This window comes from Eptatretus burgeri, chromosome 12 (genome assembly GCF_056783735.1).
Source record: "Eptatretus burgeri isolate ZD-2024b chromosome 12, Ebu_testis_v1, whole genome shotgun sequence".
In the NCBI taxonomy this organism is placed as follows: Eukaryota; Metazoa; Chordata; class Myxini; order Myxiniformes; family Myxinidae; genus Eptatretus; species Eptatretus burgeri.
In genome coordinates, this window is record NC_140972.1 from 5136828 (window position 1) to 5346827 (window position 210000).

At 45.6% G+C, this 210000-nt stretch overlaps 3 protein-coding genes and 1 long non-coding RNA gene across 23 annotated transcripts in view; 2 read left to right on the forward strand and 2 right to left on the reverse strand.

Annotated features, from left to right (window-relative positions):
• The window catches only part of LOC147015012 (uncharacterized), a 23870-nt gene extending 1662 nt beyond the window's left edge, over positions 1-22208 (forward strand). For both annotated transcript variants that reach the window (XM_085849292.1, XM_085849293.1), the window contains 2 exons: positions 1-497; positions 20477-22208. The exon at positions 1-497 is cut by the window's left edge and continues 301 nt beyond it. In XM_085849292.1, the coding sequence (XP_085705418.1) occupies positions 1-497; positions 20477-20956 (977 nt within the window). In that variant the 3' untranslated portion in view covers positions 20957-22208. The remainder of the gene's footprint in view (positions 498-20476) is intronic.
• Positions 22209-53147: 30939 nt separating this feature from the next.
• Positions 53148-149740, forward strand: ADD1 (adducin 1). Of its 9 annotated transcripts, none has more exons than XM_085849301.1 (16): positions 53148-53300; positions 90233-90425; positions 99733-99889; positions 105773-105924; positions 106380-106460; positions 115080-115229; positions 115995-116138; positions 117960-118058; positions 120713-120877; positions 120987-121298; positions 131416-131523; positions 131737-131826; positions 132754-132907; positions 133006-133107; positions 146453-146487; positions 147648-147924. In XM_085849301.1, the coding sequence occupies exons 2-15, from the start codon at positions 90249-90251 to the stop codon at positions 146482-146484; spliced, it is 1923 nt and encodes a 640-aa protein (XP_085705427.1). In that variant the 5' UTR covers positions 53148-53300; positions 90233-90248; the 3' UTR covers positions 146485-146487; positions 147648-147924. The 9 variants fall into 9 exon arrangements, with proteins under 9 accessions (XP_085705427.1, XP_085705423.1, XP_085705424.1 ...); XM_085849300.1 differs by lacking the exon at positions 146453-146487 and adding an exon at positions 53570-53721 and having other exon boundaries at positions 53189-53300; positions 147648-149740; XM_085849297.1 differs by lacking the exon at positions 146453-146487 and having other exon boundaries at positions 53149-53300; positions 147648-149740.
• LOC147015014 (uncharacterized) lies at positions 136741-143166 on the reverse strand. Its single transcript, XR_015050190.1, has 2 exons — positions 140806-143166; positions 136741-140223 (listed from the first exon to the last, which is right to left on the reverse strand). It is a non-coding gene; the product is annotated as an uncharacterized LOC147015014 (long non-coding RNA).
• A 915-nt stretch (positions 149741-150655) lies between the features above and the next one.
• Positions 150656-196700, reverse strand: SLC75A1 (solute carrier family 75 member 1). 11 transcript variants are annotated; one of them, XM_085849308.1, is made up of 14 exons: positions 190443-190581; positions 189539-189582; positions 165654-165814; positions 163330-163426; positions 163047-163150; positions 162438-162593; positions 161644-161820; positions 158110-158218; positions 157838-157949; positions 157264-157372; positions 155199-155289; positions 154983-155030; positions 152154-152243; positions 150656-152070 (listed from the first exon to the last, which is right to left on the reverse strand). In XM_085849308.1, exons 3-14 carry the CDS (start codon positions 165795-165797, stop codon positions 151961-151963), a joined length of 1347 nt encoding a protein of 448 aa, XP_085705434.1. In that variant the 5' UTR covers positions 165798-165814; positions 189539-189582; positions 190443-190581; the 3' UTR covers positions 150656-151960. The 11 variants fall into 11 exon arrangements, with proteins under 11 accessions (XP_085705434.1, XP_085705435.1, XP_085705440.1 ...); XM_085849309.1 differs by having other exon boundaries at positions 189530-189582; XM_085849314.1 differs by lacking the exon at positions 190443-190581 and adding an exon at positions 190334-190408.
• Between the last annotated feature and the right edge of the window lie 13300 nt (positions 196701-210000).

Consider the following 210000-nt stretch of genomic DNA (forward strand, 5'->3'; position numbering starts at 1 on the left):
ATCAGAATGGTACCGACTCCGCTTGCTGCTCAGCCCCAGCACTTTACGCCAAGCCCCATGCTGCTCAACCGATGTACACCCAACCATCGAATGCTCAGTCACCTTATCCCCAAACATCCTCCCATCTTGCTTATTCCCAACCATCTAATGCTCAGATGCCCTATGTTCAATCGTCTACCGCCCAACCAGCTTATCACTCATCCGCTTCTCAACAACCCTACCACCACCCACCGGCTGCCCAAATGGCCTATGCGCAGTCGACCACTTCTCGGACACCTTATCCCCAAGCACCTTCCACCCAACAAATCTATCATCCACCGACTGCCGTCCAACCGTCTTACCCAGAATCACCTGATGCCCAAATCCCCTATTACCAAACATCTACACAACCCACCTATTATGATCATGCTGACCTACAGTCGGGCTGCTCTTCTCACGCTGTGGCTCAGGATGCTGCTGGAACAGTGCGGCGACGTAGAAATGACAAAAATACACAGGTAAGATGCCACTTTGGATGTTAAAGGAGGTGTTGACAACCTCACAATCTTCAGACGATGTATATATATATATATATATATATATATATATATATATATATATATATATATATTGTTGTGGTTTCCACCCGCTCGGCGTACGAGCGACGGCTTTTAGCTAATCGCGGCCGCGCGCCGACCGAACGGGCAATCCTAGTCGCAGTTTTCGGATCAACGCCAAAATCCAGCTACGGGTGTGTTTTTTTTAACCACACCGTAAATCGGCCAACTATTCTGTCCACGTGTGACGGTCCGATCGCCAAATTGACGATTTACCTTAGTATGCGCGCAGACAGAAATGCCGGGGATTTGCATTTCGACGGGACCCGTACGGATACGGGCCGCTGTACGCAGCTCGCGCCGTTTGCGATTTGCCGAGCGGTTGTATATCGCCAAGCGCCGTTGGATCCGATTACTTTATCGGCTATTTAAAAGCCAGCTAATATTCCATACGTAATTACAGCAGCTCAATGGAGGAAGGGGACGCAACGAGCAGGTGAACATTTAAACAATGACATTTATTTGTCACACATATGCAGATATACACAAGCACGTATGCAATGTATGGGGGTAGGGACAAAACACGAGCAAACAAAAGACCTGCAGCCGTAGCCATTGATTAATGAACATGCACTTAACAGTTTCTACTTAGCGGACACTGCGCCACAACTTTCATACAAAGAAAACCCCAGGAAAGGAAAGGGCAGAACAGGACCCATAGGCCTTTAATGTTTGCGGAGCTTTGGAGACCGAAGGAGCTCCGTGAGACCGGGCTGGTTACCTGCCACCCTCATGGTGACTCGCTAGGCGACCCTCGATGGTTCGTCACCACCCTACTGGACTCCACCAGCTCCTGACTCCACTCTCGACTCCACCGGCGCCTCCGTCGAGCAAGGAGAGAGACCAAGAAGAGGGACTTTCTTTTCACTCTCTGACCGCCAGCTCAACTCAGCGCCCAGACCAGACCAGACCAGACCAGAGACTCCAACAGACTCCGCTGCACTCCCAGACTCAAGACTCCAGACTCAACTGCTGGCGACTCCTCTCCTCCGCTGCTGGTCGGCGTCTCATCTCCCCACCTCAACTCAACTTGTCGGCGTCTCAACGCGCCCTTTTATCGCCACAGAGCTTCACCCCCAAGGGGTGGGGCCACGGTGGGCTTTTTCCACCTGAAATCAGCACCCTCCCTTACTTCACCTTTGACCCTTTACCCAGGCTGGATCCACCCCTCCTCCTTCTGGGGGGGGGGGAGGGAGAAAGATGGAGTTGTCTTTTTTTTGTTTGTCGAGGATCCATCGCGTTGATTGGCGGAGATGTTATTGGTTGGGGGAGGCCGTTGTGGTTGTTGAAGTAGGGTCATTCCATGTCAAATCATCAAAGAATCTGCCGTCATCTCTCAGATTTTTGTAAAACTTTGGGAACCAATTGGGACCCATGAAAAACGGCAAGAACTCAAATATTTTTACTAACAGCCTCTTAATTAGTGAGATACAGACGAACGAACTTTGGACTAATTAGCACGACGTCGCGAATTCAAATGGCCATATCTCTAAAAGTATAACACCTAGAGAGCTGGTTTTGGTGTCATTTTAAAGGTATTTTCATGCCCTATGAATTTGTCTGGGCAACATTTTCCTACCACCAACCACAAAAAAGTTATCACAAAATATAAACTTCAATCGTGAATCCCCAAAAAATGTATCCTTCAAATTTCCTCAAATTCATCCCAGAGGTACCTTATGATGTCAAGAAGCTGCCACAAAAGTTTTGTGATGGGCACTCCAATAGTTTCTGAGATATGAGCAATAATGTACATGTACATGTACGTATGGCATATAGGTTCGAAAATCAGCATTTGTAATGTATTATACAATCATTCTAACCTCGCCATGACAGGGAACACGGAACGACCATCAATTGCTTTGAAGTATCACATACTTTCATTTTCAACTGGGCCTGAGGGGAAGAAACAAGTGCTGCTGTTGCTGCATTGAAGAGGAAATTGAAAGCCGAAGTCAGGTTAGTGAACACTGTGTACTTGAACTCACTTATTGATTGTATAATACATTACAAATGCTAATTTTCTAACCTATATGCCATACGTACATGTCCATTATTGCTCATATCTCAGAAACTATTGGAGTGCCCATCACAATATTTATGTGGAAGCTTCTTGACATCATAAGGTACCTCTGGGATGAATTTGAGGAAATTTGAAGGATACATTTTTTTGGAGATTCACGATTGAAGTTTATATTTTGTGATAACTTTTTTGTGGTTGGAGGTAGGAAAATGTTGCCCAGAGAAATTCATAGGGCATGAAAATACCTTTAAAATGACACCAAAACCAGCTCTCGAGGTGTTATACTTTTAGAGATATGCCCATTTGAATTCGCGATGTCGTGCTAATTAGTCCAAAGTTCGTTAGTCTGTATCTCACTAATTAAGAGGCTGTTGGCAAAAATATTTGAGTTCTTGCTGTTTTTCATGGGTCCCAATTGGTTCCCAAAGTTTTACAAAAATCTGAGAGATGATGGCAGATTCTTTGATGATTTGACATGGAATGACCCAGTAGTGGTGTGGTTGGTGTTTTGTTGAAGGTTGTTGTGGTTGTTGAAGTTGTGGTGTGGTTGGCGTTTTGGAAAAGGTGGTGAGGAGATGCTTGTTCGTTTGTGGAGATGTTGGTGAGGAGATGTCGTGGTTGGCACTGTGGTGAGATGGCGTGGTTGTTGAGATGCGGTTGTTCCAAAATAAAGAGAGCAAAATAATAATACGACCTCAAAGATCACAGCCTGGTTACACAAATAAATTCCCTTTAGACATCGGTGCGAAATCTAATCTAAACACACACTTATCGACATAACTGATCTCTAGGAAACCTGAATGGTGTTCTGTGAATTTCCACAACCGTAACTATATATATATATATATATATATATATATATATATATATATATATATATACATACATACATACATACATACATACATACATACATACATACATACATACATACATACATACATACATACATACATACATACATACACAGTGGGGAGAACAAGTATTTGATACACTGCCAATTTTGCAGGTTTTCCCACTTATAAAGCACCGAGAGGGCTGTAATTTTTATCATAGGTACACTTCAACTGTGAAAGATGGAATCTAAAACAAAAATTCTGAAAATCAAATTGTATGATTTTAAAATAATTAATTTGCATTTTATTGCATGAAATAAGTATTTGATACATCAGAAAAACAGAACTTAATATTTGGTACAGAAACCTTTGTTTGCAATTACAGAGATCAGACGTTTCCTGTAGTTCTTAACCAGGTTTGCACAGACTGCAGCAGGGATTTTGGCCTACTCCTCCATACAGATCTTCTCCAGATCCTTCAGGTTTCGGGGCTGTCACTGGGCAGCACAGACTTTCAGCTCCCTCTAAAGATTTTCTATTGCGTTCAGGTTTGGAGACTGGCTCGGCCACTCCAGGACCTTGAGATGCTTCTTACGGAGCCACTCCTTAGTTGCCCTGGCTGTGTGTTTCGGGTCGTTGTCATGCTGGAAGACCCAGCTACGCCCCATCTTCATTGCTCTTGTTGAAGGAAGGAGGTTGTTGGCCAAGATCTCGCGATACATGGCCCCATCCATCCTCCCCTCAATACGGTGCAGTCGTCCTGTCCCCTTTGCAGAAAAGCATCCCCAAAGAATGATGTTTCCACCTCCATGCTTCACGGTTGGGATGGTGCTCTTGGGGTTGTACTCATCCTTCTTCTTCCTCCAAACACGGCGAGTGGAATTTAAACCAAAAAGCACTATTTTGGTATCATCAGACCACATGACCTTCTCCCATTCCTCCTCTGGATCATCCAGATGGTCATTGGCAAACTTCAGAGGAGCCTGGACATGCGCTGGCTTGAGCAGAGGGACCTTGCGTGCGCTGCAGGATTTTAATCCATGACGGCGTAGTGCGTTAATTATGGTTTTCTTTGATACTGTGGTCCCAGCTCTCTTCAGGTCATTGACCAGGTCCTACGGTGTAGTTCTGGGCTGATCCCTCACCTTTCTCATGATCATTGAGGCTCCACGAGGTGAGATCTTGCATGGAGCCCCAGACCGAGGGAGATTGACTGTTATCTTGAACTTCTTCCATTTTCTAATAATTGCACCAACAGTTGTTGCCTTCTCACCAAGCTGCTTGCCTATTGTCCTGAAGCCCATCCCAGCCTTGTGCAAGTCTACAATTTTGTCCCTGATGTCCTTAGACAGCTCTCTGGTCTTGCCCATTGTGGAGAGCTTGGAGTCTGATTGATTGAGTGTGGACAGCTGTTTTTTATGCAGATAACGAGTTCAAGCTGGTGCAGTTAATACAGGTCATGAGTGGAGAATGGGAGAGCTTCTTAAAGACAGAACTAACAGGTCTGTGAGAGCCGGAATTCTTACTGGTTGGTAGGTGATCAAATACTTATTTCATACAATAAAATGCAAATTAATTATTTAAAAATCATACAATGTGATTTTCAGAATTTTTGTTTTAGATTCCGTCTTTCACAGTTGAAGTGTACCGATGATAAAAATTACAGCCCTCTACGTGCTTTGTAAGTGGGAAAACCTGCAAAATCGGCAGTGTATCAAATACTTGTTCTCCCCACTGTATGTATATGTATATATATATATATGTATATGTATATGTATATATATGTATATGTATATATATGTATATGTATATATATGTATATGTATATGTATATGTATATATATATATGTATATGTATATGTATATATATATATATATATATATATGTATATGTATGTATGTATGTATGTATATATATATATATATATATATATATATATATATATATATATGTATATATATATATATATGTATATATATATATATATATGTATGTATATATATATATGTATGTATATATGTATATATGTATATATATATATATATATATATATGTATATATATATATATATATATACACACACACACACATACATACACAGCTCTGGAAAAAAAATAAGAGACCACTCCAAAAAAAATTTAAATCAGCATCTCTGCATGTACGGCAGCCATTCCATTCCAGTGTCTGTTGAATTCCAACACAGGCACACCTCATTCTACTTTGTGAGGTACTGATTAGGTGATCACCTGAACCAAATCTTATTTAACAAGGAAAAGTATAAAAACCACTGCTGTGGTCATCACCATCCTCTTGCAATAGGACCAGCTGGATGGCAAAAACAGTGCTTGTAGTACCTCAAAAGTAATTGGAATAAAAAAATAATTATCGACCATGCCAAAAGAGTTGAAAATAAAAGTTTTGAGTGAGAAAAAGAGGGGTTAAATTCTGGCTTTACTGGCAGAGGGATACAGCGAGTGTCACGTTGCTTCCATCCGTAAAATTTCAAAGATGGCGGTTCATAAGAACAAGGTCAAGCAGCAGACATTGGGGACAACGAAGCTACAGACTGGCAGAGGGTGAAAACGACTTTCCACTGACCGGGATGACTGCCAACTCATCCGAATGTCACTCAACTGTAGGATGACATCAAGTGACCTACAAAAAGAATGGCAAACGGAAGCTGGGGTGAAGTGCACGGCAAGGACGGTTCGAAACAGGCTCCTAGGGGCAGGGCTGAGGTCGTGCAAAGCTAGAAAAAAAGCCCTTCATCAATGAAGCAAAGAAGAGCCAGGCTGAGGTTTGCAAAAGACCATAAGGATTGGACCATAGAGGACTGGAGTAAGGTCATCTTCTCTGATGAGTCAAATTTTCAGCTTTGCCCAACACCTGGTCATCTAATGGTTAGATGGAGACCTGGAGAGGCGGACAAGCCACAGTGTCTCGCACCCACTGAAATTTGGTGGAGGATCGGTGATGATCTGGGGGTGCTTCAGCAAGGCTGGAATCGGGCAGATTTGTCTTTGTGAAGGACTCGTGAATCAAGCCACGTACAAGGTTGTCCTGGAAGAACACTTGCTTCCTTCTGCTCTGTCAATGTTCCCCAACTCTGAGGATTGGTTTTTTCCAGCAGGACAATGCTCCATGCCACACAGCCAGGTCAATCAAGGTGTGGATGGGGGACCATCAGATCAAGACCCTGTCGTGGCCAGCCCAATCTCCAGACCTGAACCCCATTGAAAACCTCTGGAATGTGATCAAGAGGAAGATGGATGGTCACAAGCCATCAAACAAAGCCGAGCTGCTTGAATTTTTGCGCCAGGAGTGGCATAAAGTCACCCAACAGCAATGTGAAAGACTGGTGGAGAGCATGCCAAGACGCATGAAAGCTGTGATTGAAAATCAGGGTCATTCCACAAAATATTGATTTCTGAACTCATCCCAAGTTAAAACATTAGCATTGTGTTGTTTAAAAATGAATATGAACTTGTTTTGTTTGTATTTTTTGAGGTCTGAAAACACTGAATCTTTGTTGTTATTTTGACCAGTTGTCATTTTCTGCAAATAAATGCTCCAAATGACAATATTTTTATTTGGAATTTGGGAGAAATGTTGTCAGTAGTTTCTGGAATAAAACAAAAATGTTCATTTTACTCATACACATACCTATAAATAGTAAAACCAGAAAAACTGATAATTTTGCAGTGGTCTCTTAATTCTTTCCAGAGCTGTATACATCGTGTGTATCAAAAGTCGACACCCCCTTTTATTATTTTCACCTTTTGTGACCTTATATCCTGGAATTAAATTTCATTAAATCAGACTTTTTCCACCTTTATTTACACATCATAACCCACAACTTCCAAGTGGAAAAACAAATTGTACAAATTTCATAAAATTAGTGATAAATATAAAACTAGACCATCTTGGTTGGATAAGTATCCTCCCCACCGAGTTAATGCTTGATCGAAGCACCTTTAACAGCACCATTAATTACAACTGTGAGTGTTGGGAGAGGTCTCGACGAACTTTGCACACCTTGATTGGACAATATTTACCCATTCTTCTGTACAAAACTCTTCAAGCTCAGTCAAGTTGTTTGGGGTGTGTTGATGGACAGCAATCTTCAAGTCATGGCACAGATTTTCGATTGGATTTGGGATTGGGCTCTGACTGGGCCACTCAAAGACATTTATGTTTTTGTTCCTTAGCCACTCCAGTGTCGCCTTGGCTGTGTGCTTCGCGTCATTGTCATGCTGAAAGGTGAACTCCCGTCCCAATTTCTGCTTTCTTGCGGAGGGCAGCAGGTTTTCCTCGAGGATTTTTCTGTATTTTGCTCCATACATTTTTCCTTCCATCCTGACAAATGCCCCAGTCGCTACTGATGAAAAACATCCCTGGATGATGATACTGCCGTCACCATGCTTCACAGTCGGGATGGTGTTCTTTGGGTGATGTGCTCAATTGGGTTTGTGCCAAACGTAACGATTTGCATTTAGGCCAATAAGTTCCATCTTTGTTTTGTCAGACCACAAAACGTTTTGCCACATGGCTTCAGAATCTCCAGAGTGGTTTTTTGCATTTTTGCAAACGGGACTCGAGGTGGGCTTTTTTGAGTTATGGCTTCCTTCCTTCCTGCCGTACAGGCTGGACTTGTGGAGTGCTAAGGATATTGTCACTTGCACACAGTGACCACAAACCCATCCTTAAAAAAAATTTTTTCTTAATATACATACAATGTTGATGCTCAAATAAGAGCTAATAATAATCCTTGCCATAAAGGCATGTAGCTCTTTCAAAGTTGCCATCGGCCTCTTGATGGCCCTTCTGATCAGTTTCCTCTTTGCTTGTCATCCAGTTTGGAAGGATTGCCTGATCTAGTCAGGGTCTTAGTTGTACCATATGCCTTCCACTTGTTAATGATTGTCTTGACTGTGCGCCAAAGGATACTCGAGGCCTTTGAAATAGTTTTTATACCAACCCCCTGATCTGTGCCTTTCCACAACTTTATCGGGGAGGTCTTTTGAAAGCTCCTTGGGACTCATGGTTGAGTCTTTGCTGTGAGATTCACCATCCAGCAGAGTCAACCAACAAACAGCTGATTTTATTCTGAAATAATCAGAATTACTACAATTTAACACAGGTGAAGGCCAATTAAGTTGGTGTGTGATTTTGAAGATGATTGGTCACACCTGAGCTGATTTATAATTGCTATTATAAGGGGGGTGGACACTTATCCAACCAAGATGTATTCTACTTTAGTAGTTTTTAATTAATTTTCTGGTATTTGTAGAATTTGTTTTTCACTTGTAAGTTGTGGGTTACAATGTGCAAATAAAGGTGGAAAGAAAATCTGATTTAACGACAGGCTACAAGGCAACAAAAGCTGAAAAATTGGCGCGTGTGTGTGTGTGTGTGTGTGTGTGTGTGTGTGTGTGTGTGCGTGCGTGCGTGTGTGTGTGTGTGTGTGTGTGTGTGTGTGTGTGTGTGTGTGTGTGTGTGTGTGCGTGCGTGCGTGCGTGCGTGCGTGCGTGCGTGCGTGCGTGCGTGCGTGCGTGCGTGCGTGCGTGCGTGCGTGCGTATATAAGATTGGGGCGGTTGGGATTACACATTTTTATAAAAGAAGGCGCTTCCAACCAAAAGTTAAAAAAAAAACTAGAGCAAAAAAAAATAAGAGAAGACCCGGTCTCAGGTAACGTCTTGCTGGTTTCATCAGGCGCAATTTATTTTAATTTTTTTTGTATACATTGTCAAGGCTCGAATGAGAGCGAACACACAGCAAGGGGGCAGGAGACAAGAGGGGTGGGAGAGGGAAGGACAAAACGGTGAGGAACAGAGACATGAGGAGATCTGTGGAGGGGACAGGGATGGGGTGGGGAACACAGGGTATACAAGATGGACATGACGAGGAACTTTCAGGAAGGAAGGCAGGGAATTTGAAGGAGGTGGGTTTGGGGTGGATTCACGGAAGAAAAGATCGTGGTTTTGGATGACGAAAGATAAGAGATGGTGGTGAACAGCTCTTTTGAAGACCTGGAGGGAAGAATGGTATTGAAGAGAGTGTGGGAGTTTATTCCAAAGGTGGGACAATAGAGGAATGAAAGGGTGAAGGTGAGCAGTGATTCGTGATTTTGGTAGTTTTACCAGAATGGGGTTGCTGACGGACCATTAGCGTCTTGTGGAAATTTGGGTGGGTGGGACATCTCACAAACAGAGAGGGGCGGGGGGGGTGAGACTGGAGAGGAGACGGTAGAAGACAGAAAGACCACCGACCTGCCTGCTGTGAGGGAGTGAGAGGCTCAAAGACTCAGCCTCACCGTGGGAGATAATGATCTGAAATGCCTTGGTTTTCACAGCATGAAGCCAAGAAAGGTGAGAGGCAGGAGCACCAGCCCAGAGGGGAGAGCGGTACTCCATCAGGCTCGGACGAAAGGTTTGTATGTGGTCAGGCGCTCAGGTCGGCCGAGGAAGGACTTTGCACGATAGAGGATCCCCAGTCCACAACGGGCTTTGGAGGCCAGGTTGGAAATGTGGCTTCCCCAGGAAAGATCATGGCAGATTGTGAGACCCAGAAGCTTGAAAGAAAGGATTTCTTCCAGAGGATTGTTGAGAAAGTGGATGGGGGGGGGGTGTTCCAAACAGTCTTTTTGGAGAGAAATAGTGAGTGTGAGATTTGTCAGGATTGAACGAAATGTTCCACGTGTTGGACCAGCTTGTGATTTTTATCCACATCTGCAGAGAGCGAAGAAGCCGCGTACCCGAAACTTATTTCTAACCTATGAGTAACGTGCTTTGAACCTATGAGTAACGTATCTCCAATGCATATTGACGTATGGAGACGTATTTGACATCTTCTGGATGACCACAGAACTTACTGAACGTGTTTCTAACTTACAGCTCCCGTATAATGGCGTATTGGCAGCGTTTAGGGGAATTGGTATATAAAAATGGGGTTCACAGGAGGAACCAGTCAGTGTTCCAGACTCCATGGTGAGCAGATGTCCATGTCATCCGAGAGATGGAGGATCCGGCAAGGCTGAGACGAGAATACCTACTAGCTGTCCTCCAACATTAACATGACCTCATCGATTTGACACTGTACCAGTTGCGTGCCAATAGAGCCAGGAGAAGAAGAGGTGAACAGAGGAGAAGGAACTGGGTGAGACCATGGATCGGGAGGCGACGGCAGTTTGGCATGTATGACCAGCTCATGGTGGAACTCCGTAACGAGTAGTTCTTCGAAGTTTTCTTCGGCATGACGGTGATGTTGACACTTTGATGTCTAGTGCGGTTATGATTTGAATCATCGAGCGGCAGCCTTTTAATAGGCTACGCCATGTGATCGTGGGCGATACCCTGCCGCGCTATGCATAAGTTAGACTATCGTTGGGCATAAGTTGTGAACGCCGACAACACGCTAAGCATTCGTTGGTATAAATTATCTAGAAGTTATCGAAACATTCTGTGTACATTACTAATACGTTATGCATACGTCCAACTCGTTATGAATACACTATTATACGCCCAAAACTGAAAAAAAAAGTTCAGCGTACGCCAGCGTTTTAGATAAATTTTGATATGTTGCCATACGCTGGCTAAATCATCAAGGTGTGACAGGGGCTTAACCCTTAGATGCATGAGTGCAAAAAGATAATGCAAGAAAACAGCCAAACTGGGTCATTTTTGACCCACTTATGCATCTAAGGGTTAAGAGAGGGGATGGAGGGGGAACATCCACCAGAAACAGATTTGATGAGATGCCACCAGGATTTTGAGGAGGGAAAGAGGTTTGAGAGTTCAGACTTGAGATTAGAAAGATGTTGTTTTCTGGCTCTCCTGAGGGTAGATACACACTTGTTCCGAGCTTTATGAAAGGAACTGAGATTACCCTCAGTTTGGTTTGCTTTCCATGAGGCGAAGGCAAGTTGTTTCAAGTCAACTGCCTTGCCACAAGCTTCAGTGAACCAAGGGTGGGAGGAAGGGTCAGACAACTGAAGACTAGAGGGGATAAATCTGTGCACGAGGGAGAGCAGGTTTCTTTGAAAAAATTCCCAGGACGTTGATGTCTCTGTTTGAGAAAGTAGTGATGGGAGACCAGTCTATAAGTTTTTGATGGCTGTTTGAAGACCCTGCCAGTCGGCCTGCGTGAAATGACAGACTTGACGGCGGTGAGGTGTTTCTCTGATAACAGCCAGAGAGATGTCCACTTTAACAAGGACGTGGTCAGATGAACCGATTGGAGCGGAGGAAGAGCACTCAGATATTGTCAGGGAAATTTGTCAAAATCAGATCCAGAAGAGATGGAGTACCATTGGTTGAGATCCGGATCGGGAAGTTGACAAATTGAGTCAGTCCCAATGAGTTGCAGAAGTCTTCTGCTGAGGTGCCATGACAGGTGAGAGAGGTATCCACACCTAGACAGCTGGTATGATGGCAATTGAAGTCACCACATATGCGGAAGAGGGAGTTTGGATGAGAAGATAGAAGTTGGTCCATGGTTTTGGATGGTGAGGTGTAAATGGAGTCATCACTGTTTGTGGACGGCACAACACACATATAAACATGAGGTGGGAGTGGAGGGGAAGCCGTAGCCAGAGGTATTCCTGGGGGTGTGGTGGAGTGAGGGCAGTGCATGGTGAGTGAGGAACAGAGTCTTTGATGAAGAGAGCAACTCCTCTACCAGGAGGAGGCTCAGGTCTGTCATCCGGAGGAGGGAGTAACCAGAGAGAGATACTTGGGAGTCATAAATGTCTTGAGGGAGCAAAGTTTCTGTTCAACAGATTATGTCTGGTTTGTCAGTGGCAACCTGTATGGAAAGATCTGTAAGGTTTGAGCGAAGGCGCCGGATATTTGAGGTTCACACTGTTCATGAAGAGGGAGGGGAGGAGGCTTTGGGTGCAGGGGAGGGTGATGGTCCGAGGAGGGGGGAGGTAAGGAGAATTGTTGAAAGTGTGGGGAATTGCAGAAGAAGGAGGGGGGAAGGTGCCGGATGAGGAAGAGAAAAGACTGTGGTGCTGGGTTGAGGTACAGTGGGGAGTAATAAGAGAGGGGGCAGAAGGCAGTTGACTATTTGAGGAGATGGAGGAGAGAGGGCAGGGGAAGGAGGCAGCTTTGTGGCTGTGAGGGGGGGGCAACTTTCAGAAGGGGAGTGAGTGGGGAGAGGGGAGGGGGAGTTTTTGAGAAAGGTGGTGGTGGTCGTATGGCAGCTTAGCTGCCAGGGTAGCTATCGTTTCTTGAAGCATGACTGTGTCACTGATGCAGTGCCCCTCTACCAGTACACACACTGGAACTGGTACTCATTTCGCCGACCTCGGAAGGATGACAGGCTGAGTCAACCCCCTGGTGTATTAATTCAGCGGCCGACGGGGCTTGAACTCAGGAGTCTAGGATCCCAAGCCGCCACCCTAACCACTGAGCCAACACCAGGCTTTGAGAAAGGTGAGAGGGAAGCTTGGAGGGAGAAGAGTGTGATGGTTGCTTTGAGAGAAAGGAGTGAGTTAGCACTAAAGTTGGAAAAAAAGAATGGTTGATGGAAAGCAAACATTAATTGCAATCTGGGGTTTTAAAATTTTATTAATTTTTTTTCGGTCAGAAATGTGATTAAACACATTTCTTGATGGATGTAATAAAGGCGAAATCAGAGAATGGAGAGAAGAAACGTTGTAACAGTTGGATTTTTTTAGACAAGGTATGAAGGAAAGGTGGAATTGAGAGCAGTCTGTTGAAACAGAAGAAGAGAAGTGAATTATGACACAGTAATGAGTGCCACACATGTGAAAGAGGAAGATGAAGCATTATAAGAGATCGTTTTTAATATGATTGTTTTTTGATAGAATATACAATGGACCCCGAGCCTCGGCGCGTGTGCGGTTTTTATTTCGACACGACCGCTCATTTCCGGTCAGATGCTGGTGATCGAGGTCAAATGGAGGAGTGCTTTATTATTTTGTAAAAGCAAAAACAAACATCATATCGCATCAATGATGGGGTGTTCTGCTCTTTTTATTATTTTTATTTTTTTTGTTGTTTACTTACAAGTGGTGTGTGTGTGTGTGTGTGTGTGTGTGTGTGTGTGTGTGTGTGTGTGTGTGTGTGTGTGTGAGCACGTGTGTGCGCTGCTTGTTGTTTTTGTGTTTCCGGGGCACGAACTCGGCTGGTTTTGTGTCCAGGTTGGGCATGATGAGGTGTTGGTTGTGCGAGTGTTGGGGTTCTCGTTGGGTGTTGTACACATGTGGATGTGCTGTTTGGGATTGAGTGTTGTTTGTTGCTCACCTTATCCATCCGTTTGCACCATCCATTTTTCGCCATTTGTATCAGAGGTGTGTATTGTGTCGGTATGTCCACCGTCTCCCCAGTTGGACCACCCTCCCGGCTCTTCACGTGCCAGGCTTCCAAAATCGACCTGTGTCGTTTGTTCGATGTCGTGTCTCGGACACGGGTCCCATCAAAGTTGAATTTATGGCCAGATTACAGGCAATGACGTGTTATGGCTGACTGGGTCACTTTTCCAAGCCTAACTGCTCTGTCATGTTCATCTCGTCATTGTTTCAAATTCCTTCCAGTTTCCCCAATGTAGAATTGGTCACAGTCTTTGCATGATGACAAAAGCTTGTCCAAACAGCAAACTAACACTTGAAGATGTTGCGAGCTTGCTGGAGATGTCTAAACAGCACGATCTTCATCTGTGACGGTGCACACTACCGACAAATATTTGGCATAGCAATGGGTTCACCGGTCTCTGCCATTGTGGCTAATTTGGTGTTGGAGGAACTCGAACAAAGGATATTTGAGTCTCATGAGAATTGGCTCCCACGGTACTGGAACGGATGTGTAGATGACACCTTCGTCATTGTGCAGACACGCATGGTAGACCACCGACTGGGACATCTTGGCCGAGTATTCCCCAGCATTAACTCCACAATGGAAATCGAAAAAGAAAGCAAAACGGCATTTTTGGATGTGAAGGTGCACCGTCAGCTTGACTGCTCCCGAAAGACTTCGGTTTACAGGAAACCAATACACACCAGCAGGTGACTGGGTTTTAACTCCTGCAACCCAATCTCCCACAAACACAGTGGAGCACGAACCATAACAGCTTGGGCATGGACGGTGTCATCTTCCAAAGCCGAGGCAATTTAAGAAATCGGAGTAGTTAGAGGAGTCCTGCTCAAAAATGGGTACAAGGGGATACTCCCCACCTTGGAAGAACCAAAAAAGTCAGAACGGAAGGAGCCAGACACACTTGGGCGCTGTGTCCTGCCATACTAACCGAGCCTTTCAGAAAGGATTGGCACGATAGTACGTGGTGCACATGGATTTATGGAGACTACAATCCTCGACGCACCATCCGTAATGTCATCTCAAAACTAAAGGACCCGATACCAACTGGTGATAGATCTGGAGTAGTTTACCATTCATCATGCATCGACTGTGACCAATTCTACATTGGTGAAACTGGAAGGAATTTGAAACAACGACGAGATGTACATGATAGAGCAATTAGGCTTAGCAAGGTAACCCAGTCAGCCATGGCACATCATTGCCTGTAATCTGGCCATAAATTTGACATTGAAGGGACCCGTGTCTGAGACACAACATCTAACAAACGACACAGGTTGATTTTGGAATCCTGGCACGTGAATAGCCGGGAGGGTGGTCTAACTGGGAAGACGGTGGACATACCGACACAGTACACACCACCTCTGATAGAAAGGGCGAAAACTGGATGGAGCAAACGGATGGATAAGGTGATCAACAAACAACACTCAATCCTAAACACCACATCCACATGTGCACAACACCCAACGAGAACCCCAACACTCGCACAATCAACACCTCATCATGCCCAACCTGGACACGAAAACAGCCGAGTTCGTGCCCTGGAAACACAAAAACAACAAGCGCGCGCGCGCGCGCACACACACACACACACACACACACACACACACACACACACACACACACACACACACACACACACACACACACACACACACACACACACACACACACACACACCACCCGATCATGTGCAAGTAAAAACAAATGAGCAGGGCACCCCTTCAATGATGCGATTTGACATTTGTTTTTGCTTTTGTACCATCAAAAAAAAAAGCATTCCTCCATTTGACCTCGAGCACCAGAACGTGACCGGAAATGAGCGATCACGTGGAAATAAAAACCGGACACGTGCCGAGGCTCGGGGTCTATTGTGCCTGATGAAGGCGGCTGTCAAGCAGGTGAAACGTTGCCCTGACACCAGGTCTGCTCTCGCTTTTTTGCTCAAATTAGCGGAGTCGATCAAATTTTTACTTTTGGTTTGAAGTGCCTTCTTCTTAAAAAAAAACAAAAAACAAGTGGTGCCAGGCACAACAAATCCCACCCATTTTGTAATTTTGACCGATGACCATGACCCCCAAAACTTCGGACCCTACCGATCTTCACAAATATGCATTTTTCACTATAGGAATGGGTAGGATTATAAGTGACAAATAGAATAAGGTTCACTATAAGCTTAGTTTGAAGTAAATCAGATCATTTTTGACGAAGTTATGAGCGAAAAACGATTTTGATCTTTTCGTGTCCTTCACCTTGACCTTTGATCCAATTGGACCCAAAAGTTAATGGGGTCGTCCAAGGTTCATTGCCCACCTGTGGATTAAATTTGATAGTGTTTGCTAAAGCCGTTTTGCCGTAAAGTTGCTAACAGACAGACAGACAAACAAACAAATAAACCAATGTCACCCGCAGGGTGACCCGTATCTTGCCAAAAGGTGACCACGTGTGACTTCTTTAAGGTCACACTGAGGTGAACAGAGCTGCTATCCACCAGGAGCGACTCCTTGAGGAATATCTGCCTACGAGAGATTCCGATGAGAATCGTTCTACAGAGTAACCATGAAAAATATGCTTTTGCCTCATAACTTCACCAAATGACGTCATAATGTCTCAAGCTTCACATATCTAGAAAGCACTCATCGAGGTGTTCAATTTGAGGTACTACATGATATGGTTCCTAAAACTTGAAAATTTGACCTTGGGGTCAAATATGTTTGACCTTAGGCGCTAACCATGAAGGTCAAGGCCAATCGCCACCAAAAATTAGTCAGCTGAGCGCCAGACCATGAACTATATTCCCATGAAGTTTGAAGACTATCTGATCAAAATTACTCAAAAAATAAGGGTTTCGTCGACTCCCCTGATTTGCGACAAAGTGACCTTGACCTTTGACCTTCACCTTCAAAATTTTTATGCGTGGAAAGGGACCTCAATAGGCCTCTGATATGCGAAGTTACAAAAATTTCCAATGATAACTGTGCTCTGCAGAATTTTTTATACATGATTACAGACAAACAAACAAAAAAAAAACATACAAGCTGACTAACATATCTTGCAAAAACTTCGTTTTGGCAAGATAACAAACCGGACGATTACAATATCCTGCTCCCTCCCTCCGGGGGGCGGGATAAAAAGTATGTATATGAAAACGTATACAGATCATACATACTGTACATACATACATACATACATACATACATACATACATACAGGGTGTTTGAAAATGGAAATACCAAAAAGAAGGTTGAATAGCTTTATTGTTCAAGATACCGACATTTGATATGAATACATGCATTACACTTTAGATGATTATTCCAAAACACACAATTTTGTGTCTGTCTGTCCATGAAACATTCGGTCATTACTTATCCAGTCTCAACCAAACTTGCTGCTGGGATTTAAGGGCCACACAATGGAGGTTGTAGCAACTTCATTTCCCCCACCCTCCCCCTCCACAAGGGGCTTTTCCACCTTGAGCAAAATCTGTGTTAAGGAATATAAATATCTTTCCGTGATGTTTCAGGGAGTTCACAAAGCGGAAGTGAAAATTATTATAACCATCAAGTATTCGGTCAACTCCATTCAACGTATGATTACCTTTTTTAAACAGTCGCTGGTGTTGTTCGACACGAGATTGAAAAAGATTTGGAGGAAACGAAACGTCCTCGAGGCATCCTATCTTTATCGTGTCCCCGACAGACGAACATACCCAAACCTTCCAAACCCCCCCCCACCCCCTCCGCCCTTTGGCCGCTCCCATCCAAGCGGTTTAACAAACTCTGTTAAATTTGAAGAGGATTCTGTTCTGATTCCAGAAGGCTGTGACATTTAACTACTTTCACTGCTTTGATTATTTCCACTTTCATTGCTCTAAATCATCATTAAGTGATGTCACAATTTGCTGGTACGACTAATCGACGGTGCGCTTTGCTGACTGGTCCCTTGGAGTTATTAACGACTCTGTGGTGTCCCTCCTTTCCTTTAATGACCTCATCACATATTGCCAGCCAAAGGTGTGGTTGTGGCTCAATTGGTTCGCGGGTGCCAGCAGTGACCACTATTTTCGTTGTGTCTGTGTGTCTGCTGGCTGCTCTTAGAGCACCCTTATTCTGGACATTTCCATCTGTCTGTCCGCGAAACTTTGGTAAAGCCTAGGGGCTAAACCACTCAACCGATTACAATGAAATTTGGTAGGTAGGACCAATATTCTCTGGAAAATCCTCTATTTCTCTTTGCCGATGACTCAACCCTCTGCCGTACCATCTGTCATCCCTCAGCCCGGCAAGCAGCAGCTTCTTCACTCACTGCAGATCTGGATAAAATCACAAACTGGTCCAACACGTGGAACATGTCTTTCAATCCACACAAATCTCACACTCTCACTATGTCTCTTCGAAAGGACCGTTTACAAAACCCCCCCATCCACTTTCTCAACAATCCTCTGGAAGAAGTCTTTTCTTTCAAGCTTCTGGGTCTCACTATCTGCCATGACCTTTCCTGGGAAAGTCACATTTCCAACCTTGCCTCAAAAGCCAGTCGCCGACTGGGAATCCTCCGTCGTGCAAAGTCCTTCCTCGGCCCTCTTGAGCTCCTGACCACTTACAAAGCTTTTGTCCGTAGCCTGATGGAGTACTGCTCTCCCCTCTGGGCTGGTGCTCCTGCCTCCCACCTTTCTCGACTTCACGCTGTCGAAACCAGGGCTTTTAAGATCATCGGCATCTCCCGCAATGAAGCTGAGTCTTTGGGCCTCTCACTCAATCACCGCAGGTTGGTCGGTGGTCTTTCTGTCTTCTACCGACTCCTCTCCAGCCTTGCCCCCCTGCTCTCTCTGCGATTTGTCCCAACCACATTTCCACAGGGCGCTCAAGGTCCGCCAACAACCCCTTCTGGTAAAACTACCAAAATCACGAATCACTGCTCATCTTCACTCTTTCATTCCTCTTTTTCCCGCCTTTGGAATAAACTTCCTCACTCTATTCTTTCCCATTCTTCCCTTCAGGCTTTCAAAACAGCTGTTCACCACCACCTCTTATCTTCCCCATCCAAATCCTCGATCTTTTCTACCCCCGATAATCCACCCAAGCCCACTTCCTTCAATTCTCCTGCTTTCCTTCCTGAAAGTCCCTTTAATGTCCATCTTCCCCTCGCCATGTTCCCCGTCCCATCCCCATCCCTCTCCTTTCCACAGTTCACCTGTGTCTGTTCCCCAATGTTTTGTCCCTTCCACTCCCGCCCCTCTTGCCTCATGCCTCCTTGCTGTGAGTTGTGTGTTAGCTCTCATACGAGCCTCGACCAAGGTATACAAAAAAAAAAAAAAAAAAAAAAAAATCGTGTGCTTTCGAATATGGGACCCTGGGCACTAGCAACGGCATAGCAACAGCCCTTTAAAGTGGTCAAAAAATCTCAAAAAAATCGAAGTTTAGAGTTCTGTGCGCAATCTATCTAGCTCCCTTCATGCCAATTTGCAGCCATAACAAAAAATATTTGTAGGAGATAGGTTTTGGGCGAGTGCATGTCGAACATTTCAGAAACGGTTAATTGCGAATATCTCTAAGAGAAAGAGTCTGATTTTGATGAAACTTGGGTGAAATGTGTACAATGTGGCTAGCATATACACAAAAATGAATGGTTGCTATGCACACCTCCGTTGCTTAGCAACAGCTAAAATACTTTATCGTACATCGTGCACTTATTGTGGACTGTACGAAAAAATCAATACCTCCGAAACTGGACCTCCGAGGGACCTGTTTTTTTTTTTTTTTGTGCCCAAGGAGAATGTCTTACAGCATCATATAAAAAATAAAATTGTGAGCGAATAGATAAATGGAATTACCAGGGCTGCCATTTGTTAGAGTCTCTTTGGAAACATGCCTGAAATTTCACAAGGTGGGTTTCTGGGTGCAAACTTAGAGGGCTGTGATAATCATATTTATTGTGCTAAATTGATTGATAGCATGTACATGAATATCGGCGAGTCGCGTCGGCCAGCTTTCCATCAAGAGCGAGCAGCCATGTCGCCTACCGGCTTGTCTGTCTGTTTGTGACTCTCTCCAGAGCATAGCTCCGTGACGTTTGATGCGATATTGATGAAACTTGGACACAAGCTCGATATCATGGTCTCGTTGTGTCTTTTTGTGTGAAAGGCATCCCACGCCCCTTGTGGGCGGAGCCACGTCCACTTGAACTTTTTATCTATTTTTTCTCGCAATTTCATTTCCTAGAAGCTGTGCGTAATGTCCAAAAGTACAACATATAAAAAATCCGATTTGATTTGGTCAATTTTGACGGAAGAGATGGGTTTTTACGGTAGGGCTTCCTCAATAATGCCTGTGAACCATCGTCGCCTCCGGCTTGTAAATATCAAAATATTTCTCGTTAGTAATTTTTTTGGGGAGGGGGGGGCGGGAATTCCATGTTTTTACTTGCATATGAATGAGTAAACATAAAAATTATGTATTTGCACTGACAGATGTTGGTCTTTTTTGTTGTCACTGTTCGAGGTAATTTAGGGTTTGTGTTGCAGTCGGAGCTGTAATTTGTTTCCTGATGCTGAACTGGTTAATATCATGTCTATTGTGTTGTGTTGTGTTGTGTTGTGATTAATCGAGTAAAAATACATTGCATCCTGACATCCTGTTAGACAATTTACGCTCGTTCGGTTTGATTCTTGCTTTTCCTTTGGCAGGTCGCCGCTTCAATTTTCCCCAAAGAAGCACAACAGCCTTTCGAAACCAGTACGATCCCACGAGCCAATGGCCAGAGTAGAATCTCGGCACCTTCTGAAATACAATACACCTCAAACCCGTGTTGTGGTCCATCACCAGATCTCCACTGTCCACACCACCCAGCAGCTCCAGAGCAGCAGTCTGGAGTGGATAAGAGTAGGACTGTGATGGGGCCAGGAAGCCACAATGATAACCTGGCAATGATGGAGATCGCAGCAGTGTTGGTTGAGGTGGAACATCTGGGCTCTGAAGTTTTGCAGTTTCGTGGAATGCGATCCAGCAGAGAGTTTGCACATCTTGAGGAGCTCCTCACAAAGCAGATGCTGAGGCTGGACTCTATTGAGACGGGTGGGCAAGCAGACATCCGACAACGGCGTCGCACTGTTGTGTGTCAAGTACAGAGCTTGCTTAACTTCCTTGAGTCTAATGCCAGAAAGTAAAATTCTTCATTTGTGCTTTTTACCCCCTTTTTCTTCTTCTTCTTCTTCTCCTCCTTCTCCTTCTCCTTCTCCTTCTCCTTCTTCTCCTTCTCCTTCTCCTTCTTCTTCGAATAGGCAAGTACATATATTTAATCATTTTGAGTAGGTTATCGTGATAGGTTTTGGGTTCCAAAGAAGTCAGTATATATATATATACACATGGAAAAAAGCTAAATTCAGAATGCCTACAAAAGAGTATTACTTGCGGAAAGAGATAAATTAGAAATATATTGTTGCAGTCACAGGTACCGAGACACCTGCTTGTCACTCAGGGGATTAATCCCCGGTTGTCCTCGGTGGAGCCGGACCTGGGGCCACCGCTCACAATTAAAGTTATGGTACGGTGGGTTGTTTTAAAACCACAAACGCCACCCAGTCAACGAGTTCCAGTGTCTGCCGTCTAATTATTCCGTTTAACTGGAGGTCACGTGGTTACCTGAGCGGGGAGCGCGCCCTCGGCAAAGCACCAATATTATCTGATTAGATTTTAATTTGGGCGGCCGAGCGTTTTAAGCCCTGGTGCGTGCCGATGATTTTTTGGTCAAATCTGTGGTAATTACCTTCCAGTCTATCTCGGTTCGGACAATGCGAGACCATTGTAAGGAAAGGACAAACACGTACAGGTTGGAAATCGACAAATAATTTATTAATAATAAAATAAATAAATAAAAAGAACCTTTTATTTGCTAAGCTAAATAAAGAATGAATTTCAAAGCAAAATCAATCAAAATGCCACGAAAGAGATAAAGAGCAGAAGCTTAATGAGGGTTGACTTACTTGCAGTTAAACACAGACAAGAGTACCCAACGGATCATTGGGGGGAGGGGAGGGGGAGAAAATTGTCTTGCTCACCAGAAAGTCGTCTGAAGCAAAAACACTCTGAAATGCATGCGTGTCACATCCGTCACCAGCACCCAGCTTTGTCGTACAGCCTCTCGCAGGGTAGCTTTGAACGCCAGTCCACACGCTCGCTTGCCGAAGCTCTGGGCAGGACAAACCGTCTCGCTGTTGGCACTGGCCAGACACCCACACGCGCGCTTCCTTCTCCTCTTTTGCGCGCCCACACCCGCTTCTTGCTCACTTCTCTCTCGTACCTCTTTCGTTCACGCTTTTTTATTATCACAGAGCGTCTCGCTTTCTCTTCAGAGTGTCTCGCTTTCTCTTCAGAGCGTCTCGCTTTCTCTTCAGAGCGTCTCGCTTTCTCTTCAGAGCGTCTCGCTTTCTCTTCAGAGCGTCTCGCTTTCTCTTCAGAGCGTCTCGCTTTCTCTTCAGAGCGTCTCGCTTTCTCTTCAGAGCGTCTCGCTTTCTCTTCAGAGCGTCTCGCTTTCTCTTCAGAGCGTCTCGCTTTCTCTTCAGAGCGTCTCGCTTTCTCTTCAGAGCGTCTCGCTTTCTCTTCAGAGCGTCTCGCTTTCTCTTCAGAGCGTCTCGCTTTCTCTTCAGAGCGTCTCGCTTTCTCTTCAGAGCGTCTCGCTTTCTCTTCAGAGCGTCTCGCTTTCTCTTCAGAGCGTCTCGCTTTCTCTTCAGAGCGTCTCGCTTTCTCTTCAGAGCGTCTCGCTTTCTCTTCAGAGCGTCTCGCTTTCTCTTCAGAGCGTCTCGCTTTCTCTTCAGAGCGTCTCGCTTTCTCTTCAGAGCGTCTCGCTTTCTCTTCAGAGCGTCTCGCTTTCTCTTCAGAGCGTCTCGCTTTCTCTTCAGAGCGTCTCGCTTTCTCTTCAGAGCGTCTCGCTTTCTCTTCAGAGCATATTGCTTTCTCTTCAGAACGTCTCGCTTTCTCTTCAGAACGTCTCGCTTTCTCTTCAGAGCGTCTCGCTTTCTCTTCAGAGCGTCTCGCTTTCTCTTCAGAGCGTCTCGCTTTCTCTTCAGAGCGTCTCGCTTTCTCTTCAGAGCGTCTCGCTTTCTCTTCAGAGCGTCTCGCTTTCTCTTCAGAGCGTCTCGCTTTCTCTTCAGAGCGTCTCGCTTTCTCTTCAGAGCGTCTCGCTTTCTCTTCAGAGCGTCTCGCTTTCTCTTCAGAGCGTCTCGCTTTCTCTTCAGAGCGTCTCGCTTTCTCTTCAGAGCGTCTCGCTTTCTCTTCAGAGCGTCTCGCTTTCTCTTCAGAGCGTCTCGCTTTCTCTTCAGAGCGTCTCGCTTTCTCTTCAGAGCGTCTCGCTTTCTCTTTTTCCCCACTCTCAAAACATAATTCCTCACAGAACGTCTCTCTCGCTTCAGAACGTCCCTCTTTCGCCTTTTCCTCCACAGAACGCCTCTCCTCACAGAACGTCCCTCACGCTTTCTCTCGCTCGTTTTTATATCCCCGGGCCGTCTCCACGGGGTGCCGTCCGCCCCAAACTCACCCCACCCCACTGGGGCACGGTCACCATGACGACCCGTGTGCTCTCAAAAAAGGCGAGCGTTGGAGCTCGCGAAAGAAATGTTGCTGAGGAAAAACGAGGGCGGGCTTCAGAGCTCGTGAAAGAAATGTGTGTAAACGTGTCTGTCGGAAAGAAAAAAAAACTTCCCATAAGAGAGGGGATCTATCCTTTACCCTTTTAACCTTCTCAACGCATCACATTTAAGATCCCATTAGACAGGGGATGGGGCTAATCTGAACATGCATTGAAGGAAATAACTGTCTGAGGACCTGGATGTGTGGATGCATTCATCAGACCGGATTCTGAAATCCGTTACAATATGTTTGTTTGTTATTTTTATTTTTATTTAAAAAAAAAAAAATTCCAATTTGATTTCAAGCATAAATGAAAGAATCCTCGACGTACAGGCTGTGCTTTCCATTAATCACCAGTCCAAGGCAATTTTACATACTCAGCATGTACAGCATGGTGGAGTATCAACTCGAAAACACACTTTCACCTGATAACGGTTTGTGGAAGGTAATGATGATGATGTTTCCGGTACTTCCATTGGTTGACCGTTACTCTGGCCCATATAAACCATAGTGAAGACCAAAGACGGCAAATTATCGCGATGTCCAGCAGTGATATTGCACATCAACTTGGCTTCTATCGTACGATCAGCAGATCGGTCCACGAACATCAACAAACCAATGATGTTAAAGACAGGCCTCGATCTGCGTGACCCAGGGTGACCTATAAAAGAGAAGATGCAGCTCTGATCAGGCTCGGTAGACGTATTTCCGTTTGCCACAAAGTTTCAGCGTGAATGGAATCTCCCTCGGGTTTTCCACAAGAACTGTCCGGAACTAGCTTTTTTGCTGCAGGTTACAAAGCCAGAAGACGGATAAGACACCTTCTCACCCAAGAATAGAATACAAGGCTGCCGGCTTGGCATGGGGCTGCACAAGTCGACACTGGAATCTCACATCCGGGAGGAAGATCCATTGATCTGATGAGAGCCGATTCTCCAGCATGCGAATGACGGTAGAACTTTGATTTGCTGGCATCCGAACAAAGCCGATACGCATAAAAACGTTGGAGAGTCCATCCCGTTTGGTGCGGATCCTTTATGATATAGGGCTGCCTGTTAAGATTGTCAACTTGACCTCCTCGCTGCACAGTGTAACCTGATGGGCAAAGTACCGTAGGGACATTTCCTAATATTTTACCGTAGGGAAAGCACAGCCGGTGTTTAACTTTTTTTTCCATGTGTATATGTCTGAGAAAGATGCTAATAATTTGCATTGATTAGCAGAGGAAGTCGATGACTTTTCAGTCTTGTAAAACCTGCCTTGTGCTGCCTCTGCATTGAGTGGCCACCTGGTTTTACGGCCAAAGGTATGGTTTGCGCTGTGAGACATCTCTGAATAAGTTTGTCATCTGCCATATGTGGTCACTTTTGCCAAGCAGACGATGTAGCCACGTCATACAGGTTTTATTATTGGTGTATTTCACGTGTTGGTGTATTGCTTTTTATGTTTTCATCCTTTAATCGATGGACTGGCAGTAGACCTCAAAGATGGTCAGCGTTTGAACTATTTAGCTTGAACTCTATTTTTCCAAGTAATCCTGATGCACATTTGCGCCGAGCGTGTTCTTCTTTGGGAAAGGGGAGGTCGCTGATTGTTAAGCCGGCTGTCTTGTTTTGCTCTCATTTGCTGCTGGACTTTAAAGACCTTGTGGTACCTATTGAAAATGGGATGCCATTGTGTGCTGATACCCTGGCCAAATTCCTGGCTGAAGGCTGCTTCGACAGACTCGTGCAATGATGTGATGTACTGTCCGGGGGAAATGTCAACGACCATAGGTCATGAGTGTCCTGATGCCTCCAGATGTCCATGGGAGCAAGACCTTGAGCATTGCTGAATGTCATGCGCTTCGCTTTTTGTGTTTTTTTTTAACATGGCATGGTTGTGCTATGCATTATTTTTTTGTTGTTGTTGTTGGGTAAATCTGCAATATAGGTGCAACGTTGTTGTATGATCGATCATCCTATTGCCCTGTGGCCTGGATTTTTGCCACCTTAGGGTTGGGTGTAAAAGCATGGGTTCAAATCCCATCAGCTGTTCCTAATTCTCATTGCAGAAAAACTAATGGGTTTTTAAAGATCACTGAAACATCCATTTTTGAAAAATAAATAATCAATTACACGAGATCCAATGCAATATGAATCACATTTCCTCATGATGTCTTTTTTTGCCCCCAAATAAGGTTCGTGAAATCGAATTGATCCGTTCTAATTAACAAAAGCCGTTGTTTGAGTCTTGTGAGGACGTGTGCAAAGGAAGTTTAGATGTAAATCTGATGCTTCGAGGTACTCAAGTGCACTTTCAAACATCTATAAATTGTCATGTACATGGTGGATTCAAAACTTCCTGTGTATTAGTTACATGCTTGCTCGATTTGTTCAAGCAATGTTGATTTTTAAATAGCACTTGTGCGGAGATTAAATAAAATGGCAGTTAGGTGCTTTAAAACTCTAGTTACTGCGATCGGTGTCATCAAATTTCTCTCTTAGCACAATTTCCCCAAATGCTGGCGGTGCAACGACTGTGGCGAACGTTTTTAAATGATTACCGATGATGATCTCCGATTGTTGATTGAAACTGATGATGTGCTTTCTTCTCGAACTCTAAATTGTTGTCTTTCTTCGAAATGCAAATATCGATGGCCATGAACCTTCTCGAACTTGATTCTGCTAAGACTGACAATGCAGGTCCTTGGGCCCCCTCATCCCTCCTCAAAATGTTTCAACCACAGATAGTAAATACTTTGGGATCAGCAGCACCTCCTCATCTCTCCTCCTACGGTTTACAATTCGAGGTGTGACGACGGGCCCCCGATTCTTTCCTGTATCCTGCACACTGCTAAGATCTGTAAATATATTTCCTTCTTTCTGCACTACATTGCTAAAATCTGTTCGTGCTTTGATCAGTGGACGATAAACTTTGGGTCGTGCCGTCATAACGTTGTGCTTGCATTACAGTAACTCGCTCGTCGCAAGCTTGCCTGCTTCCGAAGCTTTTTCGACTTTTTGAGAATCTGGCCATGAGGCTTGTAAATTTGTTCACGTCCCTGGAATCCTCAAAACACTTGGTTGACTCTCAGGACACCAGCATATAGATATGAGCGATTTCTACATTTCTGACTGAGTCGCAAGACTTTAGTGACGATCGAACAACAGGAATCTTCTCGCACGAGGATGAAGTCTGCTGGTGATTGAGCGTTCCTCAACTGTGGACCGTTCTGCCTTTTAAAATCGTCGCTTCCTCATTAATGATGCTTTCAAATCTAAACCTTTGTCAATGCTTCTTCCGTCCTGGTAAAGTACTTTCGGATTTTGTTTCTGAATGCAAGGTATGATTTGAGCAATTGTTCTTTGGAGATCATGTTAACTGTCCGCAGTGCTGTATGTACCAACGATGTCTAATTTGAAAGTTGGTTCCTTGAATTTCGGGTTGGATAAGTCGAGTGTGAAGCATGAGAAGACAATATAAAATGGGCATTTGTGTGATGTGTTTGTTCTCGCAAATATGATAACTAGGTGTAAGCTATATCAAATATTGGGCCGGCACACACAAATTCCAAATTCACCTTTTCAATCCGCAGGTGCGTAGTTCTCCCCCCCCCCCACCCCCAATACTGATTATCAAGATGCTAAATTGGAAGGAGCTGACTGACCTTCATTGCGGGGTGGTGATTGAGTAACATCGAGCCTTCCCAGGGTCACCTGTGTAATAAATATAGGAAATGGATAAACAACAAATCGTGTCATTGTACCAAACAACACGTACAAGTAGAATGTTTTGTTAGATCTGTGACGAAGCCGCCTCGTTTTCAACCAACATCTGATTGCAAAGTGTGAGTAACTCGGTCTGAGCAGTGCTTGTTGCCAAAGGTAGACCAACACCCTATTAGAAACTCAATAACCGATTCATTCATGACCTTGCATATTTATTTATTTGTCGTCTCGATGCTTTTGGTAATGTCGAAGTGTGTGTGTCTTTGAAAAATGAAATATTGTTATACTTAAAAGAGAAAGAAGAGAAACAAACCTCCAAGTACGATTCAGTGTGGGTCCTTCACCGTGCTTGCTTAATTAAATTAAAATAATTAATAAACAAGTTTTCAATATGGACAATGAAGATTAATCCTTTTTAAGGTTGTTTCTTTCAATCCCTCTCAGAACATCCATTTCATAGTCGATCAAAAAAAAAAAATCTATATTATATTTTATTGTGAATTGCAATTGCTCATGCCGGTCGACATCAGTGTGGACCATTCTCGCAATTACCGTGGAAGAAAAGTGGAGTCGAGGTGACACCTGAGGTTATTGTGTCATTTGTAAAGATCTCTTTAGATTATAGGCACGAGTTAACAATCTTCAGGGATGGTCCACCATGGTGTTTATCTGATGACCTATATCATGACGTGTCGATCCCTGGAGCACGTCACGATGACGTTTTGTGTAGTCTTTGGTACTCGCTGGATGGACTTGCTGTTCACTGCACGTATTGTAATTGCCTGCATGTAGATCACCTTGTATGGACCTGTGAGAAAGATGAAATTTTATTTTGTCATCACCTGTAACATAAATAAATGGACTTCTTTCTTTCGCTTCGTTTTTCTTCATTTGTGCATTACGTTACATCTACTATAAATAGGTGTGTGTGTGTGTGTGTGTGTGTGTGTGTGTGTGTGTGTGTGTGTGTGTGTGTGTGTGTGTGTGTGTGTGTGTGTGTGTGTGTGTGTGTGTGTGTGTGTGTGTCATACTTTTTGTGTCTATCAATTGCGTACAATTGAAATGGACCTTTTCACCTTTTAAACTGCCAAGACCCAGATAACCCAAAAGACTCGAGACCTAGAATATCTAGATGACCCAAAGGACCCCCAAGACCCAACGATAGTCTAACTTATGCATAGCGCGGCAGCGTATCGCTGACGATCACGTGACGTAGGCTATTAATAGGCTTCCGTTCGACGATTCAAATAGACATCGAAGTGTCAACATCACCGTCATGCCCTGTCACACCTTGACATTTTAGCCAGCATATGCCAACGTATGAAAAATTTGCCGAATACGTTGTGGGTAAGTTTTGTATACGTTAAGAGCACGCTGAAGCACGCTGGCATACGTCGTAGTATGCCGAGCTCGTCGACAAATTTTAACATGCTCAAAATTTTTCGACGTATGCCAGCGTATGACTCACACATTCCGCAAACGCTGGCCATAAGTTGTAGGCATGTTATGCGATCGTTGACACGGGTCGACACGCGTTACTTGTAAGTTACTCATAAGTCGAAACACGTCGAGGTAATGTTTAGCGTACAAGAAACTTATTTTTAACCTATGAGTAGCGTGCTTTGAACCTATGTGTAACTATCTCCAACACATATTCATGTATGTAGACGTGTTTGATTGACATCTTCCGGACGACCACAGAACTTACTGAACGTGTTTCTAACTTACATCTACCGTATAATGGCGTATTGGCAGCGTTTAGGGGAATTGGTATATAAAAATGGGCTTCACAGGAGGAACCCGTCAGTGTTTCAGACTCCATGTTGAGTAGATGTTCATGTCAGTAGTATCAGTCGTAGTAGTAGGTGAGCGTGTCAGTAGTAGTAGTAGTAGTAGTAGTAGTAGTAGTAGTAGTAGGTCCATGTCAGTAGTAGTAGGTGAGCGTGATGGGGAGGGTGTGGGTGATGATGGATCCTCCTTGCGTCTGCGTCCACGGCCACGGCCAGGAGACTTTTTGGCAGCATTCTTCGAAGTTTTCTTCGGCATGACGATGATGTTGACACTTCGATGTCTCGCTTGGTAATGATTAAAATCGTCGAGCGGCAGCGATTTAAATCGTTGAGCGGTAGCCTATTAATAGCCTACGCTACGTGATCGTCGGCGATACGCTGCCGCATGCTATGCATACGTTAGAGTATCGTTGGGCATACATTGTGAACGCCGACAACACGTGAAGCACTCGTTGGTATAAGTTATCTATAAGTTATCAAAACGTTCTGTGTACGTTACTGATACGTTATGCATACGTCCAACTCGTTATGAATACGCCCAAAACTCAAAAAAAAAACATCAATAGTTCAGCGTAGAAAAACACTAAAAAAAAATACCGAAGAAAACTTCGAAGAATGCTGCAAAGAAGTCTCTTGGCCGTGCACGCGGACGCAAGGAGGATCCATCATCACCCCACCCTCCCCATCATGCTCACCTACTACTACTGACATGGACCTATTACTACTACTGACATGCTCACCTACTACTACTACTACTACTGACATGGACCTACTACTACTACCACTACTACTACTGACACGCTCACCTACTACTGACACGCTCACCTACTACTACTACCACTACTACTACTGATACTACTGACATGAACATCTACTCAACATGGAGTCTGAAACACTGACGGGTTCCTCCTGTGTAAACCCCATTTTTATATACCAATTCCCCTAAACGCTGCCAATACGCCATTATACGGCAGCTGTAAGTTAGAAACACGTTCAGTAAGTTCTGTGGTCATCCGGAAGACGTCAATAAAATACGTCTACATACATCAATATGCGTTGGAGATACGTTACTCATAGGTTAGAAATAAGTTTCGGGTACGCTAAACATTACCTCGACGTGTTTCGACTTATGAGTAACTTACAAGTAACGTGTGTCGACGTGTGTCAACGATCGCATAATGTGCCTACAACTTATGGCCAGCGTATGCGGAATGTGTGAGTCATACGCTGGCATACGTCGAAAAATTTTGAGCATGCTTAAAATTTGTCGACGAGCTCAGCATACTACAACGTATGTCGGCGTGCTTCAGCGTGCTCTTAACGTATACCAAACTTACCCATAACGTATTCGATGTATGCCAGCGTTTTAGACAAATTTTTCATACGTCGGCATACGCTGGCTAAATCGTCAAGGTGTGACAGGGCCTTTACTGATGAACACATCACAGGTGGCAATTACTTTTATGTGGGAAACCAAAGTAAGGATCTTTTAGGTTTTCCTGGCATATGGCGTATGGTCCGAAGGATGGCCTATCGCTGGATTGGTGACCGTCTGGGTGGGGGATTTGACTGTGTCCACCCGTCTCACTGTTGCAATATGTACAGAATACATACGCACATACACGTAGGAAAAGGTTAAGCATGGGCTGTTTTTTTTTTCTGTATTGTAGCAATGTGAGACAATTATTCAAAAACGATTGTGTTTATCAAAGATAAAACCATATATCAGGAAAGAATGACAATCAAATGATGTCACAACAGAATAAATGTCTCAAAAAGTCAATGTGTGTTTCTCAGATCATCCCCCATCCAAAACCATGATCTTTTCTACACCCGTTAACACCCCTCCCCAACCAAGCTCGCCTTCTTCCAAATTTCCAGGTTTTCTTACCTGAGAGCTTGCTTCTGTATCCATCTTATCAACTCTGTGCTCCCTCTGTGCACAGCCCCTCATTCCTCCCACATCCCTTATTTGTCCAAGTCTCCCTTTATTTTATCCTTCAACCCTGTTGTTGATGTTTCCTCCCTCTCTTTCGACTATTTCTTTTGTTCTGTTGCGTCCTGGTCTATTCTGTGTTCTTAATCTTCCATGAGCCTTAACTTTGCATACAAAAAAAAAAACACCATTCCAACGAATGGCTGCTGCAACCTCCTCATTTCCTGAAGAAACTACCAGTGAGAATCCAAAGGAAGTTGTTGCGATTCAAAGCAGCCTCCAACTGTGCCAGGGTCTGCACAGGAGGGTCCATTTTCTTTAGTCTCTGCACAATAATGTCCCAAATAGGCTCTATTGGAATTAGCTTGGGACTCCTTACTAGCCAGGGCAATGTGGTGATGGCATCATATTGCAAGAAGGCAGTGGGATCTGGCATTGTCATCCATGCATACAGGTCTTGTAAGAAGTGTGTGGTTATCGAATGTGGAACAACAACACGATGTATAATGTCTCTGGGGTACCTTTTTTTTCCCCGTCAGGTTACCATGTACAGTGACATGGTCACGATTACAATCATAACAGGTGCCCCATATCAGAATAGATCTGCCACCAAATTGGATGGACAATACAACAATGTTCTTGGGTGTATAGGGTGTGCTAGTTTGTCACCAAACCCAAGTTCTACCATCAATTAAGTGCAGGAGAAATTGGTTCTCATCAGACCAATGGATCGTCCTCCACAATGTGAGATTCCAGTGTTGATGCGCTCGGCACCATGCCAAGCCTGCTGTCACGTGTTCTTGGAGGAGAAAAAGGTGTCATCAGATTGCTGGCTTTGTAACTTGCACCATGAAGCCAATTAGTGAGAGCACTCGTGGAAAAAAAAAACCTCCAAGGGAGATTCCATACATCGCACAATCCTGTGATTGTGGAAAAAGGAATATATCTGACAAGGCTGATCAGATCCACATTTTCTCTGATGGTGGTCACCCTGTTTGCCCAGATTGAGGTCTGCCTTGAACATCATTAGTTTTTTGATGTTAGCAGACCAATCTGCTGATTGCAGTATGTTGGAAGTCAAGTTGATGTCCAATTTCAGTGGAGGGCATCCAGGCCTTGTTTATCCCATTAATTTGCCATCTTTGGGCTTCAAAGTTTATATGGGTAATAGTCACACAGCCCACCAATGGAAGGAAGTACACAACAATATCGTTACCTTCTCCAAACCTTGACCAGGTGTTGATGTATCCCTGCAATGCTGTCCCTTTTCTGAGTTGATACCCCTCCGATGCTGTACCTTTTCCGAGTTGATACCCCTCCAATGCTGTACCTTTTCCGAGTTGATACCCCTCCTATGCTGTACCTTTTCCGAGTTGATACCCCTCCCATGCTGTACCTTTTCCGAGTTGATACCCCTCCCATGCTGTACCTTTTCCGAGTTGATACCCCTCCTATGCTGTACCTTTTCCGAGTTGATACCCCTCCCATGCTGTACCTTTTCCGAGTTGATACCCCTCCCATGCTGTACCTTTTCCGAGTTGATACCCCTCCTATGCTGTACCTTTTCCGAGTTGATACCCCTCCCATGCTGTACCTTTTCCGAGTTGATACCCCTCCCATGCTGTACCTTTTCCGAGTTGATACCCCTCCGATGCTGTACCTTTTCCGAGTTGATACCCCTACCATGCTGTACCTCTTCCGAGTTGATACCCCTCCCATGCTGTACCTTTTCCGAGTTGATACCCCTCCCATGCTGTACCTCTTCCGAGTTGATACCCCTCCCATGCTGTACCTTTTCCGAGTTGACACCCCTCCCATGCTGTACCTTTTCCGAGTTGATACCCCTCCCATGCTGTACCTTTTCCGAGTTGATACCCCTCCCATGCTGTACCTTTTCCGAGTTGATACCCCTCCCATGCTGTACCTTTTCCGAGTTGATACCCCTCCGATGCTGTACCTTTTCCGAGTTGATACCCCTCCCATGCTGTACCTTTTCCGAGTTGATACCCCTCTGATGCTGTACCTTTTCCGAGTTGATACCCCTCCCATGCTGTACCTTGTCCGAGTTGATACCCCTCCCATGCTGTACCTTTTCCGAGTTGATACCCCTCTGATGCTGTACCTTTTCCGAGTTGATACCCCTCCCATGCTGTACCTTTTCCGAGTTGATACCCCTCCTATGCTGTACCTTTTCCGAGTTGATACCCCTCCTATGCTGTACCTTTTCCGAGTTGATACCCCTCCTATGCTGTACCTTTTCCGAGTTTATACCCCTCCGATGCTGTACCTTTTCCGAGTTGATACCCCTCCGATGCTGTACCTTTTCCGAGTTGATACCCCTCCTATGCTGTACCTTTTCCGAGTTGATACCCCTCCCATGCTGTACCTTTTCTTGGTATTTAAATTTTTCTTGGTCTGATTAATTGAAATTAACACGGCTTGCACATTAAGGGTTCTTTCTTTACCTCTGCCACTAAAAGTGGACGGATGTTATATTTTCACCCGTCTGTCTGTCTGTTTGTCTCTCTGTAAACAGGATGTCTCAAAAAGTTGTGGATGGATTCGGATGAAATTTGGTGGAGAGGTTGGGTGTGTGACGAGGAAGCAGGCGATCTCCATTAGCGGAGATATTTTGACGTCATAACTTTTTTCCGAGGAGGAATTTTCAAAATCGGAGATGGTTACTGTCTGCGCAGGGTATTTTTACAGATATATGGCAAGTTTCGGGAAGGTTCGATGAAAACTGTAGGCTGTGAAACAAAAAAGTCCACAAGAACAACAATGTGAGTAAGGCTTAGAGATCCTCCATGAGGATCTAAAAAAGAAAACAGAAGTTATTTTAAATAAGTTGATCATAAAGTAGGTTTTCTGTATAACTGATCAACCGAAACGAATTTAGGTTTCTCTGATCAATGAAGATCACGACAGTAATGGACTCGGCGACAGGAAACTTGTCCTTCGGAACAAATCCACTGAATGAGCTCGGTGTGAAAGTGAAATTTTCACAATCTGTTCTGTCCTTGCTTATGGCAGCTAGGTTGCTGGGAAGCTTCCATTTCTCGGAAGCACGGCTGTGCCGCTGATGCTGTGCCCCTGTACGAGTACACTGGTACTCATTTCGCCAACTTCGGAAGGATGCCTGCCTGAGTCAACCCCACCTCGTGTTAATTCAGCGGAAATAACGGGGCTCGAACTCAGGACTCTAAGATCCCAAGCCAGCCACCTGAACCACAAAGCCAACACTCAGCTATTTTGATTAAAAAATTTTTTAATCTTCTTTTAAGGGCAGGTTTATTGTTGAAAACAATGGATAAGAGTACAGCATACATAATGTGAATAATCTTTTGTTAACCTCCGCCATCTTCGAAGATGGATGGAGGTTACTGTTTTCACCCCTTTCTGTTTGTTTGTTTGTTTGTTTGTTTGTTTGTGAACAGTATTATGGAAAAACTCCTCGACGGATTTCGACGAAACTTGGTGGGGGGGGTTAGGTATGGTCCAAGGATCATGCCATTAAATTTTGGACTTGGTCCCCCCCCCAAAAAAAAATTGTTAGAGAAATTTTTTTATTGCATTTCTACATGTTAAAGTAATTTCCAAACCCCCCCCCCCCCAAAAAAAAATAGAGAAATTTTTCTTTTTTGCATTTCTACATGTTTTCAGTGATTTCCAACCCTCCCCCCCAAAAAAAATTGTTACCCCTCCAAAAAAAAATTGTTAGAGAAAAATTTTTTTTTTGCATTTCTGCACGTTTTAAGTGATTTATAACCCCCACCCCCCAAAAAAATTGTTTGAGAAAAACATTTTTTTTTTTTGCATTTTTACATGTTTTAATTTATTTCCAACCCCCACAAAAAAATTGTTACCCCCCAAAAAAAAGAAAAAATTCTTTTTGCACTTCTACATGTTTTAAGTGATTTCCAACCCCCCCCCAAAAAAAATTTTTAGAGAAAAAAAAAATATATTTTTGCAACAAAATTTCGATTTTTTTTTTTTTTTTTTTTTTTTGCATTTTTACATGTTGCAAGTGATTTCCAACCCCCCCCCCCCCAAAAAAAAATGTTGGAGAAAAGAACCGTAACTCTGTCAGCACTGTTGACATCATCTTTAATGAATAAGATATAAGGTTCACTTGAGTGACCCAGCAGTATTGGTGGCGGAGGTTTTGCACTCTTCCGAGTGCTCCCCCTCTAGTTTATTTATTTCTTTTGTCCAAATCGACATTTTGATGTCCTTATGATTCAAGTCTCACGAGTGTGAGTTTACTTTTCAAACTCTCCTCGACTTCACAGTCACTGCTATCACTGCCTTGCTGTTTTGCCTTCCCGTTGCTCAGACAACTCCTTTTTTTGTTTCTATCTTTCCCACTCTCTATCAAACACAAGGGAGTGCATGCAGCAGGAAGTTGGCAGCTTCACTGCAGCCTTTATGTGCTGTGATGAGGATGTTGAGTGCTTATGCACTCGACAAGGTGACTTTATAGTGTTAATATAGCAAACATCAATGTCACTTTGGTGACCCCCATGAGGGATTCAAACACTCTGTGGATCATGATTCAACTCTTTCGTCTTAAAAGCATCTTGTAAACGTTTCTCTTTTGTCTCTTTGGCTGTTGCTTCTACTTTTTTTTTTTTTTGAAGAAGCTTTCAACTTTTTAATAGCACGGTCACGAAGGAGTTTCTTCATATAAAGTTGTTCGGCCCACTGCCAATTATCATTATCTACCAAAAATAACCCCAAACTTTTTAATTACTGCTTCAGATACAGTCAAGAGTTGCTCAATGTAACTGAAAACCCATTTCCATCTACTGTGGGATGAAGACCTGCCTCGTGTTTGGCATACTTGCCATACTTGAGACGTTCGGCTTGGCAAGAAAGGGGCAAGAATTTGGAATCTGAGATCTTTAGAGAACTTTCTTATTTGTCGAAAGGCATCAAAGATTCTTGAACATCCATTAGCAATCGATGCGAGAAGATGATTGCCCGGCTTGATGTCCATCTGAGGGTCAGCATACTCGCTTATTCAACACCGTGCCTGCCAAACGAACCCAAAATGAGACATCTCGGAGGCAATACGCTTTGTCTGCACTGAGCGGTCTGAACAGTCGCTCAATATCATCAAAATAAAAGAACTATCCGAGCAAAGCTTAACTCGGAGTTTTATGTTAAAAAAAAGGTCAGAAAAGAGGATTATGTTGAATAATCACTCACAATTAATAAATAATAATATATAATTCCTGTACTGCTTCTTTATCTTGGAAAGTGAGCAAACGGCTCGTCTTGTCATCATTATACAACAGCTTCAGTGATTAAATTATTGTACTGGCGCAGTACCCGCCTTGTGGGCAATCCTGTTCCAACCATGCAACATGTTCTTCTGACATGTCTTTATTTGGGCGGTGTATAGGTAACTGACAGCTGCCTCGATCACTCTCAAAAATAAAATTTAAAAACCCGGGGTTACGTGCACGATTCAAAGACATACCGACTGCTTATGATTTAAAACACCTTACTGCACTGGAAAATATGGGGACAGGAATACTGTCCTGAAAATGGTGGACTTGTAATACCCTTCCTCACCTGGAGGTGGCGCCACACGATACACATTCACATAGAGAACTTTAATTTGAAATAAAGGGGGGAGCCCCCTCCTCGCCAAACTTATATATCCATGCACCTTCCACTGTGCGTTTTTGGGAGGGTGGGGGAGAGGGGTTTTGCGTGTTTGTAGATTTTAAAGAATTTGGATGAAAAGTAGAAGTAACTGTTACGAATTTTGGCCCGTCCGGCGTGCGATCGGCCACGTAACTCGAATCGCGACGCGTCGCCCACCGGAACGGACAATTCAGTCGTGACCCTCCTGGAACTACCGCCAGGTGACAGTCACGGGTGGGGGTTTAACCTCACCACGATCGTGCCAATTGCCCACCCGCGCAGGATAGGATTGCTCTCCAAATTCGACCTACCTAAGTACCTGCGCAAATGGTCGACCGGGCGATCGTACCTCGCCGCAGGTCGACTTCGGACACGAACCGCTTAAGCGTCTCGTTCCGTGCTGCAGAGATAACCGAGCGGAGCTATCGTCGACCTCGACGGTTCAGATTACTTATCGGGTGTTTCAACCCACTACCAATCCCTTACGTGATGCAAGATGGAACTTTCAACCGAAGGAAAGGACGCAACGAAACGGGAAACAGTTTGACAAGCAAGCACTTTTATTTCACACACATAACACACGCACGTAAGGCAGTAATGCAATGTGCAGCAAAAGCAAAATGCAACAAAAGCAAAAGCACGACTTCCGACTATAATTATTTACAATACTTAAACAATTATACTTGTCGGGACTCGGCGCCACATCATTCATTCAAAATAAACAGGAAAGACATCCCCATAGGCAGGGAGGTAGACGGGGTCCGTGGACCAAATGTGCGCGGAACCTGGAGGAGCGGCTAGGTCCACAAGACTGAAAAGGTCTTACCCGCGTCCTCGTGACGCGATGGCGGGCAAGCCGCAATATCAGCGCAGCTGCGCCCCGACTCTGTGCCCCTGGCGTGGTCGGTGAGCCCTCTCCGGCGTGCTCCGCGCAAGCACGGTTTGGTCGGCACCACGGTTAGGGTGGGGAATGAACGGGGCCACCGGCACTATCTCAGCGCGGTTTGGGGGGGATTGTTGATGCTCAGGGTCGAGCGAGGGGAATGGCTGGCTGGCTTGGTCGCTTGTGAAAGCGAAGGTGGCTCGAGTCCAGCGACGAGACGACACCGACAAGACGAGCCCAGCGACAAGACTACACCAACCATGGGACAAGCGACCCCCACACTACAACGAGTTCCACACAGACTCTCGTCTTTTATAGACCGGGGGAGGAGCCTGTATGCAGATTTTAGGATCAAAACACGATTGGAGGCGGGGCCACGCCACCCTCTGTTCAGCCATTGGTGTGGCAAAAAGGGGCGTGAGCCTCTTTTGATCCGAATTCCTTCCTGAGAGGAATTCACATCCATCGCACTTGGAGGCGGGGCCACACCGCCCGATGCTCGCCCATTGGATGGAGGAAAAGGGGCGTGAACCTCCCCTGATCCGAATTTCTCTCCCGTAAGGAATCCATTGCACTCGCGGCTTGCTGCGTTCGGCAGCAATCACCGAACGGCTTCGGACAGTACGACGTTCGGTGTTGACTGGTGGTGGGGTTCATGGTTGTGGAAGGAGAAAGGCGAAGGTGGTGGGGGGTTTGCTGTGGTGGTGTGGTGGTTTGGTGGTTGGCGGGCATCGTTTGGGAATGGCGGTGAAGCGATGTTTGCGGGATGGAGTTGTGGAGGTAAAGAGGTGAAGGTGGTGGTGTTTGAGTTGTTGGCGGCTTTATGGTCCAAAATAACGATAGAGAAAGAAAAATGGCTAACTCAAAGCATCGCAGCCCGGATGAATCGCACATATTCCCTTTAAACAACAGGTGTGGGCTAACTACACATGAACTTATCGATATATCTCACCTGAGGACCCTTTATGGTGTATTGCGAATTTCCACAGCCGTAACATAACAATAAAAATATGAACTGCCCGTTTCTATATCATTCTCTGTGACAAGTAGGGTTGAAGAAGTTACCACCAATCGTTTTGAATCCCACTACGGTGGCCATTTTGCCAACGAAAGTGGGCGCATTCTGTTAGCAAGCGGCACCTCCCTTGAGAGCTTGCTGTGCATGGCTTTCGGTAGCATGGCAAGCAGCTTGCGAAGCGGTTGATACTGATTGGATGGTTTGGCAAGCGATAGCGAGCCGCTTGCTGACGGAATACACCCCAGAGCAGAATTTAATTTCTGGAAGGCTTTCCTTCGGAAAAGAAAAAAATAAATAAATATATATATATATATATATATATATATATATATATATATATATATATATATATATATATCTTGTTACAGTTCTTGGAACCGTATGCATACAAAATACAGTTGTCCTGAGTCAGTTATTCCATTGATATACATGCAGATAGATCCCTACCTTTTTTCTTGTGGAACAGCAGGGAGTGCGTTGCGATGGGCGATTAGTTAGGATTAATAAATCATTTTCCCCTTTTATTTTATTCCCTCCTTTTTCTGAGGTCAATTCATCTCGCTTGCTACCCTCATTTCACTGGCTACAGCGTACCACCGTCTACCTGCTGTATCCCGAGTCTCGCTTTCTGAGGCAAAATCCCGACGTTCGCTATGGAAGCCGCACCACCATCCACCTTCCCAAACCCAGACACGTGTGGCGTGGGCGGGCCAAACTAGCGTCTAGCTGAAACACCGCCCAGAAAGGCGGACCACATGAATGGCCGGTCCAATCGGGATGCTGGGATCGGACAATGATGTCGGTTTCGCCATGGCTCCTCCCCGAGCTCCGGGATCTATAAAGTACGGAGCAATCCTCAGAGTTGGGGCGAAGTTGGTTGTTGTAGATCGAAAGGAAGAAGTCGGTGGTTGTTGTTAGATTGAAAGGAAGAAGTCGGTTGTTGTTGATTGAAAGGAAGAAGTTGGTGGGAGTTGGTTGAAAGAAGGTCGAAGGCGTGAGAAGTCGGTTGGTAAGTGGAGAATTGAAGGAGTTGTGAAAGTGTTCATACGGCTTGGCTCTGCCTACGTCTCGCCTCGACGGCCCACCGACTGTACTGGTCCCTGCTGACACGACCTCGAGCAAGCCTCTTACCTGGTCCTGTCTACTGCTCAACTCTCGCCATTTTGGACTCCGCTCTCCTCCAATCAAGCTCCTGTTGCAGACACGATTACCACACGTGCGGCTGTGGACCGAACTGCACAGCTTTTGTCGGGTGCCGCACCATGGAACATCCCTTCCCACGAAACGCTCAGGTACCAAAAACTGTGACCTCAACTCCCTCCTTCACTGGCTGCTGCAAGTCCTTTGCCTTTTATTGGATTTATTTTGTCTGAGTGTGTTGGCGCCTATCCGCTAGATAAGCCTGTACTATCAGATCTTCATTGTTGTGATTGTTATTACTTTTTTTAATCTCGCTTCAAGTCTGCACTGTGTCTGATTTTGTAAGTTGCTTGTATAATTGTCGCACCCCACACCTCTCTCATCTTTCCCTGCATTACATCCACAATAAACCTTTTGTTGTGCCACATGCTTTTCCTCGTTTATTGTAAATAAATAATAATTGTAGAAATGTTCCCAGCTCGCCTTTGTCTTTTCCTCCATTGGTCCAGCATGGTTCGGATCTAAGTTTAGCTGGGTCTTTATTACCAACAATCCGTTCCTTCTAGTTGGTACGTCCTTGGCAGTGCCGCTCTGCTGCATCTGATCCGGAAAGGTGATCCGTAGTTGGTAGAGTGATCCGGTTCGGACAAGGAGTACCGAGGGCGTGGTTCCCCGGTGGTTAAACCGCTTGGTTAATTAGGTAACCTGATTCTAGACGGGAGGACCCAAGGTCACGCGGTTGAGTTATTGGCGTCCACGGTTGGTTAAGCGACCGGCCGCTTCACGAAATTATTCGTGAGCGACTGCCTACAATTCCGGGGAGTCTGGTGGGAATCGACGTAGCTTTCCCCACCTAGTTGTCTTCTCACCCGACCCAGCCGGCCCACGACAATATATATATATATATATATATATATATATATATATATATATATATATATATATATATATATATATATATATATATATATATATATATATATATTGTAATGCAACGGAGATAAATTATCATACCAGAGATGTTCTCCACATGCCAGCCAAGTAGTACGGAGGTTGTGATGGAGATCGTTTCAGAAAGAACTGAAACTAATACGACGAGAGAGTTCATAGAACACGATACCCAGAGCAGTGTTAATGTACAGTACATACTTCAATTTTAATTAAAAAAAAAAAACGATTTTAAAGATCTTTAAAAAAAACATAAACGTGGCAAGGTGAAGAATATTTCCAGTCATTTTTATGGCGTGTAACTCACCTTATTTTTTTTGTTGTGTTTAGATTCTGTCAATGGTTTATTTTCCTTCACGGACATGATGTTATAATTGTTCACGACACAGAGGGCGCTATTTAGCACGTGTCTGCACTTCCGGTGAACGACGTTGGAAAATGGCGCCACAAGAAGGAAGCCATTTTGTGTGAGTGGTCGGCGTCGAGATTCGAACCGAATTCGGGACGTGCGTGTGGTCTCCCGACGGATGGACTCTGCTGACAGATGCAGCACCGCGGAGAGAGAGTTCTCTCGGGTTTCCTTGTGGCCTTGGGCCATTAGTTGTGAAGCTTTTTGTTTTCTGACTTCAAGAGGATTTTGCCGGTCCTCATGGCACCGTCGGGTCCACGAGCACTGGTCAGTGATCCTCTTATGTTTCATGTAAATATGTTTATTAATGTTCGTTTTGTATTTTAACTCCTTAGGAGTGAATTGTCAAAAGATTATCACAGTTTGCAGAATATGATCCAAGTCACGTGATCTCGGTGATTGAATGACATGGTCCACTGAACAGTGAAATCGGTCTTTATCGTTATGTGCCAAACCCTGTTCGATACAATTGTCAGGACTTGGAATTACCGTTGGAATTGCTCCACTTGAATCAGATTTTGAACTCACGGTGGGGAACTCCCTGGAATCTGACTGGGAGCTGCATGGATTTTTGGGCAATGAGCTATTGGACATAAAGGACAATGTCTGAGGAACAATACTTGGTTGAACAGGTGCACTAAATCAGGTGACCGCTGACTCGAGGTGTTGAATCAAGAACCTCCGAGGTTGGTTCGTACTCAGATAAACTTTGCTCCGATCCACCACATGGATCACCATTTCTACATATCACATGGGTCAGCATGCACATATCTACAGTTATTTCCTGGAACTCTTACCAGGTAAGTAAGTGGACCTTTAGGAGCTGAAATCGTCCCTGGAATCCACTTTTCCTTCCCACGTCTCACATTTCTGACATGGATGGGCTGATATGTCAAATTATCTAATTTTATGGTCCGGGCCATCACGGTGTACCTGCGAAGCAGTTTGTTTACCTTCTACCCATGTTTGTAAACAAGGTTTGACCATAGACAAATGAGTTCTGGAGGTTTTTTTTAAGAACATTTCAGCTGACATGACACCAGAGTTATGAGGAGTGTTCCTGTAATACAAAAGTGCATTTGCTATTTTGTCGTACAACGTCCGTGATTTGTCAGATTTCTCAAACATTTTCCAGCTCAGCCATTACTTGCAGGATGGTTGGTACTGGATGTAGGAAAAGCCTCAAGCCATTTTGAATAGCTGTCTATCAGTATCAAAAATCTTTGACCTTTCACTTGGGCAAAATCAATGTGGATCTGTTGCCATGGTTCCATAGCCCATGGTGACAACAAAAGTGGAACAGCTTTTGGGGACATTTGTATCTCTGCACAATCAGGACACGACCTAACTGTGTCCTCTATATCCATATCCAGTCTTGGCCCCCAATGGAACGATCTGGCCAGGGCCTTCATCTGCCACATACGTCGGTGGTTTTCATGTAATTCTGCAAGTATGTGTTCTTGCAGTGGGGATGGTATAACTACATGTCTTCCCCACACTAGACATCGGTCGTCGACAGACAACTCATGTCTGCAACACCAATATGGTTGATTGGCCTTGTCGGTACTGTAATTAGGCCAACCCGAAATGGTGTCCTCGTACACTTTGGTCAAGACCGGGTCTTTTTTTAGTACAATGTTTGGATCGTTTTGCGGTAATGGGTGGTGAATCAACTACAGTTTTGAAAACAAAGTTTTCTTCGTGATCCGCAGTATTTGGATCATCTACCGACAATCCACTCAACATATCTGTGTTTGCATTTTGCTCGCAGGTACGGTACTCGATCTGGTAAGTATACCCAGACAACAACAATGCCCAACGTTGAAATCTCACTGCAGCAAGCGGTGGAATTCCTATTTTTGGTCCAAATATACACGTCAAGGGCTGATGATCCGTTATCAGCTTGAAATTTCCACCATACAAATACAAATGTAATTTCTTTATGCTGTACACAATTGCCACCCCAACCCTTCCCCCCCCCCCTTTCTTTATCTGCGCATGATGTTTCTCCACAACACTGAGGGTTCTGGAGGTATATGCTGTCAGTCCTTCGGATCCATATTCCAGTTTGTGACTTAATACCGCCCCCAATCCCTGAGAACCAGCATCTACATTTCACACTAAGTTTCTTCAGGTCATAATGTAGCAAAACTTTGTCACCGATGAGAAGGTTTTTCGCGTCCACAAACGCCTCCTCACACTCTGCAGACCTCACGCACGTGTGCTGGTTCAACAGCTCATGGAGGGGGTGCAGGTTGGAAGACAAGTTGAGGACAAACTTTCCATAATAGTTTAGCATTCCCAAAAATGACTTTAGTTCTGAAACATTTTTAGGTCTGGGGGCCTTCTGCATGGTCTCCACTTTGCTTTGCATGGGGGCAGATTCCATCTGCACTCAACAATCCAATCCAAATCCATCGGGACCATACTATGTGGAGAGCGTTGGTGCTGCCAAAACAGTCTTCTGGATGGGTCGCCATTCCAACACAGGATACTTAAAAGGTTTAATCATCCCAGCAAGCTGGTACTCATTTTGCCGACCTCCAAAGGATGACAGGATGAGTGAACCAAGACGGGTGTACTTGAGGTTTTCAGCACAGTGGACAGTTTTTAATGCATGGAATATTCTCCTTGGAAAGGTAGTGGTAAGAGAAATAGCGGTTGGGTTTACACTGGAATTGCAGAGGCCGTGTACCTGGAAGGATTGGAGATCGTGGGTGTAGTGTACTCGATGGACAGCGCCGAAAGCTCTGAAGTGAAAACAACAGGTTTAATTCGGACACGGGCACAGCACAGCATCCGAACATGGGCGAGTCACATGACCCAACTTAACCACGGCCTGGTGTACCCATGTATGTATGCATTATCGTAAACTGCTGATAAATCTCATCTCCCCCTTTATTTTATTTTTTATTTTTAAACAAATCAAGACGCTCAGGAGGTTCACATGCACGAGCTGATCTTCTATGGGCCAGTGGAGGGCTGTCCTTGCTTGCGACTGCTGTGGGCTTCTCAATAAGGGGTACAAGGTCAGAAAGGAGTTCAGGTACATTGATGGGTGAAAAGCTTTCATGAGGAAACACCTCGGGTTCAAACACAGTTTGTGTTAATACAGGAGTGGGTGACAAAGGCATTTGAGCCGGTTCCATGTTTGGCTACTCATGATGTAACCTGAGTTGTTCACCATATTTACACATACATCTACCATCACACAACTTCACAAGGAACATCATTTCACCAATGTTATCAGTAATGATGCCAGATAACCATTTGGTTCCACATCCGGAGTTCAACACGTACACGGGATCATTGATCTGGAAGTTGCGGTACACAGACGTTTGGTCGTGATGACGTTTCCCCTGATACTTGGTATCCTCGACCTGGACCGTTACGTCTGGGTGCACTAATGATAACCGTGTTGTTAATTCACGACCCATCAGAAGCTTGGCCGGTGAGCGATCGGTGATTTGATGTGGTCTGGTGCGCTAGTTTAGCAACACACGAGCTAGACGAGATTGAATGGAGTCTTCCTTGACCCGGCTGAGACTATTCTTGACGATCTAAACAGCACGTTTGGCTTGGCCATTACTGGCAGGTTTGTAGGGAGTGGATATGTAGTGCTTGATGCCATTCATTTTTACAAAAGTTCTGAAACTCTGAACTCGTAAATGATGCTCCATTATCTGATACAATGGAGTTTGGATGGAACGTAATGTTGCGCGAACATGGTACGTAGAGCTTCAATTATTGATGGCAGGGATGGCACCACGAGGGTGAGGATGGCACCACGAAAGCTTAAATCCATTTGGAGTGGGCATCAACTATGATAACGAAAAGCTTCTCTTGAAATGGACCAGCATGGTCGATGTGTCGTCTGGACCATGGTTTTGATGGCCACGACCACATGGCCAATGGAGACTGTGGCGGTGTCTTGGCATGGGCTTGACAAGTGTAACAATGGCATGCGCTGGACTCAATGTCACCATCCAAACCAGGCCACCAAGCATGGGCTTGGGCAATAGACTTAATGGTGACGATGCCTGGATGAGCATTGTGGAGTTCACTGATAATTTTCCCACAGAGTTTTGGTGGAATTGTCACTCGGCTACCCCCAAAGCAGGCAGTCTGCATCAATAGAGAGCCCATCCTTCCAGATGAGGTACGGTTTTACCCCTTCCGGTAGTGATGCCCAGATACCTGACATAACACGGCGTTTAATTTGTGACAAATCTGGATTGCTAATGGTAGCACAAGGAATCTGCTTAGCGGTTAGGGGCGCCTCATCATGAATGACGTTAGCCATGAGATGAATGATATCGCCACATTGTGGAGGTTCTGGGATGGTTCCGGGAAGCGGCAAGCGACTGAGCATGTTAGCACAGTCCATTTCCTTACCCGGGCGGTAAACCAATGAATAGTCATAACTGGTAAGGGTCAACTCCCAACGTTGTACACGACCTGATGATGTGGGCAGAGTGGCTCTGGTTTCTCCCAGGAGACCTAACAAGGGTTTGTGATCAGTCTCAATGGTCTTCCAAAGACATATTGGTGCCTCTTTTAGGTGCCCCAGACACATGCTACTGCCTCTCGTTTTACTTGAGCATAGCGACGTTCAGTGTCAGATAGAGTTCGTGATTTATACTCACCAGGCTGGAGATTACCGGTTCCATTTGTTTGCAACAACGCACACCCGGTGCCAGATGAAGAGCTATCACAACTGATAATAAGCTCCTTGGATGGGTTGTAATGGACAAGTAACGGCAAGGGGGACAGCATGGTTTTAGCGGCCTTGAACGCTCTTGTTTGGGCAGCTTCCCATTTCCAGACAACGCCTTTCATGAGGAGAAGATGCAGAGGCTCAACGGTTGTGCTTAGTTGAGGCAGGAAATTCCCAAAGTAGGTAAACATACCCAGGAATGCACGGAGTTCTGAAATGTTTTGTGGCATTGGGGCATTCACAATTGGTTCAACTTTGCTCAGAGAGGGCAAAATGCCTTGACAGGAGATTTGATGACCCAGGTATTGAACTTCATGTGCCATGAAGGTGTACTTCTCATGCCTAAGGTGAAACCCAGCTTGGGACAGCCGATTGAGGACTTCGTTTAGGTTCTCAAGGTGTTCATGTTGTGACTTGCCAGTCACTAGTATGTCGTCCTGGAATACGACTGTCTTTGGTACAGTTTTCAGTAATGTCTCCATCTTGCGTTGGAAGTTTGGTGCAGTAGAGCGAATGCCAAATGGGCATCTGTCGTACATGTAGAGTCCTCGATGAGTGTTGACCAGTGTGACCACTCCTTGGCTTTTTTCACAAGATCTTGGCTATTCGTTGTTCACCTTGGCGTCTTGGTTTTCTTTAGGTTTTCTTGGCGTATAGGTTTTCTATTATCATCGCTTTTCCGAAACCTTGTGAATTCTTGGCTATTTTCATTGGCTCACCTTGGCATTGGTCAAGTCAAGCTTCGTGAATGTCTGACCACCCATGAGAGTGGTGAACAGATCCTCTGCTTTGGGCAAAGGGTAGCCATCCAGCTTTGAATAGCGGTTGATCATCGTTTTGTAGTCCCCACAAATGCGCGCTGTTCCATCTGCTTTGAGTATTGGAACGATAGGTGCTGCCCGGTCAGAGTACTCGACTGGTGAGATGATGCCCTCCCTCTGCAGGCGGTCAAGCTCACATTCGATCATTGATCGTATCATGTAGGGCACAGGTCTCGCCTTATGGAACAATGGCTGAGCAGCTGCAGAAAATATGAATCCTCACTTTGGGCCCTGCAAAGGTGCCAACACCATCGCCGAACAGGCCAGGGTACTTGTTGAGCACGGTATCGTATCCAGCATCAGAGTTGGAGACTGTTTAGATCACTCCAATTAAGTCTGATTGTTAGTAACCAATCTCAGCCTTAGAGGGTTGGTCCTTCTCCACGCACTATCATTAGTGGTCGGACATGAGTGCTGTTTCCATATCCTACAGTTACGTTAGTTGAGCCAACAACAGGAAACACCTCCTTGGTGTGTGTACGTTCCCAAGTCAGTAGATACAGGCTGGAGTGCAGGAGCCTTTCTCGGAGGGTAGATGGAGGTGAACTTGCTCTCGCTCATCATTGATCTGGATGCGCCGGTATCAACTTCCATCCTCACCGGGATCTTATCGATTGCTACATCAACTATAATTGGAGCATCGGAGCTCTTTGATCCAACAGAGAAAACCTCATAAAGTTCCTCGCTTGACTCTCGGCTGCAGGCTGTGCTCTGTGACCTGTCGTCCTTTGCATCAGGGTTCACCCCAATGTGATAAGCAGGAGACAAGTTCTTCGATTTGGATTGAGAACAATGACACGTTAAGTGTCCCCGCTTCTCACAGTTGTCACAGGTACAATTCCTGTACCAACATTGGAAAGCTTGATGATTACCACCATACCGCCAACAAGTTACCCCAACCTTCCTGGTGGATTCAGAAATGTCAGGAGATGGAGGTGAATTTGGTGGCTTGCAAAAACACTTTTGCTTGTAGCCAAAGGTTACCTTGTTAACTGATGGGTCCCGCTGGATAACTTTTGACTTGTTAGAGATCACACGCAGACTCTCGGCAGTTTGCATACACACAGTGGCTATTTCCATGACTTCAGCCAAATTGGGGTCAGATTCACGAAGGAGTTTCCGCAGAATTGAGTCGTCATTGATGCCTCTTGTAAAGAAATCATGAAACATCTCTTCGAGTTTATCTGTAAACTCACAATGTTCGGTGAGTCGGTGTAAATCAGCCACAAACTCGGATGCTGACTGACCATCTTGACGATGGTGGGTATCAAATCTATATCTGGAGACTATCTTACCCGGTTTAGGGTGATAATGTCTTTTCACGAGATTGACGAGCTCTTTATACGATTTGTTAGAAGGTTTGGCTGGGGCAAGAAGATCTTTGAAGAGGATGTACATCCTCATTGATGTGTCAGGTCAGGTTCGATCTGTGACCTGCTACAGGTACCATGTAAACCTGTACTAACCTGTTCCATGGTCGGGTTGTCGGCGACTAAACCGTCTCCCCCACCAGGTTTTCTGGTGAGGAGGGTGTTTGGATATGGACACCCAGCAGGATTAAAAACAAAACCTGTCAAAGGGCGGAGGAGCTCCTTGTGAGCCAACGGCCATCCATATCTAGTGCCCAACTGTGTCTGCGGACGTCCTCCTGCAGTTGGGTCACTTCTTATTAGGAGGTTGGTGGCAGGATTTGCACTCCGGCCACCATAAATCACTTCATTCCGCAAAACGCAAAAACGCAAAAAAATCTGAAAACCCACTCCGTGGGAGTACCTCCTGTGCAGCTTCCCTTCGCAGGGCAGCTCACCGGATGACGGGATTGGGGCAAAGTCTTCGGGACCCCCAATCTTTGATAGGAGGGAAACCACGGGGTAACATCCCTGGGTCAGATTGCGGGAGAGTGTGTCGGAGTGGTGCTGAGGTGTCGTCCACCAGACGGCGGTCTCCTTGGGTTAACCTGAGGCGGTCCCTTCGGGTGGGTGCCTGGAATGTCCTATCCCTAAGAGAGGATGATCACCTGTCTCCGTTATCATCTGAGCTCAAGCGTTTGGACGTCGGGATTGCAGCTCTCTCTGAGGTTCGGAGACCGGATTGCGGCGAGATAATGGTGGGTGGTTACACCTACTATTGGTCTGGTCGCTCTGATGGTTACCATACCCAAGGAGTTGCTGTAGCTGTGTCCAATAAGCTGACCCCAATGATAATTGAGGTAACACCGGTCAACGAGCGTATTATGATATTAAGGATTCGTCACTCCTTAGGTGTCATTTCCCTGGTCTCTGTTTATGCTCCGACTGAGGCGAGTGATCTCACCGTGAAGGACACATTCTACGCCACACTCGAGTCTGTGGTTGATCAGTGCCCCAGACGAGATACACTTCTAGTCTTGGGGAATTTCAATGCATCGACTGGAACTGATAGGGATGGTTATGAGGTGTGTGTTGGTCCCCATGGGTCAGGAACTATGAACCAGAATAGCACTAAGTTCCTTGACTTTGCAAGAAGTCATGGACTTAGGGTTGCTGGTTCATGGTTTCAGCGCCCGCAAGCTCATCGCTGGACTTGGTATTCCAACGCTGGCGGTGTGGCAAAGGAGATTGACCATGTCCTCATTGACGGTCGTTGGAGGATGATCCAGAACTGCAGGGTCTACCGGAGTGCTCAGTTCCTCAATACTGACCACAGGCTTGTTGTAGCAACTCTAAAGCTGCACCTTAAATCCTGGAGAATGGTACCATCCCAGCCGAGGCTGGATGTTGCCAAGCTCAGGGATGAGAGAGTAGCTGAGGAGTTTGCGAACAGGCTGAGTGGACACTTGGGGGGTCTGGGTGCTTTTGGGGGTCCTGAAGAGTTGTGGAGCACCTTCAAGACCACCGTCCTTGATGTTGCCGGTGGATGCCTTGGAGTTCACCGCAGGGCAAAGAAGAATTTTGTCTCTCAAGGGACACTGGATACCATTGACCAGAGTCGCAGGGCCATGCTGAATGGCAGAGCTGAGCTGTTCAGGGAGCTGAGGCGTAAAACTGTACGTGCACTGAGGGTGGACAAGGAGGCCTATGTGCGAGGAATCTGTGAGGGGGTAGAGCATCACCTGTGGACAGGTGATTCTCGTCCCGCTTACAGGGGAATTCGCGCATTACGTTCATCCAAGCCCATCCCTCGGAGCACTGCAGTTCGAGCAGAGAGTGGTAGGCTCTTGACAGAGGAGTCTGAAGTGAAGGCCCGCTGGGCCGGTTACTTTGAGCGGTTGTACCAGGCTGATCCCCCAGCTGTCGAGTTGGACGTCAAGGGTGTTACAATCCCTGTTGCTGACCCTCGAATCAACTGTGGTCCACCATCGCTTGTGGAAACACGGGCTGCGGTGAACCAGTTGAAATGGGGCAAAGCTCCAGGGATCTGTGGCATCCATGCCGAACTTCTCAAGGCTGGTGGAAATGCTGCACTCGTGTCGTTGCATGCAGTTTTGTGCTCTGCCTGGAACACAGGCATCATCCCAACTGACTGGAAGAGGGGCCTTGTTGTCCCTCTCTGGAAAGGGAAGGGTGATCGCCAAGACTGCAACAACTACCGAGGGGTGACGCTGCTCTCAGTGCCGGGCAAGGTCTTTGCTCGGATAATTCTTGATAGGGTTCGCCACCATCTGCTTGAGCACCAGCGTCCAGAGTAGTCAGGCTTTACACCAAAGAGGTCAACGATTGACCGTATCCTTGCACTTCGGGTCCTCACCGAACGCAGACGAGAGTTTCAGCAGGGGCTGCTTGCAGCCTATGTTGATCTCTTTAAAGCGTTCGATTCAGTGAATCGGGATGTCCTCTGTAGGATTCCTGGTCTTCGTGGGGTGCCACCGAAACTGATCGATCTGATGTCTGAACTCTACTCTGGTACTGAGAGTGCTGTGAAGTGTGGTGGTACCATCTCTGACTTATTTCCAGTTGTTACTGGAGTTCGTCAGGGGTGTGTACTTGCCCCCACACTTTTCAGCACTTGTATGGACTGGATTCGAGGGAGGATGTCGGAGAGATCAAGTTGCGGTGCATCGTTTGGGAATGTCAAGATCTCAGACCTTGATTTTGCAGATGATGCAGTCATCTTTGCGGAGACTTTAGACATCCTCTTGGGGGCCCTCGAGGTGCTGAATGAGGAGTCGGAGCCGTTGGGATTACGGATTTCTTGGGTCAAAACTAAGATCCAGGCTTTCGGTGACATCTTGGATGCTGCTGTCCTGTCTGTGTCTGTTTGTGGTGAGGATGTTGAGGTCGTGGAGAGATTCACTTACCTTGGCAGTGATATTCATGTCTCTGCAGGTTGTGAGCCGGAGGTCAATAGACGTCTGGGTCGGGCCTGGGGAGTCATGGATTCACTGGATCATGGGGTGTGGCGCTGCCGGTACCTGTGCGGGAGGACGAAAGTCCGAGTCTTCAGGTCCTTGGTACTTCCAGTCTTGCTCTATGGGTGCGAGACTTGGACTTTGACCAAGGATCTGAGACGGAGACTTAACTCCTTTGGTACCAGGTCTCTTCGGAGAATCCTTGGCTATCGCTGGTCGGATTTTGTGTCCAACGAGCGGTTGCTGAGAGAGACTCGGATGAGATTTGTTACCTGCATAGTCCGTGAGCGTCAGCTGCGGCTGTATGGACATGTGGCTCGTTTTCCTGACGCTGATCCTGCTCACCAGATTCTCTCAGCGAGGGAGTCTCATGAGTGGGAGGCCAGTGGGCCGACCACATTCCTCATGGTTGCAGCAGGTTGACCATCATCTCAAGGAGATGGGGATGGGCCTGGCATCTGCCTGGGGGATGGCCAGACGGAGGCCCCTGGAGTACCGGCGGAAAGTGGACGCAGCGACGCGCTGTTCTGGCACATGCTCCCATACCTGACCTGACCTGATGTACATCGTGGCGCCGCATACGGTCAGTAATACAGCTCGCCCCCTTTCAGGGTCCTCATCGATGTCCATTTTGTTTGCCACAAAGTACCTCTTCAGACGATCCGTGTGGTCTTCCCAATCATCCCCCACTGCGTATTCACGCAATATACCGATGCACAAAGACATCCTCGTCGCCACGAAGACTCTGAAGTGGGAACAACAGGTTTAATTCGGACACGGGCACAGTATCGGAACAGGTGCGGGTCACGTGACTCTCCTGAACCACACCCCGGTGCACCCACGTGTGTATTTGCATTCGTGTAAACTACTGTTACGTCACAGTGGGGTACATGCATATTGGCAGGACTAGTTGACAGGTGGGTATTGATCGGTGATAGAATACCTGTATCGCGATCGTTATCTCTGTGAGAGGTTTTTATCAAAAGGTGAATGTCCTGTCGGTGATTGTTCATTCCTCACCCAACAACCTTCTCAAATCCTTCCCTTCCTCGTCCCCCAAACAAACCATGCTGATACACCTGTCACCTGTGTATGCTCCACTGTGATCCTCCCCCCGGGTTGGCAGGATGGTCTAAAGGCGACAGGTTTGCAGATTCGCCTGTGAGTGTTCCACCTGGGTTCGATTCCCGACCCAGCTACAAACTGTCATCCAGGTGTTTCACTGGCAAGGTGATTGATCGGTGTGTGTGTGTCTGTGTCTGTGTGTGTGTCTGTCTGTCTGACTGTGTCTGTGTGTGTGTGTCTGTGTGTGTGTGTCTGACTGTGTCTGTGTGTATGTGTCTGTCTGTGTGTGTGTGTGTCTGTTTGTGTGTGTCTGTGTCTGTGTCTGTGTGTCTGTCTGTCTGACTGTGTCTGTGTGTATGTGTCTGTCTGTGTGTGTGTCTGTTTGTGTGTGTCTGTGTATGTGTCTGTGTGTCTGTCTGTCTGACTGTGTCTGTGTGTGCGTGTGTCTGTGTGTATGTGTCTGTCTGTGTGTGTGTCTGTGTCTGTGTGTGTCTGTGTGTGTGTGTGTCTGTGTGTGTGTCTGTGTGCGTGTGTGTGTCTGTGTGTCTGTGTGTCTGTGTGTGTGTCTGTGTGTGTGTATGTGTCTGTCTGTGTGTGTCTGTGTGTGTGTGTGTGTGTGTGCGTGTGTGTGTCTGTGTGTGTGTGTGTGTCTGTGTGTGTGTCTGTGTGTGTGTATGTGTCTGTGTGTGTGTGTCTGTGTGTGTGTATGTGTGTGTGTGTCTGTGTGTGTGTCTGTGTCTGTGTGTGTGTGTCTGTGTGTGTGTGTGTCTGTGTCTGTGTCTGTGTGTGTGTGTGTGTGTCTGTGTGCGTGTGTGTGTGCGTGTGTGTGTCTGTGTGTGTGTGTGTGTGTGTGTGTGTCTGTGTGTGTGTCTGTGTGTGTGTATGTGTCTGTCTGTGTGTGTCTGTGTGTGTGTCTGTGTGTGTCTGTGTGTGTGTGTCTGTGTGCGTGTGTGTGTCTGTGTGCGTGTGTGTGTGCGTGTGTGTGTCTTGTGTGTGTGTGCGTGTGTCTGTGTGTGTCTGTGTGTGTGTATGTGTGTGTGTCTGTGTGTGTCTATGTGTGTCTGTGTGTGTCTCTGTGTGTCTGTGTGTGTCTGTGTGTGTGTCTGTGTGTGTGTGTCTGTGTGTGTGTGTGTGTGTGTGTCTGTGTGTGTGTCTGTGTGTGTGTGTGTGTGTGTGTCTGTGTGTGTGTCTGTGTGTGTGTCTGTGTGTGTCTGTGTGTGTCTGTGTCTGTGTATGTATTTTTTTTTAGTACTTTTGGGTGTCATGGGACCATTAAATGTTCCAGCAACGGACACAAGGTGGCGCGGCTCTTCAACGAGAGCTGCGCAACAAACACAACGATCACTCTTCCAAATCTCCGCCTCGTCCCTCGTCTCTCCCTCGTCCCTCGTCCCTCGTCCCTCGTCCGGGTCACGGTCTCCACACAATTACTCGACATTCGCTCCAGGCGGTTCCTCTCACACCAAGGTGAGCTCTCAGCTTCTCTTTTGGCGATGCCGACACGTTTTCGAGGCGTTGTCGGTGCGAGTACCGAGCACATTGTGGGAGGTGAATAAGCTACGAAACGTTCGTTACACAGAGCGCTGGTTAATGTGTCCGAACGAGAGGTTTTGTTTTTTCAATGTGTTGCAGATTGTCGCTGGGAAAGGGTGTGTGGAACAACCAACCTGGTTTATTATTGGTGATCTCATTGTGATTGATTTTTTTTCTTTGTTTTATTATTATTTGTTGTTCAGAGGAATAATGATTGCCAAGTGTGAGGGGGATTGTTTGGAGCTGCCATTGATAACGATTACCTGCATTCCCGCTCATTTCGCGGCGCAGGCCAACCTCGGATCTCCTTTCTCGTCGGAACCTCCTCACTCTTTGTCGAATATCCCTCGGGCAGGTTCGTTTACACCACGTAGTGTTCTCTCCTTGGACACGGTACTCTCGCTCCCACCCCCCCCCCCCAATCAGGCGCGGTGCTCTCCCCCTCCAGGCGCGGTGCTCTCCCCCCCCAGGCGCGGTGCTCTCCCCCCACCAGGCGCGGCGCTCACCCACCACACCAGGCGCGGTACTCTCCCCCCCCACCAGGCGCGGTGCTCTCCCACCTCACCAGGCGCGGTGCTCTCCCACCTCACCAGGCGCGGTGCTCTCCCACCCCACCAGGCGCGGTGCTCTCCCCACCCCACCAGGCGCGGTGCTCTCCCCCACCCACCCCCCCAATCAGGCGCGGTGCTCTCCCCCACCCACCCCCCAATCAGGCGCGGTGCTCTCCCCCACCCCACCAGGCGCGGTGCTCCCCCCACCAGGCGCGGTGCTCTCCCCCACCCCACCAGGCGCGGTGCTCCCCCACCAGGCGCGGTGCTCTCCCCCACCCTCCAGGCGTGGTGCTCTCCCCCACCCTCCAGGCGCGGTGCTCTCCCCCACCCTCCAGGCGTGGTGCTCTCCCCCACCCTCCAGGCGCGGTGCTCTCCCCCACCCTCCAGGCGTGGTGCTCTCCCCACCCTCCAGGCGCGGTGCTCTCCCCCACCCTCCAGGCACGGTGCTCCCCCCCCCAGGCGCGGTGCTCTCCCCCCTCCAGGCGCGGTGCTCTCCCCCACCCCTCCAGGCGCGGTGCTCTCCCCCACCCTCCAGGCGCGGTGCTCTCCCCCACCCCACCAGGCGCGGTGCTCTCCCCCACCAGGCGCGGTGCTCTCCCCCACCAGGAACCAGGTGCTTTCATGTTGACCTGTTTCATAATTGCCTTTCCTTTCTTCTTTTTATTGTGAGACCATTGTTGCTGTACGGTGGTGACTGTTCATCAACACAACCACGCCTCGGCTTCTCTCTATAATGTCCTATTCACCACGGGTGATCATATTCATTGTTATAATGTCTTCTTCGTATTATAAACAATCTTGTTCAGAATGAATCTTCAAAAACAACCAATTTACCCCTCAGGGTTTGTGTATTTTTATCAACTCGTTTCTCCTGACTTGATTTTCTCACAAGTGGCCCGAGTTGACATGGCCGCCACCTTTACTTGGTCATGGCCGTGTTTCATCGTCCTCTTCAATCCGTCCATTGCTCCTTTTGATTGCTGACCCTCCGGTGAACTCCACACTCCTTGTATTTCCGCGCTCGTTTTCACCTTCATCATGGTGTTGGTGCAGTGCGGCTTGTTGGGCTTGGACATCCACCGGGATTTCATCATGTGAGCATCGGGGGGGTCATGGTGGTCCAGGGGGTTCAACCGACCCTCACCCAGCCCCATTTTCGAGGCGACCTGAAGTGACGGCAGAAGGAACATTTTGGCGCCTCTTCTCCTCAAAAATCCAATCGGCCCGTCTCCGCTCGGCCGATATTAACGATCCCACCATCGTCTCTTCCTTTCTTGACCTGCCCTGTTAACCGAGCATTCTTTATTTGATTTCAACGTTTCACAGGCATGGTGATTCATCAGTGTGCGCACCGTCCCTCGGATATAGATGTTAAACGAGTGTCCCGTTTGCCGCCGTTGCTTCGACCTTAAATATCCCACGGCGTCCTTCGTGAAAAGTAGGCGAGCTATCGCCTGCACCCTGAACAAATTTAAAATTCCTGCTCCTATCGACGAATGGTGTTGCGTCAGCGGCACAGTCGCACCACCGCATTGTGCTGCACACGAAAAAAAGAAGAAGCTCTTTTTGAAAGACTCCTGTGATATCTTTAATGAAAGCTGGCACATTGGGCACCTAGCTACGTGTCCTTCCTAAATGATAATAAAAAAACAACTTGTTTTTGATGGGGCGGCAAGCTGTTTCCAATTCCATTTGAGGATACTTTGTTGTTGGGTTATGTTGTTGCAACAAATTGAGCCATCATCCTCCAAGGTTGTTCCAACCGTATCGTAATCTTTTGATGCTCGGCCTTCGTAGTTTGCAAATGACCATTGGCATGTGATTTGCGAATAACCTGGTAATGGGAATTGCTTTGTCACGTTCGAACTGCTGCCCAGGCACAACCACACTCTGGGACAGCAGACGGGGCGTATCCACGAAACGAGATCGCTTGCGACCTGCACTTTAGGCTTGGACCTTCAATTGGTTGACGGTACCTGTGATAACTCGTCTACTCTTTGTGACAATTACAATGGGTGTCTTTAACATCCACCGACACGCAGTGGTGGCACACGGGCTTACCGGCTTTTAACGTCCATCCGATGAATGGTGCACACGTCGATGCATGTGGAACACCAGGATGACTTTCAATGGCTCTTTCATGAGCCTCGTCCACATGCACAAGAAGAATTTCAAAATAAAAATAGTTTGAGTTCACGTTCAAACCCAGGTAGATGGCTAAGAAATGGGTGCACACACCTCTAAGGCTGTCAGCCCTTGTATCATATCTAGTGTGTGTGTGTGTCAGACTTTTTGTCTTGCGTACGTCTATTCATCAATTAGACACTATTGCAATGTTGCAAGACTGTAGATCCTGTTGACCCCTTAAGACTTTAACTATACGAAACTAAAATTGTTAGAATTCCCATGTTTCAATTCCCATACCATGTTCAGGTGTATAAAGCAGCTTGATGTCCTCCCACCATGGCATGACATTCCAATTAAAAAATAGACAACAAAAACAATGATAACATTGTAACAAAGCGTATAATATTTACAACAATAAGAAGAATGGTAAGTATCACATGGAAATGATAATAAAGAACATATAATCCTCACGTTAGCCCCGATCACACCTGGGCTTCGTGAAAGGCAAGCTCATGCTCGAGCAGCACAGGCAGGCGGGTATGCAACAAGGCTGTGAAGACCAATGAACATTTGGTCCATCGGACCAACGGGCCCACGAGTAATCATAAAAATAAACAGCAAGGACATTGAGACCCAATGGAAACTAAAACTCAACCGAACATTCAAACTTTCCTGTTGATGTGAAATAAACAGTTTATGTCCATTTCACATATTGGGCTCTAAGGTTGAGGAATCGCACTAGTTTCTAGTTTCACTCTAATTGAGGAATCACTCTAGTTTCACGTTTTAAAAATTTGCCTCTCATCGGATGCCTTGAACCTTTTATCCTGTCGGCATACCCTCAGCATAGCATATAAATAATAAACCATGTGGTATCGATCTTGCCTTGATATATCAGTAGCTTCACTAATCAATGATCGATGTAAGGAAAGACTTTTGATCGGATACCGGCGTTTGGGAAAGCTTCACATGCTTGCTCCCTTAGTTTTCACATTTGAAACCTGTTGCTTAATATTCCAATGGGTGTGTGTGTGTGCGTTTGTTTGCGCAAGGCAGCGGTTTGAATGCTCCTCGTGTCATTGCACTTGCGTGTCCAACTTTAGTTGTTGGTGTAAGGAGTGATTTGTAGATAGAACTGTTTGCTGACACCTTTCACTTGATTTCAAACCAGTTCAAAGGTGAATTTGTTTTATTTCTGTGGCCTGGCTTTTGTGAGTTGTGGCAGAGCCGGCATTCTCTCTATCTCTATCTCTCTCGTCGAGATACTGTATTATTTTGCTCCTCATTATTATTAAATATGCCTGGTGTCAGCTTGATAGTTAGGGTAGCTGGTTTGGGATCCTTGGATCGGGAGTTCAAATCCCCCTCGGCCGTTGAATTAATACCAGGTGGGGTTGACTCAGCCTGTCATCCTTCCGAGATCAGCAAAATGAGTGCCCAGCTTGCTGGGATGATCAAACCATTTGAGTATCCTGTGTCGGAGTGGCGACCCATCCAGGATTGTGCCCTTGTGCCAAGGAGACTGCTTCGGCAGCACCCACACTCTGTGCATAGTATGGGACGGATGGACGGACGGACGGATGAAATGTTTTTTATTTCTCAGTCTTCTTGTTTTGTATACAGCGCATGGCTGCTGCGCAGCATCATTGGCTGAGGGTGTGGCTGTGCCGCTGATGAGGTGCCCTCTGTGGGTCACGGCAGGAATTAGTAATTTGCTCAGGATGCCGGCGATAGCTTGCCTACTCCTTGCAAAGTACACTGTGGGATCCTACTTCTTCTTTAACGGCCACGATTATTCCCACCTGTGGGGTTGGCTGTGGGAAGCTTGGCCCCAAATCTTTCACGAACCAGCTGGCCAAGCCTGACGTTTGATTATTTATAGTTGTGGCAGGAATTTGGAATTTGTTCAGGGTGCCGGCGAGGCCTTGCCTACTCTTTGCAGAGCACACCATGGATTATTTTATCCTCCACTATCTTATGCCAGCAGAAGAGATACCCGCTTCACATCCAGCTGAGGGATGGGACACACTTTGATGTTAATGAATCTCCCTACCTGTGAAACACCAGGATGACAGTTTATAGCTGGGCCTGGATTCAAACTCCGGCTATACAGCTTAGAGGTGAGTGTGCATACCTCCAGGCCATCCTGCCGACCCATTTCTCGATGACGTGTTCTCTTTTGCATTACATACGTGTTCCTCCGATCTCAATGTTACCACAACGTTAAAGGAAGACCTATAGGACGACATTGCATGTCTGTGCACCTTAACAGATAATGTTTGTAGTTGGCATGTCGGTCTTACTGTCTTCTCGCATATCGTTTGCAATACCTGCTTGATTTGTAAAAAGTTTGGTGAGTGTGTTGGCTCAGGTAGTAAATGAGTTTGTTTTTGTCGGGGGAAGAAACCCCATCTTGCAGCAACCCTGGAAAGGTTGTGCCAATGAGCATTTTCTTTAACTTGTCTTGCCACGGTATAGTCTGTTACCTTTGTTAATTGCTTTGGGTGGAAATGTAATCCATATATATATATATATATATATATATATATATATATATATATATATACACACACACACACACACACACACACACACACACACACACACACACACACACACACACACACACACACACACACACACACACACACACACACACACACACACACACACACACACACATTGTTATGGATTCAGCGGTGGCGGGATTCGCACCCGACTCTTGACCCCAGTGTTAAGGATTCAGACGAGTGATGCCAATGACACCCTACTCTTGACAGCCAAATGTTTAAGATTCGGCGTCACTTCACAGCACCGCCGTCTCCGGGGTTATAACGCCGGCTGGTTCGGCACAATTCTCGGGTTACGCGCCTCAGATCACGATACCAAAATACACCTGTGCCTTGCCAGCTGGGGGAATAGACCCCGGTTACAGACTGGTTTTGTCAGAGACCGAGCGGAGTCTCCCAGTCGTAACCATTTTGGGTTTTATATCCAAATCGAGCGAATCGTTCCTCGGCGCAGCACGAATAAATTCAAGGTAGTAAATCTCGTATAACTCAGCCAGATTTATTGGGGACACATCGGGGAACACAACACAAGCAAAGCATTCACAACAATGTTATAATTAATATATAACCCGTTCTTAACTAGGGAGCTATGGATTATGGGTTTCGAAGGGAACCCCAGCAAGATAAACCTGAGACAACATGCAGACAAGACACAGAGTACTTGGTGATGATTCATGGATGAGAGGAAAAGTGTCGAAGGCACGAATGCGGCTCGTGACAAGCCGATGTCAACGGAGTCGAGCACCCGGCTTGAGCACGCGGCATGGCAAGATGGCGGCGGCGTCCTCTTGTCGCATCCCTCACGCAAGCAGCCTGTGCGTTCAGACCCCGCGTAAGGTCGACGGCACAAGACGAAAGATCTATGGTATGCTCCAGCTGGCTTTTCAGAAGGTCGAGTATACAAGTCTGGGCCTGGCCTGTTCACCAGATCAGGCCAAATTGGGGTGTTGGGCTCGGCAGGCGGATCGACTGGATTACAAGACGTCGTCGAGCCGTGAGATGAGTAAGGACAGATGCTCCGTGGTTAGACGCAGGTTGAACCTGTCGATGACCTCCTCATAAAGTCGATCGCTGACTCACACAGCAGTCAGTTCCTCTCAAAGCAGATTGCAGCCTCCCACTAATCGTTTCTATACAGCAGAATCCCCACTCGACACTCAGGCTCAGTTACTCCCTCGGCAGATCGCCGACTTGACCTTCAGGTTCAGGCCGTTCCTCTCTTACAGATCGCCGACCACACGCACCGCGAGTTACTCCCTCAGCAGATGGCAGACAGACCTCATGCAGTCCCTTCCCTGCCTTTCTTTCGGCTCGCTCCTCACGAAAGCCGATCGCAAACACACAGCTGTCCCTTGTACAGCCGATCGCACCACCTCGGCGCTCTTAGTTCCACCTTCTTTTCTGGCGCTTGCTTCTCTAGGCCACTCTCTGAGTCCTGGGCGGGGACTTGTCCGGAGAAGGGGAGGAAGAAGAAGAACCTCTCGGTGACACCACCACTGCACGAACAAATGAACAGCCTCCTACACCTCCTGACACATGTAACGTCCAATTACCGAACAACTTGGCTAAACATGCATTTAATGGGGGATCTGGGTGAATCCTATATTTAATAACGCAGTAAGGGCCATTTCCGCAACAATATAGATATACACGGCACATCTAAATTGAGCTCATGCAATTTGAGAAAATGGGAGGTTGGTGCATGATGGGGGATCTACGGGTAGAAAAATGAGGATGTTTGGAGGAGTTGCATCTGGGTAAAGAGGATGGGGTTGCAAAATTAAATAAAAATTGCTCGCATTGGGTGCTATAAGGTTTTGAGAGACTTTCCAAGTCGCAACTACAATGTTAAGAAATTATTTGAAGAAACATTTGTTTCTCATTAAAAACACAGGCCATGAATATTCACGTGCATACACCTTTCATCATCGATGCACCTTTTACGTACAACTCGAGATGAGACGCGGGTTGTTCATCCAAAAACCATCTCGTACGTCCTATATTACACTTGTACACCACCAGAGAGCCCCTGTCCCCTTTCTCTTGCATGTGACAATATTGTGGTTGCAATGTAACACTCCTTGGGGATTGTGCTCATGTCACCATCGAGTTGCTTGCGTTCACCACGTCAGTTGCAATTGCTTGGCATTCGCATTTGAAATCGAATCGTTTGTTTCCATGGTGCTGTCGATCATTCTGACGTTGCTACCGTCTGTAGCCCTTGCTGTCTCTCCATCTTCTGGCTGTTCTTCAGGTTGTGGTTGATTGAGGGTTCGAATAAATTGAGAAATGGGTGGAAGGGGAGATTTGTAAAACTTGGATCGCAACATCCATGTTCTTTATAACCTGGGAGGATGTTGATGAAGTTGGGAGAGTTTGTTGATTTAATATAATAAATAGCCAGGATTGGGAATCGTTTTCTGTCGACGATATTGTCGTCTCGCTGTGGACTTGTTTTTATTTATTTATTATTATTTAATTAATTTTTTTTTTAAAGTCGTCTGAAATGGAAATGACCCACTTTATTTATTTGTGCAGCTTTTGCTTTCAAAGTGAGTTTGTTTAATTATTTATTTTTAACGCTCTACTACTGTTTGTTCTCTTGAAGCCTGGTGTTGGCTTAGTGGTTAGGGTGGTGGCTTGGGATCCCAGTGTCCTGAGTTCAAGCCCCGTTGGCTGCTGAATTAACACCAGGGGGTTGACTCAGCCTGTCATCCTTCCGAGGTCAGCGAAATGAGTACCAGTGTACTGGTCCCGGTGTATGCCCCGGTTAGAATAGGTGTACCATATCCCTGTGTGTCGTAAGAGGCGACCAGGGTTGGTGTCAGGAAGGACATCCGGCCATAAAAAACATTGCCTCAAGAAAAAGCCTAACCCCTGCACAGCAGGGAAAAATGGCTGTAAAAATGGTCATTTTTTTTTTTTTACTATTTGTTCTCTTGTCTTTGAATGATCAGGCTGCGCTAAAGGATAACTTTGAGCATTGTGTTCATTCTTTGCCTTTTCTCGTACCTATTGACATTTGCGGGCCTGATGCAGGTGGGGTTGTTGGAAGGTTCGGACAAACCATCCCCGTGTTCCCCTTTCAAAAAACAACGAAACATTTTATTCAAAGGAATGATTCATCGACCTTCTAGTGAGGGTGCTAAATCATCGCATGTTTTTTTTTATTTTTATTTTTTTTAACCAGTTCCATTCTCTCACCTCGACATGTAACTGTTTGTTGTTTCGATGAGATAACGATGCATCTCAGCCTTGAAGTTGTGGGGACTATGATTGCAACCAAGCAACCAAAATTCGTCCATCGTATGAGCACACCAGTGGTTATATTAACAAGTGTTGTAATTTAAATGCAGGGAATTGGATCTTGCTATTTCATTGTTCTTAATCAGAGACACATAATATTGTTATGGATCTGGCCGCGGGGGTAAATTGGAATAGATTAGCATAGTTATTTACTAACATAGACATGTTTTCATTTATTGTGAGAGTTAAAATGTTACACCAAATGTTTATAAGCTCTGATATATGTATATATAAATATATATATATATATATATATATATATATATATATATATATATATATATATATATATATATATATATATATATGTATACACACCCGCCACCAACCTCCTGAGTGTTTTTCCTGAGCCCCATGCAGCGACCAGAAGTCCATGTGGTTCAAGTAGAATAAGAACATGTAGGGCCACATAGCTTAATTAGGGGGAGAGGTGGAGCTGCACTGAAGATTGGGGGGCGGGGTCGTCCCCCACCCCCACAGCTCTGCCAGTAACCACTTTCCACTAAGTCGTCCGAGGCCCCTTCTGTGTTGGGTACAAAAGTCCAAGCGAGTTGAGCTCTCTTTCTCTCCGTGAGTCTTGCTCACGCTGTTTGGGTGTTCATTCCACGCACTAGTGGTGACTCGTAGGAAAGACGATCCCTGCATGTGGAACTGCATCACACAGTTGACTGCATGTGGGAAGGACCAGACCACTGCACATGGGAACAAGACCCTGCACAGCACGGGTCTCTCTGTCTTGTCACACCTTTTCTATTCGTCTCGTCACCCTAATTTAAAGTGTGAGTCCTTATTTGGTTGAGTCAATTGAGGACCTTAGGACGCATGGGTTCTTTATAATTTTCCCAATGCTTTTTAAAAAACAAAACTGAGGGGATGTTGTGATCGGCTCTGTTTGTCCATCTGTCCGTCACACTATCTATTCATAAATACATGTGATCACCACATGTCTCAAGAAGGTGCAAGAGCAGTTATTTTTGCTCCTCCACCCTGAGGCTGGGTCAAAAGGTCAAATACCAAAAAAATGCAATTTTCGGCACATTTTAAATAAAACGTAGTGTCGTGGCCAAAAATATTGGCACCCTTGCACTTTTTTTTCAAACGATGCACCATTTCTTCCAGAAAATTTTTGAAATTAAAAAACATTTTGGTTTCCACAAATGTATTTATTTGGCTTGCTGCGGAACAAAACAAAAAGCTGAAAAAAATTACTCAACCTTGGCTTATTCCACACAGAAATCCTAAAATGTCCTGCACAATATTATTGGCACCTTCTAGAAGTTGTGAGAAATAATTAGATTTCAAGCAGGTGATTCTCCGTTACTTTGGAATTGAACTCACCTGTGGTGAGTTGCAGGTGCCTGCAAGATAAGAATCACTCATTCAACCAGTTTGAAGAGAGAAAATGAGTCATTCTGTTGTTTTTTGTCAATGTGTGTACAGCAATGAGTGTGGAGAAAAGAAAGGAAACCAGAGAATTGTTTGAGGAGGTCAGACACAAGATTGTCTCCAAGCATGGACAATCTCAAGGCTACAAATCCATCTCCAGAGATCTTGAAGTTCTTATGTCCACCGTACACAATGTTCTCAGGAAATTTAAGTCCCATGGCACTGTCGCCAACCTCCCTGGACGTGGCCGCAAGAGAAAACTTGATCGAAGATTGCAGCGAAGGATTGTTCGAATGGTGGAGAAAGCACCTCGATCAACTGTCAAACAGATTCAAGCTGACCTTCAGAGATAAGGTACGACAGTTTCAACTCGCACCATCCGTCACCAACTCGATGAAAGGGGTCCGATGGTAGGAGACCCGGTGGGACCCTACTGCTGAGAGGGAGACATTAGAAATCCGAACTGGAGTTTGCCAAAACACACCTGAACAAGCCAAAATCCTTCTGGGAGTCCTGTGGACAGATGAGACCAAATTAGAGCTTTTTTGGTAAAGCACATCATCTCTATTTACAGAAAACAAAATGAATCCGTCAAAGAAAAGAACACCTTCCCTGCAGTCAAACATGGAGGAGGTTCAGTGATGCTTTAGGGTTGCTGTGCTGCCTCTGGCACCGGGTGCCTTGATTGTGTGCATGGCATCATGAAATCAGGAGGTTACCAAGGAGGCATTTTGGAGCGCAATGTTCAACCCAGTGTCAGAAATCTGGGTCTCCGTCGAAGATCATGGGTCTTGCAGCAGGACAATGACCCCAAACACACTTCAAAAAGCACTCAGGAATGGTTCAAGACAAAACGCTGGACTGTTCTGAAATGACCAGTAATGAGTCCAGATCGAAATCCCATTGAACACCTGTGGGGAGATCTGAAAACAGCAGTTGGGAGAAGGTACCCTTCAATTCTGGGAGAACTGGAGCAGTTTGCACAAGAATAATGGGACAAACTGCCTTGAGAGAGGTGGAGGAAGCTCATTCATGGCTATAGGAAGTGCTTGACTGCAGTAATTTTGTCCAAAGGTCGTGATACCAAATATTAAGTCGAGGGTGTCAATAATTTTTTCAATGCCATTTATTTTTACTTTCTGATTTAAAAGGATATATTAAGTTCTAAATTGAAAACAAAGGTTCTGTAATACTAACAGTGAAATAAAGAATTGTGGAGACCACCTGAGAGGATGATGACAGAAAAAAGGGAAAGTTTGTTTATAATTGGGGTGAGTGCCAGGGGTTGGCCTGGAGAAGATTGCTGATAGCAAATTTGTGATTTTATTTTTATTTTCGTGTCGTGATAATTACGTTGTACCCATAATAGATGACCTTGCAGGATAGCTTAGAGGTGCACACACTCGCCTTTGAGCTGCATAGCCTGTGTTTGAATCCCAACACAGCTCCAGACTGTCAGCCTGGTGTTTCACAGGCAGGGTGATTCATCAATGTTTGCCTTCCATTGGGAATACGGCAAGTCGATGTTAAACATCCCACAATGTATTTTGACAAAGGAAGCAAGTTATCTACGCGATCCCGAGTAAATCACAACTTCCTGTCTAAACTGCGGGTAGCAAGTGGTCTCCTCGTCTTGGACACTCCTTGACACCAGGTTACACTGCTTGCTATCTTGTAGTGGGGTTGCTGTCTCGGCAGCGGTTCCTCCATTATAAACATTCACCAGGAAGTTTGTTTGTGTGCTTCATGTGAACATTTAAATGACTTTTTGTGGTTGCTTTTCTGAGTGTTGAGGCAGCCATGTTGAGTGTTTGTTTGTTTTTTTTTGAGCGCATCACGAGATGAAAAAATATTTAGTACATTCTCCAATGAAAAGGATTTTTGTGTTTCTACTTGGCACTACAAAGCTGCAGCTGCACATTCCTGATCCGAGCTCATTTGGGCCTTTCAATCGGTTGGGCGTACAACTTTCCTGTATCGGTTGGGTTGGGCGTCCAACTTGGGACGTGTGCAATGTCTTTGGAGCCTCAACGGCCTGGCTGCACCTCTGGCTGTGGCCAGTTACAATCGTGCCAGAAAGAACTTATTTTAGAGTTGATGATCAGCGGTGTGTGTGCTTATGCGAAAAGCACACACCGCTGCCAATACGGTGAGAACATGACGTGATGTCAGAATGAAGTGTACCGCACTTGAGCTTGAGCAGATTGCCAATTCGATATTGTGGAGAATTTGATGTGGACTATACGATGTCACAACATGCACGACTTGTCGCTCGACTTGTCAAAGTCCTTCCAATATTAAGTGAAAATTATGTATTTTGTTTTGGATGATTATCACGTGTAGATTCCAGCAGATATGCCAGGAGCAATAGACAACAAAAAGAATTGCTTGTGATTTTTAAAATTTATTTTGAAGTTTGTGTGTTGTTGTATTTTGGTCGATCTTTCTGTTGATCTACCTTGTATGAATGTGCACTTGACACTCTTTTGTATAAGCCACATTACATATGAATGTCATCCGTGTACTGTTTCGTTAATATCAGTTGTTCTATTTTTGAGTTGTACACGTTGCAGTGAGTTTTAAAAATCATCCTTGGACAGTAGATGTCACCTTTCCTGTTTCTTTGGATGTCCGATTGGTTTTTAGGATGTGTCTGTGTCCTTGCTCTTCAATGAGGTTGCTCAGTGGGTCCAGAACTATGCAAACAGGATTGGGGGGGTGGGAGGTTGGAAGATCCCGCGTCGTATCGTCACCCCCTGATCATTTGGTTTTTTTTCCTTCTGAGTGCTGTAAATATCAATATGTGGTATTCTACTGCTGTGTGTGTGTGTGTGTGTGTGTGTGTGTGTGTGTGTGTGTGTGTGTGTGTGTGTGGGTGTGTGTGTGTGTGTGTGTGTGTGTGTGTGTGTGTGTGTGTGTGTGTGTGTGTGTGTGTGTGTGTGTGTGTGTGTGTGTGTGTGTGTGTGTGTGCATGGTTTATACTTTTTCTTCCGTTGATCCTGCTTTTTGCAGGCAGATTCAGTGTATCTACAATTGATCTTTTATTCTTAGAATAACGGTTTCTTCCACATTTGCACAACCTTGCCACCGCCAGCCAACATGACAGTCCGAATGCTCTGTAGTTTAAAAAAAAATGACTACAGTGTGGTCCACAACCTGTGACGCAAAAAACCAAACCTGAGCAGTGTATCGTGAACAGAGGCCTGCAGGCTTAATGTGTCTGGCCCATCAGAGAACCACGATGGCAGTCATATAATTTTGTTTGGGGACCTTGGTGGGTGGAGTCAAGCGACCAATGTGGGCATGGTCCGTCAGCTGTTCGACCAATGGGTGCACATTTCAAAAATCGACCCCAAACAAGAACCACAACAACAGCAAGCTGAGCTCTCATAGACCTGCCACATGTGGCAGGTAAAAATTATTATGTAAACCCAGACTTGATGCCCTGTTCGTTGAGGTTTGTGCACACCAGGATTTGCTGATGTTGCCAATATAAATCCTTGACAATGAACATATAATATGTGACACCTTTACCATTACCATCCATGTATTTACCAGGATAACTTTATCGTTACTATGTACTAGCAAAGGTACCTGGTATTGCTGGGTACCACACCACCCTTCTCTTCTCCCTCCTCCCTCCTCCCACAAAGGAATTTTGCAGCGTGTATATTTGGTGAAGTTAGCTCAGGTGTTAACCTTTATTTATGTTTTCTTTCTCCAAACTCTTCTTTCACCCTTGCGAGTTATGGCATTAAATGTGAAGTAAAATTACCTTGAAGTCGATGCATAGGTTGTATTTGTACTATTTTCGTTTTTTGGACAATTAGTGATTGGCACATTTGAGAGGTCACGTGACTCCTCCTTCGCCAAACTTCCCGATTGTTGTGACGTCTTCATTAAGTTTTTTTTTTTTAATTATTACCCCCCCCCCCCCACATCTGACACCATATTTGATGATTGAAGCTCACCATCTCACCAATTATATCGGTATCCGGGTTGAAGTCCCAAAAAATTTGGGCTTTTTATAAAGCATTAGACAACCCGTGAACCCGTTGGGTTCCTGTTGTGACAGCGATTGATGAAGAAGAAAAAAAAGATAGCTCCAACGAACTATACCACTGAGATTGTTTGCATTGATCAAATTCTCCCGAAGAGTACTTGACTGAATCGGGAATTGATTTTTTTTTTAATTTTTTTTCTTTGCCTGATTTTAACGAAAGTTGATACTGTACACCGCAGGAGAATGTTGAGTCAGGTGGGCCGGAAATTTTTGCGCTATCTTGTACCGTTTTGGCTGTATTTCGGGAACATACATGCATACATACATACATACATATACAAGATGAGAGTTTTAGTAATATATATATTTTATATATATAATGTATATGGATCGACCTTCGGAGATGGTGACAGGTAGTGGTTCGTTTTTATAAGTTATGAAATGCGAGAAAATGACTGTTTAAAGCCCCTAGTAAGGTGCATCGTGGTAAAAATGTGATCCTATAAAGTTTTGTTGCAGTTTACCTTGGGAGCTCAGAGGAGTAGCGTCTCAAACAAACATCTCATTTGCTTTTATATAGAAGACTCGCAGAGCCGACACGTCGCTTCCCTGACGGACCAATTAGTTGTCCTGTTTGCCAAAAAATTTGGGCGAAAGGAAAGGAAGACAAATTTACCCATGCATGGAGTGCTTTAACTCCTACCCCCTACCCCAACCCCCTCTCCCCGTTCCCGTCCTCACATCCCGCCCCTCCCCCTTTTACCCTCTGTTCGTTCTGATGTCCTTTCCCGCTCAAAATGTCTCACACGATGTGGGTCTGATTCTACTTCAAGACTGTCTTCAGAATGTGGACGAGCTTTTGTTTATGGTGTTGCCTGACTGCTCTTCATATAAACAGTTGCTAACGGTGAAGTAGATGTTTGTGAATCAAACAGTCATTCGGTGCATTGCACTTGATACAGAGTAAGGGCAATGGAAATACAACATCAACAATTGTCCTCGTTTCATCAATGGTAAAAGTTGCTTTTACTGCCCCTACCCTTTCCCCTTTAAGTCACTCTCAAAAATTTAGAAGTTCTTTGGCATTCATTGCCTTGGGGTCACTGTCGTCATTTTCATTGTTGACAGATCGAGAGGTGTATGTATGTATGTATGTATGTATATATATATATATATATATATATATATATATATATATATATATATGTATATATATATATATATGTATATATATATATATATATATATATATGTATATATATATATATATATATATATGTGTATATATATATATATATATGTATATTGTTACGAATCTACCGCCCACCCAGCGTGCGGACTGCCACTTTTGCCAATGGTGGCCGTCTCGCCCACCGGACGGACAATTCAGTCGCGACCTTCCGGAACAACGCTGGAAACCAGTCACGGGTGTGCTCCAAACGCACACCACGGCCTAGTCAACACTCTACCCATGCGCGACAGGGTCAATCGCCGAATTATCGATATACCTAAGCATTCACGTGGGCAGACTACCGAGAGACCGTACCTCAGCGAGGTCTGCTTGGACACGAACCGCTTAAGCGGTTCATTCTGTTCTGGGATAACCGAGCGGTGTATTATCGCGAGACCTCGCTGGACCCATTTCTTTTATTGGCTATTAAAAAGCCCGCTATATTCCGAGAGCAAGATAGCAGTTCAATTGGGGAAAAGGACACGACGAACGGGTTAACATTCACACAAGGACATTTATTTATAATGCACATGTAAACAGGGATGCAATGAATGGGGGAAGGGGACAAGACACGAGCAAGGTAAAAGCACTACAACCGTCTATGATAATTATTATTTACAAGCACTTGCACAGTTCTACTTGCGGGACATGGTGCCTCAACATTCACACAAAGAAACAGGGAAAAGACCACCCTCATAGACAAGGGGGTCAGACTGGACCCATAGGCCTTGAACCGCCATCTTGCTTAACGGAATTAATTTAAAAGCTCGTATTTGGGTGGGAATCGAGGGTCGCTTCGCACACCCCTGATCTGATTCCCGTTAATTTAGTTCGGAAGCTAGATGGGTTTTAATCTCACTCCTTGACAACAGTGTTACGAATTTACCGCCCGCCCAGCGTGCGAACGACCGCTTTTCACTAATAGCAGCCGCACGCCCACCGGACGAGCAATTCAGTCGCGACTTTCTGGAACAACGCCAGAAACCAGTCACGGGTGGGTTATTAACCCCACCACGGCCTAGTCCGTATTATACCCATGCGCGACAGGGTCAATCGCCGAATATCGATATACTTTAGTATTCGCGCGGGTAACCTACCGAGAGACCGTACCTCGGCGAAGGCCTGCTTGGACACGAACCGCTTAAGCGGTTCGTTCCGTTCTGTGATAACCGAGCGGGGTATTATCGCCAGACCTCGCCGGACCCGATTCTTTTATCGGTATTCAAAAACCAACTACCATTCCGAAATGCAATACGGCGGTTCAATATGGGAAAATGACACGACGAACGGGTTCACATTCAACTAAGCACATTTATTTACACACATGCACATTTCCAGCCATGCAGGTATGCAAAAACACGCATGCAGTCATGCAACCAAACAAGCAATGCGTGGGACGGGCATAAAACAGGAGCAAGGACCAAGACTTACTTCCGTCTATTAGTTATTATCAATGTACACTGAACAGTTTCTACTTAGCGGGACATGGCGTCACAACATTCATTCAAATAAAAGCAAAGAAAGACCCCCTCATATACAAGGGAGTCAGACTGGGCCCGTGGGCCTTTATAACGCGGGGCTTTCGTGACCGAAAGGGCCCCACGAGACCGTTGCAGGTTACCTGCACCCTCGTGGTGCCTTGATGGGGCGAGTTGCGACGTCCCGTCCCCACGGCAGCTAGCGCAGCCGCGGTTGAGCCCGGGCCTTCCACGTGGCAGGCGAGCTCTCTCCGGCTCTCCCCATGAACGCGCAGGTTCGCGCGACACAGCAGGGCTGCGCCTCCATCCCGTGTCTCCTTCGCGACGCCTGGACCTCCACCGACTGACTGTTCCAAGCTCCCGACTCTGACACGAGCCCAGACCTCCACACAGCTCCTTGGCTTCTCCAGACTCTCCGAACCCCGACAGAGACTCGGTTCTCTCCACGCAGCTCCTCTACGCTGCGTCCAGCGCACCCTTTTATTCCCCCTCCCTTCTCGCCCCGCCCTCCTTCCAGAAGGGGGACGTTTTCCTTGTGGGTCGGGGTTTTTCGTAGCAATCATCCTGGTAGCGCTTCTCTATGCTCCCTCCACTCGCCCCTTCCCCGTCCCAAAGCACTGGAAAGTAAGAGGAAAAATCCGTGCGTTATCGGAACGCCTTCTTCTTTCTCCATGGCAGAGACGGTTTTGGATGTGGAGAGGGTTGTAGCGTGGTTGTGGAGATTGTGATTGGTGGTGTGGTTGGTCCAAAATAACGATAGCGAAAGAAAAACGGCTAACTCAAAGATCACAGCCCCGTCCATACGAATAAATCCCATTAAACAACGGTGGGGAAATCTAAACGCGGACTTGGCGATATAACTGATCTTGGGGATATCCTTTATGGTGCTCTCCAAATTACCACAACCGTAACAATATATATACACACCAAAAGGGGAAGGACTCGGGTTCCTCCTGAACACCCGGTCCTCAGGCTGCTGGGCACAGATAACTCTGTGCGCCAACAGGTTGCTTCGCAACCATGAACGCCGATTGGTACTGCCAATCCTGTTAGGATTACACGACTTTGTTACCGCTTCCGGTGGATTTGACCATACCAAGCGAGTTTCGTGCCCTCTACGCGTACTTGTATTAACTTACCGTGTCAGGTGCAGCCGAGAGGAGCTGCCAAGTACGCACCGGCTAATAAGAGCAAATTAGTGCGGTAGAACTTCCCGGCTAACCTGTGTGCATACTATGCTGGACCAATGGAGGAAAAGACAGAACGAGCTAGGTACATTTATAATATATGCAATTTATTATTAATGTGGGGAAAGGACATGTGAACAATATAGGGTTTTAATACCTTGCAATATGGGCAGCAGGGGAAAGTGAGGATTTGTTAGGTGCAGCAAAATAAATGCAATTATTTACAAAAGAAGACTGTGCAGAGCTAATCCGACACAAACTTCTACAATATTTCTTGTGCAAACATTACAGGCACCACCAGCCACACACACCTGAAGAAATTAGAATAGCTAGAAAGATAAGAGAAAGTACAAGGTGTAAACAACCCCTATGGTACCTGGCACAGATGACGGACCAGCACAAACCCAGTCGCTTAGAAGGGGAGAGGGGAAGAAAATTGGGGGTGTCTATGGTGAGTGATGGGGAGGTGAAAACGGCGTGCAATGAAGTGCAGGTGCGGTGCAGAGAGGAAAAATGAAGAGGTACCTATCTGTAGGTTGCTCTTTTCGCTCTTGTGTGTCCACAGCAGGAGAGAGAGAGAAGAGAGAAGAGAGAAGGGGGGGATAGAGTGGAGAGAGAGAGAGGGGGGGATAGAGTGGAGAGAGAGAGAGAGGGGGATAGAGTGGAGAGAGAGAGAGGGGGGGATAGAGTGGAGAGAGAGAGAGGGGGGATAGAGTGGAGAGAGAGAGGGGGGATAGAGTGGAGAGAGAGAGAGAGGGGGATAGAGTGGAGAGAGAGAGAGAGGGGGGGATAAAGTGGAGAGAGAGAGAGGGGGGGATAAAGTGGAGAGAGAGAGGGGGGGATAAAGTGGAGAGAGAGAGAGAGAGAGAGAGAGAGAGAGAGAGAGAGAGAGAGAGATGAGAGAGAGAGAGAGAGAGAGAGAGAGAGAGAGAGAGAGAGAGAGAGAGAGAGAGAGAGAGAGAGAACACGAGAGAGAGAGAACACGAGAGAGAGAGAACACGAGAGAGAGAGAACACGAGAGAGAGAGAACACGAGAGAGAACACGAGAGAGAGAGAGAGAGAACACGAGAGAGAGAGAACACGAGAGAGAACACGAGAGAGAGAGAGAGAGAGAACACGAGAGAGAGAGAACACGAGAGAGAGAGAACACGAGAGAGAGAGAACACGAGAGAGAACACGAGAGAGAGAGAGAGAGAGAACACGAGAGAGAACACGAGAGAGAGAGAGAGAGAGAGAGAGAACACGAGAGAGAGAGAGAGAGAACACGAGAGAGAGAGAACACGAGAGAGAGAGAACACGAGAGAGAGAGAACACGAGAGAGAACACGAGAGAGAGAGAACACGAGAGAGAACACGAGAGAGAGAGAGAACACGAGAGAGAACACGAGAGAGAGAGAGAGAGAGAGAACACGAGAGAGAGAGAGAGAGAGAGAGAGAGAGAGAGAGAACACGAGAGAGAGAGAGAGAGAGAGAGAGAGAGAGAACACGAGAGAGAGAGAACACGAGAGAGAGAGAACACGAGAGAGAACACGAGAGAGAGAGAGAGAGAACACGAGAGAGAGAGAACACGAGAGAGAACACGAGAGAGAGAGAGAGAGAACACGAGAGAGAGAGAACACGAGAGAGAGAGAACACGAGAGAGAGAGAACACGAGAGAGAACACGAGAGAGAACACGAGAGAACGTACAGCTTATAATGGTGTGTGAGAGTCTGTAAGCGTAAATGCTGAAGTGTATGATCGGTCTGGTGTTCCACCCACTCAGCGCTCTTCTCCGCCTTTCTCTTCATGCTGCAGATCAGTTCAGGACACTCCTACTCGCCCAACCCTCCACACTCAGAAGAAGTAGCTGCCTCGCACCCAGAAGAAGACTGTGAGACCTCTGCAGGAGACTGCAGTGAAGCCTCAAATCATCCCTTTGCAGCTATTTTATAGATGCTGGGCGAAGGAGGAACCCAAATTCGGATCAAAACGATCTATAGGCATTCCCCAGTGCCCTCATCGGTGCGCAGACACTTTCCTCAGAAGTCGTCCCACTCCTTGCGATGCACCGAAGTTGAAAATGGCCTCATTCACCCCCGAACTCGGACACGCGACGAAGCTCTAGATGAACATGGGGTGTGCATTTTTGGGAGTGCTTTCCGGCCATGGACATGTGCTGAGCACTAAATGAGTGTTGCTATTTATCGGAGCATCATGGCTATCCAGACGATGTTGACTGAACCCCAGTGCGAACTTGCGTCCGAGTTGTGTGCCAATATGTTCTGAACTCGAGCATCCGCCATGGTGGGTTATGTTCATGGTTTTCCGATATCCTCAAAGGACAGTGGTGAGCGTCCGGGATGCCGACTGTGGTCGTGGAGTTTCGTAGCGGTTGTGGTGAGGAGGTTGAAGCGTTGCGGTGAGGAGGTTGAAGCGTTTGTAATGGTTGTGGTGAGGGCGAGCGTAGATTATTGTGGAGATTTTTAGGAAGGCGTTGTGGTGGTCTTATGAAGGTTGTAGTGTTGTAGTTCGAGTACAGATAAGGTTGAAATGAAGTGTCCGTTGGGAAATGGCGTGCGGTTTGAATGGGCTTTTGGTGGCATATGCCAATGAAGCTCTCTGTTAACTTGGGGTCTGTGATGTACATGCTTTCATGAAGGAGAGGTCATGTGTGCAAAGTAAATAAATAAAATAGAGGATGGAATTAAAGACTTAACCAAGAGGCCTCATAACGCATTTTGTCCCATATACCTGCTAGACAGGAGGGAACGGCGAACTCGAACGAATACTCGTGAAATGACTGCACCTAATATTGTCTTTCTATGGTCGTGGTGAAATTTTGCATCCCATGTAATCTAGATGAGGCCTTATCCATCGGGCCCCAGAATGCGTTCCTTGATTACCAGACTCGTGGCTTGTTGTTTCCTGGTTGCGGCCGTTTCAGGACCACACCGAATTGCATCGCTGGGAAACAAAATGGTTTGTTGCATGTGCAAATCCAGATATGTTTCCGTTGTACTTCTGGATGCTGTGAGTGCTTTGTGCAAAATGTGCTCTTATTTGCAATAGACCTCAGAGAATCCCACAGAGGTGTTTTCTTTCATGCACGGATGCTGCGATCGAGTCATGGGATTGTCTTTGAGGTGAATCTTACTCTCAAGCTTCCTTCCTTGGAGGATCCTAACCGGACGCTTGATCTTTCCATTGTCTGACACTGGTTTGATTAGTTGCTTCTGGGTTGTTGGTTTCTTTTTTTTTTCCATCCTGTTATCCCTTTCTGGATCCTGATCAAATTAGTTTTGTCGACTTCCATGGAATCCCAATGGGTGTTCTCGAAATATCACGAAACCATTTGGTTGGTGAGTTGGTGAGATCGATTTAAACATGGGAGTGTCGTGTGAGTGAAAAAGGAAACTTGGTGAATATCAGGGATTTTAACTTTGAAACATTCAATTACCCAGACGATGTAAGTGTTTGGATTTATTTTTAAATTATATTTTGATGATAAGATGTTATTCCATCCACCGCAGCTGATTGGAGGATTAATGGGCGTGGTCCCGAGCATTCATTGTTCTCGGCAATGCGGCAACACGTACGTTCATCCGTCCAGGCATCTACCGTGGTGATTGCTTTGTTACACCTGTGTGATGAAATTTATCGTTTTTTTTTGTATATTAAAACAAAAGGTTATCTTGGTGTATGTTGGACGGTGTCGATGAGAGAAGCAGCCTCTTGATGCCTCCTATCTGGAGCACTCTCAGCAATGTGTTTCGCTTGTGCCAACATTTTGCATCTGACCCGTGGTCTTGCTTGCACGTCTGCACATCCCTGCACGCCGTTCTTCACGTGTCGTTGTGGGATCCTGCAGACATCGCCTGACATCGGCATTCTCCGCGCAGCTACACCCCATGAGCCAGCACGGACATTCAGCGAGCAAACGGCAGAACGATGCAAATGCCTTTTAAAACCCGCAGTGATTCATGGATCGACCTCTTTTTATCTATTCTATTTGTTTGTGTCATTTATGTGACCTCAAATTTTACACGTTTTACTCTTCTGATTATTCTTTAGTGCTGAACGTAACTTGCTGAATTGATGGTTGGATGCAAGGCTTGGAGCCTATCAGTATTACCTGGTGCTGTGTTGACCTGCTAAATCGAGGTAGTGTCTGTGCACTATTGTGGAAGTTTAGTTTACTTTATTGTTCTCCTGATTACATGGTATTGTGGTTTTGGGAATCAAGATAAAGCCTGTTGTTGTGCTCGCTCCTTGCCTTTACAATGGACGAGGAACTGGCTTTCGCAGCTTGCTTGGCTCATAGGCTGTGCACCCTCCCTCCATTTGTATCTCAACACAGTCAATGGATCTCGTTTGAGTCTTGCCGATGGAATGGCTATTCTGGAAAACGTTTTTTTTTTTGTAGGTGGGGGGAGGGGGAATGTGGCCAGGAAACGTGTGTATGTTTTGATTGCTGTTCTGGCTTTCGAGAGAAAAGGAAAAGCAGATGGTTGGCACTGATGAAGAGCAGAATCCTCGTGATAGGGCAAACATTCCAATGGTGAAAAGGCAGGATTTCTTTAAGGGGAGGGGGGAAGGTCCCACATACAGTTGGATTGTGAGGCAATTTGTCACAAAGTGTCTGGCGAGGTAAAACAAATGTTCGATTAGCCAATTCCAAGCCACATTTATAAAAATGAATGTCGGTCTGGACTTGGAAAATGTCTTTGGTTTCTGGAATACCTTTTATTTCATGTCTTCTTTTTTCTCTTCTTTTTGTAGAAGAACCTTTCCAAAATAATTCCCTTTGGGCTTGCAAGTGTTCCTCAGCATATGTTGCAGACCCATGCGTTGTTCATAACACGAGCCTTCCTACTCTTGATCATACTCCACCCAAAATTTCATTCGTTGCCAACAAAAGCACAGAATGGTGGCCATTGCTGCTTTTTTTTGAACGCTTTTCTTTTGGAATTCAGTTGCATTTGTAAACGCTTTGCCGTCATCGTTGTGTTGTGGTTTTGGGTCGGAAGCTCCTCACTTTTGTTGGAAGTGCAAATTACTTTTGTCAGATTTATTCACAAGCCAACTCTTCTGCACACCTCCAACCCTTTTTGTTCCTTGCTTTTCCCATCTGTGGAACTATTTTCCTGGGGCTGTTTTATTCCATTCTTTATTCCAGTGCTTAGACCAGATGGTGCACCACCATGTTTCTTTTCTTTTTTTTAGAGGTTCCTCTTTGTAGAGGTTACTGTGTTTTTCTAACTCTCCTTTCCTCTCTCTTACTTTCCAGTTTTTTAAAATTTACTTGCTTAACGTCAAGATGTTGCCCCCTCCCTCCATTTGCATCAGTTCATGCCTTACTCTTCTCTTCCATGAGCCTCAATATTGGAAAGATGAAAACAGGACCACTGGACCTGCAGCTTATCTTGGCCCTGGACTAATGTTTTAACCCAAATTTGGTATTCTGACTGGTGTATCTGGAGCAGATGATTTTTGAAGGAATTTACGTGATTTTTCCCAAAAGTTGACCAAGTCAGCCATTTTGACACACTTTCAGTCATCATGATCAGTGTGACCACTCCTTGACTTTTTCACAAGATCTTGGCTATTCGTTGTTCACCTTGGTGTCTTGGTTTTCGATATGTTTTCTATTATCATTGCTTTTCCGAAACCTTGTGAATTCTTGGCTTTTTTCATTGGATCAGCTTGGCATTTATGAAAATGAGGAGTGGTCACTCTGCATGTGATCAGCATGACGTCTGCATTTTAACATCCCTACCCTGCCCGAATGTTGGAACCCAAATTTGGTAACATTCTGACTGGTGGGTCTGGAGAACAAGATTTTTGAAGAAATTTACTAAGTAGGCCGTTTTGATATTCTCAAAGGCACGTGGCCGGACCAAGATTTTAAATCCCTGTTACCAGTCAGGAGCGGAATATTGCTGCCAAATTTCAGCTGGATCGGCTCAACGGTTTGGCTGGAGAAGTCGAAGTAGGAGACTGACGGATGGGCGGTGCACAATAACGATACCTTATCTGGAATTGGAATTCCAGATAAGCTAAAAAGCCAGTTTCGTACTAAAATGATGCGCAACAGTAATTGCCCTTGCTTAACATCAGGTAATGTACAAAAGGTGTTCAAAACCTTTTCGGAATGAGATATTCGCAATAGTCCAAAGAAAAATATATGTTGTAAGATCCGACGAGTTAATGCATTCTCCACCATTACAAAAAAAAACCCAAACGTGATTGTTTTTCATCAAATGTGATTTCTTTACGTGACGTCATGGGACACAGGTGAGGTGCAAACCTCTGACAGAGATACACTGCTAAATAATTGCATGTCCATTTAATTGTGACCTAATCACGTAATGCCGCATTGTGGCAAGTTTTCACGTGGGGATCCAACGTGGAAGTAACTATCTCAATGCCGTGGATGTCCACCTCCGGCAGCAATCACTGCATCGAGGTCCAGGGAGCGTGTTTGGAGTACTCTGGGCAGTTTGAAAGCCGTTGCGTAGATCGGTCGTGTGACTGTATCCTTCCTGAGCAGGAGTCGTTATGCTGGGATGTTCACTTCTTGGCATCTCTTTTGTTGATCCAGTGGCATGATAACATCTTCTGAAGTCATAAACGGTTACTAGTTTCCCATTGAAAAGCCTTGTAAACATGGCTGATGGAAGACGCAGCTTGAAAGTGTCCAATTTTTTGATTCCTCTCATTTTTGGGACAGTTATTGCATTGCAATGGATTGTTTTAAGAATAATTTTATGATTAGTATTATTATTATTATTATTTAATTTTTTTCTGCGTGATCCACACACTGCTGATGTCTCTGAAAGATTGTTTTGAATTTGCTCAAAATTCCTCGTGTCACCTCAAAACCGAAGGGTGCGTTGGTTGCGCGTGCTGATTGATTAATTATTGAACGAGGCGATTGCATTTTGTGGAAACTTGCAATCATGTGTTCAGCACATCCCTCGTTCCCAAAAAAAGGCACTTGGAATGAACCCTGGAACTGTTGTTCACCAACAATTATTTATAAATTCTACTTGTTTTAAAAAAAAAAATTATTTTATGGCAAAGGGTGTATCATTCATAAGGAACATTCATTTTTAGATTGGAAAAAAAAATGTTTCTTGCACTATTGTGAGTTATTCAGTTTGTTTGGTGACATTTTTGAAAGTTGCTCCTTTATTACAAAGTAATGGCCAGCAAGCATCAGCTTCTTCACTCTCTGCAGATCTGGATAAAATCACAAACTGGTGCAATACGTGGAACATGTCTTTCAATCCGGACAAATCTCACACTCACGATGTCTCTCCGAAAGGACCGTTTGGAACCCCCCCCCCCATCCACATTCTCAACATTCCTCTTAAAGTCCTTTCATTCAAGATTCTGGATCTCACTATCTGCCATGATCTTTCCTGGGAAATCCATATTTTCATCCTGGCCTACAAAGCCAGTCACCAACTGGGAATCCTCCGTCGTGCAAAGTCCTTCCTTGGCCAACCTGAGCCCCTGATCACATACAAACCTTTCGTCCGCAGCCTGATGGAGTACTGCTATCCCCTCTGGGCTGATGCTCCTGCCTCTCAGCTTTTTCGGCTTCATGCTGTGGAAACCAAGGCATTTCGGATCATTGGTATATCCCGTGATGAGGCTGAGACTTTGTGCCTCTCACTCTCTCACCGCAGGTTGGTCATTAGTCTTTCCGTCTTCTACCGTCTCCTCTCCAGCCTCGCCCCCCCCTGCTCTCTCTGCGATTTGTCCCCACCACTTTTCCGCACGGCGCTCAAGGTCCGCCAACAACCCCCTTCTGGTAAAACTACCAAAATTACGAATCACTGCTCACCTTCACTCTTTCATTCCTCTTTTTCCCCACCTGTTTTTTCAAAACAGCTGTTCATCACCACCTCTTATCGTCCTCCATCCAAAACCTCGATCTTTTCTACCCCCTATAATCCACCCCAAACTCACCTCCTTCAAATTCCCTGTTTTCCTTCCTGAAGGTCCCTGTAATGTCCATTTTGTTTACCACGTGTACCCCCACCCTATCCCTCTCCCTTCCACAGAGCTCCTAATGTCTCTGTTACCCACTGTGTTTTTATCTTGCCAAAACGAAGTTTTGCAAGATATGTTAGTCAGCTGGAAGGTTTTTATTATTTTTTTTGTTCGTCTGTAATCACGTATAAAAAATTCTGCAGAGCACAGTTATCATCGGAAAATTTTGTAACTTCGCATATCAGAGGCCTATAGAGGTCCCTTTCAATGCACAAAATTTTGAAGGTCAAGGTCACTTTGGCGCAAATCAGGGGAGTCGACGAAACCCTTATATTTTGAGTAATTTTGATCGGATCGTCTTCAAACTTCATGGGAATATACTTCATGGTCTGGCGCTCAGTTGATTAATTTTTGGTGGCGATTGGCCTTGACCTTCATATGTTTTTTATTTTTTTTATTTTTTGGTCTGTAATCACGTATAAATCACTCTGCAGAGCACAGTTATCATTGGAAATTTTTGTAACTTTGCATATCAGAGGGCTATAGAGGTCCCTTTCAGCGCATAAAATTTTGAAGGTCAAGGTCAAAGGTCAAGGTCACTTTGTTGCAAATCAGGGGAGTCGACGAAACCCTTATTTTTTGAGTAAATTTGATCGGATCATCCTAAAACTTCATGGGAATATAGTTCATGATCTGGCGCTCAGCTGATTAATTTTTGGTGGCGATTGGCCTTGACCTTCATGGTTAGCGCCTGAGGTCAAACATATTTGACCCCAAGGCCAAATTTTCAAGTTTTAGGAACCATATCGTGTAGTACCTCAAATTGAACATCTCAATGAGTGCTTTCTAGATATGTCAAGCTTGAGACATTATGACGTCATTTGGTGACGTTATGAGGCAAAAGCATATTTTTCATGGTTACTCTGAAGAACGATTCTCATCGGAATCTCTCGTAGGCTGATATTCCTCAAGGAGTCGCTCCTGGTGGATTGCAGCTCTGTTCACCTCAGTGTGAGCTTAAAGAAGTCACACGTGGTCACCTTTTGGCAAGATACGGGTCACCCTGCGGGTGACATTGGTTTATTTTTTTTGTCCTTCCCTCTCACACCCCTCTTGTCTTCTGCTCCCCTTGTTATACGTTTTGTGTGTTAGCTCTCAGACGAGCCTCGACAGTGCACACACACACACACAAAAAAAAAAAATTCCCTTTGTGAGTGGCTGGCCTGAAAAGTTGTTGGAATAAGTCGTTCGCTTGATTTGTATTGTCCTCTATTTTAAATAAACTCCTGGTAAAGGATTGTGTTGTTTGGTTGGGGGAATAATTTGTTTTGTTTGCTGTCTTCATTTTGTGGTGACCTCAAGCTCGTTATGAGTCTGTCTCTGTAGTCCCATGTAGAACTTGGCAGTGGTTAAAAAATATAATATTTATCGAACCATCAGCCTCGTGTTTCAAATGACAGCAATAAAATGCAGCAATTGTACAAGATGGAGCATTTAATAATGCAGAACCTTGCTGGGGTATACATTACATGAGATCTGTGAATGAACAATCCATATTAATTTTGATCTGTGTGTGGGCTTGCATGCTCTGACACACAGATCGGTTGCCTTATATTATCCTCCAGTCCCTTCGGGAATGGGAGAGGCTAATTATTCAAGGTTTGGGATGCCAGAATACTGATTGATGTGTTCACCGAGTAAGTACTGCTCTGTCCAACATGTGCAGCTTAAGTGCAGGGTTGGCCTGTCAGCCAAGATCCTTCAGCAAGGATATCCAATGTATAATGTTGTGGTTATGTAGCATAAGGTATTTGCACCCTGATTTTATATATATATATATATATATATATATATATATATATATATATATATATATATATATATATATATATATATATATATATATATATATATATATATATATATATATATATATATATATATATATATATATATATATATATATATATATATATATTGCTACGGATCTGGAAACCATTTGCATTCAACATACAGATGTCCCAAAAGTTAGTTATGTCATCAAGTATGTGTGTAGTCAGATCCCTTTCCTTTTGTCTCGTGGGAGTATCAAAGGCATGCGTTGCGATTTCTTTTTAGTTAGGTTATTAAATCTTTACATCCAAAGAACAACCAACAACCATTCCATTCCCCATCACGATCCACTACCCACCCGCTGTCTGCAAGCACTCTGACTTGCCAAGGCAGGGTCTTGCAGCCGTTCCTTGCCGCTTCCACCAACGTTCCTTCCACAAACATTGTAACTCTTGCACGACGGCCTGTACAACATTGGTACTTGGGTAAATCGACAATTCGGCGATCGGACCCTGTCGCGCGTGGACAGAATAGTTGGCTGATTTACGGTGTGATTAAAAACATACCCGTAGCTGGATTTCGGCGTTGATCCGAAAGCTGCGACTAGGATTGCCCGTCCGGTGGGCACGCGGCCGCGATTAGCTAAAAGCGGTCGTTTGCACACCGAGCGGGTGGGAAACCACAACAATATCTATATATATATATATATATATATATATATATATATATATATATATATATATATAATCTGCAGCTCTTTCTGGTTTATGAAAAGAGAGCAGAGACTCGATTTGATTTTATTGTAGAGTGACCGAGGCTCATGGAAGAGCAATTCGTTTAAATTTGGTGGGTAGTAGGGCAACAATTGCCAAGGGAATGAATGAACGAACAGGGAAGGCCGACGGAGGAGGTGAATGCTAAAGGAGGTGTTTTCTGAGAAGGATCAGGAGGAGGGGATTGTTGATGGCAGTGTTTCCTGAGGAAGGGCCGATGTTGAACGCGGCGTTTCTCGAGGAAGGGCCGATGTTGGTGATGTTTTCTCAGAAGGAGAAGATTGAAGAAAATAAAACAAACAGCCATACACACAGCTCTTAATGCTGGGATTCCATATCGTACGTTGATTTACCCATTGTCGATTAACGTTCTTTTAGTTGATTTAAAAGTACATTGATATATCGTCATCTCCTTGTCCTGTGTTGGATACAACCACAAATTCCTCTATGAGTCTTATAACACTGAAAAAGATATCAAAACCCAACAAGGGAGCATCTGATGCAGAGCCTAGTCAGAGTAATTGTCTCGAGGCTTGTTTACACCACACCCTGGAGCCCACTCGGGACCGTGCGTGGCCCTGTAAAGTTGTGTTCATCACCAGTCCTATTGGTCATGATAAAATGGAATATCATGGAATATCATGGAGTTCTGCATTTTATCATGGAATATCATGGAATATCATGGAGTTCTGCATTTTATCATGGAATGTCATGATAAAATGTGTTTTTCCTGCAAATCCAGTACCTTAACATTCTTGTGGTACAATTGGTGTCAACATCAGAGATGAATGCACTTAAGAGGCCTCTCAGATGCTGATGTGTGTGTGTGTGATGCCTGGCTATTGATGTGTTGCGGTTCGTTGATTGGTTATTATTGCTTTTTGTTTCCTTGTTTGAGTGGTTGTTGATGGTGCAGTTCTCGTGCTGTGTCGGAGGTCATCAATCCTCTGAAGTAGAACATGCACTTTTGTCCTTCCCAGAATGGTTAATGGTGCTTTCATTCCACACACAAACTCGCACGATTCTTTGCGGGCATCGTAAATGTTGTTTAGAAATCTTCTTCCAAAACTACCTTGGTGTAGTAGTTTACTAAAAAAGAGACCAGGAGCCCTCCCTCATCTACTATCTGACACAGTGCTCGACACGGAAATATGTTCATGAGTTTTGTGCATCAGTTTCCCAATGAAACGAGGATTGATTTTATTGGATAAAAAGTCGATGCTTGTGGAAGAGCGAGCTGACAAAAGGTAAATGAAGGTAACCTCGTGACAGTGTAGTTACGCCATGGGTCTCAATAACCAAGGGCAACCAGCAATGACAGAGGGGATGGGTGGGGGTACAGTAACCTTAAGTTAGTTAGGTTAAGTAGGGTTAATGAATGAAGTGTGGTGTATAGGGTTAATGGATGAAGTTGGGTGTGGTGTATAGGGTTAATGGATGAAGTTGGGTGTGGTGTATCGGGTTAATGGATGAAGTTAGGTGTGGTGTATCGGGTTAATGGATGAAGTTGAGTGTGGTGTATCGGGTTAATGGATGAAGTTAGGTGTGGTGTATCGGGTTAATGGATGAAGTTAGGTGTGGTGTATCGGGTTAATGGATGAAGTTGAGTGTGGTGTATAGAGTTAATGGATGAAGTTGGGTGTGGTGTATAGGGTTAATGGATGAAGTTAGGTGTGGTGTATAGGGTTAATGGATGAAGTTTGGTGTGGTGTATCGGGTTAATGGATGAAGTTGGGTGTGGTGTATAGAGTTAATGGATGAAGTTGGGTGTGGTGTATAGGGTTAATGGATGAAGTTAGGTGTGGTGTATAGGGTTAATGGATGAAGTTTGGTGTGGTGTATAGGGTTAATGGATGAAGTTTGGTGTGGTGTATAGGGTTAATGGATGAAGTTTGGTGTGGTGTATAGGGTTAATGGATGAAGTTTGGTGTGGTGTATAGGGTTAATGGATGAAGTTGGGTGTGGTGTATAGGGTTAATGGATGAAGTTAGGTGTGGTGTATAGGGTTAATGGATGAAGTTTGGTGTGGTGTATCGGGTTAATGGATGAAGTTAGGTGTGGTGTATCGGGTTAATGGATGAAGTTAGGTGTGGTATATCGGGTTAATGGATGAAGTTTGGTGTGGTGTATCGGGTTAATGGATGAAGTTGGGTGTGGTGTATAGGGTTAATGGATGAAGTTTGGTGTGGTGTATAGCGTTAATGGATGAAGTTTGGTGTGGTGTATCGGGTTAATGAATGAAATTAGGTGTGGTGTATCTGGTTAATGGATGAAGTTTGGTGTGGTGTATCGGGTTAATGAATGAAGTTAGGTGTGGTGTATCAGGTTACTGTATGAAGTTAGGTGTGGTGTATCGGGTTAATGGAAGAAGTTAGGTGTGGTGTATCGGGTTAATGGAAGAAGCTAGGTGTGGTGCATCGGGTTACTGGATGAAGTTAGGTGTGGTGTATCGGGTTAATGGATGAAGTTAGGTGTGGTGTATCGGGTTAATTGATGAAGTTAGGTTTGGTCCGGTTCATGAGTGAATAAATTGTTTCTTGTGGTGTTGTAGTGTTAGGTGATGACATGAGATTGTGGTGCATTGCACTGCATGCCTTGGAGGGAAGAGTGAAAAATTATTTCATGTCTATAACTACTGAAGATGGATGGAGGTTATATATTCACCTCTGTTTGTCTGTTTGTATATCTGTACGAGCACGATATATCAAAAAGTGGTGGACATAAATATATATATATATATATATATATATATATATATAATATATATATATATATATATATATATATATATATATATATATATATATATTGTCGCGAATTCGCACCCGCCGGCGTGCGAACGGCCACGTAACTCGAATCGCGGCACGTCGCCCATCGGGCGGACAATTCTGTCATGACCCTCTCGGACTAACGCCGGGAGCTAGTCATGGGTGGGCCTTTCGGCCTCACCACGATCGTGCCAATCGGCCCCCCGCGTGGGATAGGGTTGTTCGCCAAATTCGACCTACCTAAGTACCCACGCGGAGGGTAGACCGGGCAATCGCACCTCGCCGCAGGTTGACTCCGGACACGTGCCACTTAAGCGACCCGTTCCGTACTATCGGGATAACCGAGCGGTGTTATCGTCGGCCTCGACGGTTCCGATTAATTATCGGGCGTATTAAGCCCACTACCAACCCTTTACGTGAAGCAAGATGGAGATTCAATTAAAGAAAAGACGAAGCAAAACGGGAAAAACAGTTCAACATAATTCACATTTATTCCGAGGCACACGGAGAGCACACATATACAATTACAACAATTATGCACCAAAAGCAGATGTTACAAAAGAAACACAACAATGCAGATCTACTGCCGACTACGCGAGCACACGGCAACACTTAAACAGTTTTACTTGACAGACGGCGCCGACAACACATTTACTCAAAAGCAAAAGAAAAGGGCCACCCTCAAAGACAAGGGGATAGACGGGGCCTGTGGGCCGCGAGACTGGGTGGATCCTACCCGTGTCTTGTGATGAGCCGCAAAATGTGGCGGAGCCCCGACTCCGCGCTCCTTCGCGGGTTTCGTTGGCACTGCTTGGAGTGGGGTGGGAACGGGGCCCCCTTTTCGCACTATCTCAGCGCGGGGGGAAAAAAGGGGGGAATTGTTGATGCTCTGGGGAAAGAGGATAGCTGGCTTGCTTGGGTCCCGCGACGAGCGACTCCACTGCGACCTCGTCGCCGACCGCAGTCTTCCTTGCCTCGGACCCGAGCTATCCGGTCCCCTCCGCAATTCTCCTCAGCCGACTGCAGCAAATCACCTCGACCAGGCTCCAGGCCTCCTCTCTTTGCAGCTCCCCGACAGAGTCCGACCTCCGACAGACTGACTCTCCTCCAGACCCGACTTGACTGCCTCGACCTTTTCTCCAACTCTGACTGCCTCCAACTCCCTCCGACCCAAACTGACTAAATTCGCCCCGCGCTCGGCGCTTTATAGTCCGGCAGGAGAACCCATATGCAAATTTCTGGATCAGAACGAGCTCGGGGGTGGAGCCACGCTCGCCCATTGGACGGAGAAAAAGAGGCGTGAGTCTCCCCTGATCCTCGAATTTGCATATCCCGATTCTACTCCGACGCGCCTGGAGGCGGGGCCAAACCGCCCCGCGCTTGCTGATTGGACGGATCAGAAGTGGGCGTGTATCATTCCTGATCCGAATTCTCCTCGGAAAGGCCGCTATTTGCACCCGCGGCTTGGCGCGCGTCCCGCACGAGGCCAGGGCAGCCTGACGCTCGGTGCCCACAAGTGGTGCGGGAATGGCCGGGAGAAGGAGAGGCGAAGGTGGTGGAGGATTTAAAGTGCTGGTCCATGGCCATGGCGACGTTGGGAATGGCGGTGATGCGATGTTTGCGGGAGCGAGTTGTGAAGGTAAAGGTCGTGGCTGTTGGCGTTGTTGTTGTTGTTGTTGTTAAGCGGTGTTGCGGTTGGTGGTTGTTGTGTGATGACGGTTGAGACGTGGTTGGTTCAAAATAAAGATAGAACAGAAAAACGGCTATCTTAAAGGGTCGCAGCCCAAATGAATCACATTTATTCCCTCTAAACAACGGGCTTGGGGCTAACTACACATGTGCTTACAGAGATATCTCACCTACGGGACCTGAATGGTGGTTTGCGAATTTCCTCAACCGCAACAATATATACATATTCAAATAAAACTTGGTGGACGGGTTGGGTGTGTGAGAAGGACAAATTCTTCAGATCTTGGTGAAAATCTGGATCTGGATACGAAAAGGATTGGAGATTCTTCACCATTTAGAGATCGGGCTAAAGAGGATACGTAGCATGATATTTCAAAAAGTTGTAGATGGATTATGACAAAACTAGGTCGATGTGTTGGGTAGGTGACAACAAGCTGACTCGATCGATTTTGGTTAATAACATGCTGACTAACTTGATTAGATTGATGGTTACCCCCCCCCCCACACCCATCCATGGTACACAGAAATTTTGAATTTCCCTTTTTCCGCAGTTGTTCTTCCCATTTCCTTATTTTCCATTCAATTATAATTATTTCTAATCTTCGTGGGAATCACTTCAATGGCTTTAACCCCTTCAATTTACTCATTCCAAACTTGGAATACAGGTCGGTGTCCTTCGAATTGTCTTAAAATGATGCTTGAAACTGTTGGGCTATGCCAGTTTCCTCTGATCAGTTTTACCTTGGCTATCCGCATTTCCCTTCCAGCTGCGTTTTTGGAAAACATGCACACTCGCACACATAGTCTTTGGTTGTAGTGCTGCAACCACCAACAATACATCTCGCTGGCATTCTCAGTACTTTTTCAGAGCGTATGTAGACCACATGTAAACTAGGTCTCAAAGCAAAAGTATTCTCGAGATGACGTGACGGGTCACATGATATATGATGTAATCGCATCGGTGTTTTTTTTTTTGGAGGGGGGGCTCAATTGAGCATGCAAAGACACCAAAACACATGACAATCTTCATTTCAAGATATTTATTCAAAAAAACAAACCAATGATTAAGTGTCAAATGAAGCCATATTTCTTCTGTAAACCAAACTTTCTGATTCTGTGGAACTTTAAGGGGGAATGAGTTCGATGGAAAGGAAAAAAAAAAAAGTGGACATTTTTCAAACAGTAAATTAATTAAAATATTATTGATTAAATCCTATACGTCGGGGTCTGGTGGTCTTCCTTTTTTTTTCCCCTTGTGTGGCACAAGGCTGCTAGTAGCATCATTGACTGGGGAGGTGGCAATGCTTCTGATGCAGTGCCCCTGTAGGTTAGAGCTGTAATTTGTAATTTTGCCAGGATGTTGGGATAGCTCCCTGACTCTTCACAAAGGGAACTTCAATGTCCACCAATTAATTCCGGCAGATGTGACGACCAGTTTAACGTCCATCTGAGGAACGGCATCCCCTTTGATGATTAATCACCCTGCCTGTGAAACAATGGGATGAGAGTTAATAGCTGGGTCGAGATTTGAACCCAGGCTAGACAGTGTAGCCCTTAGAGGGAGTGTGCGTACCCCTCAGCCGCTGTGCCATGGTTCATCAGCCTGAGGCCTTTCAACCTTCTGGAAGAAGCTCAAAAGAGTCTTCTGTACTGCTTTCTTTTTATCTTCACCATGCATTGCTTTGTAGCCACTGAAAACATTTTCCAATTCTCTCTTGAACTCACAATTCACTTGTCTTGTTGCTTTATTCATTGCGAGCAAATGCAACCCATCACTTCACTGACAGGGGTGTGAAGGGGAGGGGGTGGAGAAAAAGGGAGGGAGAGGAGGAAGGGGAAGTGAGGAGTGGGTGAAAATTTGGAGGGGGTGGCAAAGAGGGACAGACGGAGGAGGGGGGGGGGAGGAGGAGGAAAAAAAATGAGATGGGTGAGGGGTGGAGGTGGCATTAGCAAAGAAAGTGATATGTTATGCTTAATGGCCGAACACAAAAATATTAATAAAGAACTCGTGTCAGAACAGCTGTACACACAATGACACAACAGAGTTTGTAATGTTAACCACAGGCAGCATCTGCAAAAACTTTGATATCCCAGTTCCAGAAAATTTGCGGGAACATCAAGCAAAAGCATGGACTGAAAACGTGGAAGTACGCTCAAGTATGACATAATGATCCCATCGAGCGTGTACATTGAAAACAAAGCGTTGCAACCAGATATCATGCTAAGGTACAAAAAAGAGAGAAGAAGGCATTGCTACGTGAGGTGCTAATAGCAGTGATCTTGGACTAAGCGATGCAGAAATCAAGAAAATGACCAAACACCAAGACCTCAAGAATGAAGTGAAAAGATCCTGGAAGCTGAAGAATGCCAAAGTTGTACCAGTGATAGTTCGACCACCAGGAATGATGACAGAACCTCACAGCTATGAAAAAAACGATTCCTGGGAGTATTATTCCAAACAAACTCCAGTTGAAAGATGTCCGGAGCTCAGCAACGATCCTGAAGAGATCCCTCGACACAAAACTTTTAGAACAGAAAACTTCACAGCTTGGTCCATGAATTGTGATCCCTTACCGAAATGAAAGTGGATACTTTGAGCTCACCCTGGGAGGACACCATTCCACATTCTGAAACCCGCATATGTAGATACCAATCAACGACACACACCCACATACACATGCACACACACACATACACACACACACAAACACGCAAACACACACACACACACACACACACACATACACACACACACACACACACACACACACACACATACACACGAATACTTTGAGACCTGGGAGGGCTCCATTCCACTTTCTGAAACCTGTATATTAATATGGAGATAACAACCAATAACACACACACCGGTACCAAATGCCTTTGTGGTAATGCAGTTTACACACACACACACACACACACACACACACACACACACACACACACACACACACACACACACACACACACACACACACACACACACACACACACCAAGTAAATAAAAACGACAAACAAAGATTTACCTTGAAATAGTGTTTTTTGAAAGAGGATTTAAAGTGGGTAATTAGCTAAATTCAATTCAAAAAATGTATGAAGCCACAGAACACAAAATGTCGATCCATACTCTCTGCTTTCACAGTTAGAACAAACATGCCAAACACCTGGTCGGATGGACCTTATTGTTTTTAAAATAAGTATCAATGTCGAAATGAGAGGTGGATTACAAATGGAGATCACACGAAAAGGTTAAACAAAGCGATATTCTGTAAATATAAAATTGCATATTTTCAGCAGATGAGACACCTCCCGAGGGACCCACCGCACGGCACTGCGGGACCCAACTAAGGCGGAAACGTACGTCAAATCGATGTGAGATTGAAAGCACGTGTACTTTTTTTCCCGAAACGAACAACCAAGCAGCTTGGAGAGTGCTCGCCAAGTGGCTTAAGCATTCGAGCAAGCACTCCAACGAAACGGTCGATAAACGGCTCCCTTGGCACGCAATGGGCAATCACCGAACTGTCATATTAAACATTCACCTCCTGGAGACCCCAAAATGTCACACATGTCCAAATTAGATTTTGGCTGCTGGTTGCATCATTGGTTCGGGGCGTGGCTGTGCAGCTGATGCAGTGGCGCTATTACCAGTACACTGGTACTCATTCCGCCGACCTCAGAAGAATGACAGGCTGAGTCAACCCCTTGGTGTTAATTCAGCGGCTGACGGGGCTTGAACTCAGGACCCTAGGATCCTAAACCAATGCCAGGCTTAGCATTGTGATGTTTTCACCATTCTTATGTCGTTTTTAAAGTTTATCAACAATGTCATACAAATCGACATGGTTTATAAACCTTCGACGATCTTTCATATTTTCTCCCACACACTTTAAGATGTTAATGATGGAAATGGTGCATTCCTTTTGTTGTTGCATCAAAAATCACATTCATCTGACTTTATAAACTGTTTGCTGTTCACGACAGTGTCTGTTACGTCACTATGAATGGGGCATCGGAGCCAGAGACTGTGGTTGATGGACCTGGAGTGGAGCCGGATACCGAGCGGTTTGGTCCACAATCTGAGTATTTGCGTGAAAGGAACATGGCTGCTGACTTGCGGCAAGACTTCAACATGATGGAGCAACGCAAGCGAGTTTCTGTGATCCTGCAGAGCCCAGTAAGGAGGCACATTACACTGTCATCGTTTAACTTTTACCTGTTGGTGCAATATACCATCCTTTCTTTTAGATATCCTGTTTAATCTCCAGCAGGTGCTAGAGTGTGAGGGTGTGATGCACCAAAATGATGTCATGACCACCTGAGTTGATTGGCTAATTAACTATAAAGAACCTGGAAGAATTCCTATGTTTTAAAGGCACACCATGTTAAGGTGTATCGAGCAGCTTAATATCGGTCCTTTCACCGCATGGCATTCAAATTATAAAATATACGCGAAGGACACTCTGTAGAGTACATACCTCCACCACGTAATGTCTGATCCACGAGAACATATCAGGCCCAATACATTTTTGAAATATCATGCTATACAGGACTATATAGTTTTTGACCTCATCTCTCAATGGTGAAGAATCACTTTAAAAATTAAATAATTCTCATATCCAGATCCACATTTGGATCTTCACCAAAATCGAATCAATTTGTTGTGGCCACACACCCAACTTGCCCATCAAATTTCATGCGGATCCATCTACAACGTTTTTGAGATATCGTGCAAACAAATAAACCAACAAACAAGCAGTCATAGACTGGTACTTACGAAATCGTCAACTTGACCTTGTCTAATAAAAGCTGTCTCTAGAGAAGGTAGCGACTCAAACCAGAAGTTTCTACAATGATTCTGTACCAAACCATCAAAAATCCTAACGTCGACCGAAGCAAAAATCTCCATTTCTCCACGTAATTATTTTATATTATTTTATCAAAGTCACAAAACCGTAATATTCAGCCATCCACCAACAATCTTTACATAATCCGACGGCTCAGCGAGTCGTCAGGCATGTGACGATAACCTTTATTGGGATAAAAAAATGACTTTTAAACACCATCTTTATCGAAAACACCGTCAGCGCGCACACGGAAAACCTTTACCTGATTCAACGACGTGTCTGCTCAAGCGCACTGCATCACGTGACGACCCGTGACGCGTCGAGTGAAATATTTTTATACAATCTTAAAACGTCTCCAAAACATCTGATTTTTTACCAGAACTTCGACAACCGAGTTTTAAGCATCCAAAGCGATCGCAAAAACCGAAGACAAAATTAAAATCGAAGTTAAAACGAACTCTTAACGTCGAGCGAAGCAAAAATACTCCATTTCTCCACATGAATTTACGGAATTATGTTTGACCTCACTGTGACCTTGACCTTTGACCGATTTTGACCAAAATCTAATCAGCGCTAGCCATCACCCTCCTGAATCACGTGGTGTAATTTGACATTGGTAGCTTCTTCCATTCTCGAGTTATCGTGACTACAAACAAACAAACAAACAAACAAACACACAAACAGAGGACGGAAGTCATCAATATACTTACGAAATGTTTAGATTTCGTAAGTAACAAACAGACAGACAGAGGGAGTAAAAACATAGCCTCGTTCACCTTCGGTGGCAGAGGTAATAAAAACAATAATAACATTGCAACAAAGCATATATTTATTAATACTAATAATATTAACACCAACAACAATAACAATAATAATAGTATCATTTGGCAAAAATAATAAACGAATAATCCCCGTGCTGGCACATGTACATCTGGGCTTGGTGAAAGGCAAGCGAATGCTGAAGCAGTACAACAGGTCGGCATGCTACAAGTCCATGAACACCTTTTTTATTTTAATGGAAATCGCCCCAAATAAGGCATAAGGGCACTCTAGGTAAAGGGGTTAAGAAAGAAAAAGAAGAGGAAAAACTGGCAAAACCATCACCAGGTCCCAAAACAAGGAAACCTCTCCACAGGACCCCTGTACAGGAGTGGGTAACTCGGCCAGGTGGAAAAATACATTTTCCTACCCCCCCCCATTTGGGTGTGTTTTTTTAGGAGACATCACCTCTGTACTGGATGGCCGTTGGCTCCCAAAGGGAGCTCATCCGCCCTTTGTCAGGTGTTGTTTTAGTCCTGGCAGGGTGTCAGTCACCCTCCCCAAGAACAAAGCCAGTGCAGGGTATCGGTTTAGTCGCCGACAACCAGACCATGCGGCAGGTAGCACTGGGTTGCATGTTGCCAGTGGTAATTTTTGGTGGCGATCGGCCTTGACCTTCATGGTTAACGCTGGAGGTCGAAAGTTTTTGACCCCAAGGTCAAATTTTGAAATCTTGTACACCATATCGAGTAATACCTCATATGAAAGCGCTTGATAAGTGCTTTCCCGATCTATCAAAAGTTTGACGCTATGATGTCATTTGATGACGACATGACGTAAAAACGGATTTTTTTTCATGGTTACTCTGTAGAACGATTCTCATCGGAATCTCTCGTAGGCAGATATTCCTCAAGGAGTCGCTCCTGGTGGATAGCAGCTCTGTTCACCTCAGTGTGACCTTAAAAAAGTCACACGTGGTCACCTTTTGGCAAGATACGGGTCACCCTGCGGGTGACATTGGTTTTTATTTGTATTTTGTTTTGTGGCATGAGTAAATATACAAATGAAATAAAATGTACTCATTTTATGGAATTGTTTACAATTAAATAAAATAAAACTCAACGTTCGCATTCTATTATCGAGAAGCAGCAATGTCAGCACACACACACTACCTCTGGGTCGCTCACAGCAAATCGATCGGCTATCTCCGTGCTGCGGCCTTATTCGAGCAGAACTGACCGAGGCTAATCAACAACAACAACATCATCATCTCTGTGGTAGTTTGGGATCCGCTTCACCTGCGGCTACAGAGAGATAAAATCGAGTTAAAACATGCTGCGGCCTCCTCGGTGGTGGTTTGACCGAGAACCCTTTGATTTGCTCCCGTAAACGGTCAAATGCGACCTTGTGGTTCATCTCGGTTGTAACCAAATTTCAACGTTTTCTAGAACCATAATTGTTGAACGCAAACAGGCAACACCACTGAGGGGGAGTTATCTGGGAAGCTGTTCATATACCTTGTAACCTACGAAGATGAGACTCATTAGCAATCCTACACATACATACAAATAAATAATTCTTTGTTTTCATTACAGGATGTTTGGTGGTTATCAGATGTAATCGAATGTTCACTTGAGAGAAACGATAACATTTTGATCCCCAGATTAATTTATTGCTTCTGGGGTTTGCCATTAAAATATTTTTAAAAACTTATTTATTTATTGTCCCAGAGTAGTTGTTATTGGAGAGTCACTCTCAAGTGCTTTTATCTGGGTAGGGTGGGAGAAAAAAAAAAATCTCATGTTTCAATTTACCAAACTAAGTGTTAAGAGCTCTCTTTGAATTGTGATATTTGGAGTGAAACCTCGTGCATCATGCGGAGGACTGCACTGGTGAAGGGGTACGCTTGTATTTGACAATCCATACGTTTCATGCTTATTACCTGGTAGTGTGTGTGTGTGTGTGTGTGTGTGTGTGTGTGTGTGTGTGTGTGTGTGTGTGTGTGTGTGTGTGTGTGTGTGTGTGTGTGTGTGTGTGTGTGTGTGTGTGTGTGTGTGTGTGTGTGTGTGTGTGTGTGTGTGTGTGTGTGTGTGTGTGTGTGTGTGTGTGTGTGTGTGTGTTAAAATTGCATCTTGATCATTGAAAGCTTTTTGGTTCATTCATTTCTTCTTCATAAAAAGATATTGCATCTAATTCTCAACCCACCCAGACTCGGAAGTACTTCTGTTTTTTGCAAACAAATGCTTTCACTAACATTCAATATCATACCAGCATTGTAGAGACACAGATCGTTTGTGTAGTTTGTACAAGAAGAGGGCCAGGGGAAGGGGTGGGATGTGTTTGGACCGCTACTTGTATGACGTGTATGGGAAAGGCGAGGGGGTGATCAAACTTACTTGCATAAAAAAACATTATCCGCACCCCATGACCCGTATTTGTTGGACGGATAATTCTCATCACGAGAGTGGAAGGGTAAAACCAAAAGAATGACGGGATGAAAAGAAGATGTTTCTGCAGCTCCACCACCAATACAATCCGAATATTGATCGGCATTGTTCGTGGGTTTGCAAACTCATTTTGCAAAGTTTCGGGGTCGCAGCGATTGTTGGAAGTGTAACGGAGCATCGGTCGGACTTTTTGTAATTTGGATCTCTTGTCATGGCACCGACATTTCAAGGTTGCCTGTCGAGTTCCTCCAGCATACACACCACAACCCAGACTGAACTCCTCCCTGTACGCACCCACACCCTCCCACCACAGTGCGCCTCTGAATAACTATTTTATCTAATCGTCACCGACAGTGACAAACTAAGGCACTGCCACTGTTCGCTGCAGTACGCCGACGGTAGGTCCTTCAAAGAACGAAAATGTGAGTGTTGTAAACACGTCTGGCGGATATATGCTGGTTGGCTTTGCGTGTATTTCCATCTCTCTGCGGTGTGGCTGGCAACGTGCCTGCCTCACTTCAGGGGTTGAGCATGCCGAGTTCGAAACTGCCTCTTGAATGCCCCGTGTGAACATTATCCGAGTACGTTTGAGCACTGCTGGGACCGAGGTGGATGCAGTTATGTCGATTTTATATTTCCATAGGTACACTCCCAACTGGTGAATAATTAACATACACACGGTTATTTTCTCCCAACCGGCGGACTTGCATTTCCTGGTGCTCCTGCTCGCCCTTCAGCTCTGCTGTTTCAGGTGCGTTCTCTCTGTCCTCAGGCCTCGGTGGCCTGGCCTGCCATTTGGCTCTTATTGTGTCGGTATATATTTTTTATTCCTCACTATTATTTTACCGTTGTGGAGGGGGAGAAGAGGGTGCAGTGTAAGCTGAAGAGAAAGTTTCTGTTGAGACTTGCTTGTGCGGTTGTGAATTCGCTTTGTCATTTTCTCTCTTACTTTGCTCTTCGTGGATTCTCCTTGCAACCTCGCTCGTCGTGTCATGTCTGACATGATCATATAATCTTGCGCAACAGTTGTGGAGCCTTGTTAGTGAGGTGACAACCCTCCCTGTGTTGCTGGAATGTTTCAACGGTGATGTCCTTGGGATTGATGAAACGTGTTCAGAATTTATTTAAATGGCTTTTTTTTTTGTTTGTTTGTTTCTTTGTCATGAATAACAAAGTTGCTGCTAGTTGGTGTTTCCAATTTATTCCACCAATCAACAGACAGGTGTTTGCTTATTCTTTATGCCAATTTTTATTTACATTGAAACCTTTTCTTGTATGCTGAGGACTTAGACTTTAAAATAAACATACGGAGGTTGAGGAGATGGGGGTGTTTTTACCAAAAACAAATGCCGCAAATCCAGAAAGCGTAACTCGAAGTGAAGGGGAAAGGCATAATGAGATGGATTATCTTCTTTTTCTCTACACCTTAATCCCAACAGTGAGGGGTCGGCCGCTCGGATGCGCCTTCTCCATTCCCCTCTGTCTTCCGCTTATTCCTTTCTCAATCCCATGTTCTTTTGAGGCCAATAAGAAAATGTGGTGCACTCGTGATTGATCTCTCGCCTGCCAATGACACGGTATGACACCACGACCTGCTTCTCAAGCTGAAAAATGCTCTTCAAGACAGGTGTATGGTACAAGTCCTCAATGACGACATCTCCAACTGCTGTCTTTGGTGTTTATAAATGGAATATCCAGCTGGACTAGGACCCTGAAGAATGGTGTCCCCCAATGGTCTGTTCTTGCTCCAGCACTTTTCAACCTCTATACAGCTGATTTACCACACACTTCTGGTATGAAACTGGCCTATGAAGATGACTTAGCCATTCTAAAGACCTGTGACACTTTTCATGGCGTAGAGCAGGTCTCGTCATGTGATATTTACACAGTTCACACCTATTACCATGAATGACGACTTCGTCTTCAATGTGCTGAAGACCACCTGCTCAGCTCTCCACCTTGAGCGCCAAGGATTCCAATGGACAACTGCAAGGTTGATTGATTGGTACTGTACTCTAATTCCTTTTACCAACACACCAACCTACCTTGGTACTACGTTGTGTACGGCCCTTACTTTCCACACTCATGCTGAGGATGTGGCTGAAAAAATGGCAGCAAGGGTCAACCGGCTAATGAAACTAGCAGGCCATGACTGGGGAGCAGATTTCATAACCCTACACTCTACCACACTGGCATTGGTTAATGCTCCAGCAGAGTACTGTGTGGCTGTTTGGGGTAGAAGCGTGCACACAAGGAAAGTGGATGTCCAGCTCAGTTATGCCCAAAAAGTCATCAACGGCTGCCTCAGACGGACATCCACCCACCACCTACCTCTCCTCGCTGGCATTCCGCCTCGCCACGTAAGGCGAGAAGCAGCAACCAGACATGCTATACTTAAAGCTTCTGACTCTGAAGTTCATCCCCTCGACAGCAAGATGCATGAACCACTGCAATGTCAACGACTTGATAGTGGGAAACCTTTCAGCAGGGCAGCAAAGCCTTACATCGAGGCCAACGGCTTAGAGAGCAGACAACAGTGGCTCCTCTCAGAGTGGAAAAGGAGGCAACCTGAAGGGAGATTGCAGCATCTGCCACCTATTTCCACGTCACTAGTTGGCTGCAGACTTCCAAGAAAGGAGTGGTGCCGCCTGAATAGACTGTGTGCAGGCATTGGATGTTTTTAAGGCTTGCATGTACACCTGGAACCTGGCTGACACGGCAAGCTCTGATTGTGGAGAGCCTCAAACTGCAGAACACTTGGTGGAAGAGTGTCCCATCCACTAGTTGGTAGGAGGTTGGAACGATCTTGCACAGCTTGATAAGTAGGCCCCAGAATGGTTGAGATCTGCTGGTTTTACATCTTGAATGGCTGACGATCAGGGCACATGAAAGAAGAAGTAGAATGCTACACTCTTCAAATCGTTTATATCTGTCTGCATACATAAATGTTAATACTTGGTATCATATTTGTACCATGTAAAAACTGAAAAGGGATGCATTGAAACAAACACTGCATCGAGATTTTGTTCTGGTTTTGTGATGCAGAACTGAACCAAATCAACACATCATCATTAATTGTCCAGAATAATGTTGTTTGATTAAAATATACATAGATTAATTAATAATAATTTATATATATATGAAAAGCAGACCCACTCGCATCTCTCACCTGCAAATGGAGGGAATAACCAATTTGCTCTCACCATCAATTACCCCAGTGGCTCGGATTATATAAATAAATTGACTCCTCCCATGATGCTCTTCTCGCTGAAGAAAGCTGCATAAAGCAACAATGAAAAGCTACACAAGGTAAGCCCTTTGCTGTTTCAAACCATTCCCAGAGTTCTTCCACAGCTGTAACGACATTCACAAATAGGACACACATGACAATCCCAATGCTGCACATTCCCTCAGCTGCCGGATTAGTTTCATCACTTATTAGCGAATCATCAGTGACGGCGTTGACAAACACGTACCAGTTTCGGTCTGCGCTGTCACTGATGACTCACCAATAAGCTGTGCCCAAAATATAGTGCTAAGCCGCTCTCTCGCAGCGGGAACGTTCGTCAGGCAATTTGTGAGCGGTATTCAACACCAAGGCTCAGAGACTCCGCGCGGCCTCTTCGTGCGTCGATTGTCCTCACTGACCCGCCGCTCTCAGAATGGCGCCATCCCCTTCGGTGACAAACACAAGGCTCGGGGTCTATCTCTCATGACCCAACCAAGAACCAAAGGCCAGTGTCTTGCTCAGTACGCGAGCTAATTTGCCTCGGCACGAATACAAGAATTGTGCTGTCTTCGTCATGCGTCGAAGGAAAGACAGCCATAAAGCCTTGTTCTTACAGGCCATCTCCGAGCTACGTTCTCTCTCAACCGCGTGCGTCCCTCTCACCAAACTCGTCCAAAAACCAAGCCAACAACCTCCTCGTTTCTCTATCTCTCCTGACGTCACACCGAACAACCGTTCCACCTCTGGGGCATGGCTTGCTCGCACGAAACCCAGGAAGGCGGAGCTTCTGCCTGCGCGGCATGCCTGCTTCGCTTGTTATTATCATTGTGGTTATTATGAAAGTGCACTTCATCTTGGTTAGCTTGTAAATGCAAAAACGTAGGAGTAGGTCATGGGGGGGGGGGAGGGCAATTACATACTGGGGGAAATTATCCTTAATCCCCATCTAATTAACACCACACCACCACCCTGCGTGGTGACACATAACATTTAAGCTCACAGTTTCCCTACTTGATTACATCGAGGTGTCTCCTTCACATCCACAGACCAAACAACTCTATTTAATCCTAACTTTCATATGAAATTCCTCCATCTATTTTTGTTTTTATTCGGTGCTTTTATCTCCATTTAATTTTTGAAATAACGTGATAAGTTGGTATATTGCGTCTTCCATATGCTCTTGTCCTGTCTCTCAACTGCCTTTCATCGTCGACTTGCAACAATAGCTTTAATTAAACTTTGTGTTGTTCCATCCAATGATGTCCATCTTGTTTTACGGTTTCGTCTGTGCTTAAATAATGTGCTCATAAGAAGGAAATTGTGAGTTTAGCTCATTTCTAACAGACGTTTGCTGTAGTCATTTGTCATTTCCATTCCAAACCTCCTTCCCACAATTCTTTTCCTGCCTACTCTGGCATTAAACTCACCCATTAATAGTAAAATCACCCAAAATTCATTTTTTCAGATAATTTTGCACTATTTGGTGCAGTTTTAATTTTTGATAGTTTTTTTTTTTTAATTTTATTTCATGAGCAGAGCTTACAGTTGTAGCATAAGCTTGTTCTATCTTCACTTTGTCCCACATTAGTCTTTCATTGTTGCATTCATTACCCCATCAATGGACACTTGTAGTAATTCCTGAGGAAACCTTTGGCTCAATGAATGTCCTGCCACATCCTGAACTAAAGTGTGCAACCCTTGACTGATTTATTTTTAAATAAATAAGTGCAGGTTCATGGAGGAGCTAAACGACAGAGCAGCAGGTTTATAGACTCAAAAGGGAATCGGCAGACAAAACACACAGACCCATCACAAACGAGTTGTTGAGTGGCAGGGATGCAAGAGGGAGAGGAAAAAAAAAACTGGAGACACTAGGAGAGTGGCAAAGGTCAGAGGTGGTGATCTGCAGTATACTTGAAAGACCGGAAGGAAGAGCACAAGGCAATGGATACAGCGAGTCAGTTCCATTGGCAAGAAAGTAGAAATATGAAGGAATGGAGGTGACCTTCCATCATTGACTTGGGAAGGGAAACCAGGTGTGGGTTTTTGGAATATCCTGCTTAATCCTGGGGAGGGGTAGAGGTTGGTCCTGGGTGGACAGAGGTAAGAGAATGCAGGTGAATCAAAGCCACAATATTTGCAGCATTAGGTATGTTCAGCACACCAGAGATTTATGTTTGATTGCAATTGTGTTGCACACAGGCTTTTCGAGAGGAGCTCGAGTCATTGATTGACGAGCAGATGCAGAAGGGACGCGATGCTTCCGGGTTATTGGCCCTGCAACAGATCGCTGATTACATGCTTATGTCACCTGCGCAGCATCTCATTTCTCCTGGTGGCATCACTGGCCTTAATATGGGTATGACAATGTGTGGTGCTATAATTTTAAGGTCTGCTTTCATCTGTCATTTCCATAGTTGTGAGAAAGTACAGGTGCTTTGTTTTTGCTGGAACACAGCTATCATTCTCCACCTTTTTACTATTATATTCTTTATGTGAGTCGTGAGTCTGATTTTATATATAATGTCGCGTTGACTGTCTGCTAAGGCTAATCCCACCATGCCAAAGCGATGTGCTTTGCGAATGGCCGATATCAAATGGGATCACACCCGAGTGGCTCGTGTGGTCCCTCGGTGCCCTGACCAGAATACTATTCCCGCCGGTCTCGTAAAACAAATTTGCTTTTCCACTATGTATCTCCCCCACTTATTTTCACAAAGCCAGGTTGAAAGTTTGTGCATGCCAGGAAGGTAATAGCAGGTCAACACATGACACCTGTGCTTACGGAATAACAGTTTATTGAAAAGACACAGGATGACAAAAACGGATTATCCCGAGATGATAGATAGACTGACACGAATACAGGGAAATAAATAAATACACTTCATGATCCGTTAAAAAGGAAAGCACTTTAATAGAAATAATGTTCACTCACAATGGTGGCGGGGGGAGGGGGGCAGGCAGGGTCTTTCAAAGGATACCGGGGATTAATACTGCTACACCACAAGCAGGTCTCCAGCCCACAGCATGGAACAGTCCACAACTGCGGAACCCCAGCAGAGAGGAGAAGCGTCCAATAGGGCAGATGGCAGAGAGCATAGTGGTAAGAGAAGTTGAAGCGCATTCAGATACAAGAGAGCTGGAAGGATGGCCAGAGACAAGAGCCAATAGAGCGAACAGCTTGTGTACAGACCCTTTTATCCCCTCCTCCACGGCCATGCCCAAACACGAACTGACGACATCCAAAACCACTCTTTCCTTAACTTACCTGGTGCCTCACATGGTTTACAGAGAGGACATGTATGGATACACTTTCCAACATAATGTATATTGGCTGTCAACTCTGCCCCCTCATGGCATACGTAATAACTGAACTTCACTCTAACTGGCCCTCGCTTAGAAAAACTATGTTCTAAACTATGCAAACACACTGACCACGTTAACTTGATATGTTCCTCTTCGAACGTAAAGGCCAGTACGCGTCAACAAATACAGAGGTAAAACAAGAACAAGATGTTTCAGGCAATGGCTCTCTTCATCTGAGCAAAATGAGATGTGATGGGGGTAAAGGTTGATTTAGGGTGGTAGTGAGGAGACGAGGTGCATATGTCACAGCTTCATCAGGGTACATATGTGGTGAGAATGACTCATTTTGACACCTCATGAAAGGGAGGGGTCAGGATTTAGGTGCCAAGAGTCAAGGAGACTGTGAGGAAAGGGGAAGTAATTGGGAGGAAGAGAGAACTGAAAAAAAAACAGAGGGGATGGGGAGGTTGAAAGACAATAGACCACAATAACTCGACGAAAACAACTTTAAAAAGGAGCGAGGACATGGGGGAGAAAAAGAGAAGAGGAGAGAGGGAATTGGAAACACGAGAAGGATAAGACATGCAAAATAAAATGGGGAAAAATGATTGTAAAGTTGTATGTGATGGAGGTATAAGTGAATGAAGAGCACTCTTTAATCGTGTGGTTGGGCCAACGTCCCAGTCATGAAGATTGGGTTTGTTTTTTTACACTTTCAACTGTCTAGTACTGGAATCAAAGAAAATAAAAATATCAAAGATTGCTATGTGACTCAACAAATGTCCTGGAATATTGAAATGTCGAGCCACAGGCTTTGAGAAATTTGTGCTGCTTGTTTGTGCATCGAGCAAGTGTTCACAGAAACGATCGCTCAGTCTCAACGATATAAACCTGCCTGCAGAGATTGCATGTGATTCTTTGGACATTCACGGAGATGCAGTCAAAACTTTAACCCAAAACATTTTTGATTCTTGTGTTCAAAATGCTTGTATTGGTTGAAAGGTTTTTCAGCAAATTCCATGATCTCCCACTTGCTTGCTCATCCCTAATGTTCCTTCGACGCATGCACCTCTCACTCACGCCCTCTATCAACTTTCGCCTCCATAGCGTGTTCCTGTTATGCTCTGATGAAGGTGTAATACCTAAAGCATTGCATTCAGGCTTTCCACAGCAGTTGCAATACTTCCAACAACATTCTATTGATTCCTTCTCGTTGTTCTTGTCTGCCAAAGCAGAACAATGCGAGTCTTCATGGATAAACTAGTTTTCCACAATTGATCTGTAAACAGCTATAGTGCTGCTAACACAATATCTTTATTGAACAATTCGAACATCTCATAAGCTTGATAATTTAACCACAAATTTTATCATTCATCTAATTTTGTTCCTTATCCTTAACTCTGTAGCACTTGAAAATAATATGGTAGGCAGTCCCAAGTATTGTTAGTGAAAATCTTGATGGTATAACTGCACAACAGATGCAGTTACCTTCAATTTTCACAATGGGTGCACTTGAAAGGCAGATGATAAAGATCAAAATTAAGACCATGTATGATTGAGTTGGCACAGTGCAATGGAGAAAGAATGCTTATTAAAGATTCATTTGGTTAGGACAGATAATGTGGTTACGAGTGGCAATGGCTTCTTTTGTTTGGAAGTAACTAGACATCGGGATTTTCACAAACGAGAGATCTGTGGAATTGCGAAGGCCATGAATATCATGGAGTGTGACCATAAGGATTGCAAAAGTCTTGTACATGCAGCGCACTCCAAACAAAGGATGCTTTCCGTGTTGGTCCTGCTGCTCACTGAGTTTGAAAGGCCCATCCACAAGATCTGAGCAATGATGAACTTGTGTGAAATCTCTGCTGAATGTGCTCACGCCTCCAGACAAGACTACAGGAGCAAGCATGAGCGAAGACAGCTGGTGTGGTATCCCAATGAGGGTGATCCACAGTGATGACTGCTTGAGCTCTCTGTCCATGCACTTTAATGTTTTTATGAAGCACATTCGTTTGGCTCCCAAAGACCAATCGTAAATTTTACCAATCAGTTGTGGGAATGTCATGTGGTATGGCATCAACAAGTTTACCACTGTTGATGCAGTCTTATCCATCACCTTATATATCATGTCCAAGTACTGCACAACTGGAGTTTTTGGTACCAATAAGAAGGCGATTTGTGTTCTTGTGTTCAAATATATAATTCAATTGAAAGAAAATAAAGATTGGAAAGGTCATAAAAAACAACTAAATTACGGAAGTTTACCGTCGTTTATGCACATACGCAATCGGGACAAATTCGTAGCCGAAGTACTACTAAACTACAGGTTTGCTTTCCGATTCGTGTTCAACATGTAACATGCAATTTAAATTAAGTTGTTCCTCAATCATAAACTGACATTTGTGGATGGATGGACGGACGGACAGACAGACAAGTGAACCAATTGCTTAACCCCACTTTTCGCTTCGCATGCATGGGATAATTATGATTAAGAGTATCCAAATTACCCCATGTGAAAAGTGGGGTTAAGCAATTGATTAACTTTGTCTGTCTGTCTGTCTACAAATGTCAGTTTCTGATCGAGGAACAACTTAATTTCAATTGAATGTTATATGTTGAACACAAATCATCAGAACCTGAATCGGAAAACGAACCTGCGGATAGCAGTACTTTGGCTCCAAATTTGTCCCGATTGCGCATGTGCACAGAGGAGTGAGACTATATTTTTACTGTTTGCCTGTCTGGCAGTCAAACAGAATTGAAAAGAATTCCAAACAGGAAACTTACTGTTTTTAAGGATGTCATAAAGGACACAAACAGCCACTAATAACTAATGTAATGTGTGAGATAAGATGGTGTAAAAAACACTGCATCAACAGCGGTAAACTTCCAAAAAGGTTTTTTTGACAACCTCCAAAATCTTTATTTTATTTCAATTTAATTTTATATGGTACTTGAACTCTGTGTAGTAGAACACAAATCGCTTTTTTGGCACTTTCAAAAGCATTTCTTTATCAGTAGTTGAACAAAATATTACGGCATTTTAGATCATCTCGACCCATCAAATTTGCTGCTCGTAGACTCCCCCCCGTCCCCCCCCACACCCAAAATGTCCTTTTTTTCTTTTTTTCTCAACACTGCTGAGTAAGGTGTTCTATGAACTCTCTAGTTTTAAAGTGACATTGCAGCAAAATGTAGTACAAGCCATAATTACTCGTCAAACAAAAATAGCACCACAAAATATGTGAAGATTTCCATTTTGCAGCAACATATGTTGTGTCGTGTTTTTAGTTTTTTTCCTCCAACCAGTGGTGGTACTTTATTCTTTTTGTTAACTTTATGCAAGAAATCAAGTTCTGCTGCTAGCTGCCTTTTGATGGCATACTCCAGTATTTCTATCTCCAGCAAATTCCAATGCAAGTGATCATCACTGAAACAACTTTTGCTTTCAAAATCTTTACCATTTCACAGAGGTGATGCACCTTATGCATCTCATACTCTGTGTATGTTCACTGTGCAGGTTGTAAATTCAATATACAGGTAGTGGACAAAAAATGGAAACTACTTGGTAAATGAGGGACATCAACTATATTGAAAGCAACAACTTCCACACAGGTGTGACCCTTGTGTTAATTAAGCAAATCACATCTCAGCATGCTTGGAGTTATGTGTAAAAATGCTGCACCTGCCCGGTTACCTATAATTATGGCTGGCATAGCTGCAAGAGGAGACCTCAGTAACTTTTAAAGAGGGGGGATTTGTTTGGGTGCTTTTGGCAGAAGCTTTAGTGAGAGACAGCTCAGCTTGCTTATGTTTCATGAGCAACGGTGTCTCAGGTGATGTCGGCATGGAACTCCAAGGGAAAGACATTGTCGGCAAAGGCAAATAGTGGGCGGAAGTGTATATTCCAGGATAGTGATATCCGTGCATCAATTTGAAGTGCATGGCAACACAGGCGAACAAATGCAGAGAAGTTGACTGTAAATTTCCACCTGGGGTGTGCGCAGCCAGTTTCATCAAAAACGGTCTGCCGAGAACTCCACAGAGCGGGATTCCATCGTCGCGTTGCAGTGCACAAACCTCATCACACCTGGCAATGCACGTTTGTGAGTCCAGTGGTGAAAAGAGCACGGGCAATGGACTACCGAGTGGTGGAGAAATGTGATGTGGTCATATGAATCATCCTTCACCACATTCTCGACAAACAGACGAATGCACATGTGGCACCAACCGAAAGACCTCCACAACCCTGAGTGCTTGGTTCCAACAATGAAGGGTTCTGGTGGTTCTGTAATGTTGTGGGGTGCATTTTCCTGGCATGGTTTTGGTGCACTCATTCCCTTGGAAAGCAAGGTCAATGCCAATCGCTACTTATTGGTACCGAGTGATCGTCTTCACCCCATGTTGCAGCATTTCTTTCCTGCTGGGAGGGGTGTCTTCCAGGATGACAATACCACCATCCACAGAGCACGTATGGTGACCCAATGGTTTGATGAGCATGACACTGATGTTATCCATATTCCATGGCCTTCTCAGTAACCAGATTTGAACCCAATCGAGCATTTATGGGATATTCTGGAATGCCGCCTGAGACGGCATTTTCCACCTCCATCAAACAGGTGAGTTTTTTTGACTTTTTAGTGGAAGAATGATGCCGCATCCCTCCTGTATAATTCCAACGCTAGTGGACTTTATGCCACAGTGCATACAGGCCATACCGGCCACACGCGGTGGCCCAATGCCCTATTAAGTCACTTTGCATTGGTGTTTCCATTTTCTTTTTTTGTCCACTACCTGTGTGTCTTGACAGTTTTGCTTTATGGTATTGACTGTGTGCGCTTACCTTTTATTTTAGTCCACAACTATACTTGCTTGTTTATCCCATTAACCATCCTCGTATATCTATTTTATCCACCGTACAACCATTGAACAGGCCTTGGTGTAGTTGTTCCAGTCAATGACCTTCGTGGATCTGACTCATCAGCATATACCAAGGGTGAGAAGATTTTGCGCTGTAAACTGGCTTCCTTGTACCGTGTCGTGGACCTTTTTGGTTGGTCTGAGCTGATTTACAACCACATCTCGGTGAGTTGCTGTCTTGTTGATCCCGTTGTGCCAAGTCCTGGGCTGACATATTTGCCTTGTATCACACCATGTATATCGTTTCTTTCCAGCTCAAAATCCCAGCAACAGTGGCTCGGTTTGATTAGCAAGACCATGATTCATTGAATCAACGATGCCAACTTTAAAATATTTGAAATGGTGTAATTGCAATTTCATGATTAACCTCCTGAATTTTCACTTTCAAAGCAATTTCAAAACGTTCCTGACTTTATTCACATTCTTGAAGTTATAAAATAACTTTTTTGAATGGGTTCTGTTTTATCGGCATTTAAAATAATCTGAAATATATATCGTTTAGATATCCGAATGAAGATTGAAGGTCTTTTCTACGTGTTTAACTGGGGTTCCTGCTTGTGGTGTCGGTAATTGGTACTCTGTTATTCCGTGCCATGCTGCTTTGCTTTTCCACCATACAGGTGCGAGTGAGTAAAGAACAAGAACAATTTTTGCTCATTCCTTTTGGCCTGCTCTTCAGTGAAGTCACCGCGTCAAGCTTGGTATGCAACACATTTTCTCATTAATGTGCTTCTGTTTTTATACTCGAGTCTCGGTTCATGAAGTAGTTAAACGACAAAGGGTGGCAGGTTTACAGATTGCCAAAGGGTGTAGGTACGATTGACATATCCAAAGAGGAAAGGAGGAATGACACAAAAACTAGCAGCATTGACCTGGAAAGTAACAGAATGGGAACGAATCGGTCTGTGCCGAAGAGATCGTGGATGAGCACAGGAGGTGATGAGAGGCAGCACATTTGAAGGACTGAATTAAGGAGACTGAGACAACAGACACAGGTAAACTATCCTATGATCAGGAATGTAAGGAGATTAATGAATACAGATGGGCATCCTGTACTTTGGTGAGAACGACTCCCTGTCGTACTCCAGCTCGAATTTCAAAAAGCTGCATTTCTTCATCGGTTGAGAGCATCTTGGCATCGGCTATGTATCCCTTTTCTTCTTTGAAAATGCCTTCACAAGTTGATGACGGATTCCTTTTGCTGTTAGGATCTTCATTATCTTGCCACAATGGATGGAGTTGGTCTTTTTGAAAGTCAATAAATGCCATTATTGCAGGAAGGTTGTGAGCACAAATTCCTTCTATTAGCCTTTGTAGTACAATAATGTATCCAACTGGCATCCTTTCCACCTGAAATCCACTTTGGTTTGGCCTCAGGTGTTGATTAAGAGCAGGATGGATTCCTTCAACATCATTTGATTGTAGATCTTGGCAGTCTTCGGATTTGTGAAGAAGTGAAATCGATCTGTTGTTGAAATTCCAGCATAAGTCAATGTTGGTCGCTGTTGTGATGATGGACCAGTCTTGACTGGAGAGAGCACATGTTAATCCAGGCTCCAGACCAGTCGGCTTTACCAAATTTCCATACAGGCCTGCGCCTTGTGGTTCTTTGACAACTGCCAAAGAAATGCCAACTTTTACCAACACATGGCCAGAAGAGCCCAGAGGAGCAAGTCAAGTTTGAGGAACAACTATGACATGACAAGGCCCCAGTAATCAATAGTTGTCATTTGGGGAAATCTGTGGTTCCTTTTCCAACAGTCATTTCACAGAGTGACTCAGCTCCTCACCCATGTACTGACATGCTGGTATGGTGGCAGTTGGTCTTCACAGATATGGAAGAGTGAGCAGGTGTGAGAGGAGATCAGAGTGTCAGTGTTTGCAGAGAGTGGCTCAAATAATCCAGGAGCAAAGACCATGCTGGATGGTGATTGTTCAACACCCCCCCCCCTGCCCCCACAGCTTCAGTCTGCTTTGATATTCTGGTAGAATGGACCCGGTGGATCAGTTCCAGACAGTATGTGGTTTCAAATTGTGGTATAGATTTGGAGATATCCACTATTATGTGAACGAGGAGTGCCAGCTCCGACGGCTGCCAAAAAAATAATGAGTAAGGGTAAATAAGTGTAAATATCTTTGAACAGACTTGGCCAATTTTCAATATTGAGACATCAATGTGTTCATGTAACAAAGCTGTATTGGAATTAGTCCAGTTTTCGGTTTTTTTTTTTTTTATTTTTTTTTTTTTTTGTATACCTTGGTCGAGGCTCGTATGAGAGCTAACACACAACTCACAGCAAGGAGGCATGAGACAAGAGGGGCAGGAGTGGAAGGGACAAAACATTGGGGAACAGACACAGGTGAACTGTGGAAGGGAGAGGGATGGGGATGGGATGGGGATGGGACGGGGAACATGGCGAGGGGAAGATGGACATTAAAGGGACTTTCAGGAAGGAAAGCAGGAGAATTGAAGGAAGTGGGCTTGGGTGGATTATCGGGGGTAGAAAAGATCGAGGATTTGGATGGGGGAAGATAAGAGGTGGTGGTGAACAGCTGTTTTGAAAGCCTGAAGGGAAGAATGGGAAAGAATAGAGTGAGGAAGTTTATTCCAAAGGCGGGAAAAAAGAGGAATGAAAGAGTGAAGATGAGCAGTGATTCGTGATTTTGGTAGTTTTACCAGAAGGGGGTTGTTGGCGGACCTTGAGCGCCCTGTGGAAATGTGGTTGGGACAAATCGCAGAGAGAGCAGGGGGGGGCAAGGCTGGAGAGGAGTCTGTAGAAGACAGAAAGACCACCGACCAACCTGCGGTGATTGAGTGAGAGGCCCAAAGACTCAGCTTCATTGCGGGAGATGCCAATGATCTTAAAAGCCCTGGTTTCGACAGCGTGAAGTCGAGAAAGGTGGGAGGCAGGAGCACCAGCCCAGAGGGGAGAGCAGTACTCCATCAGGCTACGGACAAAAGCTTTGTAAGTGGTCAGGAGCTCAAGAGGGCCGAGGAAGGACTTTGCACGACGGAGGATTCCCAGTCGGCGACTGGCTTTTGAGGCAAGGTTGGAAATGTGACTTTCCCAGGAAAGGTCATGGCAGATAGTGAGACCCAGAAGCTTGAAAGAAAAGACTTCTTCCAGAGGATTGTTGAGAAAGTGGATGGGGGGTTTTGTAAACGGTCCTTTCGAAGAGACATAGTGAGAGTGTGAGATTTGTCTGGATTGAAAGACATGTTCCACGTGTTGGACCAGTTTGTGATTTTATCCAGATCTGCAGTGAGCGAAGAAGCTGCTGCTTGCCGGTCTGAGGGATGACAGATGGTACGGCAGAGGGTGGAGTCATCGGCAAAGAGAAATAGAGGATTTTCCAGAGAGTCCGAGAGATCATTGATGAAAACCAGAAAAAGAACAGGGCCCAGAACGCTACCTTGAGGAACTCCAGCCTGCACAGGAAGAGGGGATGAAAGAACTCCATTTAGGGCCACACGTTGACTGCGACAGGAGAGGAAGTCTGCGAGCCATGAGTGGAGATGGCCTTGAATACCATGGGAAGAGAGTTTGGTGAGTAGGGCAGGGTGCCAGACTGTGTCAAAAGCACGTGATATGTCCAGGGATACGGCTCGGATTTCCTGTCTGGCATTGAGGACCTCCATCCATTGATGGGAGAGCAGTAGCAGCATATCTAGGGTAGAGTGACCTGGTCTGAAACCAAATTGATGATTGGAAATCAAGCCATTGGAGAAGAGGAAGGATTTCATGTCTGAAGCGATGATGGATTCCATAACCTTGCTGATGATTGGGAGAAGGCTGATTGGTCTATAGTTACAGGGATCTGTTTTTGCACCTTTTTATGCAGGGCAGTGATGTTAGCAGATTTCCAAGCAGATGGCAGATGACCTTGGGCAAATGAGAGGGTGAATAGAACAGAGAGAGGGTGAGCAAGAGCAGAAGAGCAGGCTTTGAGGACACGTGGGCTGATGCCGTCTGGACCGGTTGCAGAATCTGACTCGAGGTTTGAAAGCAAGCTCTCCACCTTGTCAGGAGAAAAGGATACAGAGTCCAGGGACAGTTGGGTGCGACTGGGTAAAGTGGGTAGAGATAGTGATGGGTTTGGGACACAAGATTTAGCTGCAAACACCGAGTTTAGACATTCAGCTTTATCACGTGTGGAATCAGCAGTGCGGCCATTTGAGGTAAGGGAGGGGATGGAGGGGGAACATACACCAGAAACAGATTTGATTAAACGCCACCAGGATTTTGAGGAGGGAGAGAGGTTTGAGAGTTCAGACTTGAGATGAGAAAGATGTTGTTTTCTGGCTCTCCTGAGGGTAGCTACACACTTGTTCCGAGCTATGTGGAAAGAACTGAGATTGCCCTCAGTTGGGTTTGCTTTCCATGAGGCAAAGGCAAGTTGTTTCAGGACAACTGCCTCGCCACAAGCTTCAGTAAACCAAGGGCGGGAGGAAGGGTAAGACAACTGAACACGAGAGGGGATAAATCTGTGCATGAGGGAGAGCAAGTTTCTTTGAAAGAATTCCCAGGATGAGTTGATGTTTGAGAAAGTAGTGATAGGAGACCAGTCTGTAAGTTTGATGGCTGCTCGGAGACCCTGCCAGTCGGCTTGAGTGAAATGCCAGACTCGACGGCGGTGAGGTGGTTCTCTGATAACAGCCAGAGAGATGTCCACTTTAACAAGGACGTGGTCAGAAGAACCAATTGGAGCGAAGGAAGAGCAGCAGATATTGTCAGGGAAATTTGTCAAAATCAGATCCAGAAGAGATGGAGTACCATTGGTTGAGATCCGGGTCGGGAAGTTGACCGATTGAGTCAGTCCCAATGAGTCACAGAAAGCTTTTGCTGAGGTGCCATGGCAGGTGAGAGAGGTACCCACACCTAGCCAACTGGCGTGATGACAATTGAAGTCGCCACATAAGAGGAAGAGAGAGTTTGGATGAGAAGATAGAAGATGGTCCATGTTTTCGGAGAGTGAGGTGTAGATGGAGTCATCACTGTTCGGTGGACGGTACAGTACACATATAAACATGAGGTGGGAGTGGAGGGGAAGCCGAAGCCAGAGGTATTCCTGGGGGTGTGGGGGAGTGAGAGCAGTGCAGGGAGAGTGAGGAATAGAGTCTTTGATGAAGAGAGCAACACCTCCACCAGGACGAGGCTCAGGTCTGTCATACCGTAAGAGGGAGTAACCAGGGAGAGATACTTGGGAGTCAGACACGTCTTGGGAGAGGAAAGTTTCTGTTAGGCAGATAATGTCTGGTTTGTCAGTGGCAACCTGCATGGAAAGATCTGAAAGGTTTGAGCGAAGGCCCCGGATATTTGAGGTCCACACTTTTAATGAAGAGGTAGGGGAGGAGGCTTTGGGTGCAGGAGGTGGAGGGGCGGGGGAGGGTAGGACGAGGGACGAGGGGGGAGGTAAGGAGGGGGGGTGAAGGAGTGTGGGGTATTGCAGAATAGGGAGGGGAGGGGGCGAATGAGGAGGAGAAAAGGCTCTGTGGTGCTGGGAGAGAGGGGGGACAAGAGACAAGGAAGATGGCAGTTGAGTATTTGAGGAGGTGGAGTGAAGAGATGGAGGTGAGAGGGCAGTGGAGGGAGGCAGGTTGGTGGATGAGAGGGGGGCAACTTAGAGAAGGAAGAGTGAGGGGGATGAAAGGTGAGGGGGGAATTTTTGAAAGAGGTGAGAGGGAGGCTTGGAGGGAGAAAAGTGGGATGGTTGCTTTGAGAGTGAGAGTGAGGGGTGAGGGGGGTGAGTTGGCACTGAAGTTGGAAAAAAAGAATGGTTGATGGAAAGCGAGCATCCATGGCAAACTGTGGTTTTTAAAAGTTTTTGGTCAGAGATGCGATTTAACACAATTCTTGATGGTTGCAATGAAGGCGAATTCAGAGCATGGAGAGAATAAGCGCTGTAATAGTTGGATTTTTTAGGCAAGGAATGAAGGAGAGGTCGAAATGAGAGCAGTCTGTTAAAATAGCAGAAGAGTAGTGCATTGTGAAACAGTAAAGAGTACCACATGTGTGAGAGAGGAAGATGAAGCATTATAAGATCGTTTTTGTTGTTAATATTAATGTATGAGAGAGTTCAACAGATTAGGTCATGGAAGTGTAAAAAAAAAAAAAAAAAAAAAATCGAGGAAGACGAGGAGGAAGTTTAGAGGAAGAAGAAGTAGCAGAATCGGGAGAAGGTGAGCGTGTTGTTGTTGTTGTTGTTGGGGTTTTTTTTTTTTTTTTTTTTTTTTTTTTGAGATAAGAAAGAGATTAGTTGGGAGAATGGGGGATGTTTGGAAAGTGGGGAGGATGAAAATTGAAGGTAATGGGGAGGATAGAAATTGAAGGTAATGGGGAGAAAAAACAAACAAACAAACAAAAAAAAAACGATCGAACACCAAGTGGAACCGGTAGGCCTCAAGCCTAGGACTAGGCCTCAAACACCAGGTAAGAACGTCGACATAAATACTCACAAAATAGCACGATTTTTGAAACAAAACCGAACTAGGAACACACATTAACATGTAGGTGAGAAAATTAAACAGTTAAAACGGGACAAATAACAACCGGAACTTAACTTTGAGAATGTCAGCAGGGAGCCCCGAAGGAGACCTCTTGCCGCTCAAAACCGGAACCGGAAGTCACTTATTGTAATATGCCACTGGAGGTCAAAATGTCACGCAATGCTTGGTTTTTGAATTCTTCAGCGAGGCCGCCTCCCAAATGAATATTCCCAGGTTAATATGCATGATCTCGGACTACATTAACTGTCACACGTTGTTTATAGTATTAAGTAAACATACAGACAATATCCACAATCCATATTTGTAGCAATTGATGATCTTGTAGGAGTGGATGCAACTTGAAATGAATTTATAAGTCCCTTGTATGTATATACATAGGTGCAGTTGTGTGAACTTGCTGTCTGTTGCAGTTTTTAGTGCATGTTTTCATCATCAGGGATCGTCCATCGATGTTCTTGGGTTCTGACAACTTTTGTCAGCCATGCCAGCATACCGAGGCCTGAGTGCGTGGCTTGCTGTTGTATAGCTACAGCCTGCTCGGCTACACGAGGACTGCTGACAGTGGCAGGCACTCAGTTCTACAAGTGCTTGTGGTGCTGCACAGGCTGTAAGATACGATTCACGATTTCGCAGTCACGTTCAGCAGCAGGTGGCAGATTCTGTGGAGGCTGCAGTGTTTTCGATACGTCTACCTGGTAGTTTGCTCGTTTCATATGTTGTTGTAGGCTGTCTGATGTAGGGAGGAAACCTTCATTTTTTTGGTCCTTTCTCACAGAAGAGCCAATTCCTCACATCGTCTGTTGTACTTCCAGCCTTCCTATTTGTTGTGTCGAGTGTACATATGAAACTCTCACATGCTTCTGCAGTACTACTACTCGTTTTTGGTTTCCACACTGTGCCAGATTGGCCTGGTGCTCTTGATTGCCAAACAATACATTGATCACTTTCTTTTTGTCGATTCTTGACTGAGTTGTTGGAGTCACAACCTGTCGGTGCATGAAATCCTGGCAAGGCCTTGCACAGCTGTGTTCCTATTTCCCCTGCCAGATCCTGTGCAGAGGTATATACCTAACTTTGTATTTTACTCCTGTGTGGAAACACAGCTCCTGGCGGTTGAGGCCACTGTAGTGAGTGGCACAGCGGACGGTAACGTCTGTGTCTGGTGACTGAATTACATTCTTCTTGTGCACACGCGATGCATGTTGTGCATGTCATAATAGTCCATCTGCCTCCTCGTGATCAGATTTCAGGTCTTCACAATGTCGCTTGGTCACTGGAACTGATGTCTGAACATTTTTGAAGCCACCATTGAGGACAAGTTGCTGACCTTCAGGCAGGCTATCTTCACCTCTTCGGCATCAGCTCTTTATTTGTCATGAAGCCTCCCCCTTGTAGGATAAGGATAGGCTTATACGTGTTGTAGGGTTTGTTTGTACAATTGAAGACCTCAGTGGAAGAAGTACTTTAGTCACATTTTTGGGGTAAAGTGAGTTGGAACCAGGAACTCCATCTATAGCATTGTAACAATCCATATCTGGAATAATTTTGCATAAGTACTTCTTGTGACTTAAGTACTTTCACTCGGGTCTTCAATCAGTGCCTGCAGTTTTTAATGGTACCTCAGAGTTAAAATGACGTCGTCATTTTTTTTTTGGGGGGGGGGGACCATTTTATCCCTAGATGGCCCTCAAAAATTTTCAAATGCAAATCATCTTTAAATTTCAAGTCAATGGGATGAAAATTGAGGATTTTAGAAATACCACCCTAGTTGTTGACTTTAGGCCTATGTTGACCTTTTGGTCTTTGCTGACCTCAAATATAATTGACTGGTTGAATCCAGTGACCTGAAATATAAATCATCTTCAAATTTCAAGTCAATCGGATGAAAATTGACAATGTTAGAAACACCACCGTAGTTGTTGACCTTTGCCCTATGTTGACCTTTTGACATCAAAAATAATCGGCTTCTTGCTTATGACAAACTCGACCATATGGTGAAGTTTCGTGAAGATTGGTTTAAAATTGTGACCTGCAGGTGACACAGACAGACAGACAGACAATAACAAAATTGACTGACCAATAGACTTGAAAAATCTTTGATTTTGCAAGAAACAAACGGACCCAAACGCAATCAATACCTTCTTGTTCGGCAAGGGGAACAATATGTTTTTATGCAGAGACTTGAATCCAAATATACTTCCTCGGGTTGGGGGGGGGTGACCAGTGAGGGGCACAGTTAGTGAGGAAAGTATATAGGAATGGCCACGTGGAGTGATTCCACCACCAGTGCAGGAATTGTCTTGTCAGAGCGGAGGAGACTATAACCAGGGAATGCCCAGAAGAGTGCAGGACGTCCAGCAAAAGGAATGTTTCCGTGAGACGTACAGTAGGGAGGGTGAAGCACTCACCAAGGAGTGATTCACTCTTGAGACTTTCTTCTGTTTGATTCTGTTGTTCGCTACCATCAAAAGTACATGTTATCTTCACACGTATGTTTTCCACCACCCCACCCTCCCCCTCTCTTTTATTTCCGTTCCAACCAACCAATCATTTTCTTTTCCTTTGTTTTTTTTTGTTCTTCATTTTTGCTTGCTACATACAGTAAGTCCTCGATTTACATTGTTTTTGCCTGATGACGTCTTTTCCAGAAGTGCACCCCCAATGTAAATAGAGGACTTGCGGTCGTTGAAAACCTATTAATTATTTGATATAATTGGGTTTTCAAAAGCTCCATGTTAACGTAATGTAAAAGTAAGCGAGCTCAAGTCTTAATATCTTAATGGAGAACATACCTGGATGCTTTTACACACAGGTGAAGATAAACCTTCAAGGTGATTTGCTGGACAAAGGAAGTACCAACCTGGGTGTGAACAAAGCTGGGTACTTGCTGCATACGGCCATCCACTCATTTCGTCCTGACATCTCCTGCATCATCCATGTGCACACACACGCCGGTGCCGCGGTAAGCTCTGCATCTCTCAAGCACTGGAAATAATTTAGCTCACTTCTACGAGCATTGCTTTGTGTCTCTTGCTCGAAGAGTCCTTATTACCTCCGAAGGTGGATGGAGGTTATGATTTCACCCCTGTCTGTCTGTCTGTCTGTCTGATATCGCAAAAAGTTGTGGACGGATTTGGACGAAATTTGGTGAAGTTGGGTGTGTGGCAAGGACGAAATGATTTGATTTTGGTGAAGATCTGGATACGGATATGGAGACTAGAATTTTAAAAGTGATTCTTCACCATTGAGCAATCGCACCAAAGATGACATATAGCACGACAATTGCAAACGTTTTGGATGTATTCGGACGAAACTTGGAAGAGCTGATTAGGTGCATGTAGAGGATGAACTGGTTCAATTTTGGTGAAGATCCGAATCTGGATCTGAATACGACAATTATTTAATTTTTAAAGTGATTCTTCACAATTGAGAGATTGGGTCAAAAATGGTATAGTACTGTGTAGCATGACATTTCAAAAATGTAATGGGCTCGATATGTTCTCGTGGATCAGGCATTACACGGCAGAGGTATGTGCTCTACCGAGTGCCCTTCTCGTTGAAATCATATTTTGTCTTCGTGATGATACCTGAAGGCAGAAACATGCATCCAAGACTGAACCTGAAAAGTCCAGCTTGTTGTTTCCTTTAGAGTTGTTTTTGGTAACCTATGAAGAAATGTATTTATTCTCCACCTCAACCCTTTCTTTGCCTCCTAATGTGAGTGCAGGTATCTGCAATGAAGTGTGGCTTATTGCCAATATCACAGGAGTCTGTTATGATCGGGGAAATTGCCCACCATGACTACGAGGGAGTCTTAGTCGATGAAGAAGAGAAGACTCGCTTGCAGAAAAGTCTTGGCCCATCGGCCATGGTCAGCCAGTTTACTTTGTCATTTTGCTTCGCGTCATAAATTGCAATTTAAAATGTTGTTGGCATGACAGCATGGGTGACAGCTCGAGGAACACTTTTGCGGATATGATGCCGTGCAGGGGTTTTGATTCATTTTCTTTGTGTCATCGAGGTGGGAGGTTTTGTTGACAATATTTTAAAAAGTGTGAATATAGAAGATGATGCATTGTTTCAAATATGCATTTTTATGAAATCGCAGCAATGGATAACGAACATATAATACACAAAAAAATTGTAAATGTGTAAATAAAAATAATAAAAAGTACCAACTGGAGACTTCAGCGAACACCTTACCCCCATGCAGTCTTGAGAAAAATGACGAGCTCTTGCTTTGCGTTTCCGAGCACAATCTATATTAGCTTCATGAACTCCGAACTACAGGCGCGATGGTAACCATGCGAAGCCGCTGGGTCAAACGGGGAACAGTCCAGAGCTGAACCTCCTGCCAACTCTTCTTGGAGAAACTGACGATTTTGGAACGATCCTTGAGAAAGAAAAAAAAAACTACACAAAACAAACAGATATTTTGGATAAATTTAGCTCTGTCTTTGCATCATTAGGCACCGCCATTTTTGTCTGAATCTCACTGTTACTCCGCCCTCAGAGTGCGCGGCAAATTTGATTGGTTGAGACGGCGTAAAGCTTTGCTCAAGTACTGCTAAACTGTGGGTTTTTGGAAGTGCAAACAAGGCAATTTGAGTTCTACACTATTAAAATAGGTATATAATTACATTGAAATGAAATAAAAGTTTTAAAGGCTGGAGGAAAAGAAAAGAAGAAAAGCCCACTGGATCGGAAGTTTAATGCTGCCGACGCACCTTCTTTCACACCACCTGATTTAACACGTTACATTCTTTCTTCGTTTCTGTTGTTTGCGTCTCTTTTATGATGTCGCTGAAAACAGTAAGTTTCCTGTTTGGACTGATTTTCAATTTTGTTAGACAAAGCAGACAGAGGGGAGGGGGGTGGGGGTGATCCCTTACTCTGTGCGCATGCGTGATCGGGATGAGACTCCGTACAATTTGCCGTATTCAGAGCCACTTTACTGCTATAACTGCAGATTTGTGTTCTGCAGTGTTCAAAATATAAAATTCAATTGAAATAAAGTCGTTCCTCAATCATTGACCGGCGTCTGTCAGACAGACAGAGAGTGAACCAATTGCTTAACCCCACTTTGTGCTCCACATATGGATTAAAAAGCATTCCTTATTATGAGTGCCAACCTCTCAATTTCGAAAGCACTCCGATGTTGTATATGTATAGTGATCCTAAAAGCATTTACAACAGCAAATTTTTTTTCTTGTTTTCATCCATTTTGAAAGGGGGGTAGACAAAGGATGACGACGTCAACACGTTTTCTTGAGTTCCCATGTAAGAATCGGAAGATTTGTGGTGTTTAAGGCAAAGATGATAACGTCTTGCAATATTAAATGCCGGTTTGAAACTCGTATGGCATCTCCTTTACCTCCTTGCTGCAGCTGCTCCAGTACAGAGCGACATTAATCTGAACGATTGCACTCGAGTGCATGTCTTGTGTCTCATGAGTTATGTTTGCACATTGCGTCATTTATGGTCCTTGCCTTGGAGAGTTGCATTGATCGTAACGTAAGGCACTCATACAGGAGTTATGACTCTGGAGAGCCGAGAGTAACTAAATGGTGATGAAACTTGTGGCTTGAACATTTTGGGTCCTCGTTTTGGCCAAAATGTGAGGACTCTGAGTTGAATCTCAGGTCATTGTCAGGATATGTTTCGCCTCTGATCCCGATTTAATTGCCGGCAGGTAATGATTCTACGGAATCATGGCTTGGTGGCGCTGGGCCGTAGCATTGAGGAAGCCTTCCTGAAAATATACCAACTTGTGTATGCCTGTGAGATCCAGGTAAATCTTCACTGTCTGCAACTATGACATTGGTTTCTGTATTGTCTACGGTAAGGGTATTTATCTATTGTGCACTTGCCTTCGCCATTGTTAAAGCTGCCGTTTTGATTCCAGGTTGTTTAGCGCTTTGTGGTCTTGCAATCCCCCACAAATCTGTATTCCGAAAGAGGTTTCATTTTGAAGAAGTTTTAATTGCAAAAAATATGTGGATGTTGATGTAGTACGTGTAGTGTGTGCACTTCCTGGCCAAAGGAGCTCGTTTTCGAGTACCGGGTCTCATTTCTGCTTTGTACCTGATTTAAACGATGCTATTCCTCTTACGAGGCTTCCTATTCTTTGCTTTATGGAATCGTTTTTGTGCGACGATTGATGGGTTTGTGTTTACATTTTGGCATGACACATTGAGAGCACACTGTTGGAAACCGTTTGCAAGTATCTTGAATTTCCATTCTTTCCTCTGCGTAGTTTACTTTGGGTTTACAGGGTTCTCTCACATCGTTCAAATTTCGATTTTCCAAATACGGGACGTTGTTTTCATTCGTCACTTCATTGTGGTTATTCTCTTGGCCATTCTCTTTCTTTCACGATGCTCTAAAACAATCAATGCATTCATTATTTATCACTTGTTGCTATCAAGGAATTTACGTCCTGACAGTTGTGAGTGACAATATAAGTTTGTTTTTTTGGGGGGGAGAAGGGGCAAGAGATTATGGATTATATCCCTAACCCCGCTCTCCCACAATCTTTTGACTAATTTTGATTTCTGCGATTCCCTGTTATTGAGAAGAGAACAAAAACACAAAAACATTGTTTTGGCTGGGATTGGTGAATCTTTAAGGTTGTTCCAGGTGATCACTAGAAACTATCTCCTCATTTAATAGCATAACTTGCAGCATGCTGATGTAACATGGACATTGGACAACTAGAACGGCACTCGTTGGAGTGCATACCTCTACGAGGCTGAGCAGTATGCGTTTTGTATCCCACTGATAAGCCAGATCTGCATCAGGACCTTAATAGTAATAGTCCATCCATCCATTGGGACCATACTCTGTGCAGAGCGTTGGAGCTGCCTAAGCAGTCTCCTTGGCTATTGGGCACAATCCTGGACAGGTCGCCACTCCGACGCAGGATACCAGCAAGCTGGCACTCATTTTGTCGACCTCAGAAGGATGACAGACTGAGTTAACTCCACCTGGTATTAATTCAACAGCCAAGCAGGATTTGAACTTGTGACCCGTGGATCCCAAGCCCACCACCCGAACCATTAAGTCAACACCAGGCATACAGCCATAGTAATCGTGAGTTTATTATTATATTCAGTGTATGTGATGTGCACATACAGTGAGAAGTACTTTGACAGTGCGTGCTTAAACATTCCCAAATCGAAATTGGCTTGTTCTTGTCACCGACCCAACTCATCCACCAAATTTTGTCATAACTCAACCACAATGTTTAGAGATATCTTGCTATTTATCATGTTTGGCCCTATCTCTCAATGGTGAAGAATCACAAAAAGAAAAAAAAAAACCATTCAGAGAATACTTACCCTGCGCACTCTTGAGGACTTGGTACAAGCCAACTCTTCTGTTTTGTTTGTTTTTTTTTTCTGTTTTTTTTCTTCTTCTTTGATACAATATGGTGCCAGATCAGTGATCGATGATGTCACTTTGATCAAAATATATTTCCCATGGGTAGTTGATCAATTGGTTATAAAGTTTTGCATTGATTGGTTAATGGTTTCAACAATTGCAGGGATTTTTTTTTCATACTGACCGGATTGAGCATTGCACTTGTCGAATTATGACGTCATAATGAAGGAACCGATGACATCATCATTAACGTATCTTATTCTCCATGTGGAGTAAGGACTTGACAATGAGCCATGCTTCAATTTTTTCCATGGAGCAGTTTTGGAGATGTGGAAGTGCAGAGTTGTTGGTTTTTTTTCTCCAAGACGGCGTCATAATTATGACTTAAAACTTAATGCAGGAGGAGGTGCACCTATTTGGAAAATTTTGTGTCATCACTTCACCCCGCTTTTCGCTTCGCAAGCGCAGGATAATAACTCTAAGATCCGGATTCGGATAGTCACCAAAATGAATCGATTCGTCCTTGTCACACACCCAACCCATCCACCAAGTTTATTTATTTATTTATTTATTTTCTGAATCGGTCCATAACTTTTGACATATCCTGCTCACAGGCAAACGGTGATGAGTGCATCACCTCCGTCGACCTTTGGTGGTGGAGGTAATAATTGATTTAAAATTTTGTTCATTAAGCTCAGTTTATTTGTTATTTATATTTTAATCCAGTGGTACCAATGTAAACAGTGTATTGTCACAGTGTCATCTGCAGGTCTCCCACTCCTGAAACCACAAACTGTTTTGTGGTTAATTATAATTTCCACAATAATTTGTTTTTTTTTATTGTTATCAACACAACCTTTGTGTGGCCTGTTAATTGGTAACTCTGGTTTGAGGTTTCTCATGTTTCGATCTAAAATCCTGAGCTTAATGTTTAAGACTTGGTTTTCAAAAGTTCTTCGATTGTGAAGCCGTATTACCAATGCACTTGTTGCAGCGAGAGTTGTTTTTATTGTTTGTTTTCATGTGACGTGCTAGTTGTGCTCATCATGTATGCTGTTATAGGTTCGCACACTGGCGAGCGCTGGTGGAGTGGAGAACGTGCAACTACTAGACAAAGAGAAGTTGTTCTCTCGTACAGTCGGAGTCAATGTTGCCATGAATAGCCAGAACACCTATGGGGTTGGTGAGCAAGAGTTTGAAAGCTTAATGAGAATGATGGACAACATGGTGAGGTTTACTCTGGAGTCTACTTATCTCTTGTTCATTGTTCTTTTACCTGACTGTCACACACTCACTCTCTCTCTCCCATTCCATTGTTGTTTTTTTTTTTTCCCAGGGATACCGTACAGGTTACCCATATCGTAACCCAATTGTGCGGGATCGGGTACGTGCACGTGGTGAGGTCGAGGTGCCTCCCTCTGCGACGGGCTTTATTCTCGACGACGAGCCAGGCCCTCGCTCGCCATTACGGCATCTCGCCGTTGCTAGGCAGCAGCGTGAGCGGGCTCGCTGGCTACATTCGCCCAATGCATACATGCGTGTCGACGCCGGCGAGAGCGATGGTGGCACCAAGACCAAGGTGTGGCTGCCAAGTCGGCCCAGTGCCGCCCATCCCGCCGGCGTGCCCAGCTGTTTCACAAACTGCTTGGTCTGTTCCTCTTTCTCTTCTCTTCTCTTCTCTCTCGCTTCTTCACACTCCCTGTAATTATATATTTTTTTTGGTTTCCTCTTGCGTGAGCAGGACTTCACAACTCTACGATCTATGGCGTCCAAAGAACTGTAACGTCAGTTGGAAATTGTCTGAGGTTTTTGGTCAGAATTGCAGGACCACTTTTACACCTCTGCAAAACTTTGAAGAATTATTAATTTTATTGCATAAAAACGGTGGTATTGAGAGTTGGCAAATATGTTATTAGCCTGACATCTACAATTGCTGGAGGAATGAAAAATACTTTATGACGATTTATAACCCTCTTGATGTTATTTAACATACAATTATGCTTTCAGACTCCAAATTTATTCATCATTGTCGATGCTTTCAAAATGAACGGTAGGCTTAATATCGAAGACTGTCAGGTATGAAAATTGCATCATCATTGAATATTTGTCCAAGAAAGACGTGGAAATGCTATATAGTGTCGTGAATTTTTAGATCCTCGTGGAGGATCTCGAAGTCTTGCGTTGTTGTTCTTGTGGACTTTATTGTTTCACAGCCTACAGTTTTCATCGAAACTTCCTGAAACTTGGCGTATATATGTAAAAATACCCTGTGCAGACAGTAACCATCTCCGATTTTGAAAATTCCTCCTAGAAAAAAAGTTGTGACGTCAAAACATCTCCGCTAATGGAAATCGCCTAAAAAATTATCTCCGAAACTAGGCAAGCTTTTTGAATTCTGTTTGCGGGAATCGAACAGAGTATTAGCAGAGATGAATTACTGCACATATGATACATCACTATGATGTCATCAATTTTTATGACGTCATTCCTATTTTTTGACATTTTATGTTTTTTGTTTCATTTGTGTCACAGCCTACAGTTTTCATCAAAACTTCCTGAAACTTGGCGTATATATGTAAAAAATACCCTGCGCAGACAGTAACCATCTCCGATTTTGAAAATTCCTCCTAGAAAAAAGTTATGACGTCAAAATATCTCCGCTAATGGAAATCGCCTAAAAAAAAAAATCTCCGAAACTAGGCAAGCTTTTTGAATTCTGTTTGCGGGAATCGAACGGGGCATTAGCAGAGATTAATTACCGCACATATGATACATCACTATGACGTCATGTCAATTTTTATGACGTCATTCCTATTTTTTGACATTTTTTGTTATTTGTTTCACATCTACAGTTTTCATCGAAACTTCCTGAAACTTGCCGTATATATGTAAAAATACCCTGCGCAGACAGTAACCATCTCCGATTTTGAAAATTCCTCCTAGAAAAAAAGTTATGACGTCAAAATATCTCCGCTAATGGAAATCGCCTAAAAAATTCTCAAACTGGGCAAGCTTTTTGAATTCTGTTTGTTGGAATCGGACAGGGCATTAGCAGAGATGAATTACCGCACATATGATACATCACTATGACGTCATATCAATTTTTATGACGTCATTCCTATTTTTTGACATTTTTTGTTTCACAACCCAGAGTTTTCATCGGATCTTCGTGAAACTTGCCATGTATATGCAGAAAGCTCACGCGCAGGCAGTAACCATCTCCGATTTTGGAAATTCTTCCTAGAAAAAAAGTTGACATAATATCGCCGCTAATGGAAATCACCTATACCATTCTCTCCGAAACTCGTCAAGCTGTTTGAATTTTGTTTGCGGGAATCAAGCTGGGCATTAGCACAGATAATTTATCCTAAACCTGATACATCACAATGATGTCATATTCGTTTTTATGACGTCATCATTAAGAGGACGAGGATCTTAGCTCATTCGAGCTTGTTTCTTTTAATTTTAATTTTAATATTTTTCTTGCGATACCTTTTCTTGTCCAAGAGTCAAGAGTTAGGCCAATGAGTTTAAAGTAGGAAGATATAGGGTTCAAAGATGATCCCGGGAGGGTTATGAATACTACACCATGTGATGGAAATTATTATTCTTCTGACTGGAGAGCAACTACTCACCGAATTGCTGGTGCATTGGACATTTTAAACACCACCGTAAAAAATGTCCCTCAGCAACCACCTGGTTTATGAAAAAGGTGTCTATATAAGGGGTTTCCCAAATGGCGACATGGCAAGAGTCATGGTGTTTATTTAAGATGGATTTTACCGCAGAAAAATAATGCATTGTACAGTAGTCCGTTGTGCATGACGTTAAAATGGCCAAGAAATGCTGGGTTATTGACTTTCTAGGTTCCAAATCCAAAGTAAACTGGAAAGCATTTCAGAATGTAAAGTCCGTCCACTGTGTACTCAAACTGAACTTGACGAAAACAACGGGAAAAAAAAATCGTAAATTTTATTAGTGTTCCACATATTGTCATAATGAAGATTTGTTGAAAATTATATGACAACTCAGATGGTAAAACATTTCTGGCCTGGACTGACATGCTCCAGCTTAAATGGAAAATAAATAAACAAACACGGAAGCAATAAAAAAAAAAAAACCAAAAAAAACAAACAAACCCGGCCCTTTGATATTTTGACCCAATTATTTTTTTATTACTCTCCATATTTTCATCACAAAAGTTTGTTGAAAATTTGATGACAAAAGCTCAAATGCTTAAAAAGTTTTGGCCTGGACAGATCGACATACATACATACATACATACATACACAAGCGATGGGAAAGCCCCATCTCCCGCTGTGTAGGGTACGGGCTAATCATCTATTAACACGTCTTTGAGGACAAGGGTGAAGTCATGAATAGTGTAGAATAATAATTTAAAAAAATTAGTAGAAGAATTGCCTCCACAATGAATCTCGTTGAATATAATGATATTGATTTTGACTTGTGTCTGGTTATTTTGTTGTTCAGGCTCAAAACAGTTTGCCAACCTTAATCAATTAATGGACAGTTGAATGGAATATTTTTTTTTCACATTCCTCGAAGTAATGAATTTTCCTGCACATTGTAATATTTATGGTGAATCCAGCTTTGAGCAAGTTTGTAATTTTGAAAGGGACTTTTTTTTTTCTTTTTTTTTACGTTGGCGTGTTACAGTAACTTCAAAAAGTAATTGTCCATTGCCACTTGCTCGAAGCAGAGTTTGCTTTATCTCTTGATGACACACTTCCATCCAACACATGTTCCTTGCTCACGTGAGGACCCGAGTCCCTCAAGCAATGATGCTCCCCGACTTGGCTTTTTGCACACTTTCCTTTTTTTGCTGTGGCATACGGTTTGCGGGGATCACTGTGTGACCGAAAGCATCCCTGCATTTATGGCCCATTCGGACGTTTCCAGCCAAAGGCGAGTCAAGTATCGATCTTATCAGGGTTCTTCTCAAAGTTTGAAGCCGACGGTGCACCACCACCGCATTTATTCTCAGCACCTGAGCCACATTTTGGATAAAGTACGGTACCAACTAAATTGTACATTTATGTTGAGATGACTTGTTCGCGAGCATAGGTAGATGTTTTAAACCAGAATGCACATTATGAGTATCCATTCTGGGGCCGACGGGTAAAATCTGTCTGAGTTTGTAGGACCAACTGAACACACGTTGCCCCCATGCAGGTAGAACGTATCCAATCAACAAAGATAAAGTGGTTTTGAATATATATATATTTTTTTTCTTTAAAGAAGAATCATGCATTATGGTTAAATTGCATCACCAGTTCAAATCTGGTATCTCTGTATTGAAACAAAACCACACCAAAAATCTGCAAACGCAGGGTCTACTTATCGGACTAATCAGGCGATATGTTTTGGAGAATTTTTGAATTGGGAGAGTGAAGGTTAACGCTTTTTCATTGCAGTGGTGGGAGAGAGGATGACTGTTTTCAGAGTATTATTTGACTGCTTTGCAAACGTTATACAGCTTTTAGCCTTTTGTTCATTGCCCTTTATCTTGCTTTTTCCTTTTCTTCTTTTTCTTCTTCTCCTTCCTTTTTCCACCACCTATCTTTTCATCTGTGGTGTCATCTTTTGTGACAGCGTGATGTCAGCGTGATGGGGAGGGTGTGAGTGATGATGGATCCTCTTATCGTCCACGAATAGGAGACTACTTTGCACCATTGTTCGATGTTCTTTTTGGCTAATTTTTTTTCCTCATTCCCACGATGAAATATTTCTTTGTTTTACTTTTTAAAGTATTAAAAACGACTTTGACAAATGCATAATGTTCTAGTAATGAACACAGAACGCTTCGATAACTTATAGATAAGTTATACCAACGATTGTTTATCGTGTTTTGTCGTCCACAACCTATGCCCAAGGATAGTCTAGCGTATGCATAGCGTAATAATTCCCAGGCACGTTATTCATAGGTTATAAATAAGTCACGGGTACCCTAAACATTACTTTGATGTGTTTCGACGTAAGAGGAACTTTCAAGTAGCGTGTTGCGAAGTGTGAACAACGTTCGTGTAGCGTGCTTACAAAACGTTACTCGTAGGTTAGAAATACGTTTCGGGTACGCGAATGTTACCTCTACTTGTTTCAACTTATGAGTAACATACAATTAACGTGTCTCAACGATCGCATAGCGTGCCTACAACTTATGGCCAGCGTCGCGGAACGTGTGAGCCAAACGCCGAGTACGTCGTAAAATTTCAAGCATGCAAAATTTTTTGGACAACCAAAAAGTACAACGTTTTAAACCAGCGTAATATGACCTATAGTAGTGTTTTTCAATGTGCACCTAACGTACCCATAATGTATTCGACATGTGCCAGCGTTTTAGACAAATTTTTCATAAATCGGCATACGCTGGCTAAATCGTCAAGGTGTGACAACCCCTTTAGGTTTTCTGCCAACGGTAAGCTTTTATTCCCTCGATATCAAATCTCTGTCCACTCTGATTCCTCATGAGGAGGGGTTTGGGGCACTCTTTGTATCACCTTGTCAAATAACCAAGCGTCGAAACTCTTCCTTTCAACCAAAGTTGTTCTCGCTCCTAATTGCTTTTCGTTTTTGATGAATTCCACAAGTAAACTAATGGGGTCACTCCGGGCACCAAAATGAGTCCCAACTTTTCAAACCTTTGTTTGTTTTGGGGTTTTTCTTTTTCTGGTTCTTTAGAACAACACATTTTTGTTAACTTTGATGTTCCCACACGAAAATCTTTTGGCCACTGCTTAGATGACGAAAGCTTGACCAGTTAGTCGATATTGCTAATTCCTTTTGTTGTCCTCAATTTCAACTGGGAGATTTTGGCCACTTCTTTCACTTTTCTCGACATTATTGTTTCAGTCTAAGGCAACAGCCCACCCACCACTGTCGATTATAAGCCTAAGGCTCTTTTTCTCTGAAGGGAAAATGCTCTACTTCAGCTGTGCCTCGTTTCTCACGGTGGTTAACATGCTTTTCACTTTCAATTGATAAAATCAGGTTTTAAGATCAGTATAAGTTCTCTTACAAGGAAGTTTAACGTAACAGGAGGTCATCAGGCTCGTCAAGCGTGCGCAATGGTTGCCAATCTACGTCTTTGGTATGACTCGGCCAGCGTTCGAACCATCGACCTCCCAGACTCGGATCGGATGATCTTACCATTATGTCACCGAGTCTGGGTAGAATGACATGCTGCACTGGCGATGTCCAGGTCCTTATAAAATATCCATGGAAGCCATACAAGAGCTTGCTTTCCGAGGCAACTACATGTCCAAAGCTGGAGAATATTTTGAAAAGTAATTTTTATATCCTTTTTGCAATATCCTTGCAAGTTTATTTGTAAACACTTCGAAAATGTCTTTCAATCCAGCCAAATATTACATCTCACTTTCCCTCCGAAAGGATCGTATGGCAAACCCTCCTATCTACTTTCTTAACGATCTTCTTGAGGAAGTTCAATCGCTCAAACTCCTGGGTCTCGCTTTCGGCCATGATTTTTCTTGGGCAAACCATATTTCAAAGTTGGCCTCCAAAGACGGTTGCTGACTGAGCATCCCGTTTCATCCAAAGTCCTTCCTTGGCACACCTGAACTATCCACCAAGAAGGACTTCATCCACAGCTTGATGGAGTACTGCTCTCCCCTTTGGGCTCACTCCCTTGCCTCACGTCTTGCTAAGCTTGATGCCATGGAAACGAAGGCCTTCAAGATTATCGGAATCTCCCGCGATGAAGCTGATTCTATCGGCTTATCACTTCGCCATCACAGACAAGTTAGTGGCCTCTGTCATTTCCCGCCTCCTTTCTGGTCTTTCACACCTTGCTCTACCCGTGCTTTGTCCCGCTAGCCCCCCCCCCCTTTTCCAGGTATCTGCAGGGCACACATGGTCCACCATAAATCCCCTTCTGGTGAAACTACCTAAATCCAGGATCACTACTCACCACTCATTTGTTCCTCTTTTTCCCTACCTGTGGAATCAACATCCACATCCTCTTCAATCTCATTATTTCCTCCATGTCTTCAAGATGGCTGTTCTCCACCATCTCAGATCATCCTCAATCCAAAACCATGATAACACCTCATTAACCCCCTCCTCACCTATCCTCCTCTCCATTCCAAGCCAACCTCCTTCCAAATTTAACTTTACCTTCCTGAGAGTTCTCTTCTGTATCCATCCTATCCACCCCATGCATCCTCCCCTTCATTCCTCCACACACACATTATTTGTCCAGGTCTCCGATATTGTTCTTCAACTCTGCCGTTGGTGTTTCTCCCTTTCTACCATTCCTTTTGTCCTATTACGTCCTGATTTGTCCAGTTCTTGGTCTTCCACGAGTCTCAACTCTGTACACACAAAAAACGAAAAACAAAAGGTCCAAGTTGAATGTGAACCACTCGTCACAATGACCATAAGAGGTTTGCGATTTCCACTGTATAAGTATGTCTGGTTGTGGTATACATGACAACAATCATCACTTTCCTCCATCCACCTTGCCAATATTATTCTAACAACATCATCTCTCGAGCTTCATCGACCAGTTACTTATCCTCAAGTTCCCTCTGAAGGCTTGGTTCAAAACTTTAATCTTCAAAAAAGAAACTTTTACAATTCGCCTCTAAATTCTTGTAATAATATTTGCAAATTTGAATTGCATTTTCCCTGGAAATCATGAAAAATGCAGCAACAGTGCTCATCCTCGGTGTGTATTTGAAGCCGACCGTCCGTATTCCTAAGTGTTGGAGCCGAGTCACTCCTTCCTGCCTTTCTTTGTTATAATCAATAAAACTGCTTCCTAAACTAAAGTGTGCAAAGATTAAATCTCAGCAGGAAGGAGTGATATCAGTCGTGATACAAGTTCTGGCTGTTAAGACTTGGGTCGCTGTCGATGAGCGTAAGCAGGGGTTGGTGGCCTACTTTGTTGCATTTTTGTTTTTAATGATTCATCCCGTGTAACATCTTGTTAAATGGGATGATTTAATGTTGTGTTTTTGTTTTAAATGTTGTTTAAAAATTATTTTTTTTAAAAAAATCAAACCTTGACACTCCACTCGACTCGCCTTTTCCTCATTGCCGTTCTTTCAAAACCTGGGAAGAACCCTGATCATGAATGTTAAAAGGAGGAAAGAATGGTTCCCAAAACTCCATCTCTTCCTAATCCTTAATTCTTTAAAGACCGAAGCATGAGGTGGCATCCTTTTTTTGACACGTCCACGACGCGCCAGAACCCTTGTGAAATGTAACATAAAGATTGCGCTGATCGCTACAAAGTGACAATTTGAATCCTGCCCGTTATTTGGGATGGTTTCGGCACCTACAGTTGCTCTGATGTGCATGTTTAGCATAACTAGGCCCTTGGTGCCAGAGAGGGTCGTGACTTTAATGTCGGGTCAGGGATTGGGAGGTGAAACGTGCTTAGCTTTCTTTTGGCATGGAAAGAACGGGTTTGCTTATGCATTGAATTCCTGAAGCTGAAATCCCTTTCCTCTGCTATTGTTTTGCGTTCACCCAACTTCGGGCGATTCATTTTGTTGATGATAGTCATAATGAAGCAGATGATTTAAGACGGTCTTTGTTTCACACCGTGCTGACGTCTTGTTTTTCTCTGTTCTGCCTTCCCTGCCATTGCCATTCCAAATGTGGTATGGAGGCGGTAAGTGCATCGTTTGCAAAGGTCACTACGGCAGTAGAGACCATTTCCTTTTGGCCATCATCTGTTTGCCTGAATATACTGGATATGTAGAATGGGATGACTTGTGTAAATACTTTCCGACAGCATGATGTCTTGAAGGCAACTAAAGGAATTTTTTGTGGTTAATATTGTGCTTTGTACACCATGTAGAAGAAATCCCTTTTTTGCCTCCAAGTTTGTTAATAATTTAAATGTTGGGGTTGGAGGAATATGGGGTGAAAAGGGGGGTGGGGGGCGTGGGTGATCGATCAGCTTTCAGATTTCTTCATTTTCTGATATTTGACGTTTATTTGATATTATTTTAGGCTGATAGCATGGCTGAGAGGTACGCACACTCGCCTCCAAGCTGTCTAGCCTGGGTTTGAATCCCGACCCAGCTATAAACCGTCATCCCGGTTTCTCCGGCAGGGTGATGAATCTGTGCATGTGTGCTGTCCCTCGGATGGACGTTAAACTGGGTGTCCTATCTGCCGGCATCGGTTGGTCGCCGTTAAACTCGTTCATGAAAGACTTGGGCCAAGCTTCCCCCTGGTCAGCCCCACAAGAACGTTGGAATAATTGTGGCCGTTAAAAAAACGAAGTCGGTTTGAGATTATTTCAAAGCAATATTTTAAATACTTGAATGCTTTCACTTTTCCCCCCAATTTTAATTGAATAGAAAGAAGCTTAAACTTGCAGGATTCTCAGAAGCTTCTACAAGTTTGTTCTTAAATCCCAATTTCATTTGTGTCCTGATGATATCACCACCCACCAAATAATTTGAGCAGCTTTTCATCAGAGATCAGATTTTTATTTGACAACTTTTAAGTTTTATATTTGGTTAAAATAAGTGCATGACATGCCTTTTCAAACTGTCAGCTGACTCGTCTCTTTATGCCATTCTTTCATAGAGCCCGTCTCTAATGTCCTCCCAAGGCCTCCGACACCACGTAGGGAACAGAATAGAGAAGATGCTCAAAGCACGGTCCCATTGAATTTAGCAAGTTTGGTTAAACACGTGACCGATCGAGTAGGAGATGTTAATTTTGACACATTTGGTATTTTGTGCGACGGTAAGTGCTACAAGGAGATCTCGATCGATCTCTGGATACAGATCACACTTCACTTGTCAACGTCTGTGCAACGTCGATGTGAGAGTTATGAATGAGAGTGAAGTTAAAAGTACTGGGCTGCAAATCGATGAAATCGGTGGTGACTTTATTATTTATTTTTGCTTTTGAATATACAGCAATTTGGAACTTTAATTTAATAGGGCGACACATCCTTGTTTTGAGAAAATCAAGAAATCGGGGGGGAAAAATTCCAGAAATCTGATCATGATTGCCGCCAGACACGACCCTGACGCTACCAGGTGACGATGTAGATGACATCCTTTTGACACTGATTCGCTTTCAAATTTTCACTCGTTCATCGGCGATTGCAAAGCGCCATTTTAAATTTCAATAATCCGCTCTGCCTGCAATGATCTCATCGCTCACATCGATCGGTTCTGAAGTACCTGAGCCAAACGCGCATAAAGAACGAACCATTATGATAATAATCGAAAAGCTTGCAATCGTTCAAAAAACAACAAAAAAAACCTGAACGCTCTGCCGGCTAGTTTGGCTGCCTGGTGGGCAAGGGTCATGTTCAGCATTTGACCAATTGGTCTTCATTTGGGACTGTGTGGATCACTGTTAAGTATCCTTTGAAGAGGGAAAGGGCATCACATCACTGAAATGAGCAGCTGGTGAGACTTCACGTCGTTTCTATCGTTACCGCTTCTGATGAAGCTGCTTGCCCTGGATCCTGATCATATATGAAATATGAAGTTGTTCTCGAGCCTGCACTTAGCCATTTACCTCATACGTCACCATTGCATTGATAATTTCGTTTGTGTGTAATGGTATTTATTTCGGGCACAGCGTTCGGCCTAACTCCAGTGGCCTGCATTGACACAGCGGTGTCGTTGGAATATGAATATGCCTGAATGACTAAAAATGAACATGAAAGATAACGTTGATTTCTCATCTTCCTTGCACTACATGTTTCTCTCCTCTCCTCTGACCCCTTATTAATAAAAAAATAGTGGATGAAGGCCGATGAGGTTCCAAAGGCGGCTTCAAAAGTCGATGACGCCAACCAGTTTGTACCATTGAACACGGACCCTCGAGAAGTGCTCCAGGCCCGGAACAAGGTAATTGTCGTGAAGGGGGATGACGCACAAAAGATGAAAAGTTAACTTTATATTTTTAATTGCATTCACATGATTAAGAAGTTGATTGGCTGAAAAGTCTCTATGTGTAGAAAATGCTTTGTTGAAGTTCCACATCACATGCCCAAGGATTGTTGAACTTCTAAACTACGAATGTTCTTCCCCTCTGTCCAACCCTCTCCTTGCACCCTTCAGATTCGAGAGAATTTCTTGCAGGATACCAAGTCCGCCGGTCCACAATCTCAAGTCCTGACAGGTGCCGTCATTGAAAGACCACAGGGTCAGGTATAAAACACATTTTTCCTGCTCTCGTGGTAGCCTTCACACTTAAAGGTAGAAACGAAAAGGGAAATTATTGCTTTGGTCCAATGTAGGAGGGAAACCTACGAGGTCTGACAAAGTTCCAGGACTGATGTGTTTTTTTTTTTTCTCGACAGGTGGTAGCACTGGCTTGGGTTTCGTAATTGGACATGCATCGTGATCTTCCTGTCAGTACTGTGTTAGCCATTGTATCGATTAGCTATGTTTTACAGCCATGCTGATGTTTTGTTAAAATGTTTTGTTAAAATTATAACTGTTGCAATCGTATTCTGAAGATGAACGACGACAAATTTATGGAACGGAGAATCATCAGGTTTTTCAGAAAACGAAACAAAAGTGCCACAGACATTTTTGACAAGTTGTAGCCGGTGTACTTGGAAGACGCATTGTTGAGACCACGTGTGTTTGAGTGGGCCAAGAGGTTTGCGGAAGGGAAATGGACGTGAATGATAATGTGTAGTTGGGATGCCCATTGATTGCTAAAATGTCAAAAGGGTGAGAATGTTGGTCCGATCTGACAGACGTCCGAAACTCCAAAACAATTATTTTGTATCAATAGAAGGGATCCAGAGAGCCTTGATCAGTGAGTTAAATGTCCTTTGAGACGACAACCTCCAAGGGTACTTTGAAGCATGGTAGCGACGTTGACAAGCGTGTATCGACTCCTCGGGAGATTACTTTGAAGGTGACCACGGAACATAATTGGTGTGTTTACCATAAAATGTTCAATTGCTTCAATCCTGAACTTTATTGGTGGACCTCGTATGTCTGCTGTAGCAATAATGACTGCATTGTTAGCCCGTTGGCAATGCCACGTCAAAGGTTTCTGCCTGTAATCCTGTCTGTTGTGTCATCTGCGTTGTCATTGCTTACCTTCTTGGCCGGTCACAGGGTGAAGTCCTGGCTGCCTCCAAGGCGATTATTGTTAAAGAATTCCAAACGGACGTGAAGCTTACTGCACCGCCCAATCCATTTCGCACATTGTCGGAGCGTGAGATGGAGGAGTACTACCGTGATGTAGAACGGAAGCGCAACCCAGAGGCTGGTATGAGCAGCAAGACCGCATAGTAACCCGACGCTGTTTGAGGAACTGTGTGAGCATCTCATCTTAAACGCTTGTTGTATTAAACGCTTTTCTTACAGAACTAGTTGATGGTGTAGACAGTCAGCTCGAAGAGGATGAAAAGAACCAAGATGAACCCGATGTACCGACGCCACCCGCCACACCACCCTGCCAGCCTGAAGGTTTGTGTGCACGTTATCAAGAGACCACTGTCGGTCTCGATCGATCTTGTTAATTCCTTTCAATCTGCCCTTGATTCAGGTCACTTTTCTCGCATTAATGCTTAAATTGAAGGCAACAGCCTGGCCACTGCCATCGATTATAGGCCTCGTGCTCTTTCGCTCTGTGGTTGGGATTGGATCATCTGAAAGAAATTGGAAGCAGGAACGCACATATTACATGAAAGGTCGAGGGTCACACTTATTTTACTGGACATTATTGGTGAATTTATTTTATTCATTTATCATTCTGCCATCACAAGTGGTTATTGAAATTGATGTTAACTACCAATGGTGAAATATTGCATGTTTTGACATTGCATGTCATGTTCACTCCCAAAGAGAATGTACCTGAGTTTCTATACTGTTGGGCCGACCAAAAAAAGAAACATTATTTGTGTGTCAGTGATGTGACTTGCATTTGATGAAGAACTGTTGAAAATGAAGGACTTAGCAAATATTTAAAAAAAAAAAACTTGTCATGGAACTCATTCCACCAGTTACAGGACCTTGGAGTACTTTGTTACGCCTGTAGACCCATCAATTATAATGCTGATTATGTTTCTAAACTTTTCTGGTGTTCTTAGTCACATGGTATAGCAGGCCACATTCTCTGCCTTAAGGCCCGGTCACACCTTGACGTTTTAGCCAACGTATGCCGATTTTTGAATTTTTTTTCTAAAACGCTGGCACACGTTGAATACGTTATGGGTAAGTTTTGATAACATTGAGAGCACGCTGAAAAACACTGCCATACGTCGTTGTACGTTGGCTTTAAACGTTGTACTTTTTGGTTGTCCTCAAATTTTTTCATGCTTGAAATTTCACGACGTATGCCGGCGTATGACTCACACGTTCCGCTACGCTGGCCACAAGTTGTATACACGGTCTGCGATCGTTGACAGACGTCAACACATGCTACTTGTAAGTTAATCATAAGTTGAGACACGCCGAGGTAATGTTTAGAGTACCCGAAACATATTTCTAACCTATGATTAACGTGTTGTTGGCACGTTACGCGAGCGTTGCCACACATCGACAGATGTTACTTTTAAGTTACTCATAGGCTGAAAGACGTCGGTATAATGGATCGTCCTTGCGTCAGCGTCCACGGCCATGGCCAGGACACTTATTTGCAGCATTCTTCAAACTTTTCTTCGGCATGACGAGGATGTTCACACTTCGATGTCTAGCTTGGCTATGATTCCAATTGTCCATCGGCAGCGTCTATTTAAAATAGTCGAGTTTGAGCGTTTTAACACGTTTAGAAGAAACGCTTCAAATTTCAAAACCCCAGCGTCAAAAAACAAAGGAGAGTGACAGCAATTTAAATCGTTCATTGTAAACAATGAAAATAGCTGAGTGGTACCGTTTAAAAGTCGTTGAGTGTAAAAAAAAAAATCCAATTGTTGAGCGCAAGTGTCTACTTTCAATAGTGGAGATGCAGCCATTTAAATCATTGAGTGGCAGCCTATGAATAGCAAACCTGACGTCACCGGCAAAGATAAACTGCCACACTATATGGATAAGTTAGGCTATCGTTGGGCATAGTTTGTGAACGCCGGCTTCACGATAATTATTCGTTGGAATATCGTATCTATAAGTAATCAAAGCGCTCTATGCACATTTTAGTTCATTGTGCATTTGTCCAACCCGTTATGAATAGACCTAAATCGTAAAAACAAGCTATAGCTCATTGTTGAAAAAGCCCCATAAAAAATTAGCCGCGAAGAACTTCGAACAATGGTGAAAAGATGTCTCCTACCCGTGGACACGCGGACGCAAGGACGATCCATCATAACCCACACCCTCCCCCTCACACTCACCTACTACTGCCAACATGAACAAACTACGACTAATACTAATACTAATACTGATACTGATACTGTTACTGCTGACATGGACATCGACTCAAAAAGGACTCGAAAACACTGTTGGGTTCCCCTTTTATGAGCAGCATTTTTATATACCAATTCCCAAAACCGCTGGGAACACGTCTTTAGATGGCAGTTGTAAGTTAGAAACACGTTATTTTTTTTTTTTTGTCGACTGGAAGACGTCATTGGAATACGTCTACATACGTCGATGTGTGTTGGGACTACGTAAAGAATTGGTTCAAAGCACGTCAAACATAAATTAGAAATAAGTTTCGCGTAAAAAAGACATTACCGCGACGTGTTTCGACTTCTGAGTAGCTTATAAGTAGCGTTTGTGGACGTGTGTAAGCGTCCACATATCGTGTGTAAAACTTATCCCCATCGCATGCGGAACGTGTGTCATACGCCGAGTACGTTGTAAAATTTTGAACATGTTTAAAATTTCTTGACGTACTCTACTTACTACGACGTATGATAGCGTACTTTAGCGTTCTACTCACGTATACCAAACTTACTCATACCGTATTTGACGTGCCCCAACGTTTTAGACATTTTTCTTAGGTCGGCATACGCTGGCAAGATCGCCAAGGTGTGACCGCGATGTTGACACTTCCATTTCTACGGCAGTTATGATTCGAATCGTTGTGCGTCAGCCTTTTAATAGGCTACGTCACGACATCGTCGGCGATGCGTGCAACGCGCTATGCCTAAGTTAGACTATCGTTGGGCATCGGTTGTGTAGGCCGACAACAGGTTCAGCATTCGTTGGTATAAGTTATCTTTTACACAACGAAACGTTCTGTGTCTGTTACTAATGCGTTATACATAAGACCAAGTCGCTATGAATACGTCCGAATCTTTAAAAAAAACATCAAAAGTTCAACGTAAGCCAGTGCTTTACATACATTTTAATACGTTGCCATCGCTGGCTAAAACGTCAAGGTGTGACCGGGCCTTTAAATTAGGGCCTCATGTTCTTAATTGGCACACTTCCCCTATTCAAAATTTTGATATTTTTTGCCATCTCATATCTTCCCCCATCCAAAATCTTGATCTTTTATACCCCCATTAATCCACCCCAAACCCACCTCCTTTAAATTCCGTTTTCCTTCCTGAAAGTCCCTGTAATGTCCATCTTGTTTACCCCGTGTACCCCCACGCCATCCCTCTCCCTTCCACATATCTCCTATTGACTCTGTTCCCCACTATTTTGTGCTTCCCTCTCCTGCCCTTCTGATCTCCTGCCTTGTTATACGTTCTGTGTATTTGCTCTTACATGAACCTCCACACCACAAATTGTCTCTATAAATTGATAAGTTGGTGTAGCTGCTCATGATCTGGTTTCCTTCTTAATTTGTTTTATTTTTTTGTGATGGATGCAATATATATATTCACAGCGCGGTGACATCGCGCTGTTATATAATTGGCTATTCTGTCCTGTGTCTTCTGTCACACTTATGGCCACGTACGTCCCTTTGATCTGAGGGCTATAAATAGAAATTTGTCCAACGTCACAACTCTTCCCATCATGCATGCTAATTCACAGTGTCTACATTTAAATTTTATAACTGCAAAATTGTTTCATCATTCTTAACCTAGACTTTTACTGCCCCCAGCCACGCGATATCGAACTATTCGCTTCTTGTTTTTTTTTTTATATATAATATACGATCACGTTGATAAAATTTTGAAATAACTGAGCACATCAAATTTGTCAAAGTACATTTAAATTGCTGGTGCCGTTTAATTGACATGCATTCATTACCAGTTTTGTGTTATAAACGCACACGTACACATCAACAAACATGTATATGCACTCACAGATGTACACGCAGACATAAAGAAATGTGGAAAGGGGAAGGTGGAAATTTAAACGTTTTTATTACTTGTTTTTGTCCTTATTGCCCTCACCCTCGCATTTGGGTCTGTTTGTTCGTTTGTTCGTTTGTTTGTTTGTCCGCACAGAGTGGGAGTATGGTTTTTCTCTGCAACCGCTTGTCAAATTGACACGGAATTTTTACCATCGTACAATAAAAGGATTGACAGACAGAGTTATTTCACGATTATGTGAGTGTATGGCCGTTGTTAGTTGGTGGAGCCATTCATCTGGTTGATTCCAATAACGAGCAAGACTCTGACACGCTAACTAATTCCGTGACCCTGGCGTACTAACTTCTTAGAGGGATGAGCGGCTGCAAGCTGTGCGCGATGGAGCAATAACATGTCTGTGATGCCCTTTGATACCCGGGGCTGCACGTGCGCTCCACTGGACGGGCCAGCGTGTACCTTGCCCTTCGCCGTCAGACTCTGGTAAACCGATGAGCCATGTTGGTGATGGGAATTGGGGCTTGAGAAAGTGTTCCACAAAATGAGGAATTCCCAGTAAGCATGAGTCATCAGCTCACGTTGTTTTTAATGTTGAAGGCTCCAGTCACGGGCTAAATAGTCCTTGTCAAGGCCAGGCCTTAAATAAAAGAACTGCACGAATAGAAATGTAAGGAAAGAGCGAATAGTCCAAGAGTTTTTGAGGAAGTAAAAAAAATCTGCTTTCTGAAAAGGGGAACGTCATAAGTGTTTGGGAAGATGTGAGAAGGTAAAGAGTTCCAGAGTTTGGCAGTGGAGGGGAAGAAACAAACATCGTAACGGCCCACCCTTGAGACGCCAATGGCCACACAGTAATCATGTGATGAAGTTGCTTGTCAAGTGTTCCTTGATCTCGCTAATGGTGGAGGTACACAAGCAGCAAGTTCTTGCAAGCAGAAACCGAAGTAATATCTGTAGAAAAGAGAAAGAGAGCCAACTATGCGGCGTAATTTGAGCGGGTCGAGTTTTGAGGTCACATTGGTAGAGTTGTCAAGTCGAATAACTTTGTGGATTCTATTCTGTCCAGTAAGTATGTGGAGCTGGAACCTCCCCAGATAACGGAGCAGTACTCTAAACAAGGACGAATCAATCCTTTATGTAGTTGGAGCAACCGTTCAGAGGAGAAGAATCTTCGACATCTGAACAGGACTCCTAATTTCTTCGAGGCAGAGTTAGCTATTTGTGTAATGTGTGGATTCCAGGATAAATTTGATGTTAGAGTAATACGTAGTAGGTTTATTGTATCACATGGTGTAATTGTAGAGCTTTCAAAGGAGATTGGAGAGTTGAGAGGAGTGTAAGAGAGGGAGATGAGAATAAATTGAGTTTTTGAAACATTAAACTTAACTTGATTACATTTGCCTCAATGGGCATTAAACTTGTCCAAATCCGAATTTAAAGAGGTGGCTGTGATGAAACGAGATGTAGATCGAATGAGAGAAGATGGGGCAGATGGGAAAGACATGGAGGAATGTAATGTTGAGTCATCAGCATACGAGTGCATTTGGTTATTTGTGGAAGAAAGAAGGAAGAGTGTTGGAGACAGAATGGAACCCTGAGGTACACAGCTGTTGATAGGGAAGGGGGGAGATGTTGAACCATCAACAATTACGGAGATAGAGCGGTCGGAGAGAGAGCAGAGTGAAGGAGGAAAGCCGAAAGAGGGAAGCTTGGATATCAGACCCCGATGCCAAACTCTGTCAAAGGCTTTTGAGATATCAAGGCCTACAACAAAGGATTCCCCAAAGTCTCTCAATGAAGAGGTCCAGACATTCATAATGCAAGAAAGGATATCACCTGTAGATCTTGCCTTGTGAAAGCCGTATTGGTGATCAGATAGAAGACTGTGAGGTTCAAGGTGCTTTAGAAAATGGGAATTGAGACGACATTCAAAGACTTTTGAAACAGTTGAAGTCAGAGGAATGGGACGGTAGTTAGAATGGTTTGAATGATCACCCTTCTTTAAAATAGGCTGTACTAAGGCATGTTTCCAGGTAAGAGGAAAAGTTTGGGATTTTAAACAAAAACAAAACAAACGAGCAAGCACATTCTGAAGTTCTGAAGCACATTCCTTCATAACACGAGGAGGAATGTCATCTTGCTCATAGGCCTTGCTTTTGTCCAGAGAGAGAGGAGTATTTTTTGACTGCATGGAAAGAGATGATTTGGAGGGACATAGGATTGGTGAGGGGAGCATCAGAGGGAGATGGAATGTTAGTCATCCAGTGTGGAGTTAGAGGAGAAAAGAGAACCAAAAAGAGTTGCTTTATCAGTCGGAGAGACAGCGATAGTGTCATCGGAATGGAAAAGCGAAGGTAAGTGAGAGCAACAGAAGTTGTTGGAGATACTTTTAGCTAAGGACCAGAAAGATCTATTCGTGGAAGAAGATGAGAGGTTGTCACATTTCTTTTGAATGAAGGAATGCTTTGCTTCACGAATAACATGTTTGCAATGATTTCTAGTGCATATGAGAGCAAAATGCGAGTCGGAGGAAGAAGAGTTTTCCATGTCTGATATGCGGCATCCCTTGCACGAATGGCCGCAGAGCAGGAATTATTGAACCAAGAATTGGGAGGTGAGATAGATTTAAAAGAGAAGGGGATATAAGCATCCATTCCTGCAACAATAACCTCAGCTATACACTCAGCAGAGATAGAGGCATCGACTGAGGATTAAGTCCCTGCCCTTTGTACACACTGCCCGTCACTACTACCGATCGGATGGTTTGGTGAGATCCTTGCACAGGCCGTCCACGATGCACGTTGTCATTGTATCGGCTGGTATGCCGAAAACATGAGCGAACTTGACTATCAAGAGGACGTAAAGATTCGGCCGGACTCGTGGGGACCGATCTCTCCTATAGAGCATGCGGTACTACCGCTGTGCTGCAGAAGAATGTAGGTACCCCATTGGCACGGGTCCTACTCTCCTCCTTCAGAATTTCTCCACAGTACTTGCAATCTACTGCGCTTGGTATGGCCCTCTCACGGGAGACTGTTGTAGTCGGTGACGGATATTCCGCCGGTAACTTCAGACTCCTGACCTGGGTTGGCCTAGCCGTGCGTGGTTAACCACTGAGTCATTGAGCGCCCCGTGCCGCTGGCTCAGCAATTTCATTGAGTACCATGAACCACACCACTACGGGTAGATGGCCTTGCCCGCCACCCCAGTTTTGCAGATCCATTGGACTGGTTTTGGACGCTGGGTCGGCATTCATTGCAGGGGGCTGCATGTGAACTGATGGATGGTTTCGCGGTCCCAAACTGCCACCGACGTCCACTCCGGTGGTCTGGAGTAGGTCTGCCACCTCTGCACTGTGGTGGTCAACACCTGAAACGCGCTGGGGTGTGGAGGACAGGGAGGACAGGGAGAACGGGGAGGACAACATTTCCAACTGTATCTATTTGGTCTTCCATTTGATTTGATTTGAATTTAATTTAATCCAATTCTGAATTCAATTGAATAACACGATAAAGAGCAATTAGATATTGCAGACCCTCGCCAGAACTTGTTTTGTGTGGTGTTTATGTACTGGTGAGTTACGTAATTAATAAGAGACGTAACGAGAACTGCCACTTTATAACTACTGGCAGAGATGACCAGGTACCAAGACATCCCACTTTGTTTGAACACCTGACCCTGACCCATGACGTTTATTATTATTCAATTGAATTGAGAATGAGATTAAAATGAATTTGATTCAAATCAAATGGAAGACCAAATAGATGAAGTCCTGCATTGGAATGATCAGAAGAAATGCAAACAAGCAAAAAGAAAAGATGAAGTCATCAAGAGGAATCTGGATAGGACTCACATTTCAGCTGCTACTCCTCTACCCTCAAACCCACCCAAGCACAGCCAAGTGAGCCTTATTCAAAAAACAAACAAACAAACAAACAAGCAGTCATAGACTGATACTTACGAAATTGTCAACTTGACCTCTGACCTTGTCTAATAAAAGCTGTCTCTCGAGAAGGTAGCGACGTAAACCAGAAGTTTCTACGATGATTCTGTACCAAACCATCAAAAATCGAATGTTTGACCTCACTGTGACCTTGACCTTTGACCGATTTTGACCAAAATCTAATCAGCACGAGCCATCACCCTCCTGAATCACGTGGTGTAATTTGACATTGGTAGCTTCTTCCGTTCGAGTTATCGTGCCTACAAACAAACAAACACACACACAAACAAACACACAGATGACGGAAGTGATCAATATACTTACGAAATCTTTAGATTTCGTAACAAACAAAAAATAATCAAAGACCCCAGATTAAAAAAATAAATAATTCTGCCCGCCAGACCATGCGTCCGTCCGATCAGGTTGAAATTTAAATTTAAAACCGAAATTCTCCACCACTACTCCATCATAATTGTGAAGTTTCACTTCGATCGATGAAGCGGTTCAAGAGAGAATTTTTTTGAAACTCATTTGTTCGATCCAATATGGCTGCCAGACCATGTGACGTATGACATCACGTGTGTGAATGTGAACGTTTTATTCCTCATGGATAGGCGGTCACAGCTGTAACGTTTCACCTCAATTTGTGCAGCCGTTTCAGAGAAGATTTTTGAAGGTTTTATGTTTTTTGTTTTTTTTCAAATATGGCTGCCGAACCACATGACCGATGATGTCATCAATTTTTTTTCTGTTGACAAATTTATCCCAAGATAACCCTCAATAATTTTCATCCTGATCAGATGCAGCATTCTGTGGATGTAATTATGATGTCGTAACAAAGGCACCAATGACATCTCATTCCCCATGTGGAGTTCTTGCCTTTTGCTAATTTTCCCTTTTTTTCTGTGGTGCGGTTTCAAAGCTGCAGAGGTCCAAAGTTTTTGCTTTTTCCAATATGGCTGCCACACCACGTGACCGATGACATAATTATCAAAACATTGTATACGAGTCGGTGTCAATCCAACAAACGGTTGCAGAGAAACACAGTACTCGTGTTCTGTGCGGACAAACAAACAAACAAGCAGTCATAGACTGGTACTTACGAAATCGTCAACTTGACCACTGACCTTGTCTTATAAAAGCTGTCTCTCGAGAGAAGGTAGCGACGCAAACCAGAAGTTTCTACGATGATTCTGTACCAAACCATCAAAAATCGTAACGTCGACCGAAGCAAAAATCTCCATTTCTCCACGCAATTATTTTATATTATTTTATCAAAGTCACAAAACCGTAATATTCGGCCATCCACCAACAATCTTTACATAATCCGACGGCTTAGCGAGTCAGGCATGCGACGATAACCTTTATTGGGATAAAAAATGACTTTTAAACACCATCTTTATCGAAAACACCGTCAGCGCGCACACGGAAAACCTTTACGTGACTCAACGATGCGTCTGCTCGAGCGCACTGCATCACGTGACGACCCGTGACTCGTCGAGTGAAATATTTTTTTATACAATCTTAAAACGTCTCCAAAACATCCGATTTTTACCAGACTTTCGACAACCGAGTTTTAAGCATCCAAAGCGATCGCAAAAACCGAAGACAAAATTAAAATCGAAGTTAAAACTAACTCGTAACATCGAGCGAAGCAAAAATACTCCATTTCTCCACATTAATTTGCGGAATTATGTTTGACCTCACTGTGACCTTGACCTTTGACCGATTTTGCCCAAAATCTAATCGGCGCTAGCCATCACCCTCCTGAATCACGTGGTGTAATTTGACATTGGTAGCTTCTTCTGTTCTCGAGTTATCGTACCTACAAACAAACACACAAACAAACAAACACACAAACAGAAACGGAAGTGATCAATATACTTACGAAATCTTTAGATTTTGTAAGTAACAAACCCAGATGCAATATCCTCTCTGATGAAGGTAATAAAAAAGTCACGGGTCATGGTCAGGTGTCGCATCAAAGCGGGACGTCTTGGTACCCGGTCATCTCTGCCAGTAATTATAAAGCGGCAGTTCTAGTTATATCTTATAATTACCTAACTCACCAGTACACAAACGCCACACAAAACACACCACAAAAAACTACACAAACACTACACAACACAAAACGAAACAAACACCACACCACACAACTACACAAACACCACACAAAATACACCACACAACTACACAAACACCACACAAAATACACCACACAACACAAGTCCTGGTGGGGGTCTGCAATCTCTTGTTTAAAATGGTGTACTGACATGCAGGAGAATTTAATTTTGATTGCTCGATGACATATCTTGTTTGACAGAGGAAGACAAAGGAGATGTGTAGATTGAACAGGAGACGGTTTAACACAACAAACATTTTGAGGATTTGTGTTGTATTGATTTACATATGGAGTGTCCGTGCCACATAGGAAGTCCACCGACTTCCTGGATAAATATATTTCACAGTATTATATTGTTTGCAATATATATATATATATATATATATATGTAAATAAAATTAAATGGATGATTAATAGGAAGGCTTGCCTTCAAGTTCAATGTAATTATTTACATCCTGAATTTCCATCATTGTATTTGATCATTTTATTTGGTGATAAATCCTAGAACTGCTAAACTCAATTGGCTGGCTCGCTTCCTTTTACTGCCACAGCATCCCCCCTATCCCCCCCGCCCCCCCCCCAAAAAAACCACCATGTGCTTCCATTAGAAATTAAGCACAGAGCCAGGTTGTGTGCTACAATCTGATTGGCTACATTTGTCCAAATGCTGGACACTTCATGTGGTGGTTTGCAAGCAACACGTGATCCGAAGGAAAGCGAGAAATGCCCATTTTTTTTTTTAAGCGACAGAAATCCAACACTCACCTTGGAGATGTCTTTGAAGAAAAAAAAATAATTAAAAACTTGCACCAACTAAACAGGTCATCAAATGATTGTTCCAAACAAAGTGTAAACTCTGCAAAAATAGCCAGCCAGCTTTTCCCCTTTAGTGAAATCAAACCAAAGCATCTCACACTCCCCTGTGGTCATGTTAAAGCAGGAAGTGCTTTCAATCACTGCCTTGTGTTACTCCTCCATGCTGTCCCACGCCCTCGTATCCTTCTGCTGTGGATTCCAGGCCATCTCGTGAGACTTCATCCATGTTGTGTTTTTCATCGCTTGCGAGACACAACCACACCTTCATCACTGATGAGATACATTTCCTGTGCATTTTATAAACCAAGCAATAATTTGTGGTTTTGCATCCTTTGCTCTGTCTAAACTCGGTGCAGTCCTTCTCGTCCCATGACTTGATATCCCTGTAATAGTGATCTTCACTATTTTTCTTTCGAAGAAGGCCACTTTTGTCGATTATGACATCAGTCTGAGAGCTGCCACTCTCTGCCTGAAGGACTCCAAAATGGCTGCTATTAGGCCCTGCCTCCATGTACTCTTTTTTTTTGTTGTTGTTGTTGTGGTTACCAAGTGTAATTGTTTGCATACTTCCATCAACTGATGGAGTGATGTTACTTGTACACTTCTCATTGTAACACTCATTTGAAACCATTGGGTTAATTTGATAGCATTTATGGTGGATTATGACGGGGTGTTTTCATATTTGTGTATTATCGGCTGTGTGTCAGGGGCTGCACTTTGGGCCGTCAGTGGTTCGTGGGCTGCTCAATGAAGAACAGCGCTGTAAAATGTCCCTTATTACCTCCGCCATCTGCGACGGATGGAGGTTATGTTTTCACTCCTACCTGTTTGCTGTCTGTGTACAGGATATCTCAAAAAGTTGACGGGATCCGGATGAAATTTTGTGGACAGGTTGGGTGTGTGACGCGGACAAATTGATTAGATTTTGGTGAAGATCCGGATCCAGATCCGAGAATTTTAAAATTGATTCTTCACCATTTAGCTAAAACCGATTATATAGCACAATATCTCAAAACGTTATGGATGGATTTGGACAAAACTTGGTGGATAAGTTGGATCCATCCATTGGGACCATACTCTGTGCAGAGCGTTGGTGCTGCCTAAGCAGTCTCCTTGGCTATTGGGTACAATCCTGGACGGGTCGCCACTCCGCCACAGTACACCAGCATGCTGGCACTCATTTTGCCGACCTCGGAAGGATGACAGGCCGAGTTAACCCCACCTGGTATTAATTCAACACCTGAGGGGGATTTGAACTCAGGATCATAGGATCCCAAGCCCACCACCCTAACAATTAAGCCAACACCAGGCGTATGAGTTGAGTAGATGACAAGAACAAGCCAATTCGACTTTGGAGGTGCAGATCCAGATCCGGCTCATCAGTGGGATACAGAACGTAAACCGTTCAGACTGGCAAAGGTATGCGCTCTACCTCGTGCTGTTGTAGTTCTGACATGTTTTTTTTTAAATTATTTTTAAGCGTATGTCAAACCATTTTGAGTTTGCAATCCACACACCACAAAAACATAATACTAATCTGCAACACAGTATGATCCCATATTGTTGTATCAAGTTTGAAATTTGTTTTGTATTAACGAAAACAATGCTTGAAGTTTTATTTACAATCAAAAATCCCGTTTCAGGTGAACACCGTATTGTGGAGGTGGCATAGGTATGCATCACCTCCACAATACGATTTGGGTCGAGCAACCGGGAGTGCAGTGGAACGTGTATTTAGCAATCTTTAGTTGTCGAATGTGTCTTGTAAAGTTGTTCGTGCAGCCGACGTTCATGTACAGGCCAGGCCCCGGCCTAGCAGCCTGAGCCTGTATGCGACACCGCGCAAGGTTTGCCCGTTTTGCCAGGGAAAGGAGGAGCCAACCCCAAAAGCTCAGCATGGAAACTTTGCAGCTCCACAATCAGGCCACACACAAATCCAAACATGTGGGCTTGCCAGTGGTACAAACCCGACCCCCTTTCCCCAAAGCAAGGCTCAGGCATGCCCGAATCACAAGTTCATTTCACGAGTGGACATCTACTTGCATGACCAGGATCAGGGCTTGCTGTTCAGGTCACGAGTGTCGTCCCTAGCATCACACCAGGAGAACACGAGTCGGTTGGACTCGACTGCTGAAAGATGCTAATGTTCGTTTATTTAATTGAGGAAGTGTTACAGAAACTAATCACCTGTGTGGATACCTTAAGTGTGTGAGGAAGTACGAGTACAGGATGTTCTTTCTGTTTAATTACTGCCGTACATTTATTGGCATCCATGTGACAACGTGCAGATGTACAACTCGGGTGCCTTTTCATCGTGCCCCTCCGTCTCTCTTTTCGAGAGAATGCCATTGTGACATTAGTTGTGCGAACGGTTGTGCAGTATTTAAATTTCTCGTCTTTCAGATGGGAATATGTAGTCGTTATAACGCCAAACCAAACATTTTGAGTGGGGTACAATCTTCTTGGGCTTGACGGAAAAACGCATTAAGCACCGGCTGTAAGCGCCGTGCCTTTTACATTTCCATGATGAAAATACCACGGCTGTTCTGGAAGCACTGCTGGTTACCAGTGATTAATGTTCATTGAAGTGTTTCCAACTTGGACTATTTCTTTAAAAGGCTCTTGGAAACAATCTGTTGAATGTGAAAAGGATTGATCTGTTCCTTTGCTGTCTAACATGTCCCTTGTCTGCCTATAATCTCCTTTCTGCCCACACGTTGCACCCAGGAGCCCTCAGTAGCAGGCATAATGCAAAGTAGGATGTAAGTACACTTCCGGCCTTTCTCGTTCTGTGTTTCCTTTCCTTGCACGTGGTCCCCTTGCCTTTGAATTGCGATGGATCATCGGCCTTTTTCCAATTATTTTGAGTTATCCTCGAGTGTAATTTGGAACAAAGCGGTGCTATGACTGGTTGTGAATACCCCATGAGTTGACGCTTCGTGATCGCAACACATTCCGTCGTCTCACCCTCCACATGCTTCATTCTTCACCGTTTGTCCACTTTTCATCCTTTCTTTTGGCTTCCTCCTGATGTTTTGCGAGTGCTTTTTGATGCTTTTTCTGGGAGTTCATTGGACATTAGATTTTTCATCTTTAGTTCGGGGTTGCGGATCACTTGTACATGTCGAACTAGAACGGGACATTTGGCCGGGAGGGAACGCCAACGCGTGGCGTCGCCGTTTTGTCAAAGCGCGTCTTGACGGCATTCAAAGTTTCATTCAATCCTTAATGATCCAACACGATCCAAGATTATTCTGATCTCCGTTTTAAGGTGGTCATACACTGGCCAACATGATTTGCATGCAGGCCAGAGACAGACAGACAGACCGACAGACAGACAGACAAAGGTGGACTTTTAATTACAAAGACAGTCGAGGATGGACTAATGGACATCGTCCGTGGGAATTGATCCTGGAAACCCATCCTCATGAGGCAGCAGCGGTTCAGATGGGAATAGTGAACAGGTCAACTTGCAAATTGGATAATTGGCCGATTATAATTATTGGATAATGCATACCAACCTTTGGAAAAATCTCGTTTGTCCGTGACATCATCATCTCGGCCATTACAGAATGTGCAATGTAGGACTATCACTAAGTATTAATTTGATGGGGGTGTTGAGGCTCGTGGAAACGTTGAACCGTGGATGTTCAGACGGACATGGGTAGAGGATAACAAGGGGAGAAGCATGCACTGGTGAATAGGGAAAGGGAAGTATCAATCTGAAAAACGACAACAACAAAGCAGCAATCTGGGTGAAGAGCTCAGGAGTGCATACCTTGCAAGTTTGTAGAATAAAAAGTCTGAACGTTTGCAATTTTTTTTTTTAATGCTTAGATTGATCACAATGTACACATCTTCACGATATATACTTGCTTGCCACATGAGGATGATTATTTTCACTCTTTCTTCCTACCCACAGATGACCCACCGGCTAACCCTGACCTCGTATCCAGCCTTGACCAACCATCCCCAAATGAACAGGATGCCACACAATCTCTCGTCACAACAATCCCGAGCCCCCCGGCTTCTCTGGAAAGTAACGAGGGTCCAGAAAGTCCAGCAGATGTCACCGCAGAGGTGGATACGAGCAAAAGGCAAAGCCGGGTGAGTGAAGGCGCTGAAGATCCGGCGGGCCACAGCGACGGTTCTCCAGCTAAAACGTCACCCTCCAAAAAGAAGAAAAAATTCCGCACGCCGTCTTTTCTCTCAAAGAAGAACAAGAAAAAGTCAGAGAAGGCAGAGGTCTAGAGGTCTAGTTTTATGCCCTTTCTTAAAACCCTTTGCTAGATGTTTGAAACTAACATTGCTTGGTAAACGAGCTCAACCATCACTCAGTGACCGTTGGACCTTGTACCTCTCACTGCCTTCTCTTTTCACCTCTGTCCACCTTGAGGCATCGCTCTCATCCCTCTTTCATTGCTCGATTTTTTTTTTTTCCCTTTACTACAGATAGAACAAAAAAATTCCAGAAATAAACTTATGGCGAAATTATAGTATCCCACAGGTAAAGGCTCTAGACTAGAGGTGCATGTTGTTTTTCTGCTTCTGCGACGAGACGTGCAGCTTCCGGGTCTTGCCCTGGGAACGGCTCGGTGCGCCGGCAATGCTGTCTCCGCACTCTTTACAATATCCATCGACCGTTTTTCTAACTATTATGTGTACTTGTAAGGGACAAATCCCAACGGCAATTATTTGGGTTAATACCCGTGATGTTTTGTGGTGGGGTTTGGTCAAATTTAACGGGATTGACGTATTGCGTCGCCCATGTCCTTTCACCCGATTTACGCACCGTGGATGCCGTATGCATGGTTGTATGGGAAAGGGTCCACGGGTCTGATTTCACCTTCAGTCTAAACCTATTCAAACACAAGAATGTGTCGTCTCTCTCCTTTCAAATCTGTGCTTCGCTCTTGCTGTTCCATGTATGTCGTCTTCCAAAAGTTTTCGCTATTCCTACATTTTTTTGCACCACAAAATACAAGTATCTTGAGCACTGCCTCTACTGAATGCAGATTTCCATGACTTGCTGACAGCCCAGCAGATCCTAGACCCATTCTTCCGAGAGGCCCCTGATTTTTGACGAGGACTTCTCACCGACGGAATTGTGATGTAATAGCAAATTATAGTTTAATGTTCTATTTGGCAAGACAGCGATTTTATGTTTTGTTTTGTTTTTACCTTGAAACACAAATGTGTATTATACTGCCTCCTACAGGCCCAGACGACGTTTATTATATTACTTACTTCATAACCCAAACCGATAAAGCTGTGATGTTTTGAATGTCCAAAGCTGGAATTGGCTCGAATGAAATTCGCTCTGAAACCCGAGCAAGGGAAGCTGAAGACATCGCGAATCATCTCGGCTTTACGGAGGATCGCCAAAAGTTCTGCCGCGGAGTCGACAATTGAGCGAGTTAGATAACCTGATGTTTTTGCTACAATTGGTAATGCCGGTACATCTGATGTGTGACGAGTTTGCATAGTCACCTGAAGATCAAGTTGACCACTAAATATTGTTACTTCACATGAACCTGTGTCCAAGTTGCGAACTGTGGACCTCATATGGACTCGCTCCTTTTGAAAAACTTGGGGGCTGCTTTTTATTTTTTTAAACCAACTCATGCTTCACCACTCTTGACATTTACTAGTATGGAAACGAGACCTGTAGATTGTTATTTCTTGTTCGTGTGTGCGTGTGTTTTACGAGTAAAAAATAAAAGTGGTGCTCCTGTGGATTTAAAAAACAAATCTAAAACAGTTGAACCAGAGTAGAGAAAAATCTTGGAAAGTTTGTGGCAGTGGAATTAGAATTTTGGAGTAGGCCTTAGTGATAGCGGCGTAACGTGGTTGGCTTGAACCCCACAGTCGGTCTGTTTCGTGGGCGCAAAAGCCTCCTTCCCGTGCTCGCGATGCCTCGGGCCGACCGACTCGACTATCGATGTGTAAACTTGAGGTGAGATTGCAAGTATCTTCTCCGCTGATTATCTGTGCGAATAAAAATCAAAACCATGACTACTTACCTTTTTCCTGGGAATAGCAAGACGTGCTCTCACGCTCTTTCCTCGTTCCATCACCTGGTTGTGTGATACTTGGCTGGCTGTATTTTCACTTTCTTCACCTACGAGGTGAATGTAATTTTCTTGCGATCTTTATTTTCACCGACGGATTCCAACTTTATCTGTTGTCATGCATTTTCTCCTGATACAAAGTGAGTTTACAATGACCAAGTAATCCACACACATCGATTAAGCTAACTGGTGACTGAGCTCAAACACATCTACCTGTAATACAGTCTCCACTAAACAATTCAAAGATCGTCATGAGGCGTCCCCTGCAGTGGAATATCTTCCTGACACTTGCCCCTGGACTTGCATGTATACCAGCAAGAGGAGACTCAAATAATTTAGTGGTTCATCACCATTGAGTGATGGGGCCAAAAACGATATTCCAAAAAGTTGTGGATGGATTATGACAAAACTAGGTGGATGTGACTTGAGTAAGTGACAAGAATGAGCCGATTAGAATTTGCTTCATGTCCGGCTGTAGATCCAACCTATCGGTGGGATACAAAACGTGAACCGTTCAGCATGGCAGAGGTATGTGCTCGAGTTGTTCCTGCTTTCTCCTGTTTGTGGAACCACCTTCCTGTGGCTGGTCAATCCCATTCCTCTCTTGGGCTTCAAGCAAGTCGTGTACATCCACTTCATGTCATCACTTGCAGGTTACTGTGCATTTCCTTCCTGTTCAACCGTTGCTCATCACATCTTTCCACAAGAAAAGATTTTATATCCAAAAATATAAACAGACTCCGTCTTGATGAAAGTTTGGTAATGGGAACAAACCCCAAGTTTTCAAGGGTAACGGTACAGTTAATGGGTAAGGACTCAAATGAGCAAACAACATTGGTATCAGTCACGCCATCAGGGATTTAACAAATAAGGACACAGCTTTATTCTAAGTGCCAACAACAAATGCAAATAAATGGTCAAAGTAGCTGCCAACAAATCAAGAAGCGGATAACATCAAACTTTTTTTTGTGTGCAAAATGATAAGCTGGTGAAACATAGCTCTCGATATTAAAATGTAAGTTGGAGCTAAACTACCAAATGCATGTTTATGAGAAGGAAAACCAACAAACACAACTATCAAAACTACTTCAACCAAAAATAATCACAGGATAAAACAATATATATATATATATATATATATATATATATATATATATATATATATATATATATATATATATATATATATATATATATATATATATATATATATATATATATATATATATATGAGGAAAAGATGAACTTCCCTAATCTTCCACAAATATGCAAAAGGCCATTTGGCAAGGAATGATTGTGCAGAGAACTCTGTCCTGAAAACATTCCTCATCCCAAGAAACGAAATCTGTAAAAGCTGTGAAGTTTGGGGTTGAAATCCATTTGTGATTATAAATCAACCCTGTCTCAAGCATCGACAAACGTGACGTCACAAGGAAGCGAAGAGTACAAAAATTTCTACAAAGTAATGGGAAACGAGCCTAATGGAGTGTAATCGAGTGGTTGTGCAGACTTGAATGAGGCACGGTGCGCGTCTGGGTGTGTGGAATCGTTTTAAACCGTTCTTCAATCGTTACTCTCGAGCCGGAAAAAGTTTCAAAATAAGCATCTCGTACAATGATTGAAAACAGACAAAGGTCTTGCTTGTTCTTTGGCCTTCTGGGAAAAAAATTAATTCAAGTGAAAAGCTTCAGAAAGTTTCAAGGAGAACTCGACGGATTTTAGCAATTCCGACACCTGATCATTAAACTTTTCACTTTGCGTCCTTGTAATTAAAGAGAATGCACCGTTAAGCACAATGTTGTTCGAGTTGATTTTCGATGGTTTTTGTGGAGGCAGCCCCACACCGCCCTGATATAGTCGATAAAACGAGTCGTGTAAATACGAGGTCACAGCCACCCAGGGAGCCCAAGACGTGGCAGCCATTCAGGTGGTCACATGGATGCCTCCACAGAAATCACTGGGAAATTAATTGAAGTTGTAGTGGCTTGTAGATGTTTTTTTTGTTGTTGTTTTTTCTATACAAGGATGTAAAGTTAAAATTTTGATAATGATCACACAGTGAATAAATCCATAGTTTTTGAGTTGGAGTTTAGTTTTCCTTTCATTGAGCAAAACAGAGCAGCAAGAGTAAAGGCTTCTATCGATGTGGTTCCGTCATTGGACTTCACTTTGCCTTGGCCGTGTCTGCTGCAATCGACCCCAACAGTGCCAATGGAATGGCTAACAAAGCAGCTCCCAATGTATAACACAGCTCGACTCCCAGCACCCAGAAACCTGTACACAAACGCATCGTCGAGAGTTTGGCTCGTCGTGCAACTGTGCTTAACCCTGGTGTTTGTGGGGTGCACCAATTGTACCTGTGGCAGCAAATGCAGGTCCAAGTGCACGAGCAAGTGCCCCTAGGCTGCGTAGAGTTCCCATCATGATGCCCTTTTGATTAGGATTGCCTGTGACAGAGCAAGCTTGTTAAAATAAATAAATAAACCTGCACAGCTACAGTATTTCATTAAAATATAAAAATCCTTCCTTAATTAAATGAGATTTATTCTCAAATCTTAAACACAATTCATCGATCTGACCTTGTACAACATAGTGTGCTTGCATGGAAAACGAGTTTAAAAAAAACAAAACAAAATCAGTGCCATTCTCTTTCTATGAGATGGAGTCTCATGGAAGAACAATGGGATGGGGGTAGGAATAGTAGGGCCAGTGGAGAGAGAAAGAGAGAAAGAGAGAAAGAGAGAGAAAGAGAGAGAAAGAGAGAGAAAGAGAGAGAAAGAGAGAGAAAGAGAGAGAGAGAGAGAGAGAGAGAGAGAGAGAGAGAGAGAGAGAGAGAGAGAGAGAGACACTAACTGCAACCTGCAAATAAGGGTGTTAGGGTAAATGGGGTTTCAGAAATATTGTGGGTAAAGGCCCTGTCACACCTTGACGATTTAGCCAACGTATGCCTGACGTGTGCAAAATTGGGCTAAACCGCCGGCACACGTCGAATACGTGATGGGTAAGTTTGTATACGTTAAGAGCACGCTGGCATACGTCGTAGTACGCCGAGCTGTTGGACAAATTTTCCATGCTTGAAATTTCCCAACGTATGACTCACACGTTCCGCATAACGCTGGCCATAAGTTGTAGGCACGTTACACGATCGTTGACACACATCGACACACGTTACTTGTAAGTTACTCATAAGTCGAAACACGTCGAGGTAATGTTTAGCGTACCCGAAACTTATTTCTAACCTATGAGTAACATGTTGTAGGCACGTTACGCGATCGTTGACACACGTTACTTGTAAGTTACTCATAAGTCGAAACACGTCGAGGTAATGTTTAGCGTACCCGAAACTTATTTCTAACCTATGAGTAACGTGTTGTAGGCACGTTACGTGATCGTTGACACACGTTACTTGTAAGGTACTCATAAGTCGAAACGCGTCAAGGTAATGATTAGCGTCAGTGTTCCAGACTCCCTGTTTTTTTTTTTTTTTTTCTTCGGTATGACGGTCATGTTGACACTTCGATTTCTAGTGCGGTTATAATATAATATTATTAAAAGACTGCCGCTCAACGATTTAAATCATAACCGGCATACCGAAGAAGGAAAAAAAAAAAAAACCATGGAGTCTGGAACACTGACGCTAACCATTACCTTGACGCGTTTCGACTTATGAGTAACGTACGAGTAACATGTGTCGACGTGTGTCAACGATAGCGTAGCGTGCCTACAACTATGCCAGCGTATGCGGAATGTGTGCTGAAAATTTCTCGACGTACTCGGCGTACAATGACGTATGCCAGCGTGCTCTTAACGTATACAAAACTTACCCATAACATATTCGACGTGTGCCAGCTTGGTTGGGCAAATTTTTCATACGTCGGCATCCGCTGGCTAAAACGTCAAGTTATGACAGCGGCTTCACACTTCGATGTCTCGTGTGGTTATGATTTGAATCGTCGAGCCGCAGCCTATGAATAGCCTACGCCACGTGATCGTCGGCGATACGCTGCCGCGCTATGCATAAGTTAGAATATCGTTGGGCATAGGTTGTGAACGCCAACAACACGCTGAGCGTTCGTTGGTACAAGTTATCTATGTGTGATTAAAACGTTCTGTGCACGTTACTAATACGTTATGCATACGTCCAGCACGTTATTATACGCCCAAAACTTTTTAAAAAACATCAATAGTTCGGCGTACGCCAGCGTTTTACATACATTTTGATACGTTGCCATTCACTGGCTAAAACGTCAAGGTGTGACAGCGGCTTAAGGAGGAGGGATGACATGAGAAGGTCATGCACTACAAAACTGAAGCAATGCCTGACTCGAGGTTGGTGGAATACAGTCTGAGAGGTCGGTGGCTCAATCCCTGACCGAGTTATACCAAACAGTTTAAAGATGATACCTGCTGCTTTCTTACTTGATGTTCAGCATTTTAAAGGATAAGAGCATGGACAAATCCCCAGATGTTTGCATCCATGGGGAGGGAAGAGGAAATTCGTCCTTAGGAAATGCCAAGCTGAGTGCGGTGATAAATGAGGCACCATTGTTGTGACGTTGCCGGTATCCAGTGTGCCCTGGGAAGTGACGGCACTTCCCCCAAGCTCAGTTGCTGTGTTTGTCTCGTCTAACAGTTCCGTGTTGTCTCTTGTGTTCGTTTGTATGTATATGTTCGTCTTCGAGCCTTAGTTACTGTTTTAAAAGTAAAAATAAATAAAAGAGGGAAGAGCATCTGGAACAGTTCCAGAAGGGTGGTTCCACATGTAAAACACATCTTCCTTGTATTAAACGAGATTTATCCATAAACCATAACGATGATCCATCCGTCTGAGTTGTGAACCATACGGAAATGATGCTGTTGGGGTTTAACACAAGGTGGGTGGATCACAAGCATCATCAAGGGGTCAGAGACCCTTAAATCCGTTTCTAAATCCAAAGAGGAGATTTGAAGAGTTTCCTCGAAAGGAAAGTTTGACAAAATCCTTGGGACTCGAAAGGTTAAGATTTCAGCAGCTGAGCGAGCATACCTTCCGTTTCCTTCGGGGCCCTGCTAAATCGGTCACGATTCCTGTGATTATATTTCATTGAACATCGTGGACAAGTGGTCTTTGAACAGTTTGGAGCCACCGACGATGTCAAATGTCAGATATACTAACTAGTCGACAAACGACAGGTTGTCATACTCACCGAGAGATGCAACAACAGTGGTGAGACATGGTACCACAGTGGCCGAGGCTGAAACAGAAACAAAGGAGGAGCAAAAAGTAACCAAAGTCAAAACAACAATGTTTTCTCCTCAATAAAAAGTCATGTTGAGGAAAGATAGGAATGAAATACAAATGAGAGGAGTTCATGAAAATGAATGCTGTGAGTCAATGTCGTCGACGGGAGAAATTTCCTCACCAAATGCATACAGAAGCAAGCCCAGGTAGAGCACGGGTTCATTGGTTGCCCAGCCGACGAGCAAGAATGCCGGGATCAACAGCAGCAGAGCCTGAACAGAACACCATCACCATTTGCTGTCGGTTTGAAAGCAAATACAGAATTCCGTCTTCTTGGACGTAATCATATTAAAAATTTATCGAGATCAGACTCTAGCACTGTCGTAGGTACTCGGAAGCAAGAGCCACACCAGGTATTGCAGCATGCATCCTGGCCAACAGGAAATGCCTGCCACACATTAACCTGTCTGTGGTGCACAAAACAGTTAAGGGGGGTAGCTAGGAGCAAATTCAAATTTAAAAAGTCTCTTCTGGATCAACAGTCGCATGGGCTCTGCCGATTCGGCATGAGCTAAGCACAGCTCCAGCCCCGCCCCCCCCCCCCCCCAATCATGCTAATGAGGGCAAACAAGCCTGAAACATATGTCTGTGGTTGTTCCCTCTCTGGGGTGAACTTGTCTATAAAATTGAGAATCAACTTCTCTTCCTGGTATTGGCTGCGGTAAAATCCGACGGAGATGTAGGGGACTGTAGCTCCGCTAAGTTCATGTATAATAGGTAGAGTTTATGCAACTTTTAAAACTTGATACACATTTATAAAGTCCTGCTTTAAAATAATTTTGCATTGTGTTGGATTCTTCTTTCTTATGCACTATGTGGCTGCAGGTAGCAACAATGTTTCCACTGGTGCAGTGCCCCCTGTAGGTTAGATCAGGAATTTGTTCATGGTGCTGGCGACAGCTCACCACCTCTTCGCGAAGGACTGTGGGATATTTAACATCCGCCAACTAATAGTCAGACAAGACGCCAGTTTAACGTTCATCCGAAGGATGGCGCACACGTTGAGTCGCCCAACCTGTGAAACACCGGGGATGACAGTTTATAACCGGGTCAGGATTCAAACTGAGTGTAGACAGCTCATAAATGAGTGTACGCGTACCTCGAGGCTATCCTGCCCCTCCATTGTGTGGATATATGTGGTCGGCAGAATGCCGTATTTAAGGTACTCGATCAATCGATGTTTAGGCCTAAGTCACATTTGCTCTACGGCGAGGATACGGCCGCCGTACGCCCTCTGAATTGACAAACGTGCGGTGGCCTCAGGGTGGCCCTACGCCGTTTGGCTATCTTTTACAGGCCGTAGGGGTCGCCGTGGAATTATAGCGTGGAGTTATAACTTTTTTCATTTCTACGTTCGCCGTAGCATTTCGACAAGCCGAAACAAAAGAACTGGTAAAAAATAAAAATAAATACTCCACTCGTTACCGTCCGTCTGGCCGCACGTTCGCCTTAGGGCCCCCCTGCGGTCACCTTGCGTCTGCCTTAAATTCTATGGCCGCCGCAGGGACGCCCTAAGGCCACCGTGCGACATCAAATCAAAGACCGTATGGCACCCCCACGTTTTCGGTCTCCACAATTTATAAATACGCCGTGCGGCTACCCGAAAAATAAAAACATACGTGACTGCTTCATTGAGTGACCGTGGAAATACTGCGGCCGCCCCATAATTGCTAGTGGCCGTAGATTTTGTAGACCCCACGGCCGCCGTGTCAAATGTGACTTAGGCCTTATTGAGCTGAGCGTTATAGGATTTGAATGGAGTTTTGAGCAGTAATTTTATTTATTTATTTTAAACAGATGTGAGGACATATTTAGTTAATTCCAGAACCAATGAGTTCTATTTCCATTACAGTTGGGTGCTCGCCCATCGCTGGGGGTTAATTGTCGATAATGACCCAAAAGTACAGAAAACCGATTCAGCCAATTCCCTCACTGTTGAGGGGAAAATATTTTGACTTCCCCTTGTATGTGATTGATCAATGGTGCTGGTTAGCTGGCTTTGACAAAAAAAAAAAATTTCCAAAATTATTTACTGGACCCCCTCTACCTGTCTCTCCCTCACCCCCACCCCCCAACAAATACTCGCCACAGCTTAGAATCATGGAAGGGACTTAGCACAGGTGAGATGGGCTGACTGGCCTTTTCCTGGGCTCAGTTAATCGTGTCACTGTGCAAGAGATTCCTACCCTCTGAACTAACTTCAGCTCTTGATGTCTCCGAACGCGCCGCACATATCCACCTTGCACGGCTGCCATGGCAACACCAACCAGGAAAAGCATCTTGCCCTGTTGCATGCTGTCGTGAAGGGAGTACAATCAAAAGGATCAACGTACCCGTATAAGCACGTGACCTCGGATCAACGTGGATGTGAAACATTCGACGGTGAAAACAAATGTGCCAAGGGTGGACTTGCAGCCACAGGTCGTGAGGTCATGGTCATGAGATTGAACAAAAGGAATCCAATTCAAGCGGAAACACTTTAACCTTATTATATTATATAATTAAATGAGACCAACTTGTTACAGTATTTTGATTAAAGGTGCGAGATGTGGATGCAACACAGGTGCACGTTTTCGTTCCCGGTACAGTAAACACTCGTTGCCTCGTGTCCTCGGGAGATGAGACATCCTGGTTTTGTTTTGAAGGTTGTTTTTTTTTTTTTTTCTTTCTTCAAACCAACAGGACGTTACATCACGTGGAATGTAGAGGTTTAAACCAACAACTTTTGTCATGCGTGCACGTGCCGACGACTAAACATACCTGGAGTAGTGGAAGCGGGTGTGTGTCAGGAAAGCGAGCGTGAACTCCAGGCCAGAGTAGATGAAAATGTAGAGGAAGTAAAGTCTGCCCAGCTGTCGTAAACGGTGCAAATCTGGACGGGAATGAAAGCGCACGTTAAAACTATTTATTAGGCAAAGGCTTTTGCCAAGTTTAGAATTACCCTTACTCGTACGAACTGGGTGAGCGTTTGATAAAATAAATAAATAAATAACAGACCGGTGCTGTCAACTTTGTTCTCCGAAATGAAACACCTGCTTGGGTCAGGGCCTCTTTACGTCTTTCCAAGGTTGTGAAGTTGAAGAGTTCAGCTGGACTGATGAGGTACAAGGCTTCTTTGCATCCCACCAGCACAGAAGGGGCCTGCAGGTAGTCAAAGAACATTGATAAATCTGTCCCTTGTTGACTGGATAACCAGACAGCAGACTGATGAGAACCAGATATCAGCAAAGCGATCTTTATTGCCAACCGAACACATCGTCTCTCAATGAAAATACCAAAGGTATCGTTAATAGACCCAAGAGTTCACCAAAACTCCCCCAAGCTCAATGTCCCACTTCCACCCCCACGTGCTTTGCCACTGTACTGGAATTTTTGAAGGTGATATATATTTTTTTCATTCTTTCTTAAGCAACCAAAGATAATTCAGACATGCATTAAGTATTCCCATTTGTCAATTAGCTGCAACTGCACAGATGGTGCCCGAAACACCAAAGCGCGTACCCTACCTGCTTGATCTACCGGTGGAGCTTCTGCGTCACGTGAATAGTTCTGAGGTCCTATCGTCAAGAAATGCAGTCGATATTACCGTCGAGCAATCAGTCACACTGAGGCGTTGCTGGTTTTGGCTTCATTTGCAGACGGAGTATGACGAGGCATTCCTGAGCAGCCGATCCAGAGGTGCAAATACGTGAGGACGTCGAATATCAGGAGACGCTTCAAAATGAGGCCGATGGATACGCAGTCATGAAAAGCTTCACCCATTTGCATTCTCGCCGACTGCCCATCAAGTGCGCCAGCACCAAAATATGTTGAACAAGATCTCTAACATTAAGGTCTGGGGAAAGCTTTACTACCATAACCTTTTTGTCCAAGAACGTCTGGTTATGGATAAGAGTCTCGGCGCCAATTAAGAAAAAGGTGAAGCTCCAAGCAGTTGCATCCCCTACAAAATCCCGAAAGAAATTGCAATATGGTTAGCAGAATAGCCTGGAGGTCCGTACACTCGTCTCCGTGCTTTCTCGCCTGGGTTCGAATATCAACCCAGCGACAAACTGTCATCCTGAAGTTTCATCAACGTGTGTGCCGTCTCTCGGATGGACGTTAAACTGGGCATCCCGTCTGCCGGCATCGGTTGGTGGGTGTTTAAGATCCCACGGTGGAGGCGAGCTATCACCGGCACCCTGAACAAATTACAAATTCCCACCTAACTACTAAGCCAATCGTCAGGCTTGGCGAGACAGTTTGTGAAAGATTTGGGCCGAAAACTTCACCAGGCCAACCCCACAATAACATGGGATTAATTAAAGATGAAGAAGAATGGAATGCAATCGCTGAGCTCGTCTTGCAATGAAATACATCAGCATGGAAAAAAAAAAAAAAAAAATAAGTGCTTCGTTACCTGCTTATTGGTCACTTACTATTGCTGAAGATTACCGGCAAAGATAGAAAAGTCAATGTTTGTGTACCATCTCGAAGGGCAGTCAATCTTAGGTTAACGACCTAACTAATTGTATCACGGATGGCAATGCCCTCCGACAAACAGAGTTGACTGTTATCAACACGTTTCGTAGACTCGGTATGAAAACGTTTTACCAGCTTTCCAAAAGTGTAGCACGTTCGCTTCGTGACCGATACACATCGAGCAAGCTGGGAGAAAACGTGGACGTATGGTGGAGATGCACATTTTATCACGGGAGCAACAACAAAGATACCACGTGACTGGAAGACCTTTTCGTCCAATCCAAGAAAACAGGCAGCAATTGATGACGCATCCAGGAGAATGGGAAAATTGACACATTTGCAACGAATCTCTGAGGAAATGTACATGCTGCTTAAAAAGAAAGAAAGAAAAAAAAATCCTGGAGGCAAAGTTACCCAAGGACCAGCGATACAAGAGTTGCACGGAACGTACGATGAGGCGATACCCAATTGACATGGTGTCTCGTTCTGTCGAGGGGTCCAAAGGACACGTCACCGGCCACTGATGTTTTATTTTTTTTATTTTCTGCTAAACGTTGAAAAAGGCATCAAATTAGAGACTTCATCAAACAACTTACCCCGCACAGTCTTGAGAGAAGAAAAAAAAAAAAACAAGGACATGGGCGGGGTCTGCGAGCAACTAATTTGATTGGTCGTGATATTTTGTCCAAGTTCCGCAAAACAGAAGGGTTTTTGAAAGTGTCAAAAGGGTGATTTGTGTTCTACATTGTTCAAGTATATAATTCAATTTGAATAAAACTAAATAATTAGAAGGTCCTGGAAAAAAACACAATTTGCGAAGTTTACCGCTGTTGATGCAGCGTCTTTTACACCGCCTGATTTGAAATGTTACACGAGTTCTCCGTGCCTGTTGTTTGTGTCGTTTATGACTTCCTTAAAGAAAACAGCTCAGTTTCCTATTTGGAATGATTTTAAATTTTGTTCGATTGACACACAGGCTAAAAATATTCTCCACTCCTCTCTGCGCAAGTGCGATCGGGACGAATTCAGAGTCGAAGTAACGTTAAACTACAGATTCGTTTTCCGATTCGTGTTCAAAATATAAAATTCAAATGAAATCAAGTTGTTCCTCGACCATACGCACGCGGATCTACAAAGTGGCTTCTGCTGCCCATGTGTTGGTAGGAATTGATGATCCTGCAGTGGCATCCAGAATTCGTCGATACCCCTCTCGAACTGAGAAGCTCACCTGATGTAGAACACCATGCACTTAAAAATCTGGAAAATTTCACCTGCTTCGTTTCCAGGAGCTCTGCAACGAGCGACAACAGGCTTAGCCTCCAGCAGTTCGTGCGGAAGTTTAGTCCCAAGCCGTAAAAATTGTCGTCGACCTTCAACGGGGTGGACCAGAGCATTCTTCCACCCTGGCAAGCATCACTGACGATCCATTTGATGAGGGATAATGATGAAGCTCTCGTATGGTGAAAGGTGGATTGTGGTGTGCCAATGCCAGCTGGGCCTGGATGATACTTCGTTGATGGAAAACTGGACTAGAAGTGGACGGAGGGTCAGTTATTGCCACAGGAACTCATGGATTTGTTAGTGGAAGAGCCAAAGATGGGAAAAGGGGGAAGAAGAATCAAACTCCAGAACTTGTGAACATGGAAGGTTTAATCTTAGATTCTGACGACCGACTGGTTTGGTCTGATCTACACTTTCTGATCTCAACCTGCACTGCACATTTCAGGATTTTCAGACCAGTTAATTTGTAGAAAGTCATTGGATGCGTTCGTGGAAGAGCCACAAGAAGGAAAACGTATAAATTATAATCAGAGGAGGAAGATGATGATGAAACTTCAGAACATGGAAGGTTTAACCCGATTCTTATGACTAATCCGACTCTGGTTTGGTCCGATCTACACTTTCTGATGTTCAACCTCCAAACCCCATGTAGTACACCTTTATACCACCAGGTATTTTTTAACCAAATACCAGATTTTTCATCTTAAAAATCACAGAAAGGGGGGAAGGATGGTTGAGAGTACGGCCGCTGGTTGACCCACTGAAGTAGACGATTTAAATAACCCATTAAATAAGGTGAAAAAGGCTGGAACACAATTACTCACCCTGTCTTCGGGTAGCAAGGTCTCAGGTAGTGCCAAGATCAATACCACCACAGCAGCACCGGCAAAGGCAAGAGCAAGCCAAGCGGCGTAGCCGCCTCCGCCTGCACCCGCACCAATTAGAGCACCGAGGATTGGCCCCACGATGAAACCTACCGAAAAGGCCGCACCCACCATTGCCTGTGAAAGGTAACATCGCCGATGTAGTCTGAAGAAACGGTCAACATTCACAACATCATACCATGCACAATAAATAAAATTCTCCTTGATGGGAGCGTTAAGCTTTTGATCACAATTAGAAAAAAAAAACCATGAACTCGCCATTCACTTTGATAATTTATGGCAAGTTATCGCCGGCATCATGAACAAATTCCAAATTCCCACCCTGACTACTTAATCGAGCCGAAGGTCAAGCCAATCGGTTCGTTAAAGACTTGGTCTTCTCCAGGTCACCCCCCCCCCTTCCCACCCCCACAAAAAAATAATAATAACTTCTCCAGGCTAACCCCACTAAAACATGGGAACAATTGTAGCTGTTAAAGAAGACTTTGGATAATTTACATGGGAAGGGAAAACGTTCAACCGCACATCACGCATCCACCCCGACCAACCTTGTCCCTCGCCAACAGCACACCTCCCCTACCACTCTTCCCCCTCGCTTATCCCCAAACACCGAGATTTCATACCTTTATTGCCCCCACCACCCAGTCTTGCAACTATTAATATCTATCTCTATTATCATGAGATTATATTACATAATGCATTCAATAAAAGGAAATAATGCAGGATGGAATCACCATGCCCCTGGCGTGTGCACTCTGGGTTAGGTCTGCAATCGCAGCAGCGGCCAAGCTCACAGAGCAGCGGCTGAAGCCTCCCAACACGCGGGACACCAGGAACATTGCGAAGCCCCCTGCAGTTGCCCATATGATATAGGAGGCCATGACACCGACCTACAGATCTCACCGGGAGGGGAGGGGAGGGGTAGGGAGTTAGTGCAGAGTGAAGAGTGGTCTGACCAACAACTCTACCATCGGTTGATATGCGAGGGTGGTTCAAACTTAACTTGCAATTTTTGCCCTTCCAGATTATCTGAGAGTTTGCGGAGCCCGAATGGAAAGTCCCCCCCCCCCAAAAAAAAAGTCTCGTGTGAATCGGTCAGCTGAGCAAAGTATTCTGGGTATTTTCCAAGATGGGGGTTAACAGTGTGTCATGTACTGAATAAAAAGGGTGTTTGTGGTGAATGAAAATGTCAAACCAGGTGACGTTTACCAAAGTGTAGTTGTAGTTTGGTGACACGTGAGCATCTCACACAGGTGTGTTCAAGTGATGTGACTCATCCAAGGATAGACGGCGAACATTTTCAAAGCAAACGAGACGAAGACCCAAACGTAACCGTCACCCACCAGACACAGCACCATGATCGGCCGACGTCCGTAACGATCGGAGGCGGCGCCCATGATGGGGTTCGACAGAAACTGCAGCAACGAGAACAACGAGCCGAGCAGGCCTGGCCACGCCACACCAAAACGGATCAAGACACACCTTTATGTGCAAGTCTCTCGCAAGGTGAGTTTCCCATATTTGGTGGACAGCAGAAAGATATTAAGAATCGAGTGTTTTGCTTTGTTTACATTTTCATTGCACATAACAGGTGTCAAAGCAAGCTGCAGGTGTTGTTCCACATACCTCCAAACAGCACTGCGTTGTACCTCTTGGTACTGGGAACCCCGACACCATCTGCGAACCAGTTGACCCCTGCTTGCAGCTTCTGATAAAGCCCGCTCTGAATGGTATGCGTTTGAAATGGTGAGATTACACGTACGGCAACCTTTTCAATTCACAGAGAAGCTCGCTCGGTAACTGCGTGCCGGCGGACAGGTGTCGACGAAAATATAGGGGAAAACGGCAATGTGTGGAATATAACTTTCGTTCGACATGTAACAAAAACGTTCAAAAGATTAATGTCCCAACTAATCACCCTTTTCAACTTGTTGTTGTTTACATTGCTTCGTTACCCAAAGAATAATTCACATGCTGCTGTCATTTCAAGAGACTCACAAAATGGCGGATTATTGTTGGAGGTATCACTACAGGGGGGCATCTCCCCCCCCTCCCCCAGAAAAATCTCAAAACGGCATCGAAAATCTGTATCGACTGGCCGACTGTTTATCGTCTGGTCAATCGAACGTGCTCGCACGGCCAATAAGCGCGGAAGTAGACCCAGAGGCGGACTACACAATGATGCACGGGCAGACCGTACGAGAGCCCCGCGTAAACAGAGCTCATAAGGTATATGTGTACTGATTACGGTCACCTTTTCTGGAAACATGCTCGTCGCCATCTTTACAGGTAAGAAAACACTTCCTTCATCTTCATCGTACACTTTGAGCTGACTTATTCCTGTGGGAATCTTTAAACGTTTGATTTTTTTTTTTTTTAGCCCGTCCAAGACAAAGTCGAGAGGATCCCAGCCAAAAACACTACAGTTAGAACCGTGGTGTACGAGAGTTGAACTCTCATCTACTATAGTTGGTATAGTATACTCTCTCTTCGTATGGTATAGTATCTCATATACTATAGAATCGACTTATTTATGGTTGAAGACGTTGAATTGCATCAATGAAAAAACTTCCTTCATCTTCATCGTACACTTTGACCTGACTTATTCCTGTGGGAATCTTTAAACGTTTGATTTTTTTTTTTTTTTAGCCCGTCCAAGACAAAGTCGAGAGGATCCCAGCCAAAAACACTACAGTTAGAACCGTGGTGTACGAGAGTTGAACTCTCATCTACTATAGTTGGTATAGTATACTCTCTCTTCGTATGGTATAGTATCTCATATACTCATATACTATAGAATCGACTTATTTATGGTTGAAGACGTTGAATTGCATCAATGAAAAAAATTTCAAAGTGCGATATTTTCTGAAATAAATTGTACAATTGTTAATTTAAGACGCACGACAGAAATAATTTCCCGGAACGTTTGCCGATTAGGTGAGTAATTAAATGTGAACCCGCTCATTGACTGGTGCAAAATTATCCAATCGATAACGAGCACACATTCACCGATCACGGTTCATCCATCCTTTTCAAATTCATCCCTCCTTACTGCATCATCTCGGAATGCCTCCCGCAAAGTCACACAAGTCACACATGGCAGCTTTTAAGTTGGAAGTTGTTAAGCTCGCCGAGGAAAATGGTGGGAATATGGTGCCGCACAGGAAACACCGTGTCGGCGAGAAATGTGATCTGGACCACCGTAAATCGAAGAGTATGTCGTGGACTACCAAGAAGGCTCATCACGGATGCAAAGCTCGGTGGACAAACATCGAGCATCGGTTTGAGGAATGTGTGCCGACTCAACGTGCCGCTGGTCGAGGGGTTAACACTGTGCAGCTGAGACTACAGGCCAAACAAATACTGTACCTCCAAATGATAACAAACACGTTTGAAAAACTGTTTCCATTCCTAATTTATCCAAAAGGTCATCCCACGCAGTAATTGAAAGAATTAATATTCATGACCATGGAACTACCTCGGCCGGTGATGCGTTATGAGTGTCAGGAAGGAACTAACACCTCTTGTTCTGACAGTTTTGAAAACTACCATAGTTGATTTTGCTTCACCCTATATTCCAAATAGACTTATCTATGAAAGAAGGAAAGAAAAATGGGGAAATTCGCCAATTTGTCAAACGCTCCACATCGACTAATACGGTGTATTTGATGCAATGATTGCAGACACAGTTGATTATTTGTAGGTAATCGAACTAGCCAACTGTTGGGCTCCTCCCCCCCCCCAAACAAAAAAGAAAAATTACAAATTGTCCCCTTACCTGCCCCCCCCCCACTCCTCTGAGTTCAGATGTTAGCGCTACCACCAATTATGAACACATGCGAGCTAATGCTACCCTGTTAAATCAGACTTGTTCTGTATTTAGAATCAACGTGTTGGAAGTGAACGTCGTGCAAAGAGCTGACCGTTGGAGGGGTTTGCTCTCGTCTCACCTTGTCCTCGTTTCCATAGTTCTCTATCAGAGAAGGGAGCAGTGGAAGGATGAGGGTGAAGCCGAGAAGGTCAAGAAGAACCACAACAAAGATCGCCGTGATCACATACTTGGCGCGATTCTCTTCCTGCTGCTGCTCCGCCATTCCCAGATCACCCCAACCTGAAAGTTCATCCTCGTGGTTGTGCTGGCAATCAAGTACAAAGCTGCGTAACAACTTGTATTTAAAATGTTCGTTTCAGCCAGCATGTGCTATCCGCTTTTGAACCACACTTTATACAAGTCAAGACATTTGAAGTATTTGCTTTGAAGATGTACTTTTACTGGTGAGGGTGAATCTTCTGGGTCCAACAGTAAAAAAAAAAGATGATGTAAAACATTGTGTCTGGTTTTCCTCGAGAGGGGCAATTTACAAAACTCTCGTTTGAATCCAAATCTCTGTTTTGTACGAGTGCTCAAAATGCTCAACAACAAATCCTGGTAATCCAACGAAAAGGATTTCACGTTGCACGCACGCACGCACGCACGCACGCACGCACGCACGCACGCACACACACACACACACACACACACACACACACACACACACACCTTCAAGAACTTGTCACCGTTACCAATGATACCATTCCACCACAATGTGAAAGACGCAGCTAAGTTTGAAACTGTCAAAGAAGGTCAATTGTTGAGCACTTGCAGACATCTGAATAGGCTCAGACATTTTCCACATCAATCCTGGAATTCTGCTCCTTCTGACAAAGTTAGGCGAGTACATTTTACACACCGATGATTCTTGTATTCAGCACTTGACCTGAATATGCAGCCACACACCTGGAATTGAAGGTGATTAGGTCTGGTGTGTGCACTGGTTGCCTTGTGTCTCCAGGGATGTTTCTCCTGGTCTATCTCCCTCGTCCCAGGTGGTGGTGAAGATTTCAGGCCACCCCTACATGCTATCCGCCACAGGCCTCACTCGTGGATCTTGCCCAACCTCGTCTTTCCACCTAAACCGTGGGCAGGGGTTCTCTGCAGTATTCATCCAGAAAGGAATCCTTGCCATCTCAGCCTGCATGTCAACAGGATTCTCACCAAAGAAAGAACAAAGTCCAAACTTTTGTCTGACTTGCTGCATCATCTGATACTTTATCTGCAGTGCTCTAACAATTTGGACATATTATGGAAGGTCTCAAGCTTCTTACTGGTCCTGCTCATGTTAGTCCATGACTCGGATCCATTAAAAAAAAAAAGCATGCCTAAAACTACAGAGACATAGACGAATGACTTTGTGGTCACCGAACGTTCCCAGTCTTTCAAGTCAGGTTTGCATCGTACCTGAAAAACTCTTGAAGCATGACTCATCTCATGGTCAACATCTTCCTTCCTCCCCAGCCCCGACTCATGGTCATCACTGCTCTGAGCTCCTTAAACTCAGTGACTACCTTAAGTTATTTTACCGTGTATGGATTGGTACCACATCAGCCTCTCTCAGCCCTTTCACAAACATCATCAGCTTGTTCTTTGGTAGATACTGTCAATCACCACCAAGATGTCACTCTCAGAAGCACCTCCACGGCATGTTCCCCATCATATCTTGACGTAATGACCATACAAGCATCATCAGCGAAAAGGATCTCTGTCACAGTTGTGTTACCTCGTAATCTTGTCCATGCCCCTACCAGTCTTCCACTGTACAAAGAGAGTACTTTCACCTCAAACGACTGACTCTGCTCATGCCACTGTTCAATTATCACGTTGAAGAGAGACTGAATAAAGGTCGAGGCAATTGTACATCCCTGCCAAAGTCTGGTGTTGACTCGGACCTGTGGGGTTGCCTTGCGATACACTCTCACGTCTGCTTCCATGCCTTTGTGAAGGCACCTGATCAAATCAATGATCACAGGTGGAATGCCGTACCTCCTAAGCATGACCCAGATGTAGAGGAGAAACCTCTTGTTTTTGTGCTCATCAAGGACTTCTCCATCAATTGTTGGGCAAAGAAAAGCACATCAACAAATCCTCCACCTTTCCTGAACCCACACTGGGAGTCTGGAAGCACATCCTCAATTTTCTTATGCAAACGCTCTTGGTAGACAAGGCCAAAAGCTTTGCCAGTTACATCAACAAAAGTGGTCCCCTGCCAGGTTCACATCCTGTTAAATCACATTTCTTCGGTAATGGAACTATTACCACATCTTCCCATTAAGCCTGGTGTTGGCTTCACGGTTCCAGTGGCTGACGGGGGATCCTAGGGTCCTGAGTTTGAGCCCAGTTGGCTGCTGAATTAATGCCAGGTGGGGTTGACTCAGCCTGTCATCCTTCCGAGGTTGGCAAAATGAGTGCCAGTGTACTGTTAATAGGGACACTGCATCAGCGAGAGAGACAGACAGACAGATATATATATATATATATATATATATATATATATATATATATATATATATATATATATATATATATTGTTGTGGTTACCAAATTCGCAAACCACCATTCAGGTCCCTTAGGTGAGATATCTCGGTAAGTACATGTGTAGTTAGGCCCAAACCCGTTGTCTAGTGGGAATACATGTCATTTATGCGTGCTGCGACTCTTCAGGATAGCCGTTTTTCTTTTACTATCTTTATTTTGGACCAACCGCCATTGTTGCCACCACCAACCACATCAACCACCCACCGCGGCGCCGCTTCACGTCACACCTCGCAACCGTCGCATCGCCACCGTTCTTGCGCCGCTTGTGGGTGCCGGTGTTGGACTCGTGCAGGGCGCGCGCCGAACAGCGTGTACAAAACCACGGATTTTCCACTTCAAAAACGGATCAAAAACGACACACGCCCACTTTTTGCCGTCCAATCGGTGAGCGAGGGGCGAATTGGCCCCGCCCCCAGGGCGTTGGAGGGCGATCGATATATGCAAATTTATGGATCAAAAAGCATTCACGCCCACTTTTTCTCGGGACAATGGGGAGCGAGGTGAAAGGTCGAAGGGAGGGGGTCAAAGATGAGAAGGCGAAGCCACGGGGCTTATAAAAGCGACCGTGTTCGTCAGTCCAGTGAGTAGTAGAGTAGGAGAGTCGAGAGGGAACAGAGAGTCAAGACTTCGCGGGCGGTGGAGTTGGCAAGAAGGAGCTGGTCGTCGTGTGCGTTGGAGTCGGAACGGAGGGGACGGAGCTGTGGAGAGGTGGCGAGGGCAGACGAGGGGGTGCTCGCGTCGTGCAGGGAGCTGCACCCCAGGGAGGCCGACAGCGCGACCTGGCCGAGGTGGAGACGCTCGTCGCGGGACAATAAAAATCCTCTATACCCCGAGCATCAGCAACCCCCTCCTGTTTCCCCCCGCGCTGAGATAGTGCGACCAAGGGGGCCCCTTTCCCACCCCCTACCAGACACTGCCCGCGAGGCCCGCGGAGTTGAGGCACCATCGCCGCTCCGCGTCTCATCACCAGACGGGTAGGCCCGACCCGGTCTCGGCCTCAGGCCCGCCTCATCCTTGAGGGTATTCTTTCCTTGGTTTTGGGTATGTGTTGTCGGCGCCGTCTGTGAAGTAAAATTGTATAAGTGTTGCCGTGTGCTCGGTAGTCGGTATTAGCTCTGCATTGTGTCTTCGCTTTCGCATTTGCTTTTTGTGTAAATTGAATTGTGTTTTTCTTTTCTGTGTGCTTTTGGTGGAATTGAATATGTGTGCTTCCCGTGTGCCGCGAATAAATGTGCTTTGTGTTGAACTGTTTCCCGCTTCGCTTCGTCATTTCTTTCTTTGAATCCTCATCTTGCTTCACGTAAAGGGTTGGTAGTGGGCTGAATACGCCCGATAATTAATCGAACCGTCGAGGTCGACGATAACACCGCTCGGTTATCCCGATAGTACGGAACGGGTCGCTTAAGTGGCCCGTGTCCGAAGTCGACCTGCGGCGAGGTGCGATCGCCCGGTCTACCCTCCGCGTGGGTACTTAGGTAGGTCGAATTTGGCGAGCAACCCTATCCCACGCGGGGGCTGATTGGCTCGATCGCGGTGAGACCGAAAGGTCCACCCGTGACTGGTTCCCGGCGTTAGTCCGAGAGGGTCACGACTGGATTGTCCGTCCGGTGGGCGACGTGCCGCGATTCGAGTTACGTGGCCGTCAGCACGCCGGCGGGCGCGAATCCGCAACACTGGTGTCAGGTCGTGCGATACAAATTCATCGCCCTCCTCTTGGCACTGGTATCGGAGAACAGGAAAACGGGCTCTCCTGTCTCCAGCTAAATTCACGGGAATCGGTCCAGGGGTGAGAGAAGCGACCCCCGATTCCCTCCAAATTACGAGCGAGCGAAATTAACCCTTTAAGAGAAGCAAGATGGCGTCTCAAGGCGAGCGGGAGCCGGGGGTATTAGAAATGGATGTAGAATGTGTAGGATCCATGGTCCAGGATGGAATCCCCGAGCAGGAAATGTTGATTGTGCAGGAACACGGACTCGCCCAACTGAACCCAGAGCCCGAAATAGGTGCGGCAGCAGCCACGGTGTATGACACCTCCCCCCCCCTCTCCACCAAAACCCTTCCCCAACCCCTGCCGAAACGGCTCACCCAAGCGTACCCGACATGGCCCAGCTAATCGCCATGCTGGCGGCAATGACAGCAAGGATGGATGCAAATACAAATGAAATGAAAAACGAAATGAAAGGCATGAACGAAAAGATTGATGCAAACGCAAATGAATTTATAAACGAAATGAAAAGCATGGGCAAGCAAATGAAAAAAGAAATGAAAGAACTAAGGGGTGAGACGCAGAACATGGGCCGATGCCTGCAGGCGGGCATGAAGGCCGTGACCAGGGAGCTGGGAATGGCGACTTCACGTGTGGGAGCAAACGAGCTGGAAGGGGGTGCAACGGCTGACAGGCCTGCGGTGGAGGCGGGTAAAAAAATAATTCGGGGGGCGTGTTGGGCGAGGGTCGTGACAAAGGAGTCGACGGTGACCAAAAGGGAAAAATTAAATGGGGAGACCAAAACGTGTGAGACGAGACACGAGGTGACGACAACGGAAATAATAGTTGAGACAAGGGAGGGAAAGGGTGAAGAGTTGGCAGAGACACGGGAGATAGAGGGTGAATTGGACGGGGTAAGTGACGCACACACACACACGGAGGTAGTGGTGGATAATGGGGGTGAGCTGGCGGACTGGGTGGAGACCCAGTGCGAGCACCTGGATGGCCTCCTCCAGGAACGAGGGGAGGGAGTATGCCCCCTTGAGGCGAGTCACGACCAGGTGAGTTCGGTCGTGCTTTGCGAGGTTGAGGGGACGGGTGCTGTGGACAGGTGCACGGAGAGCTTGGGGGGTATAGAGGCCCCGGAGACCCTTGTGGGGACACGAATCCCCAGTGTAGTTGTCCCTGTGTGTGTGGTGCAACGTGTGAGTGCGTCCCCGTGTGTGGAAGCGACCCAGTGTGTGAGTGGTGTGGTGGCGATGGTGCCGGAGTGCGTGCTTCCCAGCACGCCGTGTGTGAGTGAGGCCGTGTGTGAGTGAGGCCGTGTGTGTGGATGGAACGGCCAGTGTGAGTGAAGCACCGCGGGTGAGTGCCCCCGCGTGTGTGAGTGAGGCACGGAGTGTGGATGAGGCACCGCGGGTGAGTTCCCCCGCGTGTGTGGGTGAGGCACCGTGTGTGAGTGAGGCCGTGTGTGTGGATGAAACGGCCAGTGTGGATGAGGCACCGCGGGTGAGTGCCCCCGCGTGTGTGAGTGAGGCACCGCGGTTGAGTTCCCCCGCGTGTATGAGTGAGGCATGGTGTGTGGATGAGGCACAGCGGTTGAGTGCCCCCGCGTGTGTGAGTAGTATGGTTTGTGTGAGTAGTGAGGCACGCGTGAGTGAACGGCCGTGTGCAAGGTCGCTGTGTGCAAGGGAGACCGTGTGTGTGAGAGAGCGGTATGTAAGGGAGATGTCGGTTGGCATGCGGGAGCACGCAGCCGCGTCTCCCGGTGTGAATGTGATGGAGTGGACTGTGTGCGTCGTAACACGCAGGTGTGCGTGGGTTGAATGGAGACGGAGACGGCGACATGGGAGAAACGAAAGCCGAGTAGCGGCTGTAGTTGTTTCGAGGACCGTGCCGGGTTCACCCAGCAGTGAGCACGCGGTCCGTGCTGTGCAACGCACGAGACCACCACGTGCTCGCTTGCGAGGGTGAAGTCCCGGTCCGGAAACGCACGCGGTGGATTTGCCGATCCCGCGGACGGACAAAGTTTAGGCAGGTAAACGGATTTGGACCGGACGGGTTCTCCACGCGATCGTGTGTGTTAAGCTCCAACGGGCAAAGCACATGTGTTCGCGTGGGGAACCCCTCGAGACGTGGGGCTTGTGTTTTTTTTTTTGCGCACGGTGACGTCATGGCTGCACGTGTGGTTGGAATCCGGCAGGAGGGGTATCTCTGCCGGATGGTACCGTCCAAGGAGGGACGAGGAACACGTGCAGCTGCATGACGTCACGGGCAGGTGTAAAGTGCGCGAGCTCTGAGTTGCCGCGCAGGTGCTGCGCATAAAAAAAACAAAAAAAAAAACAAGCCTCACTTTCGGGTGCACAGGATTCCTGGGCAAAGGGTGGAAGACCCCCTTGACCCTGGGCACAGGATGAAAACTAGTTAGGGGGAAGGGTTAGCTTAGTTAGACCGACTTCATGGGGCAGGGGTAAGTCCTCATGGAGTCCGTGGAATGGATTAGGTAGAGGGATTTAGTGAGCTTTAGGTTGGGAAATAAAATGGGATTATTTCGAGAACAGTGACAGACAGTGAATGTGTAGAGGGGACGTAGCTTAGCTACGTAGTGTTAAAAGGAACGTGCTGTAGTTTAAGGGACGACGTGGGAGCACGAGTTAGTTAGGGGGTGCAGATAGAAGGATGGCAGAGTTCAGTGGTGTGTGTGTTGAAAAGTTGTGAGGTGAGTACATGTTGAGTGAGTGAGGCCAGCGGGTCTGTGCGAGTGGAGCGAATGGGGAATGCATGGTGCGATGAGTGATTGGGGGGGAGGAGTGACTCCCACCCAAGGGACCCCGGGGTCAGTATTAAGTGAGTTAGGGGGTTAGTCAAATTGAAAAATGGAGGTCGTTTTGTTGTTGGTGGGTGTGTCGGCTCGAAACCCGTTTGGAGGGGTGCAGGAGCCCTGTTGACGGGCTTGGGAGCGTGGCTGCGAAAGGTGAGTATCGCTGAGTGGGTACCCCGGGCACCAGGCTAGTCGGCCGCGGTAGGCCAAGGGCCCATGGGGGGCCGGGATAGCGTAGTGGGCACGGGTGCGCCTGCTTGGTGCGGGGGCCCAGGGCGCCATAAGCCGCGTGGGCAGTGTTGTGGGCACGGGTGACCCTCGGAAAGGGGCCCGGGAGGCCGGCCTGCCACGTGTGCGTTTCAGGGGAGGTGCCATGGGGGGCACTCCCCGGTGTTAGGGAGCTGGTAGGCTCGGAGGCAGTGTAGTGCCCGGGGGTGCCATAGCGGGAGAATCGGCAGAGGGTCGTGCCTGCCAAAGGGAGCCCCGTGTCCCAGCCAGGAGACCGTGTGAGGGCACGGAGAGAAAATTGGGGGGCGAGGCCCGAAATTGTAAGGACACCAACACAGGCGACGGGAATCTGGGTTGTTAGAACCAATAGTTTAAGCGAGAGGCGCTTGTTGAAAGCCCCGGGGTAGTTTAACAGTTAAATGGTTAGGGTAGATTAGGAGATGTACCCCTCCGCACCATCCATCCCCTCGCTGTCGTTGTGGGCCGCTGGACCCACTGTGGGTTAGATCGCCGAACTCTGGGGAGGCCATTCTGAGGCTTCGTTGGGCCTCGACACAGGACGTTAGCTCTCCCTTATTCCCCTCCGGGAAGGGAACGTCGGGGTTGGGAGTAGGCTAGGTGACAGAATAGGTTAGCCGAACAAGGACGATAAAGGGGGTTAGGGGACGATTTATAGTGGGGAAGTAAAAATAAAAACAACAAAAAAAATAAGTTGGGGCTAAATTGGGGTTTGACAAATTAAGGGAGTGGGTATGTACAGTGACAGGCAAAGGCGATAGGTTGGGAGGGAGACAGGTAGGTAGGTCCGAGCCCGCCTTCCGAGTGGCCAGCACCACCGCACTCCCTCCACCAACCTCCACTGAACGGCAAAGGTTGGCCAGCTTCATCTGCTGGCTGCGTTGCTGCAAGGCAGAGGCCGGCCAACTTCATCGGCAGCTGTTGTTTTTGCTGCAAGGCCTGTGCCGGCTGGATCGTCTGCAGCTGCTGTGCTGCGAGGCCTGTGCCGGCCCACTTCATCTGCCGGCTGGCTGTTTTTTTTCTTCAAGGTCTGTGCCGGCCAGTTCATCTGCCGGCTGTGGTTGCCTGCAGCGGCCTTCTTCTGTGGGCTGTGTGTTGCCTGCACCTTTGCCATGCCATGCCCACTGCCCATGTTCACCAGCCCCGTTCAATTTTTGCTTTGCCCCCCCCCCCTGTTCATTTCCATGTGCGCCAGGATCAGAAAGCAACAGTTTGCAAGCTGCGAGAACTGCCCTGTTGGCAGCTACAACACGGGCCTGCAGTGGCGGCCCGTGCACCGTGTTTGTGTTCATCCATCCATTCGTTGTGCTCATTGCATGTGCCACTTGGGCTGGCACGGAGACTGCATTTGTGCAGCCCATGCACCGTTGTGGTTCACTGAGTTCAATTCAAACCATCCATCCATCCATTCGTTGTGCTCATTGCGTGTGCCACTTGAGCTGGCACGGAGACTGCGTTTGTGCAGCCCATGCACCGTTGTGGTTCACTGCGTTCAGTTCAAAAGGGAAGGCCTTGGACTGCGTGTGAGCAGCCAGCCACGTTCCCTGTCACCTGCATTGTTTGAGCCAGAGACTGCATGCGGGCAGCCTGGCTCCCTGCTAACTGCTTTCTTTTTGCAGAGTTCAATGATCCTGGGCCATGGTTTAGTGTAAAATTTGTAAGTTAAGGTTAAGATGTACTGTAAATATGAGTGCGCCCCCGGCATGTATGTCTTAGCGCCGGCAATTTTATTTAAGTCGTCCGTGTGAGTGAGTTTGTTTAGGTAGTTACGCAGCCCTCAGGTTATTTATTTTGGGGACACATATACCATGAATGTCGCACTCAGGGATCCGTAGGTAAAATGTACTAGGGGAAAACTACACATGATGGCACACGAAAATTTGACGACTCGGGACGAGTCTGTAAAAAGGGGAGGGGGTAGTGTTGTGGTTACCAAATTCGCAAACCACCATTCAGGTCCCTTAGGTGAGATATCTCGGTAAGTACATGTGTAGTTAGGCCCAAACCCGTTGTCTAGTGGGAATACATGTCATTTATGCGTGCTGCGACTCTTCAGGATAGCCGTTTTTCTTTTACTATCTTTATTTTGGACCAACCGCCATTGTTGCCACCACCAACCACATCAACCACCCACCGCGGCGCCGCTTCACGTCACACCTCGCAACCGTCGCATCGCCACCGTTCTTGCGCCGCTTGTGGGTGCCGGTGTTGGACTCGTGCAGGGTGCGCGCCGAACAGCGTGTACAAAACCACAGATTTTCCACTTCAAAAACGGATCAAAAACGACACACGCCCACTTTTTGCCGTCCAATCGGTGAGCGAGGGGCAAATTGGCCCCGCCCCCAGGGCGTTGGAGGGCGATCGATATATGCAAATTTATGGATCAAAAAGCATTCACGCCCACTTTTTCTCGGGACAATGGGGAGCGAGGTGAAAGGTCGAAGGGAGGGGGTCAAAGATGAGAAGGCGAAGCCACGGGGCTTATAAAAGCGACCGTGTTCGTCAGTCCAGTGAGTAGTAGAGTAGGAGAGTCGAGAGGGAACAGAGAGTCAAGACTTCGCTGGCGGTGGAGTTGGCAAGAAGGAGCTGGTCGTCGTGTGCGTTGGAGTCGGAACGGAGGGGACGGAGCTGTGGAGAGGCGGCGAGGGCAGACGAGGGGGTGCTCGCGTCGTGCAGGGAGCTGCACCCCAGGGAGGCCGACAGCGCGACCTGGCCGAGGTGGAGACGCTCGTCGCGGGACAATAAAAATCCTCTATACCCCGAGCATCAGCAACCCCCTCCTGTTTCCCCCCGCGCTGAGATAGTGCGACCAAGGGGGCCCCTTTCCCACCCCCTACCAGACACTGCCCGCGAGGCCCGCGGAGTTGAGGCACCATCGCCGCTCCGCGTCTCATCACCAGACGGGTAGGCCCGACCCGGTCTCGGCCTCAGGCCCGCCTCATCCTTGAGGGTATTCTTTCCTTGGTTTTGGGTATGTGTTGTCGGCGCCGTCTGTGAAGTAAAATTGTATAAGTGTTGCCGTGTGCTCGGTAGTCGGTGTTAGCTCTGCATTGTGTCTTCGCTTTCGCATTTGCTTTTTGTGTAAATTGAATTGTGTTTTTCTTTTCTGTGTGCTTTTGGTGGAATTGAATATGTGTGCTTCCCGTGTGCCGCGAATAAATGTGCTTTGTGTTGAACTGTTTCCCGCTTCGCTTCGTCATTTCTTTCTTTGAATCCTCATCTTGCTTCACGTAAAGGGTTGGTAGTGGGCTGAATACGCCGATAATTAATCGAACCGTCGAGGTCGACGATAACACCGCTCGGTTATCCCGATAGTACGGAACGGGTCGCTTAAGTGGCCCGTGTCCGAAGCCGACCTGCGGCGAGGTGCGATCGCCCGGTCTACCCTCCGCGTGGGTACTTAGGTAGGTCGAATTTGGCGAGCAACCCTATCCCACGCGGGGGCTGATTGGCTCGATCGCGGTGAGACCGAAAGGTCCACCCGTGACTGGTTCCCGGCGTTAGTCCGAGAGGGTCACGACTGGATTGTCCGTCCGGTGGGCGACGTGCCGCGATTCGAGTTACGTGGCCGTCAGCACGCCGGCGGGCGCGAATCCGCAACAATATATCTATCTATCTATCTATCTATCTCTATCTCTATCTCTATCTCTCTCTCTCTCTCTCTCTCTCTCTCTCTCTCTCTCTCTCTCTCTCTCTCTCTCTCTCTCTCTCTCTCTCTCTCTCTCTCTCTCTCTCTCTCTCTCTCTCTCTCTCTCTCTCTCTCTCTCTCTCTCTCTCTCTCTCTCTCTCTCTCTCTCTCTCTCTCTCTCTCTCTCTCTCTCTCTCTCTCTCTCTCTCTCTCTCTCTCTCTCAGGGATCCACAATCCTTTCCATGATGCTCAAAATGGATCCAGCATGTGGTCAAAGAACTCCACCACACCTCACGATCTTCGGCAGCATCTCATTTCCCCCTTCAGCCGTTCTTGTTAACTTGCTTAAAGCCTGACAAGGGTCTTCGTCAATAGGTGGATGCGACGTCCCTGTCCTTACGGGCTGCTCCTGTATTGCTTCAGTCACCTGTTGCTCAACATTGCAACTTACTATCGTTCAGTGCAGAGGAAAAATGATGATACTATCTGTGAAGCACACCATCTGGGCCCCTCTCTGATATCTGACCCTTGATATCTTGACAGGGTAAAACACGGCTTTCCCACCCCTGATATCACAAAGACCTTGCCATACTCCAAGGCTTCTCACCCCCGTTGCCTCTCCATGCTCTATCTGCCAACCATCTTCCAAAAGCATAAATTATTGGCGAACCAGGCTTCATGTGCCACATACCTCTTCCGGTCACTCTGCTGTGGTTATCGTAACCAAACAGCAAAAAGGTTATTCAGTGTCTGGATTAGCTTCTCGAACAATCCAATACCCTCTTGGCACCAGTCTGGAAGATGTGTTCCCTCCTGTCCTTCATCTTTAGCTCACCTGGATTTTAGTCAGGTGAGCTTATCCGATCGAGCAGCATCCGTAGCTCAGTCAATCTGTAAACACTTCAGTCATCATCTCTTGAACCAAACACAATTTTGATAAAACTTGACCACATACTTCATCACCCATGATGTACTTAAGTTTGTTCACGGCATTTAAAAAAAAAAAACAAAGATCAGGGTCGAAGGCGGGGTGTGTGGGGGGTTTGAGTGACTGTTGCGCCTGATCCAGGTGAGCTTCAGGGGACACAGTCCTATTTTTACAACTTCTGTAAATACACTTCCTTAAAGCCTGGTGTTGGATCAGTGATTAGGGTGACGGATTGGGATCCTTGGGTCCTGGGTTCAAGCCCCGTCGGCCGCTGAATTAATACACCAGGGGGTTGACTCAGCCTGTCATCCTTCCGAGGTCGGCAAAATGAGTACCAGTTCCAGTGTGTGTACTGGTAGAGGGGCACTGCATCAGCGACACAGTCGCGCTTCAAGAAATGATAGCTACCCCGGCAGCTAAGCTGGGGCGTTCCATGTCAAGTGTACACATTTTTCAGCGAAATTTTGACACCGTCAGATTTCACTCTTTTTTTTGTGCAAGTGTTTGTATCCACGGTAAAACATGTGTCGATTTTCAGACCTGGGGGCCCATCGGGGCTCATTGTAGCCCCCCCCCCAAATTTGGGTGCCCCCAGTTGACCCACAATCTTCCAGTGGCCATATCACAGATTGTAGTGGTCCGATTTGGATGATCTTGGTATCAAAATGCTCGTAAAAGCGAGATCTTTCGAATTGCGTAACGTAAAATCACTCCAAAACAGTAATTCAAAAAGTTATAGTTTGGGGCGCCCTTTGACCTTGGGCCCCCACCCCCCAGCCAAACCAATGATCCTGATTTTTTTCATGTGAGAATACCCCTTCATATACTCCAACACCTCAGCATAAATGAAAATGGCATCTCAATTGGTTCAAGTGTGATGATGGTTTTATTGTTCGGGGTCCACATATCACTAATTCTTGATTCGACATTGGGCGACATTTGCCGTCATCGTTCCAATTACGTCACCTGCTGGCAGGCGACTTTATGTCTGAAATTGACAATCATCATCTCTGGACATATATATATATATATATATATATATATATATATATATTGTTGCGGTTGTGGAAATTCACAGAACACCATTCAGGTTTCCCAGAAATCAGTTATGTCGATATGTGAGTGTTCAGATTAGATTTCCCCACCGTCGTCGAGCGGGCTTATTCGTGTAACAGGGCTGTGATCTTTGAGGTAGTGTTTTTCTTTTGCTATCTTTATTTTGGACCAACCGCCTCTCAACAATGACAGCCACCTTCGCCACAACCACAACCAACATCTCCACAACGCCAACCACGACATCTCCTCAACAACCTCTCATCAAACCTCTCCACAACAAAAACATCGCTCTCATCAACCATCTCCACAACGACCACCACGACATCCCCTCACGACCTACGCCACAACAAACATCGCCTCACCTTCATCTTCACGAATGCCGCCATCTTGTTACCGGCAACAGCGTCCGGAACGAACAACATCTCTGCCACCAGACGCGGGGACTCCTTCGTTGGGACGAGGGTCGATGATTTCACCCATGTCCGCTCTCTCCGAGCTTCGCGACAATTCGGATCAAAATATCAAAAGGGGTGGAGTCAGCGGGGGTTCAGAGGTGAGAGATCGGAGATCAAAACCTCACCTCATGGATCCAATATAAGGGCGCGTAGAGACGCCAAGCGCGCAGTTGTGTGGAGTCGCGTTGGGAGCTGGGTCAGTCTGGAGTCTGGAGTCTGCAGTCGGTGAGGAGCTGGAGAGAGAGAGAGCGGAGGAGACTGGAGCTAGGAGCGCGGCCTGCCGTGCCGAATAGTGGGTCGCTGGAGAGAGGCCGGAGAGGAGTTGCCAACCAGCGGCATAACGGTCCGAGGTGATCGGGCCCCGGGACAGTCCAAACGATGCTGAGGAACGGGCGGGCTCTTAAGAGAGCATCAACTCTGAAAGAGCAACGGCCCGTTCGTTCCTCTGAGGCATTGTCGACTTGGCCCGATCGACCGGGCCGCACGACGCGGCCTGGGCCGAGCCGTGGTCACGCCAGCTGCCGTGTGGACGGGACGTCGAGGAGCGCCCAGCGAGTCGCCACGAAGGCGACAGGTAACCAGCACGGTCTCTCTTTGCTCCTGCAGTCTTCACAGCTCCGTGACTTATAAAGATCCACGAGGTCCAGTTCTGCCCCCTTGCCTTTTCTGGGGTTTTTCTTTACATGAATGATGTGGTGCCAAGTCCGTTAAGTAGAACTGTTAAGTGCATGTGTGTACATCATAGACGGTTGTAGTTCTTTGTCTTGCTCGTGTTTTGTCCCATATGTCCATTGGTTGCATACATGACTGCATGATTACATACGTGCATTGGTTGCATACATGACTGCATGACTGCATGAATGCTTACGGGTGTGAAATAAATGTCATAGTTTAAATGTTCACCCGTTCGTTGCGTCCTTTTCCTCATTGAACTGCCATAATTAAGTTCGGAATACTAGCTGGCTTTTTAATAACCGATAAGAGAATCGGATCCGATGGGGCTTGGCGATATACACCGCTTGGCAAATCGCAAACGGAGCGAGCTGCTTAGCAGCTCGTTTCCAAGCAGGTCCCCGTCGAGGTGTAAATCCCAGAATTTCTGTCTGCGCGCATAATTAAGTAAATTGACAATTCGGCGATCGGACAGAATAGCTGGCTGATTTTCGGTGTGATTAAAAACGCACCCGTATCTGGATTTCGGCGTTGTTCCGAAAGCTGTGACTAGGTTTGCCCGTTCGGTGGGCGAGAGCGACCGCCATTGGCTAGAAGCGGTCGCCCACACACCCACAGGCGGGAAGCCACAACAATATATTGCATCATTTGCGAAAAATTATTCTGCCTATTGTGTCTATTGATTTTTAAGTGCACATTTTTTGTATAACCATCATCGAATTAACCCTCTAGAGCCCCAAGGGTTATTTTTTTGTTCACCCAGAACATTTTGTGGGCTCTCGAGGGTTAAGTTATAAATGGGCTAATCTCCGTTTTTGCATATTTTGCAGTAAGCATGGCGACTGAAGATCGAAAGGAGTTCCGAAAATACTGTTGCGATCCGTTCAGCTGCCATAAAACGAAACAACGAAAAGATCTTCGCAATGTGTCGAATGATATGTTGATGAAATTTTCTTCAAAGGTGGAAAAAGATGACAGACTTTGTACTTCGTGCAGAAAAAAAAACTCAGTTGTCACCAGAGCGTATTGAAGAATCATCTTCGACCAGTTCGAAATTATCATCAGAAGGTACGATCGAAGGCATTGCAGAATCTATTTCGACAGATGAGGACGAGGAGGTTTTTGAGCGAGAAGCAGAAGTTGACCTATTAAAGCAGTCGTTATCGATGACAGGTGAAAGCCCATTCGACAAACGAAAGGAGGAAAGGAACCCAGGGTACGTTCCTGAAAAGCGAAGTAAAGTGGAAGATTCTGTGCGAAAGAAATTAGAACTCGTTGCTGGACCAAGCACTGTGGAGAAAACACAAAATACAGCGTCAAAATGTGATGAAAACTGCATGCCAGAGGTGATCAAAAGCCTGAAAGAAAAATACGTTGTTTCGAGCCGTTCAGAGCAAATACGTATACTGACAATATTTGCAAGGAATATGAGCATCAGAGGGATGATGAGTGAATTCAGTTGCTCCCAAAGAATGGCTGTGCAAGCCAAAAATTTAGAGAAAGAAAATGGTATGCTATCGTGTCCAAATCCCAAACAGGGTAAAATATTGCCTGACGAAGTGAAATCCGCCGTAACCGAATTTTACCGAAGTGATGAAGTCAGCCAAATAATGCCGGGAAAAAAAGGACTGTGTGGTGGTCAGGAATGAACATGGAAAAGACAACATTCAAAAGCGCCTGGTACTAAACAATCTCAAGGAACTGTTTCAGAAATTCAAAGAGAAGAACCCTGGCTTGAAAGTTGGATTCGCGAAGTTTGCCATGATCTGTCCCTTGGAGTGTGTCCTGGCCGGTTCAGGCGGTACACACAGTGTATGTGTATGTAGGATACATCAAAATGTGAAACCCATGATGTTTGGTTCCAAAATGCCACAGATAGCCGAACTTCCTAGCTATCATCATGTGATAGCACGCATCGTTTGGAACCCAGCACAACCGGCATGTTATTTCAGAACTTGTGAAAGTTGCCCATCAATTGAAGACTTCAAAACCGAGCTACTGAGTGCTTATGAACGAGAGGATATTGATGAAATTCAGTTTATTGATGATGGTGGACATCCACCGACAGATCTGAACTGAGCTCCATGGTCCTGCCTTTGGAAGAATTCATTAATCAATTCTGTGAATGTGCGGTGAAATTAGTGAGACACAACTTCATTGCCAAGGCCCAATCTCAGTTTCTGAAAAATAAGAAAGACGAAATCGGTGAAGGATAATTTGTCATTATTGGAGATTTCTCAGAGAACTATTCGTTTGTCGTACAAGATGCGGCCCAAGGATTCCATTGGAACTGCTCTCAAGCGACAATTCACCCCTGGGTTTACGATTTCAAATCGGACGATGGCAAATTAAACCACGATTCGTTCACGATTATATCAGAATGCATTCCTCACGACGTTGTCTCAGTCCACCTCTTCCAAAGAATGCTCATTGAACACTTGAAATCTCGCTTTGGAAATGTAAAGAAACTTTACTATTTCTCAGACGGTTGCGCTGGCCAATATAAGAGTTGCAAAGCCTTCAGAAACCTATGTCGTCACAAATCAGAGTATGGTATTGATGCAGAATGGCATTTGTTTTGCCACAAGTCATGGCAAGGGCCCTTCAGAAGGCGTGGGAGGTACGGTCAAACGAGAAGCAACACGTGAGAGCCTGCGTAGACCTTACGACAGTCAAATTATTTCTCCAAAAGATCTTTTCGCCTTTGCTGAAAATGGTTTGAATGAAATGAAGTTCGGTTACAGGATCCAAGAGGCGTATGACGAGGAAGAACGAAATCTGGAAGAAAGGTTAAAAACGGCCAAAACCATAGCTGGAACTCAAAAACTTCATGCTTTCATCCCTATTTCTGAAATTGCTGTTCAAGTACGCGAATTCAGCCTTCGTGAGGAACACCGTATCGAGTCAGCTATTTCAAAATCTACACCAACTTTTAACGGGAAACTCTCAGGTTATGTCACAGTGCACTATGATGGAAAATGGTGGCTTGCCTGCATCATGGAAGCTTTTCAGGACACTCATGAAGTGAAAGTGAATTTTCTTCATCCAAACGGGCCCGCAAATAGTTTATTTTTTCCTGACATTAAAGATCACTGCATTTTAGACATTTCTGATAAACTTCTTTCTGTAGAACTAAAAACTGCTACAGGTAGAACCAACACAATCAGTCAAAAAGAAACAGCTGTCAAACAAAACATTGGTTGGAAAAAAATCTTGACTATAATATGCTAGGAAAAATACTCTTACTCATACAAGTATAGCTTCCAGTTCCTGCATGTGCATGTGGAAAATTTATGTACAATATAGTGTATTGGAAATCTTGTGTTCAAATATTATGCTATGTATTGTGGCGTATTGTGCGTCCAGCACCCGAGTCCCCGGACAATAAAACCATCATCACACTTTAACCCATTGACATCCCATTTTCATTTCTGCTGAGGTGTTGGAGTATATGAAGGGGTATTCTCACATGAAAAAAAAAAATCGGGACCATCGGTTTGGCTGGGGAGCGGGGGCCCAAGGTCAAAGGGCACCCCAAACTACAACTTTTTGAATTACTGTTTCCGAGTGATTTTATTTTACGCGATTCGAAAGATCTCACTTTTACGAGCATTTTGATACCAAGATCAGCCAAATCGGACCACGACAACCTGTGATATGGCCTCTGGAAGATTGTGGGGCAGCCAGTGGCAGCCAAATTTGGGGGCCCCTAAAATGGGCCCCGATGGGCCCACAAAGTCCGTCGGTCAATGTAAAAAAAACAAATTTTCATACAGAATCTTGACAACTGTTTAATTCCATCTAAATACATCACTGATCAGAAAAAAAATGTTGTTGCCAGTTTTTCTGTGTGGTCCCAGGGTCATTTTTGGTACAAAATAAACTTTGGTGTGAAAAAATGCGATAATATTTGACCAAAAATTTAGTTTCTTTCATAAGTATACCGTGTGACCCCTTAAAATGATCAGGATGATCCAATCCACTATGAGAGTATGTTCCCATATAGTCATGAGTCCCTGTGGGTGAATATTGTGCAGTTAAATGCTATTAATGTATAATTCTTCACGACAAGTACCAGCAAATGGAGTCACAAAAAGATGAGCATTTGAATTTCCAATGGACAAAGTGTCGCATTCAGAATTTTGCAAACATCAGTCACTCCTATTGTGAACCAATGTGTCCCACTTCAAACCACATATATTTACACCTGAGTCCTTGCTCCTTACGTTGCTCCTCTTCTTCATCTTGTCCAATTACAGTGGGTTGTGTATTGTGACATTTGTCCTCGTCTCCCGCGCAGTGGCAGAGTTCGGTGCAGACAAGATTGTGGTGTCTGCAAGAGCACCTGCCTGAGCATGTCCTGTCTGTGGATGCACAGCTGCATCCCGTCAGCTGCAAAACTGCATCTGGAGCTGGTGCTTCCTTGGTCAGCACTGGCACCAGTCGACCATCTTGCTGCTGCCATCCAAGCTCCAGAGGGTTGGGGATGACTGGGTTCTAGGACCAGGTCCTGTGACCAAACACTCGCCTGTACATGTGCTCGCCTGATATGCTCCAACCAAGCACCATGGGTCGGTGGTAGTTTTCCACTCCTTGTTCAGGCTTCAGTAGTTTGAAGAGGTGCCACCTGAGGTCCTTCGCCTGAGTGATGTGGAGTCGTCTAGGACAGAATAGTGCGCACAAGAACTCTTCACAGCCCTTGACCACTTCAGCGGACGGTTCTGCTCCTTCTCCAAGCCCAGCCACTGCAGCAAGTACCGTGGGGCTTGATGCAAGGAATGCTGTGAAGCATCCCTTTTTGCCCTTTCCTTGTACGTGTCCAGTTGTATCGCACCTGGTCAGTGCATGCCAGTTGATTAAAGCAGATGCTTTATCTGGACCAAGTTGGTCATAGATTGGTATCAGCATGACTTTGTGACGGCGCTCCCTGGTGCCCATGATTACTACTGGTTCGATGCCCAGTTGTGGCACCCTGCGAAGAGCCAGGAGTAGGACATCAGTGTCTTGGGAGTATAGGTGGACTCTGAGTCCTGTTTCTGCAACTTCCACCGCATGTAGAATCATGAGAGTGTCTGCCTCTTCATGTGTGCTCACACCTGTAGAGACAGGGCAGTCGCGGAGTTTGTCACGACACCACTGCATGTCACGGTCACCAGGTTCCCAGCAGTACTCATGTCGATGAGTTTTTGAGGCAGGTACAGAGTGAGTGAATCCTTTGTGTCGTTGCTTGCGAGAAAAGTACCTTTGTCTCTGATGCAAGTTGAATCTTGTACTATGTAGGATCGGATTCCCTTTGACTTGCCTCTGCGCCGTTCTCTTGTGTCTTCTCCTTCAGTGAAGATACATTGGTATAGTTATCAAAGATAACCCTCACTTGGTCATAGCCTCGAGCTTTTGAGTCTATGATCTTGACATATGATGTGCCAAGGTCACTGCAGTTATTGAAGTTCTTGACCGCCATCAACTCCTGCAAGACTGCCATTCGGACTTTCAAACATACTGTGGAACGTTGACTCTGATGACATGGGGGTGAGTGTCACTTGTCTGTCTATCTTGCAGGCCTGTACTATAGATTGAGACAGGATGAGACACGAGTTGTGCAAGTGTTCGGTGCGTGTCTCGGTTGTTGCCGCTTTTGCTCCTTGCAAGACCCATCTTGTGAAGATGATCAGTTCAGCTGGTACACCTGATTCACTGCACCTGACCAGTGATCCATTAAAGGACCATGGATCATCCTTTCTAGACCGTAGGACAGCTTGCCTAATTATGTTGGAACACCGGAAGATTGTGTTCATCTCTCCTTTGATGTCTCTCTCCTCTATTGCCTGGTCTATGGCAGAGCGACCAGCTTCATTGGAATGTAGAACTGCTGGCTTCCTCCCTCGTGCATCAGTGATTGTGAAATTTGTGATGTTCTGTTGGATTTTCTCCAAGAAGACTTGCCGAGTGATTTTCTCGTTGTGGATTCCATGATCGTGCATCATATTGGTGTACGGTGCAGCCACCTCGGTCAGTGTGATGATGTCTCCTTGATTCAAGCGCTCTTTTAATTCGGCAAAGAATTCAATCTCTGCCGAAATAGATGCCACAGTGTCTTTGTCTGACTGGTTGTCCCTGTTACTGAGCCTTTGGGGCTGCTGCACGTAGCGCTGCCAGTGCATTGTGTGGCAACTTGTGTGGTCCCTGATGTCCCTGGACAGGAAGTCTCCCTCCGCAAGGATGTCTGCCATATTCAATTTCCATTGGTCATTATGACTGGCATCTCCAATCTTTTTGACTGATTTTCCAATGTCTGAAGTTCTGCATTAGTGAACCTGCTCTGGGTTTGAACCAGATCTGGCATGTTTCTTTTTGTGTTTGATATCTTGGCAGTAGAAACAAAGCTCTCGGTTTAACGGACTGACGTGGGATCGTGTGAGTGACCTTTTCATTGACTCAGCAGATTCACTGCTATCGGGCATAGTGGTACTACTTGACATGGGTCATCCCCCTTCCATCTTGTATGACAACACGCTTGAACTCTTCGTAGACAGTGCTTTCTCGTACCGCTTTTTGTCTCCGTCAGTGTGCCCTTTGTGTGTCACCTCACTGTAGCATGTCCTGTGCCATACAGCATGGTTTCGTTCCAAGATCTCCGCTGACAAACCATGCAGCCGTTGATTCAAATGAATGAAGTCAGGATTCCTATATTCAGCTCTTTGACTGGTATAGTCAATAAATTTCTGATAGCTTTCACGTTTTGGATACATCAGTGACTCCAGCTCTCTCCCTTTGTTTTTACTGTTCACCCACTGTTCTCCTTGGCATTTGAGGCAGAGGTCAAAGTCAATTGATTGTTTATTTATCGGTGGTTCTCCTAATGCTGCAGAGGTGGCCATCTTCGTTTATGTTCTCTGTGAAGGTGCAGATGTTGGGCTTGACACAAGTCGGCAATCAGAACTTGTAACAGCAATGAAGTCGTAGCTGGGACGTATTCATCTGCAACTTACGAAACAAATACAATAATTAGGTGACACCAGTGGCGGATCTACGGGGGGGGGGGGTCCCGGGGGCCCGACCCCCCCCCCACAGACCAAAAAAAAAGCCAAATTTTCTCACATATACACTCCAGCTTTGCGAGAGATTCTGCTGAGCCTCAAGCAGGCCACAGAAACAAATTTCCGGGTGCCTATTTTTCAAAAATTTCTGGGGGAGGACCCCCAGACCTCCCTCACGGACTTCGCGTCTTCGGCACTCGTGACGCCCTCCCCCCCCCCCTTGAAATTTCCTAGCTCCGTGCCCACAGCCCAGTATGTTACCTAAGATCATAAAATATCAGTTGTTAGTAGAATTAGTGTAGTATTTTGTATTATTAAATTTTTTAACAATCTAACCATATTTTGACTCTGAGGGCACAAAATACCTCAAGAAAAAATTGGCAATATTTGTTTTCGTATTTTACTCGATAATTTGGATGAATTGAAATGCATTTAAATGCATTTGCCAAAAGTCTGGTTCCCCAAAAATTGAAAATTTTTCTATGGCAACTAACAATGTTTTTCGTACTTTTGCTCAGAAATCACCCTGGGACCAAATAGAAAAACTGGCAACATGTTTTTTTATGTCCTAAATACTATTTAGAGGAATTTAAATGCATTTGCCAAGATTATATGACAAGATTTAATTTTTTTTACATTGACCGATGGACGAACAGGTCTAAAAGTTGGTATTTTGAGTTTTTTCACCCAAGTGAATAAATGACCAACATATGGGGAGAAAATGAGGTGTTGGTGTTGGGAGGGTGTGTACACTTGACATGGAATGCCCCAGCTGCCAGACGACCACCACCACCACCACCATTTCCTTAAAACACTTTTCACTTCCTTTCGATTGCATCATCCACTCCTTGTTAAACCAACACTCCTTAAGGCCCGGTCACACCTTGACGTTTTAGCCAGCGATGGCAACGTATTAAAATGAATGTAAAACGCTGGCTTACGTTGAACTTTTGATGTTTTTTTTTAAAGATTCGGACGTATTCATAGCGACTTGGTCTTATGTATAACGCATTGGTAACGGACACAGAACGTTTCGTTGTGTTATAGATAACTTATACCAACGAATGCTGAACCTGTTGTCGGCCTACACAACCGATGCCCAACGATAGTCTAACTTAGGCATAGCGCGTTGCACGCATCGCCGACGATGTCTTGACGTAGCCTATTAAAAGGCTGACGCACAACGATTCGAATCATAACTGCCGTAGAAATGGAAGTGTCAACATCGCGGTCCCACCTTGGCGATCTTGCCAACGTATGCCGACCTAAGAAAAATGTGTCTAAAACGTTGGGGCACGTCAAATATGGTATGAGTAAGTTTGGTATACGTGAGTACAACGCTAAAGTACGCTATCATACGTCGTAGTAAGTAGAGTACGTCAAGAAATTTTAAACATGTTCAAAATTTTACGACGTACTCGGCATATGACACACGTTCAGCATGCGATGGGGATAAGTTTTACACACGATATGCGGACGCTTACACACGTCCACAAAGGCTACTTATGAGCTCCTCATAAGTCGAAACACGTCGCGGTAATGTCTTTTTTACGCGAAACTTATTTCTAACTTATGTTTGACGTGCTTTGAACCAACTCTTTACGTAGTCCCAACACACATCGACGTATGTAGACGTATTCCAATGACGTCTTCCGGTCGACAAAAAAAAAATTAACGTGTTTCTAGCTTACAACTGCCATATAAAGACGTGTTCCCAGCGGTTTTGGGAATTGGTATATAAAAATGGTGTTCATAAAAGGGAACCCAACAGTGTTTTCGAGTCCTTTTTGAGTCGATGTCCATGTCAGCAGTATCAGTATCAGTATCAGTATTAGTATTAGTATTAGTGGTAGTTTGTTCATGTTGGCAGTAGTAGGTGAGTGTGAGGGGAGGGTGTGGGTTATGATGGATCGTCCTTGCGTTTAACGATTTAACGATTTAAATGATAAACTCAACGATTTAAATGGCTGCATCTCCACTATTGAAAGTAGACGCTTAGGCTCAACAATTGGATTTTTTTTCACTCAACGACTTTTAAACGGTACCACTCAGCTATTTTCATTGTTTAAAATGAACGATTTAAATTGCTGTCACTCGCCTTTGTTTTTTGACGCTGGAAATTTGAAATTTGAAGTTTGGATTTGGTTTGGAAATTTGAAGCGTTTCTTCTGAACGTGTTAAAACGTTCAAACTCGACTATTTTAAATAGACGCTGCCGATGGACAATTGGAATCATAGCCAAGCTAGACATCGAAGTGTGAACATCCTCGTCATGCCGAAGAAAAGTTTGAAGAATGCTGCAAATAAGTGTCCTGGCCGTGGCCGTGGACGCTGACGCAAGGACGATCCATTATACCGACGTCTTTCAGCCTATGAGTAACTTAAAAGTAACGTCTGTCGATGTGTGGCAACGATCGCGTAACGTGCTAACAACACGTTAATCATAGGTTAGAAATAAGTTTCGGGTACTCTAAACATTACCTCGGCGTGTCTCAACTTATGATTAACTTACAAGTAGCATGTGTTGACGTCTGTCAACGATCGCAGACCGTGCATACAACTTGTGGCCAGCGTAGCGGAACGTGTGAGTCATACGCCGGCATACGTCGTGAAATTTCAAGCATGAGAAAATTTGAGGACAACCGAAAAGTACAACGTTTAAAGCCAACGTACAACGACGTATGGCAACGTACTACGACGTATGCCAGCGTGCTCTCAATGTTATCAAAACTTACCCATAACGTATTCAACGTGTGCCAGCGTTTTAGAAAAAAAATTTCAAAAATCGGCATACGTTGGCTAAAACGTCAAGGTGTGACCGGGCCTTTACTGATACTCTTCTTCTCTGTCTATAAATATTCATACCTTCTTTACCTGTGATCTGGTGAGGAAACTATGCAGTTTGGGTCTTGCAGAAGCTTCTCGTGAGGTCGGTCCCACATTCAGCGAAGCACACACGACACACAACAGTGTCACTGTCAGTACCTCGTCCAAATGTAATGGATACAGTGTGTGTGTGTGTGTGTGTGTGTGTGTGTGTGTGTGTGTGTGTGTGTGTGTGTGTGTGTGTGTGTGTGTGTGTGTGTGTGTGTGTGTGTGTGTGTGTGTGTGTGTGTTTCGATCATGACAATAAACTCATGCATGGCACAGAGTTAGAACAACCTCAGTGCACTATCTCACAGACAATCACCATAGTTGTAACACGTGATATGCTTTATAATAACATCGGTATAACACAGACAATGACTACAGTTTGGATACATTGTAACTATACAATTAGCACTACAATAATATATTTACCATATTGTAAAACTACTGTAAAAAAAAAAAAAAACACACACACACTCACTCACAAACACAGAAACTCACTCTCACACACACTCATGTAATAGTGATTTAACCAACAAGCCACTTGTGCTGGTATATAGTTTACTATAGTATAGTTGTAGTAGGACGACTCAAACAGCAAGTCAAAAATAAACCTCCCAATCACCCGGAACATCGAGATCAGGCAAAACACACTTAAAATGTTGTTATAATAAACACACTTACAATGTTGTTATAATAAACACACAAACAAGCGTGGGACCGTGGCTTACTCTCAAACGTTCAATCACCCGACTCCATCCTCACCAATTACGTTTACATGGAACTTTACATCGAACAAACCTCTCGGGATCCGACTTGGTGTCTTTATTCATTCTCAACAACGTTTCGGAATATCATCAAATCATCAAATCATCAAATCGAATCGAATCAACAAATCAACAAGTCTTACCATGAACAGGAACAGAGGAGCACGGACTTGGGAATAAAAAAACACAATTACTACCGTGATTCCACCACCGATAACTCTACCACCACCACTACTACCTACCGTAATTACACCACCGATAATTCTACCACCACCACACCGCCAATACTTCCTACCGTGATTACACCACCGATAACTCCACCACCACCACTACTACCAACCGTGATTACACTACCGATAACTCCACCACCACCACTAATACCTACCGTAATTACACCACCGATAATTCTACCACCACCACACCGCCAATACTTCCTACCGTAATTACACCACCGATAACTCTGCCACCACCACTTATACCTACCGTAATTACACCACCGATAATTCTACCACCACCACACCGCCAATACTTCCTACCGTAATTACACCACCGATAACTCCAACACCGCCACAACTTCCTACCGTGATTACACTACCGATAACTCCACCACCACCACTAATACCTACCGTAATTACACCACCGATAATTCTACCACCACCACACCGCCAATACTTCCTACCGTAATTACACCACCGATAACTCCACCACCACCACTAATACCTACCGTGATTCCACCACCGATAACTCTACCACCACCACTTATACCTACCGTAATTACACCACCGATAATTCTACCACCACCACACCGCCAATACTTCCTACCGTAATTACACCACCGATAACTCCAACACCGCCACAACTTCCTACCGTGATTACACTACCGATAACTCCACCACCACCACTAATACCTACCGTAATTACACCACCGATAATTCTACCACCACCACACCGCCAATACTTCCTACCGTAATTACACCACCGATAACTCCAACACCACCACTACTTCCTAACGTGATTACACTACCGATAACTCCACCACCACCACTAATACCTACCGTAATTACACCACCGATAATTCTACCACCACCACACCGCCAATACTTCCTACCATAATTACACCACCGATAACCCCAACACCACCACTACTTCCTAACGTGATTACACCACCGATAACTCCACCACCACCACACCACCACTACTTCCTAACGTGATTACACCACCGATAACTCCACCACCACCACACCGCCAATACTTCCTACCGTAATTACACCACCAATAACTCCAACACCACCACTACTTCCTAACGTGATTACACCACCGATAACTCCACCACCACCACCACACCGCCAATACTTCCTACCATAATTACACCACCGATAACTCCAACACCTCCACTACTTCCTCTCGTGATTACACCACCGGTAACTCCACCACCACCACACCCCCAATCCTTCCTACCGTGAGTACACCACCGATAACTCCACCACCGCCACTACTACCAACCGTAATTACACCACCGATAACTCCAACACCGCCACAACTTCCTACCGTGATTACACTACCGATAACTCCACCACCACCACTAATACCTACCGTAATTACACCACCGATAACTCCACCACCACCACCACACCGCCAATACTTCCTACCATAATTACACCACCGATAACCCCAACACCACCACTACTTCCTAACGTGATTACACCACCGATAACTCCACCACCACCACACCGCCAATACTTCCTACAGTGATTACACCACCGATAACTCCACCACCGCCACTACTACCAACCGTAATTACACCACCGATAACTCCAACACCGCCACAACTTCCTACCGTGATTACACTACCGATAAATCCACCACCACCACTAATACCTACGGTAATTACACCACCGATAACTCCAACACCGCCACAACTTCCTACCGTGATTACACTACCGATAACTCCACCACCACCACCACCACTACTACCTACCGTAATTACACCACCGATAATTCTACCACCACCACACCGCCAATACTTCCTACCGTGATTACACCACCGATAACTCCACCACCACCACTACTACTACCAACCGTAATTACACCACCGATAACTCCAACACCGCCACAACTTCCTACCGTGATTACACTACCGATAACTCCACCACCACCACCACTAATACCTACCGTAATTACACCACCGATAATTCTACCACCACCACACCGCCAATACTTCCTACCGTAATTACACCACCGATAACTCCAACACCACCACCACTACCTACCGTAATTATACCACCGATAATTCTACCACCACCACACCGCCAATACTTCCTCCCGTAATTACACCACCGATAACTCCAACACCACCACTACTTCCTAACGTGATTACACCACCGATAACTCCACCACCACCACACCGCCAATACTTCCTACCGTGATTACACCACCGATAACTCCACCACCACCACTACTACCAACCGTAATTACACCACCGATAACTCCAACACCGCCACAACTTCCTACCGTGATTACACTACCGATAACTCCACCACCACCACCACCACCACTACTACCTACCGTAATTACACCACCGATAATTCTACCACCACCACACCGCCAATACTTCCTACCGTAATTACACCACCGATAACTCCAACACCACCACTACTTCCTAACGTGATTACACCACCGATAACTCCACCACCACCACACCGCCAATACTTCCTACCGTGATTACACCACCGATAACTCCACCACCGCCACTACTACCAACCGTAATTACACCACCGATAACTCCAACACCGCCACAACTTCCTACCGTGATTACACTACCGATAACTCCACCACCACCACTAATACCTACCGTAATTACACCACCGATAACTCCAACACCGCCACAACTTCCTACCGTGATTACACTACCGATAACTCCACCACCACCACCACCACTACTACCTACCGTAATTACACCACCGATAACTCCAACACCGCCACAACTTCCTACCGTGATTACACTACCGATAACTCCACCCCCACCACTACTACCAACCGTAATTACACCAACGATAACTCCAACACCGCCACAACTTCCTACCGTGATTACACTACCGATAACTCCACCACCACCACTAATACCTACCGCAAGTACACCACCGATACCTCCAACACCGCCACAACTTCCTACCGTGATTACACTACCGATAACTCCACCACCACCACTAATACCTACCGGAATTACACCACCGATAATTCTACCACCACCACACCGCCAATACTTCCTACCGTAATTACACCACCGATAACTCCAACACCACCACTACTACCTACCGTAATTATACCACCGATAATTCTACCACCACCACACTGCCAATACTTCCTGCCGTAAATACAGCACCGATAACTCCAACACCACCACTACTTCCTAACGTGATTACACCACCGATAACTCCACCACCACCACACCGCCAATACTTCCTACCGTGATTACACCACCGATAACTCCACCACCACCACTACTACCAACCGTAATTACACCACCGATAACTCCAACACCGCCACAACTTCCTACCGTGATTACACTACCGATAACTCCACCACCACCACCACTACTACCTACCGTAATTACACCACCGATAATTCTACCACCACCACACCGCCAATACTTCCTACCGTAATTACACCACCGATAACTCCAACACCACCACTACTTCCTACCGTGATTACACCACCGATAACTCCACCACCACTACTTCCTACCGTGATTACACCACCGATAACTCCAACACCACCACTACTTCCTACCGTGATTACACAACCGATAACTCCACCACCACCACACCGCCAATACTTCCTACCGTAATTACACCACCGCCACTACTTCCTACCGTAATTACACCACCGATAACTACAACACAACCACGACTTCCTACCGTAATTAGGCGGTTCTAGAAAATACTCTACGCGGCCTCTTCGGCTCGCCATTCCCGTCTCCTGTCTGGACCGGTCCGTCCATCCCCATGCGTGCACTCACACACGCCATGACACACACACGCCATGACACACACACGCCATGACACACACACACGAGCCATGAAACACACACGAGCCATGAAACACACACGCCATGACACACACACGAGCCATGAAACACACACGAGCCATGAAACACACACGCCATGACACTCACACGCACGCCATGACACCCACGCACACGCCATGACACTCACACACACGCCATGACACACACACACGCCATGACACACACACGCCATGACACTCACACGCCATGACACTCACACGCCATGACACACACACGCCATGACACAGACACGCCATGACACTCACACGCCATGACACTCACACGCCATGACACATACACGCCATGACACATACACGCCATGACACTCACACGCCATGACACATACACGCCATGACACTCACACGCCATGACACTCACACGCCATGACACACACACGAGCCATGAAACACACACGCCATGACACTCACACGCCATGACACTCACACGCCATGACACTCACACGCCATGACACTCACACGCCATGATACACACACGCCATGACACACACACGAGCCATGAAACACACATGCCATGAAACATACACGCCATGACACTCACACGCCATGACACTCACACGCCATGAAACACACACGCCATGACACACACACACCATGACACACACGAGCCATGAAACACATGCCATGACACACACACGCCATGACACTCACAAGCCATGACACTCACACGCCATGACACTCACACGCCATGACACACACACGCCATGACACACACACGCCATGACACTCACAAGCCATGACACTCACACGCCATGACACTCACACGCCATGACACACACACGCCATGAAACACACACGCCATGACACACACACGCCATGAAACACACACGCCATGACACACACACGCCATGACACACGCACGCCATGACACACACACGCCATGACACACACACGCCCCGACACACGCACGCCATGACACACTCACGCCCCATGACACACGCACGCCTCGACACACTCACACCCCATGACACACACACACACGCCATGACACTCACACACACGCCATGACACTCACACACGCCATGACACTCACACACGCCATGACACTCACACACGCCATGACACACACACGCCATGACACTCACACACGCCATGACACTCACACACGCCATGACACTCACACACGCCATGACACTCACACACGCCATGACACTCACACACGCCATGACACTCACACACGCCATGACACTCACACACGCCATGACACTCACACACGCCATGACACTCACACACGCCATGACACACTCACGCCATGACACACTCACGCCATGACACACTCACGCCATGACACACTCACGCCATGACACACTCACGCCATGACACACTCACGCCATGACACACACGCCATGACACACACGCCATGACACACACGCCATGACACACACGCCATGACACACTCACGCCATGACACACGCACGCCATGACACACGCACGCCATGACACACGCACGCCATGACACACGCACGCCATGACACTCGCACGCCATGACACACTCACGCCATGACACACTCACGCCATGACACACTCACGCCATGGCACACTCACGCCATGGCACACTCACGCCATGGCACACTCACGCCATGACACACTCACGCCATGACACACTCACGCCATGACACACTCACGCCATGACACACACACCATGACACACGCACGCCATGACACACGCACGCCATGACACACGCACGCCATGACACACGCACGCCATGACACACGCACGCCATGACACACTCACGCCATGACACTCGCACGCCATGACACACTCACGCCATGACACACTCACGCCATGACACACTCACGCCATGACACACTCACGCCATGACACACTCACGCCATGACACGCACGCCATGACACACTCACGCCATGACACACGCACGCCATGACACACTCACGCCATGACACACACGCCATGACACACTCACGCCATGACACACTCACGCCATGACACACTCACGCCATGACACACACACGCCATGACACACACACGCCATGACACACTCACGCCATGACCCTCACGCAATGCGCCCGTTTCAACACACTGGCTCCACTCACACCCTTCACCACACACACCAGGACAATCACGTTGGGGATTCGAGTTAACAAAAGGGGTCCCGGGGTCTCTTCACCCCCCAAGCTGCGCGTGTACCCGTTCACCTCAGACCTCCCCTCAACCTCGCCCGGCGCGACCGAACCCACCTGGTCGCAGTCCACTTCGGGAGAGTTTTCCGTCTCCCCCTGTCCCTGAAGGAGGCCATCTTGCCTCTCGCATCGGGTCCCAACACATCCCCAAGCTCGCCCCCATTGTCCCCTATTACTCCCACGTGTGTGTGCTCCTTTGTATCGTGTAGTTCCTCCTCTACCTTTTCTATCTCCCGCGTCTCTGTTGTTCTCTTCGTCGTCTCTTGCATTACTTGTGTGTCCGTCACCCCTTTTGTCTCCTCCGTCGTCTACTCGTGTTTATTAGTTTCTTCCTTTATTTCTTTTTTTATCCGTCACCTCCACGTGTCTCGTCCCACACGTCTCCCTAATTATCGTGACGGCGTCTCTCGTCACCCCGACCTCACCCGTCTCCATCGCGGTCCGGACACATTGCACACTCCGTCTCGCTGGTTTCGTGTCGCCGCCATCTTGCGCTCCGTCGTCGGCGTTTCGTCACGCGTCACCGCCATTATGCCTTTCATCCCATCCAAGCCTGTCTGCAGGCCTAACCCCATGCTCTGCATTTCACCCCGCAGTGTTTGCATATTTGCATCCATTGGGCTTCCCATCGCTTGCGCATTTGCGTCCATTTTGGCATCCATCCGTTGCATCATCAGCATTAATTGTTCGATGCCCGATGGCTCTTGCGCCATTACGGACTCTCAGTTCGGTTGTGGGGGATGGTCGACCTGCATGGTGGTGTCCTGGGCTTCTGGTTCCAATAACTCTACACTACTATTATTACCCACCTGCCTCAGCTCGTCTTGGTTAGCCATGTTGCGTGCTGGGAATAATTTAAAAACGCTCGCAATTTGGGGGAACGGGGGGAAGGGAGGGGGGGTTCGTTCCGTACACCCCTGATCAGACCCGTGAATTTTCTCTACGGAGGCCGAGGGGCCGAATCGCACTCCTGACTTCCAAATGTTGCAGGGCCGGACTTCGGCCGCGAGCACGACCGCGAGAAGGGGCTGCAAGTCGGCCCGACCGATCGCCCGGAATGTATAGGTCGTCCCCCGGATAACTCCGGAGCCGACGGGTCCTCTATCGGACCGAACTCGCCAATATATAGACCACGTGGGGTAGGGTCGATTGCTAATTTAAATTTACCGAAATACCCACGTGGACTAAACTACCGGGGAAATTCACCCTCGGCCAACTTTGTCTGAATCGAGTAGCTATCGCCGACTCGGACCCGGCGTAACCAAGCGGAATAACCAAAGTCATGCCGGACCAAATGAACAATTTACCGACCCGAACGGCCGTACTAATCCTCACACACGCGTCATGTCGAACCAATGAAAGAAACACAAAACGAGCTGATACATTTAACAAGAGGGGATATTTATTCACAATAATGGGGGACTAGGGGAGCACGTAAGAGGCAGGGTTAAACGAATATCAGGCAATGCAGGGTATATACAGGGAAAAACACTTAATAGTTCACTACTTATCAGATGGGTCCACTGACACACACACACGCACACACACACACACACACACACACACACACACACACACACACACACACACACACACACACACACACACACACACAAAGAAGTGGTAGCTAGAGCCTTTATTTAGGCTTTCAGCTCGGAGGACAGTTGAGCCGAAGTCTAGGGTCCAACTCGGACCTGTCTGCCTCGTGCAGTCTTCAGGCTGACTCCACTCGGCGCCCGTCCTGGCCACCAAACCTCGACTTGGTTCCCTCCGGAGACGGTACGCAACCCTTCCGGCTCCGGCGGCGGATGGTCTTTCACAAGCTCGATCTTTCAAGAGGAAGAGGAGGAGGAGGAAGACGTTCCAGACGACAGTGACAAGACCAGTCCAGGCCTTCTGAGACGAGCGCTCCCGCAACACGAGCGCTCAATCACGATGAACGCTCCAGCAAGGTGAGCGCTCCTTCCTCGCTTCTCATTGGCTGGCTCCTCTCTCGCTTGCTCCCTCCCTTCACTTCTCCTCTCTGGCTTCCTTCCTCTTCTTTTATGCGCTCCGGCGTGCTCGACCCTCACCCTCCCCAGCGCGCTGGGAAAATCCCGGGGCGGGGGATTGTCGTTCTTCTCTTGCAGAATCCCGATAAAACCCCAAACTATTAAAATAAATCACAGTGCATTTATATTGATTCACCCACTAGACAAGGGAAGGAAGCTATCTATAAAAACACATACTTACCGAAATAACTGCACTACAGGACCTGAATGTTGGGTGTGATCATGGCTTCCAAATTCGCAACAATATTTCAGCCGAAGTGCAAGAGGAGTTTCTTGAGTTAAAGTTCGACTCCTCGGCTGAAGAAGACTTCAAAAAACTGGATCTGGAGACGTTCTGGGTCACGTACCTTCCTGTTTACCCTTTGATCTCACACCAAGCTCTTCGGATTCTGACAATGTTTGGATCAACGTATCTTTGTGAAGCTGAACTTTCCACGCTCGTTGCTGTCAAGACCAAGTACAGAAACAAGCTGAACGTTGAAGGGGACTTGCGTTGTGCTCTCTCTGGCATTCGACCACACATTCAAGATCTGGTAGTTAAGAAGAAATGTCAAGTATTTCATTAAATGTCATCTCATTAAATATGCTGTATATATATGAGTGTTGCTTCCACAGAATTCTTTGTTCAAGAAAAAAGACTAAAAGCACACATTTTTTCAGTTTTTCCTTTTAATTCAGGAGGCTTTTTTAATCATTTGGTTGAAGATGTGAGGGGGCGGGGGCGGCGTGGAGGCAAGGACCAACTACTAGAGTGGACGTGGTGATAAAAAGGTTAAGAACCACTGCTCTGGAGGTTATGGCATGTGCGGAAATTAAATAAAACCACGAACGTTGGCATCTCCGGGCGTACCCAGCGATTTGTAGGTATGATGATGAGGCATTCGATGATATGAGTGAAGAAAGTGGAAAAAAAGAACTTTATCGTTAAGATATCGTTGTTCCAAGTTCCCAGTCAAGGCATTGTTGAGCAGGCCAAGAAATGGTGACTTAAGACCCCGAGTGAGGGGCACTGAGGTGACCAAGCATAAAACCACCTTCCATCCATCGGAACCATACTCTGTACAGAGCATTGGTGCTGCTGAAGCAGTCTCCTTGGCTATTGAGCACAATCCTGGATGGGTCGCCACTCCGACGCAGGATACTCGAATGACTCGATCGTCCCCAGCAAGCTGGTACTCATTTTGCCGACCTCGGAAGGATGACAGGCTGAGTCAACCCCCTGGTGAAGTAATTCAGCGGGCAACGAGGCTTGAATTCAGGACCCTCGGATTCCAAGCCACCACCCTCACCACTGAGCCAACAACAGGCTTCTAACCCCACCTTATTAAAGAACAATTAAATAAGGCAATTAATTATCTTCAAAAAGGGTGTTTTAATTAACCCAAACACCCAATTTTCACTCATGCACTTCCTTGGAGTTCCCTTATTATGCATGCAAAGTTTGGGCTTGGGATCTCAGGATCCTGAGTTCAAATACCAGGTGGGGTTGACTCTGCCTGTCATCCATCCGAGGTTGGCAAAAATGAGTGCCATCATGCTGGTGTCCTGCGTCGGAGTAGCGACCCGTCCAGGATTGTGTCAAATAGTACAGGAGACCGCTTCGGCAGCACCAACGCTCTGCACAGTGTGGTCCCGATGGATGGATGGATGGAAAGTTTGGGGTCGTGAGGTTTCATGGTTTTGGAGTTATGGAGGAGATGGTCTTACAGATGGGCTGATGGACGGACTGAAGGACACACACTGACATTTATTAGTGTGTGTGTGTGTGTGTGTGTGTGTGTGTGTGTACATATATATATATATATATATATATATATATATATATATATATATATATATATATATATATATTGTTGCGGATTCGCGCCCGCCGGCGTGCGGACGGCCACGTAACTCGAATCGCGGCACGTCGCCCACCGGACGGACAATCCAGTCGTGACCCTCTCGGACTAACGCCGGGAACTAGTCACGGGTGGACCTTTCGGTCTCACCGCGATCGTGCCAATCGGCCCCCGCGTGGGATAGGGTTGCTCGCCAAATTCGACCTACCTAAGTACCCACACGGAGGGTAGACCGGGCGATCGCACCTCGCCGCAGGTCGACTTCGGACACGGGCCACTTTAAGCGACCCGTTCCGTACTATCGGGATAACCGAGCGGTGTTATTCGTCGGCCTCGACGGTTCGATTAATTATCGGGCGTTTTAGCCCACGACCAACCCTTTACGTGAAGCAAGATGGAGATTCAATAGAGGAAAAGACGAAGCGAAGCGGGAAAACAGTTCAACAATAAGCACATTTATTCCGCGATGAACGGAAAGCACACATATACAATTCCACCAAAAGCACATGTAAAAGAAGAAGACAATGCAATATTACACAAAAAGCAAATGCAACAATGCAGATCTATCCGACTACCGGGCACACGGCAACACTTATACAATTTTACTTCACAGACGGCGCCGACAACACATATTCCCAAAGCAAAAGAAAAGAGAACCACCCTCCAGGATGAGGGGGGTAGGCGGGCCTGGGGCCGAGACCGTGTCGGGCCTACCCGTCTGATGATGTGACACAGAGCGGCGGTGGCGCCTCAACTCCGCGGGCCTCGCGGACAGTGTCTGGTAGGGGGTGGGTAGGGGGCCCCCTTTGTCGCACTATCTCAGCGCGGGGGGAAACAGGAGGGGGTTGCTGATGCTCGGGGGAAGGAGGATATCACCCTGTCTAGGGTCCCGCGGCGAGCGTCTCCTCCTCCACCTCGGTCGCGTTGCTGGCCTCTCTCTGTGCAGCCCCCGGCACCGACGCGAGCACCCCCTCGTCCGCCTTCGCCGCCGTCACCTCTCCACAGCTCCGTCCTCTTCACTCTGACTAGTACCACTTCTTTCCCGCTCCACCGACGACTCTCTTGAATTCCGCACTCAACTCTCAACTTCCAACTGAACTCTTACTCAACTTGTCTGACGAACGCAGCCGTTTTTATAAGCCCCGTGGCTACGCTCTTTCACCCTTGACCCTCTGCCTCCGACCCTTCACCTCTCTTGCTGGCTCCCCATTGGCCCGAGGAAAAGTGGGCGTGAATGCTTTTTTGATCCATGAATTTGCATATAGCGACCGCCCTCCAACGCCCTGGAGGCGGGGCCAAATCGCCCCTCGCTCACCGATTGGACGGAACAAAAGTGGGCGTGAGTCGTTTTTGATCCGTTTTTCTGCGGAAAGTCCGTGATGTTTTTGAACACGCTGCTCGGTGCGCGCCCCGCACGAGTCCAGCATCGGTGCCCACGAGTGGCGCGAGATGACGGTGATGCGATGGTGGCGAGTTGTGACGGTAAAGGTCGTGGCAGTTGTGGTGAAGCGGCGTTGTGGTTGGTGGTTGTTGTTGTGAAGCGGCGTTGTGGTTGGTGGTTGTTGTTGTGAAGCGGCGTTGTGGTTGGTGGTTGTTGTTGTGAAGCGGCGTTGTGGTTGGGGGTTGTTGTTGTGATGGCTGTTGAGACGTGGTTGGTGGTGGTAATAATGGCGGCTGGTCCAAAATAAAGATAGTAAAAGAAAAACGGCTATCCTGAAGAGTCGCAGCCCGCATGAATGACATTTATTCCCTCTAGACAACGGGTTTGGGCCTAACTACACATATACTTACCGAGATATCTCACCTAAGGGACCTGAATGGTGGTTTGTGAATTTCGTCAACCACAACACTACCCCCTCCCCTTTTTACAGACTCGTCCCGAGTCGTCAAATTTTCGTGTGCCATCATGTGTAGTTTTCCCCTAGTACATTTTACCTACGGATCCCTGAGTGCGACATTCATGGTATATGTGTCCCCAAAATAAATAACCTGAGGGCTGCGTAACTACCTAAACAAACTCACTCACACGGACGACTTAAATAAAATTGCCGGCGCTAAGACAGACATGCCGGGGGCGCACTCATATTTACAGTACATCTTAACCTTAACTTACAAATTTTACACTAAACCATGGCCCAGGATCACTGAACTCTGCAAAAAGAAAGCAGTTAGCAGGGAGCCAGGCTGCTCACATGCAGTCTCTGACTCAAATAATGCAGGTGACAGGGAACGTGGCCGGCTGCTCACACGCAGTCCAAGGCCTTCCCTTTTGAACTGAACGCAGTGAACCACAACGGTGCATGGGCCGCACAAACGTAGTCTCCGTGCCAGCTCAAGTGGCACACGCAATGAACACAACGGATGGATGGATGAACGGTTTGAACTGAACGCAGTGAACCACAACGGTGCATGGGCTGCACAACGCAGTCTCCGTGCCAGCTCAAGTGGCACACGCAATGAACACAACGGATGGATGGATGGATGCAAACACGGTGCACGGGCCGCCAGTGCAGGCCCGTGTTGTAGCTGCCAACAGGGCAGTTCTTGCAGCTTGCAAACTGTTGCCTTGATCCTGGCGCACATGGCAATGAACAGGGGGGGCAAAGCAAAAATTGAACGGGGGCTGGTGAGCAGGGGCAGTGGGCATGGCATGGCAAAGGCAGCAGGCAAACACAGCCTGCAGAACCAGGCCGTTGCAGGCAAACACAGCCGGCAGATGAACTGGCCGGCACAGGCCTTGAAGTACCACAGCTGCAGACGATCCGGCCGGCACAGGCCTTGCAGCAACACAACAGCTGCCGATGAAGTGGGCCGGCACAGGCCTTGCAGCAACGCAGCCAGCAGATGAAGCTGGCCAGTCTTTGCCGTTCAGTGGAGGTTGGTGGAGGGAGTGCGGTGGTGCTGGCCACTTGGAAGGCGGGCTCGGACCTACCTACCTGTCTCCCTCCCACCTATTGCCTTTGCCTGTCACTGTACATCCCCACTCCCTTAATTTGTCAAACCCCAATTTAGCCCCAACTTTTTTTTTTTTTTTTTTTTTACTTCCCCACTATAAATCGTCCCCTAACCCCCTTTATCGTCACCTAGTTCGTCACCATAGCTAACCTATCCTGTCACCTAGCCTACTCCCAACCCCTACGTTCCCTTCCCGGAGGGGAGTAAGGGAGAGCTAACGTCCTGTGTCGAGGCCCAACTCAAGCCTCAGAATGGCCTCCCCAGAGTTCGGCGATCTATAACCAAAGTGGGTCCAGCGGCCCACAACGACAGCGAGGGGATGGATGGTGCGGAGGGGTACACTTCCTATCTACCCTAACCATTAACTGTTAAACTACCCCGGGGCTTTCAACAAGCGCCTCTCGCTTAAACTATTGGTTCTAACAACCCAGATTCCCGTCGCCTGTGTTGGTGTCCTTACAATTTCGGGCCTCGCCCCCCAATTTTCTCTCCGTGCCCTCACACGGTCTCCTGGCTAGGACACGTGGCCCCCTTTGGCAGGCACGACCCTCTGCCGATTCTCCCGCTATGGCACCCCCGGGCACTACACTGCCTCCGAGCCTACCAGCTCCCTAACACCGGGGAGTGCCCCCCATGGCACCTCCCCTGAAACGCACACGTGGCAGGCTGGCTTCCCGGGCCCCTTTCCGAGGGTCACCCTTGCCCACAACACTGCCCACGCGGCTAATGGCGCCCCGGGCCCCCGCACCAAGCAGGCGCACCCGTGCCCACTACGCTATCCCGGCCCCCCATGGGCCCTTGGCCTACCACGGCCGACTAGCCTGGTGCCCGGGGTACCCACTCAGCGATACTCACTTTTCGCAGCCACGCTCCCAGCCCGTCAACAGGGCTCCTGCACCCCTCCAAACGGGTTTCGAGCCTACACTCCCACCAACAACAAAACGACCTCCATTTTTCAATTTAACTAACCCCCTAACTCACTCTACACTGACCCCGGGGTCCCTTGGGCGGGAGTCACTCCTCCCCCCAATCACTCATCGCACCATGCATTCCCCATTCGCTCCACTCACACAGACCCGCTGGCCTTACTCACTCACCAAGTCACAACACATGCTTCCACTTCACTCACCAACTCTTCAACACACTCACCGCTGAACTCTGCCATCCTTCTAACTACCTCCCCTAACTAACTCGTGCTCCCACGTCGTCCCTTAAACTACAGCACGTTCCTTTTAACACTACGTAGCTAAGCTACGTCCCCTCTACACATTCACTGTCTGTCACTGTTCTCAAATGTCCCAAATAACTTTTATTTCCCCACCTAAAGCTCATCTAAATCCCTCTACCTAATCCATTCCACGGACTCCATGAGGACTTACCCCTGCCCCATGGAGTCGGTCTAGCTAAGCTAACCCTTCCCCCAAACTAGTTTCCATCCTGTGCCCAGGTAAGGGGGTCTTCCACCCCTTGCCCAGGAATCCTGTGCACCCAAAAGTGAGGCTTGCTTTTTCTTTTTTTTTTTTCTTTACATGCGCAGCACCAGCGCGGCAACTCAGAGCTCGCGCACTTTGCACCTGCCCGTGACGTCATGCAGCTGCACGTGTACCTCGTCCCTCCTTGGACGGTACCATCCGGCAGGGATTCCCCTCCTGCCGGATTCCAACCCCACGTGCAGCCATGACGTCACCGTGCGCATAAAAAAAAACACAAGCCCCACGTCTCGAGGGGTTCCCCACGCGAACACATGTGCTTTGCCCGTTGGAGCTGAACACACACGATCGCGTGGAGAACCCGTCCGGTCCAAATCCATAATCCTGCCTAAACTTTGTCCGTCCGCGGGATCGGCAAATCCACCGCGTGCGTTTCCGGACCGGGACTTCACTCTCGCAAGCGAGCACGTGGGGGCCTCGTGCGTTGCACAGCACGGACCTCGTGCTCACTGCTGGGTGAACCCGGCACGGTCCCCGAAACAACTACAGCCGCTACTCGGCTTTCTTTCTTCACATGTCTCCGTCGTCGCCTCCATTCAACACACGCACACCTGCGTGTTACGACGCTCACACTCCATTCCATTACATTCACACCGGGAGACGCGGCTGCGTGCTCCCGCATGCCAACCGACATCTCCCTCACATACCGCTCTCTCACACACACGGTCTCCCTTGCATAAACCATACCACTCACACGTGGTGCTCCATTCACTCGCGGTTCCTCATCCACACACCGTGCCTCACTCATACACCGTGCCTCACTCACACACGCGGGGGCACTCAACCGCGGTGTTTCATCCACACACCGTCCCTCACTCACACACGCGGGGGCACTCACCCGCGGTGCCTCATCCACACACCGTGCCTCACTCACACACGCGGGGCACTCACCCGCGGTGCCCCATCCACACTGGCCGTTTCATCCACACACACGGCCTCACTCACACACGGTGCCTCATCCACACACGGCGTGCTGGGAAGCACGTACTCTGGCACCATCGCCACCACACCACTCACACACGGGGTCGCTTCCACACACGGAGACGCACTCACACCTTGCATCACACACACCGGGACAACCACACTGGGGATTCGTGTCCCCACAAGGGTCTCCGGGGCCTCTATACCCCCCAAGCTCTCCAAGCACCCGTTCGCAGCACTCCTCCCCTCGACCTCGCAAAGCACGACCGAACTCACCTGGTCGTGACTCGCCTCAAGGGGGCATACTCCCTCCCCTCGTTCCTGGAGGAGGCCATCCAGCTGCTCGCACCGGGCCTCCACCCAGTCCGCGAGCTCACCCCCATTGTCCTCCACTACCTCCGTGTGTGTGTGTGCGTCACTTACCCCGTCTTCATCGTGTAGTCTTCCCTCTATCGTTCCCATCTCCCGTGTCTCTGCCAACTCAGTCACCTCTTCACCCTTTACCTCCCTTGTCTCTACTATTTTTATTTCCTTTGTCGTCTCCTCGTGTCTCGTCTCACACGTTTTGGTCTCCCCATTTAATTTTTCCCTTTCGGTCACAGTCACGACCCTCGCCCAACACGCCCCCCGAATTATTTTGTCACCCGCCTCCACCGCGGGCCTGTCAGCCGTTGCACCCCCTCCCAGCTCGTTCGTTCCTACACGTGGAGTCGCCATTTTTAGCTCCCTGGTCACTGCCTTCATGCCCGCCTGCAGGCTTCGGCCCATGTTCTGCGTCTCACCCAGCAGCTTTTTAGTTTCTTCCTTCATGTTTGTTTCCATTCCGTTCATTTGCTTGTTCAATCCTTCCATTTCGTTTTTCATTTCATTTGTGTATGTATCCATCTTTTCGTTCATGCCTTTCATTTTGTTTATAATTTCATGCGCATTCGTTTCCATTTGCTTGTTCATTGCCGTACAGCTTGGCGTATAGCTGGGCCATGTCGGGTGCGCTTGGGTGAGCCGATTCGGCAAGAATCGGGAGGTTTTGGTGGAGAGGGGGAGGGGAGGTGTCATACACCGCGGCCGCTGCCGCACCTATTTCGGGCTCTGGGTTCAGTTGGGCGAGTTCGTTTTCCTGTACAACCAACATTTCCTGCACGGGGATTTCATCCTGGACCATGGATCCTACATTACTACACATATACATTTCTAATACCCCCGGCTCCCGCTCGCCTTGAGACGCCATCTTGCTTCTCGCAAAGGATTAATTTAGCTCGCTCGTAATTTGGAGGGAATCGGGGGTCGCTCCTCTCACCCATGGACCGATTCCCGTGAATTTAGCTGGAGACAGGAGAGCCCGTTTTCCCGTTCTCCGATACCAGTGCCGCGAGGAGGGCGATGAGTTTATATCGCACGACCTGACACCAGTGTTGCCGATTCGCGCCCGCCGGCGTGCGGACGGCCACGTAACTCGAATCGCGGCACGTCGCCCACCGGACGGACAATCCAGTCGTGACCCTCTCGGACTAACGCCGAGAACTAGTCACGGGTGGACCTTTCGGTCTCACCGCGATCGTGCCAATCGGCCCCCGCGTGGGATAGGGTTGCTCGCCAAATTCGACCTACCTAAGTACCCACACGGAGGGTAGACCGGGCGATCGCACCTCGCCGCAGGTCGACTTCGGACACGGGCCACTTTAAGCGACCCGTTCCGTACTATCGGGATAACCGAGCGGTGTTATTCGTCGGCCTCGACGGTTCGATTAATTATCGGGCGTTTTAGCCCACGACCAACCCTTTACGTGAAGCAAGATGGAGATTCAATAGAGGAAAAGACAAAGCGAAGCGGGAAAACAGTTCAACAATAAGCACATTTATTCCGCGATGAACGGAAAGCACACATATACAATTCCACCAAAAGCACATGTAAAAGAAGAAGACAATGCAATATTACACAAAAAGAAAATGCAACAATGCAGATCTATCCGACTACCGGGCACACGGCAATACTTATACAATTTTACTTCACAGACGGCGCCGACAACACATATTCCCAAAGCAAAAGAAAAGAGAACCACCCTCCAGGATGAGGGGGGTAGGCGGGCCTGGGGCCGAGACCGTGTCGGGCCTACCAGTCTGATGATGTGACACAGAGCGGCGGTGGCGCCTCAACTCCGCGGGCCTCGCGGACAGTGTCTGGTAGGGGGTGGGAAGGGGGCCCCCTTTGTCGCACTATCTCAGCGCGGGGGGAAAAAGGAGGGGGTTGCTGATGCTCGGGGGAAGGAGGATATCACCCTGTCTCGGGTCCCGTGGCGAGCGTCTCCTCCTCCACCTCAGTCGCGTTGCTGGCCTCTCTCTGTGCATCTCCCGGCACCGATGCGAGCACCCCCTCGTCCGCCTTCGCCGCCGTCACCTCTCCACAGCTCCGTCCTCTTCACTCTGACTAGTACCACTTCTTTCCCGCTCCACCGACGACTCTCTTGAATTCCGCACACTCAACTCTCAACTTCCAACTGAACTCTTACTCAACTTGTCTGATGAACGCAGCCGTTTTTATAAGCCCCGTGGCTACGCTCTTTCACCCTTGACCCTCTGCCTCCGACCCTTCACCTCTCTTGCTGGCTCCCCATTGACCCGAGGAAAAGTGGGCGTGAATGCTTTTTTGATCCATGAATTTGCATATAGCGACCGCCCTCCAACGCCCTGGAGGCGGGGCCAAATCGCCCCTCGCTCACCGATTGGACGGGACAAAAGTGGGCGTGAGTCGTTTTTGATCCGTTTTTCTGCGGAAAGTCCGTGATGTTTTTGAACACGCTGCTCGGTGCGCGCGCCCCGCACGAGTCCAGCATCGGTGCCCACGAGTGGCGCGAGATGACGGTGATGCGATGGTGGCGAGTTGTGACGGTAAAGGTCGTGGCGGTTGTGGTGAAGCGGCGTTGTGGTTGGTGGTTGTTGTTGTGAAGCGGCGTTGTGGTTGGTGGTTGTTGTTGTGAAGCGGCGTTGTGGTTGGTGGTTGTTGTTGTGAAGCGGCGTTGTGGTTGGTGGTTGTTGTTGTGAAGCGGCGTTGTGGTTGGTGGTTGTTGTTGTGAAGCGGCGTTGTGGTTGGTGGTTGTTGTTGTGATGGCTGTTGAGACGTGGTTGGTGGTGGTAATAATGGCGGCTGGTCCAAAATAAAGATAGTAAAAGAAAAACGGCTATCCTGAAGAGTCGCAGCCCGCATGAATGACATTTATTCCCTCTAGACAACGGGTTTGGGCCTAACTACACATATACTTACCGAGATATCTCACCTAAGGGACCTGAATGGTGGTTTGTGAATTTCGTCAACCACAACAATATATTACCAGTAGCTTTGTCTGAAGATGAAGACATTAAACAGTTCTTTATATGATCATCTTCAAACTTTAACTGCTTTTCGATTTCGTTTTCCAGCTGCTGTATATTGTGCTGGGAAACTTTTTTATGAACGACACACTTCATTGTGTAACAGCAGGGGGCAGGCTTTTCCCGCGTCACTTTCACCCGTCAAGAGCTCAATGTACTCGATACTTTTCAATATTCGGTACTTAATCGAGACAGTGTTATCAAATACACGAATTACAAATTATTTCATTTTATCATACAATTAGAACAAAAACATGGATATAATTACCCTCGCCAAGGATTCGGAGAGGGTATTGCACTTGGGTCCGTTTGTTTGTCTGTCTGTCTGTCTGTCTGTCTGTCTGTCCGCACAGAATTTTCGTGTTTTTCTCTGCAACTGCTTGTCGGATTGAGACGAAATTGTCACCATTGGTGGGACGACTCCTTTGGAATGTTTCAATGATAATTATGACGTCATAGGTTACGTGGTGTGGCAGCCATATTGGAAAAAAGGGAAAAACTTTGGACCTCTGTATCTCTGAAACCGCACCAAGGAAGAAATTCAAACCTGGTACGCGGAAAGTACTCCTCATGGAGAATGACTGATTTTTTTTTAATGTCAGAGGTGCCCTCATTATGATGTCATAATCGCATATGTGGAACGCCACATCCGATCAGTATGAAAATTTTTGAGTGTCGTCTCGGGATAAAATGGTACATAGAAAAAAAAATTCATGACGTCATCAGTCACGTGATTCGGCAGGCATATTGTTTAATTGTTTTTTTAAACCTTCAAAAAATCTTCCCTGAAGTGGCTGAACAGATCGAGGCAAAACTTTACACGCTTGACCATCTGTCCACGACGCACAAGAGAG

Coding starts and splice junctions, on each gene's coding strand:
- SLC75A1 (XM_085849306.1), bottom strand. CDS start 196,685: ATGGGGGCGAGCTTGGGGATGTGTTGGGACCCGATGCGAGAGGCAAGA. Junction 163,427..189,529: donor CCAGATCACAGGTAAAGAAG/GTATGAATATTT, acceptor CATACCATTCAG/AGCGGGCTTTATCAGAAGCT. Junction 162,594..163,046: donor CGATCATGGTGCTGTGTCTG/GTGGGTGACGGT, acceptor TGAGATCTGTAG/GTCGGTGTCATGGCCTCCTA.
- ADD1 (XM_085849297.1), top strand. CDS start 90,249: ATGAATGGGGCATCGGAGCCAGAGACTGTGGTTGATGGACCTGGAGTG. Junction 99,890..105,772: donor CATCACTGGCCTTAATATGG/GTATGACAATGT, acceptor ACCATTGAACAG/GCCTTGGTGTAGTTGTTCCA. Junction 118,059..120,712: donor TGTATGCCTGTGAGATCCAG/GTAAATCTTCAC, acceptor ATGCTGTTATAG/GTTCGCACACTGGCGAGCGC.